The following is a 279,850-nucleotide window of genomic DNA, read 5'->3' as shown; positions in this document are numbered from 1 at the left end:
TTGCTTCTCCCGTCCAGAGCGAATGGGAGTGTGTGGTTGAGGCACCCCTGAAAATGTGCACGTGTGGGGGGAGGGGGAGAGCCTGTGAGCCTGTCTCTTCTCTCAGAGCCATTTCCTGTTGAAAAAAAAAGAAACATCTCCAAGAGAGCGAAAAAAACCACCCCTCTGTTTTTTATCCACTGTGTGAAAAAAAAGAAGGAAGATTACCTAGCAGCTTAAGACAGGTTAGAGATTTACTGTAGGTTTACTATGAGGCTTACAACGTAACTTGCACAGGTTTATATTTTTGGGTTGGTTTCTCACTTGAAAGCTGAACCTTATGTGCCAGGCAGGCTGACTTTGTAACAAAGCGATCTTTACATTAACCATGCCATCTTTGGGGAAACCAGCCTCAAATAAACCTACTGTTTATCTTTTTTTACCTCTGAGTATACTATAGGTTCATTACAGGTTTCTTTAAAGGACACCATTTCATATACATTTTGGGTATTGTACTTTGGTGCCATGTTTAAAATCTAGACCTCATACATAAATCTATTGCAAACAATGCCTACAAATGTGTTTACAATAGATTTACAAAAGAGTTGCGGCAAACTCTGTTCTCTGATAATATTAACTTTTGGACACTCCATTATAATACTGATTTAGGAAGCTAGATCTTAGGTGAAAACACTGGAAATCTTTTAAAACATAGTTTGAAAATGCAACTTGACCGTGGCTCTACAAGATGCTTAAAATAGCTTTCCATTTCTGGCTACTGTGTTATGAAATATTTCAAATTTGGTCCTCCTTTGCAGTTGAAACTGCCTCAAACAGCTAATCGGGATAAGGTTGCAAATATGCTATGTGTGGGCTTCATGTATAAAACATATTGTAGTATATCCTAATTATTTTATTACAAAATGTTCACATACTTATCTGACATATAAAAATTAGCTGTCATTGGAGAACTACTGTGGATGTGTTTACTAGCATATATTTACTATAGGGTGTCCCCTTCCCAAATTACAACAGTTTTATGGATGTTGATGTTAACAGAGATTTAAGCATCAGCCAACGTATTAAGCTGTTCATATATAGCTTATTCTACTTTATATTGACTTAATTTGGAGTTTTATAACAGTTTTGACAGAACCATGTATCTGTTTTACAGCACATGCTTTACAACTTATTTATGAAATGTTTGATATGAGTATCAAACAAGAGAAAATTTGCTATAGGCTTTATGTAGACTTAAAGCAGATTAACTACAGATTTACTAGTGATTTACTAACCAACTTAAAATAATTTTGCTATGTTACAACATGTTTACATTTTTGCTACAAGCTTAAGACTGGTTTATTATAAAACTGCAACGGGTTTACTGTTTGTTAGCAACCAGTTTGATGCATTTTATAAATGAGAAAAAAAGCATTTATCTATAGGATTTACAGCTGGTTTACAGTGGTTTCCCATGGATCGAAACATGTTTACAACACCTTTGCTGTGACAATGATACAAAATCAATTGGTTTTATAGCAAATATTCTGTAATTCTACAAACTATTGTTTAAAACCTAATCATATGCTGGGTAACTGTTTAGCAGGTACATTAATAGCTGGATTTTTACTTTTATTTTAAAAATGGGATTGCCAGCAAGCCAATGGCTTGAAATTCTGAATTGAAATACTTTTGTCCAAATCTGAAATCTGAATTCTGGGCATGACTCTGTGCTTTGGTCTTCTTTTTAATGCTTTCATGTTGCATGGAGCCAGAATAGGAAGGGAAGGCAATACTGAAATACTTAGGCCAAAACATCTGTCAAAGGCCAAGTAAGTCCACAATAAAAAAGAAAGAAGCCTAAGAATTAAAAAAGAAAGAAGGAAAAACATCCAACTAGAACTTTTGATCTTGATATTTGGACGCTCTATTTCCCTCGCACCCCACCCCAAATATTTGACAAAGTATCATTTCTGGTCTCAGTTACAATCCTTTTACCAAAGGTTTTGTGCCTACAAGTAAACATCAGTGTTGAACTGCCCACTGAACTCACAAGCAAATGAGCTTAGATAGCAAAAAGAGTTCTAAATCTGTTTCCAATGACAATTTGTAGATGAGGTCCAGTTTTCAAAGGAACACATTTTTAGGCTAAGTTACCAAGCATTTTATTCGACTCATCTATAAGCATACTTTTGCTGATGATGTCAGCAGAAAGACAAAGGCTGTAGCATTCTTGATTTCTCAGCACATTTGTCTGACTATATACTATAAAACTATAGAATTAGAGTTCTGTAGTTCCTCTATGCTTTTAAAAAATATATAATTGAGGCAAAATGGCTGACTTTAACTTCTTGATCTTGGCAACAGAAGAACTAACTCTAATTAGTCAAAGTAAATGTACCTCAAATGGGGAAGCAAATCAGTATTATGTTTCTGAACTCTCTGCTTTAAAATAAGAGCAACCAGGAGAAAGGGAAATGGGAGGGGAAAGGATTTTAGTCACTTATTTCTTGTTTGGGGAAGAGATGTTCTGAAAGATCTCTGAGGTAGAGAGATATCCTGCTGGTGTTGTCCTCACATCTTGGCTGTGAAGGTCCAATTAATATAGGAACTGCTTTATGCCAAGTCAGATCATTCATTGGACCATCTAGTTCAGTATTGTCTACATCAGAGCTAACCAATGTGGTGCCTTCCAGGTGTTTTGGACTACAACTCCCATCAGCCCCAGCCAGCATGGCAATGGTCAGGCATGTTGAGGGTTGTAGTGCACAAAATCTAGAGGGCTACCACGTTGGTGACCTCCGATCTACACTGATTGACAGTGGCTCTCTGGGATTCCAGACCACGGTCTCTTCCAGATCTATGTGGAGATGCCAGGAACTGTACCTGGGATCTTCTGCATACAAGCTGATGCCTCACCAAAGACCTAAGGCCCTTCCCCAGTCATCCACCGTTGTCTCCCTTCTATTGTAGATTGGTACAAATTTCATGTTCAGTCAGGGGGAGGAAGAAGAGCATCATCATCTATACTGTAACAATACTGGGCCACCTTAGAAAGCCATTGTCCTGTTGAGCAGTGACAAACGTCTACAGGCCATAGTCCACAAAATTACTTATTTCCTGAGTAACAGGGTATTCTAGAGAAGCATACAAGCCATTTGGACCTTTGCCAGAGTGACTCAAAAAGGGCACAGGAGGCCAGCTTACTAACTCTTTGCCCGCTATCTAAAAAATGTCCACACAATTCTTTGGGAATTTAGGAGCTCCCCAGTTACTTTCTCTTTGTAACTCTCCAAGCCACTGTTCACATTACTTTTCATCTGATTGTACAACATCGGGAGTTGTGCATCTGCACTCCAAAAGAAACAAACTTGATTAGCTCTACTGTTAATGCAAATCATGTAGGGCTCACCACCACCCAGAGCTGCGTGTGAAATTTGAATGTGACTTCCCTCTAAGATTAGAGAAAATATTCCAGACAGTTCCAGACTGTCACCGTTTTGGGGTAGAATTTGGTCACATGCTGGTAAATTCAGGTTTCACAATTATAGTTGATTGGGATGTCTTGTGCAACAAAACTGATTCCCCAAACGATTGGATTTATTGCAGTAAGGAAAGTGACATGAAAATGCACTGCGAACTATAGGACAACACTTGATGCAACATTGTCTAACCCCTTCGCAAACAATCAGAATGAATGTTTATTAAATCTCCCTGCAAACAGATCAAGATGAATATATTGAAAAGTCGGCCAGAAGCACCCTTTTACAACCAAATACAGTGGTACCTCTAGTTACAAATCTAATTCATTCCGGAGGTCCGTTCTTAACTAGAGGTGTGCTTTAGCTAATGGGGCCTCTTGCTGCCGCTGTGCCGCCAGCACACAATTTCCGTTCTCATGCTGGGGCAAGGCTCTCAACTCGAGGTACCGGTAACTCTTCCAGGTTACCGGAGTTTGTAACCTGAAGCGTTTGTAACCTGAGGCATTTGTAACTCAAGCAAAGCTCTCAACTCAAGGTAACTCTTCCAGGTTACCAGAGTTTGTAACCTGAAGCGTTTGTAACCTGAGGCATTTGTAACTCAAAGTACCACTGTACATTGAAGTCTTTAAAAAGAAGGCTCTTGTAAAGTATTAGCACTTCAGGCCCTGCTTTTAAACGCATCACATTCATTTCATCCAAGACAGGAAATACCTATTAACACTTATTTGTGCAACCCAGGGTAATCTCAGAACTGCTGCTCCAGTGCCAGATTTGTAAGCAGTGAGATTTTATTTTTCTTTAACTAGTACCTTCCTGCAGACATGCAAAAACCAATCTCCTTCCATGCTTTGGAGAGAGAGTTAAAACATGAAACCAAAAAAAGAAAGAAAAGAAAAGAAAGAAAACCAACCAACCAACCAATAAAAAGACTAGGCCAAGGTCAGTTGCCCAGCCAAGGGGCATGGTGGCCATTTTGTTGTGTAGCTAATGTGTTTTTGTAGTTGCAGTGTTCATGGAATTGCACCGCCATCTCCATCCCACTTGGGTTTAGAATATTTACTGCTCTGTTGATCTCCTCAGGTTCACCTTAATTTCAACCCTGCTCCTACATCTCTTTTATTTTCAGTTGTTCGTCAACAACAAGAGATGGCAGTTGCAGAGCCAAGGGGATATATACTGTTTAATATGTCATGCTAGAAGGTGTTCATTTCAGGCTGCTGAACTACCATCTCATTTTCCATTATTTTCCTCATGGTCCATGATAACTGATGAGTGGACAAAGCAATGGCCTTTTAGGAAGGCCAGTGTCGATCTGTTAGTGAGTTCTGTGCTGTGTGTGTCTCACCCACTGTATTCCACTAACAACATAACCTTTTCCTAAGTCCCTGCTAACATCCATCTTCAACAATCTGGCATCAGCGAGCATGTCTGTGCCCAGGTCAACATGCCCATCTATGAAAACAGGCCACCTCCAAGTTTTGAGGGGTTGTGTAATTTGTAACGATTGAAGGGATTGTGTAAAGTGCAGAAGGCTTTGTAACTTTGGTGTGTGTTGTTTCTAATATCCCCTTCAGTCCTCCAAACCACCCATTTAAGTGGTGCCGTCCTCTGAAAGTCACCTCCACTCCCCCTTTTGAAGCCTGTTTTAATATTGATGTATTTGACCAAACAGTACTCTTTGTCTGTTAATAAAGAAGAGATCTCTATATTTCAAATGTGTTGCTTCTCATTGTCTTTGCTTTGGGCTGCAGTGAGGTAGGGGTGCTCGACTGAGAAACATACAAAAAATCCCGCTGTGTAATGATTTGTGAAGAATTGCTTCTGGTTGGCACCAGCACCCTTACTGCCGGCGTTCTCAAGGCTGTATAAGAGGCCATTTAATTCCATTAAAGCCAAGAGGTCATTATTATTCCTTATTAAACTCAGGTGAGAGTCATAGACTGGTAGTTGAGGGGAAAGTGGCCACTTCTCATTTCAATTTGATCTACTGAAATTTATGCGTGCTTTAGGTGGTTCTTTGCCTGAACGACTAAACGCACAGGTAAATAAGTGAATTAAAAACTATCAAAGAAGCCCGGGCCACCTCCAGCTTTTGAGACCCTTAGCTGTAACACAAATTGAAATGACATCACCCAAAAATAAAATAAGACACCCAAAATAGAGCGAGTCACATGCAAGCACAGACATGCACACACACACACAAATACTTTTCTAGCTGAGGGTGTGTGTCACATTTTGGTCTGATGTGCATAAAAACAAGTTGTGAAACTTATCCAATGCCAGAAAATGCACAAGTGTCTAGTCCCTTTTGAGCCTGAGACCCTAGGCTTAATGGTCCAGCAGACCACCACCACTCCTGGCTGGCTCCTGATGTAGGTTAGAAGAGGAATAGCCAGTGCTTTTTTTCTTTTCTAAAAAATTTTTAGGGGTACTCTCATTTTCCTACTCATATTGAAATACTACCCCTCAATGAGGCCAAACTTAGATTCACAAAATGTTTAGGGGTATGTGTACCCCTGTGCCCCCCCCGAAAAAAAGCATTGGGAATAGTTCATTCAGACCCTCCAAGTGTCCTTATTTTCCATGGACAGTCCCGGATTTACAGAAGCTTTCTGATTTGATCCTGGAATGTTGCGCTTTTTCTTAGGACATCCTTATTTTCATCAGAGAAATGTTGGAGGGTATGCTAATTTCATTGGTTTTATTAGTTATTCCTGTGTTGCACTGGACTAAATGCATCCCTGCTTTTTGCTGGCCTGAGACTTGGATCTTTTGCCAGAAGGAACACAGCAACAACAGACTTTGTTTCCAAAGTGGCTGCAAGAACATTTAATCTGTCAAGTTATTTATTGTGCACAGAGACTTCCCAATTTAACAGTAATCCCAGCCTGAGGTAAAAGTACATGCAAAGCAAGTTAGAGCCACCTGCCAGAACAGCCTGCGTAAGAACCCAAGGGACAGACCTGCCGACCCCGTACCGCCCAGGCTGCTGCATTAAATATCTTTTGGCCTCAGCAAATCCCTCCCAATCCCAGAGTAAAAAAGGGGCTTTATGATACAAGGATAAAAAAGCTCTTTCATTCCTGGAGATTTAATTTGTTTGAGACAATTAGAGGGAGGAACAAAACAGAATTGGAAAGGAGGGGAAATGGGATGCATGAGGATCAAATGATGGGCAACTGATGGGAGAGTGGGGGCAGATGGATAAAATGGGTAAAATGCCAAATGTACAAAGATAACGTTTAGACCAACCCATTGCTGTGGAGTGGCTCTCTCTGGATACTGTTGGACTCCCACCAACCCTTTTTGGGGGGGGAGGGGGGGCAAAGTTGTTGAGATTTTTGGTCAGAATTGTTTTTGAGCTATTTTTTTGGAGAAACGGCAAAAACAACATGGGCTGCCATACGTCAGGATTTTCCTGGACATTTGCTCAATTCCTGCCCGGATGCTTCCAACAAGTGAAGCTCTTCCTAGCTTGAAGATACTGTGATGAAAGAAGCTCCAACTTCTGGATATTTGCCAGTCCTGGATATGTTACCCAATAAATGTTTATGAGGCTTCTAGTGGAATGTGATAATAGACAATAGTGGACAAAATGGAGAACAGCCACTGGTGCCGGCAATGGCAGTGGAAGACAAAGAGCTGGAGAATAGGGATTGGGAGGTTCATGGAGAAAGGCAGTGGCTTGCTGTACTTCTGAGGCTTATAAAATTTGGAAAAAGTATTTATTGCCACTAATACAGATTGTCGCCATCAGGACAGTGAAATAGTTTAATTATCAGCAATGGTTCAATATCCATATACAGTATTGTTGTTTATATCCTACATATGTTCCATTTCAGGATTGATGTGTGCTGTATTTGTTTCCAACGGCATTGTTACGGCATAGCGTCTTCTAAAATAAATATTTTAAACCTCTGTTTTGGCACTGAGGGTCGCTTTTGCAGCCTAGCACGCTCCTGTGCCAATGTGCCATCAGCAGCTTGATTTGCAAGACATTTGCTTTTGCTATATGCAACCCACTCCCGGGAGTTTTATACTTAAGACTTAAGCCAGGAACCATAATGACTCAGGAACTTCAAGTGGGTAATAACGTTAAAGCCGCAGAGGCAGACCAGGGCAGGTTTTTCCACTTAAACCCAGGAAAATGCAGGCCTGGCATTTTGCCCGCGTCGCTGCAGGCCCCGTTGCCACGGAGACAGCGTCTCCGGCCGCCCCGGGGTCTCCTCCGCCACCTCCCTTCCCTCGCGCACTCATTGGCTGCCAGCCGGGGCACAGCACGACCGATTGAACGGGGGCCTTGTCCGTCACGGCAACACGAGGAGGAGTGGGGGCGGGACCTCTCGAGGGCAGGTAAAGCGGGGTAGTTTTCCCGGGGCTGCGAAGGAAAGAGGGAGGCATTTCTAGAGCGGGGTGGCTGGGACCAAGCGGGGCGGCGGCGACGACGACTCCGTTTTTGGGAAGGGAAGTTTAAAAATGTACGGGAAGAGGGTTGAATTCAACCTTATGGAACCGAAGGGAATCGGGCTACCCTGGGTGTGTTTGTGTTGCGTTTGCGGGAAGTGAGGTTGCGAGGGCCGAGCGAGGTTTAGCTACAAGCCCAGCGGTGGCGGAGGAGGATTTGCGTGTGAAGTAAGTTGGAGATTGGCAGCAATAGTCATCGCGAGCTTAAAGAGTTACTGGATGCATCCCTATACGAAAAAGGAGAAGGGAAAACCAGTGCGCCCCCAAATAAAAATGTTGCTGGACTCCCATCGCCTCTGACCTTTGGTCTCGCTGGCCGAGGCTGATGGGAGTTGGGGGTCCAACAAAACAGCAGGAGAGCTGCAGGTGTCTGTCTAGTCTTCATGATTTGCAACTGGATTTCAGGGTTTTAGGCAGAAGTTTCCCCCAGCTCGTGGCGCTGTGGGTTAAACCACAGAGCCTAGGACTTGCCGATCAGAAGGTCGGCGGTTCGAATCCCCGCCACGGGGTGAGCCCCCGTTGCTCGGGCCCTGCTCCTGCCAACCTAGCAGCTTGAAAGCACACAGTGCAAGTAGATAAATAGGTACTGCTCTGGTGGGGAGGTGAACAGCGTTTCCGTGCGCTGCTCTGGTTCGCCAGAAGCGGCTTAGTCATGCTGGCCACATGACCTGGAAGCTGTACGCCGGCTCCATCAGCCAATAAAGCGAGATGAGCGCCGCAACCCCGGAGTCGGTCACAACTGGACCTAATGGTCAGGGGTCCCTTTACCTTACCTTTTCCCCCAGCTCTACTTAGAAATCTTGGGGATTGAACCTGGGACCTTTTGCATGCAAAGCTCAGAACATACCACTGAGCTATGGTTCCCCACCTAGTCTCACATGGGTACTGAATACCTTTTTAGTAACAGCAGTAGAGAAGAGACGAATGTAGGCAGGGATTTGTCTCTTATTCTTATACTCTGGAGAAATATCTATCAATCCATTTATGTGTGGTTTTTTAATTGCAATAGCGCATTCCCTGTGGGTTTTTTTTTAAAAAATTACATATTCCAAATAAAGATTCTGCCAAGAGAGAGCTGAATTCTGTAAGATCGTCTTGAACAGGTTAAACCATGCAAAAGTTATTCAGCTGAATAAATAATTTAGCTGTGTTTATTAGGTTGTTATAGGCAAACCTTGTTTGCACCCAATAAAGCCAACAGCAGGCTGGCTTATTTGAGCTGTTGACATTCATGCTGAGTTAAGTGAACTTGCTTCAAGTCCAAATTAGTGCAGTCATATAGTGGGAGCAGGAATGGGGCTTGTGGAATATATGCATGATCACTCAGTAGGAGCTTTGCAAATGAGGGTTGACCTATGAATATGCCCCTTCATTGGCCATTTGGGGCCTTTCAGGACTTTTTAAAGGCAGTACAGCACAATCGTGTGTGCCCAGTGGGCTTCTTCTCCACATCCATCTTTGAACAGTTATGGCCTCACTGCCATAGTACCTGCTTCTTAGTTTGTGATGCAGAACAGTTGTGGTGTTTAAATAAAAATTAAGAGTCTTACCAGACATGTGCAGTTCTGTGATCCTTGGCAATTGTAATCCATCCTTGCCTTAGCTTAGCCCTTGAAGCTTGCATTATTTGATCGATTTGTTTTTTGTTTAACTTTTATTTATACATAAATTTCTGAAGTACTAAATCAAGAAAAATCTTCTCAACTTGTTCTACATAAAATCAAAGATTAAAACACAAAAAGGCAGAGATCAGAAGGACATAAAACGTACCAGATGCCATGCTGGAAGCCAGAGTTCAGTTTGGATCATGATTGTGCCTATTCAGTTAGCTAAGCCCCTTCCTTATTTGCTGGATTGAACCAAATAAAGAGTTTGTTAGAAAGTGAAAGGATAATCCCTTCTTTACCAGAAGTCATGATGGGGATTGGACCTGGCATCTGGAGTTTGATACCTTCTTCCAGATCATGGAGTATCCTGAGCCCTACTTGAGTGGCATAATGCTCCGCAGCATCACAGGCCGGTCCCTCCTGCTAATCTTGATGCTTCTTGGCGCAGTTCCTTCTCCATTTGATGCAGATTCCTTCCTACCTTTTCCCTGCTCCTCACCAAGTAGCCTTAAGGGACGGGTCTGTACCCCCTGCTCTTGTATGTCTTGTTGTGCCAGTAATGCATCATCTGGAGTGAATTGCTTAGATTTGGGAGCACATGGCTCAATCCTGTGAAATATAGGGAGGGCAAGCAGGTGAGGAATAGAGGGGAGCCTTTTGAAAGTAGGCTTAACGCTCATTTTGGAACATTTGTCATGGCCCCAAGGTGTTAAGAGACAGAAATAAAATTCCAAAGGTCATCCTTTGAGCAGGTCAGGCTATTTTGCAGGGGCAGAAGAATGTATGAGATATCTATTTTAATGTTTGATGACATTAGTATTTTGCCCTGTAAGGCAGCCTAGGTAACAATATAGTGCTTTGATTGTTCAAAGTGCTGCACATACTTGTAATCCATAACGTAATCTTAAGGTAGGCCAGTATTATTAATGGAGGGGTTGGGGCTGGCCTAAAGCCATTTTGTTGATGCCGTGGCAAAGGCAAGATTTGATCCAAGGGACTTCCTGGTCCATTAGCCTCTTAGCCTGCCACACTTTGGCATCTTTATCACTCGAAATTAAACTGCAGCAGTGATATGTGAAGAGAAGGGGTATGGAGGACAAAGTATGTATGAGGATTTGAGAAAGAAAGTGAGCAGCAGAGAGAGTAAGCAAGGCCTGGTGGGATCCCCCTGAATCCTGATGGTCTCAAATAGTGTGTGTATGTGTGTCTTACTATGTCTTCCTTGTGCTCTCTATGCAGCCATGACAGCAGCAGGAAGCGGCAATGGCTTTGGCACCACAGCTTGGTGGGGCTTTTCTCCAGCACTTGACCTACAGGCCACATGTAGGTATCACTTCTTCCACACATATAACCCCTGCAACTTTGCTTGCCTGCTTTTTTGTTTTTTAAGCAACATCATTATTTTTATTTTTAGTTTGCCTGCTTTATTGTGAAATAGGATCTTCTCGTTCCACAGGTTGCTTGAGGAGTTTGAAACTTCTTCAGCTGATCAAATGCACCCTGTTTTGTTGTAGGCTCAATATTGAGACACAGGTGCCTTCTGAGAGTAGAAGCATCTCTCAATCCAGTGACACCTTCCCGGCTGCTTGCGGGCTTTCAACAGCACTTCTGTGCAGCTACCCAAAAGGCGTATTATTTCCCTGCTGGGGAGATTTGGTTTGAACAGAAAACTTTCAGCCGGTGCTGAAATATATCCAAGGTGTTCCTTCTGTGATTCTGTTGTAATTTGGTGCGGAATCTGAGCTCCTGAGAATGGTAGCTTCTATCTGAACGTTTTAAAAAGCTGAGTTTCTCTATTTCTGGATGTAAAGTTACATTTGAAAATGTTCAGGCGGACAAAAATACTCTAGCTGGACTTTCTGTGACTTTTCTAGGGTCTCTCCTCATAGCTTGCAGCTTTGTTCTTCTGCTTCGGGTGCCTTCAGACATGCATAATTCTAGTGATGAGCCTGCTCTGAGAAGTGCAATTGCCACATTTCAGACACACGTATCAAGTTCAGGGAAGAGCCATTTTTCTTTTTTGCAGCTGAAGCTGAGTTTGCACAGCTCTGGTTAGTTGGCCCTTGCACCAGTCATGAACCCATGGAGCTTTGTTTCTTATCAGCAGAGGTTTAGTGTAGGAAGTCCTTTAAAAATGGAAAAACAAACAGCGTCCCTGAACCATTCAGAACCATGTCACTTATCAAAGGGGCAATGAAGGCTGGGGGGGGGGGGGGGAGCAGAGCTTGCCTAACAACCAAAAAGCCCATCGTTATCTTCATACCCTGATTTCCCGACAGGTTTGGTTCCCACAGTCATTTTCAATTAAACTTTGTGCATATGAACAATATACTAGGATAGGTCCAACATCTGAAAGCCCTTCATAGAATTGGGTAGAAATAAATGTATATATAAATGGACCCTGCATTGGCTGATTGTAAAGATGTCAACCCACAGAAATAGCTCTCCTATTGAACTGCAGAGCTTTCTAGCTGTTTTCCTTCCCATCAGCCATGTCCATGTTCCTTGCGGCAAATTCCAAAATTCAGTGCCGGGTTCTAGTGAACACTAATAAATTCTGTACGTTTATTTTGCACTTTTTAAACAAAATATTTCTAGTAGGAAAGTAGGATTTACCATGGCTGTGCAACATGTAGACCCATTTCACTTTCCCAACAGGTCTGGAGGCCTCTATGGAACATCTGCAGCTGTCCCAGGATGGTATTCCTGAACTGAACATCCTGCTAGTGGGATCAGTAGACGGCCGTCATATCCTCAAGACAATGAGTCAGGCGCACCGGTGGCCACGGCGGAAAATCAATGTGTGTAACTTGCCTCCTGCCACAGATTTCCACGTTGTCTTGAGCTGCTGTTAACTGGACAGCCCTTCCCTATGCCTAGCCAAGCTTTGCATGCCTCTTGCCTAGATAGATCTTACTTGCCTAGATAGATCTTACTTAAAACCTTAAAATTAAATTCTCATTATCTATGCTTGTTTCATACCAGGACAGCAGAATGGGGCAGATTCCAAGGGCTATGAGTCGGGTGGCTTGTCTGCATTTCCTGCTTGAGCAGCATGACTGCAAATGCAGAATCCGATGTCTGTATCTATTTGCTACAATTATATACCACCTATCTGCCAAATTTCTCAAGGTGTTTTAGATTTTTATAATAATAGAACTTCCAAACTAAGAGATGCAATACAAAAGGATACAGTAGCAACCTTGCTGAAGCTATGCAGGCCTAAGTTCTAGTTAGTGTCTGTGCAGGGAGACTAACAGGGAAGCCTGTGCGTATTGTGCCTTGGTTTCTGTGATGGAGGAAAGGCAACTTATCAAGGGTAATAAATAAATGTAGCTTTTTTTGGGGGGGGGGTAAAATGCATTTCAAAACTGGCAGGACCACCAGGGTTGGATTCAGCTTGGGGGAGGGGGCACCTCTCATCCATTGCTGCTGGCTCCGCCCACAGAATATTACACTGCCAAACAGAGTGGTTCTTGGCTGAGTGCTGAGACACTGAGGTCCAGCTCTGAGGGCCTTCTGGCTCTTCCCTCCCTGTGAGAAGTGAGATTACAGGGAACCAGGCAGAGGGCCTTCTCGGTAGTGGCGCCCACCCTGTGGAATGCCCTCCCATCAGATGTCAAGGAAATAAACAGCTATCTGACTTCTAGAAGGCATCTGAAGGCAGCCCTGTTTGATGTTTTCTTGTGCTTTTAATATTCTGTTGGGAGCCGCCCAGAGTGGGCGGGCTATTTGTTGTTGTTGTTGTTGTTACATGCTTGATGTTGACCCTGGAAGGGCAGAGTCATCTCTGTTGGGAAGGACCTTGTCTCTCTTCCTGGGAAGAAGTTCCCATCCTTTTTGCTTTCTTCGCTTTGCGGAAGGAGAGGTTTCTCTGTTGAGCAGGGTCGGAGGAGCTGGCACTCTTGGGTTCCCTTTCCAACGGTGACTCAGGCTGCCCATGTGATGAAGTGATGCTGGCGCTCTGCCCCCTTTCCCAGAAACGTGTGGCGACATTAATTCATTCCTGTCAGTGTGAGGAGCCTGGCAGGGACGCGTTGGCAGCTGCCCATCAACGAGAGCCCCTCAGCTCAGCATGGTCAGCTCAGATGTCCCATGAAGGCCATGGACTGACACGTGTGAGGGAGGTGTGAAGTTCAGGAAGAGCGTGGAGGTGGGGGGGGGGGAGATGACAATTCACAGAAGCAGCATCAATTCAGCCCCTTCCCCTGTAGCAACTCCTACCAGACAACATTCACCAGCACGTTCCCCTTGTGACCTTCCTTCATCACGAGGAGATGAATCAGCGGCAATGTGTCTCACAGCCAGCATTTTGGAGTGTCACTTCATAACAAGAGGACTTTTTTGTCATCAAGGAGAGAGGAAGGAATGGGAGTAGGGCTGGGAAAGAAAGTGGAGGGGGGAATCAAATTTTCAGTTTGGGGCTCAGAATTTCTAGGAGCTTTTCTGGCACTCTTGCGTTCCTTGGGATAGCCAGGAGGTGCAGGCTAGGGAGATGGAAGAACTCCTAGAATCTTTGCAAGGTGAGCCAATTCATTTCAAGCTAGGATGTGGGAAATTCAGGAAGTTGAGCCTGCTGGGATAGAGAAGATCTACTGAGAGAATAATGTACTATACAGTGGTACCTCGGGTTACATACACTTCAGGTTACATACGCTTCAGGTTACAGACTCCACTAACCCAGAAATAGTACCTCGGGTTAAGAACTTCGCTTCAGGATGAGAACAGAAATTGTGCTCCAGTGGCGAGACGGCAGCAGGAGGCCCCATTAGGTAAAGTGGTGCTTCAGGTTAAGAACAGTTTCAGGTTAAGAACGGACCTCCGGAACGAATTAAGTACTTAACCCGAGGTACCACTGTACCTAGCTCCATCCTTAGTTCAGACATTGTGATATATCAGTATATTGTGATGTTTAGCTGGTGGTACATCAAGAAGTTGAAAACCAGATATCACCCAGCCCTACCTAAGTCCCATTTACCACAGGTACTGTGATCCTTTGGGGGCAGAGCCCTGCCTCAGTGGTAGAGCATCTGCCTGGCATACAGAAGTTCTCGGGTTCAGCCCCCTGCATCTCCACATAGGGCTGGGAGAGGCTCCCTCCCTGAAATCCTGGAGAGCTGCTGCCAGTCCGAGTTGACAGTACTGAGCTGGGTGGATCAATAGCCTGACTCCATAGAAGACACCTTCCTGTGTAGCTGTAATGGCGGGATGCTTGGAGGGTGTTAGTTTGGGAGCACAGAAGACGCAAGACGAATGCCTCGCAAGACGGAAAACCCGCTAGACGAAAGGGTTTTCCGTTTTTGAGCTGCTTCGCAAGACGATTCCCTATGGGCTTGCTTTGCAAGATGAAAACGTCTTGCAAGTGTTCCAATTTTTTTCCGCTTTCCTCCCCCTTTTTCTAAGCCGCTAATAGCCTTTTAGCTGCTAATCCGCTAATCCTTTAATAGCCGCTAAAAACCGCTTATAGCGCTAATCCGCTAAGCCGCTAATAGGGTTGCTTCGCAAGACGAAAAAACCGCTAGACGAAGAGACTCGCGGAACGGATTAATTTCGTCTTGCGAGGCACCACTGTAATACCTTTGAGTAATTTCCTTTATTTACAAATATGTGGGTCAGTGACCTGCAGAGGAGCAGATCTGCTTCCCTGCATCACATCCCCTAAGAATGAAGTTGCACTCCCAAGTTTCTTCAGTCAGCTCCCAGCTATCTCTTGCTGTTCTGTTTGCTGCCATTTTCTATCTCTCACACATACCTGCCCTTACCCTCCAACCCTGATAGGTATCTCATGACAAGTCACAAAGAGATTCCCCACCTATCAAGAGGCCACCTTCTGGTTGTTGGCCCCCATTGATTTAAATCTTAACCAGCCATTCTGGACTGTAATCAACAATCTGCCAAACAGAAGACTGGAGGACTGGCAGGAGTAACATTACATGTATACTGTATATACACTAATGCCTAGGAAGGACAGGACAATAAACTTCTTGTTTCTTGAGGGTGTTTTGGTTAGCTAGCCAGACAGAGAGTTATTTTGAACTTGAAAGCGCCCTCATTTTCATTGTGACATTTTGGGCGGCTCTAGTTGGCTCCAATAAATTGCCCTGCTGTTACTGTTGGATAGGCTTTCCTGACTCAGTAAGTTTTCACTCACATTTGGAATATTAGACAAAGCCTTAAGGGTTGAAAGAAAATGGAGGAAACGGTAGAACTTGAATGATGAAAAGCATATTCAAGACACGGCACCTCCTTGTCTTCTGTGCAGCTCTGATAGTTAGGATTTCTTGCAGGAAGTGTCCTCGCCTGTCCTACCCCTGCCAAAATCAGGTAGCAGGGCACACGCATTGCAGGCAGAAGGTGGCAGGGACAGAAAAGATGGAGTTTGACTTGAGACTCTGGAGATTGGCTGCTAGTCAGAGAATACTAGGCTAGATGGTCCAATAGTCCGACTCATAATTTATGACAGCATCTTAAGATTCATTTTCACAGGACACCTATGGAACTTCAGATTGTTAAGGGTGCCGGGAATTGTAGCTCCATGAGGGGCCAACTACAGTTCCCAGGATTCTTTGGGGGGACGTTATGTGTTTTAGATGTCTAGTATGGCTGTGATCTTGAGGAGAGCTGTTTAAAGCTTGCCCTCCTAATTGTTTGTCTCCTTTGCTCAGTTCTACGTGCTGGAGAACAATCTGGAAGCCCTGGGTCGGCAGCTGCTGTTTCTGAGTCTGGCTGTGGAGCCTCTAGAGAAGATGGGGCTGCAAGGTGAAGGCAGATGAAATGCTCCCTCGCCATCTCCATTCCTTCCCTGGGTTCCCAGGGCTTCTGGCCCCTTGTTTACTGGGGTCTCCGGGAGGCTGAAGCCTTCTGAATGGTAACAAGCCCTGTCTCTTTTTCCCTACCACCAACCAAGAGAAAAGTGAGACATTCTTGGAGCTGATGGGGAACACACTGCTCCGAGGCCAAACAGCTGCTTATCTGCAGGAGAAGGCAAACCTCTTCATCCGCTATGTCACAGACCCCGATTTCCAGCAAGCTCATCTGCCCCTCGTTGACTTGTCTGCCCTCAAGGTAAAATGCAAGTTAATTCAGCAGGAGCGATGGAGCCATGATTGATGTGCTGTCATTGCCATGATGGGCTCAGCAGGACTCCAGTTATTGTTAGCTGCTATTCCAGAGGATCCTGGAATTACAGCTCCGGTTATTCACTCGCTTTTCCTCTTTGCTGGACAGTTCAAGGAGAGGGACCAGCTGGAGGCCATATTCAAGTTCTGGCGGAATCCTGACCCGCAGACTTTCCAGATCAAGCAGCTCTGGGATCTGCGACTCCGGCAGTACCTGGGGGCCCGCTATGACTCTCGCCGTGGGGTGTGCGACTGGGACCTTAATATGAAGCTGCATGAACATGGGGTGCGTAACTGAAAAGAAGGCAGTCGTGCTGGGCATACAAACCCATCTGACTCAGCTTGGGGCTGCTGGGTCACAGAGATGGGCTCTGGGGAGTTACCGCCTTTCTACAGTCGTGGCATTTCTTTCCCCTCCTAGGCCAAGGTGATAAACTTCCGTGAGTTTTACCGGTGGCGGGACACAGGCATGGCCTTTGAAATGCGGGAAGCCCCCTACGACATCCCCAACAAGACCTTGGCATCTGGCCGCCTCCTCAGACATGTGAGCCACCTCACTTTCTTGAGACTGGTTGTGCTAGGCCAGGAACTTGGAGGACCTGTCTAAATTTAGTCAGGATCCCTGACTAAATTAGCTGAAGCTTATGCGAGTTAAGAGTCCAGCACACTGGCTACACTTGGGCCTATTTTTGTGGGGTGGCGGGAGAATATAAGCCTATGCTTAGACAGGGTTATCACCCCTTCTGTGCCCCCTTTTATTACCATTTTTAATAATTCCCCTCTTCTTTAAGGAGCTCTAGTTGGTACAGGATAATTCCCCTTTCCCCTTTATTTTCACAGCAACCCTGTGAGATAGGGTTGAATGTCTATCTCAGAATCGCAAAGCAAGTTTGATGGCTAGGCAGTGATTTGAACCCAAGTATACCCCGTCCAACGCTCTAACCACTGCACAGCACTGCCTCCTGTTACCTCAGCAGCATGGGGGAGCCACACTGTAGCTTCTGTCATCCTTTTGCGATAGCATGGGAAGCAGAGAGGTGTGTGTCCCATCTGCAGCTACCCATTCAGGATTTCTTGAAATGATTTGGTTATTTTAATCTGCTGTTGCAGGTAAGTCTTGGGATGCAGGTTCTAGTTGCAGCAGGTGCAGTCCTACTAAGGGAGTAGGTCAGTTTTTAGTCTGCTCTTTCCTTCTAGGACTACCACAAAATACATGTTTTTAGTCCTCCTGGATTCTGTGTCCTTTTTCCTCTCCCATCCAGTTTGTGAGCACTGTCATGCAGGATGAAAATCCACCCATAATTCTGTCAGTCTACAGCCATCCTCTGATGAAGTCTTGATTCTTGGGATCCCAATCACAGTTTCCACCTCTTGTCTGCAGTTGTCTCACGCTGCTGAGAACAGAACTTCATCTTATGAGCGAAACACCAGTTCCATGTTTGGGAAAGCTAACCAAGGGAGAATTAGTGGATAGGCAAAGAGGGGCTAGCCCTTCTACCTGCCAATTCTTCCCTTTAAATCCTGCCCCCCTTTCCTGGAAATCTTTGTAATTGCTTTTCCCCAGCAGGACTCTTAAATTGGTGGGCTACCAGCTGTGGGCAAAAATGACGTATATACTGATCCGGACTTCTTGCCTCTCAGAAAGGGGAACGAATACCAGCACGGGGATATTGGGGAGACATAGCCACAGGCCCCTACATCATTTTTGGGATTGAGGCAGAAGATCCCAGCCTGCTGAAAACGACCAATGGCATCCCCAGTAAGGTGAGTGTGGCTGCCTTTGTGCCGGGCATCAGAAAAGCAACTGTGGTTTTGTAAGGAGAAGAGGGTTGATAAACAAGAAGACAATAGCTTTCTGAAAGCTGGAGTGAAAATGGATTTCTCTGCTGCCTCCTTCAGCCTTCGCTCCTCGTTGGATACCTTTGCAGCCTTCCGATTGAGCACTGCCCTTTTTGCCTCTTCCTCATGCCTTAAGAGGGACGGCGTTTCCGTGCGCTGCTCTGGTTTGCCAGAAGCGACTTAGTCATGCTGGCCACATGACCCGGAAGCTGTATGCCGGCTCCCTCGGCCAATAAAGCGAGATGAGCGCCGCAACCCCAGAGTCGGCCACGACTGGACCTAATGGTCAGGGGTCCCTTTACCCTTTACATCCACCCCTTTCTCGTATACAGACACTGTATATGTATATGTATATGTTGATCTGCTTAGATGTTTGTTTAGTGCGCTGTTTAACCTGGATTTTCCCCTTCTGCGAAAAATCCAGCAAGTTGATAAGCTTTGAAAACTGTTCCAAGAAAGTGGGGGAAGTAGCTTTGTCACTGACAGAAATGCTGGCCAATCGGCACTGCACAAAGCATGTTTCTCCGGAACTTGCTCATGGAGGGGAGGTTGTTAGTCTATCCCTGGGGTAATCAACCTTTTTATACCTACTGCCCACTAATGCATCTTTCTTGATGGTAAAATTTCCTTACCGCCCACCAGTGCTTGATGGATGGAGGATTCAGCTTGTGCCGTAGAACCCCCACCACCCACCTAGAATCCTGAAACGCCCACTAGTGGGCAGTAGGGACCAGGTTGACAACCCCATGTCTATCCCAAAAAAATGCAGAGCATGTATGCCATAAGGAGGATGTAGAGAAGCTAAAAATAAAATGTGGTTCAAGGGACTTGAATTCAAAGACGGGAAAAGAGGGACTCAAATAAAAGCAGATTCTGGTCTTCTTCTTTCTCTCTACAGAGTGCCCAGGAAATTTCCTTGCACAATGTCATTGCCCTGTTGTATGAACTCAGCTATAACACCCGCTATGACCCATCATCATCCTCTGAGGAGGAGGGAATTAGTGGCAACTTGCAGGGGTCTGGTGACCATTCCAAGCTGGGTGTTAACGGTGGTGAGTAGTCAGCAGGTTGATTGCCCATCATGATTGCCCAGAACCTTGGTCGAGTCAGGCGTGCATCAACAGGAAAGGGCCACAGACTTGCACAGATAGTTTGGAGCAGACATTTAGAAAGCTTTCCCCCCCCCCCCCCGAATCCTGGCTTGTTATGTTGTCTGGAGCAAGAATCATGGCTTCTTAGGCTGGCTTATTAAACCAGAGTTATAAATCACAACCCCTCGCCTGGGTGCCTTGGCCAGCTGAGTTCTGGGGAAAGTGAAACTTTAAAAACTGCTGAAGTAGAAGGGGGGAGGGGGCATGTGAGCCTGAGGCTTGTGGTGGTTTGTTCCTGCCCTGTGCATGTCTCTCCAAAACATGGTTTCATCTGACATACAAACTGGCCCAGGCAGTGCTCTCGGTTTAAGGGACTTTGAAGGGTCTTTTCCATTACTCTCTTGGGCCAGAGGGTTCCTCAATACGCCAGTGAGTGATGGCTTGTTGGCTTGACTCGATTTTGATCTTCCCTCCTTCCCAAGAGTTCAGGGCTAGTTACAAAATGTTTATACGATTCACTGACCCTTAAAAGCCTCACAGTCTTGCAGCATCAGATTAATAGGCCCAGGGGAGAAGAGCGGGTGAGCAAACAGATTAATACAGCATAACGTGTTGAGGGAGATCCTTTCCAGATGTTCCAGCCTCATCTACGCCAGTTCTTTGGAGCAAGAGCAGTTTGAGCGGCCACTTGGGAGTAAGAGGGTCAACATCAGTGGGATTAGAACTTTCCCCTTCCAATTCCTCATGGAGCACTTTAAACCATAGACTTACAGTATGCAGTTTCACAACCCTTCTTGTTTTCTGAGGAGGCGGCCAAATGTATGTTTTGCATATAGAAACTCCCAGATTCAGTCCCGGCCATCTGCGGTGGAAAGGCTATCAGATAGCTGAGCTAAGAAGACTTATCTGAGTCTTTGGAGAGCCACTGCCCATCAGAATAGGCAGTGCTGAGTTAGATGGACCAGTGGCCTGACTGTATAAAGCAAGTTCATATGTGCTTGTGCCTACATATCTCTAAATCACTGATTTTTTTAAAATGGAAGATTGTGTGTGTGTGTGTGTGTGTGTGTGTGTGTGTGTGTGTGTAGATATTCTAGATAGATCAAAATAACAAATGCATTTTGAGACTATTACCCTCCAATATCTTGGACCGCTTGTCTCTATTTCTATACTCTCTGCTGAGTTGCAGAAAAAAATTCTCTGTTTCTAGCCACATTCCCTGTCCGCAAAATATATATCTGCTCCTTTCCCTGCCTTCTGCTGCGTTGGCCCTGTTGTTTCTCAGCCTGGCTTTTTCTCTCTTCCCCGTTTCCTATGCCGCAGGCCCTCCTTCCGTAGAAGATGCCAGAGTCTGCTTCTTGCCTCTCAACTGCCTGCCTGAGCTCCACCACAAAGGCAAATACCAACAGCTCTTCAATCTCATATTCGTCTCTTGCAGGTAGGAATGGGCTGAGGGCACGGGACTGCTGGGTTGGAGGCACAGGGAAGAGAATATTGCAGGAGTCTGGACTCTTGGGTTCCCTGCCAAGAAGTAGGAAGCAGCTAATTGGGTTGGGAGGCAGGACATGGTTTATCTAGTTGCAAGGAGGTTGGCCTATCTAGACTGGTGACATCATCAAAGCTTATAATTCCCTTACTTTGAATACAAGCCTGTCCAGCTCATAGGGTTGTAGCCAACCCATTGAAATGAATGGACCTCAGCTAGTCGTGACCATTAATTTCAGTGGAGGTACGTTGAGCAGAACTAGCATTGGATGCAGTCTAATATAGTGCTTGGCTGTTGTGTAGCAAATGGAGTGCCATTTCCCCCAAAGCTACTTCCCAGTTTAGAACACAAAACAAGATTTTTGCGAGGGTCTGTGCATCCCGGGTCAGCATTTAGCAGGCCAGCCACCTATGGCCCGCACCCTTTGTTGGTTCACACACAAAAGGTATCTAATATTAGCCCTTTACCATTGATGGGACTCGCTCATTTCTGTGAGTTAGTGACCAGGCCACACAACCAGGTTTGGGGAGTTTCTTCTGCATTGAGGCCAGCTCTCTTAGGGCGCTACCAATTGACCTCTTCTTTATGAAGCCTTCATGCTGATTTGCTTGTGGCGAGGTTAGGTGACGTTGCATCAAAGCAAGTGTTATCCCACACTGAGAGCCAGTGTGGTGTAGTGCTTAAGAGCGGTGGACTCATAATCTGGTGACCCGGGTTCGTGTCCCTGCTCCTCCACATGCAGCTGCTGGGTGACCTTGGGCTACTCACACTTCTCTGAAGTTTCTCAGCCTCACTCACCTCACAGAGTGTTTGTTATGGGGGAGGAAGGGAAAGGAAAGGAGATTGTTAGCCGCTTTGAGACTTCTTAGGGTAGTGATAAAGCAGGATATCAAATCCGAACTCCTCCCCTTCTGTCACTTTCTTTATTGCATTTTTTTTTTTTTTTGTCTTTTGGGGAAATGGGCTTCTTCCTCAAGAGCTCCCAATCAGTTATAATTGCGCCACCTGAATTTGCCACCTGAAAATAGCAGCCGTCTGGAAGTCTCTGTGGGCTGTCTCCAGTCTGTCAGTGCTTTGCAGAAGGGATCAAGCACACATTGGCACTTGAGGTTAGCGCCTTTAAGGTGGATCAGAGGGCTCTGTTGCCCTAGCACTGCAAGTTCACTTTTTATTTTTAAAAATGAACTTCTTGCAGTCTGGAAAGTGACAAGGAAATGCACTGGAAAACGTGGGATGGACAAATGATTCATGCAAAGACATAGAAACACCCCACAAACAAATGAAGATGAATGCTCATTGTAATATGATCACCCTGCAAATAAATCAGAATGATGGCTAAGCAAAAAGACTGGGTATAAGCTAATTGCCTACATTTTGTTGAATGAAGTACATGCCGTTAAAACTCACCATTACTTAGTTAATTCCAAATTGTGTAGAGGGCATTTTGCCATCACTAGACTGGACAGCAAAGTTGGTGGGTCCTCAGTCTCTTATCTCTACGGTCACCACTTCCTCCTTGCTTGTCTTTTGTAGCATGGTGCATGTCCTAAAACCAAATGTCAACCTGATTGCAGCCCCAAAAGCCACCCTTATTGTTGAGCTGACAAAGTGAGTATTATTTTCTGCATCCTCTCTTGGGAAGCTGGCCCACTATGGATGTGTGCACATTTGTTCATTAGAGCACATTGGAAATCACAGTTTTTCCTGGTACTATATCTTCCTCTAGCTGTTCACATCAGCACAGCTTCAATAGTGTCAGATTCATTTCAGTTTGTGTGCACATCAGGGGGTGTTAATAGGGGTTGCTAGCCAATTGGGAGATTTGGGAGTACTAAAATAAACTACCGAGAGTGATCCAGTGGGGTGAATTGGTTCCTTCTGAATGGAGCAGGCTGGGTACAGACAAGGGCCAGAACCACCTTGGGAGGGGTGTGGGGCCTAATTAAACAGAGCAGCTCATTATCCAGGGTGTTTAATGGGATCCAGGACCCCTGGGTTCCCCACACCCCTTACTCATCTGTCCACTTGTTCTTTTTGCAGCTTCCTGCCTGACCTCCACAAAGAGCAGGTCTCTGTGTTCTCCTCTCGAGTAGCCAAACAAGTGGCCGAGGCAGGATTTGTTCCAGTCGAAGCAGCAGACAAGAGACCCTTCTCCTTCTTCCAGCTTGGGCATCAGGAGGCTGGAGAGATCTGTAATGAGTTCCCTGCACTCGGTCCCTGAGGTTCCCCCTCTGTATCCTGGTTTCCTTTATAACCATTATTTTTAAAAGAAAAATATTGTTTCAGATGGGAGTTTCTTGTGGAATTGGTACAGCTCAGTCACGCAAGCTTTTCTTTTCTTTTTTACATTTAACCTTGCTGTGGAAAATCCAAGAAGTAAAAACGATGCATTATGCATGCACAGTCACTGCTGATATAGAAGCTCATCAGTGTTTGGGGGTTTTTTTGTGGGCCAGTTGTCATGTGTGTAGTGGCATTTCAGCGGTTGCTTTCGGGGATGCCTGCTTTCGTTTGCTCCTTAGCTGAGCTGTTTTGTTTCCAGCGACTCCCCAATATCAGAAAAGTTCATTTCTGCCCATTGCTGTGTCCTGGTGGGACTTTTGATATATAAAAAAAATAAAAAATATTTTAAAGGGTTGTCTTGCACAAGTCCTCTTTTTCAGAATTTCGATGCTGCTGAGGTGTGTGAGGCTGGGGGGAGGCGTTTAAAGATGAAACGTCAGAAAATAACAGTCCTAGCCTGTGAAACTTTCCTTGGCTGAGGGGAACAGCTATCTCAGTTTTTGTTTGTTTCTTTGGTCCCCTGGCACCTTATTTTTTTTACCGTTGCTGGCTTAGTTGTGGAGTCAAGTGGGGAACTGAAGATGCTTGATTGTGCTACCTTTATTTGTCCTAAAGGGATCACCCTACTTCCATATATCGAAAATCCTGTAATAGGGACCAGTCCAAGGTGCCAGAGATCCCCTGGAGGGAGGGGCAAACTCTGTCCTCCCCCATTCAGTTACTCACAAACAAGGCAACAAAATATCCTTAAAGTAGTGACTGGTGGTGGGCAGGTGGGACATAGGGGACAGAGCTGGTGTTTCTTTGCAAACAAGAAAGGAGCCAGGGCAAAAAAGAACAAATGCAACTTTGTAATCTGACATTCAGGGTTTGTAGGCAAATCTTAGGTAGGCATGATCTCGGTGGAGGACCATGCTCGAAAGGAAGTGCATGGAGAATTCTAGGTGTGTTTACTCAGAGTAAGTCCCACTGAGTTCATTGACACTTAACGGTAAAGGTAAAGGGACCCCTGACCATTAGGTCCAGTCGTGGCCGACTCTGGGGTTGCAGCGCTCATCTCGCTTTATTGGCCGAGGGAGCCGGCGTACAGCTTCCGGGTCGTGTGGCCAGCATGACTAAGCTGCTTGTGGCGAACCAGAGCAGCACACAGAAACGCTGTTTACCTTCCCGTCGGAGCACTACCTATTTATCTACTTGCACTTTGATGTGCTTTCGAACTGCTAGGTGGGCAGGAGCAGGGACCGAGCAACGGGAGCTCACCCCGTCATAGGGATTTGAACCACCGACCTTCTGATCGGCAAGTCCTAGGGTCTGTGGTTTAACCCACAGTGCCACCCGTGTCCCTTATTGACACTTAGACCCATGTTAATCTGTGTAGGATCGCAGGTGTAGATTGTGACTTGCTGTGTGACTTGGCTGTGGAATTAACTCCGCCCTTCCCAGCCAATCAGACAGTGAAGGATGGAGGGCAGCAGACAAAGTTGTACTTTGGGGACTTATTTTTTTATTCATCGGAGGCAGAATTTATATGTGCATGCTTTAGCTTATGCATAGGCATAGAGAGTGTTGTAACCAAGAGAGAGAGATAGCGTTCTCTCAATCTTGGTCTCATCAACACCCAGAAGAGAGCAGCGCTGTGCCTCTGGTTCCTCTTTCCATCTACACTTCGTACTAGGTGGGAACCTGCGGTCCTCTGACTGTTGTTCAACTCCCATCAACCCCACCCAGTATGGTAAATGGTGATGGGTTTTGAAGCTGGAAGCTTCTTAAGGGTTCCTCAGTGAGAAGACGACGTTTCCATGCGCTCTGGCTTCCGTCACAGTGTCCCATTGCGCCAGAAGCTGTTTAGTGTTGCTGGCCACATGACCCGGAAAACCGGTCTGTAGACAAACGCTGGCTTCCTCAGCCTGGAAGCAGAGATGAGTGTCGCACCCCATAGTTTAATTTGACTAGACTTAACCATCCAGGAGTCCTTTACCTTTACCTTTTACCCAGTGAGAAGACCTGCTCTGGTGGATAATGGATGAGCTTTGCAGGAAGACAAGTCGCCCACCACCACTTACAATCTTCGCCTACAATGCACAGCCACATAGCAGTGCTGTGTGTTTTCTATAGAGTGCATTCTTATTTCCCATGGAGTGACAGTGAAGTTTCATCAGATCTGGACAGGGTGATGTGTAAGCAGCTAAGTTACATAACCTTTATAAATACTCCCTAGAATCCCTGCTTATGTTTTGGTAAATGGTTTTGTATTGATCAAAAGGGTTCATTTAATTTTAATGGTTAAAAGCAACAACTACTTCACAGAATCCTTTGCAACATGTCAGAGTTCTGAGGCAGGTAAATCTTTTTTTTTTTTAATAATTTTTATTAACAGGCCAATCGCATCACATTATCACATTGATTCCAAATTATACAGCCAAATTTTAAATTTTGTTGAGGGTACCCATACATCAAGCTCAGCTCAATTCCAAAACAGCATCACTTATCTTACTGCATTAATTAGACAGTTCTCTCCAGTTTGATCCGGAAAGTCCTTTGTTACTTCTTTTCTCTTCTTGTTGTTATCATAAATTCCTTTCTTTGCAATCTCTGATGATTTTCACAAGCAGGGTAACAGCTGGCATTCTATGTGGATTTTGTACTTTTCCAAAAATCATATCGATCCGGGACAGCCTCTGTACAACGCTTCCATAAACAAAGTTAATCTCCGATCTGTCCTTTATTTTTCTCAGGCTTACCAAATAACAAATGAGTCTGGGGGTTCTGTCAGGTCAAACTTACATTCCAACATTCCTTCTCTTTCAAACAATCCTGATTCTCCTCCCCCAGTCCTTCTTCCTCGGTAAACCTGTCATGGCGAGATGCCATTTTTTAACTGCGTCATAAAAATTTCTTCCTTTCTCACCGTTCTGCAGTCGTCTTTCCTTATACTCCGTCCCACATAGTTCTTAAAATCCTGCCTATGATTCATAGAAACGCGACGATCTTGTTTATATCTGGGGTGAAGGGTTATTAATATCACATCATGCAAAGAAAAAAAGAGTTTTTTCCTCCACCCCCCCTTCATTCCAAACATACAGTCTCCTTATGGTGACTCATCAGAAGATTTGCTTATCCATCCGTCACTCCTGGTCGCAGAGATCCATTAATCAGCAATCTTATCTTCGAGCTTTACTAATTGGAATCGGCGTCAGGAAGGTCTGACTTCACCGAGGGCCTTTTGCCAAGTGTTCAGCACCCCCATCACTCGTTTCAGGGGGTGCATTGTGAACACCGCTGGCAGGGCAGTTCTCCTCCACATCCTGGAGGAGTTCAGGAAGGCTACATACTTCCCATAGTAGCCCCTTAGTACCTTGTATGGGTCAGAGAGATGTTATTGTCAGCCATCTTCCAACGCGCCACCTGGTGGCCCCCGAGGCAGGTAAATCAATATTAGAAAGGTTCTCTGGATGCAGAAAGTTTTGTGAAAACACTGCTGTAAGTGGCATGCTAGCATTCTGTTCATTAAATAAATAGTGAAAGGTGTGTCTCCAGCCCATGCATTAAGATCTTCAACTGAGGCCCTTCTCCAAATGCCAGTGCTTGTTAAAGTGCATTACACTTGGAGAGAGAGAGCCTTTCAGTGGATGGGCTCCTGACTTTGGAACACCCTAAAGATGTTCAACTAGCATTAACATTATAGCCTTTTTGGCACTGAGCCAAGACTTCCTTGCTTGCCCAGGTATTTTTAAAAGTTACAAGTGTCTGTGGTTTGCTTTATAGTTTTAGCTCTGTGTGTTTTTGTTTCTTTTGTCTTTGGACTTATTATGTTTTGCTTTTATTGTATTTTATTGCTGCTATTGTATGTTGCCTTAGGAACCGACTGGATGGACAATTCAATTCAGAATTATTATTTTTTTAAAACAACATCTTTAGCCTTCCTGGTCCAAAATTCTCAGGCTGGGTTGCAATCTTACTAACTCAGTATAAATCTTAAGGTCCTGGTTTAAACAAAAAGTAACAAAACTATAACAGAGGAGCCCACTCTAAATGAGTCATGATGGACAGACTTTTTTGAGATATCTTTATCCTGCACCTTTCTCCAAGAAGCTCAGGGCTGTATGTGTTGCCCTCACCATTTATACTTGCCATAATTCTGTGTGGTAGATTAGGCTAAAAGAGGGGTCACTGGACCATTTTATCATGCCAGCTGTAAGGAACCAAGTGCCGGCTTTTGCAATCTTTCAAAATGGTACAACTTCATACGCAGAAGAACTCTTGGTGATCTCTTCCTACATGCTGCCCTGAGCTTTTTGGATAAAGGTGCAAGATTCCAGACTGTTTGCAGTGTTAAGATGCTGCACAACAGCTATTAACAAAACATGTATCATTTCTGCTCAACCTTTAACTCCAGAATTGTCTCATGCTCTTTTTAGCAGACTTCTTCACGGAGAGTTCAGGCTTGGCACAAGGAGTCATTCACACTCCTAGATAAATGCTCACAGTCAACCTGTTCCCAAACACAGCTCTCTTTGTGATGTTCATCTCTAACGCTTGGATTGCATTCTCTCTCTTACACACACACACACACACACACACACACACACACAAATGATTGTAAGTGTACAGCAGGGGTGGGGAACCTTTTTCACCCTGAGGGCCACATTTTGTTCTGGGCAATGTTCTAAGGGCCACGTAGCAGTGAATGGTCGTGCAAGGTACTTTGCAAGTCCTATGTTCAGACGTTCCCAAGCCAAGGTTTATAGGTTGGAGGAAGGATTGAATCTGAGGCAGCCCTTTCCTTGGGGGCTCAGTCTGCCAAAGACGACGACATCCCTTTCCCTGCCCCTTCTCCTGTGAGTGTCTGGTGCCACTTCTTATCAGAGGAATGCATTCCGTTCCCCTTCTTCCCTAAAAGGCTTCCCTGATGCTGAGCTGTCTACTTTATAAAAGGCCACCAGCCATTTTGGTGACTGCACAGTAACTCAAAACCTGTTTCCCCGCCATCTGTGCATCGTCCGGTTCCCAGAGACATCAGGTAAAGGGGGGCAGTTCTGTTTGGGAGGTGGGGAGGAATTAAAAACATGCTTGCCTGTGTGTGTATGCGGGGCGGAGGGAGGGTGGTATCATTCTGCGTAAACTGAAAGAGATATTCCTTTCCTCCGTGAAGATAAAAGGAATCGTCCTGAATATTTTCTGAGAAAACGTTTCCCCCCTTTATAGGGCAATGGGAAGGTCAGTGCAGCTGTCATAAGGTACAATAACGCTGCAATCCTATTCTCACTTATTTAATGCATTATTAAAAGATTTCTGTACTGCTTTTCATTTACAAAAAGCAATACCAAAGCAGTTTCTGAAAATAAAATGCCAAATCCATTAAAAAGAGGAACAAAATCGGGAAGAACAAAAAATCACAGTAGGCAGTAACAAGTAACACCCCACAGCCATGGTGCTTGCCTGATCTCAGTGCAGAGACAAGTCCACATGGTAGACACTGTCACAAAGAAGACTTGAATTGCATTTATATCCTCCAAGGAGCTCAGTGTGGTGTACAACAACCCGGTGAAGTAGGCGAGACAGAGTGAGTGACTTGTGCAAGGTCACCCAGAGATCTTTCATGAGTGAGTGGGGATGTGAACCCATAGCCATGGGATTGTCGCAGTCGTAGAATTTGTGCAGGCTTATTAGGCACAACAGGCTTTATTTTCTTTACAGGGTCACTTTTCAAGACCAGCAGAAACTACAAGTTGAGTAGGTATTCCCAGGACACAGAAGCAAGAACACAGGTAGAATTCATTTCATCTATTTGGCCCCATCCCATCCCAAAGGACCAAGCTCGGGTGGCACAGAGAGCCCCCAAAAATTCTAAAACCTTTCTTCGAAAAACATCCACTGTTCTAAAGCAGACCCTTTTTTAAAATCAGAACATATTCACATGAACAGTTACTTCAGTTTAGAACTCGCTCTGCAAGTTATTTCGTTCCATTTCCCTGCCTGTGGAGGCTGCTCCATTAGGATGAATGGGGGCGCTGCTGCCTCCCCAACCTCAAAATACTCTTCAGCTGCTTTGTGGGTTTTTCTTTTTCTTTGTGTGCAGTACTAATATCATTTTAGAGCATGGGCTTAATGGCCTCACAGGAGAAGAGCCTCTTTAGAAGGTAACATGTATTGCTTTACTACTTTCAAATGATATTATGAAAACTCTTTAATGCAGGTGAGTCCATTAGGGTGAATGGAGCCCTGGCCCAACAACCTCACTCTCTCAGCCCCCAACTGCATGCTTTCTAATTAAAAAGCATCCCATGGCATGGCACTGCCTGTCAGCTTCCTCCATCTTAGTCACAGTTTTGCCCCTTATAGAACTCGGCAGTCAGGAGGAAGATAGGGGCAAAACTAGGAGTAGTTGGTCCTGTCTTTCGTCGCCTCAGGCTCCATCCCCAGTTGGAATCCCTGCTTTCCACCCCCAGTGAGCACCAGCCACCATTGCTGCCTTCATGGGGAACTCTCCAAGCGGCTGACAACTGAAAACGGAAGACCATAAAATGGGTTCTTAATAGGTGTAAACAGTTGAAGGCACCTAACCCTGGTTCTTAATTGCCCTGAACTTCCTATCGTCGTTTCTAAAGTTTCTCTTCTAATTGCTGATGTGCCACTGTTCTTGCTGTGTCTTAAATTGATTTGACTATTGTATTGTTTTAACTTACTAGTAACCTACCCAGCCCTGTAGCTGAAGAAACATATAATTGCCTAAATTATATGCATTCTTCTTTAAAAACAAGAACAACCAAGCTACCAATTTATCTGCGGGAGCTATTCTCTTATGAGGAGGAAATGATGCTCCCTCTTAAAGAGGGTGTAGATGAGGCAATCCTTCCTGACCTAGGATACTGGGTGGCAGATCCCGTGTCAGTATGTTGCAAGGGCCGGCCCGACCATTAGGTAGAATAAGACAGCCTCCTCAGGTAAGAGGGCAAGGGGGTAGCAGTAACAAGGTGTTACAGGGCAGAGCTGTGTATGAGGGCCCCCTTTCCACCCTCTAATAAGAATTAACTACCATTCTAGTCATCTTCAGCATATGGCATGGGGGTCACCATCTTGTCCTTGGCCTCAGGTGGCAAAATTACTTGCGCTTGCCCTGGGCAGCTGCCAAGAACTTGGCGCCCCTCCACAGCCCACCATTGACCCCTTCCTGAGCCACTGCTTTTCACTGCTGTCAGGTAAAGCTGCTCATGCATAAGGCCCCCTCAAATTTGAGCTGAACCTGTTGGGTTGACTTAAAGTCAACCTAGGTCAGTCTTAAAGAGTTGTTGGCAGTGCATTTCTCTTTGTATGAGGGAGAAGAAGACAGACAGAGAAGAGATCTCTTTGAAGAAAAGAGGGAGAAGGCCTGGCAGGCCCCTCCTGCTGCATTTCTGGCTGTTGCTGGCAGCAGATGTCTGTAGAAAGGGTGCTGAATGGTTGGTTTCACACCTCGCGCTAAGAATAAAGGCGTCCCTTTCCAGCTCTGGGGGTGTGGGGGGGGCAGAGAGATGGCTGCCTCTGTGTTTTTTGCTTCAAGGCTGTGAGATTTCCCCCATCCCATTTCTGAGCCTGAGGGAAATAATTTATTTTAAGGCAGGCTGGCACAAATATTAGCTCTTCTGCAAGTGTGGGGAATTAATCCCCAATCCATCCCTTTCTAAGAAACGTTGCACTTTCTGCACTGGCTGAGGGGATCGCTTTTGAAAATAAAACCTATACCATCTCTGCCACACACAAAATGAAGGGGGGCAGGGATGTGTCTGAACTGACCCCCTCCCATCTAGCTCTGGTTTTGTGGTTCTCTCTCTCTCTGCCTCAGCTTTTTTCTCATTGCCTCCCTGTGGAATGGCCTGGCCCCATTTTAGAAGTGATAAGACAGCACAAATTTAGCTGCTCTGAAGAGCTCCAGTGATAACAGTGTATCTCGTACATGGTTCAGAGAAATATGCGCATATATATATAAATATAGGCCAAAGCAGGGTTTGTAGTGGGCAGGAACAAGAACAAGTTCTAGCACATTCTGAGCTCCCCAATGAAGGCCTGTTGACACGCCATGCTTTGGAGAAAGATGATCATCACCATATAAACCTCACATTTCCTCCCACCCACCCCCCTTCAGCATTTTTGCACATTTTAGCACATGGTAATTCAGTCCCCTGGACAGCTCCAGGTCATTTCATACAGGATTAAAAGGCAAATTCAGGTTTGAAAGGTGTGAGATGACAGAGCTGCAGACGATACACATTTTTTTTCTGCCTTCACACATTTTTAGGTGTGTGCTTAAGATGTTTTAAGTGTACATTTAGAGTTCCTTTGATTGTAGACAAACCCCTTTTTTCTGTGTGTGGAGCTGTTTATGTACCAGATGGTTCTGACAAGGGGAGGGCAGATTCTGGGCTTGTGAAATCTACTTCTTTTTTAAAACTGAGTCCCGAGATCCACCAACCACAGCCAGGTACAAAAAGACATACCTCCAGAGCAGGGCAAGGGCCCCACCAAGCAAGGAGCTGTTTTTAAAGAGATAAATATTTTGAATGCCAGGAATACATGAAGTAGTAGCGGAGAGTCTCTGAACATGTGAAAAGTACCTTCCCCTCACCACTGCATTGCCATTTTGTAGCTACAGATCTGAGAGCAGGGATTATGAACCTAATAACCTGGGACTGAGTCAAAAGACATGACGTTGAGGCAGTCTTAAACCCTAGTACCTTGGGGTTAAAAATCTAATCCTTTTCTCCCTTGCACCCCCTTGTGGAAGCATTAGAAATAAGCTTGCGCCTCACAGATTAATAGTAAAGAAGGTACACATGTGTATAAAGGAAATAGTAATATATTTGTTTTGATTTTCCCCAGAATACTTGAAGTCTGATTTCTCACCATGGCAGAAGAGTGAGTCATTTTTGTTTATTAACTGGAGGGGTGGTGGTGTGTGCGTTTTGGGTGTTGATGAAAATTGGTGGGCTGCAGGGACAAGTGCACTTTAAAAAGCACTCTTAAGACCTGCCAGGGGTAAAGGCAGGATATATGAATCAGAGGCTCATATTCAGTCTGACTCACCTGTGCCTTTCTGTCTTTCACAGGGAAGAGATCACAGTAAGTACTAGCAAAGGAACATTCTCAAACCTGATGAAAAATAAACACTGATCTTTATTTTCGGTTATGATATTTTTGTGCTTTCTTGAAAATCCTTTATTAATGCATAAAGGAAACTTTAAAAAATGAAATATTATGCAGTTTGCAAAGTCTTTGCCTTTAAAATATTTAGTACAGTGGTACCTCAGGTTAAGTACTTAATTCGTTCCGGAGGTCCATTCTTAACCTGAAACTGTTCTTAACCTGAAGCACCACTTTAGCTAATGGGGCCTCCCGCTGCTGCCGCGCCGCCGGAGCCCGATTTCTGTTCTTATCCTGAAGCAATGTTCTTAACCTGAACCACTATTTCTGGGTTAGCGGAGTCTGTAACCAGAAGTGTGTGTAACCTGAAGTGTATGTAACCTGAGGTACCACTGTAATGTGTTACACCAGTACTTAATTTCTGAAAAGAGATTTTCAGGGGTCCCGGCATTCCTGGGAAGTCACCTGCGCTGCCCTGAAAACTTCCCTCCTTAATTGCTAATGTGTGTAAGCATGTTGTGGTCACATTACACTGGAGAATATGCACTCTGCACGTGTTCAGTGGTGCTCTTCTTAATCATGATTCCATATGTTCCAGGAATGAATCCAGGAATGAATCCTGATGCTAAAAGCAGGGCTGAGTGTGTGCCTTGGCAGAAAGGCAGTATATAAATGGAAAAATTAAATCTCGAATCTGAAGAATGTGAATGAATGGTGGCAGAGTTACGCCACCTCCCTCCGCACCCCCCAACCCCACAATAAACCCTCTCTAAAACTCCGACACCTCTTAAGTACCACTCCTCCCCCAACCCTCTTCTGTGTGCTCCCTATAGAATTTGTTGAAGGCAGTATGCTGATGAACATAATGAAAGTAATGGTTTCTTTATTCTTGCAGTATGAGGAAGAGGAGGAGGAAGAATACGCGGAGGAGGAAACACAAGAAACAATAGTGGAGACCAAAAAGGAGCCACAGCCACCCAAGCCGGCCCACCCACCTCCCCCGCCTGCCGCTGTTCCTCCTCTCCGAAGAAAATCTTCCGCCAACTATCGAGCCTATGCGATTGAGCCGCATGACAAAGTGAGTTCCTGTGTCCTTTAAAGGCATATCCTTCAGGCATGGCCAAACTTGGCCCTCCAGATGTTTTGGGACTACAACTCCCATCATCCCTGACCACTGGTCCTGGTAGCCAGGGATGATGGGAGTTGTAGTCCCAAAACATCTGGAGGGCCAAGTTTGGCCATGCCTGCTTTAAAGCAAAGCAGGAGGGTAGAACTTAGGGACGCCGAAGGGATCCGATTAGGTTCCCATTTAAAGGCGAATCTGTCCAGTTCACACTTTCTTGAAACAATACACAAACCGAAACACAGCTGTCTTCTGAAATTCACATCCGTCTGAATTTTGCAGTCCAGTTCTCCAAACAGGCATTGATTACAAGACTGCATATATTAGGGGAAAGTGTACACAAAAATGAATACATCAATGAAAATAACATATGAAAGTGAATTATACTAGGGGAGGTTGCCTGCAAAAAAATGTATGTTAGTCAAAACCACATGCAAAATGTGTTTATTAGGAGAAATTTGTTGTACAAGTTGGTTGATAGGCATCTGTCTGTCTCGGGAGACAATGGAGGAGTGCAGCTTTGGGAGTGAAATCTAACCACTGCAAGGTTGTGGCTGTAGAGACCGATACAGGAGAGACATGTTTTGTTGCAGCTGGGGCAGATGAAGGCATCCGGTTGTGCTGCTGCAGACACACCATGGCATTTCTTCTCTCTCTGCTCCTCCACTGTACTGAAATGCTGCTGAATTTTCATGAGGGATTATTATTATTATTAAGGGGGAAAATCACAAATTGCTGCAGAAATGTGGAGAACTGAATTTAAGTTTGGACAAATGAGAAACTCAGAGAACCAAAATTGACACACCCTTCCATCCCCAGTAAAACAGCATGTGGGGCTGGATTTATGGGCCTAAAAGCAAGCGTTAATCCCATACTTGCCGTTACATTTTCTGGTCCCTCTCCTTATAGCAGTAACTAAGCCTGATATTTTTGGGAAGTGGATTTCTTGTGCAAGACTTTCCAGGTCACCTGTGATTGGGCAAACCTGAATTTGCTGGTATGTGTGAATGAATCCCGCACAAAAATAGCATTAGTCCAGAAGTCTGTATCTAATCCATTATAAGCAAACAAACAAGCCGCCACCAGCCAGAGTAGTTAGCATTTATTTATTTAGTATCAAACCGTTCCTCCGAATTGCACAGAGTTCTCACTTTGGGATTTGGATCTCTCAATTCTGAGGCATATATAAACCAGGCCTAAGGCGGAGCAGTTGGTGCTGTGCAAGTTCCTGCTTCCTTCCTTCCCTATTGAACTGTCTGCCTTGACAGTGAGAGTGAACTTCATCTGCCATATCTTCTGTATTTTGTTTTATTTGTGAGAACAGTTATTCTTGTAATTTTAAGAAGCTCGCTTCTCTCACACACATCTTTTCCTCACACAAGACATCTTTTCCTTTTGTTCCCCCACAGAGAAAATCCAAGATAACTGCTTCTCGGAAATTACAACTCAAGGTAATGTTGGAAAATAATAATAATAATAATAATAATAATAATAATAATAATAATAATAATAATAATAATTTATTATTTTTACCCCGCCCATCTGGCTGGGCCTCCCCAGCCACTCTGGGCGGCTTCCATAAAAACCAAAAATACAATAAAATATCACACGTTAAAAACTTCCCTGAACAGGGCTGCCTTAAGATGTCTTCTGAATGTCAGGTAGTTGTTTATCGCTTTGACATCTGCTGGAAGGGCGTTCCACAGGGCGGGCGCCACTACCGAAAAGGCCCTCTGCCTGGTTCCCTGTAGCTTTGCTTCTCGCAATGAGGGAACCGCCAGAAGGCCCAGAAAGGCCAGAAAACTTTCTGTGCAGAGATTTGAATGGCCAAGGGAGTACACACTCGATCGAGTGTGCTTCCAGCCTCTACTAGTATCTAAGTGGACAAGATTTCAGGAGACTGGAAGAGGCAAGGAGGCACAGTGGACACACAAAGATGGATTGGGCCAGGGCAGGTTTGTGGCATTGGAGAAAAAGCATGAGACTAGAGATACTCAGTCAGGCAATGTGTCCTTCCTTTGTCTCAGGCATTGATGCTCCAGGTGGCAAAGCAGGAAATGGAAAAGGAGGAAGAAGCGTGTGCCCAGGAGAAAGAGCGGTACCTTTCTGACCACTGCACCCCTTTAGAACTAGCAGGTCTCGGCCTCACAGAACTGCAGGTAACCCGGGAGGGAGGGAGGGAGGGAGGATGGGGCTGGGGGAAGGATGAAGTCCAGTCAATGCTAACAGGTGGATATACATATGATAAGAAAAGAGAACTCAGGACACATTCCCCATTGTGGAGTGAACCAAGCTTCCTTCTGGTTCAGCAACTGAAAGGACAGGTGTAAAGGTAAAGGGACCCCTGACCATTAGGTCCAGTCGTAGCCGACTCTGGGGTTGCGGTGCTCATCTCGCTTTATTGGCCGAGGGAGCCGGCGTACAGCTTCCAGGTCATGTGGCCAGCATGACTAAGCTGCTTCTGGAGAACCAGAGCAGCGCACGGAAACGCCGTTTACCTTCCCGCTGGAGCGGTACCTCTTTATCTACTTGCACTTTGATGTGCTTTTGAACTGCTAGGATGGCAGGAGCAGGGACTGAGGAACGGGAGCTCACCCCGTCGCGGGGATTCGAACCGCCGACCTTCTGATCGGCAAGTCCTAGGCTCTGTGGTTTAACCCACAGCGCCACCCGCGTCCCTCCGAAAGGACAGGCATAGGCGCCAGCAAATCAAATGCCAGCTCAACTGTCAGCCTAATAGCCTTTCCCCTCCCACCCCATATTTGGGGGGGTATTAAAGCGCAATATTAATGTGCTTGCCCATTCATCTGTCTCCTGATTGGCTTTTTTAAAAAAGTAAAAAATTCTTGGTGACTGAGATTTCTTTTTCTTGTTCTGAGATTTCCACATGTTCAGTGAACACTCTTCTCTGTTGCGTCTGAGCCTCCTTTCGTGCCCGAACCCTGGCTCAGCCTAACCCTGACCTGGTCGCCGTGGGTGCTCTCCATTTGTTTTTGGATTTCAGTTTGCTGGCTGGGGCTGGTGGAATTTGTAGTCTAACAGCATCTGGAGGGGCTCAAGTTGGCTTAGGCCTCGTTTGACGTAGTCACACCCTCTTCTTGCTAACTCACAGGAGATGTGCCGGCAGCTCCATGAGAAGATCGGCAAGGTTGATGAGGAGCGCTATGACATGGAGGCCCGAGTCAACAAGAGCATCAATGAGGTGGGTTCAAGGCTGCAGAGAGTGGAAATCCCCAGAGCTCCCTGGGGATCATAGAATTGTAGAGACCTGGAGGGTCATCTAGTCCAGCCCCCTGCAATGGAGGAATCCTGCTCATGGCCGTTCCTGGGTGGTCTTGACCCACCAACCTTCTGGTTAATATCCAGGCGCACTGACCCACTGCACCAACTCATTGCTTTAACAATCTGGGCATTGTAGCTCTGCGAGGATAATAGGGGTCTCCTAACAACTCTCAGCACTTTTAACCCACAACAGTTCCTAGGCTTCTTTGCCATGACTGTTTAAAGTGCTAAAACACTGCTTTAAATGTGCGTTGATGCTGATTTAAATGTATTGTGTAGTAGACGTCACCTCAAAACAAGGCAGGTTTCAATGTAGTGGGGGGAAATGAAGTACTGATGGTAGCCACTAGGTGTCAGTGCTGGTCCAGTTTTTATATTCGCATGATAAGTAAGGGCTGAGTTTGGGTCACCCCCACCACAACTGACCTCCCCTCGGTCCATTGCTGTAGCCATTTCCCTCCCTTTCAGCTCATTTCAATTTTCCAAGCAGTAATGCAGACTTTTATCAGAGGACTGAACAAATTTGTGGCAGGAAAGTCTTAACTGTGTTTATTAGCTACCGGTTGCATACACCCCCCCCCCCGTAATCCCAGCCGCACTGTAACCACCTGAGGCAGCCTTTTATAGTTGCAGATTCTCATGTATATTCTTTGCTGGGGAAATTGGTGATAGAATCTGAGGAAACTCTGGAACACAGGAATTTTTAGCACACACCCCCCCCAGCTCCTTGCTGGAGCACACGCCGGCAGCACAGCAGCGACTCTTCCCTAGTTTTCAAATGTTGACACTCTTTTGGTCCCTGCTTTCCAGATCCAGGATTTGAACCAGAAGATTTTTGACCTGCGAGGCAAGTTTAAGCGCCCGGCTCTCCGCCGCGTCCGTCTCTCTGCTGACGCCATGATGCAGGCCCTTCTAGGCTCGAAGCACAAGGTCTCTATGGATCTCCGCGCCAATCTCAAGCAGGTCAAAAAAGACGACACCGAGAAGGTGAGGAGGCCGGTGGGATTGGGGGACATAGAGGAGGGGAAAGTGCAGGAGATGGAAGAGTGGTTGAGGGGTCTTTAAAAACCCCATGTTCTCTAGGGTTACATAATGTAGGGAAATTGATCCTCTCCCACTGCTCTTCCGGGTAGTTTGGACGACGGGGAAACATGCAACTTTAATGGCAAGAAACCTGAAGCTTCAGTAGGTGCTTGAATCCGTCCTGCAAAAAAAACTGATGGCCTGGAAGTGCCCAGACCCCAGAAACTCTCCCACTCCCTGGGGATGTAGGCTTGCCATCTCTCTTCCCAGCCTCGGCCTCTCTGCTTTGAAACGCAACAACTCAATGGTGGAGCCTGTGCGTTGTAGGCAGACGTTCCCAGGATCACCCTCTAGGCAGGGCCTGCCTGAAACCCCTGGAGAGCCGGTGCCAGTCTGATGCCCAGGAAGCAGCTTCCTTTGATCCTATGAACAGCAACCAGGGGTGGACTTGGGTACTATGGCACCCTGTGCAAAGCCCAAATTGGGTGCCCCCTCTCCCTCCCATTGCTCGGTCCCTGCTCCTGCCAACCTAGCAGTTTGAAAGCACATCAAGTGCAAGTAGATAAATAGGTACCACTCCGGCGGGAAGGTAAATGGCGTTTCCATGCGCTGCTCTGGTTCACCAAAAGCAGCTTAGTCATGCTGGCCACATGACCCGGAAAAACTGCGGGTCCCTCTGGCTCCCTCTGTCTATAGAGCGAGATGGGCGCTGCAACCCCAGAGTCGTCCGCGACTGGACCTAATGGTCAGGGGTACCTTTACCTTTACCTATATATATGTAAATAAGGATTTCATAACGTTTCATAATGATGCTCAAGGTGGTATCCTTGGAGGTCTCACGTGGTCACTATACTGTACCTTTAAAGCACATTCAGGACAAAATTTCTCCCCGCAAAAAAAATCTGAGCACTGTCATTTACCCCTCACAGCATTAAAATTCCCAGCAACCCCTTAACAAGCTATAGTGCCCAGAACTCTTTGAGGGTGGAAGTGTGCTTTGAATGTATTTTAAAGGTATAGCACACACACTCAGCAAGACCCACGTGACTGTATCATGTGCTTTCAGGCCACGCTGCTGGGACTACCAGCTAAGTACCAGGGATAGTTACAGCAGTCGGCATGGATGGACATAAATTTTCACAAACCTGCATTGTCTGCCAACAGTTCATCTCTAATTATTCTCGCCCCCTTGCCAGATTCCTCCTCCTCCTCCTCTGCATTTTTCTTTCCTTCCGTTCCTGTCACTGTAGCACAGAGAATATTCCATGCACGCAGTGGTGCGCTTTGATAATTTTAGATTATGGTGTTACAGGAGGAGGTCCTGGAAGCGAAGGCACACCACTTTGCTTCCTTCAAATAGCGTTATGGGAGCATCTTCTAGCCCACTGCCCCACCAACCTCCGTTCTGCCTTGGCCCGTCCCCACCTGTCCTGCCTTCTTACTTGAAATGAACCCAGAGGGTGGCTCTGTTTGCCAGCTTCCTCCTGCTGCTCATTCTCAGTGCCGCCCTTGTAGAACTCAGCAGGGAGAAGGAGGAGGGACTAGACGTATTTGGCTCCGCCTGCCATTGGCTTTGGCTCCGCCTATTACACATTGGCCCACCTATTGGAGGAGGATTGGCTCTCTCAATCGACCTCGTTTGTCCTCCTGCAGGAGAATCGGGAGGTTGGGGACTGGCGGAAGAACATTGACGCTTTGAGTGGCATGGAAGGGCGCAAGAAGAAATTTGAGACCACCGCAGGACAAGCTTGAGCAGTGTGTGAGGTAAGGGAGATGGTATGGGATACTCAAATACAAGTGCTATGCACTGGGCTACAATCACAAGGGACAGCGTTGCAGTGGAGGGCTGCAGCCAGAGGAGGGGATATTCTGTGGGGCTTCCTCAAAGTCCAGCTTTCATTTACAAAAAAAAAGTTTGGTCTCTAGCGCATCCGGCTTGGGAAGAAGAAAGCATGCAGGCACTATTTCAATGGTTCACTACGAACTATAATACCATTAAGGCTGCAGTCCTGGGAGTAAGCCTCATTGAACCTCACTGAAGGATATTGACAAGCTGGAACGTGTGCAGAGGCAGGCAGCCAAGATGACAAAAGGGTCTGGAAACCAAGCCTTATGAAGAATGGTTGAGGGAGCTGGGGATGTTTAGCCTGGGAAAGAGGAGACTGAGAGGCGATATGATAGCCACCTTCAATTATATGTAGGGCTGCCACATGGAATAAGCTTGTTTTCTCCTGCTCCAGAGGCAAGGACACAAACCAATGGATTCAAGTTCCGACTAAACACCAGGACGAATTTCCTGACAGTAAGAGCTGTTCAGCAGTGGAGCAGACTCCTTTCCATAGAGGTTTTTTTAAGCTGAGGTCGAGTGGCCATCTGTCATGGATGCTTTAGTTGAGATCCCTGCATTGCAGGGGGTTGGACTAGATGACCCCCGGGGTAACCTTCCAGCTGAGTCTGAGACCCCAGTGAGTCTTACTAATGAGTAAATCTGAATAGGCACATTTATTTAATTATTTAAAGGGTTTATGTGCTGCCCTTTTCAGGCATAGCCTTTGTAAGGTGGTGTACAGAAATGAGAGAAGATCCAGGCCATTTGCATTTGAGCAATGACCCCGTGACTAAATAACAGGAAACCCAGAGACTCAGGAATCAAGTAGCATAAACACTTTGGGGATAAATGAGCCTTTAAGGCTTGCACGGAAGCAACCATGCGTAGTTCCACAAGACGGGAATTTCACAAGTGATGAATAGCTTTAAACATACGGGGCTGCCTCCATTTAGACTCTGGCTGTTCTGCAATGGTTTCCAGCTCCTTTAGGTTCTCTTGCCACAAAATGTTGGTGTGTGTTCCACACCTACAGCAAATGGGTTCTGTCTGTAGGGGAAAAGCATGATATGCAAAAATAAAAATAAAAAAATGGTTCATTGTAACCATTGTTAATCCACACTGTTCATTCAAGCTCAAAAAACAGTCTTTCTCGCATATTCTTCTCTAATTCCAACTTCTGAAACTTGCATTTTGTACTTGTCAGCCAGTAGGTAGCTATCTTCAAAGCATGGTTACAATAGGCAAGGCCAAAAAGCAGAGGAGCCAAGGAATCATGAGCAATCCCTCCAAGAAAGGGAGTCAGTGCTTCTAGCTGATCTGTTTATTCAGCAGTCAGTCTCATAACTTTGCAGGGAAATCAGATGATGCATTTAATGAACATTCATTCGGATTTGTTTGCTGGTAGGTTACATGATATTGCATCAACGCAAGAGCTACCTCGTAGTTTCCTGTACATTTTCATGGCACTTGCCTCATCTTGGGGGTGGTGTGTGTGTGGGGGAGTTGGTTTTGTTCCACAAGAGCTCCCACTCAACTATGATTGTGCTGGTTCAAGGAAAAATGAGAACTCCTGGATGTCAAGATCCAAGGTTGTGGCAAGTACCGGTACTCTGGTGAGAGAACCCCAGCTGTGCTTTAAAATATGCAGCAAAGTGTGGAAATATAGGCTGTTAGGCCTTTAAAATATTCCCTTTCAAGTGAGTTTAAAAATGTCCCCTTAAAAAGGTTCTTTCCAAAGCTTCCCTCTTTCCCCAGCATAGGAAAAGGCCACATGTTTCGTAAGTTTGCAGACTTAACATATAGAATAAGAGAACAAGAAGGACAGTTTAGAGAAGATTGGAAAACATTTATTGAACTTGAAAACGCTGGCAGCGTTAAGATAAATTCAACAGTGTAAATAAGTTTTGATGGATGCAATAATGGAATACTGAATGGTTTAGTTTTTGTAAAATATGCAGGGATTTACGATATGCAAAATGAACCATGGAAAGAGAAGAAGGGAAGTCATTGATATTTTAAGGATGTTTAAATGAGTATTCTAAATGAGTTTAAATGAGTATTCTAAATTGTAAAAAAGAAAATTTAATTAAAAAATTATACATAGATAAACATGTTTTGTAAGTGAAATATACATACATACAAATTTTTATTTGTATGCCACCTTTCCATAGTTAAAACCATGCTCAAGTCAGCTTACAACATGAAAAAAATTACATAATTACAAGTAGCAGAAGTAGTCATAAACAATAAATAAAGCATCAAAAAGTGCAAATGAAACAATTTCCACATAAATCATAATAAGATCTAAAATAAAGATACGAAAAAATGAATAATCAAAAAATGAATATCGGAAATGATAACAACCGCCCTGCCCAACGAAACCGCAATACCCCAACTTAAGAGTCTATTCAGTAGCCAGTCAGGACCCAGCCCTCCCAGGCCTGGTGGGGAAAGGCCTAGAGCAAGTCTTCCAGAACTCACAGCCAAGGTACGATAATTAACATTTGCATGGCACTATCAGGTGTTCAGAACATTTCACATCAATTATTATCTAGTCATAATCCTTACAACACCCCTCTAATGTAGGTCAGTATTGTTACACACACACACACACACACACACACACACACACACACACACACACATTATGGCTGGTAAAAGGGACTGAGGCTGAGAGATTGTGCTTGCTGAGTTCATGGGAGTGGTGAGATTCGAACCAGGGCCTTCTTGATTTGTGGATCAGTCTCTTCGCCTCCACACCACATTAGCTCATAAGGTGCAGCCAGACATTGCTTTTGGCATAGTCCTCTGAATTTTCTCTCTCTTCTTTTTCAGATGGGTGCCGTGTGTTTCCCCCGATCTTTAGATGTTGTTGATGCCTACGGTCTTGCATCTCCGCAAGAAGACTCACATTCCCGACTGCATGAATGTTCCCTGTGGTGTGAATTTCTGTAACAAAAAGTAGAAAAATGCACTGTAGAGGCTTGTTCTCCAGCTTGCTTCATTATATATATATTATAAAATGTACTTTTGGGAGAATCAGGACTCTAACATCCACCATAAAAATGATCCCTTTTAAACTGTCTGTGCACATACACCCAAACTGATAGTAGGGAACAGATGGGAGGCAAGGAAATAGCTGATTTTGTGCATGTAATGGTGCGTGCATTGTTGGTGCTAGTGTGCACGTGTTTTCCCGTAATTTAAAAGCCGTGTTCATCAGAGACTGAAGGAAGACCCCACAGCCTCCAGCAAGCTCAGGGGTCTCCTCCTGACATCTTCTCCACCAAGGATGAGTGATCACGCGAATGGCAGAAGTGTGTTTCTCTTTTGCTGGCCTAGTTAGCATTTGCAGTTGCTTTGAGAAAGGCCGTGTCTCACCTGAGGCCATTTGAAATAAATGGGTTTCACGTCTGTGTTGAATTCTGGCCAGCGACTGTCTTGCAAGTGAACCAAAAGAGGTAGCAAAGAGAGCCTTATTGGCCCTGCCAGTCCGACATTAACTTATTTTTTGCAGCAACTCTGAATGCAAAGAAGGGAGAGTTTTCACCATAGAGTAGGACAAACTCCACCTGCTAGAACTCCCTCTTCTACACAGCTGTAAAGGGTCCCTATCCCAGAGATGGCAAGGACTAGAGCAGGGCTGGAGAAACTCAGAGCTGGGAGCCAATGGAGACACTCCAGGCCTCTGTCGCCGGATTTTGGTTCTCTTCGCAGGCTATACAACCTTCCCAGCCACACTGTCCGCCAGTCCTGCTTCTCACCCTCCTTGAGTGCTGGAATGTGCCTTTGAACTTTGGCCCTGCCCACCTCTGTGGCCTGTGGCCCCCAGAAGGTTGCCTATAAGGTCATGTGGCCCTTGGGATGAAATGGGTTCCCCCACCCTAAAGGAACAATGCCACTCCTCCCATTCAGAATCAGTGGCTGATGGCAGCTCTCAATGCTTACTGGAAGCTCAGGCTGGTATTCTAGCCTTATAACTCTCTGCCTTACTTCTTCATGGGCCACAGAGACTTATTCTTGCTCCACTGAGCTGTCTCTCCATTTACTTCTCATTCCAAAGCACGCTAAACAGTCTGGGCCTGGTTAGTAATTTACCTGCTCCCACCATACCCTCCATGGAGGAGACTCTTAAGAGTCCCATGGACTGCAAGAAGATCAAACCTCTCCATTCTTAAGGAAATCAGCCCTGAGTGCTCACTGGAAGGACAGATCGTGAAGCTGAGGTTCCAATACTTTGGCCACCTCATGAGAAGAGAAGACTCTCTGTAAAAGACCCTGATGCTGGGAAAGATGGAGGGCACAAGGAGAAGGGGACGACAGAGGACGAGATGGTTGGACAGTGTTCTCGAAGCTACCAGCATGAGTTTGACGAAACTGCGGGAGGCAGTGGAAGACAGGAGTGCCTGGCGTGCTCTGGTCCAGGGGGTCACGAAGAGTCAGACACGACTAAACGACTAAACAACAACAACACCATACCCTCCAACATTTCTCCGGTGAAAACAGCGATGTCCTATTCAATATTATATTTATTTTATTATTATGTATGCCCTCCCCATCTGACTGAGTTGCCCCAGCCACTCTGGGCAGCTTCCAACATATGTAAAAAACATATTAAAACAATTAAACATTTAAAAAAACCTTCCCTATACAGGGCTGCCTTTGGATAACTTCTAAAGGTTGTACAGTGGTACCTCGGGTTACATATGCTTCAGGTTACAGATGCTTCAGGTTACAGACTCCATTAACCCAGAAATAGTGCTTCACGTTAAGAACTTTGCTTCAGGATGAGAACAGAAATCGTGCTCCGGCGGTGCAGCAGCAGCGGGAGGCCCCATTAGCTAAAGTGGTACCTCAGGTTTAGAACAGTTTCAGGTTAAGAACGGACCTCCGGAACGAATTAAGTATTTAACCTGAGGTACTACTGTATAGTTATACTTGGCTTGGGGGGGGGGCAGGTCACATAACTCCATACCCGCCAACATTTCTCTGATGAAAATAGGGACGTCCTAAGGAAAAGCATGGCATTCTGGGATCAAACCGGGAACAGGGATGACTTCTGTAAATCTGGGGCTGCCAGATTCTTTGGAGAGTCTGGCTACATGCACTTCCCTCTTCTTTTAAGATCAGATATTGGGGCTCTGCTCTGGGGTTCGCCTGCTGCTGAATGAGGATTCATGAGTGTTTTCTGGCACGGCTTGCTTTGTGGTGGCACCACAGCTATGGAATAGCCTCCCCCCAAGAAGCCCACCAGGTGCCGGCCCTGCCTAGTTTTTAATGGCATTTCTTAGTCGGTTTGAGATCGTATATATTTACCACCAAATACTCTTTTTTTATTTATTTTTTTAAAAATGGAATGCTTTATTCGTTCATAGCTCATCACACTTTGGTCACTGTTACATTTTGACACAGTTCAGTATCAGGATGCAGGGAAACGGGTAACAAGGGAAGAAAATATCTCAAACCATTGACCATAATCAACGTCCCTTCGCAGTGCTGCAAAGGGCACGGGCGCATTCTGCCGTGAAGCATTCTTGTTGGAAAAGTACAGTGAAGTGTCAACATTTCAAATGCAAATCGCGGTTAGAAAAGTTTGTTTAAATAAATAAATAAATAAATAATAGCCGGTGTGACCTGATCCTTTACCTAAACCCACCCTACATTGAAATAAGCCTGTTTGGTGGTTCTGGCAAGAGGAAGGAACTGCCATGCCTGTAAAGGAACATGAATGAGGAAGCCACTCTAAAACCATCTCTTTAATATCTGGCCAAGCTACTAGTAGCTTCTTACATTTCTGCTGGGGGAAACAGCCACACACTGCAGGGATATTTGCACAGGAACCAGCAGCTCCAGAGAGAATGCAAGATAATGCTCAGAATCGAATGATTAGCTGCTGTGCCCTGTCCTGATCTACAGAGCTCCTGGTGGGCATTGACCTCATTTCTCCTCTGCTCTGCTCCTTTGTGGGCGTTCCTTAAAAAGGAAGCGGAGGAACGGAGTAAGCAGCAAAGAGCTATAAGGCACAAGATTGTCCTGGGCATGTCTACGCTACCGCCTTAAAAGCTAACAGTCATTCCTCCTCCAGAAAGCGAAAATAAATATGCAAATAAGAATATATATATTTCTAAATAAATAACAATATATAAGTTACTTGCCAGCTGTCTCATTATGCCACTCTTCTCTGTTTCCCAACCTCCTCCAATAAATTAAGCTGACATCAAATAAATAAGTTACTTAAATAGATAATAAAAATAGAAATAACCCACCCCCAAAAGCTGGCAAGAATAACAACAGGTTGAAAATGCAAGCAATCTTAGTCTGACGAAACAAGGATTTCGCCTCTGTTGTTGCTGGGTTCTCCTTATGTGCCTGCAGCGCATCATTTGCGCATGAGCGGGATGCAACTTTGGGTTGCGGGAGTCCACAGTGTACTGCAAGGTCACTCATTAGAGTCTGGGTGCCAAGCGCCATCTGCTAAGCTTTCCTTCTGCTCCGTTTCTCCCAAACGTCGAATTGTTCCATCGTTGTAATTACACGGCAAGAGACCCCACTTGTCCAAGAAAGTGTCCAAGGAACCGGATGTCCCGGGTTATTTGAAGACGTAACTCGGGCTGATGATGCCAGGGTTGTGGCCCATCATGCTGAGGGGATCGGACGACTCAACGTTCAGTTCCTGTTCGTAGAAGTCGTAGTCCACGAACACGGGTTCGAGGGGGATCTTGTTGACTAAGGGCAAGAACTGGGAGAAGGGAGGCAGCTGGTGACTCCGAGGCAGGTTCCCCATCGAGCTGAGGCTGATGGGGATATTGTAGCTTTCAGAGTAGTAGAGGTTGTAGCCGTCGCGCAGAACCTTCTCATGGAAGTTGCAGGCCTCCTCAGAATACGATAACTATTGGGGGTGGGAAAGACATGAGGTTTTATGCAGTCGTATAATTGTGCAAAATCTAACATCTACCAGATCAGGGGTGGAGAAAACTTTGGCCATCCAGATGTTGCTGAACTACAATTCCCATCATCCCTAGCTATGGATCAAGCTAGCTGGAGCTGATGGGAGTTGTTGTTCAGCCACAGTTTTCACCACCCAATCACTATGGAGGCAACTGAAGTATTCTAGAAGAGGACAATCCAGACTTTACTTAAATGCCTGCAGTGAAGTATAGCATGCAACTTTCTCTGGAGGCAGACTGTTCCCCTGGTTAACAGGTTTTACAGTGGTACCTCGGGTTAAGAACTTAATTCGTTCTGGAGGTCCGTTCTTAACCTGAGGTACTACTTCAGCTAATGGGGCCTCCCACTGCCACCGTGCGATTTCTGTTCTCATCCTGAAGCAAAGTTCTTAACCCGAGGTACTGTTTTTGAATTAGTGGAGTCTGTAACCTGAAGCGTCTGTAACCTGAGGTACCACTGTACTGTTTAGGGAATTTAGGGATGGGGAATTATTGCACCACAGAAATCAGATAAGTGTGAATTTCAAAGGGTAGCTCTGTTTTTCAGTTTTCATATTGTTCTAAAAAGTCTGAATTTGATAGATTTACCTTTAAAACGTGAACTGAATCAAATTTCTATCCCCTTTCCTAATTGTTTACGAATGATGGAAGTTGCCTCATCCAGTTTCTGCCCACTGGATTTTTTCCAGACACCCAGAAAATCAATTGTGAGGTCCCTGGTTATTTGCAGATGGAGAGATCAAGAGAGTTCATTCTTCCCTAGATGCATTGCAGCACACAAGATAGCCACGCAATCTGCACCCAGCAGCCACAGGTTGATTCTACAGTGGCTGCATCCCAGCCCCAAACTGAACTGATCATATGCCTTGCAGACCAGCCCTAGTCACTATGTTAGGATCTGCATGCGATCAAGAACAGGTGGGAAGCAGGGCAGGAATGGAATGGAATTCCACTACAACATCTTGACCTTCCAGCCAAAGGTTTTAGTTCCCTCCCCTTGCCAAAGGGTCTCTTTTAATTGGCCACACTGCATAGAATCCTAGAACGGCAGAGTTGGAAGGGACCACGAGACTCATCTAGTCTAACCCCCTGGCAATGTGGGAATCTTTTGCCCAACGTGGGGCTCAACCCACGACCCTAAGTTTAAGAGTCTCATGCTCTACTGCCTGAGCATAATCTCAGAATTTGGTTCAAGAATTTAATATATTTTATCCTTTGTTTATTGACTTCAATCGTTTAGATCCTGGTCATACGGGAAAACATTTTGTGAACAAGTCTAGAGCAGGATTGTCCCACACGCAACCTCCTCTGAACTTATACTCTGAACTGCCTCTTCCCCAAACACATGCAGGCATCTTAACTTACCGAGCCATAGAGGCGTCCATTTGGCTTCATACAGAGAAATCTTGAGGTCTTCATGGCCTGCATGCGAATGATTCCTGGCTTGACTGCTTTGATCTCCATCAAACCTGGGGGGGGGGGACCCAGCAGAGAACAGGTGGTGAAGGATGAGAACCCAGGAGTCCTGGACCTTTAATTCTGCCCATTCAGCCTATTCCAATCCACCAGTAACCCTGGCCTGCAATGTCTGTATGGGGACCAGATTCAAAGTCAAAGAACATTCATATAATTTTTTAAATCTCTGATCCACTCTTTCCCCTATTCTTTCCCCTCTCAAATATTCATTGAGCCCACATACAAAGGATAAGAAGAAGCCCCTCCAAGTATGACCTGTTTATTGAGCATTTGTCCTGATTTATTTGCACAAAATATAGTGTTAGATTCCATCTGGCCTTTATTGATTATAATTTTACAACAATGAGCATTCATCCTGATTCACTTTATGGGGTGTTCACATGTCTTCCCATTAATCATTTGTTCATCCCGTGCTTTTCAGTCCGTTCCCCCATCACTTTCCTAACTGCAAAAAGCCTGATCCTTCTTTTCAAGTGGATTTGTTGTGCCAGAACGAGAGAGCACTTTAACTGTGCGAACCTAAAATGCCAATATGGGCTTGAGTCCTTCCCACAAAACAGTGACAGTCTGGAGGCATCTAAAGTCTTTGTAGTATTCATTTGTTGTACAGAAGAGGGAAATTTCAGAAGGTGCTGCTCATCTCAGAAGAGTGCCAAATTCTGCACCTGCTGAACTACCCTCTTCCATAAAATTATTTTGGCCTCTTGCACCCCATTCCATCCCCAGAACATGAGGAGTCCTGCCCAGCCAGCCCCTTATAGACCTCCAACTACATTAACTGGAGTGAGAGATGCTATCTATCTCTCTATATCTATCTCTCTGGATCACCTGTCTGTCTGTCTAATGCCTTTCTCAACCTGTGGGTCCCCAGATGTTGTGGAACTACAATTCCCATCACCCCTAGCTAGCAAGGCCAGAGCTCAGGGATGATGGGAGTTGCAGTCCAACAGCATCTGGGGACCCACAGGTTGAGAACCGCTGGATCATCTATCTGCCTCATGCTACTTGAAAGAACGTGAAGGATTTCCCCAAATACTTACTGTATATGTTCTGGTATCTGGAGCCGCGCACTGCGCCATCTGGCATGATCTCCAGGTGGAGTTGCGTCTGGTCGTCTGCTGTGTACAGGTGGCGAAGCCGCACCTGCCCATCAAACTGTAAGAGGGGGCTGGAATTTGGTAGGGGGAAAGCAGGAGCCATGGGGAGCAGCAAGGCAGCCCAGAAAATCAGGCAGACGAGGAGACGGTGGAGGGCTGCAGAAATGGCCAGCATGGCTGAAGAAGGCCCAGCCCAAGACAAGAGAATCAGGGTGCCAAAGACAGGGGCAGAAAGAAACTGAGAGCAAGATTCTAGTCCTCAGCCTTTAGTGGTTGCCCTAATTCTTTCTTGAAAGACCCTGAGAGTCCTGGCTTCAACTTACTAGGACTCGCAACTCGGTCTCACCCGGGAAATGGTGTTGAGCCCAGGTGGTCCTGAGTCCAAAAGGGAATGCAGTCCTCTGGAAAGTGTTCAATGGTTGCTGGGGTTAGCTTATTTTAGAAAGGAAGGAAGAAAAACCCAAACCACCTCGAAATAAGGGAAAGAGGCGAATAACTCTCTCTTTTCTTGCTTCAGCTGTCTCACTCCAGGTTTGCTCCTGTCCAGCAGGAACAGAGGTGTATATATAGCCCAGCAGAGGTAGATGCCCTTCCCTTTGGCATTCACTCTGCCCACATCCTCCTCCCTCCCCAATCCTGCCTGCTCCTGCTTCCCCACACTCTCTAGGTCTGCGTATGAGTCATGGGATGCCTATCACCACTGCCCCTAACGTGGGGTCACGAGGATGCCAAAGTCTAAATATTATCATTCCGCAGCTGCTTTCATGCCGCCGACAGGAAAGAGTGATGTAACTTTGGGGAATACAGGAGTTAGAGAAAGGCACGTTGTGTGGTGGGAAGGGGGAAAGCGATGGAAACGAGTGCGAAAGCCTCGACAACCTGACAACCGTCCAGCAACGCACCAGAGTTGGTCTGGCTGCGCATCTATTTGTCATTCTGAACACCCACACCTGAGCCCACGACGTTCCCCACACACTGAGCTCCTGCACAAACCTGATGTGATTGTTCGGTGTTAATTCTATTAATCATAGAAATCAAAGAATGGTAGAGTTGGAAGTGACCCTGAGGATCATCTAGTCTAACCCCCTGCAATGCCAGAATATGCAGCTGTCCCATCCGGGAATCGAACCTGCAACCTTGGTGTTATCAGCGCCACGCTCTAACCAGCTGAGCTATCCCTCTATTGTTAAAGTCAACTAGCCAGGAGTGGGAAGGTACTGCTTGGGGATCAGGCAGAGGAAAGGAGAAGCGTGGCATGCGAGAGAGAAGGAAAAAGTGCATTGCAGGCCCACCCATTGCACATACCCCTTCTTGCCCCACCTTCAATCCAAGCCTGCACCTAGTTTCAGAAGGTGGGAATTATATCTGTGGGTTAAACCACAGAGCCTGGGACTTGCCGATCAGAAGGTCGGTGGTTCAAATCCCCGTGACGGGGTGAGCTCCCATTGTTCGGTCCCAGCTCCTGCCAACCTAGCAGTTCGAAAGCACATCAAAGTGCCAAGTAGATAAATAGGTACCGCTCCGGCGGGAAGGTAAACAGCGTTTCCGTGCGCTGCTCTGGCTTGCCAGCAGCGGCTTAGTCATGCTGGCCACATGACCCGGAAGCTGTACGCCGGCTCCCTCAGCCAATAAAGCGAGATGAGCGCCACAACCCCAGAGTCTGTCACGACTGGACCTAATGGTCAGGGGTCCCTTTACCTTTAACTTTATGGACATTGCCACATGCCACCAAAATCAACAAAATCTAGCCTCGTTCAGCATCAGGTTTTGTTGTTTAGTCGTTTAGTCATGTCCGACTCTTCATGACCCCCTGGACCAGAGCATGCCAGGCACTTCTGTCTTCCACTGCCTCCCGCAGTTTGGTCAAACTCATGCTGGTAGCTTCGAGAACACCATCCAACCATCTCGTCCTCTGTCGTCCCCTTCTCCTTGTGCCCTCCATCTTTCCCAACATCAGGGTCTTTTACAGAGAGTCTTCTCTTCTCATGAGGTGGCCAAAGTATTGGAACCTCAGCTTCACGATCTGTCCTTCCAGTGAGCACTCAGGGCTGATTTCCTTAAGAATGGAGAGGTTTGATCTTCTTGCAGTCCATGGGACTCTCAAGAATCTCCTCCAGCACCATAATTCAAAAGAATCAATTCTTTGGCGATCAGACTTCTTTATGGTCCAGCTCTCACTTCCATACATCACTACTGGGAAAACCATAGATTATACTATGCTATACTATACTATACTATACTATACTATACTATACTATACTATACTATACTATACTATACTATAATCAGATAGGTCCCATCTTGAAGAGGCTTCAGAGGCATACCTAGGCTCATTTGCACCCGTGGCAAGGAGTTGTATCAGTGCCCCGAGTCCGCTGGCTGCCCAAAACAGTAGAGGAGGAGCCCGGGGGTGCGCAGATGGCAGGGTGGGCTCCTAGCCACTCCGAGCCAGAGTGAAGAGGCACAATTTTGCACACCCACACCCTGGGCCTGGGCCCTTGGCGGAGGCCAGCTCAGCCAACCCCTGGGTACGTCCTTGAGAGGCTTTTCCTCTCGTGGGAGAGTGCCTCTTTGCAGACAGTGCCTTCCGTTTGCCATTTATACAAATGCCAAAAATAAATCTTTAAACTTAAATAAATCATTAACTTGAATCAGTTTTTACAACCCTCCCATTAAGTTGCCGCTATTCATGTCCTGTTGACTTTAGAACATCCATAAATACTGTATATATCTGCATGTAACATTTCCTTGTATTCAAATCGCAGATTCACAAATGTCATCTCGCCTTTACATTAACGCTGTCATGTGTTATTGGCCTAGAGCTGGGATCAAGGCCATATCCTGCACACCAAGATTTCTTTATTGGAAAGGGATGTCTGAAGGACTGTGGTATAAATGTTAGCAGTAATATAACTGTATTTGATGTTACCCACCCTGGGATCTTATGGGGAAAGGTAGATGAGATATCTTATATACGTACGCTCCCATATACGTTTCCGAGCACAATTCAAAGTGTTGGTGCTGACCTTTAAAGCCCTAAACGGCCTCGGTCCAGTATACCTGAAGGAGCGTCTCCACCCCCATCATTCTGCCCGGACGCTGAGGTCCAGCGCCGAGGGCCTTCTGGCGGTTCCCTCATTGCGAGAAGCAAAGCTACAGGGAACCAGGCAGAGGGCCTTCTCGGTAGTGGCGCCCGCCCTGTGGAACGCCCTTCCAGCAGATGTCAAAGCGATAAACAACTACCTGACATTCAGGAGACATCTTAAGGCAGCCCTGTTCAGGGAAGTTTTTAACGTGTGATATTTTATTGTATTTTTGGTTTTTATGGAAGCCGCCCAGAGTGGCTGGGGAGGCCCAGCCAGATGGGCGGGGTATAAATAATAAATTATTATTATTATTATTATTATTATTATTATTATTATGAGCAACACAAAGATTTTGGGAACGGCGATTTCTTTCACAAGCAGCACTGCTTCCGTTCCGCTACAGTTTGGCTTCTGCTGAAACCTATGTAACTCATCTCACTATCCGAAATTAATGCAATAACATTAAAAAAGTAATGTGATGGTTTATGAAACACTGAAGACCAAAAAATAATAATGGTGAGTACTGCTCATCTTTGCTTGCATGGCTTCCGTTCCTGACCTCAAACACACAGGCGAATTGTGGCAATTTCTGTTCCGGTTTCTGACAGAATTCTCTGACATGTCCATAGTTGTCAGGCCTGCCCTACTGTTAGGTACAGCGAATCAGCTGCCTTAAGCGGCAGAAGCTGTGGCTGTGTTTGGGGCAGTCTGCCTGGTTGTTGCTGCTCAATTCCCTACCCCAGTCCTGTTGGAAGACACAGTTCTGTGTGCCATCACCGGTGCTGAAGCCAGTAAGATTCACCTGCCAGCCTGGATAACGTCTGTAGAGGAAATGGGAGCAGAGCTATCATGCCCTTTGCTTCAGGCTTGGGCTGGTCCTGGAAAGGTCCCTTCCTTTCTATCACCCGTTCATGATGATTCGCGCTCATGATGCTACCAGGGCAGTCACATGCGATTCTGCTTTTAATACTGTTTGTGCCTGCAAACATCTTGGGTTGGCCACGCTGCTTCGTTCCCAGTCACTGCGAGTCCTGTAACTTCCCGTTGAGACCTGACATCTCTTCATAGCGTAAGTGGTTTGTTTTTGCCCTGGTTTTGTTGGGCTATAGCTCCTCCGGACAGCAACAATGTGTCAGCGTTCGGGAAGCATTGCAGAACAAACGGAAGATCAGATTCACCACCAAGGCACTATTATTGCATCATGGATACGTTGAAGGAATGCAGCTGCAATAAAACGCCGGTCTGGAGTGTGCTGTTGATTTCCCCTGCTAAGAAAGAAAAAAAAGCAAAGGAAGCTGGACTTTGGAGGAAGCTGGCCACCTGTGAAATTGTACCTAAGCGCTGAGATCAGGAGGAGGGACGTGCTATTTCCATGATGCTCTGGTGAGCTTTCATAAAGCAGCCCCCGCACACCCGGATGAGGTTCACCTGCTACTTCTGACTATGACACACACACACTTTCCCTGTTTGGGAAATTACAAAATATCCTGTTGTAATTTGGGAATTTCTTTTTGGAGGAAGAGGAGGTTGGGTTGGGGTTGAAGGTTGACCTACTTAGCCACTTCCGCAGCTCACAGACATTTCTCAGCTGAAGGCCATAAAATATTTGCGTTTCGGGCAAAGATGATGGGAGTTAGGACTCCTGTATGGAAACCTGATGGCTCTTTTCCTCCCTTGACTTGTTTCATTCAAATTTTCCCACCTACCCTCCTGCATTTCCAAAGTAGTGGGGATTTGTGGGTTAGGCAATGTTGCATAGTGGTTAGAGTGCTGGACTAGGACCAGTGCTTTTTTAATGCGGGGATGCAGGGGTAAGCATACCCCTAAACATTTTGTGAATCTAAGTTTGGTCTCATTGAGGGCCAAAACGCAGGTGGCACTGTGGATTAAACCACAGAGCCTAGGGATTGCTGATCGGAAGGTTGGCGGTTCGAATCCCCACGGCAGGGTGAGCTCCCGTTGCTCGGTCCCTGCTCCTGCCAACCTAGCAGTTCAAAAGCAGGTCAAAGGGCAAGTAGATAAATAGGTACCACTCCAGCGGGAAGGTAAAAGGTGTTTCCATGCGCTGCTCTGGTTCACCAGAAGCGGCTTAGTCATGCTGGCCACATGACCCAGAAGCTGTACGCCGGCTCCCTCGGCCAATAAAGGGAGATGAGCCCCGCAACCCCAGAGTCAGCCAAGACTGGACCGAATGGTCAGGTGTCCCTTTTACCTATTTCAATATGAATACAAAAATGAGAGTACCCCTAAGCATTTTTTTAGGAAAAAAGCACTGACTAGGACTCAGGTGATTCGGGTTCAAATCTCTACTCAGCTATGAAGGATGTGCTCTCTGTCTAACCCAGTGTTTCCCAACCTTTTTTGGGCAAAGGCACACTTGTTTGATGAAAAAAATCTCGAGGCACACCACCATTACAGCCCCGTGACGTCAGCGCGCAGCGTCACGCCGGGAGGGACGCATGAAAGTGTAAGTTTCAATTTTTTTCCCTCCCCCTTGCCGGGGAACCTCCAAGCTTTGGGGGTGGGGGGGAGGAGGCAGCAAAGCGAGGCAGGAAGGAGAGCGCGGCTTGGCTGGGTGAGCTTTGGCAGGGGCAGGGAATGAGAGCCGCGAGGCGGGCGCTGCGGACGGAGGCGCTGCCCGCCGAGCTCGCAGGCAGCCAGGCAGGCAGACGGCGAGAGCCCCACGCTGGGCGGCCTCTCCTCGCCGCCGCCGCCGCCCCGCCTCTCGCCGCCTAACTCGCCCGCCTCCCTCCAGGCAACATCTCGCGGCACACCAGGCAACATCTCGCGGCACACTAGTGTGCCGCGGAACAGTGGTTGGGAAACACTGGTCTAACCTTCCCTGCAGGTTTGTTGTGATGAATCATAGAATTGTAGAGGTGGAAAGGAACATGGGGATCATGTAGTCTAAGCTCCTACAACACTGGATTTTTTTGCCTAATGTGGGTCTCAAACCCAGGACTCTGAGGCCAAGACTCTCATGCTCTACTGACTGAGCTAACCCTCAGGTCATAAGAAAAGCCTGCTGGATATCAGTACAGTGGTACCTCAGGTTACAGACGCTTCAGGTTACAGACTCCGCTAACCCAGAAATAGTACCTCGGGTTAAGAACTTTGCTTCAGGAGGAGAACAGAAATCACGCAGCGGCAGTGGGAGGCCCCATTAGCTAAAGTGGTGCTTCAGGTTAAGAACAGTTTCAGGTTAAGAACGGACCTCCAGAACAAATTAAGTTCTTAACCCGAGGTACCACTGTATATTAGGAGAAATCAGCACTAAAAAGTCTCTAAAAACAAGTTGCAAACCTGTGTGGAGATGTGGAGAACCAGACTTAAGACTGGGAAAAATTAGAAACTGAATTGACAGATTCACCCATCTCCCTACCCCATTCTGAGTAAACACACGCAAGAGTCTGCTGTGTCATGGAATTCAGGGCTAGGCCTTGGCCAGCTCAGAAGCGAAGACTCAGTTCCCAGCTGTAAAATGGGAACAACTTTAACCACATGTAAAAGCCAGAACACCTGTTCTCCATGAGGAACAGAAGCCTACACGAGCCTTCTCCAGCCTGCTGCCTCCTCCCAAATGTTTTGGACTACAACACCCATCATCTATGGCCATGGATGAGCTGTGGCTCATGGGAGTTGTAGTCCAACATGTCTGGAGGGCCTATTGTGGGGAATGCTGACCTATAGGATAAAGAAGTTCAGAACAAGAGTCACAGACAGCCTCCCCCACGTTCAGGGGCTGCGCCACGTTTCCAAAAATCCCAGGTGTGGGTCCTCAGAGATGCTTAATGGAAAATCAACTATTTATTCTCTGCACAACAAACATAAATATCTGTCTAACCGAGTCTGTGCCTATTTTTAGTGTCTTTTAATCACGAGCATCGGAAATGTACAGTACATGCCAAATAAAGAAAGAATATTTTTAGTTCAGATGTATTGCTCTACTTACAGCGAGCACCTTCCAAAAATATAGAAATTCCTTGGGTTGGGAGAGATTTCCTGGTGAATTCATCTGAGTTATATGAAGGCCAAATGTAATGGAAACTATATTACAAGTGCCAGGACTGAATTTATAAGCATATTTCACATTTCCCAGGAATTAACTATGTTTAAGAGTAAACGATGAAGAAGAGTTGCCCAAAGGTGTGAAATGAAAAGGGCAGTCTGTGTTGGAGAACAGGCGAAGTCCCGACAGACTGGAGGAGGGCAAATGTTGTCCCTATTTTCAAAAGGGGGGAAAGAGAGGACCCAAATAATTACCGCCCAGTCAGTCTGACATCAATACCAGGGAAGATTCTGGAGCAGATCATTAAGCAAACAGTCTGTGAGCACCTAGAAAGGAATGCTATGATCACCAATAGTCAGCATGGATTTCTGAAAAATAAGTCATGTCAGACTAACCTGATCTCGTTTTTTGACAGAATTACAAGCCTGGTAGATGAAGGGAACGCAGTGGATGTAGCCTACCTTGATTTCAGCAAGGCATTTGACAAGGTGCCCCATGATATTCTTGTAAAGAAGCTGGTAAAATGCGGTCTTGACTATGCTACCACTCAGTGGATTTGTAACTGGCTGACTGACCGAACCCAAAGGGTACTCATCAATGGTTCCTCTTCAGCCTGGAGAAGAGTGACTAGTGGGGTGCCACAGGGTTCTGTCTTGGGCCCGGTCTTATTCAACATCTTTATCAACGACTTGGATGATGGACTCAAGGGCATCCTGATCAAATTTGCAGATGACACCAAACTGGGAGGGGTGGCTAACACCCCAAAGGACAGGATCACACTTCAAAACGGCCTTGACAGATTAGAGAACTGGGCCAAAACAAACAAGATGAATTTTAACAGGGAGAAATGTAAAGTATTGCACTTGGGCAAAAAAAAATGAGAGGCACAAATACAAGATGGGTGACACCTGGCTTGAGAGCAGTACATGTGAAAAGGATCTAGGAGTCTTGGTTGACCACAAACTTGACATGCAATTCTGGGCTGCATCAATAGGAGTATAGCATCTAGATCAAGGGAAGTAATAGTGCCACTGTATTCTGCTCTGGTCAGACCTCACCTGGAGTACTGTGTTCAGTTCTGGGCACCACAATTCAAGAAGGACACTGACAAACTGGAACGTGTCCAGAGGAGGGCAACCAAAATGGTCAAAGGCCTGGAAACGATGCCTTATGAGGAACGGCTAAGGGAGCTGGGCATGTTTAGCCTGGAGAAGAGGAGGTTAAGGGGTGATATGATAGCCATGTTCAAATATATAAAAGGATGTCACATAGAGGAGGGAGAAAGGTTGTTTTCTGCTGCTCCAGAGAAGCGGACACGGAACAATGGATCCAAACTACAAGAAAGAAGATTCCACCTAAACATTAGGAAGAACTTCCTGACAGTAAGAGCTGTTTGACAGTGGAATTTGCTGCCAAGGAGTGTGGTGGAGTCTCCTATTTTGGAGGTCTTTAAGCAGAGGCTTGACAACCATATGTCAGGAGTGCTCTGATTGTGTTTCCTGCTTGGCAGGGGGTTGGACTCGATGACCCTTGTGGTCTCTTCCAACTCTATGATTCTATGATTCTATGATTCTATGGATGCAGGACGTGGGGGGAAATTATCTATGGGGCATAAGAAGAGCTCTGCTGGATCAGGCCCGTGGCCCAACTAGTCCACCATCCTGTTCTCTCATGGGACAGCCAGGTGCCTAATTCCTCAATTTTAATTCTTCATTGCACATCATTAGCATACCAAAAACAGCAACACACAAATCCAAGAGTCAAGTAAGAGGCACAGTTCCACTGAATGCCCTTTTTGGAGATTTCGGGAACAGTCCTATGCGCAAGAAGCTGGCATAAAGCAAGCTGAAATAAAGGAAGCTGGAATAAAGTCACACCAGATCCAAATCCTGTCTAAACCTGGCAGAGTGAACACAACCCTTTAAAGCATACTCCTCAACTGTCCTGTTTTAAGTGGGAGATCCCAGAATTACAGAAGCCTTCCCACCTTCTGATTGGATCCCAGAACATCCTGTTTTGGGGTCCAGTACTCTGGCATGGTGGGACGCGGGTGGCGCTGTGGGTTAAACCACAGAGCCTAGGGCTTGCCGATCAGAAGTTCGGCGGTTCGAATCCCCGCGACGGGGTGAGCTCCCGTTGCTCGGTCCCTGCTCCTGCCAACCTAGCAGTTCGAAAGCACATCAAAGTGCAAGTAGATAAAGAGGTACCACTCCAGTGGGAAAGTAAACGGCGTTTCTGTGCGCTGCTCTGGTTTGCCAGAAGCAGCTTAGTCATGCTGGCCACATGACCCAGAAGCCGTACGCCGGCTCCCTCGGCCAATAAAGCCAGATGAGCGCCGCAACCCCAGAGTCAGCCACGACTGGACCTAATGGTCAGGGGTCCCTTTACCTTTACCTTTATTACTCTGGCATGAGTCAGCTGGTTCCTGTAAAATCTTAGGCTGAGCATCCCAATTTTGGACGCAGGGTATTTGGGGGTATGTTAAAATAATGCTGTATTTCTGTTTTTCCCAAGTCATGTGACCATGCTGAACAGAACAGGCCAATCAGAATTGCAGCTCTGTTCAGGTGAATAGGTTCTCCTAACACCAAACGACAGTTCCCAGGATTCTTTGCGGTGAAGCCATGACTGTTGAAGTGGCACGATGCCCACCACACTGGGCCCGCCCTTACCCAATGAAAAAGTCAACTCGGAACTTTGAAACCACAAGAATTCTCAAGAAATTCTGAAGTCCCCTGAGAATGAGTTGGGCAAATGGAAGCCTCTTTTGCAAAGGAAGGAAACTTGGGGAAGCAGAATGGAGGACAGATTTCTGCTCATCTCTAATCTCACACAATACAGTCCTCTATTATTTATTAATGTCCATTCCCATGGGCAAGATTCTTCTACAGCGCTTACTCAGAAGTAGGTGCCATACAGACGAAGTCCCCTACAACCTTTAATTAACTTTCCTAAATTCCATTATCAAGGTTTAAATTTAATTATATCACCCTCCAGCTTCTGCCTTTAATTGCTCCCTATTCAGTGCAGTTGGGGAATTACTGATACATTTCCCTTTAATTAGACGGTTCTTCTTTCCCATGTGGGAATGCATGTGCGTTAATTACTATTTCAGTCTCATTCTTTTTTCTTCTTTCTTTCTTTAAAAACCCCCCTGCTATTTTGGAAAGGAAAGGAGAAATTAACACAAACATAAATTACCGCACAATCCTAACTCTGACTACTTGCAATGTGGCTGCTTACTCCGAGGAAAACGGGGGTAAGATTGCAGCCTTAATAACAGGAAAGCTGTAGCCAGTGGCACTTCTCAAATGACCTGTTGATTATTTCTGATTGATTTGTAGGGAGGGTTAGATGGCGTTATGTCAAACCGGTGCATTTTCCAGTCACTTTCCTTATTGCAAAATGTCAGTCTGATCTTTGGGGGAAAGTGAGTTCATTGCACAACCACTCCAAATCAAATATAATTGTGGAACCTGAATTTGCGGGTCTGTGATGGAACCCTGCCCCAAAATAGGAGCAGCCTGGAAGCGCCCCAGGAGGACAATGCAGAAAACACTGGTGTACAATAAGATAAGATAGCAACAATGTTGTTGAGGGTCCTGCAGTAATGTACTGAGCTGAAACCTAGAACAATAGGATCCTGAATGCAGCAGTCTGATTGGTCCGCAGGAGCCACCCAATCCAGCTCCAGGTGGAAGTGAATCAGCGACCTGATTGGCCTGCAGGAGCAGCCAATCAGGCTCCTGGATGAAGTGAATCAGCAACGTGATTGGCCTACAGGAGCAGCCCAGAATTAGCCAATCACACGGGGCCCATTGTGTAAATAATGTATTTATAGCTAGACGTTTTGGGGGGAAATTCATTCATTGCTACCATGAGCTGAATAAAGAGCATGAAATTCACACTCAAGTATATTTCAGATGCTAATCATGCCAGTAGTTGAACCTCATGTTTCAAACAATCTCTAGCTTCCCCTCTACGTCCTCAATTCCTGCCTACAAAGAAGAAATAAGGAATGTATCCTGGTTCCAACTTTTGCTTCCATCATCCTAGAAGTTGCCTTATGCTCTAGCTCAGCATTGTCTGCACTGATTGGCAGTGATGCTCCAAGTTTTCCAGCTGGGCTCTCTCCCAGTCCTACCTGCAGATGCCTGGGATTGAACCAAGGACAGATGCTCTACCACTTTGACCTGGTTTGTTAAAAAGCACCGGTGGCCATGTCCTTTGGTGTTGAATGTGCCGCAATCCAAGTGTCCCCTATCACTTGCTCACGGTGTTCTCCCCCTAGAGAAGGCCAAGAACCCTCTCTCACTGCTTCCCCTGAGGGTATGGGGTCAAACTCCCCACTCCCCACTTTAAATCAATGCGCAGAATTCCTAATTCCACCTGAAAGTATGGGAATTGCCTTCCTCTTCCTGAAAGCCATGAGAAGCTCATGCCACTTAGCATATGCAAGTCAGGAACGCCTGAGAGATTTTGGCCTAAGCCAGATGTGCAGCTCATGGGGCTTCCCTTCCTCATCCCCCATCTCTAAATGGGGACCTTTGCAAGGGGGGCTACAGCTGGGGAGGGGAACTGTGATCCTCTCCTGAAAACTGGTGTGAGTGAAAGTCATTTTCCAAGCCTGGTTGCTGGGATGTGCAGAATGAAAGCCTCTTTGTGTGCATATATGTGTAATTAGCTGTGTCAGGGGTACAGGGACGGAGGCACAGGGAAGGCAGGAAATGGAGAGCGATGGAGAGGAATCCCAGGACAGCGAGGAAGAGGATGACAATGACGCAGGGGATTCTATGAGTCTCTCCAGCGAATCAGAGGATTCCCAGAAGGGGGCGCCCGTGGTCAGAGCAAGGGGAGCCCCAGGGGGAGAGTGTCAGGAGTGGGGGGCCAGCAGGGGACCCCAAAGCGGCAGCTGGGAATCAGGGCCAGTTTCCCCACCAGAGCGCAGCGAAGGGGGGGGGAGTTTCCAGTGTGCCAGGGGAAGCAGCTCCGGCAGCAGAGAAAGAGGAGGGGTCAGAGCAAGTCATCATCCCGGAAGGGGAGGAGGGCAGTGAAGGGAGTAGTATAACTGTCAAAAGGAAAGTTAGAGGTTGGGCGCGCGCGCCAAGTTCAAATGTGGAGGCGCGCGGAAGTACAGGGAGCCCGGAGGAGGAGCCAGGTCCCAAAGCCCGCAGGAGGGGGGAAGAGCAGTCTGGGGATTCAGCGTCAGGGGAATCCAGGAGGAGCGGAACCCCAGCGGGCAGAAAGACCCTGCGGAAAAGGAAGGAGAGAAAGAGGTGGGGCAGCGTAAGCCTCTTAAACTGGTGCAGGGGAGGGACTGATTCAGAGGGGACTTCAACGGTCTAAGGCTAACAGACGTGGGGGGCTGCACGCCTCGGTGTTGGAACCAACTATGAACTGCAATAAACATCCTTGTATATAAGAAGAACTTGGTGTTGGTCTTTTGTGAGCTGAGACCTGAGGCAGCCCTGACAAGCTGTATAGCACAGTCTCTAGAAAGTTAAATATCAGCTAGCATCTTCACCGATAACTGTTTCCTGTTCAGCATAGCTGTGGAATTACTTATACATTTCCACTACTTAGTCAGTTCCTTTTCCCCACTTTGGGGGGTTTGAATTACTGTTTCCCTTGCATTCTTTATTGTGAAATGGTGCTATTTCAGAATGAATTAAGGCGAGGAAACCAATAAAAAAGAGGGCAGTACAGAAAAACGTCAGAGAGCAATGAGCTGAAAATGATGTCACCGTCTCCTTATAAGGTAAATGGTTGCTGGAAAGTCATTTTCAGGCTACGGTGGGAGCAGCCTCAGTAGAACATGGTGCAATCCTGTACCCTCTTACCTGGGAGTAAACCCCATTGATTAAGTGGGACTTAGCTCAGGTTCTTCTTAACCGCCAGACCATAGGTCTTCAACCAATGGGTTGGGACCCACAGGCCAAGCTGTTGCCACCATGTTGTTCCTCAGCTAGGGCTCAGCAGTCTGGGCCAGGACACACATACCCTCCGACATTTCTCCCATGAAAATAGGGACGTTCCATTCCATAATGATAATTTTACTATTTATACCCTACACATCTTACTGGGTTGCCCCAGCCACTCTGGGCAGCTTCCAACATACAGTATATAAAAACATAATAAAACATTAAACATTTAAAAAAAAACCTTCCCTATACAGGATTGCCTTCGGGTGGCTTGGGAGTCCATACCCTCCAACATTTCTCCAATGAAAATAGGGACATCCTAAGGAAAAGCGGGACATTCTGGGATCAAATCAGAAACCGGGACGGCTTCTCTAAATCAGGGATGTCCCTGGAAAATCGGGACACTTGGAGGGTCTGAGAAACGTTCTTCTGATGAGAGGCTCGTTTTCTCAATTCCCATGTGTGGCACAAGGTTACAGGAGAAAGGTATGAGCCTTTCCCCATAAGAGATGTATTTCTGACCATTCATATGCCTCGCTTTCCTATAGGTCCAAGGGGTGATGCTGTTCATTTTCCAGTCTGCTCCTTTTCCAGTTTGCTGGGGACTTGCATGCAGAAACGTCAGCTGTGGTGGGGCAGCTTGGTTGCCATCATGGATGCCCAGGAAGTTAGGCAGGAGTCCGATGGCTGCAGGAGGTGAGGGTGCTTGGAGGGAGCAGGGGTCCCACACCACCCTCATCCCTCTCCCTGCAACTTGAAGCAGGGTTGGGTTTGGCAGGGAATTCCTTGATGGGCAGAGAGGGGAATCTGTGTTGTCATTTGGGAGTCCAAGGTGGGTCTTGGTCCTGAATCTGCTGAAGATCACTGCATTAGATCACACCTTTGGCTCACAAGGTGTTTCTGTTTTATTCACTGACGGTAGAGAAATGGGTTGATCTCGTCTTCATGGCATCCTGATGACTTCAGCTGGTTGGGGGGCTCACGTCAAAGACTGTGGTATGTTTCCACTCAGGACAGTATCCAAACACTGCACTGACATTTAACCATCTATCCGAATTATAAACTTACCAGCCAGGCCAGGAAGACTGGCATTCTTGTGACATAGTCTGCGTTGCCATAATACTTAAACTACGTGAATATGCCACCTCTTTTAGGAATGTCTGGTCCGATTTGGAAAATTTATGGCTCAGGAGAACATCGAGGAATGGTGTCTGGGAGCATTCCTTCCTCTCTGATTTGAGACAGGAGCTGTCTGGATCTCAGAATACTAGGTAGGGTGTCCTCCTTTTTTAAAAATGCAGGGAGCATTCTAGGTAGTCTATCCCACTTGCAATATGATCAAGACTAATCTTGTAGGACTGTTGCATCAGCTGCTGTCAAAACACACGTCCACACACCCCATACATAACAACAGTGCCAGGAGGGCAGGTGGGAGTGGCGGCAGAGAGGTTTGTGGATGGCACCAAACTGGGAGGGATAGCTAATGCTGTAGAAGGCAGATAGGAGAACTGGACCCAAACTAACCAAGTGAATTTCAAAAGGGACAAATGTCAGGTTCTACACTCCTGTATCAGCCTCAGACTTTAACCCCAAAGGCGCACTCCCCCATTGTCTCCCGAGACAGATGGATGCCAACAACGACATTTAGCCAGGAACAACCAGCTGCACAAATATAAGCTGGGAGACACCTGGCTTGCCTGCAGTAGATGTCTTAGTAGACCACAAGCTGAACATGAGTCAACAGTGTGATGCAGCAGCAGAAAAAAGCTAATGCTCTTCTAGGCTGCAACAACAGAAGTCTAGTGTCCAGATCAAGGGAAGTAATAGTATCACTCTAATCTGCCTTGATCAGACCACAACTGGAATACTGTATCCAGTTCTGGGAGCCACAATTTAAGAAGGATATTGACAAGTTGGAACATGTGCAGAGGAGGTGTTATGTACTGAGTTGAATAGGATCCAAACTGCAGCAGTCTGATTGGTCCTAGAACAATAGAATTCAGAATGCAGCAGTCTGATTGGTCCAAGAACAATGCAGCAGTATGATTGGTTGGCAGGAACCACCCAATCATGCTCCAGATATAAGTGAATCCACAACCTGATTGGCTTACAGTAGAATTCCAGAATTAACCCAGTGGCGTAGCGTGGGGGGTGCCAGGGGGGCAGGCCGCACCGGGCGCAACATCTGGGGGGCGCGCTCGCTGCCTCCGGAGTCGCCGAAGAGCCTCGGGCGCAGGCTGTAGCAGAGCCGCATGTCTCGCGGAACCGACGAGCTGTGTGCGCGCCCGGGCTGAAGGCGTCCGGCAGGCAGCGGCTCTCAGCGCTCGTCCGGTCCCGCCAGGCAGCCCCTCCTCACAGCCCCGCCTCCGCCGCTGCTGCTGCAGCTGCTGGGCCGTTGCATTTTCCTCGCCTCTCTGCCCCCCTCCTCCTCCGGGCAAGCGGCGTCGTTTGGGCGGCAGCGCCAGCGGCAACTCGCAGGTTAGGGGTTAGGGGGGCGCAAATTACGTGCCTTGCCCCGGGTTAGGGGGCGCAAATTACTTGCGTTGCCCCGGGTGCTGACAACTCACGCTACGCCGCTGAATTAACCAATCATGTGCAGACCATTGTGTAAATAATGTATATAAAGCTTTGAGGGGACCTTCATTCATTCCTCCTCACCACTATGAGCTGAATAAAGAGCATGAAATCACTTTGCGACTCTGAGTATATTTCAGGAGGGCTACCAAGATGGTCAAGGGTCTGGAAACCAAGTCCTCTCTAGGAACAGTTGAGGGAGCAGTGTATGTTTATACTGGGAAAGAGGAGACTGAGAGGAGATATGACAGCCATCTTCAAATATCTCAAGGGCTCTCACATGGAAGAGGGAACAAACTTGTTTTTTCCTGCTCCAGAGTGTAGGACCCAGACCAATGGATTCAAGTTACAATAAAGGCAATTACAGATACACATCAGGAAGAACTTTCTGGTGGTAAGAGCTGTTGGACAGTGGAATGGTCTCCCTAGGGAGGAGGTGGCAGCTATAATGGTCCCCAGTTCTGCAATTTATTCCACAATAAGCCTCTTAGTCTTTTAGGGTTCATCCAGACTTGTGCCTGTTCCCATGCCTAGAAAGCCCAGGTCCAAATGGGGGTTTTTGCCTTTGACCAGCCACTTTCCCTTAGAAAGCCTGCTCTTTAGAGATAAATAGGAACAAACATCAATCCAGAGAAAACCTGACTGACGTTTGTTCCGATTCAGCAGTAAAGTTTGCATTTCCCAGCAGTGGGGCAAGGGCAAGTCTGGATGGACAGACAGACACATGGCTCCATTTAATTTCACTTAAGTAATGTCAGGCATGGCAAAGGAGGGGGGGGGCTATTAGGTTTGGGGAGAGGAGCACTAAGCCTGGATTCCTGGGTTCATCTTTCCCCATTCTCGTCCATTGGCTGCACACAATGGATTTAAAGCACATGGTTTCCCCCAAAGAATCCTGGGAAATGTGTTTTGCCCCTAACAGAGCTGCAATTCCAAGCGCCCTCAACAAACTACAGTTTCCTGTCCACGGACAGGAATAAATACCACAGGCAGAATAATTGCCACACACAGGAAGAACAAGGATATAGTTTGAGTTCCTCACTTGTACTTTTATAAATCATTTAATGTGTCAACATGAACAGAAGTTATTAATATTGCTGTTGTTGTATAAGGGATTATTATTATGACTGGGATGTAATGGGAATTAATAAGATTTTGGAATGCAGAAATAAAGCAAATAATCAAGCCATCAATTCTATCATGGGGGGGGCACCATATCTAAATTATATAATTCAGTATTTGAACTATTGGTATTAAGAATTGTATTATAAATTGATATTGTTAGAATGAGGCTATTATTGGGTTGTAATTGAAAACTAATAAAAATTATTATAAAACAAAAAACTATAGTTTCCAAGATTCTGTCACGTGCTTGAAATGTGCGGTATGTACACAGTCCTCTTTCCTAAGTGACAAGGTGCATCTTTCCACCATAATCCCTACTCTGCCTCTTTACTAATTCCTTCCTTTCCCATGGAATAATCTCCTTCTGTTGCTTCAGCCTCTAGGCCCGGTGTTAACTTGAGGGAGGAAACGCCATCCCTGTCCAACAGCATCACACCCACCCACCCACCCAGCTGCTAAATATTTATGCCTAGAAGCCTGTGAGGGGTGAGACATCCACGCTGCGTTGCTGCACACAAAACACGTCCCAAAGCACTTCTGGTAAACGAATGCTGAAACCCTCAGGCCTCCTGACGCAGGGACTTCCGGGGAACACTTTCTCCAAACAGAAGTCATGTGTGAACCAGAGACATAAACAGAACCAGATGGCATTGGACAGGAAAGGAACATTCGCTGTCGTTGGAAGTTAAAAGGGAAATCTGTCAATTTCAGATTCTCATTTTTCCCACTCTTTTACATTAGTTCCATTTTCCCCATTTTCACAAAAGTTTGCGCCTTATTTTGAGGCTAGTCCTCATGAAAATCCAGCACTGGTTTGGTGTGAATTTATCCTAATAAACTTTGTACGCACTTTCCCCAAATACACACATTTTGCAAGGCAATTGCCCCTAAGATAACACATCTGTGTATTGTATTTTAACTCATGTATGCCTCTTGATATACACTTTACCCTGTGATATGCATTCTTGCATACATTGCTTGAGATCAGGGTGAGAAGGTGAGGCCTTAAGGCAACAGTTGCAAACCATTGACTCTCCAGATGTTGCTCAGCTGTATCTCCCATCAACAGGTAGCAAGTATCAGGCCCTCAGGGTATTAAGAATAATGAACAGAGTGCTTCTGAGCATGTGCTAAGCGGCCCTTCCATAAATGTAATCACACTTATTTCTATTTGGAATTAAGATGTGTGTGCATAGCTTCCAAAAGAGACTATCTCTCCCTTGTACTTTTCTCTCTGAGTATACGTCATTCTTAGTTTGTCTATCATTTTTGGCTTCAGTGCCTTTCAGACACCCATTTCCCCTCACTGTAAAAGTGTGGCCATCGTGATACAGCAAATTCTTTGCCGGTGAGATCGTTGGGAGTGGGGGGGGGGTTAGAAAGAGAATGTGTGTCAGAGGTCCTGGAGGCAGGATTGAACCCTCCAGGAAATGCCAGCGAGGTGTACTGTAAGCCAAAGAGCGATTGCATCAGGAATCCAAATTAAATACAAAGCAAAGATGCCCCCTTGGCAATGATATTTGCTTTGGCCTCGTGCCTCTGTCTAACAAACAAAGTCCCTGTGAATCTTCAAGCTGAGGACCATTTCCAGCTTGGACCAGTTTGGCAATGGTGAGCTCATGATAGGAACTCAGGGCAGAGTAACCAGCCAGTTTCTCACATTGCCCAACCAAACAGAGAAGTCTCCAGGCCCACGGATCCCAGAACAGAGGCTAGGTTTTCACAGCAATGACCTCCCTTGCTCAGCTCTCAGCCAACTAGGATGCTGTGGGACAACATGGCCAAGGCAAATATTTGCCTAGCTAGGATGCTTGGTTTGACAGAACTTTGGAGTTTTGTACAGCAAAAACTAGGGAGAGAAACATTAATCAGCGATAGTGAGCGATGGGGACCATGTAGGGGCCAGAAAAATGGGATCCCCCTCTCCCCACAGTGTCCTCCTAGGGAGCCAGGAGTCAAGCCCCCACTACAGCAAGCCACACAGGCCCTGCCATGGATGTCTGACGCAGCACAGCACCCATTCTGCTGGCAAATGTTCCCACGAGGCAGCTGGGATTCTGGGAGCCGCCATTTTTATTTCCCAGCATGCCCCACAAGTAGTATTGCTCTGGAACACTGACAGCTTTCCCAATGGCCTGTTTTATGAAGCCGTTGTCCAAGTCTGTTTGCAGAGGGATTTGATTTGCTCGGCTTTTCACTCTGCTTTGTTTTCACGGAGGTGTTAGGTGACGTTGTGTCAGAGGAGTTCCCTTATCGCGAAAGGCCAATGTTGGCAAAGACAAACTATAACGGTGCAACCTCCATTTGCTGGTGTGTGATTGAATCCAAAATAGTGACAGTCTGGAAGCAACCCAGAAGGAAGATGCAGGAAAAACTGGAGTGCCGTAAGATGGCAATGATGTTTGACAAGGACCCCATCTGCACTCTGCCTTTAAAACAGTAACATACCATTTTAAACAGTCATGGCTCCCCACCCCCAAGGAATTCTGGGTACTGTAGTTTGAGAGTTGTTCGGAGACCCTTATTCCCTTCACAGATCTACAAATCTCAGAGTGGTTTAACAGTCAAATCCTCTTTCCAGGAAACTCTGAAAAATAAATGGAAGTCTGGAAATGCCTGCCATGTAAAATTAAGATAGCAACACAGAGTGGGTGTGGGTGGGTGTCTGAGAATCATAGAATCATAGAATCATAGAATCATAGAATCATAGAGTTGGAAGAGACCACAAGGGCCATCGAGTCCAACCCCCTGCCAAGCAGGAAACACCATCAGAGCACTCCTGACATATGGTTGTCAAGCCTCTGCTTAAAGACCTCCAAAGTAGGAGACTCCACCACACTCCTTGGCAGCAAATTCCACTGTCGAACAGCTCTTACTGTCAGGAAGTTCTTCCTAATGTTTAGGTGGAATCTTCTTTCTTGTAGTTTGGATCCATTGCTCCGTGTCCGCTTCTCTGGAGCAGCAGAAAACAACCTTTCTCCCTCCTCTATGTGACATCCTTTTATATATTTGAACATGGCTATCATATCACCCCTTAACCTTCTCTTCTCCAGGCTAAACATGCCCAGCTCCCTTAGCCGTTCCTCATAAGGCATCGTTTCCAGGCCTTTGACCATTTTGGTTGCCCTCCTCTGGACACGTTCCAGTTTGTCAGTGTCCTTCTTGAATTGTGGTGCCCAGAACTGGACACAGTACTCCAGGTGTGGTCTGACCAGAGCAGAATACAGTGGCACTATTACTTCCCTTGATCTAGATGCTATACTCCTATTGATGCAGCCCAGAATTGCATTGGCTTTTTTAGCTGCCGCGTCACACTGTTGGCTCATGTCAAGTTTGTGGTCAACCAAGACTCCTAGATCCTTTTCACATGTACTGCTCTCAAGCCAGGTGTCACCCATCTTGTATTTGTGCCTCTCATTTTTTTTGCCCAAGTGCAATACTTTACATTTCTCCCTGTTAAAATTCATTTTGTTTGTTTTTGCCCAGTTCTCTAATCTGTCAAGGTCGTTTTGAAGTGTGATCCTGTCCTCTGGGGTGTTAGCCACCCCTCCCAGTTTGGTGTCATCTGCAAATTTGATCAGGATGCCCTTGAGTCCATCATCCAAGTCGTTGATAAAGATGTTAAATAAGACCGGGCCCAAGACAGAACCCTGTGGCACCCCACTAGTCACTCTTCTCCAGGATGAAGAGGAACCATTGATGAGCACCCTTTGGGTTCGGTCAGTCAGCCAGTTACAAATCCACTGAGTGGTAGCAGAGTCAAGACCGCATTTTACCAGCTTCTTTACAAGAATATCATGGGGCACCTTGTCAAATGCCTTACTGAAATCAAGGTAGGCTATATCCACTGAGTTCCCTTCATCTACCAGGCTTGTAATTCTGTCAAAAAATGAGATCAGGTTAGTCTGACATGACTTATTTTTCAGAAATCCATGCTGACTATTGGTGATCACAGCATTCCTTTCTAGGTGCTCACAGACTGTTTGCTTAATGATCTGCTCCAGAATCTTCCCTGCTATTGATGTCAGACTGACTGGGCGGTAATTATTTGGGTCCTCTCTTTTCCCCTTTTTGAAAATAGGGACAACATTTGCCCTCCTCCAGTCTGCCGGGACTTCGCCTGTTCTCCAGGATTTCTCGAAGATGACTGCCAGTGGTTCTGAGATCACATCTGCCAGTTCTTTTAATACTCTTGGATGCAGTTCATCTGGCCCTGGAGACTTGAATACATCTAAACTAGCCAAATATTCTTGTACTGTCTCCTTAGTTATTCTGGGCTGTGTTTCCTTTGCTGAATCATTTGCTCCAAATTCTTCAGGTCGGGCATTGTTTTCTTTATCGGAGAAGACTGAGGCAAAGAAGGCATTGAGGAGTTCAGCCCTTTCTGTGTCCCCTGTTTGCATTTCACCATCTTCTCCTCTGAGTGACCCCACTGTTTCTTTGTTCTTCCTTTTGTTACGAACATACCCATAAAAGCCTTTTTTGTTGCTTTTAACCTCTCTAGCAAGCCTGAGTTCATTCTGAGCTTTAGCTTTTCTGACTTTGTGTCTACACGTGCTGGCTATTTGTTTGAATTCCTCTTTGGTGGTTTCCCCCCTTTTCCATTTTTTGTACACATCCTTTTTTAATCTTAATTCAGTTAAAAGTTCTTTAGATAGCCACCCTGGCTTCTTTAGGCACCTTCCATGTTTCCGTCTCATTGGTATTGCCTGACGTTGTGCTTTTACTATCTCCCTCTTAACAAACTCCCAGCCATCATGAACTCCCTTTCCTTTTAGTATTGCTGTCCATGGGATCTCACCCAGCACTTCCCTAAGTTTTATGAAGTCGGCTTTCTTAAAGTCAAGAAATTGAGTCCTAGTATGCTTGGCTGCTCCTTTCCGCTGTATAGTAAACTTCAGAAGAGCATGATCACTCGCGCCTAATGATCCTTCCACTTCTACCCCACTAACCAGGTCATCAACATTGGTTAGGACCAGATCTAATACCCCTGAACTAATGTTGCTCAAAGTATTAACCACCAGCTCAGAGTCCAAAATCGTGCTAGTCTTCATAGAGGCAAGGATGATGTACATGTTTAGATCAGGGAAAGCTTCAGGAATAAGGATCTGTCACACACACATAAACCTTACGAGGCAGTGCTTCCTGGACTGGTCCTGCACAGGCTATGGCCTTACAGCCTAAATTATCTTTGTCAGGTCAGCTGAGAGAGAAGGTCTGTGAAATGTCTTAACAGGAAATTCCTCAGGCGTCTCTGTGTTGTGAAGGTTCAGGAACAGGCGTGCAATGATGTGTTCCAATGAGGATGCCAGTGTTTATGAATTCATGGGTACTTGTTGTTTAGTCATTTAGTCGTGTCCGACTCTTTGTGACCCAATGGACCAGAACACCACTAAAACACAGGGGTCAGTAGGTAGAATTTAATTAAGGTTAGGGGTGCTGAAGATGGGTGACAATCCCAGGTGTATTAAGATGTGTGTTAGACACTTTTAATCCCATGGAATCAACATGTGTTAAAAGCTAATTAAGTCAGGCTTCGTTGTGAAAGGGCCATTAAGATTACACAGGATCAAAGGACTAAGTTTGAGAAGGCAAATGGATGGGGCCCTCCCTCTCTCCCTCAGCAGATAAAGCTTAGGTTATAGAGGCTAGAGAGCAAGGCAAGCCAATGCTGACTGCTATGGCTATGGAAGAAGCAAGACTCTTTTGGGTTATAATGCTGTGAACCCTTTCATCATAGGCTCAGGTTGTATATATGTAATAAACAAACCATATATCATAAAGACACCACAGTCTGTGCCTCGTCTTCCCCAAAAGGAAACACAAACGCTGGGAACCCCTGGAATCTCACACTGCACAGAGATTGGGGTGGCGTGTGACACAGTTATTTCCAATTCCTGCTTGTGAATTGCAAACCCTACCCCACCCCCAGCCTGGCCATATATGAGCTGAACTAAGGGTAGAAGATCTTTTTAGATATGATTGGGCCCCATCCTCTTTTCCCCTTAAGGTGGCATAAATGCCCCCTGTTATGTATTAAGATTAGTGGCAGTTCTCACTCAGGGTCACCAGTATGTAAATGAAGGATTGAAAACTGTCGCTCCTGATTGGTTAGCTAGTTGTGAGTTGTTACTGTTTCAAGTTATTTAGTATTACAGTGGTACCTCGGTGAAATATACTCAGAGTCGCAAAGTGATTTCATGCTCTTTATTCAGCTCATAGTGGTGAGGAGGAATGAATGAATCTCCCCTCAAAGTATCTGCTTTATATACATTATTTACACAATGGGCTGCACATGATTGGTTAATTCTGGAATTCTACTGTAAGCCAATCAGGTTGTGGATTCACTTATATCTGGAGCATGATTGGGTGGTTCCTGCCAACCAATCATACTGCTGCATTGTTCTTGGACCACTCAGACTGCTGCATTCTGAATCCTATTGTTCTAGGACCAACCAGACTGCTGCAATTTGGATCCTATTGTTCTAGGACCAATCAGACTGCTGCAGTTTGGATCCTATTCAACTCAGTACATAACACCCCTCCCCTCTAAGTTCCAGTCCTGCCCGGGAGGTCGCATTCATAGTCCTCGAGGTACGCCGGCGGCCTACGTGTGCGTTGCGGCCTGTGGTGTTCCCTGGTCCGGGGTTCAGGTTCTGGCTCGTGTTCCAAGGATGCTGGCTGTGATGGGCCTGTTTGGTCTGGCGCAACCGGCTCGCTCAGTCGTGGTTCTGGTTCCGGTGTCCTTTCGGCCTCACGGGTCCTCTCTGTATTTACTGATTCTGCCTCTCCTGCTGGCCCCTCCTGATCTATGGGCCTCACTGCCCCTCTGTTCCCTTGGGACTCCTGTGACCTTTCCTCCTCCTGGTTTTCTCCTGGGAATCGTCGCCGTATCTGGTCGCAGTGGCGGCGCCAGCATTGCCCCCCATCCGTTAGCACCTCGTACGACACGGGGCCAGTGACCCTGGTGACTGTGGCGGGTACCCATGCCGGGCCTGCCCCAAAATTCTTTGCGTACACTGGGTCCTGGGCCTCGAAGGTCCGGGGGTTCCTGCCTTCCCCCACCACTACCTCATCCTGAGCTCTATCGGGGTGAAGGTGGTCCAGTCTGATTGCAAGGCGCCGACCCATTAGTAGTTCAGCGGGGCTCCGGCCAGTCGTTGAGCTGGGGGTGCTGTGCTGTGCTAGGAGGAATGTGGCAAGGCGGTACTCCCAATCCCCTTGCGTCATGCGGCGAAGGGTGTCCTTGGTGGTCCGCACCATGCGTTCTGCTTGGCCATTGGTGGCAGGGTGGAATGGCGCTGAACGGATGTGGCGGATGGCGTTCTGCGCTGTGAAGGTTTGGAATTCTCCTGACGTAAATGCAGTCCCGTTGTCTGAGACGAGAGTGTCAGGGAGCCCGTGGGTTGCAAACAACCTGCGTAGTACCCGGATGGCTGCGGACGTGGAAGTGGACGGTACCAGTGCGACTTCCAGCCATTTGGTGTAGGAGTCCACCACTATGAAGAATGTTTTCCCCTGAAAGGGGCCAGCGAAGTCCACATGCAGGCGTGACCATGGTGCTCGGGCGGACTCCCAGGACTGGACTGGGGCCCTTGGGGGATCTGGGCGGGATTCTTGGCAGGCCTGGCAGTGTTTGACCCAGGCCTCTATCTCTCCGTCGATCCCTGGCCACCACACATAACTCCTGGCAAGGGCCTTCATTCTTACTACCCCTTGGTGTGTCTCGTGTAGGGCTGTGAGGACCCTTTTGCGGAGGGGCTGGGGAACAACGACCCTGCTTCCCCATAACAGGCACCCCTTGTGGGCCGACAGTTCATGTTTGCGGGTTGTGTAGCCAGCGAATTCTGGCCCAGGGCTGCTGCTGGGCCATCCCCTCCACACCCAGTCCAAGACCCGGGAGATGACCCTATCTTTCTTGGAATGGTGTGCAACTTCTTGTGCCTGAATGGGGCGGTCGGGAAGCAGCTCCAGGCTCATAACCTCTTGTGCAGGTGCTGGGTCGGGGCCTGTTTCCGGTAGTGGTAGCCTGCTGAGGGCGTCCGCATGGCCCATCGCCTTCCCTGGGCGGTGAATCAGTGCATACTGGTAGCTGGCAAGGAAAATTGACCACCTGAGGACGCGAGGAGACAGCACTTGGGGGGTCTGCTTTTCAGGGGCAAACAAGCCAAGCAACGGCTTGTGGTCAGTCACCACGGTGAAGGGCCGCCCGTACAAGAAATCATGGAATTTTTTTACTCCCTTCACGATTGCCAGACCCTCCTTGTCGATTTGCGAGTAGTTCCGCTCGGTTGTGTTGAGTGTCTGGGAAAAGTATGCCACTGGTACCTCTCTTCCATCCGGGAGTTGGTGTCCCAGGACAGCGCCAATGCCATAGGGCGAGGCGTCACATGCTAGCACCACCGGCAGCCTCTCGTCGAAGTGTGCCAAGACCGAGTTTGAGACAAGCAAGTCCTTGACTGCCTGGAATGCAGCCCCCCACACCCAAGGGGCCCGCTTGTCCAGGAGTCTGTGTAGGGGCTCTGCTACCGCCGCCTTGTGGGGAAGGAAGGAATGGTAAAAGTTCAATAGTCCCAAGAAGGCCTGAAGTTCAGTCTTGCTCTTGGGCGCTGGGGCATCACAGATGGCCCGTACCTTGTCCCCCGAAGGGGTCCCCACCCCCATTGTGGGGACCTTACGTTTCTGGAAGTCCTGGAGGGTGAATGGGGCCGGCCTGAGTTTGGGACCCCCAGTAGGACACAGTTTCCTTAAGGTCCTTGCCGAGATTATGGATAGAGTTGAACCCGTGTCAAGCTCCATGCGGCATGGGGCCCCCTCTATCTGTACCTCTACATAAATTTTCTCTACGTTGGGGAGGGGCAACTGGTATACCTGGAAGTCCGTGAGCTCCGTAGAGTTGCCTTGGTGCGTTGGGCCCCGGGACCTGGGGCTCTTGGATTGGTCATCTGATGCCTGGCGTCGGGTGGGCCGAGCTCGACACACCCGGGCGATATGTCCCAATTTTCTGCACTGCCTGCACTCTGCGTTGCGGAAACGGCAGGTCCTCCTCTCGTGACTTTCCCCGCAGCTTGCGCAGTTTCCTCCTTCTCGTCGAGGCAGCTGTGGTATGTGGGCTGCTTGAGTGCGCTGCTGTACTCGGTGCACCTCCTCCCTGTCAGATCCTGAGTCGTCGGTGAGGTCTTCATGGTGGACCCTCGGTTGGGGTGGCAGGCTCGGCCGTGCCTCTTGCGTCGACCTCTCGGCAGCTTCCGTTGCGAGGGCCTCCTCCAGAGCGACCTGGAACGTTAGGTCCTTCTTGGTGTAGAGGCGTCGTTGCAGCTTCTCATCCTTCAGGCCACCGACGAGGCGGTCACGAAGCATGTTCTCCAGCTCTGAGAAGTTGCAGAACCGGGCAGCTTGGCGGAGAGAGGTCACAAATCCAGTTATGGTTTCCCCAGGGGCTTGCCGCTTTGCGTAGAAGGCATTTCGACGAGCCACCACTGTGGGCTGTGGCGAAAAGTGCCCCTTCAGCTGTTCCATTATTGTTTTGTATGGAACAGTAGCGACGTCTTCAGGTGCAAGGAGAGCCCGGGCGATTTCAAATGTCTCCTCTCCGCAGATGCTGAAGAATATTGCCCTCTTCTTGGCGTCTTCTTCATCGGTGACCCCTTTGGCTTCTAGGAGGAAGGTGAAATGGGAGGCGTACGCTTCCCAGTCTCCAGATGCTGGGTTGAACGGCGAGAAGCTGCTGTCGGTTGCCATTCTGAGTTCCTTGTGTCCCGGAGCTGAAGCCTGGATACACGGTGCGAGGCAGCGGTGCGGCAGGTGGCGGTGCTGCGGTGCTGTGTGTGTGGCAGTCAGCTCAGCGGGATCCCATCCTCGTCGCCAGTGAAATATACTCAGAGTCGCAAAGTGATTTCATGCTCTTTATTCAGCTCATAGTGGTGAGGAGGAATGAATGAATCTCCCCTCAAAGTATCTGCTTTATATACATTATTTACACAATGGGCTGCACATGATTGGTTAATTCTGGAATTCTACTGTAAGCCAATCAGGTTGTGGATTCACTTATATCTGGAGCATGATTGGGTGGTTCCTGCCAACCAATCATACTGCTGCATTGTTCTAGGACCAATCAGACTGCTGCATTCTGAATCCTATTGTTCTAGGACCAACCAGACTGCTGCAATTTGGATCCTATTGTTCTAGGACCAATCAGACTGCTGCAGTTTGGATCCTATTCAACTCAGTACATAACACCCGGGTTAAGTACTTAATTCGTTCCAGAGGTCCATTCTTAACCTGAAACTGTTCTTAACCTGAAGCACCACTTTAGCTAATGGGCCTCCTGCTGCCGCTGCACCACCGGAGCACAATTTCTGTTCTCATCCTGAAGCAAAGTTCTTAACCCGAGGTAATATTTCTGGGTTAGCGGAGTCTGTAACCTGAAGCGTACGTAACCTGAGGTACCACTGTATATAAAGCAGCCAGCTAGGTTGCAGTCAGTCTGATTCCAGGAGCAGTTCTAACTGCTGCGATAAAGAGCCGTGAATCCAACAGAGCTGTGTCCTTTGTCCATCTTTTCCACTGTAAAGTAGGTTACATTGTCCTGTGCTCCACTCCCATCCTTCTGGAGACTCCAGAGTTCCATGCTTTTCCTTTGCCAGCTGGGTTATTTGCTCCCTAAAATATTCCAAAGCCTGTGTTGCCTTCAGAAACATCAGTATTTTGTAGGAGGGAGGGATTCAACCATATACCAAAAATGTAGGTTTGTGCAGTTGAAGTGGTCTGGCATAACAAATCCAGTTTGTTTGCTTGCTTTTAATGAAAAAGAGCACCTTTGGCCATTAGGAAAGTGATGGGGGCTGATGATGATTACCCTGTACATTGTCCATATGACTAGGTTGCCCCAGCCACATACTCCATATATTTTAAGCATGCAGCTTTCCTCAAATAATCCTGGGAACTGTAGTTTGCTAAGGGTACTGGGAATTATGGCTCTTTGAAGAGTAAACTACAGTTCCCAGGATTCGGGGGGTGGGTATTCCTTAAGTACAGTGGTACCTCGGGTTAAGTATTCAATTCGTTCTGGAGGTCTGTTCTTAACCTGAAACTGTTCTTAACCTGAAGCACCACTTTAGCTAATGGGGCCTCTTGCTGCTGCCGCGCTGCCGAAGCCCGATTTCTGTTCTTATCCTGAAGCAAAGTTCTTAACCCGAGGTACTATTTCTGGGTTAGTGGAGTGTGTAACCTGAAGCGTCTGTAACCCCAGGTACCACTGTATATAGTGTGTACACAGATATGCACTAGAAAGGATGGGATAAAGGGCTGGCGAAGGGGAAGATGCATAATAGCTGCTTAATACGGATTAAATCAGGATGAGAATGCTAATTGTTGGATAATCTCCCCCAAAACAAATCGGAATGGATGCTTATTGCCTAATCTCCATGTAAGCTTCGGGCAAGCTAATCAAGATGAATGTCCGACTAAGTGGATTCTCAGGAAAGACTCCGGGGCCATCCTGGGATGGGGCCCAGTCCCAACCTCCTTTCAGCTCACCAACCCCTCCTGCAAAGCACCTGGTCGCTCCATTTCTTCCACCCCCTGAAATCTCACTCATAAAAAAACAAACAAACCGAAGCCAGAGCCGAAGCGTTTATTTGGCCAATATGCATCTGCTTCCTTCCTCCTGGCAAACAGTTTCATAATCCAACCCTCGACCTTATGCAAACAGGAAGAGGGGGGCTTGCCCGGACAAGTTCTAGTGTGAATTAGAGGATGTAATAATGGATCAAAAGACAGCAGGTGTGGTTCATCTGGTTGTTGTTTTTTACTGCGCTCATAACAAATAAAGGTGTGGGTGGTGTACATTTGAGTGGGTCGGAAAATCCTCAGCACCAGCCCTTAGCCTGTGTTTGCAGAGTAAAGGTAAAGGTAAAGGGACCCCTGACCATTAGGTCCAGTCGTGGCCGATTCTGGGGTTGCGGCGCTCTTGCTTTATTGGCCGAGGGAGCCAGCGTACAGCTTCCAGGTCATGTGGCCAGCATGACCAAGCTGCTTCTGGCGAACCAGAGCAGTGCACGGAAACGCCGTTTACCTTCCCGCCAGAGTGGTACCTATTTATCTACTTGAACTTTGACGTGCTTTCAGACTGCTAGGTGGGCAGGAGCTGAAACCGAACAACAGGAGATCACCCCATCGTGGGGATTCGAACTGCCAACCTTCTGATTGGCAAGTCCTAGGCTCTGTGGTTTAACCCACAGCGCCACCCACGTCCCTGCAGCCCTTTCTGAGAGGCTAGCTTTTATGAGCTGTGTTTGCAGAGTACGGCTCATTAAAGCTAGCCTCTCTCAGAAAGGGATGGAGAAACCTGTGGTCCTCTTGATGTCGTCGTTCCGCAATGCCCATCAATCTGACCACGCCGGGGTGGGGGGTTGATGGGAGACAATTGCCTGCTTTTCCACTCTTCCCACATTCTGCTGCCTGAGGCAGGGGCCCTCCTTCCCCTTTGCCCAACGGTAGGGCCAAGGGCTGTGATCCAGTTTGTTGTTTAACCACTTTGGTTAATTTTAAAGATGCCAATTCCCTCACCTCTGGCCTTGTGGCCTGTTGCCCATGTCAGAAGATCCCGGTGGCCGTCCTTAAATGAGGTCATGAGAAACTTGCTTGCATTGGAATGATGTGCACAAACCTGAAAACAAAATAGAATCCTGGGGACTTGTTAATCAATGGATAGCCTGCAGGCCATTTTAACTGGCTCAAAGGCTAATTTCTCCCTCTTGCCTCATTGTTTTGCCACCTTGGGCAGATGGGCAAAGTGCTGTGGCGGCCATGCCCAGTTTGCATGCTTCCCATGGGGATCTAGTTGGCCACTGTGAGAGCAGGATGCTGGACTCAGACAGTGGGCCATTGGCCGGATCCAGCAGCTGCTTGTTTTGTTCTTCCTTTGCCACTCATGGTGGCTGCTGGCACCTCACTCCCACTCTGTGCACCGTTTTGGAGGAAGGATATAAATTTATCAAATAAAACAAATCAATGTGTCTCTTACATTCTCCCACCCTTGGACCACAAGAGCATTACTGAGCGTCTGGGTGGACCACTTTTCCTGCCCATGGTATCAATGGTAAAACACTGTGCTGGATGCGTGCATTGCATTTTATTATCTCACAATCTGAATTCTATGGAATACGTGGATGGAATTCTACGAGATGAATGAATGGAGGCAGGAATGAGTTGAAGAAAGCAAGGAATATCTTTATTTTCTGCAGCAACAGAGTCCCCCGCCCCTCGCCGCCCTCGCAAGGAGGTGAGAGGACCCACAACAACTTTTAAAGACTTTAGAAATTGCCCAACCCCTTAGCCAAAGACCACCCCAAATTACCATACAAATGTCACAGAAAGAGGTGGTCCACAACAGAAATGTGAGAGTATGACTTGGTGCCTGTCAGTCAAGACACCTAACAATGCTTGCTGGTTGCCTTTTCCCGGTGAGTTTGGGCCGTTCTTTTGAAATGGTGAATATCTTGACTCCAGAATACATTGTCACAGGCCTGTTTCATTCATTGACAAGTCAGCTTGGATAGCCTACCAATACAGTGGTACCTCCGGATACGAACAGGATCCGTTCCAGAGCCCCGTTCGCATCCAGAAGCAAACGTAACTAGCGACAGCACGTCTGCGCATGTCGCTTTTCACCGCTTCTGCGCATGCGCGTGATGTCATTTTGAGCGCCTGCGCGAGCAGCAAAACCCGGAAGTAACGTGCTCCATTACTTCCGGGTTGCCACGGAGCGTAACTCGAACACGCTCCACATGAAGCATATTCAACCAGAGGTATGACTGTACTTGTTAAATCAGCTTCACAGAGGGGAGACTAGGAAGAATTTCCTGCTCTGTAACCAGAGGAGTCTTGAGGCTGACTAGGAGGCCAGGCATGACTGCTGTATTGCTCTCTCTGAATTATTCCAGCTCAGATTTTATCAGTAAATGCGACATTTCATCAAGAAACTGGTGGATTCGTGGATAAAACAGGGCAAAGTGCAAGCATCTGCTGTCAATAGGCGCATCTGGATCCCTTGTTCCCATTTAAGTGACTTATGTCACAAAGGCCATTTGCAGAAGACCTCCTCTTGCATTTCCTGGAGTCCCACGAAGGGGGTTGGGTGTTTTGTGGGCAATCTTTGTGCAGATGCACTTATCCCCATGCAACTGTAACGACATGTCATTAATTTTTCCATAACATACAGAATTATATTTAATGCATGGATAGGCCACCTCTTCTGTTCCATCGCAAATCCAGACACACACCACGGACCACCTGGATGATGCTTGCGGACCACTGGTGGTCTGCAGACCAGAGTTTGGGGTCCCCTGAAATAAATGCATTTTAACCAGGCTCCGCACCAACACCTGAATCCCAGGGCAGATGCCACAAGGCCTGCAAGTAAAAAAAGGTAAAGGTAAAGGAACCCTGGACGGTTAAGTCCAGCCAAAGGCAACTATGGGATTGTGGCGCTCACTTCGCTTTCAAGCAGAGGGAGCTGGCGTTTGTTCACATACAGTTTTCTGGGTCATGTGGCCAGCATGACTAAACCACTTCTGGTGCAATGGGACACCGTGACGGAAACCAGAGCGCACAAACACCCTTTATCTTCCTGCTGCATTGGTACCTATTTATCTACTTGCACTGGCATGCTTTAGAACTGCTAGGTTGGCAGGAGCTGGGACAGAGCAACGGGAGCTCAGCCCATCGTCACAGGGATTCGAACCACCAACCTTCTGATCAGCAAGCCCAAGAGGCTTGTTGGTTTAGACCACAGTGCCACCTGCAAGTACTGAGGCCTGCCATAGCCACATTCCACGCTCTACCCTGCTGCTGGCCACAGGCTGGCTTCCAGTCTGATTTCCCATATTGCTCTGGAGCAGAGGGAGGGGACTGGATATGGTCACTGAATGGATCATTCCTTCCCCTCACCCTGCTGGCCAACTCTGAGGTCAAGTGACAACCTGAAAAGGGCTCACCTCATCAGTTTGCAAGCAGTTTCAATAGACTTCAAAGGCCGATTAACCGATGGGTGCAGAGCAGCTTCAGTCTGAAGTCCGTTTACAAGCAGTTTGTCAGGAAACCTCTTGTGAACAGACTTCAAAGGCTGTGTCTGGAGAGACACTAAGCTGAGCACTCAGAACTATGTGAAATTAAAAGGGGTCTCCTAGCTGGCAGAGTGTTGCTGCTGTTGCTTTTGAAATTGTGGTCCAGTAAGCTGGAAAAGCCTGAAAAAACTCCAGAGGGGTTTTTCCCCCTGGGCTTCCATCAAACCCAGAGGCATCCTTGGGCCTTATGACCACCACTTCTGCACAAGGTACTCAGGATGTTGGAGAATTCCATCGGAAACAGAAACAGGAATGGAAATTGCCACAAGTTGCTCATTCACCCAGTTAGGAACAGAAATCACACAAGCAAATATGAACAGCATTCATTGGTGCCTTGTGAAAACCAATCATTGGTGCCTTGTGTAAGTCGGAGTGGGGAACCTTTTTCGAGTCTGAGGGCAACTACCGCTTCTGAGCAAGCTTTCAGGGTCCACATGCCAGTGGTGGGCGGGGCCAGAGGCAAAAGTGGGCGGAGCAACGACCATCAATGTTACCTTCATACAGCAGTGAAGATAGTTTCTTCACGCACCTCGCTCTCTCTTTCACCCAGGCAAAAATGCAACCTTGAGAGATGAAGAACACTTTCAAGCTGGGTAACAGGCTTGGCACATCGCCTCCCCCCCCCAAGCTGGACATCCCTTCACCCCTGCGTCTGGTATTCTTTATGATGGAATATGTGACCCACAACTACGGTGTTAATCTAGCTTTATTCTTCTTGGCACAACACAGCACCCTTCAGATCAAGGGTGGGGGACTTGTGGCCCTCCAGATGCCGTTGGACTACAACTCCCATCATCCCTTTCACTGACTATGCCGGCTGGGGCTCATGGGAGCTGAGTCCATCAAGGCCCAAGCAGGGCCACAGCTTCCCCCCTCCTGTGGTAAACCGTTCTCCTCAGAACTCTTTCCAGAACAAGTTGCTGCTTAAAAGAAGTGGACTGTCGTTCCATGTGTGGAAATCAGAAACAGGTGCTCAGAAGCTTCTCCAGGAGATGGTTTTTAATTTTAAATAGCGTTTTTTGAATGTAAAAAAAACCTGCCTCCCGTTCCCAATACGTTTTGGCATTCAAAGCTAGTTTGCAACCCCTAAATGCAGATGGATTCTCTTAACTCTAAGCCAAGACAGATTTGGAATATTAAAAAAGAGGCGGCAAGAATGTTCAAGCGGTAAATTTGAAACGTCTGGAGAACTGCAGATCAGGAAGCAAAAGTTAAGCTTTTTTTAGCACCGGTGACTAGTGTACGAAAGCTAACTTTTGCCAGAGCAAAAAGTTTAGACTTGAGACTTCTGTGCTTCTGCGTGAATCCAAGAACATACTTTAAAAAAAATTAAAAACAGTCTCTTCCGGACAGATCCTGGATGTGTAACTACTTTTTAAAAAACAAACAAAACAAACAAACACAAAACATGTGTGAGTTTCTGTGTGGATTTAAACAGTTTTGAAGACACATCAGTTTCTCCCTCTCTCTCAATATTGCACTTTAAAAGCAGAAAGCGGTTGAATTTTGGAGCAGAGAGAGCAGCGGAGGCGGCGATTTCAGTCCAAAGATTCCTTCCCGTTGCACAGAAGATGCGAGCAGGAGCTCTTCTAAGCTCTGGGCACATCCCAGAGTGGAGTGTTTTGCTGCCACAAAGCGGCCTGCAGTCGTAACAGGCAGAAGAAGGCCACCTTTATCCGAGAGCATAACCGGTCCAGTCCAAACTCTGACAGAGAAAAAGGCAGGACTGTCAAAGCTATAGAACCAAGTCATAAATACAGCATTGGTAAGATGAGAGAGAAAAACGGAGAGGCTGTAGCAGGAGGAGGAGGAGGAAGACGAAGAGGCGGCTCCGGTGGGGTGTTGCTCAGCCTACGTCAGACTGGGTAGACCCAGTCACTGGTGACACGTCCATACTGCAGGGAGAGAGAGAGAGAGAAATAAATAAATGAATAAGGGAAGGTGGGAAGATACACCGTATTTTTCCGTGTATAAGTATATTTTTTCCCAAATTTTTTATGTTTAAATAAGGTGTCGCCTTATAATAATAATAATAATTTATTATTTATACTCCACCCATCTGGCTGAGTTTCCCCAGCCACTCTGGGTGGCTCCCAATCAAGTGTTAAAAACAATACAGCATTGAATATTAAAAACTTCCCTAAACAGGGCTGCCTTCAGATGTCTTTTGAAGATAAGATAGCTGCTTATTTCCATCACATCTGAAGGGAGGGCGTTCCACAGGGCGGGCGCTACTACCGAGAAAGCCCTCTGTCTGGTTCCCTGTAACCTCACTTCTCATAATGAGGGAACCGCCAGAAGGCCCTCGGCGCTGGATCTCAGTGTCCGGGCTGAACGGTGGGGGTGGAGATATATAGGACCGAGGCCGTTATACGCGGATAGTGCATAGTGCATTTTCTTGATTTTGAGTCCCCCTAACCCCTTACCCCCCCTAACCCAGTCTTATACACGGGGGGGTGTTATACATGGAAAAATACGGTAGTCAGTTAGCATGGCTGGAAATGCCACCTGGCCGCAAATTCACAGACAATGATATGCCCAGTAATGTCAACCCTGACTGGCAGCAGCTCCCCGGGAGTCTTTTCCTGGAGATGCTGCTGGGGGTTGAGTCTGGGGCCTATCCCTGAGCTGCGGCCACTTCCCTGCTTAGCTCTAGGCTTTGCAGCTGCCTGACACTGGGATAATGACGGGAGAGGCAGAAATGGGCCCAACCCCACAATGCAGTAAGGGAGCAAAAGAAAGTCTATTTTCCCACCTCCCCTTAAATTTATGAGGTGGGGTGTGTGTTTGGGGGTGGAAACAAACCACTCCCCCCGCCCAACACACAGCTTCAAAAATTCTGGGAAGGTTTTACATCCCTACAAAAAGAAAATTGCTGTGTGTGTCCACACACCTGCAGCTGAAAGTCATCAAGAGATTATCAAACATGTGGGGTGAACTGGTGGAAAAGCAGGGAAGTGGCTTCCCCTAGCGATGGAAAGGGCATATTGTTCCAGATCAGAACGGGTGGAATCTGCTGCCAGCCCCCACTGTTCCTGGAGTGTGTGGAGTTGTGCACAATTATCCCTTTACACTTCATTCTTCCAGGTTAAATCAACCTACACTGGTACCTCGGGTTACATATGCTTCAGGTTACAGACTCCGCTAACCCAGAAATATTACCTCGGGTTAAGAACTTTGCTTCAGGATGAGAACAAAAATCGTGCTCCGGCAGCGCGGCAGCAGCAGGAGGCCCCATTAGCTAAAGTGGTGCTTCAGGTTAAGAACAGTTTCAGGTTAAGAACGGACCTCCGGAATGAATTAAGTACTTAACCTGAGGTACCACTGTATTAAATTCCTCTTGCATAGTGGGTACCAAAGGAAGGTTACTCCACAAGGTCGCTGCGCCCACTGGTGGCCAAACAGGGAACCACAGGCAGGATAAGCACCCAGGACTCTGCCCTTTGCCTACATACTGTTTTCTTAAAATGAAAAACAACTTGTCCGTCCCCCCCACCCCGCCGCCCCACTTTGCTAAGCTATACCTGAATATCTGTCAGCTCCTTCAGAAACCGTTTTGCAATCTCAGGTCCGTTTTCCATGGTGGGGATATGGTAATTCTGACATGAGAGAGGAGGAGAGATTTGTCACGAAACATGAATCACAATTCGGATGGTTCAGAAAAGGCCAGTGTTGGGCCCATGTCCTAACTCTCACCTTGCCCTGGTAGAAGATTTTATTCACGGGACAAACGACACAGGCCGTCCCCGCACCAAACATTTCCTTGACTCTGTTTTCTTCCAGGCCTTGGATCAGCTCAGCCATTGTGATAACCTTTTCAGAAACTTTGAATTCCCCCTGGGTGGAAAGAGATTCAGGATTGAAAACAAGAAACAAACAAACCCATTGCCAGCTATTTTAAAAGCAGCAACATTAAACCTCTCAAGTTCAGTATGGAAGGAGTAGCAACGCAACTATAATTGAGGAAAGAGGCTATAGCTCAGTGGGCAGGACATCTGCCTGGCATGCAGAAGTTTCCAGGTTCAATCCCTGGCCTCTCCAGGAAGGGCCGGGAGCCGTGTTCAAAACTGCCATTGTTCTGGACGCATTTTGGGAACAGGAATTTCAAGCAGTTTCTGAGCTCTGGGTGCAGTACTGTGCCTTAATTTCAGATTAAAACTGCAGAGCGGAAGGAAAGGAGGACTCCTCACTTCCAGCTACTCTCTGAAGACTGGAGAATAGACCCACTTTAGAATATTATGGGGGTGGGCAGGGGAAGGACTAGAGTACGTGAAAAATGAACTTAATATTTTAGCTGCAGTTCATTCATTTTCAGCTTATGTACTGTATTTTTCGCTCTATAGGACGCACCCGACCATAGGGCGCACCTAGTTTTTAGAGGAGGAAAACAAGAAAAAAAAATATTCTGAATCGAATGTCGTATAAACTACTGTATTTAATAAACAACCGGTATATCAGAATCATATTACAGCCATGTAAAGTGAACAGCAGTCAACAGTGGAATTAAGAACCATCATCACTGTCATTAAGAAATGAAGAGAGACTTTAAGGTTTGAGTACTCTTCTAGTCTTCTGTGAACGCCAAGAACTCATCACTGCTAGAATCAGAATTTATGAAACTCAGTTGCTCACAATCACTGACATCACTTTCTTCGCTATCTTCATGTAAAATACCACCTTCGTTTCCATCCAAAGCATTGCTAATGCCACATTTTTTCCTCTTAGTCCTCTTCCTCCCCTCTCTCAGCGAACAGCCTGCCCGCTGCTCCAAACCTTGAGGGGAAAGGGCAGGCTGCTGCAGAACAGACCTCTCACCCCCATTCAGCAGCCCAGGAGCGTGGGGCAGGCTGCCCGCTGCTCCAAACCTTGAGGGGAAAGGGCAGGCTGCTGCAGAACAGACCTCTCACCCCCATTCAGCAGCCCAGGAGCGTGGGGCAGGCTGCCCGCTGCTCCAAACCTTGAGGAGAAAGGGCAGGCTGCTGCAGAACAGCACCCCCGCCCCCATTCAGCAGCCCAGGAGCGTGGGGCAGGCTGCCCGCTGCTCCAAACCTTGAGGGGAAAGGGCAGGCTGCTGCAGAACAGACCTCTCACCCCCATTCAGCAGCCCAGGAGCGTGGGGCAGGCTGCCCGCTGCTCCAAACCTTGAGGAGAAAGGGCAGGCTGCTGCAGAACAGCACCCCCACCCCCATTCAGCAGCCCAGGAGCGTGGGGCATGGGTGCATAGCCCTCCCGCTGCTCCAAAGCTTCCCAGGGCTGCAGGGGGAAGCCGAGGCTGCCGGCAGAGGAGCGTGGACCCACCACCACCAAAGAGCAGCCCACTCTGGCAATTTGGCTCCAGGGACCACACATTCGCTCCATAAGACACACAGACATTTGCCCTTACTTTTTAAGAGTAAAAAGTGTGTCTTATGGAGCAAAAAATACGGTATATATATAAAAAAGCACACCTAGACATTCCAGTGTTGCGCCCACAACCTAGGTTTAATGTGCCATTTAGCTCCTAGCTTTCATATCTCAGTTCCTAACATGGGCTGGGAGAGTGCCCTACTTTGAAACCCTGCTGCCAGTCAGTGTAGGCAATCTTAAGCTAGGTGGGACAGCGGCCTGACTCCATACAAGGCAGTTTCATATGCTTCTCTAACTTAGCTCATTCAACAAAATGCATTGTTTTCCCCTCCTTTCTAAAGGCCTTGTGGGTGTGTTGAAAGATCATCTGGAGAAAGCAAAAAAAGATTTTTGCTGCAAAATTCCAGCTTGCAAATCCGCCACCCACCCTCAGGTTCATTCCAGCACTATCAAAAGTCTCCTGTTTTCTCCAAACTCACCCATTCGCGTGCCAGATCTAGAAGGCTTTGCCGTATCACACCGGGCAGGATGATTCCATTCAGAGGAGGGGTGACCAGCTCCAGATCTGGAAGGGGAGGACGCAGTGACAGACATGCAGAAAACATATAAACACAGAGCTCAACTCCCTTCAATTTTGCTTTTTGCTTTTTTTTTTGTTAAGATCCAATTTTCTCATCCTCATAACTTCAAAGATAACATACTTTAAACTGCGTGGGCAACTCATGTTGAATTGTCAGAAGCCGAAGAGGTGGATGAATCCAAAAAGCCATAGAAGGTAATGGTTTTTCAATAACAATGTAGAGAAGATTGTGTGTCTTTTGCTTTTAAATGGTGCAGGTTCAACACATACCAGGCTGCCAGGAATGTGAGCCAACACATCTAGACACTTCATAAACCACAAACAAGATCAAAAGGGGAACAAAATCTGAGGGGGACGGGGCGGAATTATCTACCCGGATTGCACTTAGTAAGGAAAAAGTTAAGAAAAAAGAATCCTGCATACATTTATTTTCTCCATAAATAAGATGAGGTAATAGCTAACGCAAATTGTTTTACCTCTACATATGCTTTTAATTTTTTTCCAACGTGTTGTAATGCAACGACAGCATTAACAGTGGACTCGTCTTTTTTTTGGGGGGGTGTTTTATGTCAGTTTGCAAAATTTTAAAATAAAACTCCAAATTCTTTCTTTTTAAAAAAAGGAAAGAAAAGCTAGAGCTGCCACCCGATTAAAGAAACCCTGCTTGACTGAACATATGAGTTTTAGCTGATTAATCAGATTTCATCGGCATAAATTTGCATTTGAAAAATACAAAAAAAAAAAATACATCTAAAGGGAAAAGAAATATACTTTGCTTCTGAATGAAGCATTCATATGTCCCCAGAAACACCTGATTTAGGAGAGGCATTCCCTTTTCCTTCACATACAGGGCGTCATTCAAATATTTTTTATTAAGTGGTGGTTGGTGCTCATGGGAAGTCATACAGCTGAAGGTAAGGAGACTAAGAGGAGGTGGAGCCAAAGGCGATGAGAGGCGTAGCCAGAGACAGTGAGGGGCAGGGCCAAGTAAGGCTAGTTCTGTTCCCACCTCCTTCCTCCCTGCTGAGTTCTACAAGGACAAGGCTGATGCAAAGAGCAGGAAGCTGGCACACCCTGCCACCCCCTGGACTGCCGATGGAGGCCGATGCAGCAGTGTCCCACGTGCCCTAACAGACCAGCCAATGCGGCATTTATTTTATTTTATTTCATTTCATTTCATTTCATTCAAGTTACTTGCCTCCACTCTCAGAGGCAGTGAGTCTCAGTACCCCCATTGCTGAGAATTGCAGCTCCCGACAGCTCAGGGACCCAGTTCCTCACCTCCCTGCTGGTCTTTCCAAAGCACAAAGATGTTCATAGTCCCGACTTCTGTGATCTGGTGGTCGTCCCCGTAGAGCCAGAGAACCTGCTGGCAACCCTCTTTGGCGGCCTCCATCTGCACGTAAATGGTGGGGCCGTAGTTGCTAAGGGAGACACAAGAGCAAGGCAGGATTTCACCGTCAGGTTTTTTTTTAAAGGCATCTGCAGGCAGCAGAGAGTGCCGAGTCGACCCTCTCTTTGAAGATGTGGGGAAGGCAGGCCACAACTCTCAGAGATAACCCCATTACACTTATTTATGTGAGTAATTTTATACTGCCGTTCAGGGCATAGTACCCGCCAAGGGCAGTTCACAAAGCCATGAAAGATAAAAATGCACATCACAACAACATGCAAAAATAATTTCGCTCAGTGACAGCGATAAAAAGAGCCTCAGCTGTTCAAATGTCAGCTTAAGAGAGTGGGGACCAGCCTTCCCCAATCCAGCGATGGAGGAGGCTCAAACAGGTGCAGGTAAGACAGTCCTAGGTGAAGTCTAGATAGAGCTGGGCGATATCAGCTTTTCAACATTGCAGTGTAAGACCTACATTGGCTCCCAGTACATTTCCGAGCACAATTCAAAGTGTTGGTGCTGACCTTTAAAGCCCTAAATATACTTGAGCCCAGTATACCTGAAGGAGCGTCTCCACCCCCATTGTTCTGCCCAGACACTGAGGTCCAGCGCTGAGGGCCTTCTGGCAGTTCCCTCACTGTGAGAAGTGAAGCTACAGGGAACCAGGCAGAGGGCCTTCTCGGTAGTGGCACCCGCCCTGTGGAACACCCTCCCACCAGATGTCAAAGAGAACAACAACTACCAGACTTTTAGAAGACATCTGAAGGCAGCCCTGTTTAGGGAAGCTTTTAATGTTTGATGTATTACAGTATTTTAATATTTTGTTGGAAGCCGCCCAGAGTGGCTGGGGAAGCCCAGCCAGATGGGCAGGGTATAAATAATAAATTATTATTATTATTATTATTATTATTATTATTATTATTATTATTATTATTATTATTAAGCTTGTTTCTCCCTCTGCATCGTATGAGGGCAGAGTGCAAGGGCGGTTTCACTCAGCGATGTATCATTGGTGAAACTGCTGCCCCTCCTGATTCCCTCTGCTAGCAGCACCCACTGGAGGAAGGAACTCTTGACTCCCTCCAGAGGACGCTTCTAGCAGAGGAACTCAGGAGCGGTGGCGGTTTCACCAGCGATATATCTCTGCTCCTCATACCAGTCCTGGGCGATATATCACCCAGGCCTAGTGAAGTCCTTGGCATTTCCAGTTAAATTATTTCAAAACACCTGGGAAATGTGCTCCCTTTTCTCTCTCTTCCTGAGATCTTGGATATCCACTGCCAGTCGGGCTAGACAGGAGTAGCCAATGCAGATGTTACTGGAATACAACTCCCATCTCTCCCAACTATTAGCCATGCTATCTGGGGCTGATGGGAGTTGCAGTCCATCAAGACCCGGAGGCCACCACGTGGGTTGCCCCTGGATTCGGCAGCGTTGGGCTGGAGACCATCCTGCTGCCATACCTGTTGAAACAGACGCCGTACTCACCCGCCCACCTTGCAGTCCCCCACGCCGCCCATCCAGGCACGGACAAAGCGAGGGTCGGCCAATAAGGAAACGGGGCTGAAGGTGCCGGTAGCGAAATATGCTCCCACGGGGCCCAGGATCACATAGAGCAAGGCGTGCCTGGACTTGGCGACCCCCAAGGAGGGCTGTGGAGAGGGAGAAAGAGAGAGCAAGGTGTTGGCACAGGCGTTGGCTGGCGGCCATTGGAATGGGCAGAGTGGGAAGAAGGGCAGCCCAGCAGGGGACGGAGTCAGAGTCAACGAGAGCCAATGGCAGGGGCAGCCAGCTCATTCTGTTTCTGTCCCCATCCTCTTCCCGCTGCTCCTCCCTCAAGGGTGACCCTGAGAAGGAAGACGCCAAGAGGCTGGGCTGCTTGTAAGATGGCGGACTGAGGATGGTGCGCCCCCAATAGACCAAGCTCCCCTAATTGGCAGTCGAGCAATACCCTCCATTGGCTCTGCTGCGACAGGCCAGCTCCATCAAGCCTCCCTCCTGTTCCCTCAACAGTCACCATTCCATCAGGCTGCCTCCGTGGGAGAAACAGGAATCAGGGCACATTCCATCAGGTTTGATGGCCTTGCTCCATCAGGCACCTCCTGCCCCAAACTACACTACCTGGCCAATCTAGGAACTACTGTTTAGAAACTGGGGGTGCCTGAGTTTTGATTTTCCCCTCCCCCTTTTCCCTGGGGTGCTGTGGCCTTTGGGGGGGGCTGTGGGTAGAGACTGCCTTGTTTTGACTGCGTGTAAGCCGCTGAGGGAGCCTTTCTAGCAGAAGAAATACAGTCATACCTTGGAAGTCGAACAGCCCTACTTCTTGAATGTTTTGGCTCCTGAACGATCAAACCCCGGAAGTGAGTGTTCCAGTTTTCGAACGTTCTTTTGGAAGCCGCATGCACGACGGGGCTTCCGTGTGGGATATAAAGCTGTCAGTCAAGTCCAACATTCTGAGAGGACTAACTGCCTCTATGGGGCAGGCAGTTTTTTCAGTTGGTCAGTTGGTTGGTTGCTGCAAGGAGTGTTAACTGGTAACTGCTTGGATGCAGTCTTCTCATGACTAACTGCTATCTAGTATATAGTTTATCTGTTATGTAACCTAAGCCTGCCTTCAGGAACAACTCTGTAAACCTGAATGAATCTCATAGTAAAGTAGCTTATGTTAATATGATTCAGATTCATGTGTGTTTTCTTTAAGAGGGACAGAAAGGGATTATCAACCAGGAAGGTATAATTATTGATAGGACTCAAACGAGTTAGCAACCCGCTTATTGCTGCATAAACTCAAACAGGAGATCGTTTAAACTCTGCTAAATTATATAAACGTCCCCACATTCCGCGGCTTCCGATTGGCTGCAAGAGCTTCCTGCAGCCAATCAGAAGCCGCACTTTGGTTTCCAAACGTTTTAGAAGTCGAACAGACTTCTGGAACGGATTCCGTTTGACTTCCAAGGTATACTTTAAAGAGGAGAGCGGAGAGGTGGGCCCGGGAAACACACCTCGGTGCCGATGAAGGTGGGGCGGATGTAGAGGCTGGTGGCTTCGGCGTGGGGGACCCAGTCTTGGTCCAGGTGGATCAGCCGCCGGATGCATTCGAGAAGCTCAGACTTGTCGAAGGGCTGTTGTGCAGAAGGGAGGGGTGGGGAAAGAGCAAGGAAGACCGGTGAGGCTGTTTCCCCTTCTTCTTTCTGGACCCCAAGAGCCTCAAGGTGAGCCTCTTTCCCCACTCCCACAGAAAGATGCTTTAGGGCTGCAGCCCAACGGCAGAGCATCTTGCCCTGCATGCAGAAGGTCCCGAGTTCGAGTCCCGGACTCCGTAGTTAAAAACTCTAGAGGGCCACTTCTTTGAACACGCTCGCACCCTGTGCGGCGAAAGGGACTGCATCGCCGTTTGTGCCGAGGAGAGAAAAGAGAAAGGGCGAGCCGAATGCAAGAAGTTCAGGCTTTGCCCTGGGACGGTTGGGTCAATGTAGATGCCAGGCTCAGAGATCTGTGCATCCCTTTGAGAAGGTAGCAAGGCAGCCCTGCTGTGTTCAGGGACCCTCCTGCCTGACCCGAGGATGAGCGGAGGGGAGGGCCTGGGTCTCAGCCCCCAAACCTTGCAGCACCACTTGTGGGGGGGTGGGGCATATCCGAAGACGGTTTAAGATTCAGCAACCCACGGTTCCTGCAGGAGAGGGAGGCAAGGGGCCGCCTCACCAGAAGTACCCACCGGCAGGGAAGCACGTAGCGCGGAACGTAACATGCGGTTCATGTTCATCATGGGACGGAAAAGTTGGATGCGCTTGTCTGGGCCCCGGAAAGCCTTCATCCCCTCAAAGAGCTAGATGGGAGAGAGAGAGGAGAGTCGTATGGAAGAAACGAGCTATTTAGAGACTCTACCTAGTGAAACTGACAGCGGAGACTCTTTTTATATAGGAAGCAGTTACCTCCACTGAGTAGTGCAGGGCAGAAGAGGCTGGATGCAGCGAGAGATTCTGGAAAGGTTTGATGTGTGGCTTCCCCCAGCCTTTCTCCTGGCTCCATTCTATCATGAGCATGTGGTCTGTGAAATACTTGCCAAAGACCAGGTCCTTGGGGTCTGGTTTGGACTTTGGGTGCTTGTTCAATTCAATCTGGAGGTCCGAGGCCTGGTTTTGAAACAAAACAAGAAACAGGGACCGTTCATCAGTCAGGCCTCCATGAGGACTAGGAATTTGCTTTTTCAATATCAAACTAAAAGGTGGGATCTCCCTCTGCGAGGGTTCGGATCCAACCCGCATCTTCCTAGCTCAGATTCCCCCCAGATTAGGAGTTCTTGAGCCCACAAGTTTCCTCACCTTGAACGTGGTGCTTAAAAATCTCTGGGGACCGAGAAGAGAAATTAGCGCATCGCTGGTCCTCCCTCTCAAAACCTAGAAGGCAAGATGCAAATGGGCGAAGAACTGGTATTAAATCCTGTCCCTATTATTTAACACAAAGAAAACACATATAATTTTCTAAGCGCTGTGCATATATTAAAAGAGGAGACAGCCCCTGCTTGCAGATTCCACTGACCTGTAGTAACAGACAATGATACAAAAGGAAAAGGGAATGAGGAGGGAAGAGGAAATCAATCCCCTGGGGGCAGCTGGTCCTTCTCTGGCTAATGGATGGGGCCAAGATAGTCACCTAGGTGGCAGTGGGTGAAGCTCCCCAGTGGCCAGCAGTGCCCTGGCTGGTGGCGGAGTACGCCTTCCTTTGGTTCTGCAGCCCTAGATCATGGTTATAGAGCCTGCTACTAAAAAAAACCCACAGTCAAGTCTGGTATCAGGAAGAGAATTAACACAGGGCCTCTGCAATGCCAGGACGATCCAGGTTGCATTTCCTGTCCTCCTCCTTGGTCTTCAGCCTCTGCCTAGTAGGCCAAAGCTCCCAGCACTGTTCTCTGAGGCAAGAGAGAAGGACCGAGCTACTGGGTCTCACACATCCCATTCTGGAGGACAAGTCTGCTCTGGACCCATTCCAGTCCGGCTTCCGCGCTGGTCATGGGACCGAGACGGCTCTGGTCGCCCTAACAGATGATCTCCGCAGGCAGCTGGATCGAGGCGGGTCAGGGCTGCTGATTCTTCTAGATCTGTCAGCAGCCTTTGACATGGTCGATCACGAACTCCTGGACCACCGCCTTGCCGACGTGGGGATCCAGGGCACAGTCCTTCAATGGCTGCGCTCGTTTCTCTCTGGTCGGGGACAGAGGGTGGCGCTTGGGGGGGAATTGTCATCACGCCACTCCTTGGTGTGTGGAGTGCCTCAGGGTGCAATTCTCTCCCCGATGCTTTTTAACATCTTTATGCGCCCCCTCGCCCAGCTTGTCCGGAGTTTTGGGCTGGGTTGCCATCAGTATGCTGATGACACCCAACTCTATCTGTTGATGGATGGCCATCCTGACTCGGCCCCAGACACACTGACCAGATGTCTGGAAGCTGTGGCTGGATGGTTACGTGGGAGCCGGTTGAAGTTAAATCCTTCGAAGACAGAGGTCCTCTGGCTGGGGCGGGACGATATGGGATCGAGGGGGCAACTCCCATCTCTTGCGGGGGTGCAATTAGTGCCAGCACCGGTCGTTAAGAGTTTGGGTGTAATCTTCGATACCTCCCTCTCTATGGAGTCGCAGATTACAGCTATAACAAAGGCGGCATTTTTTCATCTCCGCCAAGCTAAGCAGTTGGCCCCTTATCTCTCTCGTCCTGACCTAGCCACTGTGATCCATGCGACGGTCACCTCCAGACTGGATTATTGTAACTCGCTCTACGTGGGGCTGCCCTTGAGACTGACCCAGAAACTCCAGCGGGTGCAGAATGCCGCGGCGAGACTCCTTATGGGGTCTTCGCTGCGAGAGCACATTCATCCGGTATTATACCAGCTGCACTGGCTCCCGGTGGAGTACAGGATCAGGTTTAAGGTGCTGGTTTTAACCTTTAAAGCCCTATACGGCCTAGGACCCTCGTACCTACGGGACCGCCTCTCCTGGTATGCCCCACAGAGAAACCTACGGTCTGCAAATAATAACATCCTCAAGGTCCCAGGCCTCAGAGAGGTTAGGCTGGCCTCAACTAGAGCCAGGGCCTTCTCGGCTGCAGCTCCAAACTGGTGGAATGCTCTGTCAAAAGAGACTAGGGCCCTGCGGGACCTGACATCTTTCCGCAGGGCCTGCAAGACAGAGTTGTTCCGCCAGGCCTTTGGTCAGGGCGCAGCCTGACTCCCTCCTCTGGCAACCTGCACATAATTCTGCTTAATTGGTTGCCATCAATTTGATTTAATTAATTTTTATAATGAAATATTTTTAGATTGTGTGATTATTTGACTGATTATTTGATTGTTGTTAGCCGCCCTGAGCCCGGCTTTGGCTGGGGAGGGCGGGATATAAATAAAATTTATTATTATTATTATTAAGTCTTCGCTCTGCCCTAACTCTTACCCTGCCCCTAGCTCAGCAGCTGCAGGAGCACGCCTAGTGAATGTTAATCCAGAGGTATTCATTCCTGAGAAAACACAGTGTCCATCGCCCATACTGGCTGGGACTGATAGGAGTTGGAGTCTGACAACATCCAGGGGGACTTATGGGTTTCCACCCCACCCTGGCTCCAAACCCTAACCAAAAAGACAATCAGAAAGAAGGCTGAGAAAAGCCTCTATTGCAGGGGTTGGCAAGGTTTACCTCGCCTGGGCCGGTTCACTCCAGCTGAGATCCCTCCGTGGGCCGGATTGCACGCGCGTGCCTGCGTCTACACAAACACAATTTCCGGCGTCTGCACAGACGCAATTCCTGGCGCCGCAGAAGCGAGTCCTTGCGCCACACTGGTTTAGCACGGCATGCGGGGACTCGTCAAATGGGCAGCTCAGTTCAGGGGTGGCTTGTGGGCCGGCTAAACGACCCCCGTGCGTCACTTGTAGTTGCTGACCCTTGCTCTATTGGGATCTTCAGAGAGCTGCTGCCAATCAAAGTCCTATAGCTAGGGCGGACCCATGATCAGGCTCCAGGAAACCCTTATGCTCTCATAGGAGTGTGTGTGTTAGGAAGAGGAAAGCCCAGAGCAGGGACTCATCCAGAGACACCACAAGCACCCTCCTGGAGGGTGGATCATGCTGCTGGGTCTTCTGCCTCAGGATTAAAAAGAACAAACAAGCCAGGCAGCCTCAGTCCAGGACTTGCTGCTAACCCAACTTCTCTAATCACTCATTCCCCATGAACAAACAGATTCAGTTAATGTGTAATCTGCAAACACCAGGGGCCTTCAGGGAGCTAAGCGGCTGACATCCCTGGGTGGGTGTGGGTGTGTGAGAGAAATCTTGCCTGCTCTACGCCTGCTTTCTGCTGCTGCTGCTGCTACATTGGCAACCAGCGCCACGGCTTTCAAAAGTGCTGCCTTCATTGCCAGGCTCAGCAAAGGGAGCACAAAAGGCTGGTGATCTGAGCGTGGGAACACGGCAATTTCCATTTGTGAGGCAGCCATTCCCCAATCAGAGGCGGGAACAAGTCTCCAACTCCTTCCCCTCCTTTCTATCTTCTTTTTTTTTTGGGGGGGGGGAGGAATTCCCAGAGTTGAACTTCAGCCCCTGTTGCATCACAGCAGCCCAGGGTGGAAAGCAGCAGGAACAAAGAGCGGCGGAGATCACTGCTACGGCGAGATTCTTTTAAAATACTATTTTCTTTCAAAGCACGGAGACAGCACAGCTCTTCTTGGTGAAGAAAAGGGGGAAGATTTTAAAAGGTAAGCTTGCATGAATATGGGTGCTAAGGTGGTTTGGATCCTCTCCTCCTGTCCTCTACCCTTAACTGGGAATCATGCAATTCACTGGGAAGTGAGGAACAGGGAGATAGTGGATCCCATGGGCTGGAAAGGGGAGCAGGGAAACCCTTTCCTAGTGAGCCAGCTTCTGTAAGAGTATGCAAGGTTTGAAGCCACACAGAGTTCTTGATCAGGCCTGAAGGTGTGAGCTGCTTGCAATGAGTTATGATGATTTATGAAGTGACAGCTTTCAGAAGGATGGCAGGAGACTCTGCTTGCATCCCCAACTCAGGGAAAGGAAAGGAAAGACACCACGCTTAAAAGCGATGTGAGCTTCTGGGAGGAAAGTACAGCGGTACCTCGAGTTAAGAACTTAATTCGTTCTGGAGGTCCGTTCCTAACCTGAAACCATTATTAACCTGAAGCACCACTTTAGCTAATGGGGCCTCCTGCTGCCGCCGTGCAATTTCTGTTCTCATTCTGAAGCAAAGTTCTTAACCCAAGGTACTATTTCTGGGTTAGCAGAGTCTGTAACCTGAAGCGTCTGTAACCTGAGGTACAGTGGTACCTCGGGTTACATACACTTCAGGTTACAGACGCTTCAGGTTACAGACTCCGCTAACCCAGAAGTAGTGCTTCAGGTTAAGTACTTTGCTTCAGGATGAGAACAGAAATCGTGCAGCCGCAGCGCAGCGGCAGCAGGAGGCCCCATTAGCTAAAGTGGTGCTTCAGGTTAAGAACAGTTTCAGGTTAAGAACGGACCTCCAGAATGAATTAAGTTCTTAACCCGAGGTACCACTGGATGAATATTAAATGCATTTGTATCTTGGCCTTCCATTAGCTTAGTATGGCAGATGTGGAGTAGGTTATGGCCCCCACCCCATAAGCCACATGAAGCTAGGGAGGGGGAGGGGGAGGGGGAGAGAGAGAGAGAGAGAACAGCTGGTCAAAGGTTACTTAACAAGCTTCATGGCCGAGGGGGAATCTGAACTCTGGACCTCCCTGGCCAAAGTCTTACACTCTAACTCTTACACGGTTCTGGCTCCAGCTGGATAGAAATTTCACATGCAAGCACTGCCAGCAAGAGAGCCTATGCGTTGACAAACCCTAGAGATCACAGCATTAAAAGCTGGGGTAGATTTTAGAACCTGGCATCAAGGAGAACGGCTTCGTTTTGGGGACAGGGAGGCCGAGGCAACCAGGCCAGTGAGCAGGAGACTTCAGGCTTGTGAACAAGCTTGCTTCTGTTCTCTCTGCTGGGATATACAGTTTCGCCAACCAGAGCCAGGCAACATAATGGCAGCTCAGGGGTCAGGCCAAATGCAAAATAATAGGGCAGAGCCTATTACTTGTGAGCCAGCCTTGGTGTAAGCTGCCTCCATCAATATGTTTTGGACCACAACTCCCATCATCCCTGGGCAGCATGATTGGAGTTACAGTCCAAAACATCTTGAGGGGGCAGGAGGGACCACGGGTGCCATAGAGTGGTTCTAAAGAAGGGTTCTTGGATCAAGGTGTGAAATTGGTCAGATTCTTTCTCCATCCACTCCAGCGCTGCGTAGTCCTACTGGTGGTGGCTCCCTGGGGTGTCAGACACAGAGGTCTTTCCCCCTGCCTTCTCCTCACCCCCATGGTGCCCAGTTGAATTGGCAATGCCAGGAACTGAACCCGGGCCCTTTCACAATGTGCTCTACCACTGAGCAATTCATTAGTTCTCCAACTCATTTCCCCAGGGGCCCAAAGATGGGGTTGGGGTTTAAAACCAGTGACTGCAGAACAGCCTGGAAGCTAGTGGAAGAAGAATGGGTTTTAAGTAGACCTGGGCTCTAGGATTTCATACTTAGGATAGGCAAGGACTCCACATAGGATGGGAGGAGGCTCAACGTAATACAAACTATTTCTTTCTGGTTTTCCTTCTGTTGGGAAGACATTTCACTGTTATGGGTGATGAGAGGGAGTCTTGTGGACTGAATATCTGCCTCCCACTCCCCATGACAGAACTGCTGTACATTTTTCACTTGTGTGCCTGGCAGAAATTCAACAGATCTTCAGGCACAAAAATGCAATGCTGTGAGGGAAATGTCTACTGAATTTCTGCCTGCAAGATACTTATTTTAAAGGTGCACAGACTCAGAAAAAGAAAAGGCAGTGACTGTGAGTGCAGGGTGCTCTGGGTGTTCAGCATCAACAGGCTTCCAGACAATGTGTAGTTAAGCAGATTTTGCAATCTGGGAAAAGATTGTTTAAATGGCTGCAGAAAACAATTCCAACAGCAGGGGGCAGCAAGAGGCAAAGAACCTTGGAAAATCTTTACAGCACATATATACCATTTACATTGATGACCTGAAATGACCAGCTCTCTGTTTACAGACACTTCCCTTGTCTGGAAGGGAGTCCAGTTCACTGGTGATCAGGTAAATGGCTATTTAGAATGGTCCATAAAGTGTTTCAGCCTTTAGCCGGTATACTTCGTGGGCTGTGTGTACACTATCCCAAAAGTATTCAAATTTTGCACATCCAAAAATCAGTAATTAGCCTCATTTATGCAAATGAAATATATCTGCATGCATCTCCTTACTTTGCCTACATCATTCTGTTTTCCCAAGACCAGTTTTTAAATTTTGAAATCCTGAGATTGGGCTAAGTTGTTTTGTTTTGTTTTGCTTTGCTTTTTCATAAGGGCAAATACGTAGAGCTAAGGAAAATGCATTTTTCTCCAAAACCACAAGGACTAGAAAGTTGTGCAAATTTGAATGGAAGACAGAATTCTTAAGCCCTCGCATTCCAACCCAGATAAGAGCCCACCCTCGAGCAAGAAACCTGCTAAGGCTGGAATACATATAATAACCCTGGGGGTGACTGAACCAGTTTCTTTCTTCTAAGTGGGCACCTGGGATCAAAGCCAATGAAGGCCCAGAGAATTCCCCTTTCCTTGGAGGAACAATAGGACAAGACTGAGCGTGAAAGATTCCAACCTTATCACTCTAAGAAATGGGGGCTGAGCCAACAGAATAGCAGCATGTAAAGGGGGCAGTGAGAGGTGGCAGGTGGTGACATATAGTTCCATAAGAGGAGTCCTCCTGGATCAGGCCAGTGGCCCATCCAGGATCCTGTTCCCACAGTGCCTCTGGGAAGCCTGCAAGCAGGACCTGAGGGCAGCAGCACATGCTCTCCACTTGCGACTCCCAGCATCCGGCATTCAGAACATATCCATCCTGGCTAGTGGCCATTGCTGGCCTTAGGTGTTGTTGCTGGCATCTGTCTGTCTCAAGAGACAGTCCAAAGGGAAGCAGAGCAATACATTTGGTACCAGCTTGGCTGCAGGAGTTGCCAGAAGGAGGCCTACAAGGTGCTGTCCAACCGTCTTAAGGACTCCAGTCTGGTTTGTGTAGGGTTTCCTCCTTAGCCTTTTCTTCTCCCACAGATATCCCCACAAGGCAGCAGAGGTTTAGGATGAGAGCTTTCCTTCTCCTAGATGGGCTACCTTCCCAGGTTGGCAAGCCCTCACTTCCCTCTACAGCACATGCAGAAACCGCCTTCTTGGCCGCTGGACTCACTATTGGTCTTGTTGAACCTGCCTAATGCTCTTTTTAAGCCATCCAAGTGGGCGGCCATTGCTACCTCTCATGGAAGCACATTCCATTGTTTAACTATGCCCTGTGTGAAGGACTTCTTTCCTTTGTGTGCCCCAATTCTTCCAGCATTCAACTTCCACAAGCATTACAATCCTGAGTGGGTAGCTTGTGGGCCTGGGAAACTTGAGCTGAAACTCTGCCTCAGTCACAGAGACACATCACTAGCTCTTGGCCTCAGTTTGCCATCTGTAAAATGGCCTCCCAGCCTGTTTATAATGCTCTGCACCAGTTCCCTTAACTGCTTTGCCTTCAGCTTCCGGCCTCCTTAACACCCCTTCCCTTGCTTCGCTTCGCTTTATGTGACAGAGGAGGCAGGCCCTGAACAAATTAAGGCAAAACAGGGGATTCAGTTGATATGCCAGCTAAATGTACAAAATCAGCTGAGGGGAAAGAGAAGGGCCGCTGGGAGAAATCGGATACCCCAGGACGCACTGCTGAAGGCCTCAAGAGCCACGTGGCAGAGAGCAAACTAGCTTGACAGCAGACATGAAATTCTAGCCTCCAAGCATTAAGTCAACCTCTAATTAAGGGGATTAGGAGGCAAATGAGGGATTGTGAGAGATTAATAACAACCACAAGAGGGAGCGTTTTAATGCTCTCCTGTGAAACAGAGAAGCCAGCATTGGTTTGCAGAAGCAATAGCCACAAAACTGAATAAGAAGGGCAGGTTGCTCAAAGCCATCGCAGTACAGTGGTACCTCTGGTTGCAGACGCTTCAGGTTACAGACTCCACTAACCCAGAAATAGTACCTTGGGTTAAGAACTTTGCTTCAGGATGAGAACAGAAATCGTGCGGCAGCAGCGGGAGGCCCCATTAGCTAAAGTGGTACCTCAGGTTAAGAACAGTTTCAGGTTAAGAACAGACCTCCAGAACTAATTAAGTACTTAACCCAAGGTACCACTGTATTTCAAGCGGAGGCTCTTTCTGTGGTGGGTCTCTGCTCTGCCAGCCCCGATTCCCCAGACCACTTGGCCCTCAGTGGCACGAGTTATTCCAGAGGAGAAAGGGAGACAATGCTCCAGGGGCAGCGAGTGGGGTGGTGCCCTCCAGCTGCTGCTGGACTCCAACTCCCATAAACTCTGTGGGCAATACCACTTGGGAATTAGGGGAATTGTAGTGCAACATCTGGAGGGAACCACATTGGCTATCTCAACACTACACCAACGTCCCTGAGCCAGCATGGTTGTCTCAGACCTTCCCTGCCCCACTGACATTGGACAGATGCCCTCACTACATTGTTGGATACGCGTGCTGAAAAGCAAGCCTACCCAGACATATAACTTGGTTACTTGTATTTGTTTTTAAAGTTTTGTCTTTGTTTTATAATTATGATATATTTGGGTTGGAGGTTTTTTAATGGTGAATTGTGATTTAGGTTTTATCTACTATTTATCTGTATGGTGCTTGGAGACTTTTGATCAAGTGGATTATGATTTTTCGAAATGCAAAAAATAACTTTTTGGTGCAGTGCCAGGTGGTTTTTTCTGCAGGCCCTGTCACAAATCAGTGGATAATCTAATTTAAAAACAGCCACCTTAAACACACACAAGGCAGCAGCAGGTGGTAATCTGATACTACCTCTTCCAAGCTTTTCCATCAAGGAGATTCACATCAGATGTGGATATGAGATATTATGAGAATCATCAGCGCAGTGTAGGGATTAGAGTGTTGGACAAAGACTGGGGAGGCCTGTTTTCAAACCCCCAATTTGGCCATGGAAGTCATTAGGTAGCTTTGGACTAGTGATTGTATCTCATCCTAATCTAAAACCTCACTGGGCTGTTGTAAGAATAAAGTGGGGAGAACCTTAAACAGACAGTGACTGGACCTGTGGAAATAGAAATATCACATGCACTTAAGAAAAACCCTGCTATGAAAGGCCCATCTGCACCAACATCTTGTTCTCAAAGTGGCCAGCTAGATGCCCATGGGAAGCCCACAAGCAAGACCTGAGAGCAAGAGCACTCCGTGCCCACTTGTGATTCTCAGCAGCTAGTATTCAGAGGCAGTAGAAGCAGAACATAGGCATGATGGCTAGTAGCTATGATAGCCTTATTCCCCATTGTAGTCAACCTCCCACCGAATCACAGCCACTTTACCTTCTTGTAGCCAGGACACATCTAAGCGGGAATGTTTTCTCACCAACTAATAATTCCCCACTCATTCCTAACTAAACGTTCTACAGAACTCAGCTACTGGGATCGGAATAAAGAATATCAATGAAGCAAACGTATGGAACTGAGGATATATAAACTAAATAAGATGTGATTTAATGTGCAGTTGCTTCCTTTAATCCAGGGCAATATGGGACCTGTTTTTGTTTTATAAATTATATATATATCATATATGTTTGCACACCTTTGTCTCTCTCTATAATTATCCTTAAGGCTTCTCTCATCTCTCCTCTTTTTCTTCTTCTCTTAGGGAAGAATAAACAAAACAAAAGAAGAAAACTGTGGCAGTGGTTGCCCACCCATCAGGCCTATGATCTACAGCAGGTATGGGCAGACATCAGGCTGACGCAATCTACTTTGCTGTTGTTTTTACTTGAACCCTGAGGTGCACCAACCAAGTGCAAAATGGTGGCTGAGGGAGGCGAAACCACCTACCTCCTGCAATCCATGAGCCATACATTGGGATTATCTACATAGACAAGTACAAATCTCAGTTATTACAGATCAGAGGTTCTAAAGCTCCAGTTTAAAGGAGGAAAGCCTTGTTGCTCTTACTCTACAGCTGGAAGTTAGGAGCCCTTGCTGATCTACTGCAATCAGCCAATGGTACTACTACAACATCCAGGTATTCAAAGCTAGCATTAGCACCTGGCAGAGCCGTGTTTACCCAGGGGTGCGGGGCACCCGGGCACCGAATTCGGGGGGGGGGGCGCCAGGCGCTCAGGCTGCCTAAGCTCTTAACTATCTACCTGTTATGAAATAAAAATTTTGATCAAGCTAGAAAAACAAAATACATGCCCGTATTTTTCCGTGTCTAAGACATCCCCATGTATAAGACATTTTGGGGAACTCGATTTTAAGAAAATGGGGGGAGGTGGCTCCATGTATAAGACGACTCACACTTTTTAGCATAATTTTTAAAGAGAAAAACCTAGCCTTACACATGGAAAAGTACGGTATGTACCTGGGTATTACCGAAATGTATACCTACTGTTTCACTAACAGACTTTTGACTTTGTGTGCTCATTTACCAAAGACATGCTGTGCAAGCGGCGGCACTTGTCAGTCACAACGGAGGCGCTTGTCAGACTTGGGGGCGCTGGCTGGATCTTTGCACCCCGGCGGCAAAGATTCCCCTTGCACCTGACATCCATGGGCAGTTGCTAGAACCCTAGTGCCCTGGCAGGGCCCACTGCTGATGCCTGCCCAATCCCCACTCCTATATATGAATGACTCACCACTTTCGACTGTGACAGGCAGCTGTATCTAACCACCCTTTACATTCCCCACAGTACCCCTGAATTAGCATCATTCATAAAGGAGAGGATAGATACATCCACTCATCTCTGCTCGGAGAAGGGTCATGAAAGCCAAGAAGCCCCCCTCACAGGAGGAGGGTCTCAGCAGGGAACATCTTGTCCAGGGCTGCTGCAACCTGCAGCCAGCAATGCCAATCTCCTGGGTTTCCTTTGAATTGAATTTAGTTTTCCTGGGTGCAGAATACACACACCTCTGTTAATGAGTGAGAAGCAACTGAGTTGGATCTCAAAATAACCAGAAAGGCACTTCCTTGCTCTTGGCATGACAGCAGGGGACTGAACAGAGAAACTCAGCAGTAGTGGCAACCATAATTCTTGGCCTTTGCAGAATTTTCAGTGCCTTGGCAACTGTTCCTCTTTTCATTGCCGACAAGCAATATAACACTTTGAAATTGCTCTCTCTCTCCTCCAGTAGAAACCCAATCCAGACCTCTGAACACAATCAGCTCTATTTATCAGGAAGTTGCAGCTCTCTCGCAAGATGCATGTCAGAAAGTCAGGGGTGGAGCGGTAGAAAAAAGAAGCGGAAGAGAGAACACAGTGTTCCAGGTAGGTGAGAATATCATGCCAACTTAAATAAAGAAAGCAGGAGGTATGCTGCCCTGGGACTGTGGCTGCAAAGGGAGGGGCAGCCCCTAGATTTGTATAACAGGTCAGGACAAGAATAATGACCAAATGGGGTTGCTCCAGGTGTTGATATTTCCAGGCAGAGTTTACAAGGATCGGATAGAGAATCCACAATTTCCTCCTAACCAACATGAACTTTCATAACCCCACTGCCAAACCCACGTGTTTTAGTGTCTATTAAGCTAGAATCAGAAACACATTCACATCAGAAATGCATAAACTGAATGTTAGCAGTTGTTTTTAAAGTTCACAGGGTTTTATCTGTGTAGTGAACACTTAAATTGCTCCTTATTCCATTTAAGCATATTGCCATTCTTAAAAATCACAGGGAAGTTACAGCTGCTGAGGAACATACACACCAATCACTGAAGCAGGATAAAGTTGTTCTTGGGGAAAAATCTACCCTAAGCCTGGAGGAATTTTGAGTGGGATAAGCTGCATGGGTCAAATCGATGCCATTTCAAGCAAGACCAGGTGGGGGGGGGAGGGAGGCAGCCATCACCATAGACTTAAAAATCAGAATTCTTCCTATTGTGCAAAGCATCCCTTGTGTCAAAAATTGTAAAAAAAAGAAAGAGTATGAGAACAGTACCTTAGGTGTGGAAAAGTATACTGCTCTGGGTGCCCTAAGGAATTTCTCGTGAGGAATTAAAGGAAATATAGCAGAGGAGAGTGTTATTTTTAGGAGAAAAAGATTTAGCCATCTTTTTAGGACTAAAAGATCTCAAGAGGCGAGGAGAAGTGTGTTTTGTAACAACTTGGCAGTGATGTGCCTTTGGGAAATATCAAATTGGGAATTTATTTGAAGGAGGAAGCCAGCTGGAATGGGGCTATCCTGTTCAGTAAATTTCCTCTGTTGGAGAAGAGATATGGGGCTTGAGGGAGGGGGAAATAGGTAACGTGTTACTACTGATCCCAATCTTTTCCAGGCTGAAAAACAGTTATTAGAAGAGCCAGGTGGTGAGTGTCCAGGCGAATATTGGGGTTTGGGGGGGATTGCGCCTTGGAAAGAAGGACTGGGGAAGAAGCAAGCTAATACCCATCTGGAAGGAAATGGGTAATAAGTGAGTATCTGTTTAGGAACTGGGCAAGGAATTTAGAGAAGAGGTTGGCTAAAAGCAGACGAGGGTGTTTTTTGGTTGTTTTTAACGTGGTTGCTACGTTCCCGCCCGGAGTTATTTAAGGACAGGACTGAGCCCACCACCGTGACCCCCTTACCGGAAGTGCAGCCCCCTTCCCTTTTATTTGGGGATGGGCTGCGGGGAAAGGCCGCCGGGTCTCCTTCCCTCTTGGCCCCCCTCCCCTTTCCCAACTTACCCGCCCCAAAGAGCGCGGGAGTCCCGCCGTCGCTGCCATGCTGTTGGTGGTGCTTCTGTCTAATGAGGCCGGGCGGGGCCTGCTGGAGCCGGGGCAGAAAGGTTCCGCCCCTCGCCCGCCTCCAGCTCCACCTCTATTTGCCTACTTTCCATGCGGCTCTCCGTGACAAAAAGGCTCGAGCTGAAAAGAGGGCGCAGTTCAGGACGCCTTTGTTTTCAATGTCAAATTTTGAAGGATGAGTGCGCCGCTAAGTATGTACAAAGGGCTTTGCTTCCCTTCCCCCGGTCGACTTCATTTAAACGGCGAGTTAAAATGCGAAGGCTCTACAACCCTAATAAGGAATTATATCGAGATTATATTCAGTACTGCGACGTATTCAGCACATTCTTCCCTATGTATGAGTAATAAAAAAAAAACAAGCAAGTTGAGCAAAACAGAAACATTTACAGAAGCAGCTACATTTAGGGTAGCTGATAAAGGCAAGATCAGAAGCACTGATGATGCAAGAAGAATGAAGGGTGTCTGTTAGGAAAGGATTTGTGGAAATGTGTACATGTATTTTAGACACACAAACACATCTTCGTTTTTCTTGGCACAAGTACCCTCTACAAAGTAGGGGGGGATGTTGCAGCCAATCACACTCGCTTTCCCTACACACGCCCACTCACCCATCCAATGGCAAAGCTGGCAGTTTCACATACACCCTTCAAGGAGCACATGTGTCAGCTTTGCATCTGACTATGCACAGAGCAAGCAAACAGCAGCACAGGGGCCTGGCCAACAGCTGGGAGGGATTCAAGAATGTGCACAAACACCCACGTCATCTGGCTTGGGTGTTATTTATTTTAAACGTTATAGCCCTCCAGTAAGTGGGAGGGCATAACACATCAAGTGTTCAGTTAAAAATCGGTTTAGACTGGAAAGCCACAACACAAGGAAACTGAAAAGCGTGACTTCTTACTGGACTAACCACAGCTGTGGAAAGGCACCTCCAGTAAAAATATGTCTAGGTATCCAAGAGTTGCAATGCACAAGGCAGCACAGGAGCCACTGTGTGAATCAGTGTCTAAAGCGTTAATCCGGGTCCAGAGTTGTGGTTGTTAAAATCATGAGCTAAGAGATGGAAAGCCCCTGTTTTTGTCTTCACAGCACAGCTGTGAACTGGCCATTGGCAAGGCACTATTGAGCTTCAGTCTCTCCTCTCACCCATTTTGTAAGAAAAAGGGGGCGAAATAATTATAATCCTACCCTACCATAAACACTGGCTATACTTACAAAGATCACTAGGATCATGTATGGAAAGGTTTTAGGCACTTACAAAAACTCATTTAAATCCTAAATTTTATTGATGTTCTCCCTGTTTAGCCATGTCCTTGAGAAAAATGACAGCAAGATCTCCCATCCTTACTGGTTAAAATAGTAAAAATTAACTACCTCACTAGGGCTCTTAGGAGGATGAAGAAGAGGAGGTCTTAAGCACTTTGAAGACAATGAATTTTTTCCAAGTGATAATCATGTATTTTATTTTAGTTCATTTTTTGTAAAAATGGGAGGGGAGACAATAAACACATTTTTTTAAAAAAAAATCTGAATGGTGTAGAAAGTTTTTATGTGCTTGCCTAAAGTGGAAAGAACGCATCCTGGACTCACGAGTTTTGGAAACGAAACGGGGTAATCACCCAGATGAGAAAACCTAGAACAAAACCATTCACTTACCCACCAACTCTTCAACTTCTGTATTGGCATTCTGCCAGCTTTTGAAGATGCACTTTTTTACATAAAAAATTCTTCGATTGCTTGACCTGAGTCTCCTGTATTGTTTAGCTGTTTTAATTTCACATTTTAATCATGGAGGTTTATATTTTAATAGGGTTGTTTTATGGTCTCTTTTTAATTATACTGTATTTTAAGGCCCCATCTGCACTGCACATTTAAAGCAATATCATACCATTTTAAACAGTCATAGCTTTCCCCCAAATAATTTTGGGGGCTGAAGTTTGTTGTTTGGTGCTAGGAGTTGTTAAGAGCCCCCTCTTCCTCTCGCAGAGCTACCATTCTCAGTTCCACGGAACGAGGGGTGACTTTAAAGCACTCTGGGAATATGTGTTCTGGAAGGGGAATTGGGGTGTCCTAACAACCTTCAGCTCCCTTAACAAACTACTCTTCCCAGGATTCTTTGGGGGATGCCATGACTGTTTGAAGTGATATGATACTGCTTTAAATGCAGACGTTATAGAATTAGTTTTAAATATTTTGGTTTAGAAGCCATGTAAGCATTAAGCAGTAGAAAATATATAAATTTGACACACACATATAACGACGACAACAACGACATTGTCAGAGGGAGTGACCACAACCCACCCACCCATAGTTTGACAGGAGACAGAGGGACTGAGGTTTTATGAAGAGGGTTGCTATATTTTCAGGGCAGTATTGTTGTACATGTTGGCAGCCAGAAACTCAACATGTGAAGTTGCCTTCTCCATCTGCACTTCTGATGCAGCAGTGGCTGTTCTTGGGGGCATGGAGGGGCATGGAGTGGCAACCAGAAATTCTAGCATGTACCTAGTCAATGAGGAGCTAATGCTCTGTTTCTCCAGGACATTAGTTAATTGGCTTGAAAGAAGTAATTAAGGGAGCGCTGGAGTAATTGATTTTGCTGCATGGACTGCTCATTACCACAGAAGATGCTGGCTGTTCAACGCAGCTATCCCCCCCCCCCCAACAGAGCAGAGACACAGCTGCCTCTGGGGTGGGAACAGCTGTTAAAACAGGAACTGTGCCTTGGTCTCCTTGTGCACTCTTTATTCTGTTTATGCAGACATCCTTTTCCACAGCAGCATTCACGGTCAGCCTCAGTTGGAGCAAAGATATGCCAAAGATCCTTTTCAAAGGGTTAAACACAACCACAAAATAGCCCTATTTAGATAGTATATATACTGCCCATCATGGAGATCTGGCTGTGTGTGTGTGTTTTAAAAAGGAGGGTACTCCTACAATTAATAGGCAGGGTTTTTTATCTCATGGCCATGAGCACATTCAGTGGCTGATTTCTGCAAATCAAGCTATTCCTAAAGGAACAGGTGCAAGTCAGGGCATTCCACCCCCAGCCCACCTCACCCCTGATCAGATGGTCATGCTGGAAGTTCTCTTTGCAAACAGATACAATCAATCTACCCACATGCCATTTGAACAGAGTTAGAGGAACAGAACAGAAACCTGGGTAAGGTGCAGTGGCGTAGCGTGGGTTGTCAGCACCCGGGGCAAGGCAAGTAATTTGCGCCCCCTAACCCGTGGATTTGTGCCCCCTAACCCCCAGATGTTGCGCCCAGTGTGGCCGCCCCCCCTGCACCCCCCACGCTACGCCACTGGAAAGGTGCAAAAGTGGGAACGAGGCTGCAGAATCTAGTCTCTGACCAGGAGGCCCAACTCCTTTGGGTGGGTTCTCCGACTCGAATCATTTTAAAGCACTGTGGACACAAGGACTGGCTGATTTCACAGGATGGTTGTGAGGATAAAAGCTGCAGGGGACAAGCCCCATAAGCTCGTCAATTTATTGGAGAAATCAGGTGGGGTAGTGCTTTTTTTTAGATGATAATCTTCGTCGGCCAACAGCATTAAAGCCCAATGAGGCATCACATTTTTAAGGCAGTCTTTTCTGACGTATTTATTTAACAAACAGATTCAGGATAAGAATTTCCATGGTCACTGATCAAAAGGCACATGTTAAATATAACAAAATCTTCACCGCCACATGTTCAGCTTCAAGGTCCAGCTGACCTTGAGCATATTTGCATGACAAACAGGCCTATGGTGTTATCTAGGAACTCCTTGGGGCTAAGCTGTAGAACCTGTTTTCAGTATTAAGGCCTAGAACATGTAAAGCAATATTAAGGACTGGGTTGCCACCGTTCTTCTGACTATGCTCCTATGCCTTTAGCTCCATGGCAAACAGGGTTATTCACTGGTCCAGTGGGCCAGATCCTTTTCTCCCCTAGTCTTCAAAGGACCAAATTTGATAGGCAGGTGGGTGCACTACCCACCTGTCAAATGCCTGATGTCACAATTACATCACGGGGCTTCAAAGCACTGCTTATCTTCAGGCTCAAGATGGGCAGCGACTTCAAACTTGCTTTCTACAAGGACTGGCTGTGTGAATCTGGATCTCACAGCCGATCCAGCGATGCCTCTGCCTGCCCCACAATTGACATCACAAATGGGGTCAGGTTTGGGACAGGTGGGTTTAGTTTGGGGAAAACAGCCTTGCAGGCCATAATTGAGTTGTGGGCCAGAGGTCCCCTTCCTCCTGTCCTACGTGGGAACATAAAAGTACAGTGGTACCTCGGGTTAAGTACTTAATTCGTTCTGGAGGTCCGTTCTTAACCTGAAACTGTTCTTAACCTGTGGTACCACTTTAGCTAATGGGGCCTCCTGCTGCCGCCGCACCGCCGGAGCATGATTTCTGTTCTCATCCTGAGGTAAAGTTCTTAACCCGAGGTACTATTTCTGGGTTAGCGGAGTCTGTAACCTGAAGCGTATGCAACCTGAAGCATATGTAACCCGAGGTACCACTGTACTGGAAAAGCTTCAGCTGTTGCCTTTCTGCTTGCTAAACAATTGTCAGAGACTAGTGTGCTGTGTGTGTGTGTGTGTGTGTGTGTGTGTGTGTGTGTGTGTGTGGAGAAGAATCCCCTTCATCCCTGGGGCATATCTAGATTTGCTAAGTCTTTAAATGTGCCACAGGGCTCTTACTGTTTTGGTTAAGACAGATAAAAACATAGTCGCTATCCTGCGGACGTTCTGTCTTTTTGAAAGGATGGCTTGAGTAAAATCAACACTGGAGCTGCAGCTGTTCTTATCAGCCCACCTTATCAACTACCGGGTAACCACTGAAGTCATTTGTGCTTTTCTTGCTGACTCCAACTAGTCTTCCAAGCTGGGATTCAGCTCTCTGTGGCTCTTCTGTGTGTATCCAAGTTCAGCTCCACCACTAAGCACCAGGTTGATGCCAGTGCAGAAGGTGGCCTCCGAAGCGAGGTACAGAGCAGCTGCAGCACATTCTGCTGGGGTCCCCATTCTTCCCAAAAGCTGCAAATACAGTTGAGAGGGAAATCAGTATTTTGCACCTTATATTATGAGTGTGCACAGCCCATTCCTCCTACCTGGTGCTTTTACTTCATACTCTTAGCGTTCAGTTTAAAGAAGACACAAGTTTCTAGCCCCTGAGACTCAGTTAAAAAAAACACCAAAACAAGTTTCTAGTCCATAAATCTATGAGATCTCAAAAGTTAAGAGGTCAGGCTAAGAAGCTGATTAGTGAGACGTCCAATGCTTTGCATGACACTTTGGCTTTTCCCATAACCAAACAGAAAAATTGGCAGCCACGCCAGGGGTGGGTGGTCTTCGGCCTGCCGCATGTTGCTGAACTACAACTCCCATCAGGCCCAGCAAGCATGGCCAATGGCTAGGGGTGATGGGAGTGGTAGTTTAGCTACACCTGGAGTGCCACAGGTTCCTGACACCGGATCTATGCAGAAGTAGCTCATATATACAAATGTCATTAATTTGCACACTTTCGGGAGGTTGCAGGATCAGGGCTTCCTTGGTGCAGAGGTCTGGCCATATTCCCCCCCCCCCCAGTGTTGGCTATGTGATAGGAATTTTGAGGTCTTAGATATATGTTAAATGTTCGTAAGGTTTGTACCAACCAAGCACATACATAGATCAGCACAGGAAGACCGACCTGGAACCATTTTGATTCCCTAACTGTCCCAAACTGACCAAATGTTTTCTCTGCAAGGTCAAAGGAAAATGGAAAAGCCTCCCCGTTGTCTTTTCCTTCACAAATCCTGTCTTAAGGGTATGTCTGTGTTTTAATAGGGTGTGAGCCTGTAACACGGCCCAGGAACTAAGTATTTATCATTACGAAAGACTGGCCAGGCTACCCCAGCAATCCAATCAAATAACCTGCGAGACAGGAGATAAACAACGACAGGAGAAAAACAACATTCAAATTTCTGTTTAGACCGCCTTTTCTGTGATGCAGGTGTAATGTATCTGAGGGGTGGTCTTAGGTTACACCCCTTCTGTGATGTATGTATGATGTTTCTGGGGGTGGTCTTCATCTACAGGGTGGCAATTTCAAAAGTCTTTATAAGGCCTTGCACGCCAATTTTCTGGGTTCCTCTTCCTCTCCTGCGGGTGAGGGGAGCACCCTGTTGCAACAGATCAATAAAGATCAAGCTTACTAGTTGCTTTGCTTCTCAATATTCTCTGGTTGGCCTCTGTTATTCTCTCCTACCAATAGGGAACCTATGTAAGGACTCTATATGGGCTCTGGGATACCCCATAAGGGAAAAGGGCAATTTTTGTTTACAACAGCTACACAGCCCCCCCCCCCTTTGTAGGATGGAACCTTTTCCCTTTAGCTACACCAGGCCTGTTTCCTCACAATGCACTTGCCTGAGCATCTATGCCTTCCTGGATCGTTGCTTCTGGGTCAGCTGTCTGGCTTGCAAGCTTCTCCCACATAGGAGTCCAGATATTGCCAGGTGAGATGCTGGAATTCAAATAGTTGGGGGTTTCTTTTTTTAAAAAAAGAGGGGGGTGGAGGGGTAGAAAGCAAGGAAAATAGAGCAGATCCATTTCAAAATTAGTGAGGAAAGATATCCCCTCTTTGTTATTTCCAGAAGTAGAAACTCCCATATCGACTTTAAATTTGATTCACAGAGAGCCAGTGGTTAGATTAGGACCTGGAAGACCAGGGTTCAAATCCCCACGCAGCCATGAAGCTCGCTGGGTGACCTTGGGCCAGTCGCCAGTTCTCAACCTAACCTTCCTCACAGGGTTGTTGTGAGAATAAAATGGGGAGGGGGGGAGACCACGTACACTACCATGAGCTCCTTGGAAGACAAAGGTGGTATATAAAGTAATTTATAATTATAATTCACAGTGAGATCTTATGCTTGGTTGCTAATGTCCTGCCAATAAATAAGTTGTGCTCCAGCTACATCCATTCCTGGAGACTGCAGATATGGCCAGGGTAACACCTGCCTTTGTTAAATCATGTCTAGATTTCAATCGTTCTAGCATCCCTGTACACACTGGGTTGACATCCTCACTGAGGCATCCACCATTATCCACTATTTCCTGGTCAAGCCACCTGCCAGTTCAGATGTGAAGTTAGGATACAGTGGTGCCTCGCAAGACAAAAAGAATCCGTTCTGTGATTCTCTTTGTCTAGCGGTTTTTTCGTCTTGCGAAGCAAGCCCATTGAAGGATTAGCGGATTAGCGCTATTAGCGGCTTTTAGCGGCTTATCTGCTGATCGGATCAGCTGATAAGCGGATTAGCGGCTTAGAAAAAGGGGGGGGGAGGAAAAAAAAACCAGCAGGAACTCGCAAGACATTGTTGTCTTGCGAAGCAAGCCCATAGGAAATTCTTTTTGCGAAGCACCTCCAAAACGGAAAACTCTTTCGTCTAGCGAGTTTTTCGTCTTGCGAGGCATTCATCTTGCGGGGCACCACTGTATATTTTGCCCCAATGTGTGCATCACATCACACTTGCTAACACTGAACCACATTTGCCATTTGCCCATTCACCAAGTCCGGAGGGATCCTTTTAGAACTTTGTGTGCAAAATCCTTTTGGAGCTCCTCTACACTTCCCATACTTTTGTTTGAAAAGGTGTCCAAAACAAACACCCTGCACACATGGAAGCAGGAAAGCTGATCGCCCTGGAAGGCCTCGTGCACAACAGAGCTTCACTGCCAGCTGCCACTACAGTACCTGTTGACTCGGACACCATGTTTGCTCTCGTCGATGGCCATAGCTTTTGTCATCGCAGTAACAGCACCCTGCAAAGTCAGAGGCATTAATAGGGAGGGTTACCAACGGACCAGAGGGGAGGAGGAAATGGCACAGCCTCTGACAGCATCTTGCTGTACAGAAAACAATCTGAAGCTTTTCTTGGCATGTAAATTGACAATGTCCCTTGCGTTCCTCTGGCAAATGGCACGAAAGGAGGAGTCGACAATTAAAAGTTGGCAACCCAAATAACAGGCCAATGATTTCTTACTGCTTTGCTCCCATCTTGGGTGACTTTTTTATTTTAATGATGTTGCAAATAAGTAATCCCACTGAATTACAACAACCACAAGAGGCTAATCCAAAACTGAATAGGTTGAAAGACAGAAGAGCCCTTAGTTAAATTATGGAATTCTGTTTTTTAAAAAAACGAAAAAACTGCACTGGTCATTTGTGTTCCAGGGAGGTTTAAGCCTGGTGTAATAAAGCTAGTCAATTTGTTTTGGACATGGTAAGCAAATACACACACACACACACACACACACACACACACACACAGGTTTAGACAGAATTGCCAACTGACCAGGGTGGGGAAAGCTGACTTGCTCCTGTGTCGTTAAACAGCAGCTGGATATGTGGAAATCAGAAAGTGGATTTTCAATGGCACAAAGGCAGGCACTATCATTTGGGATTATCCCTTGTGATTAAGAGCACAGAAGCAGATGCTTGTAAACAAAAGTTGGTGGCCCAATCTTTACAACCAGAAGGGGAGGGTGGGAAGGATGGGCACCTGAATCCAAGTTCTAGGTGTTGCTCTGGATTACCTTGGTTGCAACATATGGCACCGCATACTTCTGTCCAATGAGCCCAACAAGGCTGGCGATGTTGATGATGTTCCCTTTCGTTTTGCGGAGGTGAGGCAAGGCGGCCTGCTCGCAAGAGGAAAGATCCCAACAGATGAAGCTGCCTTGAATGGAGCCAGACCATTGATCTATCTAGCACAGTATAGTCTACTCCAGAAGTTGCTCAGCTGGGACCCACCCTTAACCCAAACATGCATTTAGGAACCCACTTCCGAACTGTTCTCATTATGTGTTTGTTTGCTGGTAAGTGCTGCTGTTGCAACCCACTTTAGATCATCTTAGATCCCCACATTGTAGAGTCCATGACCCACCAGCTTAAGATTAATGGTCTTGACTCCAGGAGTAAACAATGTCACCTCCAGATTTTGTGGACTCAACCCCAGCAAGCAACAGGCACAGATGATGGGAGTTGTAGTCCATCGACATCTGGAGGACACGCTTGGTCTCCTATGACTGAAGGACTTTCCCAGGAGGCCTACCCAATATTACCAGGCAGAGGGCCTTCTCGGTAGTGGCACCCGCCCTGTGGAACGCTCTCCCATCAGATGTCAAGGAAATAAAAAACTACCTTACTTTTAGAAGACATATGAAGGCAGTCCTGCTTAGGGAAGTTTTTAATGTTTGAAGTTTTATTCTGTTTTTAGTCCTCTGTTGGGAGCCACTCAGAGTGGCTGGGGAAACCCAGCCAGATGGGCAGGGTATAAATAATAAATTATTATTATATTATAATTATTACTTCAACAGGAGAGGCCAGGGATTAAAGCTGGTTTCTTTGAGAGTGGTTTAACAATCAAGCCCTCTTTCCAGGGAGCGCTGGGAACTGTAGGAGGGGAAGATGAGTCTCCTAACGACTCTCAGCACCTGTAACAACTTGCAGTTCCCATGATTCTTTGGGGGAAGCCATGACTGTCTAAAGTGGCATCACAGGGCTTTAAATGTATGGTGGAGAAGTGCCCATGTGTCCCTGCCTTCTACCCCTACCAGTCCTAAGGAGTATAGCCACCGCTAGAGAAACAGTGATATAAAAAGACAAGATTTCATGCAAGGTGGAAAGAGACCCCCCCCCCCAAAAAAAAATATCTCTGCAATTTCAGAACATTCAGTACAGATAATTCTCAGCCAGATGGACCAGTGGCCTGGCTTGGTATAAAGGCAGTATCCCAAGTACAAAACTGGAATCGCTCACCTTGGTGGCTAAGAAGCAGCTCACCACATTGAGGTCCATGAGGCTGCGGAACTCCTGTGCAGACACGTCATCTATGGTTTGGTCAGGAGGATCTGTTTGCAAGAAGACTCAACATTCATTGTCGTTCCTAAACCATCTTAGAGGGGATGTAAATATTACAGATCCAATATCAGATATGAAAATGAGAGTTGTGTGTCCCTCCCCCCAATGAAAAGTATCCTAATTCGTTTTGCTTCCTTTCCAATAAGGGCTTAGGTTTTGCTCCTTGACATAAAAGGTACAACACCTGCAAGGATATTCATGGGTCAGAGCTTAATCCCAGAAACGAAAGGCAGTTTGTGGAACAGAGCAGCTAGGAGACAAAAAGTTCCCATAGGCTGAACCCTCCTCACTCCTTTCCAAGAGCAGCCTTAAGCAAGCAACTCCCTCCCTCCCTCAACCTCAGTCCTCCATCTGCAAAATGGGGATAATAGTAAGCCTTGGAGCTGATGGAATAACTCATATGAAGTGCTTAGAATGCCCTACACCAGGGAAGGGCATGCATTCACTCAGTGGTAATCTGTTGGAGGCCAGAGTTGGTGAAAAGCTGGGCCACCACTCCCTTTTCCCCTGTAACTCCTCTACGCTCTCTTTCTGCTATCCTGTTGCCAGGGGTCTGAATGCAGTTTGCAGAGGGCTTTGCCCCCCCCTTCCCATGTCTCCCTGCCCCCTCCATCTCAATAGGCTTCCACCAACTTTCAAGAAAACAGCCCATAAGTTCTCCTCCCCAGTCCTAAACTGTCAAAGAAACACAGACATTCACTGTGATTGGTTTTAATAAATAATAATAATAATAATTTTTTATTTATATCCCGCCCTCCCCAGTCGAAGCCGAGCTCAGGGTGGCTAACAACAATAAAATAATACAACATTCTAAAACCATTTCATTATAAAATTAATTCAAATCAAATTGATGGCAACTATTGGGCTAGAGTTCTGTGAAGATTGCCAAAGGAAGGAGCCAGGCTGTGTCCTGGCCAAAGGCCTGGTGGAACAGCTCTGTCTTGCAGGCCCTGCAGAAAGATGTCAAGTCCCGCAGGGCCCTAGTCTCTTGTGACAGAGCGTTCCACCAGATTGGAGCCACAGCCGAAAAAGCCCTGGTTCTGGTTGAGGCCAGCCTAACCTCTCTGTGGCCTGGGACCAGTAGCGTAGCGTGGGGGGTGCAGGGGGGGCCGGCCGCACCGGCCGCAACATCTGGGGGTTAGGGTTAGGGGGTGCAAATCCACAGGTTAGGGGGCGCAAATTACTTGCCTTGCCCCGGGTGCTGACAACCCACGCTACGCCACTGCCTGGGACCTCCAAGATGTTTTTGTTTGAAGACCGTAAGTTCCTCCGTGGGACATACCAGGAGAGGCGGTCCTGTAGGTACGAGGGTCCTAGGCCGTATAGGGCTTTAAAGGTTAAAACCAGCACCTTAAACCTGATCCTGTACTCCACCGGGAGCCAGTGCAGCTGGTATAGCACCGGGTGAATGTGATCTCGCAGTGAGGACCCCGTAAGGAGTCTTGCTGCGGCATTCTGCACCCGCTGGAGTTTCTGGGTCAGTCTCAAGGGCAGCCCCACGTAGAGCGAGTTACAATAATCCAATAATTCTCTTTGGCTTTGTAAAAAGACAACCACAAAGCTGTCTTTCCTCCGAGGTTCCCAGTCCTCGTGGCCATATTGTCATCGTTGATTAATCAAAGAAGGCCCCACCTCCCAGGAGACAACCATCCCGATTCTTCCCACGCCCCCCAAAATTTTGGAAACAACTCACGGCCTCCAGCATTGTTCACCAGGCAGTCAAGCTGTCCGTAAAGTTCTACGGTCACAGAAACCAAAGTCTGCAAGGAGGGGCATGAATATAATTGCCGCGGGAAAAAGAACAAAAAAAAACTTTACAATTTTAGAACATTCAGCTACTTGAACGAGAGTGAGGAGCTATGCCGCTATAGCCATAAATCTCATAACTGTGTAGAGTAATATTTATAGCTAATGAAAACACATAGATGTTTAAAATCAGAGATCATCAACTAATGGTTATGGAAAGATGTGTTCTTAGTTGCCTGCATAAGCCTGGTGGAATAGACCAGTTTTCAGCAGGTATTTAAAGGCTGAAACAGAAGGTGCTTTATATTAAATTACTTTATTTGGCAATTGCTTCTCTAACTATTGGAAATGTGTTTGCTCTATTCAGCAGTCACATTCGGGTGACTTCTGCCTTTCATTTTTATCACATTTGTTACTATAAGGGTAAGCTTTTAAACACAGTGTAGCATGCATTAGTGCAGTATTTATTTAAGACATGTATCAACATTGGCTTTAATGTTACAGCGCTTTGGGTCACTTTGGTGAGGAAAGCACTTAGCAAATAACAGGGAAATTATTCTGGATCTGTGGGAAAAGGTCAGACACAGACAGCAAGAGGAATGTCCCTAAAGGCAGAAAATTTAAATAACAGAGAGCTGGAATTTGGGGGAGGGCTTTCGCAACCTGTTCAGCAAAGGAAAAGCTGGTCTTGGAGGTGCCTGAGAAACTTCCCCAATTTAATACTCTTCTTCCTCCACAGTTTCAGCTTACCTTAATGTCTGTTTCACGAAGGACATCGCAGACCTCAAAGTGACCTTCCCCAGGCCCTGCAGAATCATTCAGCTCCTTTTCAATAACTTTTCCCCTTTCCCCTGCAGGAAAATATAAAAGCTCAGTCACAACTTAGCAGAGTTACTGTGGAGCAGAAGAGAAAGGAAGGACACACAGAGAACAAAGTTCTCCCCAGCCAGTGGACCCACAAAGTCCTATGAAGCCACTTCAAACTGCCACAGCTTCTCCCAAAGCACCCTGAGAAACATTATTTGTTATGGGTGCCAAGAATTGTTAGGAGGTGCCCCCCCCCATTCCCCTCCCAGAGCTACAATTCCCAGAGCTCCCTGAGAAGAGGGACTGACTGTCAAACCACTATGGAAACTGTAACTCTGTGATGGGACTGGGGGTCTCCCAGCAACTCTGAGTGGCTGGTGTTGCAACTGGCCCAGACTGTAACAAGAGCGAAGAAAGGCTGCCCTAGTGGCATGACCCAGGTTTTAAATCCTCGCACAAAAAGGCCACCGCACAAGTTGCTAGTTTTCAGGACCAAACACACACCTTTTTCCTAAATGAAGAAAATCTCCAGGAGGAAAGAAAGAGAGCAGGGCTGTATATTGTCGCTTGGAGTGCAGTGTGTATGTTTGCTTTTGCAGCAAGTATGCAGGCAAAATTAGGTTCCCCCCTTTTCCTGGCAGGGCTCTTTATACAATTTGACACCTACTTGACAGACAGAAATTCAAAGGTGCAGCTTCATCACTGCATCTTTTGTAAGACTGCACCTGCAGAATATCTACCTCTGCCACAAAACGGGACTGTTTTTTCCAGCCATGCTTTTCTTTCTCAACTTTCTTGGGACATTTTGCTGCCCTCTGCTGTCTTAACCTTGCATATCTCCTTTGCATTAGCCAAACCGATTTGGATACATGTACAGTATTGGGAGTGAGAGACCGAGGGGGCCCTTTAACAATGAGTGGGGGTAATGAAAGATTTCCAAGCCTCACCTTCAGATCCTGGGGCACAGAAGACTACTTTGGCTCCATGGCGAACTGGGAAGGAAAGTTAGGGGAAGAAATGAATGCAGGGTAAAATATCCCAGAGGTCCAATTCTGAGACATGCACGCAACTCACTTGCTCAGGAGCATAGAAATCATCCCAGAGTCAGACCCTTGGGTCCATTGTTTATAGCAGAGGTTCTCAAACTTTTTTTCTCTGGGCCAGACTTACAGAATAAAAATTTGTTCACGCCACATCAATTTTTTAATTTACAAGAAATACATTGGGGGGAAAAAGAAACAACTCCTAGCAGTGCATAATTTATAACATAGAATAAAATACTTTAGGACATGGGGCATCTAGAAAGTATAAATTCAGCTGCAAAAAAAATATGACTCATCCCCAAAATATAATTATAAACAAGCCTCTTTGATATGTACCTTAAGTATGTATAATACAAGCCTAATGAGAGGAGTGAGCTTGCTTTTGCCAGGTAATCTTCTCATTTATATCAGGTCTAATTTGAGACAAATAAACTATCATCTCCTCATCAACACAAATAAATCTTTCTCTTTTCTGATCTTTCAAATTTGTCAGAGTTGAAAATCCCTGTCACAACAATATGTTGCGGAGAACTGTAGAAGTGTAACCAATGCTCTTGAAAAGACACTATTTCTGGTTGTGTACCCCAAAAATAATATTTTGATACTATACTATGCTATACTATGCAGTTGTACCTTGGTTTTCGAACAGCTTAGTTCACAAACAACTTGGAATTCGAACGCCACAAACCCGGAAGTAGGTGTTCAAATTTGCTAACTTTTCCTCGGAAGCCAAACGTCCAGTGCGGCTTCCACAGCTTACGATTGGCTGCAGGATGCTCCTGCAGCCAATCGGAAGCTGCGCTTTAGTTTCCAAACATTTCTGAAGTCGAACTGACTTCTGGAATGCATTCTGTTCGAAAGCCAAGATACGACTGTATTACACTATACTGAAATGCTTCAACGTTTCTTTGTCCTTGCATCTTCCTGTCACACTTGTCATTCTCCCCGCCACACCCTTTGAGAACCACTGACCTACACCAGCTGACAGACAGGGGTCTTTCCAAGCCTGAACTGGGAAGACAGAAACTGGACCTTCCGCATGCATCACAAACGCCTTCAAGTACTGCACTACTGATGACTGGCCACGAAATATATGAACCTATTTGGAACTCAGATTCCTGTCTTTCTGCATCCTGCCAGAGACTCCCTGCCTTTAGTGACAAGCAGATATTCAACATATGCCTATCCCCAAAAAGGGGATGCGAAAGAAGGTCAGTTGCATGCCTACCTGTCACAAACTCTTAATTTAATCACTCCTTTTGTTCCCTGTTTGCATTCCACACTTACTTCCCCTCCAGCAAAAAGCCTACCAACCTTTAGAGAAGCTGCAAGTGAATATTAATACTAAAGCTGTTAGGGCACATATGTACAGAAATCCTGCCAGAAAAAGATGTCCACCTTGTTCTTTGAAATATGCGTATTTTGTCAGCCCAACATGTGAGAGGGCAAAATTAGGAGGAAGATTCTCTACCTAAAGCCACAAAGGCAGAACTTTGTGCCTTTAACACAGGGGTGGAGAGGCCCCCACCAGTAATGACCAGGGATAATGGAAAATGTAGTTCTGTGACATCTGGAGGGGCTACAGATTCCTCTTTTCCACTTTAAGAGCTTCACGGCAAAGTCAGCATGCCCTGCATTTCCTGGTAGGGAGACTGAAATTGCTTCAATAACACGTTCCCCTTTCCCCCACCTCCCCATTTCTGAAAAAGAAGAGCTCATGTCCGGGCACCAGTTCCTGTTTTCAGTTCAAGGGCTCAACACTGACCCATGCAGTAAAAAAACAACAACATTACAGAGAAGGGTAATGTTCTTTGCCCTGCCTCAACTATGTTGTTCTTTGCCCTGCCTCAACTATGTCCCAAAAGTTTCGGTTTTGCAATAACGTCAGCATCGCCTCTGAACTCGTGCAGAGAACATTCCTATCAGAAGCAACTTCATCCAGTCCCTCTCCGATCTCAACACATACAGATTGGGGAACAAGGTTTCCAGGCCAGCCTTCCTGGCATATTTGAGCCCCGGCACTTATTTGTAGAAACTCCTTTGCCCCAAACCCCAACCGCCCCCCGGTTCCCTCCACCCTCACCAAATTCTCTCACGATGCCTTCGCCAATACCCCGCGTGCCCCCCGTTACTATGACGACCTTGCCCGGGTACCGCAGCCCAGTTGCCATTCCAGATGTTGCCGCGGCTCCTCCAAATCACGAACATCCAGCTGAACTTTGGACGCGGACGCTGCAACATGTGTTTTCGCCCATTGCGCATGCTCTGTGTCTCCGGGCATGCTGGGAAATGCAGTCCTTGCCCCTGCGTTTCGTTTTCGTGTTCGGTGCAGCGCGATCCTGCGCAAGCTTACTCAAACTCCTAAATAAGCGTTCATTTCCTATGTTTGTGTGTGGGGGGGGTGTGCGTTTAAGGTTGCAATCCTATGTACATAGTTACGAGAGCTAGGACTGCAATGTACCAGGGTCTACACAAAAGTAAGCTTAATTGAATTCAGTAGGGCTTACTCCCAGGTAAGTGCAATCAGGGTTGCAAGTGCAATTGACTTCACTTTGGAGCAAGCAGGCGTAAAATCCAGGTTCACTGTCCACGGTTGTGATTCTAAACAACACTTTTTACTTCCAAGCAGTGCCGGATTTACTTATAACCTAACAATAATAAATCCCCGTATAGCATATATTCAACACAAAAAACAGCGACAATTTGTTGTTTACAAAGGACAGCTGGACATATAAAGTGCCCCATTACCTTCAGTAGCTTAGAGCTTCATCAAACCTAAATCTGGCCCTGCTTCCAAGTAAACGTGAACAGGGTCAGGCAGCATCTTGTTTGGTAGAATATACAATAATGTATCTTTTTTTTGCAGGTGTATTATTATGGATGTACAGGGCGTTAGTGGATCCATACTGGACCACCCATATATCAATCCATTTTTCTGTTTTTTACCTTTTCTCCTATTCTATTCTTTTTTAAATTATGGGACGCTTCACGGATTTGTGTGACATCCTTGCGCAGGGGCTAGGCTAATCTAGTAAGCATCTGTTTTCTTTTCCTCACCTTTTCTCCAAGGTGGTTTCCTGCTTGCCTATTTTATCCTCACAACAACCTTGTGAGGTGGGCTGGGCTATGAGGCAGGAACTGGCCCAAGGTCACCTGGTGAGTTTCATGGCTGAAGCGGGAGGGGCACTCTTCTGCTATAGTACAGCAGAAGCAAGACCAAAAAAGATGACAAAAAGCAGGAGGCTTGCAGTATGGAAAATTACAGGATATCAGCAGGATATGAACTGGTTACGTTTCGCAGGCGCAAATGGCCACTGAAAGAACAGTCATGCCTAACTGCCCCATTACATCCCGAATGCAGATCACAATTGTTTTGTGGTTGAAACGCACCCTCTAATGGCCTGCACCCTCTAATGGCCTGCTTCCTTCGCCCCTCTGACGCACCAAATGGCTGACCAGAACACTGCCTGGTATGCCAGGTTAAAGAGGTGCTTAGCTCTGTTGCTTGTTTTCAGTCACAGGCCCAGGATTTTCAATGGAAAAGGAACACCCACAAGTTCCCTGCAGGACCCCCTCCTGCCCCTTAACAGATCAGTGTTGCAGGGGTGTGCCCATTGGCTGTGCTGGCTGGTGCTGATGGGGAGTTGTAGCTCTACTACACCTGGAGGGCTGGCAGTTTCAATAATCCATAAAAACTAAGCCCAGGGATGCTGGGAGTTGTAGTCCATCTGGCCACAGGTTCCCTGTCCCTGCTCTGCATCCGTCACTCCTCTGTATTTACATTATTGCTCAAAGTGAATTTCAGCATGGTAGCCTTGGAATAAATATGTCAGGCAGACTCCGGGATGTATATCGTGTTAATCTTTTATTGAGTATACGAACTGGAATCTTTCACACATGGGGAGCAGGCAGCTGCTAGTGTTAAAATGCAAAGGGAGGTGGAAGCTGCCTCCTTTGGGGGAGAAGCAAGTCTTCATAGAGGGAATCCTCTCCCCCCCCCCCCAAGCGCTGAGATGTTGCCTTGGCAGACGTGCAGGCGTGTGTTACCCCAGGGATCCCTCGTTCAAGCTGCATCGTTCCGGCGTCCCTTGAGCTCCCCGGGGCAGGCCCAGGGTTGTGGTGTTTTGCTTTCGCAGTCCTGATTTTGGGTTTCCGCTTGTTAATTCGCCATGCCAAAGTCTCCATCCAGGAACGTTACGGATTGCATTTCTTGGTGGGGCTACAAGCCTGGCAACAGAGCTGGTGTTGGGGCCAGGGCACCTTGGCAGAGCAATGGACCTGTGCACTAGGGCTACAATTCACCAGTTAACCCGTTCTGCATTGGCAGGGCACCTTATCTGGGCACCTCAGCAACTGAAATCCCCTGCCCCCCTTCCAAATTCTGCAGCAGCCAGCGTCCCTCTCCCCACTGTTTCTCCTCTGATACAACCCCTCTTCTTCCCTTGCAGTTTCCCCTTCCCCCATCACCTCGCCCAATCAACTCTCCCTTTCCCTCTGAGCTGCATCTCTCTCTCTCTCTCTCTGCCTATCCAGCAAGCAATTTTGTTCCAGGATGTGCCCTTGCCTAGCTTTGTGCAGCCCACACTGCCACACTTACCTAACCCTTGCCAAATCCTGGCTGCCCTGGCATAAAAGTGAGGGCCTCGTTTTAAGGGGGCATTTTTCAACCTTCATACGCCACCCCCTGTGTTGGCTTGGATAGGCATTCCACGGTGCCTCTCACATCACTGCCTTCGGCCAACCGCTCCCCTTCCACAAATACATGAGAAGAGCCCGGCTGGATCAGGCCAGTGTCCCAGCCAGTTCAGCATCCTGTTCTCACAGTGGCCAACCAGAAGCCTGTGAGAGACACAGCGCTCTCCCCCCCTTTCCAGCCATTGGCATTCAGAAGTATCACTGTCTTTGACTGTGGAGGCAAAGCTTAGATGTCATGGCTAGTAGCCATAAGAAAGCTGTCTCCTCTATGAATCTGTCTGATCCTCTTTTAAAGCTATTCATGTTCTGTTTTCCCTTCTTTTCCCCTAATGTACACATTCCAACAACAGACACCTTCATTTCTCCCCACCCAACATTGTACAATTCTAGGAACTTGAATCACCCAGAGGCAGAGGATGCATTCACTATTTGCGGGGGGGGGGGAGATTGCTGGCATGTGCTTTTTCTTAAAAAACAAACTCTGGCCTAATATACAACCTAAGGGCTTGGGAGCATTAAAAAAGCCTCTTACAGACAACATGGGCAGAGGAAACCCTGAACACCTGCCTTTAAGGAGGGCCTGTGCAAATGTAGCCTAATAAATGCTGGAAAACCCGATTTCCCTAGAGTAGACCCATGAACCGGCTGTGTTTCCTACTCGCCTTCAGGGGGAGCTGCTCTGCCTGCCTAGATGTTCACCTTGTCCTCTAAATTCACTGGCCTTGCAAAAGGCAAAAGCACTGCACAGGCTTTTACAGGTCCCCTTCTCTGATCGCCTGTGGCGATTACTAAAAACCTCCAGGCAACTAGGAAAGGTAAACTGGAAGAAAAGAGTTGGTTGTCTTTCTTTCAAGATGACAATCAGTCTGCACTGATGAGGACCACAGGCGTTTGTGAGCAAGAACCCTAAAGCATCTTTGTAGGCCAGTAACTTCTGAAGAGCTGAATTTGCATGGAGCAAGGCACTCTAGCCGTATTGGGTGCCTCAGGAAATGGGCTTGGGTGGATGTGAATCTGTGGGAGCCATAGGAGCCCACTCCTAGGAGCTGTGGGGGCTTCAGACCCCATGATAAAATATTTGAGGGGGCCAGGCCCCCACAAAGTTAATTGGCAATTCCCATTCAAATGGTGTGAGCATTGCATCATTTGACCGATTATGTGGGGCAGGGCTTACCTGGGCCCCCACAATATTTTATTCAAGTTGGCTCCCCTGATGGGAGCAAACAGGGTGTCAAGATGGGCATGAATGGATATGGGTGCCTGAGTATGTGTTTCCTATCATAAACTAGCAGTTATGCATCTGTAAGCGCAGATGCTTCATTTCTTTAGGAAAAATCCCACCCCACCCCCGGCCTTCTCCCTGGGAAGAGCTAAATAAATATCTGCACCCGCCACGTCCCAGAGCAGCATTCTCCAACCTGATGCCCTCCAGCTGTTTTGGACTACAATTCCCATCTACCCCAGCCAGAAACATGCTGCTGGGGTGGATGGGAGCTGTAGTCCAGAACAGCATTAAGGGAAGCATCTCTGCCACCAACTCATTGTAGAGACCGGGTGAGCAGTTTGACCTCAGGCATGGTTTCCGGAGGCAAACTAGGAACAACTGAGAACTCTGCCACTCTACCTCAGGGATTTGAATTTGGGACCCCCATATCCCGGCTGTGCTTCCACAGTCATGCCATTGTATTAGTCCCGCACCACCCTCATCCTGCAAAGGTTGTTGGAAGAGACGAGAGCAATGAACCCTGTCAAAGATACTCTCCTAAACTTGTGTGTGCAAGTCAGTGTGATAGCGATGGAATAGTGCATCTTGCCAGACTCGTGCCCTTGTGCACAAAGACATGTGTAACATGTTCATATATGTGTGAGTGCATGCGCTTTCAGCAGGGGGAGCCGGTGTTGCGGTTCTGATCCCTGGGATTTATAACAAAAAATTTTTTTTATGATGCTATCTAGGGTTGGAGAGTTACAAAAAAAGGAGTGGAAGACTTGCAAGGGCCGTAGCTAAGTGGTATAGCATCTGCTTTCTATGCAGAAGTTTCCAGGTTCAATCCTCGTCATTTCCAGATAGGGCGGGCAAAGACTCTCTGCCTGAAATGCAGGAGAGCCGATGCCAAACAGTGTAGACAGTACTGAGCTAGATGGACCAATGGCATGACTTGTTATAAGGCAGCTTCTCATGTTCCTATGGAAACGGTTGCTCTGAGCCTGCCAACTCTATGGGACTGAACTTATTCTTCTGACCTGTCCTTGTTAGAGAAAGATGGAGCCAGGCAGCAGGGCTTCCTCACCCCACCCCCTCAATCCTGGTCCTCCACCCTCTGGAGCTAAAAGCTGGATTTTACCAGGGTGACCCTGACAGGCTGCGCCGTCTCGCCAAGGCAGGCCACCACATGGCGGGACTGGCTCTCGCCTCTCCACTTAAGGCACCTACCATTGGCTGCACCCTGCCCGCCCATGAGGCTTTGCTCAGATGCCCAATTGGCTGTTCTAGAGATAGACAGGTGCTGGCTGGTTGGCTGAGGCAAAGGCGCCGCCCAGGGAGGATCACTGACCAGGGGCAGCTCTTCATTGGCTGGTTCCAGCAGGTGCGACTCCAACTGCAGAGTCTTGGGCTTTAAATGGCCCGCCTCCTTGGGAAGAGGAGGTGGCGGCCAATCGGATGCTTCTGAAGCACCCGGCACTCGATTGGTTGCGTGGAGTGGCCCCTGATTCGCCGTTCTGGAGTTATCATGGCAGCTTGAGTTCCGAGCAGCTGTTTGGTCATGCTCAGATAGCAGAGGTCCACGGAGCTCTGGCTCTTTGAAGGGGCTGTCACCGGGGAGGCCGTGATGGTTCTGGCTTTCATGGGACACAGGGATATCGTCTAGGGAGGAGTGAGAGCTGGTCCTTCCTGGGGAGAAAGACGACATTAAGAATTCCCATCAACCACATGGACACGTGAATTCTGTGCACAGCAAACAGGAGATATTGGCATATATATTATAGAGTGGGCTGCTTAGCACTTGCTGCTGTTGTTGCGTTCCAGTAGAAGGGAGGGACACCATCAGGCCCAGCAGCAGCTGGAAGATGGGGGTTTTTTGTGGGGGGGGGGAGGGAGGTTGAGAATTGAGAAAGAAAGAATAGAAATGTTTCCGACAAATAGATTTGAGTCCCACCCCCTGACTACCTGACCCTCCCGTCCCACAGACCCCGGAAAGCCACCACTGCCTCTCCTAGTACCTGCGATGCGCTTCCCCCGCTGCTGCGAAGCCTCTGTCGCCAGGGCGTAGGAGAGCTGGATTACTCGCTGTCGCTCCCACTCAGGGGTCGGGGGGCACCGAGGAGGCTTGAGTCCCCCAGTTTGCACGCCCTCCTTGGGTGATGGCTCAGGGGGGGTATTGGGGAGGGGCTGAAGGAGAGATTAAATCACGGGGAAGGGGAACGGGGCATGAACAAGGCTGTTCTGTCCCCACTGGCCCCCTTAGGTCAGAGCACGTCCCCTCATTCACCAACCCAAATTGGAACTTAAGCACACCACGAAAATAATAGCCTTCCCTGTGGTTTTAATTAAAGATGTGGATGACTCTTCTAAAACACATACACACACAATCCCATTTTGCTGCATAAAAGGGCAGGAGTCCCTGATTTCAGCCTTTCTTCAGCCAAAGTCATGGCATCTCACACCATTGCCGGAGGAGCTCCAGCCCTTCCAAGCCCCCCCCCCCGAACCCAGGAGTCCTGGCTTTCCTATTCCACGCTCCAGCTGCAATGAGATTTCCCTCTCCCTCTTACAGAACTCAAAGGTATACAGTGGTACCTTAGGTTACAGATGCTTCAGGTTACATATGCTTCAGGTTGCAGACTCCGCTAACCTAGAAATAGTGCTTCAGGTTAAGAACTTTGCTTCAGGATGAGAACAGAAATTGTGCGGCCGCAGTGCGGCGGCAGTGGGAGGCCCCATTAGCTAAAGTGGTGCTTCAGGTTAAGAACAGTTTCAGGTTAAGAACGGACCTCCAGAATAAATTAAGTACGTAACCAGAGGTACCACTGTATCTGTTTCCCAGCTACATTACCCACCTGTTCCTGGGCAGGAAAAATGAGGAACCCAGCCCCTCAAGCACTTCCCACTGGATGCACCTCCCCTCCTCCCCCCCCCAGACACCCATCCTTCTGACCATACCCCCACCCCTTGTCCCGAGACATCCAGGGTCAAGGACGTGGGGCCTCCCTGTAGGAGATGGCTGAGACCTCGCCCTTGCCTCTTGGCCCCTCCCCACTGAGCGCAGGGTGCCCCCCTCCGAAAGGCTTCTCACCCACCCGGCTGGACCCGCGCTTGAGAGAGTCTCGCCAGTGGCCCAGAGCGTTGGGCTGGGCGGCCTCCGATTTCCTTTTGGCCTCCTGGTTCCGCTGCATCCGGTCCAGCTGCTCCTGGGCACTCATGCGAGGCCGGCGAGAGGCGACCGCTTCTGTGGGGACGACCTAGACGTGACGCAAGATCAGGGGTTAGGAGATGCTGCCGACCAGTGGCCCTCGTTCATGATACCTGACCTCATTCACGACCCTGAGATTCATGACCCCTGAATCTAGCAGTGATCCGGAGTCGGAGGCAGCAGGGGCACCGGGAGGGAGCTGAGTCAGGATCAGGCCCCTGAGCAGACTGCTGGACTCACAAGGCCTCAGCCTGCTCCCAACCTTTGTCGGAGCAAGCTGCTCACTGGGAGCTATCTGTGGTCTGGCAGCCTTGCTGCTTTCTGAGTGGGATCCAGCGTCAGACCAGAACACAACGCCGGTCTCCGGGTCCCTCCCTTTGCCACAAATGGGATTTTGCTCTCAACAACTGCCAATAATAATAATAATAATAATAATAATAATAATAATAATAATAATAATAATAATTTATTATTTATACCCTGCCCATCTGGCTGAGTTTCCCCATCCACTCTGGGTGGCTCCCAATCAAGTGTTAAAAACAATACAGCATTAAATATTAAAAACTTCCCTATATGCTACTGCCAGTGTCCAGCCACGCTGGCATCCTGCCATCCTGGTCAGGCTCTGAAGTGTACGTGGTACACCCCAAGAGTCCTCGAGGCTTCCTTTCTTATCCATTCTCAGGAGCGAGCTGGCGGTATATCACACCGTTGAAGTTGGAATTAACTATTTATTAGGAAGAACACGAGTCTTGCCTGAGTCTCAGGCCTAATGATCACAGCAGCTTCTCCCCTGTTGGTCAGTTGCCGAGAGTGAAAGTCCCCACCTCATCCAGCCATTAGTTCCTTCCTCTCCAGGGCTTTCCCCAAGCAATCAGAGACAGCGCCTGCATGAAGCCAACCTCTCTTCTTCCTTCTTAATGCCTCTCCTGGTTCTGGGAGACCAGGGAGGAGGGAAGTTTTTTTGCAGCAGGAGGAAGAGACACCCTGGCTTCTACAACAGCAGGACTCCTCTCCCGCTTCAGCATCTGATTCTGAATTTCTCTCCGCCTCTTCTTCCTAGGCTTCTCCCTCTGCCCACTCATCATCACCACCCCACTGCTAATCCCCTGGCTCTGAGCCTTCTCCCCTGGTGGTTCCTGCCTGCTGAAATAGGTAAGAGTCAGGCCTGGGGTATTGCTTGGGGGCCTGGATCAGACCCACCCACCTGCAAGATGTCGATTAGCCGCTCCAGTTTCAACAGGAGCCACGAAGCTTAAATTGTATTTTTTTTGCAATGCAAACCACTGCAAACCTTTTAGGGAAAGCAGAGCATAAACATATTAATAAGTAATATAACAAATCCTTCCTTTCCCCTGTTGTGCACTAGAACAGGGATAGCCAACACAGTGCCCTCCAGAAGTGCTTGGACTCCAACTTCCATCAACTCCAGACAGCCTAGCCCAGCCAATGAACAGGGATGATGGGAGTTGTAGTCCAACAAGATCTGGAGGGGCACGACACCCCTGCAATGCATAGATTTTCTGCTGCCATGATTCTGAGTGTCCTCTGCGTACCTTGATTATGCTGTGCTCAGTGTCTTCACAGAGTTTGCTGATGTGACTCCCGTGATCTGCAAAGGAGGAGGGAGACAGAGCATTCATTCGGAGGATGCAGAACCAAGTTTTCTGCTTCTCTCTCCTAGTTCCCACCTCTGTCCTGGCAGGGATAGGCCCTCAACGCAACTCGAAAGGCTGCTCTTATGCATCACACTCTCTGGCAAGATCAGGGCAGGTTAAGCCACCAATGGCAAGCACCAATGGCGGAATCCTTGCTTGACCAATGGGAAAGCAGCACTCTGAAAGTGGGTGGGGAAAGGGAAGGGTGGGTAATTCAAAAGGGAAGTAAGAGTTCATAGAATTATAGAATCGGGAGATTTGGAAGGGACACAGAGGGTCATCTAGTCCAATCTCAACTAAAGCATCCAAAGTTTCACAACTAAAGCTGTGAAAAGAATGAAGGGATCCGCCTTTCTTGCTAACCAGAAGTGCCCAAAACACACCCTGGGTTAAGAAGCAAATGTCAACTACCCAAGTCAACCCACACTGAAACTTGAGACCCGAGAAGGCACTTTGTATGTGTGCAGGGCCAGATTTAGGTTTGGTGAGGCTACTGAAGGTAATGGGGCCCTTTATATGTCCAGCTGTCCTTTGTAAACAACAAATTGTTGCTGTTTTTTGTGTTGAATATATGCTATGTGGTAATTTATGGACCTAATAGGTATCTAAAGCCTGTTGCCATGCAACCAGTCCATGCAGAATGTAGGCACCCTATTTTTAGACATCAGCAAACCAGTGATATTTTAGGGAGCAGGCTAGCAGGCGGGGCCCATTACTTACATCATAGGAGCCTAAACAACACAAAACACTGTTGCTGTATGTAGGTTTTATTTTATTTGTTTGTTTATCTTATATTTTGGAAATGTACATCCATTTTTTTTCTTTAAATTTTTTGAGGCCCCCAAGAGAGTGGGGCCCTAAGCTATAGCTTGTTTAGCTTATACGTAAATCCATGTTCCTCCCGCATCTCACTCACCTGGACCAACCACATCCTTTGCCCTCACTTTCTCGGACTCTGTGGGCTCGCCGGAGGAATTGTATCGAGGCCGCCTGGTGGCATCTGACTGCCGTGATGACCCCTGTTGCCCTCTGCAGGAAGCAGGTGGACTCTGCCGGCAAAGAACACAACGTCAGTGAACCTCAGTCGCTGCCAAGAGAAAGTGGGCATGGCTGCAAGGAGGGAACTGAGGATGCTGTTGGGGCAGAAACTTACAGGCGGATTCGCTGCCCGAGGGCTGTCCAGCTGGCCCACTGTGGCTGGCAAGTGGCTGGTGGTGGATTCGTGGAAGGACAGGGTGGATTTGGGAGGAGGAGACGATTCAAACTCCTTCGGGCGCCCATAGAAAAAGAGTGAACATTATTAGTGATGCATCCTGAGTCTGCCTGTGTGCGTGTGTGTTATAGATAGACAGCTATCAGGCGGGTACTTTCACTATTCTCTTTTCAGCACCTGCTAAAAACAATCTTGTTTAGACAAGCCTACCCAGATTGCTGATGCAAGTTTAAGTCCGTTTTTAGTCTACGGCTATTTTAACTTATGAAAGTTTTAAATTGTTGTTGTCAGTTGCTTTTCCTATTTTTGTAAACTGCTTTGAGCTTGTCTTTACAATGAAGCTGTGTACATGAAATAAATATTACAGTGGTACCTCTGGTTGTGAACGGGATTCGTTCCGGAGGCCCATTCACAACCTGAAAAGAACGCAACTCGCATCTGTGCGTCTGCAATTCGCCACTTCTGCACATGTGCGTTACATCACTTTGCGTGTCTGCGCATGCGCGAGCGGCGAAACCTGGAAGTAACCCTTTCCAGTACTTCTGGGTCACCGCGGGACGCAACCTGAAAACGCTCAACCTGAAGCAAACGTAACATGAGGTATGACTGTATTTATCTAGCCATAGAGTAAGTACATAAACACCCACCCACCCACCCACCCACCCACACACACAGAGAGATTAATGCCCAAATAGGCTTCTAAGTAGCTTACCAAAAGCAGGGGCACCAATATTGAAATACAAAAACACCCACAATTAAAACACAGAACCCCTAACTTCAAAGTGCTTTAAGCCCAAGGTCTCGATGGTGAAGCCACTGTGCCATTTGAACTCAGAGACCAACCCCATACCTCCATTCCTGCACAAAGCTGCTGGGGTGTGTGGTTTGGACCCAGATGAGAATCCAGGGTTGGGGTGGTAGCTGGAGACACACCTGCAATGGAGAGGTTCAGATGTTACAAACGAGGACTCATAAGGGGCAACACCTGCTAAATATCCCCCCTCCCTCCCTCCTCCTCCTCCTGGGCTTCCGGCTCCCAGCTCCCAGGACAGTATTGTGTTCAGCACCTGATCTTCTGCTTTCTAGGGCGTGGTGGTTGGCTGGGCTGGATCTCAGTCCTGCCAGGATGTCGTGGATCCTCCACAAATCTTGCTGGGCAGCTACTTGGTCCTAAGGAGGAAAGGATCAGACAGGTGGAGGCAACAGGAATTAGTGCGGAAAGATAGGAAGCTGCCTTGCACCAAGCCATCCACCTGCATAGCTCAGGATTGTTGACACCAGGGCAGGGGATGGGGGGGTGGGGGAGGACTTTTCCATTCCCAGCTCAGCAACGCAGGTCTGGTAAGGGGTGTGGCCTGGGGAGAGGAGGCGTGGCCTGGGGAAGAGTCATAGATAGAGAGGTTTGGCTTGAAGCTCCCTATCTCTCCTTTACTTCAAGGGTTCAGGTGGGGGTTTTTCTTAGTCCTACCTGGAGATGCCAAGGGCAGAACCTGGGTCTTTGTGCATGCAAAACAGATGCTCTGAGCTGTGGGCCTGGGCTAACATGTTTCCACTCACCCCCCCCCAACCCACACTATCTCCAGATCAGAGCCATGAGCTCAATCTAGCAGTGATTCCACAATCTCAACCTTGCCATTTATTTCTGAGGAAGACCATTTTGGGGTTGGATTATTTCACCAACTACTGAGCAGGTTGCACTTACGAAGCACGGAATCAATGCCTTTTATTATTATTTTTTAAAAAATTGAATAAGTTTTTAGCCTGTGTGGCAGCGGCAGACATAGACATGAATCCCAGAAAATACAGGGCCGGGATGAAGACTGAGGTGGATTTCCACAGGTCAGAAGAGGAGGACTTTAATATTTGGTGGACAGCTCATCTTCCTACCCACCCAGCAGAAAAAAAGAAATACCGTATTTTTTGCTCTATAAGACTCACTTTTCCCCTCCTAAAAAGTAAGGGGAAATGTGTGTGCGTCTTATGGAGCGAATGCAGGCTGTGCAGCTATCCCAGAAGCCAGAACAGCAAGAGGGATTGCTGCTTTATATGTATGCACGGTGACAAAATTATATTTATTTGCACAAAGTCCTCAGATTACAAAACCTGACTTCTCAGAGTACAGAATTTGGAGTTATGTCACTTTTTTGCAGCAACTATGCACAGCCCGAATGCTTGCAAAGTACCACAAAAAAGTGGTAGGGAGAGGTTTGGAAACGGGGAGCACATACCTGGGGGTGCCCCACAGTCCGGATATGCTCCAAGGAGCCCTTCACTATCTGCAGGTCATTTTCCAAGGCGGCGTAATCCTCCCACGCTCGTTCACTGTCCTGAGTAGGGGAAGAACAAAACAGCGGCTTATCCAGATCCCTTATGAAGAGCCGATTCACTGCAGATAAGGCCTGGTAAACCCCTGCTGCAGAATGAGGTCGTAGAATCCTGGGTGGGCTATACCACTTCAGGTGAAAGATGCTATTTTTAATGCCTCCTGCCTAATATTTTATGAAAACACACACACACACACACACACACACACACACACGATCTGCAACAAAATGTTGCAGTATGGAGTGCTCCCATCCATTCCCACCCACCGTTCTGTGTGCAACTGCCCCCTTACAACAACAATAGTCACTCAGCAGTCAGTGACCACTGGGCATTCTCAGTCCTTGTTGGGTTATCTTGAGGGTGCCCCCAATATGCATTTATGTTTCCCCCCTCCCAAAGTTTTTTTGTACTTCTGTAAACTTGGGGGGTTTCTGTAAGCCTGCTGCTACTTGTGCACAGAGGTTCTGGCCCTCTAAGTACCAGGCCTGCGCCTTTGAACATTGGTCGAATAGAAAGCAACAAAATGTTGCTGTGTATCCCCAGTGGGAGGGTGTTGCCTGAGCATTGTGGCTGAGGGGCTTGAAAGAAAAAAGTTAGTGTCAAAGGCAGGAGTCCCTGCTCTACGCTGGGTCAACTTCATGTGCGGAAAAAAGTTTTAAAAGTCCAATCAGTCTGTAAGCAAGGCAATTGGGGTATGAGACTTCCTCATGCGACCAGATTCTCGATTTGGCTTCGAAGGAGGTAAGAGGCGGAAATTTAAGTAGATTGAGCTTTGCTGCAACTTGGAGGAATTTTGATGGGGAACCGAAAGGAGCCTCTGCTTCATCTCTGATCCGTAGTATTAACCGAGAACTAACTGAGAACTGGGACGCGGGTGGCATTGTGGGTTAAACCACAGGGCCTAGGACTTGCTGATCAGAAGGTTGGCGGTTTGAATCCCCGCAATGGGGTGAGCTCCTGTTGCTCGGTCCCTGCTCCTGCCAACCTAGCAGTTCAAAAGCACGTCAAAGTGCAAATAGATAAATAGGTACCGCTCCGGCGGGAAGGTAAACGGCGTTTCTGTGTGCTGCTCTGGTTCGCCAGAAGCGGCTTAGTCATGCTGGCCACATGACCTGGAAGCTGTACGCCGGCTCCCTCAGCCAATAAAGCGAGATGAGTGCTGCAACCCCAGAGTCGGTCATGACTGGACCTAATGGTCAGGTGTCACTTTACCTTTTTAACCGAGAACTAGTCACTGCACAGCTACTGTGAGCATCCCATCGCTCTCTCAGCACAGCCCTTCACCCTAAACTTCAGGGGTTATGGCTACAGTCAGCGGCAGAGCAAGCCGATTGAGCGCCTGGGGCGGCGTGTGTGCCCAGGGGTGGGGCCAGCTGGGGCAGGGCACTCCGTGGGGCCTCCGAGGAGTCTGTCTGCCTCCTCCACTCAGCCGCCCTACAGCTGAGGGGGGAGGCGGTGGGCAGACCGTTTGGGCAGCGTGGAGCCTAAGCCACTGTGTCTCTCCCAGGACAGATGTGTGGCTCGGGCGCGCTGCAGACCCCGTGGTGCCGCCTGGCATTTTGTCATCCCCCCTCAGTGGTGACACCCGGGGCAGTCCACCCCCACCGCACCCCCCTTCCTTTGCCCCTAGCTACAGTGGTACCTTGGGTTACATACGCTTCAGGTTACAGACTCCGCTAACCCAGAAATAGTACCTCAGGTTAAGAACTTTGCTTCAGGATGAGAACAGAAATTGTGCTCCGGCGGCGCAGCAACCGCAGGAGGCCCCATTAGCTAAAGTGGTGCTTCAGGTTAAGAGCAGTTTCAGGTTAAGAACAGACCTCCAGAATGAATTAAGTTCTTAACCTGAGGTACCACTGTACAGTGTTTTCTCAGCTCAGCCTCCCGCATGGGAATAAAAGCAGCTCACCAGCGCTAGATCGCAGAGGCGAGCTCGGGTTTGCACCAGTTCGTCTTGCAGCTGCCTCTGCTGGTAGCAGATTTTCTCCATCGTGGCGTCTTGGCCTTTAAACTCCTCCAGCCTCAGGCGTGTCACCTCCAAGGCTTTCTCAATCCGCTCCTGTTAAAAAAAAAAAAGAGGCCAACCATTTCAACTTAAGCCGAAATAAATCAGATGGCCGGTTCAATAGCAGGAGTATGGGAAAGAGGAAATGAGGGTAAAGTAAGACATACCTTTTCAGCCCGGAGCTGTGCAGTGTCCTCTTCAAGACCACGAAGCACCTTGTCCTGGCCACAAAGTTTTGTCAAGAGAGCCTAGAAAGAGAGAGGGGGTGGAATTCTAAGAGAAGCCACCAGAAGCTGCTGTGGCACATACAACCATGGCTTTATAAAAGCAGGCAAACCCACTTGTGAGAGAGCCAGGCTCTCAGGGGCGCCAGGCCAAGAGTCCGGGGCCCGAGAGTTGAGTCCGAGGAAGAGCCCGCCCGTCAGTCAGAGTGCTGCAGCAGGCTCTTGTGCTGTGGGCAGCTCTGCGCCGCGAGTTCGGGGGTGACCAAGCCAGCGAGACGCTGAGGCGGCCGGCCAGCTCTGCCTTCCTGCACGCCTGGGACTGGGCAACCTGGAAGGGGGGGGGGGTCCCCAGCCGGGCAGATCTTTGCACCCCAGCACAGCATATGCTTAAGACAGCCCTGGCAAAATTCTTTTCCCCCCGAGAGCTTCCAAATCAGAGATGGGTTATGCTATTAACAATGTAGCATTCCAAAGGCCAGTCACTTAATCGTTTAAATTAATAAACTCAAATTCTTAATGGACTAAAAATGAGATCCAAATTAATTCAGGCAGATTTAAAAACAACAGCAACAACAAAAACCATAAGGAGCGCTGGATGAGGCCATATAAAACCCACAAGCAGGACATGAGCACAACTGCACTCTGCCCATGGGATAGTAGCTCTTGATAGCTTTGCCCTCCATGAATGTATCTAATCCTCTTTTAAAAACATCCCAGCTTGGTGGCCTTCGCTGCCTCTTGTGGGAGTGATTTCCACAGTCTAACGGTGCGCTGTGTGAAAAAGCACTTTATTTTTTGACTCTCCTGACCTCACCCAAGACAACAAAACATTGGGCACATCCAGTTTTACAGGGTGATTTCCCACCCTGTAAAACCCCAGGCGACTTCTAATGCTGTTAGAAAACTGACGTGCTGCAGCATGAAACCGATGTACACAGTTTTATTGGGGGGAATTATTCCACCTTCAGCCAATTTCAGTGTGTAGTAAAATGTCTCAAACAAAGCCTTGTGTGTTGTGTGTCAGAAGAGAGGCACTTCTCCGAGTTGGTTTTTGCTTGAAAATGTAAACAGAAAGTGGCAAAAATCTGGGGATGTTCCTGACAGCTGTGCAGGTGACAATAAAACAAGCTGTAGGACTAACTCTCTGTAAATTCAGCATTGAGCAGTGACCCTACAGTGGATTCCAACCCAGTTTAATGTTAATTATTTTGCAGTGACCCCCACAGTGGATCCCAACCCTGTTTTCTTGGAAGTAATTACCGTATTTTTCGCTCTATAACACGCACCCGACCATAACACGCACGTAGTTTTTAGGGGAGGAAAATCCGTAGGCATGCCACCCGTAGGCATTGCCTCCATAACACGCACAGACATTTCCCCTTACTTTTTAGGAGGAAAAAAGTGAGTGTTATGGTGCAAAAAATACGGTACTTATTTTGCAAGAGATTTCAAAAATGAGCTTTCAAACACTGTGTTATAAATGAGGCATTCCTTCTTCCCTCACCCATAGATGAAAGAATGTCTCCATCTACTCGTAAGTCAAGGATGCAGGGACCTGTGACCCTCCTGATATTGTTAAACTACCAAGAGCCTAGGGCTTGCCGATCAGAAGGTCGGCGGTTCGAATCCCCGCGACGAGGTGAGCTCCCGTTGCTCGGTCCCTGCTCCTGCCAACCTAGCAGTTCGAAAGCACACCAAAGTGCAAGTAGATAAATAGGTACCGCTCTGGCGGGAAGGTAAACGGCGTTTCCGTGCGCTGCTCTGGTTCGCCAGAAGCGGCTTAGTCATGCTGGCCACATGACCCAGAAGCTGTACGCCGGCTCCCTCGGCCAATAAAGCGAGATGAGCGCCGCAACCCCAGAGTCGGTCACGACTGGACCTAATGGTCAGGGGTCCCTTTATCTTTTTTGCCATCATCCCTGATGGGAGTTGGAGTCCAGCAAATACCTGGAGGACCACAGGTTCCCCTGCCCCTGCTCAAAGTGATGTTTATGCTCTAGGCTTCCTAAGCTGGATGCAAATAATTTTAAAAGTTTTTTTAAAAAACAACAACAACACACAAATGAACCCTTGATATGAGAAGAAGCAGAAGTGCGTACATCAGTGTCGCTTTCAAACCGCTGCCCCCCGGCAGCATGGATGCTCCTCTCTCGCACCAGAGTCCGGCACTGGAAAGACAGAGAAATGGTTGGTGTGAACAACATGCAAAGGCACGTCTGGATAAGCCCCCGAACTTCCCACATGGTTTCCTAGGAGAAACGCCAGCTTGTTGCACCACGAAAGTTAAATATGCCCATAAAAGACTGTTTATGTATGCAACAGCAGCAGCAAGAATTCTTTGAGCCCCAAAATGGAAACAACAAGAAGTGCCAACGAAAGAAGAGTGGCAGGTGAAAAGGATGGACTTTGCGGAACTGGCGAAGCTGAAGGGAAGAATCCGAAAGCAGCAGTCAAGTATTTCAAAAGGACTGGAGTAAATTTACACGATATTTGAAAGATCATTGTAAGCAATTGAAATCACTAGCAGGGTTGTCTGAAGACTTGTAATGAGAAATTTTCTTCCTTTTTATATTTACTTAAATTTTGAGGTATTTTGTAATGAGTGTAATTAGAATTGGAAAATGCATAAAGGGCTATGATATAAAGGTTATATCATGAGGCGGGAGGGAAGGAAGTTGATAGGCTAGAAAGAGCTAGAGCGGCAAAGTGGATAATAATGATGTGATTATATATTGTTAAATGGAAAAATAATAAAAACTATATTTTTTAAAAAAGAAAATTAAATATGCCCAAGACATTTATGTGTTCAGCATTAAGAGGGTGTATTTATCAGGATAAGTTGCCCATGGCTTCAAAGACCAACTACTTCAAGGGCTGTTCAATCCAATGTTAAGCTAACGGGGGGCAAATGGTGGAGCCCAGTGTTAACCATTACAGACGGGAGGACAATTTGGTATTAAAACAGAACTCAGAGAATGTGCTGCTGTCCTTTCCTGGCCAGCCTATTCTTTTTGCTAAGCCAGCGTTTGATAAGTCCTAGACTCAAGGGAGGATCAAGCACGAAATCACATACCGTGGTTCCCAAAGACGTCCTTTTCCCAGGGGTGGGCCGGTTAGGCAGGGGGGGCAGGGGTGGTAGGTGGAGGTAGCTGGAGGAGGCAGAGTGGGGGGTGATCTGTAGGGAAAGGGAAGGCAAGTGTTAGGGAGAGTAGCCAGGGAAGCTCATGAGCAGGACTGTGTGGTATACAGTGGAACCTTGGCTTGCGGACGTAATCCGTGACAGAGGCACATCCACAACTCACAGCATTCGCATCCTGAAGTGCTGTGTCTGCGCAGGCATGATTTGGCGCTTCTGTGCATGCGTGAAGTGGCGAAACCCGGAAGTCACCAGTTCCGGTACTTCCGGGTTTCCAGCGGACCGCAATCCGAAAACACGTAACCTGAAGCAGCCGTAACATGAGGTATGACTGTAATAATAATAGTAATAGTAATAATAATAATAATAATAATAATAATAATAATAATAATAATAATAATAATATGTATGTATTTATATATTTACATATATATATATATACTTACATACATACATACATACATACATACATACATACTCCGCCCATCTGGCTGGTTTCCCCAGCCACTCTGGGTGGCTCCCAACTGAGTATTAAAAACACAATAAAACATCAAATATTAAAAACTTCCCTAAACAGGGTATGCCACAAATTGCACAGAAAGACTGCGCAATATAATATTGGCCGCACAATGCAGCTTTCTAGAAAAAAAAGGAAAGAAAAAAATCTTTTTATTTTTTAAAGGGAGCAAGTTTGTAGCTCAACATTTGCATGATTTACGCAAGTTGCGGAATTTTTCCTGCTGCAGAACTGAGAATCCTTTGGCTCAGGATTTCAGAAACGTTAAGTACAGGGTACACACAGCCCAGGTCATGAGCAGGGAAAGAGACATTCAAGCCAACAGACTCGTTTGTTTCCGTGTCACAGGGAGAGGAAGGCCAGGGAGAGGAGGACCATGGTGAACGGGAAAGATGGAGAACGCAGCCCCCGGTACTCACCAGTCGCCCATGTAGCCGAGACATGACCAGAGCACGGGACGTCCCAGCTGGCGGAGAGAGATAACCTCGGTCTGCAAACTGTCAGGAAAGGAAAGGTTAGCGCTAGGGTGGATCAAAGCCAAGATAAGCCCCAAACCCAGAGCCGCCATGCCCACTGCTGCCGCAGCCTCTACTTACTCTGCTGGGTGGCAGCTGCCTCGCCAATGAGGGCGCCAGGCCTTCCTCGCCCACGGGCCGGGCCCTGCTGTGGTGAGGGCTCCGGGCGAAACGCCTGCCATAGGGGTCTTCGGAGGAGGGGAACACGTCATACCGGTCAGCAGGCGTCAGGGTGCGCCCCCTGGTGGTGGGTGACAGCGTGGCGTAGGGGTTGTTGGGAGGGCCCTCGCCGGGGGCAATGTCCACGCGCCCCATGGGGGTGTTGGGGCGCCCGAGGCCCCTTGGGGAGGCCGCGGACAGGTCCTCGCAGGAGATGGCCTGTGCGGTGGCGGCAGCAGCTCTCGGGGGCTTCCTGCGGGCGCGAGGGGGTGACTGGCGGGCGTCAGGTATCTGAGGCGATTCGGCAGGGGTCAGGGGGAGGGAGTAGGAACGAGAGGAGCGAATGGAAAGCAGAGGGGAAGGCTGAGGGGTCCGGGATGGGGAGGAAGGCGTGGGGCTCTCGGATGGTGACCGCGGCCGGGAGGAGAGCTTGGGGTGGATGACGGGCGAGGGGCTTCCGTGAGTCTGGGAAGACAGGGAGCTGCCAATGGAAACAGAGGGAAGAAAATAGGAAGGCACAGAATCAAACAACAAACATGACAATCCAAGTCCCGCCGCAACAGCACCTGTGGGAGCCAATCATCATTAGCTCCCCACGGCACCCCCTGGTAGAAAACTGGTTCTTCCCTCCCTCCCTCCCTCTCCACCCACTGACTTACCTTAAATCTGGTTGCTCTTTCCTTATGTGGCTGTATCCACCATTGAGCGAGCTGCACAACGACGTCCTCCCGAGCCGCGGAGTCCCCTGCTGACTGTCCTGCACGTGGAGGCTGTCGGACGACGAGGCCTCCTCATCGTGTGCCTCCGAGAGACGGGCGATCTCCAGGGATTCTGCGCTTTTGGCGTAGTCGTTTGGGGTGAGTGTGACGTCCTCAAAGCTGGTGCATGTGGACGGGGACTGGCTTTGAAGACCCCTCCGGTTGCTGAGGGACAGAAGGGAAGATTTTTTTAGACTGTATCAAAGCCCAGGTGGCTGGTTCCCCTGTGATGACCTTCCCCTTTGCCCGCAGAGAGTTTGAAATCAAGATTCCTCCCCCTCCAACCCCACCCAGCGTCCAACCTCACAGTGGCGGCTGTTGAGACTGGTAGGGCGGAATGCAGGGAGCCCAACAGTAGGTGGCGCCAGAGAGTCAATGACAGGAAGGAAGGAAGGAAGGAAGGAAGGAAGGAAGGAAGGAAGGAAGATGTGGAGCGGCTGAGGGCAGGCTGAGATAGGTGGGGCCATGCCTTGCTTCGCCCTAATGCACCAGCCTGCGCCGCAACCTAGCTGACTCCTTCAAAGCTCACAGCTTAACCTCCCCATTTCGCCCACGTTGCTTCTGGGTAACCCATGAATCCAGACACCCCGTGTTCCTAAAATAAGGGTGTCCACGGGCTAATTTCAAAACTAATCTCAAAGTGACGAGTCTGGGTGTCTGGCATCAGCAACTTGTCCCTCTCTGGGCAGCCTGCTGGGTGGGGAGGCAGAGGGTGATGGTGGGGGGTGGCAGAAGGAGAGAGAGAAGGTGATGGTTGAAAGGAAGAAAGGCGAGCGGCACTGCCTATTTTTGGCTTTGCCCTCCTCCCCACAGTGGGCATCTGTCTCAGCCGCTGGATGTGGTCCTTGATAGGTGACGCCCCCTCCCCAAGGGACCATCACAGGAAGAAGAGTCTCCCATCCTAAGCAAACCAAATCTCTCTCCTAGAGAACTTTAAAAACATCTGCACCTTTAATCTCTCCATGATCCTGACCATAATGGAACTTGCTTCCCTTTCAAAAGTTCCTATTTCTCAGTCCCTCTTTTGATGGGTTCATGTCCCATCCCCAAACCAGAGAACCCCAGAGGCAAGGTTACAGCCAGCCAGCGCAGGGCTGTGCGTAGAATACACCCGTCCCCAGCCCTTACTAGCTTCCATAGTCGCACTCGGCGGCGGCCGACTGGTTCATGGCGCGGATCCAGCTATTCATGTCCAGCTGGGTGTCTGCGCTGAAATAATAGGTTCTCATGCCAGGATGTTCGGCCTGGAAGGTAAAAGAAGAAAAAGAAGGGTCATTGCAGTGGCCCAACGCATCCTCAAGGGGGCAGCAGGCATACAGAAATTCTGGTGGACAACAGCTGGAGAGCGGAGGAGAGGGTGGGCTTGAGGGCTTCTGGTGGGCTTTCTGCATGGCTGGCTAATGGAGGAGAGAATCTGTTGGCTTTGGTTCTCTCCATTTCTCATTTTGCCTGTCATTTTTCCACATTTCCACATCAGTTTGCGATTTATTAGCTTTCTTTTTTTTAAAAAAAAAAGGCTTCATGAAAATTCTTCGGCAATTTTCTCCTAATACAGTGGTACCTCTGGTTACGTACTTAATTCGTTCCGGAGGTCTGTTCTTAACCTAAAGCGCCACTTTAGCTAATGGGGCCTCCCCCTGCTGCTGCCGCGCCACCACCGCGCGATTTCTGTTCTCATCCTGAAGCAAAGTTCTTAACCCTAGGTACTATTTCTGGGTTAGTGGAGTCTATAACCTGAAGCGAATGTAACCTGAAGCATATGTAACCCGAGGTACCACTGCACTGCAAGAAATGGGAAGCGTGCCAGCCAGTACGTGTATATATGTACCGTATTTTTCGCCCCATAAGACGCACCGACCCATAAGACGCACCTAGTTTTTTTGGGGGGGAATAAAGGAAAAAAATTTTATTTCCCCCCAGGTGCGCTGCGCTAATCCCGAAGCTTGGGGCGTGCGGAGCTCAGCGCGCCCCAAGCTTCTGGGTGCCGGCAAGCAGTCCGCTAGCCCTGGGAGAGCCGCCCGGCTCTCCCAGGGCTAGCGGATCGCTGCGCTACACCAGAAGCTTGGGGCATGCCGAGCTCAGCGCGCCCCAAGCTTCTGGGTGCGCGCAAGCAGTCCGCTAGCCCAGGGAGAGCTGCGCAGCTCTCCCAGGGCTAGCGGAGCACTGCGCTAATCCCGAAGCTTGGGGCGTGCGGAGCTCAGTGCGCCCCAAGCTTCTGGGTGCAGGCAAGCTCTCCGCTAGCCCTGTGAGAGCTGGGTCTCCCACAGCTAGCGGATAGCTTCCTGAAGCCTGGAGAGCGAGAGGGGTCAGTGCGTACCGATCCCCCTCGCTCTCCAGGCTTCAGCGAAAGCCTGCATTCGCCCCATAAGACGCACACACATTTCCCCTTCATTTTTGGAGGGGAAAAAGTGCGTCTTATAGGGCGAAAAATACGGTATATATGTTCGTGTGCAATTTTGCCTCATGTACACATTTTTTGCAAAGCAATTCCCCCTAATATAATGCCTTTTTGTATGCTGTTTTCATTTACGTGCACAGTTTCCCCTAGTATATGCACACACTGTGTGCATTGCAAAATATGCAGAAATGCGGATTCCGAAGGGCGACTCTGTTCGGGTTCTCCTATTGCTTTGCACAGTGGGACTTAAGTTCACCTTCAAATGCAAACTAAGTTGAATCTCTCACCCATCACTCATGGTTGTCAACAGACCTTGGGTGACAGCAAAATATCAGACTTGAAAGAAAACAAGCATCTCACTCTGGGTGGACTGACCTTGAATATGAAGCGCCGGTTCTTCTTCTCCTTGGAGAACGCTGTCCGGATCTCATAGCTGGGGAGGAGGATGCTGCCCAAAACTTTCTCTTCGCGGCTGTCTGGAAAACAAACACACACACATTTCCAACCCTGCCAAAGGAAAGAAAAAAGTCACAGGAGAGACCTACATTGCGGGGGGGGGGGGCGGTTTGGACTAGAGGACCCTTGAGATCTATGATTCTAAGAAGTCGCTTCAATGCACTTTTCCCTAAAGCCCAGATGGAAAGAACCCTGTGTGGCCCTTGAGATGTTGTTGGGACTCCAATTCCCATCAGCTCCAGCCCACCTGCCCAAGGGTCAGGGCTGATGGGAGTTGGATCCTTATAACGTCTAAAGAGCCACAGGTTCTCCCCTCCAGCCCTGTGGGGCCCTCAAGATCTCTGGGGCCTGAACTAGCGATTCCAATCCGTCAAACCTGGCTAGCAGTCCACTCCACTGCCTAAGGTCCGGCTGGTAGGGAGAAGAGTCAAGGCCTTCTCTCTCAACCGTAGGGCTTAAGTTGAGGGACAAAAGGGCTTGTCCACATCTGAGCACTATTTAGTTGTTTATACACACACACACACAATTTGAATTACACTGGAGTAGTCCACACCCACACATATTTTAATTTCCGTATGAGAAACAATTTCGGTCTTTCCTATTCATACCAGCAGGTGTTATCTTTTGTGTTTCCCCCTGCTTTCTAGTTTGTGGATTCTATCACCCCAGTTAAGTGCCAATAGGGCATGACCACAGATAGCTGTGTCCTCATCTTGTTTTTGTTTTAATATCCCCCACCCAAGAAGTACACAAAAGCACAGAGCCAGGCAACTGTATAGCTGCTTGTGCAGTTTTCTGGCTTTGGGCAAATCTGATGAACCAAAAGAACACAACATCCGGTTTTGTGCAAATCTGAGGAATCAGAAGAAAAAGGATATATATAAGGCTAAACTCCTCCACCAGAAAGAGTCAGGAGCAGAGTCGAAAATGAAATGAAAGCAACCAAATTCTCAGCACACCCTTTTTAGATTTGGATACAGAACATATGGGCTTTTAGAATACATATAGAAATTCTTGTTGTAAACCACTTTGATGTATTTTTTTGCTGCAGCAGTATAAAAATATGCTTATAAGTAAGTAAAAGGAATAAACAGCTGGAGGCCCATGAGCTTTCCACCCCAACCTACAGCATATTTTCCCAGCTATGCTCTCAGACAGACCATAAGGAATGTTATAGGCTGAGAAAGCAACAGGAGGAAGAAGGAGGCACACCCTCCAATGCCTGACCAGCCTACCTTGCCTGAGACTTGAAAAAAGCCCTCCCTCCAAAAGCACAATGACATCACTTCCGCCCACCTCTGGCAGAACCATGGGGAAATCCCAATTACCTCGGTAGTAGAAGAGGCAGTAATTAGAAAGGACGAACCAACGTCGTTTCCAGAGTTTAAGACCAGAGCTGTCCTGGAGGAGGAAAGGAAAGGAAAAGGGAGATCAAAGGTGGCCAGGGCATCAACTCCCAGGAGAACCCATGATCATTCTGCTTGGTTACGTCAAACATATTGTTTTATCAGTGGGTACAGGATTGGTAGTAAAGCTGCTAAGAGTCACACATGTGGCTTTCTGCCATAAATGGAGGAGAAACATTCTGTCCCTGGCTAGAGGACATGGGCTACTTCCAGAAGACCTCTCTATCAAAGATTTGTCCTGATTTCCTTGCAGGGAGATGACACGACATTGGCTATTTATTGAGCTGCTCGTTAAGTGGCACCACCATCAACATTGATTTGGGGCAAGATCATGACAACTCTGGGCGAGATCTCAAAATCTCTGCAAGATCTTGATCTATTGTGGTATTGGCAATGCTGACAGTGGTGGTGGGGAGCATGTTCTCATCTGTGGTGGCCCCTGCGACACTGGAGCTCTAACAGCTGCTCGAGAATGACAGATGCTGAGCATGTGATGCCACCAGCAGCCTCTGGCTTCCTTTGCTCTATTTGGGTCCACCCATGTCAGCATTCAGCCACTCATCCTTCAGGCTAATGCACAGCCAACGTGACAACACCCATATTATGTGAGTAACAACTCCCCTCATTCCTGACCAATGGCCACACTGGCTGGGGCAGATGGGAGGAGATGTGGCTGAAAACACCTGGAGGGAACCACGTTGGCTGCTTCTGAGCTGAGGAACCCCCTTCGTTTCTCACGCTCCTTTTACCTGTTTATAAAGCCACCCCCGCATGATGACAGGCGAGTTGGGGTCTCTCTTGATGGAGTTTGCCCTCTTCCCAAAAGCATGGACCTTCCGGACAGGCCGGGCTGAGCGTGGCTGCAGAAGACAAAATGGTGAAATGCAATACTGGGTTGTTAATAGCACGCCATCAGTGTTGGCATCGGTCTGTCTCAAGACAATGGAGTGCGCCTCTGTGGGGTGATGCCAAACCGTGGCCTCACCTTGCCTAACGGGGCACAAGCCTGGGCAGCATGCATGGAGGTCCTGGGCTGCCCAGACAACAAGACCTCCCCCCTCTCCATCTCATTGATGTGGTCCAAAGGAAAGCAGAGCAATATGTTTGGTCCCAGCTTGGTTGCAGGAGTTGCTGGGAGGAGGCGCACAAGGCGCCACCCAACCGTCTTAGGGACTCCAGATTTGTGTAGGCTTAATCCTTAGCCTTCTCTTCTCCTAAAGATATCTCACAAGGCAGTGGAGTTTTAGGACCAGAGTTTTCCTTCTCCTAGATGGGCTACCTTCCCAAGCTGACCAGTCTCATCTGCCCCTCACTTCCCTCTGCAGCACGGGGAGAAACCATCTTCTTGACTGTTGGACCTGCTATCGGTCTCGTCCACTCAATCAGCTGGAGCCTGTCTTTGTATGCAGGAGAAGTCCCCAACTCATCTAGGATTTGAGACCCATTGGCTACCCTTACCTGGTTTAGCCGGCCAATCAAAGCCCTTCACAATGTGTGGCTGCTGTCACATGCTGACAACTTCTAGAAGCCACAGGTAAGAGCTGAATGCAAGCTGGGAAGCAAGGTGGACAAACTACCCTACAAACTGCAATCCCTTACCTAGGCAGTATATGCATGGTCCCTGCTCCGAAGGAGCTTACAATCCAAAATTGGCAGTGGTCAAACAGCAGGGGGAGGAGGTAAGGAAAGAAATGGAAGAATGTGGGCTAATGCCATTTACAAGCCTGGTGATAATCACTTCCCTGTATCACAAATGTGGGGAACCTTCAGCCTGCCAGATGTTTTAAGACTACAACTCCCATAATCCCTGGTGACTGGCCACACTCTCTGGACTTGAAGTCTGGCAACATCTGGGAGGCCAAAGGTCCTCCAGACCTGCTTTATCATCAATGGCCCAATTTTAGGAACAAGTGGATATTGTTGCTCAAAAGCTCCAAATCAACTTCAGCTGCACAAATTGAATTTGCCAGTATTTGATTAAATCCCACCTGAAAAAAGCAACAGGTTTCCTATCAAATTTCTGTAAATAGGGTTATTGGGCAGGTTTCCCTGAGGCAATACCTGAAGCTGACAAAAGAGTGGTCAATAGCCCTGAGGTATGTTGTAATAGGGAACTAAATACTTAGCCCCTTGTCTACTGTTGCAGGAATGTTGTGGGAATGTAGATAGAAAGAAGCATCGGAGGCAGACCACTCCCCCCACCCCCACCCCATGGCCACCCATTGACTAAGGATGATGTAATCCAGGTGTTTATGTGAAGAGAAGACAGCAGTTTCAGCTTGACTGGGAAGGCCACAAAAAGCTGAGTTTGGAGCTCTAAAAGGTGATCTCTGGTTGCTGGCTGCCTCCCTAGAGATCTGATGTAATGTTGCCTATCAGTTCAAGTGTTTTAAGCTGTGCCTGCCTCCACCTATGTAAATCAGTTCAAATGCAAATATTACACAATGCCAATAGGCCTCCCGTGACCTCCTTCCAAGGGAAACCAAACCTGAGTAAGCGCTGCAGCCCTAAAACTTTTTACCCCAGGAAAGTGATAAGTGAAAGGATGATAAGCCAAAGGAACTGGCACTCTTTATGAGTGTGGCTTAGAAACTGGCAATTTCTGGGAGGGATGCTGCTATTTGTCTACTACAGCCTTGCAGCACCATCAGTCTTTCCCTCAAATAATTCTGGGCACTGTCGCTTGTTAAGGTAACTGTAGCTCTGTGAAGGGTAAACTTGCAGTGTCCAGAATTCTTTGAGGGAAAGAGTATATTTCAAAAGTGCTTTAAAGGTACAGTGCTTTCAACACTGCTGGACTAGAGCAGGCATAGGCAAACTCGGCCCTCCAGATGTTTTGGGACTACCTATGCCTGGACTAGAGCCTATTTCAGGATGAATGTTGGATGTGCTGTCTCTCCTTTCTTCTCTCTTATATTCCTTAAGACAGCTTCAAACATAGTTACACTGCAAAATCTATGCAGCAGGCACTTGTAAACATCCATTTGCCTCATTGCCAGTGGTGAGTATCCCAAATGAATGTATGTTACATAAAATAGGTAAAGGTAAAGGACCCAACAGTTACTGGCTGAGGGAGCCGACGTTTATCTGCAGACAGTTTTTCTGGGTCATGTGGCTAGCGTGACTAAGCCGCTTCTGGCGAAACCAGAGCAGCGCATGGAAATGCCATTTACCTTCCCGCCGGAGCGGTACCTTTTATCCACTTGCACTTTGGCAGGAGCTGGGACAGAGCAACGGGAGCTCACCCCATCGTGGGGAATCGAACCGCCGACCTCCCAATCAGCAAGCCCTAGGCTCAGTGGTTTAGACCACAGCGCCCCCCCCCCCGTGTCCCTGTTACATAAAATATTTTACACATAAACAGACCAAGAGAATATTCCCAATACATCGCTAGAGTGCATATGGCCTCAGACAATCTCAAGATCTATTGTTTACAAGCAAGGTAAACATTGCCTCTTTCTACATATGCTTATGTCACATGCCAGTAGCCAATTGGCTACCAAACTAGATTCAAGTATTTGAATCTGGTATTTAGAAGCCTCATATGATTCTGGATCGGGGCATCTGAGAAGCTCTCTCTCTCTCCACACACACATCCTATTCCAATCACTTAGATCTGCTGCTGATGCCCAACACCCCTGTGGCAAGGCGTGCTGAGACTTGAGCCTGCGCTTTCAACACTGTGGCACCAGACTTCAGGAATTCGCTTCCCCTTGGGAGTGAAGCAAGCTCCAACATTGTTTTTGACCTTTGTTGAAAACTTTTCTTGTCTTCCAAGCCTTCCAAGATTGGTCTGCCTTATTCCTGCAGTTTTTAATCCTTGTTGGGTTTTTTGTTTTTTTTACAGTTCTGGGATCTGTATTGTTCTATAATTCTCTCTCTGTACAGCATTTGGGGATTCTTTGAATGTACAGTGGCTTCTGATATAATTAAGTTACGGTAAATAAAAATGCCTCATGTTCCTCAAATACTCAGGTGCAATACGTTATCACTGTAATAATGGAAATCCCTATGAAACCATTCTGATGTTGGTGAAATGAGCTGCTTCCCATGGTATAAGCATTGGACATCTGAGCTGCTGTTCACAACTCATTCAAATTAATTTAATTACCATCTCCCAAGCAAGTCTTTTCAACCCAAACCATATATTTATTTATGGTTTTAGTAAAGTTCATGGGTTGCTCCATCACCCTCAGAAGCTGGGGGAAATAGCCCAGGAGAGGGGATTCTCTATGGCAACCCCTAAATTGTGGAACTTCTGCCCCACAGTGTGTCTGGCATCAGGGCCGAATTTAGGTGTGATGAAGCTGCTGAAGGTAATGGGGCCCTTTGTATGTCCAGCTGTCCTTTGTCAACAACAAACTGCCGCTGTTTTTTGTGTTGAATATATGCTATATGGTAATTTATGGACCTAATAGGTATCTAAAGCCATCTGCACATAACAAAATATGTATTTTATCAAAGTAACTGTTGAACTGAAATACAGTTAAGAAGAAGTAAATTTTTGGGGGGGCAAGAGAGTGTAGCCCTAAGCTATAGCTTGTTTAGCTTATACGTAAATCCGGCACTGTCTGGCATCTTCACCGTACAAAGGTTTGTACCTCTTTACCCTGGCGTTTGACATCGGGGATTTTTAGGACTCGCCTTATTTCTGCGATAGTAAGTTGTTTTAAACATTATGTTTTAATTGTTGTAACCTGTCCTGGGACCTTAGGGTGATGGCAGAGCAAAGAAAGAAAGAAAGAAGGCCTTTGTAAACCGAGAGAAAAAATGATTATCCCCTCCTCCCTTCCTTTCAGGTCACAAATGTGCCACAAATGACTGAGGGCTCATCCACACTTGTCCCAGACTGCCCCCTTTGCTCTGATTGGGCACTAAAGAGCAGTTTTCCCTGGGAGAAAGCAGTGGGAAATATGGATAAGCCCTCACATAGGTATGCAGGGATACATCTGCCAGTGTGAATGTTTTGAGGCCTCATAAATGTTGTGGACTTGTTCGCATGGTTATTGTAGAATTCTCCTTTTCCCGAAAAAGAGTTTTGGTTATTTGTTTATTTTAAAGCACAAGCTGCCAACTCCTGAGGTAAACACTATTCAGGTGTTCCTTGCAAATGAAGCTGCAAAGCCCATTAGCTCAGGAAGACAAGGCGAGCAGGATCTCTGGAAGCCTATCTATCGACCCAGCAGCACCTGTCCAGAGGGCACGGACCACTTCCAATTCCTCACCTTCGTTCCCATGGAGACGGAAGAGATGGTGACTGTGCTGCTGGCTTGGCTCAGGCCACTTGTAGGCCGGTCCCCTTCCGACATGGTCCTCAGCTGACCCAGTGCTGATCTGGAAAAGAAAAGAGAATGCTGGCTTGTTGCAAGAACGCTTCATGTGATGTTCACAGTACCAGAATCCCACAGCTTGGGGCCAGCACTTTGGGGGAATGTAAGGCACCAGGTCTTTAACATTCTCCGGGGACCCCGGGCTTAACCCCTCAGCCTCATGGAACCCACTTTTGACAACCTCGACCAAACCATCCTTCATGGCATCCTTTCTTTCCCCACCTCTTTTTCCTCCCACAGAAAGATGGTCACTGTACTGTCTGTGTGATGCAACTTGGGCGAGATCCTGACACAATTGTGGGTCACATCCCACCAGCTTAGGAACACAGGGAACTGGGTTCTGCTGAGTCAGAACATTGATATATCCAGCACAGTAGGTCCTGCATGGAGGTTGATCCAGAAAGCTCATATTATGTTTTTAAATGATCTCCCTCTTGAGACTATATTTCCACCCCCCAACAAAGTGTTTCCTGACAAGATATGCAAAATCCATTCTTTCTTTCATTATTTGTTCCCATCTGATAAACATGGTTTCAAATCCCTTTCTTTCTCTCCATTCTCTCTCCCACCTCCATCCCTTTCATGCCCTCCCATTCCAGATTTGGCAACAACAAAAACCCAAAATACATTTATAAATTATAGAATAAAGCAGCATTGTGAAAAATAAGTGTAGTAACATATGTTTTTTTGCTTCACCTAACTTAAGTTGCTGAGCTTAGAATTTTAGTTTCCTAGGCACAGAACTGAATTTTCTTAGAAGCAGCAGGAGACACCAATCAGCCCCTGTTAAAATCTTTCCATTTATTCCAGTATATGTAACACACACACAGTGTTAATTTTGCAGGCTTCATTGATTCTTTTTCATCGTTTCTTTTTTTTGAACTGAAAGTCAGAATAGAGTGTTGAAACCATTAAACCTGCTCCCCAGTTCAACCCCTGCCAGCAAATTCCCTCTAGTTATTTTTGGATCAAGCCCACCTGCTTGTGTCTGGCAAAAGCATCTCATTCGAGAGAGTGTCAACTCGGTGAGATGGGAAATTCCACCCCTTCTCTTGGCAGCAGAATTCTACAGTTAAATCACCCCTTTGTTGTTAAACACTCAGGCCTGCATTTCTTAATAACGGAGGCTTTTAACCCCTGGAAGCAATTTCTGAGTCCCTCTTCAGTAGACATTTAGAACTTCATGGTCTTTCTAGGCATCTGGTTTGCTGAGCATTCATCCCGACTTGTTAGCAGGGAGATTAGACGATGCTGACTATCCAGTGGGCATTCACTTGTTTGCAAGGAGGTTAAGATGACCGTTGCATCAAAGCAAGTGTTCCCCCACACTTTTCACGGCCTTTTCCTATCACTTTCCTTGTCATTAAAAAGCAAGGTTTTTCAGGGAGGTGAATCTGTTGCATAAGGCCTCCCGATCAACTTTAACTGTGCAACCTAAATTGGGCGGTATGTGACTGAATCCCACCCAGAAACAGTGACTGTCGGAAAACACCCTTTTGGCACTCCTGTCCACTGGCGTTACTGATTCCATTATTTATTTCTATTATTATTTATTACATTTTTATATAGCACCTTTATCTTCCAAAGAACTCAAGCTGGTTCTCCTCCTCCCCATTTCATCCTCAAAACAACCCTGTAAAATAAGGTTAGGCTGAGAGTGAGTGACTGGTCCAAGGTCACCCAGTGAGCTTCATGGCTGAGTGTGGATTCGAATCCTGGTCTCCCAGGTCACAGCCCAACACTCTAACCATGCTGGGGGTATATATCTAGTGCTATAGGTAAGTGGGATTTCAGCCAGCCATCTATGCCCCCCCCTACAACTATGGATTTAAGTCAACTAAGTAATCCAGAGTACACCCATTGCAATTCATGGGCTTGTCATGTCCATTAATTTCAATGGGTCTGCTCTGAGACTAAAGCTATGCACATGTTAGCAGCTGAAAACACAGCGAGGTCGTTCTTCCCTCCCTGTTGCATTTCAAGTCACATTTTTCAGTTGCTGTGCATACCATTACCAAAACATTCAGAGATGCTTTTAAGTGGAGATGGCTGGGATTGAACCATACAGAACGCATCATGGTCCCTTCCACTGCTATGTGGCTCCTCCTGACTAATGTCTGTAGCCAAAGCTAATACTCCTAGCAGAAAGATATAGCAGGAAGCCTAGCATACCCCACTTTGGTGAATTCAAAAGAATAGATGGCTGCCTATAATTAGATTTCTCCAGGGCAGGGATAGGCAGGATCTTACTGGTTCTCAGCTTACAGAAAGGAAGAGGTTCAGAGAACCGCTGCAACAATGGAAAGCACGTTAGCCTCTAGGCTGCAAATTCCCTGGGCTTGAAAAAGCAAATCCACATTCTTTGCCAGGGGAAGCTCAGTTCCCTGTGCTGGGTGTCTCTCGCACAAAATAAGCAGATGTGCCTCGTTATATTGCTTCTGGCAAATCTTTCCCCAGGGGGTCAAGAAGAGTTCCTGGGCCTACGAACCAAACCAATCCTAGACAACTAGACGTGCGCCTCTCTCAGCAATGCACATTCACACCCCGGCCAACTTCTGCCAACTGCAGCAGGCATGACTTTCAAGCCTAATTTGCAGCAGCCATAAGTACAGACACAACTCAGATACCTTCCAGATGGGATAGCTGTGTTAGGGCTCATCCAGATTTCCTTTCGCACAGTGTGTCTAGGAACAGGTCCGTTCTTAAAAGGTCTGTGCTCAAGCACTTACTGTTGTTGTTGTTTTGCCACAGCGCTTTCCCTGCAAAAACCACCACGGTCTGACTCTGCCTAACAATAGGGCTGGCCCTTGAGAGCCAGATGCACTACCCTGAACTCCTTAGAGGAAAGGCAAGGGGGGGGGAGAGAGAGAAGAATCTGTCTAGCATCCTGAAATCCAAAACTATCTTTCCTGCTTGCCAAAGCTCAACTGCTGTTCTCCACACCCTTAGCTTGACCCGACCAGTTTTTCACTTCCTTCTCCTCCTCCTACCTGGCAGGTGGATGCAACTTAAGATGCATTTCAGGAAGCTCTGGGTATCCACACAGGCTATGATGCTGTGCTCCAATGATGGGTCATCAGTCAAGTGTCCACAGACACCCTCCCTGCAACCAACGACCACTGGAAGAAGCACCAGCGTAACGCCACAACCAGCGGCAGGGGGTTGTGGCAGTATATTCCGGATATAATCCATACAAAGTTGCCTATTGATGCAAAAAACCTCCCTTCCCATATGCTACTGGCTGGGAATACAATTGCGCCTCGTGATCCGAAGGGGCACCTCTTGTATTCCCTGGCACACTTTGGCCCTCGCATTCCATTCCTCCCACCTCTCACCCTTGCAGTGACGCCAGACGAATGAATAGGGCATTGATGCTGCCAGGACCCCCCTTCCTGACCCTTAGCAGTGGGGTGGGGGAGACATTGTGCCAGCTGTTTGCGATGGTCCCTTTCCTCCCTGCCCCCCCAACCTCCCACACTGGGTTCAAGGATCCTCACGTCACTGGCTTTGCCTGGAGCGATCCGGAAAGATGGAAAAATCAGCAAAAAGATGGGGAGGCGAGGGGCTAGAGAAGGAAGCCGTTTTGGGTGGGGTGGGAGGAATCGGTCTTGTAAAAAATGATCCGCTTCATTCTATACGCTGGCGCTTCGCCCTTCAACCAAAACAGTTCTCACAACAAAATACGAACATCACTTTAATGCAAAAAATGAGCGTGCAATCTGAAAACAAATGCAATAAAACCAGAACAAAGGGTGGGGAAGCAATCCTATTAGAAAAAGAAATAGTCATTACAAGCAGCACTTAAAACTAGGTAGCCTTTTGCGGATGAAGGAGGGAGGTTTTGGCATTCACGGTTGAATATGTCATTACGCCCCCGACTTTGGCACAGAGAACTTCCCCATAGCACTGCCTTTCCTTAGTTAGGGATGCTAACTCAAGTTTCACTCACACACAGGGAGAGAGAGAGAGAGAGCAGGGCCCCAGCAGAAACTCTTGAAATGCCCTCACATCAGTGGTACTTCACAGTTTGGCCAAAGGTCAGGGTGAAATGAAGTATTTGCATGGCTGACTGAGTTTTCGCAGCTGTCTGGTAGGTTTAACTCTTCCCCATCTGCTTCTGGAGAGTAGAGTGCACAGTTCCGAGAGGAGCAGGATGAAAAGGACACCACAGAGGTAGTTTGCAAGGGGACACATTATCATCAGCCATCATCTCTTCCCCCAACGCCACCCTGCCACCACAACATATAAACTGACAGACCTGGAAACGCCTAATACTGAGACACAGCCTTATCAGTGATGGCCCCTCACTGCTGGAATTTTCTCCACCAGGGGCACTCCTTTTTTTTTTTATTTATGATTTTCTATTTATACATTTCAATAATTTTATAATCATTTTAACACTTCAAAACTTGACTTCCTCCCTCCTCTTTCTGCAGTTCCTTAAATTTATTTTTAAATATTTTCTGCATATCCAATTGAACTTAATTTACTCATTCATCTACTTTAAATATATACTCTTATGAAACTGCAGGTTATAATCCTACCAATGTTCTTACCTGTTTACAATTTCTTTGTAAATATTCAATTAACAATTTTCATTATTTTATAAAAGTTTGTTATCTTGATTTCTTATTTTTTTTGCCATTTCTGCATATTCCATAAGTTTTTGTATCCATTCTTTTTTTGCTGGGACTTCTTCTTCTTTCCATTTTTGGGCAGGTAACATTCTTGCCGCTGTAGTCACATACATGAATAAATTTCTGTAGAGTTTGGGTAGTCCTGTCCCTATAATTCCCAAAAGGAAAGCTTTCCTTTTCACCAGGGGCGGGGGGCACTCCTGCAGCCCACCTACTTTGGGCACCAAAGAAGAATTTTCCAAAATAAATTTTCCTGGGCTTTTTAAACTTTCCATTTTATGGAACCCTTTACGCAGCTTTCTTCTCCATCTTGTTTCAAGTCTCCTGTTTCTCAGCCTCCCCTACCTCACAGGATTGTTGTGAGGATAAAACGGGGCGGGGCAGGGAGAACCATGTTTTGAGCTCTTTGGAGGAAAGGCACAAAACAATAAATAGTAGTGGTAGGGGGTTGCTTTAGATTTTAGTACATCACCTGGATAGCTCAGTTGGTTAGAGCGTGGTGCTGATCATGCCAAGGTTGCAGGTTCGATCCCTGTATGGGACAGCTGCGTATTCCTGCACCGCAGGGGGTTGGACTAGATGATGCTTAGGGTCCCTTCCAACTACAGTAGTACCTTGGGTTACAGACGCTTCAGGTTACAGACTCCGCTAACCCAGAAATAGTACCTCAGGTTAAGAACTTTGCTTCAGGATGAGAACAGAAATCACGCAGCGGCAGCGGGAGGCCCCATTAGTTAAAGTGGTGCTTCAGGTTAAGAACAGTTTCAGGTTAAGAACAGACCTCCAGAACGAATAAAGTACTTAACCTGAGGTACCACTGTACATCACTTGTCAACTACCCTGGAAATATTTAAAACAAACATTTCTCAGACTGTAGTAAGAGCTAGGGTCAGCCAGCTGTCACTGAACTCTAAACCTCAGGTGTATCGATACGCCAACAAAGTACAACTGCAGTAACTTTTGGCATCTAACTATGGTCCTCCCTCTCCCTGGTCCACAGCCCTCCTGCCCTTATTAGATAGTCCAAAAGTTAAGTCCCTCTGCTGATTTAGTTTTCCATCCTCCATTCTTTTTTTCCTTTCTTTTTTATTAACATATAAAACACATACATTTGCATTTACACAATACACATACACAACACACTACCTTATTTTCATAACATAAAGCATACCTACATTACTCTGTATAATACCAACCTATACTATACATATCAACATACCTACACACCTACCCCACACGGACAACCACCAAGTGACTTGACTTCCAGCCGTTCTTGTTACGCTACTTTATTTTTCCAACTAGCTTAAACACATTTCATTATTTATTTAATCTCTTCTTCTATCTTGACTTTACTCTCCTTTCATTCTAATCATTTTCTTGATTCACTCAATATTCCTTCCTCCATTCTTAATTATCACCTTGATTATCTAACACCGATTCCTTGTTTCGATTGCACTAGCCACCTCGTACTAGGCGTTTCTCAGGAATTCTAAGAAACTCCCAAATTAGTGCAGTTTTGAAATCAGTGGTCACAATCAGAGCAATTCTGAAGGGTTCCATCCACCATCACGATGCAAAATGGCACCCAACTGTATCCAAACACAGAAGAAAACCTGCTTTTTTGATCTCAGGAGCCATTGGGCAGAATTTGATTATGAGATATCTCAAGAGGGGTGTGAATACGTAGCAAGCAAGCAAGCAAACTGTTCAAGGTAGATTCCTAAAGATACATAAAGAGCAAAAATATTCAATGTATTTTCTATTGCCATATTTCAAAGCCACAAAGTTGGACTGAAATTCTTTCAAGATTCTTTCACCACCAGCCTGCTCTGGTTCTATAGGCTGTTTCCCATTACCGGATCTCAACATGGAAGTAACTTCTGTTTTAGTAACATGATTCCCATATGTTGGTTGAAACATGAGATTGTACTGCAGGCATGTAAACTGCTGCATATACAAGTGCCAAGAAAGTGTGACTGACTCTTTGTACATGGAATTACTTAAGATCTTATTCCCAAGTTACCTAGGAGCAAGCCCCATTCATCTCAATGGAACTTAGTTCTAAGTCAACACATATAGGATTGCACTGTTTGACTGAAATTCTAGGCACTCTTTATCCTCCCGGGAATAAGTCCAACTCAACTAAGAGGTAAGCCTCTCTGAGCAGGATTGGGCAGTTGATTAACCTACAAAGGAGTTGAACTTTGGCAAGAAGCTTTGATCCTGCAACTCCTCTCTTGCAAAGCTTATCTTTTTTATCTGGTTGGTAAAATACTCAAGAAATCACAGCAAATAAAACTACCAATTAGGTGTTGTTGTTTTTAAGGTTATGCCTTCCATAGTGGGAGTGGGAGTGCTTTGATGCCTAAAGCCACATGGAAAATATTATATCAGAAGAGGTCATTCATTTGAATTTTCCTGCTGGCTCCGACTCATTACTCAAGAACCCACAAGAATGATCAGTTCTATAATGTTTTCCACATGGATTCCTCTGCAGGAACCTTTCCAAAAACACTCCCAAGAAGGCAAATTGAAGACGACCATATGTTGATCAGGAATGGCCAAGGCAATCAGGATTTATTAATACAACGAGTTATGCAGACTTATTATTCAGTGAATGACTTAAGTGTATGTTCATGTACAGTATGACTGCAACTTACGCGCATTTAACTTGTGCACATTCAGCTTTACACGCTTGTAGAAAAAAATAAGTTAAAATTTATAAAAGTGGGGAGGAAAGGGAGCAGGAATCTGGGAATAAAGACTTTGGCAATCCCACACACCATTGAAGCCAACGTGTTTTCACTATATATGATTCTGGCGATCCCCGGAATGTAACCCTTGTGTAAGTTGCAGGCTCACTGTATTGCAAAACCCACAATGAAGACGGCACCTTCTCTAAAGTAGGGATTCCCCAACTGTGCTCCATTGGCCATTAGTGGTCTGTGAGCTTCATTCAGCTACTCCACAAGGCAGTCAAATCCTCTGCCAATACCTTCAGCAATTTTCAGGTGGTCTGTAGGGATGGGGAGTTTAGGAACTAAAGTATCGTTATGGGTAATAAGCTCATTTAACATTCGCATAGCACTGTTCAGAGTTCAATGCACATGGAGTATCCAGTTGCAATCTTTACAACAACCCTGTAAAGTAGGTCTGTGTTATGACCCCCCCCCCAATACTGCAGAAGGGAAGAACTGAGGCCGATGGAGAGGATTTTGCCTCAGGCCATCAAGTGAGCTTGAGGCAGATTCAAACCGGGCGCCCTTCCTGATTTGTAGCCCAACCTTTTAGCCACTATGCTGCACCAGCTCTTCCTACTGTTATTATTTCTATCGCCCTGCAGCTGTGTCTGACGCCATATAAACACAGGATTTAAGACAGGCTCCTGCCATCTATGGTAGGTAAATGTGAAATTACATACAGTTGCAGCTGTACAGTGGTACCTCGGGTTACATACGCTTCAGGTTACATATGCTTCAGGTTACAGACTCCGCTAACCCAGAAATAGTACCTCAGGTTAAGAACTTTGCTTCAGGATGAGAACAGAAATCGTGCAGCAGCAGCGGGAAGCCCCATTAGCTAAAGTGGTACCTCAAGTTAAGAACAGTTTCAGGTTAAGAACGGACCTCCGGAACGAATTAAGTACTTAACCTGAGGTACCACTGTATTTTGTTTGTGCACCAGAATAATTGGGGAAAGATTCTTCATCAAAACTGGAGCGTTGAAGGTCAGGTTATCCCAAAACGTTCTAGTGCCCAAGAAAGGACATCCAGGCGATGTGTCTCCTTCATAATGTGTTATGCCAACTTATGGCATTTATACAGTGCATACAACCATAGGAAGGTACCCTATATTGACTCAGGCCATTTGTCCAAGTACCTCAGAATTGTCTACACTGAGTGACTCTCCAGGTTTTCAGGCAGCGCTATACTTGGAGGTGCTGGGGACTGAACCTGGTTCAGATCATATCTGTGGCCTGCACAGAGCCAGCCCTTTCCGAGTCTTTTTAAGTGCTAGCAGCCTCACCGATGAATCAGGGATCTAACCATCAGTCTGCCAGTTGCCAGTGGTTAATTGGCCAAAGCTTGCAGCGCGACTTTAGCAGTGCAGCTGACGGAAACGCAAAGCCCCTGGATGAGCTGGCAGACGAGACCCTGGGAGTGACAAGAGGCTGGGCCAGCCAACAGCGAGTTCAATCCGCCTGTTGATATGCCCAGGAGCCACACACACACCCCGACCCAAGGCATGGTCTCATCTTCGTTGGGCAGCCCGCAGTGCGAGGGATATAGGTCCCTGACCACGGCTAAAAGTGGGCCTATCTTCTCTGAGGGCTGGGTAGGGCAGGGGGGGGCAGAGAGAGGGCTGTGGGGTGGAAATAGCTGGCGGGCTGCCGTTAGCTCTTGTTATTTATTCATCCACTGGCATTTGGACGCAGCAGCTGAGACAAAAGGCGCTGGGGCAGCTGGTGGCGGGGGCGAGGAAACATATTTTGCATCAGTCACAGGGGTCCGTGCATAACCCCGACACACCCAGCAGTCAGAAAGAGCTTGTGCTAAAAGGCGTTTTAACCCGTTCAGGGCCAGTGGTAAAGAGGAGGCGCTGTGGTGAGGAAGCACGGCAGACCTGGCTAAGTTGCCTTGCTCCTCTGCTATTGAAACAGCAGCCAAACATAGCAAAAGAAGAAGAAGCTTTCTCCATTATTCCATGACTGCGGGTGGGGAAGGAATCCACCTGCTTCCATTCTGCACAGCACAGGAAGAAGTCCAGTTTAAAACACACACAGAGAGACATTGGCAATCCTAGATCCAGAGAAGCATTGCCTAGGGAAAGCCGCAGGGTCCAAGATGCCTAGCGTGGGACCACTGATGTAGAGAGGCAGCGGAAACATTGCTATGCCTCAGGAGCATCCTCCGAGGACACTGTGGTGTCCAGAGATTCTGCATCTAGCCCTACAGAACCTGTTCCTACACTGGCCAACCAGAAGCCCCAGTAGGAAGCCCCCCAAGGCCCAGCAACTCTCCCCGCTTGGCATTCAGAGGCACAACAGTGGAGGGAGAGCATTCCCATCAAGGCTAGCATCCCTTGATAGCCTTATCCTTCAGGAATCTTGGGTCCTGGGCCCACAGAGGCAGGAGACTGATCTGAAGACAGGGACTGTCCTCTAATAAGATGCTCTTCTTCTCAAACAAGGCAGGAAGGAGGCACAACTAGAAGTTAACTGCTTGCCCACAAAATCTGCCCCTTCCTTTAGGGAAGCTTTTAACATTTAATATGTTGTTGTGTTTTAGTGTTCTGTTGGAAGCCGCCCAGAGTGGCTGGCGAAACCCAGCCAGATGGGCAGGGTATAAATAATAAAGTATTATTATTATTATTCCTTGGTTCCCTCCCACCCATGTTCAAAAGGCAGAGGGGGTAGGGAATCCAGAGGAACAGATTTCTGAGGACAAGCCTCCCCCATCTCCCTAAGGCCATCAGGCACAGAAGCAACAATGTCATGGCGCCATGGTCTTACCTGGTTACTGGTGTTGGCCAGAGGTATCTCCTACGGGTTAAGCAGATTCAGGAGGAGGAAGAGGAGGAGGAGGAGGGCAGCCCCTTATCGGCTCATTGGCGGCAGGAAACTTTATAGTCTTTCTTGGGTTCATGCCCTACAGAATCAGATCTCTGGTGCTCAGCATAACTTGGGATCAAAGCCCTGCATGCCCGGCTTTGCTCTCCTCTTCATTCGAACACATTCACCTCTATTTTTCTGCCTCCAGTATGACCCACCCCCTTCCTTATCTCTCCCCCCCCCCACTATACCCTCCACTCCTCTTATCTCTCTTTCTATCTCTCTGCTCCTTCCACCAGCCCAATTTCTTGCTCTTTCATCAATACAGCAACCTAAGTCGGTTTTCCGCCGTCCTCCTTTCGCAGCCCTTCCTTATCGACCTTCCCAATCGCGGTTTTCTCTCCCTCTCCTTTCCCTTTCCCTGGCAGCTCTGGGGGGAAGAGAGAGGAGGAATAAAAGCAGAGCGATTGAATTTCAATCCTGGGACCCACCACTCCACCTTCCTGGGGGCTTGGCTTGAGAAGGAGGGGAGGGTATGCAGAGAGAGAAAGAGAGAGGGGGGCGAGGAGAGTAATGAGAGGGGGAGACAGGAGTCCGAATTCCTGACCTTAACTTTAGAGAGAGGAGTGGCCACAAAAGCTTTAGAAAAACAGGGATTTGGGAAGTTGTCAAAGAAGAAAGACATTCTTTGACTGGTGTGTGATATGGATGTCTCCTTGTGTAGGAGAAGGTGCATCCTCTGGCGCCGCCTGCTGGTGGGATTCTCCCCCCAAAAGAGGACGTTGTTCCAGCAGAGAATCTGCTTCCTATCCTGATTTGAAAAAATAATATAAATGCAACCATGTGTCTGGCAGGGATACCATGCTATATTTTAATCAAATGGGGTGTGTTTGTGAAAACAGACTGTGGGGCTTGATTCCCAGTCCTACACAACACCCATAATTTCTCTACTTATTCTTATTATTTCCACGCACCTCTTTGCCTGGCAGAGAACCCAGGTGTCCTGCTCACAGGCTTGAAATATGACCAGGATGTAACAGAACTTCCAAGCTTAAAAAAACAAAACAAAAAAAGGGGGGAAACCCTCTTGGCCAGCTGCCAGAATTTTGTATGTAAAGGCCAGAACTACAAACCAGTTTCCATAATTAGCTGGAAAAAAATCTTCTTTTTTTGCATGCTTGAATGGCGCATCTCACAGATGTGCGTTAACCTCACTGAGCTCAGCAGCAACACACCATTTCACCAGCAGCAGAACAGAAGCACTTTGTGCAGTGCGTAATGAGACTATGGAACTCACTCCCACAAGAGGCAGTGATAGCCAGCGACTTGGATAGCTTAGAAGAGGATTAGACAAATTGGAGCCTGGATAGCTCAGTTGGTTAGAGCGTGGTGCTGATAACACCAAGGTTCCAGGTTCGATCCCTGTATGGGACAGCTGCATATTCCTGCATTCCAGGGGGTTGGACTAGATGATCCTCAGGGTCCCTTCCAACTCTACAATTCTATGAAATTCACGGAGGACAAGGCTATCAATGGCTACCAACCACAGAGGCTACATTCTACCTCCACTGTCAGAGGTGCTATACCTCTAAGCACCACTTCCTGGGAATCACAGGTGGGGAGAATTGCTGCTGCTGCTCACGTCCAGTTTGCAAGCTTCCCACATGCATATGTTTGACAGCTATGAGGGCAGACAGGATACTGGGTGAGATGGGGCATTGGCCTGATCCAGCAGGCCCATTCTTCTCTTCCTATGTTAAGAGGCTTCAAGGCACATGTGCGTGTTGCACAGCCTTCCCTCTCAGGTTTCATTGAGCCAGGAGGGTTTGTGTGTTGTCCTCCTCCTACTGCATTTTTCAGCAACTGCAGTGCTTTATGGCAGAACGATTCATGCCAGCACTACAGAGCTCGACCCGTTTAAAAGCAGTTTTGCAGTGCTTTGATTCCCTGATTTATAACGTTGCTTTCAAGCAGTTGTTAATCGGTACATTAAATGCTCATGTAGCTATCAGGCCTCCTTTTTTAGCCATCCTTATCCGCAGCAGCCTCTGTAATTTAAATCCTACTAAGTTCCTGGAGATGGTACAGGTGTGTCTAGGGGGCGGAAGCTGTAGGTACGAAACAGACTTGCTTCTACATCAACACTGCTTGCTAGAAAGCTGCTTGGAGTTTTGAGAAACTCCAGAATAAGGCAGGCTTATTGCAGCCTTATTGCACGAGTCCCATCAAGTTTCACCTCTGACCTGCTAGCTCTTAGTCATAGATTTATAGAATTGTAGAGCCTGATGTTTAGTCAGAATCTCCTTTTTTCTAAACTGAAGCCATTGTTTCGGGCCCTGCCCTCTGAAGCAAGAGAAAACAAGGTTGCTCCACTCTCTATGTAGCGGCCCTTTAGAAAAATGAAAATGGCTATTGCATCTCCTCTGTCTCCTCTTTACGAAGCTAAACATACCCAACTCCCTCAGCCAATCCACCCGTTTTAAACTCCTAGAATAGCCTAGGGCTGTATACACACCATACTTTTAAAAGTGCATGCCCCCCTTCCCAAAAAACACACAAAAGAATGCCGGGAACTGTAGTTTGTTAAGGATGCCAGGAATTGTAGCTCTGTGGAGGATAAACTACAATTCCCAGGATTCTTTGGGGGAGGTCACCTATGGCATGTATGCAGCCTAGGAGTTTTGGATTCCAGTAGATGGGAGTAGTAATCCAAATCATCTGGCGGACACCAAGAACATTTCCAATCTTATCCAGGATGAGGCACAGCATTCCTAGGTACAGTACTTAAAAGGGCACAAGCCCATAATACAAATTCGTATATGCTGATTTACATGTATATAGACCTCTGGACAAATTACAATGGTAGGTTGCTGGGATGTTACTCACACTGTGCTTAGCAGTACGTTTTACACACACACACACACACACACACACACACACACGAGAGAGAGAGAGAGAGAGAGAGAGAGAGAGAGAGAGAGAGAGAGAGATATCTAGGACCTGACAGAAAAGACCTGGGGCTCGAGCTACCCTGTAACTACACTCTTCCTGTAATCTTACACAACCCACTCAGATTCTTAGCCTATAAACCTCCTCCCTTTCCAAGAATCTAGTGGTTCTGGTTACCTCTTCATCTTGCATACGGCATACCCCAGAAATATCTTGTCCACAAATGAAAACAAGTGGGGAAAACGGAAAGAGAAACCAAAACAGGACAGGGAATATCGAACTACAACAGATCATAATCAGGTGCAAATCCCCACCCCACCCCTCACAATTGGGTTCTTACATTGCTGCCAGGTGATAGCAATACCACTGGGTTGAAAGTGACCCAGATGTTATTAGGTGCTGTAATTCTCATCCGCCTGACTGGTTGACACCTGGATTTGTTGCAAGGTCTGATCCCTCTGTTTCTATCTTAGGCTGTTTCAGTTATTGTTCAGATTTGGTCCTAAATGCCAGGGGGCTGTGAGAAAGAAAGCACAGGCCTTCCAGCTAATACTGTTGTCCAAAATGGGCTGTGGATCATTGATAATATATTGAGCAGGGCTTTTCTTTTCCAGCTGGAACTCAGTTCTGCCCCCTCTCAGGTGGGCACCATATCCATAATAAGAGAACAAGAGAGGTATTCATGGCAAGTCCCTGCACCTCTTTTTCTAGAAAAATTAGCACTGCTCTTAGGGAAGTAAAAAACAAAAGAGCTGTGGGTAACAAGTGACGTTTCTGTCCTTTTATTTGTAAAACTGTTGATATGCTGTCTTCTCCAAAATATCAGAGCTGTGTACAACAATATGTATGCAATAGCAAGTATACATATTGGGCTGTGTGTCCTGTAGTAGATTATTCCTGTTACAGTGGTACCTCGGGTTAAGAACTTAATTCATTCTGGAGGTTCGTTCTTAACCTGAAACCGTTCTTAACCTGAGGTACCACTTTAGCTAACGGGGCCTCTCGCTGCCGCCACTTGATTTCTGTTCTCATCCTGAAGCAAAATTCTTAACCCAAGGTACTATTTATGGGTTAGCGGAGTCTAACCTGAAGCGTCTGTAACCCGAGGTACCACTATACTGGTCTGGCCTTGTCAATTTATTTTTTCAACTTCATTGGGTGGGTATCTGATGTGCATTTACCTGATGTAAATCCTTTGCGTTCGTTTTTGTGCAACAAGCTAGAATAAATGTGGTTGCATCGTGGGGCAAGGCTATGGATCTTGTGGTGTGGAACACAGGAAAACTGCCTTATGCTGAGCCCATCTAGTTCAATGTTGTCTCTGCACCGAACTAGCAGTGGCTCTTCAGGGTTTTGGACAGGTAATATTCTCCATTCTACCTGGAGATTACAAGGATTGTAGCTGGAACCATCTGCATGAAAAGTAGAAGCAAAAAACATGTAAATGTGTACTGGCGATGGTCACTGGTTTCAGGTAAAAATAGAAAAAGTGGTAATTTGTAATCCTTCTTATTGCATAGAAAGTGACTAATACTTGATAATGAGTAACTATTTTCTCAAATTATTATGGACTGGAGCCAAGACTCCACCTTTTAGCTTGTCCTTGTGGTGACTTTCATCTTGCTGCTGTTATTGTTGTTGTTAGCCTGTTCCCTGATAAAAAGCCTCTTGTTCTGTGCCTACAAAGTGAGCAACTTTGCTTTATATTGAATAAGGAAGAACCTAACTTTCTCTCGGCCTAACCTGCCTGTTGGGGAAGATAAAACAGGGGGTGTAAAAGGGACTTTGCAAGTCACCCAGAGCTGCTTGGAGGAAGGGCGGAATTAAAAAGGAGTCGTAGACAGTTACTTGCCAGCTGAGAATAAATGGCCAGGTAGCTGTGATGAAACAAAGGTTACGCTACAATAAACCTTGCAAATGGCTGCCCTAGGCAGGAAAAAAGAAAAGTTAATTTCTGTATTGATCATGGTAAATCCCACCAGTTTTAAAAAATGAAAATGGAAAGTACGAGGAGCGTTTTCTGAACGAAGCCTCTCTTCTACTAGGAGAGTCAACGACGGGGGCAAGTACTTTCGTTTCACGTTTTGTTTCCCAACCCACCCGTCCATACTCTACTCCTCGCCCCTCCCTCTCCCCAGAACCCTCCTTCGGTCACGTCTCTCCCCCTGGCCCCGCCCCGTTCCACAACGTCACAATGTGGTGACGTAATCTCTCCCAGAACGAGTGTTTATATAGACTCGGCGTCAACAACGACGCATCCAAACATTCTATTCCTATTCACAGAAGAAAAACAGCTGCCGCCGCCGATTGAGAGACATGGGTTCTGCCGCGACCGACCGCTCTTCTGCCAAGCCCGCCGCTCGATCGCCCGATCACCGCGCCAACCCCGCAGCTGCTTGCTGGAGCGAGTTTGTTACTGGCTAATTCGATTCGAGAGGTAAGGAGGCAAAAGTCCACCATTGGGTCCTTTCTCTCCCCTTTCCTTGGAACCTAGGAGTCCTGGACCCCCGCAGGTACTGTGAACGGCTAGACCTCGCTCCGCTCCCACGCCAGACCAGGGAATTTCGCAGACCACTTGTTAACCGCTTGATCTTCCCATCCCTTCCTAGAAAACCCAGGAATCCCGGCCGGCTTCTCGCCTTCTCCCCGCCCACATCACCCGGGATCCCTCCTTCGCTTTGTACTTGGGAGTTAGACCGCCCACCACGCCTCTTTCTACACCACCCAGGTGCCTCGGCTCCTCAGCCCTAGGACCCAGGTCTTCTGCCTGCGGAGGACCCAGGAGTCCTGCCTACCACCCCGCCTCTCCAGATTCCTTCCCGCTGGTGGTGCGTGCACTGTGCCGGCCCCCACCCCCGTATATCTCTTCCGCAGGTATCCACCCAAGTCCTACACCCTTCTTAATTGCTACGTCCTCGTCCTTGCTTAATGCAAGCAAGTTCTCGAGCTTGTTTGGAGGTTCTGGCAGGGGAGCGCAGCTATCGTACACCCTTGACCCAAGAACGGTACACTCCTTTTATCTGGGATGGTCGTCCTCTTCCACTGAGGATGCACATGGAGCGGCCTAGCCAGCCAAATCAGCCAAATCAACCCTGGCGATCAATGGGGTGACAGATGTCGAAGATCGACCTCACATCCCGCTTAATGCGGGTCCATAGCTGTCAACGTTTTCCTTTTTTAAAGGGAACTTCCCTTATTCCGAATAGGATTCCTCGCAAGAAAAGGGAAAAGTTGACAGCTATGTGCGGGGCTCAGAATGGTGTCTTCGTGCCCTGCCCCAAATCTATACCCCAGTATTATCCATGTGGGGGAGATCTCCAGATACCCCATTCCAGTAGTTTCCTCAAGATTCAGTAGCAAATATTCTATATTTTTGCTGTTCTTTTTTTTTTTTAAGTATCCTTATTTTATGTTGAACCCCTTCCCCAAATTGTGGCACTGCTAGTCCTAAAACAATAGCCTTCCGTATCTTATCTATGCCTCTATGTCCTCTTTTGCATTTCGGGGAGTCATTCCCCCCATTAACCTGCACCCCAGACCTCCCCTCCCCTTTGTAAAAATGCATTAGTTATATCCACTCCTCCTTTTGAGCTCTTCCAAGATTTCGTTTTCTGTTCCTCTGCCCTCATACTGCCCCAATTTTCCACTCCCCCCAATACTGAATTCCTAGGGAAGACCAGAAAGCAGAAACTGATCTTCACCCTCATTTGGTTTCTACCTTCCCTAGCACACCTAGTTAAGAAACTGCACCATTTCCTTTTCGCTCCACATTTTCAAAAATATCCCATCCTACCTACCGGACGAGGATGAATGACAATGAGGTTGTTACTGCCACTGTTTCGGCACCCCTACCCCAAACTTAATATTTACAGTACTTCACATTAGGAATATCCTCAGCTATAACCCTGGAGGGTGTGACAGTTGTCCTGTACAGCAGGGAGGGGGTCTATTTCTGAATGGGCCCCCTTCCTGTTTTAGAGGAGGGCTTTGATCGTTAAGATTGCTGTCAAAAGCGGGGTGCTCTCCATCTGCTGTCCCACAATCCTGGGAATCCATGCATCTTTTTGCTTTGAGGGCGTTTGGAAATCTTCAGATGAACATTCCCCTCCCCTCCTTTCCTCTCCCCCTACCCACCATTTCCCGTTCTAACCTGTTGTGGGTCAGAAGGTTTGCTGTTCTTCCTCTCTCCCCGACAGCTGCACACCCGGAATCCAGTCTGTGTGTGTGTGTGTTGTGTTATTTCCCCCCCTTTCTGCTTCCGGACTGGGGTGTTGCCAGCGTTCCAGGGGCACTTGCTTGAGCTTGTTTGGGGCGCGCCCTGGATTAAATCAACCTACACATCCAAGCCAGGAAAACAACCCATAGGAAAAAGAGAGAGAGATAAACTGAGGCACACATAGGGGGCGGAAGTAATCTTGCTGGAATGTGGGGATAAGGGCCTAGAAGTGCAGGATTCCTGCCCCATGCCTTAACTTCCTACCTCCTATTTTACTCCAGAGTCTTATTCTTAGTTGGGCCTTTCCTAATCCACTTCATGAGTGCGTACACACCATACATTTAAAGCACATCTCAGAATCCTGGGAACTGTAGCTTGCTAATGGTGCTGGGAATTGTAAGTTCTATGACTGGTAACAATTCCCAGGATTCTTTTTTTGGTGGGGGGTGCTTTAAATGTGTGTTGCGTACAAAGTTAAGGTGTGTATTAAAGTTTCCTCTTCTTTTTAACTTTTTTTTTTAAAAAATACTTTGTTACAAAAGAAAACACTCACCAAAGCATTTCTTGTTAAGAACAGTTAAACAAACATTAAACCATTCATATTCCGCCCTCAAACAACCTCCAAAAAAAAACAGCAGCCTGCCATTGCACATATCATTATATTGCTTGGAACAAATAATACATACACTCTGAGCTCCCCAAAATGCAATATCAATCGGGGAAGGGTGCTACTTGCTACTGATACCATAACCCATTCTCCTTCAGGGCATTTCTTGCCTAAGGCCTCCATTCCAGAATCTGTTGTTGGTGCCAAGTCTCTGTCCATACTGGGCTTAGTCATAGCAGCCCTGGTTACACACAGAAGGCCTTTACTCACAGCTTAGAAATTAAGCAGCATATAAAATACCATATAAATAAGTAATAAATACTTCACAGCTTGAGTATACACAACCTGTTCTTCCACACTCTGGATTAAGGGAACAGGCCTTTCAGGTGGATTCCTGAGAGGTTTCAGGTTTTGTATCTCCTCTGTGTGTGTGTTTTAAATGTCTTGCTTACAGGAGAGACTACAGCTTAGTGGTAAATGAAATGCTTTGCAGGCAGAACTTCCTAGATTCAATCCTTGGCATCTCCAGGAAAAAAGGAAAATGTGGGCGGTGAGGGAAGGCCCAGGTAGTGGAGATGAAACCCTGGCAAACTATTGCCAGTTGAAAGAAGGCAAAGCTGAACTAGAGGCACAAATAGCTCCCATATGCCCTATACAGTGGTACCTCAGGTTACAGATGCTTCAGGTTACAGACTCCGCTAACCCAGAAATAGTATTTCGGGTTAAGAACTTTGCTTCAGGATGAGAACAGAAATCACGCAGAGGCAGCGGGAGGCCCCATTAGCTAAAGTGGTGCTTCAAGTTAAGAACAGTTTCAGGTTAAGAACGGACCTCCAGAACGAATTAAGTAACCAGATGTACCACTGTATATTAAAGCAGTATCATAGCGCTTTAAATAGTCATGGCTTCCCCCAAAGAATTCTGGGAAGTGTAGTTTAAGGGGGCTGAGGTTTGTTAGGAGACAGACAGACACACACACACACACACACAAAATATTCCCCTCACAGAACTGCAATTCCCTGAGTGCCCTGGCAAGAGGGATTGACTGTGAAACCACTCTGGGAATCTGTACCTCTGTGAGATGGCTTGGTGTTCTCCTAACAATTCTCAGCACCCTCAACAAATGACAGTTCCCAGGATTCTCTGGGGGGAGCCATGGCTGTTTGAAAGCAGTATCCTATTACTTTAATGTATAGTGCAGATGGGGCCTAAGTCTGACCCCTTCCTATAATGCAGCAAAACAAAGCATATTAGAATCTGACTCTCTGGGCTTTCCCAGCACCATTATCAGATTTTTAATAGCTGGTGGCTTATTTTCATTTTGCTTCTTTTCAGGTCTAAGATGCCCCCTCACATCACATCCAGCCAACTGACATCACCCCCCTCAGACACAGAGAGGTTGCTGGTTTGCTGTGACCCCTTCAGGCTCAGAATGGCTAAAATCCTCCCTGCCGAATCGAGCCGGTCCAGCCCTGCTGGCAAATTCAACATGGCGGCCATGATTCTTGGACGTATGGCCCAGATTGCTCTGGACTGGGTGAGGAGGTGGTTGCACCTCTGGCAGCATAGCCCTGCCACCCTGGTGAGGGCTGTGTTGATGGGCATTGCCAAGGGGGCAATGCCCATCTTAGGGAAGACGAAGCAACTCTTAAGAGGAACTTGGGAGGAACTTGGAAGAGAAGAAAGCAAAGTGGAGGGGCGAAACTTGAAAGCTGCCCATCTAGGGTACTTTCCCCTGGACACTCACAAGTGTTACCCTCAAAGGGATACGGAAAGCTTGGCTGAAGGCGGACATTTTGAAGAGGACCTGGCACTGCTTCTGCCTCCTTCTAATGGTCCATCCAAAATGGATAGCATGCGTTTGGAAGAGGATGGCATTTCTGAACCGTACTTGATCAGCACTTCCATTGCCTACGACCTTGGAAATGACTGGGACATTTCTTCAGAAGAAGACATGGCACTGGAAGGCAGAGAGAACCCTGGGAGTTCCCCCCAGAAATGGCTGGAATATTGTTGCCATCCACAAGCATTGGTGAAAGGATTGAATATTGGCGGATACTGTAGGGAGAATGTGGAAGGTTCCTGTAGCCACCGTGGAGAGTTAAAGGATTTTGGAGGGGGCTTTTGTTTGGAAAGTACCTCCGCTTCCCAGGGAAACAAGGAGGGCCTGGGATCTCGTGGGGATTTGGTGATGCGTGATGGGCAAAGTCCATCTGATTCCCCAAAGGATGGGGAAGAGATAGGAGAATACAAGAAAGGTGGAGATAAGGGTGTGTTCAATTCAGTCCCCTGTGTTTCCAAAAGCCCCCTTGTCCTATCCTTGTTCTACAGTCCATCAGAGGAAGAGGAGGATGGCAGTGACGATTCAGAGGACTGGTGGAGTGAAGACGAGATGGAAGAGAGCATTCAGTCTGGAGGGCACTCGGGGAATGGGGAGAACTATCTGGAAGCGGAAGCAGACTCTCTGCATCAGGATGTATTGGAGAGCCTCTGCGAATCTTTTTTTGCAAGGAACGACCCTTTCCACCCACTCTGCTTTTCCAAGCCCATTCAAGCCCCCACATCTGCCCCTCAGCCTGAGGCCGAGAACCACAAGGAAATCACGGTCACCTTTTATCAGACAAGGCTGGATTCTAAGCCTGAGGAGCTGTGTAATCCACCAACGCGACCACGTTCCAAGTGGAATCCAAGAGTTTCCTCCAGGCATCCAGCTCAGAAATGTTGCCAGCCAGACTCTGAGGAAAACTCTGATCCTGTGACCACAGAAGTGTCATCCGTTTCCCAGGAGGCAAACCAGGTGATTAAGAAGGTGAGTTGCTTTAAATACTTTGTGTGTGGACTAACCAGAACCCCTAGGTTCTCCAGAGGATGAGTCTTGAGGGAGACAGTTCAGAAACGTGTGTGTGTGTGTGTGTGTGTGTGTGTGAGAGAGAGAGAGAGAGAGAGAGAGAGAGACATTCCATAATTAGGAATTGCTAACGCCCTTGGTTCTGCCCCTCACAAATTACTAGCCTGGATTAGAGTTGCCCATTTCATTCACAAATGTTTCAGGAAGTCTTCCTAATTTTATCACTTAACTGCTGTGTATAACTACTATGTTTACACAACAGTGGTTATGAGTAGAAAATTGGGTGTTACAGAAGCTATTCCCCACCCCACCCTGTGCCCTTTTTGACAGCTGAAGTTAAGGCAGAAATTAAACAGGTATAGCTTTTGTTTACATAAATTAATCAAAATAACACTCTTCCTGCTTTTCAAGTTTTTTTAAACAATTGAAGGCATCTCAGACAGGCTTTTACAATGATAAACAATTCTTTCTGTCAGCCTCAGTAGATCAGAGCGGTTTGAAATCTTAGCTGATGAACTGAAAAGCTATTTTAAAAAAACCCTGAAAGCGGGCATCTCACAGGGTAAAGGATGCCTAGCTTAGGGTACTCTGGTGGTCTTGATGGGCACAGTATGGTCATAGCAAGGAACAAAGTGTTTCTGGTGATACTGTAGCTCTAAACCATTTTAAAGAATCGGCCTGAGTTGGAGCGATGGGGAAAGCTCCATCTGTTGAAATTATGTATTCACAGGGATTTTCTTCCTCGAAGAAAAGTGAGCATGCTGTGTGTGTCTTGGGGTGAGAACTGAACAGTAATACCTCTGGTTACAAACTGTCCTCCTTGCGAACGCTTTGGGTTACGAGCTCCGCTAACCTGGAAGTAGGTCTCCTGGTTGCGAACTTTGCCCCTGGATGCGAGCAGAAATCACGCGCCAGAGGCTCCATTAGCGAAAGCGCGCCTCAGGTTAAGAACGGTTTCAAGTTGAGAATGGACCTCCAGAACAAATTAAGTTCGTCATCGGAGGTACCACTGTATGGCTGTTGCGCAGGGAGAAAGGGGTTGCTAATAATAATAATAATAACAATAACAATAACAATAACAATAATAATATATTATTTGTACCCATCTGGGCGGCTTCCAACAAAGATTAAAATCAAGGAAATCAATAATGTTGGATTCTGCTCCCCCAACATAAAGCCTGCCCCCCTTACATAAATCCTAGCTACCCCCATTCTCCTTTTCTAAGCTGCCTTCTCTCCCATTCTAAAGATACCTTACTCAGCCCTCAGTTTTTACTTTCTGCACCCCACCTTGTTCCCTGTTAACACCACCCTAGAATCTCCTTAACGCTCCTTGGCCTCCCCCGTCCTGCTGTTGGTTTCGCCCATCCTGAAATATCGTGTAACATCCCTTTCATGCAACATGACCAACCAGGAAGTGGATGATGTAAGGCTGGGTCATTTCCCAGCAGACAGGACTCCCCTGCCTTACTCTCACTGTTCCCCCTCCCTCCTTTTGTCCACAGAGTGTCGGTAGATCTATTGGAAGCTGAGCTTAGTAGTTTGCTTAGTCACCTTCCACAAATGCCCCAAATATAAGAAGAACAGCAGCACACAAAATAACAAGATCAATTTAAGAACAATGCAAAGTGGACACCCACAACAGAAACCTACTAGTCCTACTCAGAGTAGACTCATTGAAGTTAATTAACATGACCAACTTGGGTTCATTTTAGTGGGTCTACTCTGAGTAGGACTCAGTTGTATACAGCCTCTCTTCCTCCAGCTAGGAAATGCAACTGTGTGCAGTGCCCACAGTTGTGTGAAACCCAAAGCGATGCTCAAGACGCAGCTAGAGATTAGCAATGGAACTCAAGGAGTCATGGAAAAGTGTTCCTCTGAGCATGGGTAGTGAGTGCCTTTGCCTTACTCTTGAGCAGCCACAGCCAGGCTCCACACACCTATCACTTGAGATGGTAAATCAAAATAATAGATAATATATTGTTAGTGTTTATATCCCGCTTTGTTTTCTCCAAGAAGCTCAAGATGGTGTACATGGTTTCGCCCCTTCTCATTTAATCCGCATAACAACCCTGTGAGGTAGTTTAGTCTGAGCAGCAGACTGGTCCAAGGTGAAAGTCATGGCTTGGTAGGGGATTTGAACCCTGGGCTCCCAGGTCCTACTCCAACACTTCTGACACTGTAAGAGCTGTTCAACAGAGAAACGGTCTCCCTTGGGAGATTGTGAACTCTCCTTCCTGGGAGGTTTTTAAGGAGTGGTTGGATGGCCATCTGTTCCGGATGCTTTTGAGATTCCTGCATTGCAGGGGGTTGGACTAGATAACACTTGGGGTCCCATCTAACTCTACAGTTTCATTATTCTATCACACTGGCTTTCATGTATGGTGTCTAAATAGGAGTAAGAGGTGGTTTGCATCATCTCTCTTGCCTAGGGCAAGTTTAAATTAAGGTCCTGATTCAGTACCCACAGAAAAGGAAGTGGACTAAAACTAGGGACAACACAAGGCTGTTCTTCCCTGTCCTTGGCTGGAATGGTTACAGCCAGGATGATAACCTGTTGCACATCCTGAAACATCTGGAGAGAAGCAGCTTCCCAACCCCTGGAGCACAGTGGTGGCCTTAAAACATGATATTTGGCTTGTTTAGCTGAGAAAAGACAGTAGGATTCAGCAGGGCCATTACAGGACGAAAAAAACCAACCTGTTAACTGTATGAGGTCTAGCCAATTATTTAGTTTAGTAGCATTGGCATAAATTTGCTTAAGAGCAAGAAGATACCTGTCCCACTATCCTCATAGCCTCTCAATTTCCTCAGGTCCGATTCTCTCCGGTGGTGACCGTTCACCCGCTGGTGGCCTGGAGCTACGCATCTCGGGCTGCCCGCCGTGGCCCCTGGGAAGAAATGGCCCGTGACCGATGCCGCTTCCGCCGGAGGATTGCTGAAGTGGGAGCCATCTTGGAGCCTTGCCTGAGGGCGGAACACCGGGCCAAAGCTTGGAGGGAGATCTATGGGGTTCAGGAAGAAGAAGGCAACGACAGCTCCCCTCTCCTTTCTGGTTCTGCTGAGGCAGATTAAGCTGTGCCTCCAGATTAAGTCAGGAATGAAATGGCTCTTCAAGATATGGCAGCCATGAAGTAAACCGTCCATTAGAGATACATATAAAGGGTTCTGAGGTTTTGAGAGCCAAATTGAATCCTTTTTTTAAAACACTGGAGATCGTAAGGGGAGGCTCATGGGTCTGAAAGGAGGGCCGTGTGTGTGTTGATGTAGCAAGATTTAATTCTGGGCCTGAAATCCACATTCTCTCAGGGTGAAGTGGGGCCCTGAGGTTGCTGCGAGGAGCAAGAGCTTCTGTGCTCTGATATTTCTGAATAAATGCACTGATGTAAAGCTGCTACTACCTCAGTTGATTTGAAGGATGTGGCTGCCAGGCCCTTAGTCTACAATATGTGTAGCATAACACAAGGAATTGGTGGCCCTGGTGGACACTCCAGTGTGTTATGTGCATGCTCTAGTTTACACATGATGTTAAGTGGACAGAATTTCCTAATGTATTTCTATTTTACATGCTAGTTATCTTTCAAAGCAAGCCTTTGAGATTTCTTTAATATTTCCCCCCTTAATTTCAAAATATGTATTAAATTATTAGTAATGGTGATGTGAACTCCCAGGATGGAGCAGAGACTTGATGTCTGTATGTATAATTTATCTGTCCACAAATTATTACTTTTTAAAATAATAAAAAAATTACAGCTATGACTGTGTATTCCCTCATCATCTTCTTGGTTATTGAAAATGTAATATTGAAGGCTGATTTTAGAAGTCTCCCCACAACACGTGTTTACCCCTTATTTGTGACTAGAAGCCCCCACTAGAGTTTATTCTCCAGGGGGATAGGGGTGTCTTGAGCAACAAACATGCCTCAAAAGCTGTATCTCAAAATCAGACTTTATGTGATAAAGTGATGGCAGGGTGGAAATCACAGGAAAGTGTAGGGTGGCAATCCCCCACTCCCACTTAATTTTTTGGTATTTCTGCAAAGCCTGGGATTTCCCCCAAGCCTGCTGCTACTTTCCCTCTGAAGCCCCATCGACATTCTTAAGTGAAGCAGCATCATTAAACAGTCATGGCTTCCCCCAAAGTATCCTGAGAACTGTAGGTTACAGGTGCCAAGTGTTGTTAGGAGACATTTATTACCCTCAGAGCTCTACACTTCTCAATGGATCCCTGGGGAAAGGGATTGACCCTCTCAAGAATTGTAGCTGTGGGACGGGGAATAGGGGTGTCAGGCCCTGGGCCCTTAATTTGGCTCTCCTAGCCTCTCTAAATTTGTTCCTCAGCCTAATTTTGCCCTTACCTACCACAGAAATGTGGCCCATGGAAAGTTGCCCAGTGGTGAATGTGGCCCTTAGTTTGAATTGTTCCTCACCCCTGATGCTATTTAGGATAGTGGCAACAGACAGAGTAAAATAATGGATGAAAGCCAAGCAATCTCTCCCATTTGGGTCCCTTGCTCTTCTCCCTCCCCGGATTTCCTGGAACTGTCAAATCAGAACCTAGTTTTAAGCCTGTCAAGTAGGCAGAACTTCCAAGTTTACACAAAAGAGGAAGGAAAAAGCCACTGGAGTAAGAAAACAGCCAGAACAGTATCAGCTCTTCGCAAACAACCTAATGATGGATGACGTTTCTGTTCTCTCATGGCTTAGGAATGCAGTCTTGCATACCAAAGGGCACTGACGCATAAGGCCTTAAAAATAAATGACTGGCAAACTGAAGCCAGCACCTACTAGAAATAACTTGAGCTTCTGTCCTGTTAACTCGAGTTGAGGGTGGTGGATGGGTTTTGTGAGGTAAATAGTTAAGCAAGATGGCAGCCTGTTGGTACCACACTGTTCGGCCTAGTGCGAGAGGACAAGAAAGAAAAAGAAAGATCTGGTTCTATGAAACGGAAAACTCCTGTCAGCCTTGCAAGCACGGTCAGTGGCCATGAATTGGGGGGGGGGGTTAGTTCAGCAACATCTGGGTAAAGGTTCTTCACTCCTGCTGTAGCTTCCTGGACTCCCAACTCCCATCATCCCGGCCACTGGACATGTTGCCTGGATCTGATGGAAGCAGGAGCCGGACACCCAAAGAGGGAACAGTCAACCCCTCTTCCCAGGGAACTGTCGCTCTGTGAGGGGAATGGGGGTCTCAACAACCCTCAGCAGCATCCTTAACCAACCAACCTTCGCAAGATGCTTTGGGGGTCATTGAAAGTGGTGCAATGCTGCTTTACATGTAGAGTGGAGGTGGGGCCCGGCCCTATGGTGCATTTCTAAATGGGGAGGGAAGGAAGGAAGGTAACACATCGAAAGCAGATGCATGAAACCACAGGGCACATGAAACGCACGTGGGTGGAGCTCAAGAGCAGACTGCACAACTCAGGGAAGGAACAGGTTGCTCTCTGTCACACCCACAGTATTTTCCATCCAAGGGAGAGACTGCCTATGAAATGAGATAGTGGGTTAAGGCTACTCACCTGGGCATGTGATGGCAGCTAGCACAGGCCTGCGCTTTGGCCCATTTAAACAGGCCACATACAACATGGTAGACAGCTCATGTAAGGATTTGTATAACTTTACAATATGCAGAGAATAATATAGGCTGAGAAATCAGAGGAGCTGAGAGAAGTCTCTGGGGGAGTGGAGGGAGGGTTTGGGGGAAAAAATAATATGATAGGTTTTGGTATGTTGAAATTGCTAATAAAAACTTTTTTTAAAAAAACAGGCCACGTACAAGCCTTCCCTCTGCCCAAATTGCATGCAGGTTGTTGTTGTTTAGTCGTGTCCAACTCTTCGTGACCCCATGGACCAGAGCACGCCAGGCACTCCTGTCTTCCACTGCCTCCCGCAGTTTGGTCAGACTCATGTTTGTAGCTTCGAGAACAGTGTCCAACCATCTCGTCCTCTGTCGTCCCCTTCTCCTTGTGCCCTCCATCTTTCCCAACATCAGGGTCTTTTCCAGGGAGTCTTCTCTTCTCATGAGGTGGCCAAAGTATTGGAGCCTCAGCTTCACGATCTGTCCTTCCAGTGAGCACTCAGGGCTGATGCATGCAGGGGACATGCCAAAGAGTTTCAACCCCTGACATTCTGCAACCCTTTCCAAAGTCTTGCTGCATTGGACCCCAGTTCCTGCCTTCATTTCTGCCTCCTCCATGGTGCTGCTGCTGCAGGAAGCAGTTGCGCACACAGGAGGCCTCTTAAGAAGTGACTGCGGATAAATGCTCTGCCCGCACATGACCACTCAGAAACGACGGGGGCCCAGCTGCAGCTCAATGGTTACAGCATCCGCTTTGCACGCACGAGGTCTTGGGTTCAATCCCTGTCATCTCCAGGTAGGGCTGGGAGAGACCCCCCTGCCTGGAATGCTGCTGCCTGTCTGTGCAGACAGTGCTGAGCTAGATGAGCCAATGGTCTGACTCAGTACAAGGCAACTTTCTAGATTCCATGTGGAGGTCAGGATGCAACCACTGGCATGGAGGGTGTGTATGGCCAGGGTGGATATACACACATCTACACAGTTTATTTATTGTAAAGTAAGAATGGCTCAACCTCAGCCTGGGGCCCCCGACTGATACCGACACTGAGACTCGGAGCAATTTTTGCTGTTCTTTCCCTTAAGACCCCACCGGACACAGTGGGACTTTCTCAGAAGTATGTCCATTGAGATAAGCTCCTACAGAAGGAAGCAAGAGAAGTCACTGGAAATCAGAGGTGTTTTGAGAGCTTTATTTAAATACAAGGGCCCAAATAATTAAAAATAAAAAAAGGTCAACACTGCAATCCCATTATAAAGGAATCAACTTTTGAAAAGGAGGAAGGTAGTGGCCCGAGTCTACAATACTGACATCAGCAAGAGAGACATCATGTCCCCCAACCCTGTTGATTTCCCCCCGGTGCATCCAGGAACATAGTAGAAAGTGACCAGGGCAGGTGTGGTGCTGGTCTCTCGCTCAGTTTCTTCTCCCTCCCTCTGCTCATCTTCCATGGCAAACGCTCCTCCACCTCCCTCATTAGAGCCCTGCTAAGGGCTCCCTCAGAGGCTCATTGTGGCTAAAGAGAAGCAGAGGGCCCCGATCAGTTAAATTTTAAAAAGGGGAGGATTTATGTGTGTGCGTTGTTGTTTTTTAACAGCTCCCATACCTATTTTCTCTTGTGTGCGACCAGAAGAGGAGTGGGCAGAGACTGGTTAAGGGGCAGGGCTTCCATTAAAGACTCTTCCCACAGTTTTCTGCGATAGGAGAAATCTCTTGCCTATTCCCTTTGCCCATTGTACCGGGGAAAGTTTGGATTTGGGAGCTCCAGGTGCAAAGGGGATGGGGAAAGAAGAGGAAAAGGCACCCCTAACTCCCCACAACCACACCCATCAGTGTTCCACAGGGTTCGCGTGATGCTGTTGGTTCTGGAGAGGTTCCACCTGGTTCTGCAGGGCAGGAGCATCCGGCAACGCAGGGCCTCCAGCATGGGACTCGGGTGGAGGAGGAGGTGTTTGGTCTGGGGGGAAAGGAGAAGACAAGAGCGTGGAGCTGCTGTCATCAACAGGACTTCACTTGCCTCTGCAAGAGCCTGGGAATCCTGTTCCTCCCTTTCACTTGCCCTCCTGGCGCAGGTGCCCACAACACAGGTTTAGACGGTTCCACCTGCCATGCCTGGTTGGTGCCACCCTCTGGAGAGGGTGCAGAAGTGACCAGCCCTCCTCGCAAATTTGAAGCTGCAGGCAGAGATCATCCTGGCAGCTACATGGGGACATCCCTCCCTCCTTCCCCAGCATCAGAATTGGGGAGGTGGCTGGTGGAGACTGCAAAGAATCCAGAGCGCCATGGCCAGGCAAGCCTCCCCACCCCCCTGCTATGGGGAAAGGCCGTAGCTCAGTGGTAGAGCAACTGCTTTGAATGCAGAAGGTCCCAGGTTCACTCCCCAACTTTTCCATACAGTGGTACCTCAGGTTACATACCCTTCAGGTTACAGACTCCGCTAACCCAGAAACAGTACCTCGGGTTAAGAACTTTGCTTCAGGATGAGAACAGAAATTGTGCTCCGGCGGCGCGGCGGCAGCGGGAAGCGCCATTAGCTAAAGTGGTGCTTCAAGTTAAGAACAGTTTCAGGTTAAGAACGGACCTCCGGAACGAATTAAGTATTTAACCCGAGGTACCACTGTATTGGACTGGGAATGTTCCCTCTCTGGAACCCAGGAGAACTACTGCCAGACATTATAAACAGTTCTGAAGCCATAAATTACTTGTGATTTAATTTAACCCCCCCCCCCCGTTTATAGCCCACCTCTCCTCCAAGGGGCTCCAGGTGGCCTACATGATTCTCCCCCTCCCCATTTCATTGTCCACCACCCCCTCCATGAGATGGGTTAGGCTCAGAGACAGGGACTAGCCCAAAGTCACCCAGCGAGTCCCATGGCTGAGTGGGGATTTGAAACCTGGTCTCCCCGGTCCTGGACCAACACTCTGGTCACTTTGCCACACAGCTTCTGGCGTTTGGGAGCATATTTCGAAGTACTTTTTAAAGAGGTGGCTGAACTGCGCTGCATACAGGCCCAGATCCTCGTCCCTTTCAAGAAAGCTCAGAGACCCCACCTGCCAACCACTTTTCCTCTCTCAATGGACCAGACTCCCTTATTTTCCAAGAGAACCCAGGGGATACAGCTCCTCCTACCTGCTGGGGCTGCGTGCGGCGGCTGGGCTTGGAACTTCAGTTCTCCGTCAGGTCCAGCGTGGGGTGCCTGCTCAGGCTGCTTTTGGGCTTTCCTCTGTTCCATCTGGAGCACAACCTGTACGGAACGGGAAGCTGAGTGAGCTCACACACAAACCCTCAAAGTGCAATTGCATCCTGAAAACGGCATGCATGCAATTACAAAATGCTGGGACCTTTTTTGTTTTTGTTTTTTGCACGTTCCCCCCCATGCTTTGATCTTCTTGCAGAAGAAAGGACTGCAACTGCACACTTCTCGCCACACCAAAGCCCTTTCCCCTCTCGGTTAACCTGTCTCCCAATCCGACTTCTCTCACCCAACAGCTATGCCACCCAACCAAATGTCTGCCGCTCCCCCAACCTCGTGCTTCCCACCTGCTGAAATTCCTTCTTCTGGGCATCAAGCTCCACCTGCCGCTGCTGGAGTTCCTGGTGCTGCTGGCGAAGCTGCTCCGCTTGCCGGCCTAACTCTGCCTGCTGGGCTGCCAGCTCTGCCTCAAAGCGCTGAAGCTCGGCTTCCGAGTACACTTGGGTCTCTTCCACAGTCTGGATGGGGGAAGAAGTGAGAAACAGAGCGGCTGGCTTAACTGACGAGAGAGATAGTTGAATCTGGGAGCTCTTTTAGGTAACGTGACATGGGCTTGGTCCAACACACAAACATTTCAAAGGGTGATGGTGGTGGTGATTGTATATGTAGGCAACTCCCCATTGATGCAGGGGTTACATTCCGAGGCAGCGCATGTTTAAGTGAAATTGTGTCTATTGCAAAAATCATTGAATGAGCCTGCCTGCAAACACCCTCTAAACCAGGCTTCCTCAAACTCAGCCCTCGAGAGGTTTTTTGAGACTACAATTCCCATTATCCCTGACCACTGGTCCTGCTAGCTAGGGATTATGGGAGTTGTAGGCCAAAAAACATCTGGAGGGCCGAGTTTGAGGAAGCCTGCAAGCCTCTGGAAACTCTTGAAAAAACCCCAAAATACACCAAACTCTCCACCGCAATTGCTCCCTGAAAACCTCCTTTCTCAAACTCCAACTCTCCGCAGGCCTCAAAGGTTGGTGCAAAGGCTTCTGGGATTGCTAAATGTGGTTTCTGTGCCGTTTTGTTCCACTTCTGGGGTGTGCAAGTCGCCCATGCCTCGAATGTGCCTAAGTGGGGAGTTCCCTGTAATATGGATCAAAGTACCTCTGTTGCAGATTTCACAAATACCAAGGCTTAAGCAGAGGAGGCTGGCCCATTAGGGCAAACGGGGCACTGCCCCACCAACCTCGCTCTGTCCAGGGGGAGGCGCTGCCTGGCAGCTTCCTCTCCCTCCTCAGCTTCAGGGTTGCTTTGATAGAACTCAACAGGGAAGATGAGGATAGGAACAAACCGAATACAAACTCCACTAGCCTCTGGCTCTTGGGCTCACTGTCTTCCACCCCACCAGCCCCAATGGGCACCGGCAGCTACTGGGCTTATGTTCCCATGGCTGGAACAAGTACCCACTGAAAAATACAGTTATAGCTCCTAAAAGGCTGCTGCTGCAAAAATGAAAGGTTCTGAGCATTTTTGCTCTCCTCAACAAATAAAAATGTAATCGAGCTGAAGGGTGAGAATCAGAAATGGCCACACAAGGTTGCTGGCTTCGTAGTTATGCTGCATATTAAAACGGCTTTATTAGATCTGACAGTTGTTTTTGCAATCAGTTGTTTTTTTTTAATGCTGCAAGCAACTTTGAGCAATTTATAGAAAACTCTCTTAACATACACAGGGCAGGAAAAACCAGTCACCTTCATTTATCATTTAAAAACATCTTCTGGCCCAATCTTTTTTTTTTTTTTAATTGCATGGCTTAAAATCATTTGACACATTTTTTATTAAAAAAACTTGAAACAACCTTTACCTTTAAAAACACCAGAACCTTGAGGCTTAGGGCCAACAAAGACAGCCAAGGAAAAGTCATCACGTTTTGACTGTAATCAGATGAAACTGAAATGCTGTTTTCTTGACTCTGAAGTCTCTCACAAAATCAATTTTCAAAAACTCCCACGCTATAGCGAAGGAATTGGATCAGGGACAGTAGGCCCTCTTGATACACAGCCCCAAACAATTTAAGACAAGTCTCATTCCATGCCAAGGGAACTAGCTTGCCTCAAGCAAAGACAGATGATTTGCTTTTTAGCAACTTCACATGCATGCAGCAAGATTAACCTAGTTTCAGAGAGTGTGTTAGATTTGTCTGCTCCTGGCCTCGGGATGGGCAGACCTTATTTAACCAGAGGGGCTCACTCTTTCAAGAGCCACCTTGCATCATGCCAGTAGTGGGTGTGGCCAGAGGCAAAATGGGTGTGGCTAATGATCTGACTCTTTACCTCTGTACAGTAGGCTACATTCCAGGCCTGCCAAACCCAGGCTTCTCCAAGCACCCACCCACCTAAATCTATCCTTACATATCCAAGGCATAATCACAGTTCAATGGCAGGTTTCAGCCAGGGAAAAGCACTTGGAACAAGGCTAGAACAAATGTTTGGCCCATGGAGAGTCCCAGGGCTTGAGAGAGACAGAGAAGGATGGAGGTACTTTCTGGCCCCTGCAACTGAGATGCCCCACACCCCTGAACCTGCAATCTGCTACTAGTGACCTGCTTCTTTGATCCTTGTTAGAAGACATTCAGAATATTGTTTCGCACAGCAGCCTCCCCTCCACAAACCTCCCATCCGTCGGCTTCGTTGAATTCCTTCTTCTGAGTGGACTTGAGGAACTCTTCCAGGGTCACCAGGCGGTCTTTGTTAAGGTCCACCTGCAAGAAGATAAGTTGTGTACTGACCACAGAAATCTGCCTGGGCCTTCAATCCCTCTATTAGGCCTCAATCGCCATTTTCAGCCCCTCCCTGCTTTTCTGACATTTTCCCCTCCAAGCCTGTTGGCGCCTCAGAAATCTGCAGCGTATGAGTTATGGGTCCTCCACCCTTCTCTCTTGACTCTGGGTCACTCCATACTTATACTGGCTACAGAACAACACGTCTTAAAGTTTTCACTTCTTAAAGAAAATAATGAGCAAGTTTCCAGCCTCATTTGCTGGAACATGGAAGTAAATTTTGTATATCTATATGCTGCATTTCTGCACCCACAGAAAAAACCAAAAAAACCCACCTTAATGTTACAACAGGCCCCAATTTAAATCAACAGAATTATAAATAAACAAAACCAATCACTATAAACCTGACAATAAAACTTACAAAAACAGCGAGTAGATGACAATAAGCAGGAGCAGGACAGGACAAACAACTGCTTTCGCCACAAAGGCTTTTCTAGAAAGGAAAGCCTTGACTTGCCCTTAGGATGGGGAGAACCCCCTCAAACCTCCCTGTGGAGGGAATTCCATAGGCTGGGTGCCACTACCAAAAAGGCCCCGTCTTCATTTCAGCCTTAGCAAATCTGGAAGTCATCAGGTTGGCTAACTTCCCATCACCGCCAACCCGGAGGGCACCAGGTTGGCAAAAGCTGCTCTCGTTAACAATCCTCCTCACTTCAAAAAGGTGGGGAAAGCAGAAACAGAGCCTGAGTGATGAGTCAAGCTGGTAAATGTTCAGAACAGAACAGCCTTCCCCTAGTCTTGGGTCCTCAGGTGGGAGGGCGGCATCAGGTTGGGGGAAGTTCCAGTCATCTATTCTAGATACTTGGAAAAATACCGAGGTGTAGATGACACCAGCTGATGTGAAGAATACGCAGAAAGATCTCAGAAGCCAAATGTGTGGGAGAGAAAAGGGGAAAGCCAAGTTTCCCAGTACACACACACACACACACACACACACACACACACACACAGACAAACAAACAGGCTCTGCCACCCACATATTTCCTGAAGTCAGTCTCTTTCTCCACAACCTCTCAGGGGAAAGGAAACGTGTGGTCTGGCCCTTTCAACCTCTCTGGTAGTGAAAGGATGTTAACTGGAGGGAAGCAGTTCAGTCCTCCTCCGCTCCAGTTGCAAGCTGCTTCCGTCACTATAGACGGCCAATGTTTTCTGTGCTTGCTGCACATTAGCAGAGATTCAATGACCTCGCTTGCTGCCTCCGTTCCATTTCCAGCAACTCCCATCAGCCCCAGGGCTGCATGGCCAATGATCAGGATGGCGAACAGTTCAAACAAAGATCTGGAGGCAGGCAATGGGTTCTGCCACCCCTGTTGTGGTCTCTTTTAGTGTTCACCCTCACCCACAAATTCTAGGGTTTGGGTATTTTTTTATTTTTGGGAAAGCGTTCTACTAAGACGAGTCTTCAAGACATCCCACATTAGGACTGTGAACGAGCAGAGGGAACACCACAGAGCATAAACTGTGGAACTCGCTCCCGCAGGACATTGAGCATGAGAACCCTATGAGGCAGGGCCATGCTGTGGGCAATAGGCTGGGCTGAGAGACATTAAGCCGGACTGCAACTCCCACCATCCCCCAACCATAAACCGTGACTGCTGGGGCTGAGGGTCATTGGGGGAGTCCAAAAATCAGGAGGGCGGTAAGTTGGAGGAAAGGTACATTAAGTCCTCCCACCAACAACAGGGGGAACTTGACATCTCACTCTCAGCTGATACGCTAGCACTGCGGATCGCTTTACCACCAGCAGCCTTCAAAAAACAAGCCAAAGAGACAGCGTGGTGCAGTGGTTAGCATTGGGACAAGGACCTGGGAGAGCAGGGTTCAAGTCCCCACTCGGCCATGAAGCTTGCCAGGGCTAACCCGCCTCGCAGGGATAAAACAGAAAGGGGAAGAAGCAAGTGTTTCACACAGAGAAAAGCTGGGGTGTCATAATAAGCATGTCTCGCAGTTGGAACCCCTTTGTCTTCTCTGATCGCAGGGAGCAATGGCGCTATATCGTCCTCTCCATCCGGCCCAGATGCTTACATTGTGCATGACATGCTCCCGCATGCGCAGCCGTTCCTCCTCCATTTCTAACATGTCATCCTCTTCATTCCGGGGGTCATAGACCTTCTCCAGCTGCAAAGTGGGGAACAAGGGCAAGGTGAGAGGCTAAGAAGCCCTGTTGTGCCCATCTCCCTTCTCTAACCCCCAGGAACCTCTTCCCCACAAAAAGAAAAAGGTCCAAAGGTCCTGAATCTCGGGCGCATAGGAAGCTGCCTCCTACTCCATCAGACCAGTTGGGTCTATTTAGCTTTGTCTACACTGGACTGCCGGGATGCAGGTGGCGCTGTGGGTTAAACCACAGAGCCTAGGACTTGCCGATCAGAAGGTCAGCGGTTCGAATCCCTGCGGCGGGGTGAGCTCCCGTTGCTCAGTCCCTGCTCCTGCCCACCTAGCAGTTCGAAAGCACGTCAAAGTGCAAATAAATAGATACCGCTCCGGCGGGAAGGTAAACAGCGTTTCCGTGCGCTGCTCTGGTTCGCCAGAAGTGACTTAGTCATGCTGGCCACATGACCCGAAAGCTGTACGCTGGCTCCCTCTGCCAATAAAGCGAGATGAGCGCCGCAACCCCCGAGTCGGCCACGATTGGACCTAATGGTCAGGGGTCCCTTTACCTTTACACTGGACTGCCAGTGTCTTTCTGGCTCTTCAAGCTGAGGAATCCCCCAGCCCTGCCTCGAGATGCCAGGGATCAAATCTAGGACCTCTGGCATGCACAACATGCATGCTGTATGCCTGAGCTCATGTCGTTCCCCAGAAGGGAAACCTGCCTCTCGAGACTGCTCACAACCCACACCTATCAGCCCTCTTATAAGATCATCCCTTGACAACTGGGCTGTAGCTCAGTTAGGAGAGTGCTTGCCCTGCACGCAGAATTTCCCAGGTTCAATCCCCAGCCCCTCCACTTTGGGCTGGTAAAGGGACCCCTGCCAGATAAAACTGCTAACTATATGCAGGCAAGAGGACTTATGAGGACCTGTTTCAAGGTTGCACCACAGCAGACTGCAAGGGGAGGCTCAAATGCTTGAATGCATCCCTTTCTGCCCCCAAATACAAGAAAAACTTCTTTGTATACAGAAAACAAAGTGTCAGAGAGAAGCTTTCCTCCCATGTGCTAGTTTTCTACATGCAGAGGGGCTTGCGGGCTTGCTTTTGTATGGAAGAGCATTGAAACATGCATGCCCCTTCCAGCTGCAGTCTGCTGTGGTACAGCCTAGGCACAGGCTTATTACTAAGAACCACGCAGAGAACTTACCTCCTTAGTGAAGAGAGCCTCCAGTTCCTGCTCATCTAGAACTCCATCACTATTTGTGTCTGAGGGGGGAATGTAAGGGAGATAGAGTTAGACCTAGGCAAGCCTCTCTCTCTCTCTCTCTCTCTCTCTCTCTCTCTCTCTCTGTCTGTCTGTCTGTCTCTCTGTCCCCAATGAGTAATTATGGGAGAGCCAGTGGCCTGGTTTTGTACATCACAATATGCCAGAGTTTTATGCCCACCCCAACCCCACACAAATTACGGCCTGTCATGTTACCTAAAGCCTAGGCTGTGCCTTGTTGCCTTCAAACAACATGGTGAGCTACCAATTAATCCAAGAACAAACCTTGGGTTTTTTGCACGTGGCGGGTTTGAAAAAAACCTTGCTCTGGGTTTGAACAACATTACAGCCAAAAGAATGTGGCTTTGTCCATTGTTTGAATTAATTTCAAGATTGTGTTTCTACATTACCCTGGGGCCTTGCAGTGAAGGGAGAGTAATAAATCAGATCTAGAAAATAATGTGACTTGTTTGGGGCACATGTGGAGGTGAGGGAGGAGAGAGAAGCTGTGCAGGGACAGGGTGAGGCACGTTCGGAAATAAACCATGTTTTCAATACAAACTGGCCTAAATGGCCTCTGTCCTGTATACTTGAAGGAACGTCTCCACCCCCATCGTTCAGCCAACACATTGAGGTCCAACTCCGAGGGCCTTCTGGCAGTTTCTTCACTGCGAGAAGTGAAGTTACAGGCAACCAGGCAGAGGGCCTTTTCATCAGGTGGAAGAGGGCCTTCCCATCAGATGTCAAGGAGATAAAAAACTATACAACTTTTAGAAGATACCCAAAGGCAGCCCTGTATTGGGAGATTTTTAATGTTTGATGTTTTACTGTGTTTTTATGTGTTGGAAGCCATCCAGAGCGGCTTCCAACTATTAAAAAATGTCACTAATCTACTGATCATCAGCTAAACCTGTCAGCCCTCCACTGCTATAAACCAGAGCTCCCTTCAGGGAAGCAATGAAAGACAGAAATAGAGGAACACCTTTCCTCCCCCTCCTCACCGTGTAATTTGAAGAAAGTCTTGGGATTGAACTCATTGGGGTCCAAGCCGTCAGTCTCCTGCCAGACCTCCTTGAGCTGATCGCGGCTCCCCTGCATTGGGATTACAGATGAGGCAATCAAGGCCAGTCAGAAGAAGTAATATCTCCCATCTTTGCCTCCCACAGGGTCACCTGCATGCACTCCCCCCCCCCCAAAAAAAACCCCTAGAAGTGGTTCCCTTACCGGGACGTTGACCTTGGGATGCTCCTTGTGCTTCTTCTTGAGCGCCTCAAAATGCGCCTCCTCCTCCCGGCGCTTCTCCTCATCCAGAGATTTCAAGTACTCCCGGCGCTCGTGCTCCTTCATCATCTCATAACGCTTGAACTCTTCATGGTGAGCAGCATCATAGTTCTCCAGGTCCTTAGTAGCCTGTGGGGCGAAGAGGCAAGACAGATAGTGCCAACAGTGACAAAGTGGGGTGGGAGAGCTGGGACAAAAGCATTTCCCCCTACTCTAACCCAGGATGCTCGAAGAGGGATGATTGAAGTCCCTGCAAAGCTCAAAGTAAACACAAGAATGTAAGGCGAGCTTGCTGGATCAGGCCAATGATCCATCTAGTGCAGCATATGCATACATATTTTTTGCTTTTACAATTTTTTTCACATTTGCATTCACAAAAAATAAACATTCATCATTGACTTCCCTCCTTTCCATGGTTCATTCTAATTATCTTCTGCTGCTGCATATTCTAATTAACTCCATATTAATTCTTTCTCATCTTCTCTCAGCTTAATTTATACTGCTGAATTTACTCTAATCCTGCCGACGTTTTAATTTGTTTGCAATAACTCTTCAAATATTCTACAAACGTTTTCCAATCTCCCTTAAACACTCTTTCCTCCTGATCTCTTATTCTGCTGGTTAAACTTGCCATTTCTGCATATTCCACCAGCTTTGTCTGTCATTCTTCCTTCGTTGGTACTGTTCCCTCCCTCCCATTTCTGAGCCTATACGATCCCGGCTGGCGTGGTTGCATATAGAAACAGATTCTTTAAAGACCTCTGACTCAGTTATTCGGAACAGGAGACTCCTAACTCCTCTCTCAGCTCTCTCAATAAACCACTGTAAGAACTGCAGCTCTATGAGGGGAATAAGGGACTCCTAACAACTTAATAAACTACAGTCACTCCCGGGATTCTTTGGGGAAAGCCACAAGTGGTTAAAGCGGTATAATACTGCTTTAAATGTATAGTGCAGACAGGGCCACCATCTTACTGAGCTAGGCAGAGCTCAGAATTGCACTAGGACTGCAAACTCAAAGGCTATTCCAGATTTGGGTCTTGCAACCCCACTTGATCTCAGACCTGCCATCCACCAACCATCCCTTGGGACCAAAACTAGAATAGATTGGATACACATTAAAAATCTGGATGTGCTGTGATTACTAAACGTACATGCATGAAACAAAAACACAGTATCTCCCATCCTGATCAGCCTGCCTTTCTTCAAAAGGGGATGAGCCAATAAAGAAAACATTCAGTTTACAGAAAAGCAGGGGAGCATTGTGGGGGTGGGAAGAGATTATCTTACTTCCTCGAACAAACTGTGCACGAGAATTATTGTCTTAGGAGGCTGCTCCTTCCGGAGGAATTGAATCCTCAACACAGGCAATTACCTCCAGTTTAATTCCCAAAGAATTGCTCTTTTTGTGGCTGTTTTCCTCCAGAGCATAAGGAAAGGAAAAAAACTTCACTCCCTTAAACAATATGGGGGAGGAGAAAACGACACATACGGCTGATCCCACACTGAACCACATGGCGCGTTAGGCAAAAGGCCTTGCTTTTAAACCAGTCACCCATACTTATAGATATTAATTAGCAAGTGGAGCTTCTTCCACCATGGAGCAAAGTGCGATCACCTGTTAATTGCCATGGATCACACAGCTGTCAAAAAGCGCAGCAGCAGCAGCAGCAACAGAGAATGGTTGATAAACAGGCAATAAGACCCACTGCTGCCAACAAGGATATCTTCTTGCACAGCACTTGAATCAGGCAGTTGTGTTGCATTGCACAAGTACGGACCAGGGTGAGGTGAGCAAACACCAGGGCACCAGCACACCAGAGGCTGACAAGACAGCCACATCGATTTTGGTAAGAAATAAGGAAGGAAGTTCAGACATACGGCTTGAATGAGCAACTCCAGATCCCGGGCTTCAAACGTGTGCTGGTTTTGAGGGTCCAGATGTTCGAACTGCTTCAGCAAAGAGAGGTGATCGACCTGTACATCTGGAGGGGGAGAGGAGTTTGCAGGGGAGAGGTTAAGGATGCTGGTTCACATCTGAAGCTCCAACAGGTCACAGAGAATGGGGATGAGGAGGAGCCTGCAGCCCTCCACAGGTTGTCGGACTACAAATCCCATCAACTCCAACCAGCCTGGCCAAGGACAGCACACAGAAGACAGCAGATCCCCCACCTTCCGTTTAAGCCAATGGCTATTGGTCAGAACAACTGAAAATGGAACTTCCAGACTGTATCAGTTCCTGGTGACAACAGGGGATGGGGCTCACTCTATGAAGCCTGACTCACGAGTCTCCTGAAAAGTAAGTGTGAGGGTGGGGAGACCAGGCTGGCTGCTGATGGACCAATCTAACAAGACCATTTTTATGGCTACATCTGAGGAAGCCCAGGCTGAAAATGCAACTAATAAGTAAGTAGGCTATCAGGAACAATTAGTCCCTGATCAGGAGGGATAAGTGTCCAAAGACCACTCAATGTACACATACAAATTAACTCTGCAGTGGCCCTGAACTTCTCATGCTGGAACCCAGATCTAACACTATCCAAAACTATCCAAAATGCCACAGTCCCAACCACAAAACCAGGACCCCTGACTCCCAGCACCCCCATTTCTATTCCCCAAATCCCTCCAGAAGCCCCACTCGCGCAACCCTCTTCTGTCCCAGCTCACCTTGTTCCATGGTTGCATCCATCTTGGCCTTCAGAAGCATCCGAAGCCGGGAGACCTCTTGGCGCTTCAATTCATCAAGTTTGGTGCGGACATGGTGGCTGACAAAGTCCAGCTCTTTGCTGAGCTTTCCGCTCTGAAAGAAGCCACAGATGGCAGGTTTTATTTACTATCAGCCATGCTAATTCCACCCTTCCTCCAAAGAAACCAATGCAGAACATGCATCTCGTCCCATCTTCACAACAACCTTATGAGATAGGATAGGCTGAGTGACAGAGATTGGACTAAAGTCACCTAAGTGAGCTTCGGGATTTAAAGCAGGGGTGGGGAGCCTCCAGCCCAGGGGGCAGCCTTAGCCCACTGGGTGTCCAATTTGGCCCACCAGGCCATTTGGAAAATCCATGCAAGGGATTTTGAGAGGTGGCCAAGGCTGTCATATTTGGTTTGATAAGTGTCTTGTCTATGGAGTCAAAAAAGTTCCCCACCCTGATTTAAGGACAGGTTTTCTCAGTCCAAGTTCAGGAAGTGAAGAGTTACCACACTGCAGGGAGATATGCATCCATCACTACCACAAAAATCAAAGTTCGGCTCCCAGGGAAGCCATATTTCACTATCCACCAAACCAAAACCTCAGAATGCTGGCTAACGAAGAAAACTATCTTGCTAGCACACATGACCACACAACATAGTCCAGATCACCTTGATGTCATCGGCATTGGCTGCTTGGAGCTTTTCCCGGAAGTGCCCATCTGTTTCCAACACATTGATCACTTCTTGGAGGTAGCGGTGATAATAGAGGCCTGTGTCCTGTGCAAAAGCGAGAGCAATGGGTCAGGGCAACGATCGGGGGAAGGGCTGTTGGCCAGGGGTAGAGTGTTTGCTGTGCACACGTAAGGTTCTCCAATTTAGTCCCTGGGATCTCCAGAGAAGGGGACCTGAGAGAGATGCTTGGTTAGAGAAAATACAGACCTGGGCTTAATGGATTCAGAGGTCCAATGCAACATAAGCAAACTCCATGTGCTAACCGTCATCGTCATCGTCATCATCATCATCATCATCAATAACAAACAAGTGGAGAGCTATAACAAAATTCTGCAGTGTGACATGCTCTTGCACCCCAAGATCCTTCAACTTCCTTATCACAATCAGTTCATAAATACTGTTGAGACCAACAGAAATTTTTGATGCCATCTGGTCTCTGGCTGAGACAGAGGCTGTAATTCCCCTCCCTTTCACAACCTAAACTGCTCAAAGTAGAGGCTTCGTCCTTGAAAGATGGAAAAGATATAGTTTAAGAGACAAAGACAATTAGTGACATATATATGGTGTGCGCTTCATCAAACTTTTGGGACAAAAAATCAGGCCACCCAGTCCTCTCTCTCTCTCTGAAACAAGAGGTTATTCACTTCCACTAAAGTATGAAGTTCTCAATTTCCACAGCAAAACTGTGTAAGGGCAAATCCAGCAACAAGATGGGACAAAAAACAACAAGTCCAGAGAGATGTTCTGCATGTTAAACACCTGAGATTTCATCTCATTCATTTCATTACGCAGTGATTTAAAAGTTATCTGCTTTGTCTCATGACTAACCAGAACATTTTAAGAGCTAAACCTCTATCCTTGAATTTATTTTATATCTACATAGTCACCAGATAACATGGGAAAACATCAATGACCTTAAATCTCTACTTCATGTTTTATAATCCCTCTTTACTCCATTTCCTAAGATTTATTATATTTGTAGTTTCTTTTTTTAAGAAACCACTGCATTCCAGTTTGTTCAAGCAAAAATGAAGTATTCCCATTTCAGAGTTACAACTAAAAAAATACCAACTGATAAATGGAATGATTTCTGGTACTGGCTTGCAAAGAATAACATAAGCATTTCCTGGACTGAAATCAGAAATAAAAATATATATTCTAAAGTAGTAGGAGACTGGCTCCTGACTCAAAGTTCTGCTAACCAGGAGATAGGATAATGATGATAATATCACCAACCACCATTATACATTAGGGCACTGTTCAAGAATACAGAGATGTTTAGGATTAGGATCCCTTACTGGCGCCTCAGGGGGAGTCTCCTCTTCTTGCTTCTCCTTGGGCCGTTCAATAGGCACACAGGTTGCCAACCCTAAAAGGGCAGCACTCAGGAGCCACGTCAGGTGCATTGCCTTGCGTTCCTGTCGCCCCGATCCTATGGAAACCGGGAAACACTACATTAGGAATACAGAAATGGAATTCCCAAGGCCACAAAAGGAAAGAAATGGCAAGAGCAATTGTTTCTCCACACCTCCCCCCACCCCCAGGGCCGGAAGGTACTGAAGGTAACTTGAGACCTGAGAAGGCACCCTGTGTGTGTGCAGGGCCAGATTTAGGTTTGATGAGGCTACTGAAGGTAATGGGGCCCTTTATATGTCCAGCTGTCCTTTGTCAACAACAAATTGCCGTTTTTGTCTGTTAAATATATGCTACAGTATATGGTAATTTATGGACCTAATAGGTATCTATAGCCATTTGCACATAACAAAATATGTATTTTATCAGAGTAATTGTTGAGCTTATCTTATACAGTATTTTGGAAATGTAAATCCAGTTTTCTCCTCTTTAAATTTTTTTGGGGCCCCCAAGAGAGTGGAGCCCTAAGCTATAGCTTGTTTAGCTTATACGTAAATCCGGCACTGCCCACCCCAAAGGAAAGTCGAACATAAAAGTCCAGGAACGGGCAAGTTTGCCCCACGTGGCAAATGCAAATCTGAAGTCCACAGACTATGGCTGACCAGTGTAACTTGTTGCCAATGCCAAAGTTCAGTACAGCACTTGAGAATACAGTAGTAATAATAACAATAACAACAATAAAAGCAAGGTGCCCTGGAGCAAGTGCAGAGCAGCTCCTCATTTGCTATGCCCCCTCAACATATCTTGGATCAGGGGGCAGGGCTTGCAAGTCACAGAGCAAAGCAGTAATCCCCGACATTTCACAAGCCTCAAAACACATCCCCATCAGTACCCGGAACCTAAAAGCGGAGTGGGGAGAGCTGGAGCGGTGAGCTGCCTCCTTTGACCTGGAAACCCCAATCCCTCCTGCCGGAGAGGCGGGCGGTGGTTTGGCGGCCAGCGAAATGCACTCTGGACATGCTCAAGAGGGCCGCTTTGCCCTCCTTTGTGATACTGTTCTGAACGTCGTAGGGCTAGGAGCCCCCGGCGTTGGCGAGCTATTCCGGGGCTTGGCCCTTGCGCCTGAAGCAAAGGTCCCGGGGCTGACCCTTCCCGTGACTCACCTGAGTCCAAAGGTGCCTGCGACCGAACGTTCGGCCGCCTTCTCCAGTCCGCTTCCTCTTTCCCAAGCAGGCCCCGCCCCCTATATCTGCATGCCTAGCCCCGCCCCCTCTCTAGTCCGGGCCTCGCCGGCTACGCCACCTTCGCTCTGTCACGTCCGGCGCTCTATTTGCGTCATGCCCCCTCCCTTCCAATCTCTTTTGCATAGAGGGCCACGCCCCCGTCCTCCTCCTTCCCAAATAGCTGCATCCCCCCTTTTCCTCCCTTTATCCGTGTTTTCTGGTAAACGGACGCTAGAGGGCGCAGAGAGGAAGGCGGTAGAAGTTAATTTAAGGGGCAATTAGAGCCCGGATTTATTTTGAGAGCGAGAATTTAGCAGCGGCCGCGTGTGATCTGCTAACTGGCGAATGTTTTTTTCTGAGCATGGGCAGAGTGCATTGGAAATCACAAGCTAGAGGTATAAGGCGCTTCGCGAGCCCTGATCCGGGAAAGCTTCTGCTACAGTAAAATGTATTCCTTAATATGCTGGTTACCACTCTGAAATTTGCATCGTAAGGCTGCCTGCTTTTAAAAATCTGCTGACGGAGGCACTAGGCTTTGCTGCTTCCAGTGTCAGGCAGAAATTCAACAGGGGCAGATGCCTCAGCATGGAGGCACAATAAACAGGAGGAGATCTTTACTGAGCAAAACAAAGATTGTGGGGTGGTTAATTAACTGAGGTAACTCAGTCTTATTCATTTCAGTGGGTCTACAGTATTCTGAGTAAAACATGCCTGAATGCCACCCAGTGATAACAGTGAGTAGAAGTCATTCCAGTAAATAATAATTTTAAAATAACTCTGTTGGTAGTATTTCCAGAAGGCTAATTATGTTTGTCTCTTGCAGCAAAACGAAAGAAGTCTTGTTTATAGTTCACAAGCAGCCTCATACCCAGCATTGTTTGGGAATTCAAAGAAACCAGAAAATCAGAGCCATTTCGAAATTGATTCAAATGGTGTCCAGTGGAGTCCGAACAAAGATCTCAGGAACCGTCATGCAAAATTACAGGATATTAAGAGGTGTGCAAATGCATATCAAACAGTCAACTTTCCGAAATGCATAGGCGATAGAAATGTCAGAAATGTGTTGTACAAAAATGATAGTTTTATCTGCATGGTAAGTACGCATTTCTCAATTACAGTGGTACATCTGGTTACGTACTTAATTTGTTCTGGAGGTCCGTACTTAACCTGAAACTGTTCTTAACCTGAAGCACCACTTTAGCTAATGGGGCCTCCCGCTCCTGCGCCACTGCCGCGCGATTTCTGTTCTCATCCTGAAGCAAAGTTCTTAACCCGAGGTACTATTTCTTGGTTAGCAGAGTCTGTAACCTGAAGCGTATGTCACCTGAAGCGTATGTAACCTGAGGTACCACTGCAGTGCAAGAAATGGGAAGCGTGCCAGCCAGTACGTGTATATATGAAATGTAAGTTGCATCTGTAGCCATGGGTGGAGCAAATAAGCCTTTACTGTTGGGCAACGAGTGCAAAATGCAGTGGCTCTACCATTCACTGGAGCAGGATATTGCCGCCATTTTACGACGCATACCGCCAAAAGAATTGCACAGGCTGCCAATGAGCCACCTGGATAAATTCAACCTGCTACAAAGATATATGTAGTTTGGGACCAGGATGCCTGAGCGTTTGTCTTTCCCCTTATATACGCAATCAATCACTTCTCTGCAGGTGAAGGTCTGCAGCAGATAGTCCATTCTGCACAATATAGAAACCGGGCCTTTCATGTGGTGGCACCTTCTCTTTGGAATTCCCTTGTTAAATATAAGACAGGTGCTGCCTCAGTTGTCTTCGCAGTGCCCACTGAAGACTTTCTTCTCCCAACAAGCCAACAACTTGGCTTCCAACGATAATGTAGCTCTTTCTCAGTATGTATCTGCATTGGAATTCTTTTTTAGATGTTTAAATTGTTTTATTTTGCATGTGTTTGCTGCTCTGGGCTCCTTTTGGAGGAAAGTTAGGGCACGGATAAGACTGGAATCCACTCCCCTCTGCCCATGTGAAAAGCCCCGTTGGCATAGCTACTAAGCCCATCTGGAATGAGCCAAGTCATGTCTATGTTGGCATCCAGTAGAATGGTGAGTGCCTCTGTCTCTACATTCTGGAATTCTTTATTCCAGAATGGAACATCTTTTTAATCCTTTGTGGCATCGCCAAGATTACCCATTGTCCAATCAGCCAACAGTAGCTTGTATGGTGACCTTGAGCACTGAAGGAACTAGTGTGTAAAGCAGCTGCTGAGAGCTGGAGGACGGGGGGGAAATATATTAAGCGCAAGTTCTAAGTTTTTCAACTCTGGTTGATCTATTGACCTCAGTTCCTGAACTGGAATTTGTTCTTTCCCAGCTGTAATGCTGCCTTAGAACTTGTGGTGTCTTTGCAAAGCCTGAAAGGGCTCCTTTATGCGAAGCGGACTCAAAACATACAAGCCGTAGGTTTCGTGGATTTCCTGGAAGGATATAAAGGAGGCTGGAGCCATGCTCAATTGGAACAATGATATCAACATGTCACTAAGACTGATCTCGCCCGAGGAGGTAAGCTAAGAAAGAGGAGGAAGGTGAAGCTAACGGGAGATTTTTTAATTCAGTTCAGTTTGGAGAACAGTTGGTGTCTGCAGCTTCAGGCTGTCGGACAAGATGCCCAGTGGACCCCCTTGCTGAGTGGTGGGTCCACCACCTCCTCCTCACTTCTGCCCTGCTGCCCATCTGCTTGCCCCCTACCTCTGGGCTCAGTCTCTACAACCACCGGAGGGAGAGTCAGTTGTGACTGCGCTCTTTCGACAAGGAGGGTGGAATGCAAGGAGGTCAACAGTAGGTGGCGCTAGAGCCAGTGGCAAGCAGGGGAACCGACCAATTCTAGTCTTGCCCCCATCTTCCTGCTCCCTGCCAAATTGTACAAGGGGCAACATTGAGAGCAAGGAAGAGGAAGTAGAGAGGCAGTACCACGTCCCTGGATTGGTTGTCGGTAAGAAAGTCAGCAGAGGTGAGCTGGCTCAGGGCAGACTGAGGCCGGTGGGGCAGTGCCAACATTTGCCCTAATGCATCAACCTCTGCTAGGGAGAGCACGAGGCAACAGCACAAGGTTGGTGCTGTTTCTCCTTGCTCTGGCCAGCAAGGAGAGGAGCAACGGAGCCAGGAGGAATTCTGGGGAATTCAAATTGTAGTACAGTCATACCTCGGGTTACAGCCGCTTCAGGTTGCGTTTTTTCGGGTTCGCACCCGCCAAAACCTGGAAGTAGCAGAATGGGTTACTTCTGGGTTTCGGCAGTCACACATGTGCAGAAGCGCTAAATCACGCTTTGCATATGCACAGAAGCGCCGAATCCCAATCCGCGTGTGCGAGACACACTGCTGTGGGTTGTGAACTCTGCGGGTTGCGAACGTGCATCCCGCACGGATCACGCTCACAACCCGAGCGTCCACTGTACAATAAAGTGCAATCGATAGGAAATAAAAGCAGCAATTAAAAGCACCATTAAAAATCATGCAGCATCTACCACTAGGCTTGCCAGTCTAAATCTCCAGGTGGGAGAGAGTGCCTTTACTGTTCATGCATCTTGCAAGCTTCAGCTTAGCAGGAGCTGGGTGCAAATTGCAGCATAAACACTCTGGGGGGGGGGTTCCACCCTCCTCGGCTACTGCCTCCCAATTAACCTCCATCTCCAGGGCCTGCCCTGTGGTATCACTGGGGGGCCCCCACCATAACATCACCAGGGGCTGCCCCCGGGTCTCAGGTTTGGACCATGAGATGTCAGGGTCTGAAATGCTCCTGGCTTAGCAACCCTGCCTACCACAGCGCATTACAGTTGCTACAACTGGCAGAAAAACTATGAAGTGGTCTGCCAAGACCCACAGCAGCTTTCAAGTGGGCAGGGAGAGGGGAGACGATTGGGAACCACTGCCCTATTCATATATGTGTGCATGGATGTAGCCATAGTTCTGCAGCTGCTCACTCAAATGCAAGCTTTTCCTCTTGCTCGCTCTCGACTGACACACACTGTGCAGGAAAGACTTGTTCAGGGTTTAGCAGCCCAGCGACTGGCTGCTCGCACACCTGACTCCCAAGGCCACTGGGCAGAAGGCACCTTTCGAGGCAGCCACAGGTCCTGCAGACTTAAGGCAGACAAAGTCACAAAGCTGATTAGGAGAATCTGATGCTGGTTTGGCGGGGGAAGAGGAGCTGCTCCACTGCGTGCTCCCCCCGCCCTTCCGCACCTACCTTCGCCAGCTGCAGTCCGAAGACCAGAGCTAGGAGGGAGAAGACAGGATCCGACCTCAGCCTTGCCGCTTGGGGATTTGAGCAGTTGGGGGCTTTCCCTGGGTGAAAGTGGTGAGTTAAGAAGGGAGTTTGGGCTTGTTCTTGAGCAGGATTCCGGGTGCAGGGTGTCATTTGATTGCACTGGTCAAATCGCGGCAAACTGTCGTTCTCTACCGAAAGATAAATATCTGGCACCGTTTTTTTAAGGGAGTGTTGGAAGGTGCCAGGAGTCACGCCTGGGAACTCTGGATCGAGGAGCAAAAACTAGTGATTTGTGACACTAGCAAAGAGAAGCCAAGATTGGCAGTGAAATGAGAGTCCAAAAGGCTCAGGGCAAAGATGGCTGTGTCGTAGGTGACAGCAGGGGGGGAATTAATTTTAAAAATCAAAAGTAATATTGTGCCTCTCTGTCAATCATCTGGTTTTTTCTGCTTGGCAGATGCAGTCTGATCCTGCTGTGGTCCAACCATCTCCAGCAAGGCATAAAATGTAAGCGAACGGGGCTCTTCTGGGTGGGTGGGTGGGTGTGTACTGTTGGCTGTTATTCTTGCTAATCCCTCCTGAGGCTAATTCTATCCCGTCCACCTTAGAAAGAGAACAGATGCCTTGCATGGATAGCCTCGCCCATTCGCCTTCACGCTTTTAATCCATGCTCTTAGCCTCCGGAGGTCATTTTCGTTTAAGAACCCACTTGTGAGGCTGCTGTCAGAAGAGATGTCTGTGCCACAGACTTAATCAATTCTATATGTCAGTTTAGCTGCTCTGGCTCACCGCCCCTCACTCCCCCAAAAATGTTCCCTAGGAATACATTTCAGGGCAGGCAGTTGTGTTTGTCTGTTGCACAAAGCAACCAAGAGCCTTGTGGCACCTAAAAGATTTGTTTGTGAAGGTGCAGGACTTTGTATTATAGCTTAGCAACATCTGGAGGGCCACAGGTTTCCCACTTTTGCACTGAAGCTTAAATGTATGTAAAAGAAATGGAATAATAATAATAATAATAATAATAATAATAATAATAATAATATATTTATACCTCGCCCATCTGGCTGGGTTTCCCCAGCCACTCTGGGCGGCTCCCAACAGAATATTAAAAACACAATAAAATGTCAAACATTAAAAAACTTCCCTAAACAGGGCTGCCTTCAGATGTCTTCTAAAAGTCAGATAGTTGTTTATTTCCTTGACATCTGGTGGGAGGGTGTTCTGCAGGGTGGGGGCCACCACCGAGAAGGCCCTCTGCCTGGTTCCCTGTAGCTTCACTTCTCACAGTGAGGGAACTGCCAGGAGGTGCTTGGAGCTGGACCTCAGTGTCCAGGCTGGACAATGGGGGTGGAGACGCTCCTTCAGGTATACTGGGCCGAGGAACCAGTCTAGCTGCCACATTCTGGATTAGTTGTAGTTTCTGGGTCACCTTCAAAGGTAGCCCCATGTAGAGCTGCAGTGATGCTCCTACAGCCTACCTCAACCTGATGTCCTTCAGATATTGTTGACTCTTAACTCCCATCAGCCCCAGGCAGCATGGACAATGGCCAGGGATGATGGGAGTTTGAGCCGGGTCCCTCTGGTCCTTTCAGACTGGCTCTTCAAGGCTTCCAGTAGCTGCAGTTTGGTGGCAGGGCATATGCTTGGGCTGGAGAAGGTCCCTGGTTCAGTCCCTGGCCTCTCCATATAAAACGTGATGAATATACCACTTCCGGGATGCTCTCTCCCAGAGACACTTGCTTGAGGCTGCCAATGCTGTAGTCCTTTGGGTGCTAAGTGAAAACCATCCTGCTTCCTTCTGCCGTTATGCGTCCCAAGACATAGCTCCACCCCCATCATTCTGCCCGGACACTGAGGTCCAGTGCCGAGGGCCTTCTGGCGGTTCCCTCACTGCGAGAAGCCAAGTTACATAGAACCAGGCAGAGGGCCTTCTCGGTAGTGGCGCCCTCCCTGTGGAACGCCCTCCCACCAGATGTCAAAGAGAACAACAACTACCAGACTTTTAGAAAACATCTGAAGGCAGCCCTGTTTAGGGAAGCTTTTAATGTTTGATGTATTACAGTATTTTAATATTTTTTTTGGAAGCTGCCCAGAGTGGCTGGGGAGGCCCAGCCAGATGGGCGGGGTATAAATAATAAATTATTATTATTATTATTATTATTATTATTATTATTATTATTATTGTTATTGCAAACAAAACAACTTTTCAAAATATATAGTAGATGCAAACAGCCCAGAGAGCTTGGCAGGAGGTGCAGTATGTAAGCGTAATTAAATAGAGGTGTTGTGCAACTGTCTTGGCAATCCCTTACCTGTGCTGCACTATTCTTGCAGATTGCGCTAATCTCCCAGCCTGCCATTGGGACTGGCGCTGTCCCTGTGTGGTTTGCCTGTAGGTGCACTGGACCTCTTGCAGCAAAGACAACTTTTCTGCTTGCTTAGTGTCAGCACATATTTAGGGCCCAAGCATTCAGAAAGCATTTTTCTTTTCGGTGGTCTGACCCACCTGCACCGTTTTCTTGCAGCCTCACGGAATCCACAAGTAAAAATGCTTCACCCACCCCTGGGAGGTAAGGAAGGGGAAGAAGGGAATTTAGTAAGAACTGGTGCTTCTTAGTCTGCCTAGCTAGCTAGCTGCTTAGCTGAGTATTGCAACTGAGATAACAGCATAGTGGTTAAGAGGCAGAGGCTGGTTGTACGTGGAAGCATTTGCAGCTGTATCAATGGGAAGGTGCAGCACCTGTTTTCCATGCAGAAAGTTAGGACTGGGAGAGACCCAGGTCTGAAACCCTGGAGAGCCACAGCCAGTGTGGACAATGTGGAGCCAGATGGACCAGCAGTTGGACAGCTTTGTATGTTCCCTAGCTATGCACTTATTGACAAAATCGCCCATTTCAAAATGGTATAAGGCAGAGCTAAATGAACATCAGGGCTGCAACCATTCATTGGTTGGATTGATATATTAAGGCCCTTTTTGACCGAAATGACACCGATTAATCGGGCAACTCATTTCGGCGAACGTTCACTATTTTTAAATAAAAGCACTTACAAAAACTTCAGCTGAAAAAAAGTCATTCCCCTTTAATTGTAACACAGAAGGGATGCCTCTTGGCCCCAGTGCCATCATATATATACATATAAAGAAAAACCCAGCATATTTTCTCCTTTCAAAACTATTGGTTTAGTCATAGGAAAATCTGTGCAGGTCTCATCAGTGAACGAATCCATTATTTATTCAGGCAGCACCTCTAAATAATACCAGCCTGCCGTACAGTTGTGCGTGTAAAGTGCCTTGAATGTTTCAAAGCACTTTGGAAATCCTAATCATCTTTATTAAGCATTATTTTGATTAGAACTCAGCTCCGTTCAGTCCTAGATGCTGTTAGCCTTCTGAATGGGGCTGATGGGAGGTGGAATCTGACAACGTCTGGAGGGCCACAGAATCCCCATCCCTACTTTAAGGAATGGGCCTAGTTTAAAAATAGTGGAGCCCATCTTGTTTCTTCCTCACTTGTAACTCCTCTTTCTGTCAGTGTGAACAATACGGAAGGTATCCATGTTATTCTGCTACACCAAAAATTACAGAGTGTCTTTGAGCCACCTGAAGTTGAACATATTTATTATGGCACCTAAGCCAGATGTGGCCAGATGTTGTGGATTGCAGATTCCATCATCCCCATCAGTTCGCTCTGCTGGCTGTGGCTGATGGGAGTTGTGCAATCCACAGCATCTGAGCAGCACCTCAGAATTAGCGGACTCCATCTGCTGAAATAAAACCGTAGTCCACGATAGCTTATATGCCATGGCAATTGCGGCAGGTCACATCATCCACACCGTACATTCAAAGAGTGTAGCTTCCCCCAAAGAATCATGGGAACCGTACCTTTGCTAAGGATGCTGGGAATTGTAGCTGTCTCTGAGGAGTAAGCAGCAATTTCCAGGATCCTCTGGAGGAAGCCGTGTGCTTTCAATGTGCCGTGTGAATGTGACCGTAGTTTTTAAGGTGCCACAACACTGCCATTTATTTGTGAGTGATGCAGGAGTTAGAGAGCACTGAGGGCTTTATAACTTATAAGTTACAATGAGCATGTGGACATGGCCTTGTCCACTTTTCCGCCTCCACCGTGGCTGGGCCTTTGAGGCTTTTGTGAGGTCACAAAATCCTTTCAGCGCCATGGCACTCAGAACCCCCAGGGAGCAGCAATCCTGGGGACTGACCCCTCTAGCAGGTGGGGCTGCCCCGGAGCTGGCAGAGTGATGCCACATCTCAGAATGTACCGGAATTTGTACCGCCGCCTCCACTCCCTCTCCAATTCACCTCCTGATGCTGGTACCCCTTTCTCTTCTAGCAATGGCAACGACGAAGCAGCGTTCATCCGGAAGCAGAAACTGGAGATCCAGGTACTTTGCTGTAGGAGAGGGCCAAACTCTTGGGAGTGGGGAGGAGCGGGAACATTGCTGGGGACCTTCTCGGTGGGGTGGGGTAAACAGCTCTCGAGCTGCAGGGATGCAGTTGCTTGGCATGTGTTATCTGTAAGTGGCAATGCTTGTTTAAAAGGTTCTTAAGTATGGCAAGGGCAACACACCCCATAATTCAGCTGCTGCAGTGTATTCCAACACAAGGGTTTAGATCTGGGTTTTTGGCAGAACTCATCTGTGGGATCTCTTAATGGGGGAGGCAAATAGAGGGGAATCATTGCAATTGACGTGAGTCTTAGAATCACAGAACTGTAGAGTTGGAAGGGACACAAAAGGTTATCTAATCCCCAATCCAGTGCTTTTTAGGGTAAAAAAAAATGGGCCGTCAGTATTCATCTATTGATAAAAGTGCTGTGGGTGTTGGCATAAAATGGCAAAGAAAGAGGTGACTGTACTGCAAACCACAGCCACCAAAAAAGCGTTGAATGTACACAGCACCCTCCTCTACACCAGTGTGGTGCAGTGGTTAAGAGCAGTGGATTCGTAATCTGGTGAACTGGGTTCGCGTCTCCGCTTCTCCACAGGCAGCTGCTGGGTGACCTTGGGCCAGTCACACTTCCCTGAAGTCTCTCAGCCCCACTCACCTCACAGAGGGTTTGTTGTGGGGGAGGAAGGGAAAGGAGAATATTAGCCTCTTTGAGACTCCTTCGGGTAGTGATAAAGCAGGATATCAAATCCAAACTCCTCTTCTTCTTCTTCTTCTTCTTCTGTTTAACCCTGCTTCCATTTCTGACCATCTCTCTGTACACCCTTCCAGCGCCGTATCATCGAAAAGAAGCAACGGCGCAAGCGCCAGGAGCCGCTCATGGTCCAGGCCAATACGGAGGCCAAGGTGAAGGGGCGCCGTGGGAGGCGCAAGCCGGAGGAACGCATCCCGCTCATGGAGTCTTGCAGTGAGCATAGCCTGTGCAATAGTGAGTCTCAGCAGTGTCCAGCCTGCTCTCCACATTTAAATCCTTTTGTTGGGTGGGGCTTCGGGAACGTTGACATATCCCATGGCATAGGAGGAAATTCCAATCTACGAGGAGGCTTTTTTAATTGTAATATTTTTTTTTAAATAAACAGAGCTGCAAAGTGATTAGTAACTTCAAATGTGCACATATTTAAACTGCGTGCATTTAAATTCGCACTTTTGAAGGCTACAGAAGGGGGCAATATGCAGGGGGAATTTTAATTATATTAATTAATTTAATTTAAATTATATTAAAAGCACCCCCTTTGCTCCAAGGAGCTCGAGGGGGTGCAAATGGTTCTCCCGCCCTCCTGGTATATCATCACAACCACCTTGTGAGGTAGCTTATGCTGAGAGACTGTGACTAGACCAAGATCACCCAGCGGGTCTGTGGGCGGATTCGAACTCGGATCCTTGAGGTCCACAACCAACCCACTTTGGTACTGGACCAAAATTTGCCCTTCTCAGCTAAATGGTAGATAAAATGGATGGTGTGGAGATTTCGGAGCATTTATCGGATGAGATTTGATGCCCGCTGAACGATAATCCACCTGTCTTTCCAAAGGTACAAGCAACCCTTTCCTCGTGGAATCGGTCCCAGAGGCCCACCTTGGCGCTCATATGTGGGGTAGCTCTGTGCAGATGAACCGGACGCACAACGGCCAAGGGGAATGCCAGGAACCCTTGCCAGGTAACAAAAGAACATAAGGTAATATAAGAGCTCTACTGGATCAGGCCAGTGGCCCAACAAGACGAGCATCCTGTTCTCTCAGTAGCCAGTCAGATGCCCTTGGAAAGCCCACAATCAGGGCAATGGGCACAACAGCCGCCTCTCCCCTTGAGACTTCCTCATAACCCTTCCCAGGCCACACTTCCTCTCCCCAGGCCACACTCCTCAGTAGCCTGGTTTCAGTGTTTTTGCATGGCTAATAATGACTCTTGCTTGTCTGGATGAAGGATAGAGGCAAGGGTGGGTGGGGACTAGCCTACCGTGCAATGGTAAAATTTACCTTTATTGCTCCTCCCCCTTTTGCCCTCAGAGTAATTGCCCAGAAGGCAATGTGGCCCTTGGGAAGAAAAAAGTTCCCCACCCCATAGGCTCTGAAATCTTGCACTTCTCTTTCCAGGAATAACTGGTGATTATCCCTGTTATAAGAAAATATCTCTGTTTTCCTTATGGGGAGCCCTTAAGAGTCCCTCGGGAAATCTCTTATTGGTCAGAGGGAAGCAGAGGCCAACCAGAGTATATTGAAAGCAAAGCGGCTAATAAGCCTGATCTTTATTAAAGGAAATCAACTATTGCAACAGGGTCCCCACTCACCACACGCAGGAGGGAGGAGAACCTTGAACAATGGTGCGCAAGCTCCTATAAAGACTTTTGAAATTGCCCACCCTGTAACCCAAGACCACCCCCCAAAACATCATACATACATCACAGAAAGAGGTGGTCCCCAGCAGAAATGTGAGAGCGCTGCTTCTCTCCTGTCTGCCAGGATACCTGATAATGCCTTACTTGATAGCATTTTCTGGGTAGCCTGGCCATCACTTTGAGATGGTAAATACTTTAGTTCCCTAATCTCTTAGGCATATTGATAGACTATTTACAGGGAGGTGTAAGCCCCTACAGTCCAGAGTCAATTGGAAAGCTTTTCCCATTTCCTTCCTCCTTGCAGAGAAATATTTGAGGTCAATTTGGGAGAGTCAAAATGGCTTCCTGTACTATTTCAGACATGCAGTTTATATTCTTATGTATTCATTTGCCTTGTACATTTATGAACATTTATTCTATATTTGAGACCTTAGAATTATTATAATCCCCACCACCTGTTTCCTCTCTTCCCTGAGGTCTTCAGCACCCTTTCACCTTTAATTATTTTTATTTTATTCAACAAAATTTACACAGCGCTTGATTGAACGGCCTCTATGTGGTCTTTGTTGCCCTTCCCTCTCCACAGATTTCTTTGATGAGGAGGAGCTGGAAGTGGCCATTTTGGAAGAAACCCAGCCTATCAACAGGAACGAATCAGCTCCCAAGAACGGCTGGCAGGCCAAACAAAGAGAAGGTGAGGGGGCGGGGCGGGGAGAAGAACCAGGTTACTGAACATTCACCACTGTGATACTGTTAGCGGTTGCTAAGCAACTGCCTCTGATGCTCGGTTGCCAGGCAACAGAGATGAGTCAACAAGACTCATACTGCTTTGCACATGTCCAAGGACAAAGTTTCCCTATGCAGAGAGGGGTTCCTGAAAGGCAGAGGCAGTCTGCAGGGCGCACAGGTACCCCAATGTGGGAAATACCTCTGCTGATGTTCCTAGTTGATTTGAGGGGATTCCCGCTACTAGTCGCTTCCCCAGTGCAGGGAGAGAAGGTCTCAAAGCTAAATTTATGAGGAGGAGATAGCTGGTGGTGTGGTTTCTACAAGGAGTTGCTGTGGGAATAAGGAGTAGCAAAGTTTTTATCCCTGTTCATTCCAGATATACAGCATTTAGTGAATTTTAGGGGGCTTTATAATGGATAATAATGTTGTTGCTACTCACCAGATTGTTGCGTTCCAGTATTGTCTGCCTGTGTTTTGCCCCAGACTTGATCTGTGGGAAAAAGAAAAAAAATTATAGGGCTTAGCTGCCCAGTGTAGGTAGGCAAAATTCAACCGAGGCTTCAGAACTAATGTGCTTTTAGTTAAAAACTTCTCCCTTCAAGCTTCTGCCCATTTTATTTCTTCCTGTTCAACAGAGCTTGTGATGAATTGCTGCTTAATTAGTCACTCTGGTAAGGAGGTTTGGAGAAGGCTTTCATTGTCAGTTTGTTGCCGTCTTTTATTTTCTATTGTAGCAAAATCAATAAAAGGGATTTAACCCTTTCCCCTGTGCCATCTTCTGAAACAGTCGCCACCAAAGTTGCTTTTATCCATGAACGGGGGTTGGGGAAGACGGGTATAATATGAGAAATGGCAGCTTCAAGAGAAGTGGCAAATTAAATCGATGAAGTGGTTCTACAAAAAGGGTTGTGTTGTGAACTGTCCTGAGATCTACGGGTGAAGAGTAGCATGCAACATTAATAAATAATAAAGGAATAATTAAATTACCTATCCCCACTCCCCTAGGAACAGGGCCTGTTCGAAGGTCTTCCTGCAACAGGTTTTACAAAAAGAAATCGGGAGATCCAATCAATAATCTCACACTTTGGGCCCCATTTTAAAATGGCAAGTTTCTAATTCTGATGCAGATAAAAGCTGAAAAAGTGAGAGCACAATCTGGTGAAATCACAAGAACCAGAGAGAGAGAGACTGAGCCAGACTTCCACTGATCAAATTCCAGTGGGAATTCAGGGCTTCCTATACTGCATTTCCTTCTCCCTTCCCATGGTTGGACACTAACAGCATAAATAATTCCATTTTTCTTATTTACATCCCCCTGCCCCAAGTTACAAGGATGCGGGTGGTGCTGTGGGTTAAACCACAGAGCCTAGGACTTGCTGATCAGAAGGTCGGCGGTTTGAATTCCCACGACGGGGTGAGCTCCCGTTGCTCGGTCCCTGCTCCTGCCAACCTAGCAGTTCGAAAGCACGTCAAAGTGCAAGTAGATAAATAGGTACCACTCTGGCAGGAAGGTAAACGGCATTTCCGTGCGCTGCTCTGGTTGGCCAGAAGCAGCTTAGTCATGCTGGCCACATGACCCAGAAGCTGTACGCCGGCTCCCTCGGCCAATAAAGCGAGATGAGCGCTGCAACCCCAGAGTCGGCCACAACTGGACCTAATGGTCAGGGGTCCCTTTACCTTTACCTTTACCCCAAGTTACAGATCTGGCCTTTAACTGGCTTGCTATTTAAGGCACATTTCATGCATAACCCCTGAGGTCATTGTCCTCTCTTTCTTGCCACCTGCAGGGCGCCCCAATGCCCAGCGACATAGCCAGGCTTCCAGGTCAAAGAAGGAAGTCTTATCACTCAGAGAGGCTGTTCCGTCTAACATTGTGGACATGGAAGGTGAGGCTCCTGGCTGCGAGTTCCAGGCACCCTTGTTGGAAAAGGAAGCCTCATCCCCAATACAGAAAGCTCCATCCATCATCATGGATATGGAAGGTGAGACTCCAGAATTTTGCATAAGAGTACAAGGAGGCATGGAAAGAAGAAAAGCCCACTCTTGAGGCAAGGGAGTATGAACTTGTGCTTTGAACATGTGCCCGGTTTCTAAATAACTGTGCCAGGGAAGCATGAATACTCTGAACAGGGCAGGAAAATTTGCATTTAAAGCTGTGCATATGCGAGTAGTAAGATAACATGCCACTGCTGCAACGCTTTCCGTATAAAAGCTGCTTCAAAAAAGGCAGCTCAGAAACTTCCTTTTTAAATGCAGCTGCCAAGCGGTGGGCCGCACCAATTTTTTATCTACTTCATTGGTTCCTAAACAGTTTCCAGGCTCAAGCTTAGAAGCCACCTTGACAATTATGTAGTATACAAATGACCATGTTAGTTAATAAATTACATTTCCCCCACCTTTCATACAAGGGCCTCAGGTGACATACACAGTTCTCGCCTGAAGTTTAGGTGGCAAGACACAGCGATAACAGCAAGGACCTTTATTGAACTACATGACTGGGAAACGGGGGCAAAGCAACTGCTTATATACATCCCCGAAAGCCTGGGCCACTCCCAACGTGATTGGCTGTCTAAACTTCCAAGCTGCGAATCACGACTCAAGAGTTCAAGGGCCAATGGCAGAAGCCCAAATCTTGAAATGTTCTGTGATTGGACATCATGTATCGAATCAGAACACAGGAGCTCAGAATCCTTAGTCCAGACTCAAGCTCAGGCAGACACAGACCACTGAGTACATGACATCTCCCTTCCTCATTTAATCCCCAACAACAACCCTTTGGGTAGGTTAGGCTGAGAGGCAGTGGCTGTCCCAAGGTACCCAGTGAGCTTCATGGCTGAGTAGGGATTCAAACTTCGATCTCCAGGTCCTAGTCCAGCGCTGGTCGCCCTCTGCTTTAGCAAAAGATCAGGAATGGAATGAGCGAGCAAGTATGGGGGATGCACAGTGGATCTGTGTTTAATAAGACAGAGTGCAAAGAGTGTGCAAATGGGTTCATGGAGGGAGGGGGCAAGCAAGGAAGAAGTAGAAAGACAGCAAGGCCCATCTTCGTACATTATTCCCCATGTCAAATATGAGCCTTTGTTCCTAAACTGCATGCAGACAGGAATATAGACTGGTGTGTGTGTTCCCTGGGTGCAGAAATTACATCTGATGTTCAAACAATATATGCTGAAGTGAACATACAGACACACAAAGCTATCCTATATGAGCCAAGCCAATGGACCATGGCGCCCAGTATTGTCTATTCTGACTTGCAGGCAGTTAAGGGTCTCAGGAACAGTCTTTCCCATCATCTGTTACCTGACATCAATCCTTGCTAGGCTGTTGCTCACTTGTTTTTTTTCTGGAAGCGCTGTGGAGTATACAGGGACACCTTGGTGAATGACATAGTTTGTGTGTTATGTACTTCTGGTCTCTAAAATATAAAGCAAGTGTGGGGAACTTTTGGCCTTCCGGCTGTTGTTGAACTACAACTCCCATCAGCCCCGGCAAATGGGGCCAATGGGTAGGAACAACAGGAGCTGTAGTTCAGCCACATCTAGAGGGCCTGAGACTCCCCACATGCCTGATACAAGGTCTGAAGCAGCCCTGGGACAGGAGGTAGAAGGTGGCGTGGAGACGAGAACAAGCCAGAAGAGGGCAGTAACAGAATTGATTTCACATCTTAGACCATTTCGAGAATGAACCGCAGAGAGAAGACATGGACCTAGAATCTACAGGGTCCAAGGATACCACTGGCGAAGCCTGCCATGTCGACACACTGCTCAGCAATTCTGACAGTGAGGGGGAGTCATCCCAGGAGTTGACAGTCCCACCCTCACCCATGAAAAAGCCCCAGGACAGGATGCTTGCACACAGAGGTGAGTGGCTGGAAGGGGATCATCTGCCAAACTGCTCTTTCGCTGATCTTGGCAAAGAGTTCTGAGATATAGCCAAGATATAGCCAAGAGTTGTGTGTGTTTCTGCAACTCTCTGCAAACATCCAGTGATGTTTAGCACAGAATTAAGTGTCATGAGGACCTTAGGTAGCTAGTTTTTTAAAACAACAAAAACTTTCTAGCATTAATGGCTGTTAAAATAGGCATGCAATGTATAGGCTATGCCCCTGATCTAAAGAGGTAGAAGAGAGAGACAGAGAGAGATTAGTGACTGGATTCCACCCCATCCTTCACAATCCTCCTTGCTCTTCTCAGGGTCTCTCACCAATGGAAGGAGAAGCCAGAGTGAGGAAGACGAAGATGACGAAGACGAAGAGAAGGATGACGAAGATGAAGGCTTCAAGGACAAGGATCAAGACATCCTTATGTACTTCCGTGAGGAAATTGACTCAGCCACCGTAAGAGCCTACGACTGAAATTGAGCATCCCCTTTTCAAGCATCTGAATGATCACTCAGGATATATGTGGCTGGGCGCATACCATATATTTAAAGTGCATGGCTTCCCCCCAAAATCATTGGAAGTGTAGTTTACACATACTCACATACTTACAATCCCCAGCACCCTTATCAAACTACAGTTCCCATGATTCTTTAGGGAAAACGTCACATGCTTTAAATGTATGGTGTGTACAGGATGCAGTTGTGCTAATGTGAGAGAAGGGCCCCCCCCCCATCCTAGCTGTTGCCCCCCCCCCCGATGTCCTGCAACTCTACTCGGGTGCTTTTCCATAGGTACACCTTCACCTCACCCCAGCGCCATTTTGTTCATTGTCCCGCTGCCCTGGTCTCCACAGAAACGGACAAGGTTGGGGGAAATTATTGTCAGTTTCGACAGACAAATTTTGGGGGTGGAAATAACCAGTGCATTTGTGGAAATGGACAATGCTGTCTCTCTCTCCCCTTTATCCATGGCTAGAGAACAGTAATGGAAACTGGCCACAGTGAAATGGACACGCTTTCCCCCCTCAACATACTTTTATATAGGGAGAAGTCTAAAGGTGAAAAAAGGCACTCCCAAATATGTGGAAAGAATGGTGGGTGAAGGACTTAAAAAATGAGTTCAGATGAAACACATCTGTTGCTGTGCTGCTCCCTTGAAGGGCGGTGCCACAAACTGAAAACAGGGTCTACAAATGGTTCAACTGTCATAGTTTAAGAGCATAAGACATGCTTGCTGGATCAGGCCAGTGGCCCATTTAGTCCAGCATCCTGTTCTCAAAGTGGCAGACCAGAGGCCTTCTGGGAAGTCTGCAAACTGGACATGAGCAGAAGAGCCCTCTGTTTCTGCTGAGGTAACTTGGAAACTGGTTCTTTTTGTGGGTTTGCTGAGAATTCTCTCTTGCAGGTTCTTTAGGCCAGGAGGAGATGGGCTGGGCACAGGCCTACATAACAAGTGCCTGGTTTTCTTCTCCAGCTTTACACACAGACCCTAAACACATTTCCCTTTAAAAACCAGGGACTCAAAATTTGCTATTTTAAGATTTATGTTTTAGCACAGAGCAGGGCCAGCCCAAGATATTTTGGCACCTGAGGCAAAATGGTGCCCCCCTCCCCGCCAGGGAAGAAGGGGTGAGTGAATATCTACATCAGGAACAAGGAGGAGAATAAAGATCTACACTGGGATCTGCTGCTCCTGTGGATCCAGAAGCCTGAGGCGGTCACCTCACATTGCCTCATGGGCAAGACGGCAGTGGAACAGAGTATTCCTTTTACAAGGTCATAAACCATACAGGAACGAAGAGTCTATTCTCTGCGATAATTGTGTGTTTAATTAGGCTTGGGAAATCCCAATACTCATGTTGATCTGACATTAGCTTTGAGGGAATTAATAATCACATGGCCTGAGGTGTTCGATAAAATTTGTCAGCTTTTGGCTCTCCAAAAGTTGTTGGACTCCAACTCCCAATTGCCCCACCGAGTATTGCCAATGGCCAGGGAAGCTGGGAGTTGTAGTTCAATAACATATTGAGTACCACAGGTCCCCATCCCTGCTTTAGCCTCTCACAGAACTATAATCCACAGGATTCCATGTGTTTGAAGCACTTGTAGTCCACATATAAGAGCAAGGAGCCAAGCAAGCAGTTAAAGGAGAGAACAGTTGCCTTTGACTGAGCTTCCCTACCTCATTCCTTCCAAAACACCTCCCATCTGAGGACAATGTTGCCTTGGGACGGAAAGAGAGAAGACTGAACTATCTGAAAAGCTGCCATCTAATTCCCAGTATTCCACCTGAGGGCATTTCCCTCCTTCAGATGGGCTACTTAAGGACCATCTTGCCCCAAAGGGAGGAGAGGTCGAGTTATCCAAAAGGATTTGTTCCCCCTTGTCACTTGTCTTGGTGGTTTTAATGTTGTTTCAGTTGATGCTTATTGTTTTCCTATTTCTATGTTAACTGCTTTGTGAGGTTTTCCCCAAAAGCAATCTCTTAACTAGCCTTAAGAAGCAGCCTATCCTTATTTTTTCCCCTTTCAGTCTCCCAGTGAAGAATGTAGCACCCCTTTGTCCCTCAATCTGGATGACCTAGAAGAATTTGTACTGAAACCCGCTCCTCAAGGCAGTACCATCCAGTGTCGCATTACACGGGACCGGAAGGGGATGGACAAGGGCATTTTCCCCTTCTACTACCTGCATCTGGAGATGGAAAATGGAAAGAAGGTATCTGCAAGCGAGAAAGAATTCTGTGCCTTTAGAAACAACAACAATAACCCTGCTTTCAGGGGTCAGCAAACGTTTTCCGCAGGGGGCCAGTCCACTGTCCCTCAGACCTTGTGGGGGGGCCAGACTATATTTGGGGGGATCCTCCCCACGACTCTCCCCTCCCTTCTCCACAGCACCAGACGAGCCCCGGTGGATGCTTACCTGTGCCTTGCAAGCAGCAGGGGCTGGCAGAGGTGGAGGGATGATGAGTGGCGCAAAAGGGCTGGTTCCGTAGAGGGGCTGCTTAAAATGGTGCTCAGCCAACCGCGGCTCAACAAAGCCCAGCCCCCTTCTTCCTCTAGGCAGGGCGGGGAGAAGCTAGGAGGCAGCGGCGCAGGGTGGGGTGGGGTGGGGTGGAATGGCGCAGCCCGAACAATCAGAATCCCCACAGCAATCCACACGGCGATTCCCAGACCTCCCACCAGCCGGATCCAGAAGGCAATTGGGCCGGGTCCAGCCTCCGGGCCTTAGTTTGCCGACCCATGGACTAGAGTCCATCAGATGAATGAAGTTTTAGCCCAGGGGCAGCAAACCTTTTCAGCAGGGGGCCGGTCCACTGTCCCTCAGACCTTGTGGGGGGGTCAGACTACGGTATACTTTGGGGGGGGGGAATGAACAAATTCCTATGCCCCACAAATAAACCCAGAGATGCATTTTAAATAAAAGGACACATTCTACTCCTGTAAAAATACGCTGATTCCCAGACCATCTGCACTCCAAATTTAGAAGGTGATTGGGCCAGATCCAGCCCCCGGGCCTTAGTTTGCCTACCCATGTTTTAGCCTTACTTGGTGGGGATATATAGGGAGAAAGAAAAGGTCAGAAATGGTGAACAGGGGGGTCTAATAGGAATGAAAAGTCTGGCAATTCAGTTAAGGCGGCAATCCTGGGAGCTCATCTCTCTCTCAATGGATGGCTTCCAGCCTCACGAGGGCCTTCCCCACTTCCATGGCTACCACTGTGGCCCTGGCCTTACCAACCTCTCAGCGATGTCGTTAGAGGCAAAAAGGCAAGTGCCTCACATATGCCAGCCCTCGCACTGGTGTATGTATTCTCTCTCACCTTTGAAAGATGTTCCATGGAGGAGGTCCCAGGTACAATCTCTAGGCATGGCCAGGAGAGTCTCCTGCCCAAATTCTGGAAAACTACTGTCAGATAGTGTAGTAGACAGTAATGAAAGGCTAGACGGATCCATGTTCTTAGTAGGCTGCAACAAACTTCAGAGGAGGAAGCTGCCAATGGGGATATCCAGACTAGTAATCTTATCAATAATATTGTACAAGAACCTATAGGTAATTACTCTAGAAGGCGGTGCAATTTGTACCGCTTCCTGTGATTTGACACCGTTCAGCAATTATATCCCAGGGTTGTTTTCCAATACATTTGGAACTTCACTGGAGATGTTAAAAGTAGGTCATGAGGGACCCATGGGCCTCCAGATCTGGCCAAAGTACAGCTCCCACGGCCATGCTTGCTGGGAGTTGTAGTCCCACAACATTGTGGGGTGCACAAGTCCCCCACACCTGCAATAAAGTCTCTGCAATTATTCTGAATGGAAGTGGCTTAGAACTGGGACGGAGAGCCTTGGGCCTGTAGATATCGTTGGATTCCATCTCGCATCGATCCCAGTCAGTGCAGCCGGCGGTCAGGGAGTTGTAGTCCAACAACATCCAGAGAAAGGGAAATGTAAAGATACCTGTGTGGATCAGAAAGGGGATGCTGGCCATTGCGGGAGGGAGGCTTGCCAGGGACCCGTCTCACTGACCGTTGCTGTGTATTCTCCCTCAGCGATTCATTATGTCTGGTCGGAAGAGGAAGAAAAGCAAGACTTCCAACTACCTCATTTCACTGGACCCCATTGATCTGTCAAGGGATGGAGATAACTACATTGGGAAAGTCAGGTGTGTCTGTTTCAACCCCATCTTGCATTGGCAGGGCTGTGGCACAGTTGGGAGGGTGCCTGGTTTGCGTGCAGGTGGCCCCAGGTTCAATCCCTGCCATCTCAGGAAGCTCAGGTGATGTGAAAGATCGAGACCCTGGAGCGCTAGGGCCTGTCAATGTTACACTGCTGTGGTCACGTCACCCCAAACATCCAGCGCTGCAGCACCTTAGTAGGTAAGGTAAAGGGACCCCTGACCATTAGGTCCAGTTGTGACCGACTCTGGGGTTGCAGCGCTCATCTCGCTTTACTGGCTGAGGGAGCCGGCGTACAGCTTCCAGGTCATGTGGCCAGCATGACTAAGCCGCTTCTGGCAAACCAGAGCAGCGCACGGAAATGCCGTTTACCTTCCCACTGGAGCGGTACCTATTTATCTGCTTGCACTTTGACGTGCTTTCGAACTGCTAGGTTGGCAGGAGCAGGGACCGAGCAACAGGAGCTCACCCCGTTGCGGGGATTTGAACCACCGACCTTCTGATCGGCAAGTCGTAGGCCCTCTGGTTTAACCCACAGCGCCACCCGCATCCCTAGCACCTTAGTAACCTACCCATTTATTGGGCTGAGAGCATTCATAGGCAAGGACCTACAACGCCTCCTCTAAGTTATCACCAAAGAAAACCACAGAGCAAGCGAGGCAGCCTCTTTTCTTGGAGCAATTTAAAGTTCAAAGCGATGATAGTGATCTTTTGAGCTGCCCAGTTTTTCTGGAGGAGGTGTTCAAAAACAATTCCCATAAGGAGCAGGAAATGGCTATTAAGCCATTGTCCTTTCAGGCATCTTGTTATTGAGAATTTGTCCTCATTTTTTTAATGTATGCACGAATGATCCTTAGCTGGGAGACACAAACACTTACGTTTCATTCTTGGCTGCTGCCTTTTATTTTTAGCAGTGCTCTTGTTCTTCATTTGTATTTTCTTTTGATATTGGGTTTTGGATTGTTATTTATTAATTGGGAAGTGGGGGAGTTGAGGATAAGGTATAACATTTCTAAAATAAGTCTTTCTCCCCGCCCCCCCTGCTTCTAGGTCCAACGTACTAGGAACCAAATTTACCGTGTTTGACAATGGGATGAACCCAGATAAGAAACCTTTTGTTCCAGAAACAGCCCAGCTGCGGCAAGAGCTGGTTGCCATTTGCTACGTAAGCTTGAATGGAGAGTGGGCCCTGTTGGAATGAGGGGAGGAGCCTGGGCAGTAGGAAAGACCCAAGACCTCAAAGAGCCACCAGCTGCCAAAATAGGCAACACTGAGCTAGATGGAGGAATGGCCTGTATAAGCAGAAACCTCTGTTGCTATGGTGCTGCCTTTACTACAGAGATGAGATGAGCCTGTAGTCCTCCAAAGATGTTGGGCTACAACTCCCATCGATCCCTGGCAATTAGTCTGAGGCTAACGGGAGTTTGGGTCCAACAGCATCCGGAGGCCCAGAGCTCCTCCATCCCTGCTTTATTTATCACCTTCTGGCCACTTGTGGTGTTTTCCTCCGGTATGAAGCAGATTTTTCTCCCAGTGGGACAATGATGGTTGAGTCCTCAGCCCAGTATACCTGAAGGAGCGTCTCCACCCCCGTTGTTCTGCCTGGACACTGAGGACCTTCTGGCAGTTCCCTCACTGTGAGAAGTGAGGTTACAGGGAACCAGGCAGAGGGCCTTTTCGGTAGTGGTGCCTGCCCTGCGGAACACCCTCCCATCAGATGTCAGGGAAATAAACAACTACAGTGGTACCTCAGGTTAAGAACTTAATTCGTTCCGGAGGTCCGTTCTTAACCTGAAGCACCACTTTAGCTAATGGGGCCTCCCGCTGCGCCGCTGCTGCACAATTTCTGTTCTCATCCTGAAGCAAAGTTCTTAACCCGAGGTACTATTTCTGGGTTAGCGGAGTCTGTAACCCGAAGCGTATGTAACCTGAAGCGTATGTAACCCAAGGTACCACTGTGCCTGACTTTTTGAAGATATCTGTAGGCAGCCCTGTTTAGGGAAGTTTTAAATGTCTGAAGTTTTATTGTGCTTTTAATTCTGTTGGGAGCCACCCAGAGTGGCTGGGGAAACCCAGCCAGATGGGCAGGGTATAGGTAATAAATATTATTATTACTACTACTACAAAATGAGAAAGTTGGCTTCTGTTTCAGGTGAAAGGTTTAGAATCTATCCAGTGCCTTGCACACAGATAGGAGAAGAGTTGTTTCTGGGTGCTGGGACAGCTGGTTTGCATGTAGAAGGCCCCAGGTTCAATCCCTAGCACCCACCCTCAAGTAGGCCTGGGAGAGACCCCTGCCTGAAACCCTGGAGGGTTGCTGCCAGTCAGTGTAAACAATACTGAGTGGATAGATCAGTGGTCTGACTCGTTACGAGGTGGCTTCTTAGGTATGCATTTGCAGAATTCACAATATGCTACATAAATGAATAATAAAGTGACAGTAACAACCCGATGGCAGAGTGAATAGAATCATATAATTGGAAGGGACCCCGTAGGGTCATTTAGTCCAACCCCCTGAAATGCAGAAATCTTTTGTCCAGTGTGGGGCAATAGTTTATGTTGCTTTTTGCTCCTTTCCTCTCCTCCTTTATAGGAAACCAATGTGTTGGGATTCAGAGGCCCACGAAAAATGACAGTGATAATCCCTGGTGTGGACGCAGACAACGAAAGGATCTGCATCCGGCCTAAGAATGTGAGTGGTTCACTGCGACATGGAGGCTGCCAGGCAGCCTCGCTTCTTCTAGTGCCCTTCTAGGGCTTGAAACCGGCAGCATAAAACATCCCCGCATGTCTGTGTTGTCGGTAGGAACATGAGACCCTCCTGACTCGGTACCAGAACCGGAACATGCAGAACCTGATCAAACTCCAGAACAAGATGCCGGCTTGGAACGAGGAGACCCAGTCCTACGTGCTCAACTTCCGAGGGCGCGTCACACAGGCCTCCGTCAAGAACTTCCAGATCATCTCAGAAGATGACCGTGAGTAGAGGGCGGAGTTGAGGCGAGGCGACTCGAGGCAAAAGTGCTGCATCCCAGTAACTTAAGCCACAGCCGCTCATAAGCGAGGCCAATTCACTGGGACTTCCTTCCAATCAAACAGGCTTAGAAGGACCACTTCCTTCGTGGGCAAGGGATTCTCCGGTATGGCCTCCCCAACCTGGTGCCCTCCGGATGTTGTTGGACGAACCACTCGCATCAGCCCCAAGCAGTGGAGCCAATGGTCAGGGATGATGGAAGTTGTAGTCCAGAACAAACAGAGGGCGCCAAATTAAGGGAGACCGCTCTGGCCTAACAGTCCCAGCCCGGATATTGCTGCATCTCGGCAATGCACAAGAAGCCTTCGGACATAAAGGTCGCAGCAGACCTGCGTGCACAAATTACATATTTACGGGAGTAGGTTGTACAAACATTGGCTGGTGCAGGCATGGTACACGAGGATCTCTGTGTAACCAAGTTGCCTCTATTCACCAAGCTCCATAGGTGTAAGAAAGCTATTCGCACCACCCAGCAGCCTTCTTTCAAAAGAACAGGACCTCTCAAAGATACCGTATTTTTCGCACTATAGGACGCACTTTTTCCCCTCCAAAAATGAAGGGGATATGTGTGTGCGTCCTATGGTGCGAATGCAGGCTTTTGCTGAAGCCTGGAGAGCGAGAGGGGTCCGTGCGCACCGACCCCTCTCGCTCTCCAGGCTTCAGGAAGCTATCCCAAGTCTTGCAAGCCCGGCGGGATGTCCCGCGGGCTCGCAAGGCTTGCGGGCAGCAGCCTGCACCCAAAAGCTGGGGACAGCGGGGAGGTGCAGAGCCGCCACCCCGCTATTCCCCGACCTGATCTGGAGGCTGGCGGGGGGAGAAGCAAGCCTGCTTCTCCCCCCCCAGCCCCACAAGCTCGGGGGATAGGGGGATGGCGAAGCGCCGCCATCCCGCTATTCCCCGACCTGATCTGGAGGCTGGGGGTGGGAGAAGCAAGCCCCCCCCACACCATCCCCACAACCTCCAGATCAGGTCGGGGAATAGCGGGATGGCAGCGCTCCGCCATCCCGCTATTCCACGACCTGATCTGGAGGCTGGGGGTGGGAGAAGCAAGCCTGCTTCTCCCCCCTACCATCCCCACAACCTCCAGATCAGGTCGGGGAATCGCGGGATGGCAGCGCTCCGCCATCCCGCTATTCCACGACCTGATCTGGAGGCTGGGGGTGGGAGAAGCAAGCCTGCTTCTCCCCCCCACCATACCCACAACCTCCAGATCAGGTCGGGGAATCGCGGGATGGCAGCGCTCCGCCATCCCGCTATTCCACGACCTGATCTGGAGGCTGGGGGTGGGAGAAGCAAGCCTGCTTCTCCCCCCCACCATCCCCACAACCTCCAGATCAGGTCGGGGAATCGCGGGATGGCAGCGCTCCGCCATCCCGCTATTCCACGACCTGATCTGGAGGCTGGGGGTGGGAGAAGCAAGCCTGCTTCTCCCCCCCACCATCCCCACAACCTCCAGATCAGGTCGGGGAATCGCGGGATGGCAGCGCTCCGCCATCCCGCTATTCCACGACCTGATCTGGAGGCTGGGGGTGGGAGAAGCAAGCCTGCTTCTCCCCCCCACCATACCCACAACCTCCAGATCAGGTCGGGGAATCGCGGGATGGCAGCGCTCCGCCATCCCGCTATTCCACGACCTGATCTGGAGGCTGGGGGTGGGAGAAGCAAGCCTGCTTCTCCCCCCCACCATCCCCACAACCTCCAGATCAGGTCGGGGAATCGCGGGATGGCAGCGCTCTGCCATCCCGCTATTCCCCGACCTGATCTGGAGGCTGGGGGTGGGAGAAGCAAGCCTGCTTCTCCCCGCCACCATCCCCACAACCTCCAGATCAGGTCGGGGAATCGCGGGATGGCAGCGCTCCGCCATCCCGCTATTCCGCGACCTGATCTGGAGGCTGGGGGTGGGAGAAGCAAGCCTGCTTCTCCCCCCCCCACCAGCCCCACAACCTCCAGGCTTCAGGAGAGCCCCACCGCCAGCCCCACAAGCTCGGGGGACAGCGGGAGAGGCGCAGCGCGCCCTTCCCGCTGTCCCCCAACTTGGTTAGAAGGCTGGCGGGGGGAGAAGCCTGCTCCTCCCCGTCGCCAGCCCTGCAAACTCGGGGGATAGCGGGAGAGGCGCAGCGCGCCATTCCCGCTGTCCCCCGACTTGGTTTGGAGGCTGGCGGAAGGCTTCCTCCTCCCCCAGCCCCGCAAGCTCCCAGAGCCATGCCAAAGCTGCGCGCAGCTTCGGCATGGCTCTGGGTCCCGTTCTGGGGGAGGGGGAAGCTCGGGCTTCCCCGCCCCAGCCCCGCGCCTGGCGGGGGGGGGGGATAAATTTCCCCCCCCTTTATTCCCCCCCCCCAAATCTAGGTGCGTCCTATGGACCGGTGCGTCCAATAGTCCGAAAAATACGGTACACACCCCTCCCTGTGTTTATCACAGGCTGAAGGAAAGTTTGAGCAGAGGTTTGGCTGTATGTAGAAAACGGAGGTGGTGGTGGGGTATGTATCTTTGGAAGAGAGGTCCCTGAGCATGTTGTTTTGAAGAATGGGGAGATGGGTAGTGAAATATACTCGGGAGTTGAGAGTGGATTTCATGCTCTTTATTCAGCTCATAGTGGTGAGGAGGAATGGAAGTTCCCTCAGAATGTCTGCTTTATATACATTATTTACACAATGGGCCCCACGTGATTGGCTAATTCTGGGATTCTCCTGTAAGCCAATCAGGTTGCGGATTCACTTCCACCTGGAGCTGGATTGGGTGGCTCCTGTGGACCAACCAGACTGCTGCATTCTGGGTCCTATTGTTCTAATACCAATCATCAGTACATAACAGGTGGGCAGGCCGGCGAGTTGGTGGACCAGGATAGATGTCTTCAAAGGCGTTTTGTCTGCATGTTTAGCAGCAGAGATTACGTACAGAGTTTCCTGTCTCATTGGTACTCTTTTCCCATCCCTGCCATCCAGCTAACTACATTATGCTGCAGTTTGGTCGTGTGGCGCCCGATGTGTTCACCATGGATTACCGGTTCCCTCTTTGTGCCGTTCAGGCCTTTGCCATCTGCCTGTCCAGCTTCGACGGGAAAATTGCTTGCGAGTAGAGAGCCATCCCGCCGACTTCTCTGACATCCAACCTCTGTGGCTTTTGCCCTGGATTGCTTCCTGCTGCCTCGTAAAACTGGACACAAACTGTTTTGCTTTCAGTATTGCCCACCTTCTACCTCCGACCTTCCCGTCTTTTGTCAGGCTGGACCTCCACATGACCTGTTGCCGTCAAGCTGGCATGTGATTTCCCCTTTTGCTGCTCCCCATTTGAATCCCGACAAGCCATTTCCTGCCAAAGTATCTTCACCATTCCCTGTAGCCCCCAAAGCTTCGACTTCATCTCCATCTTCCTTGTTTTGATTCTGATTTTTTATTCGCTTTGAAACTCCCCCTGCCCAAACTGATTTCTGACCTGTGTCACTTAACCTTTGAACCTTGCTACTTTGGTTAAGGCTTGTTATGTCCTAACTCCCCCCCCCCAGCCTCCCCCCCTTCAAAGTAACTAATTAATATCCATCTATGCAAGAAACATACCATCTCACCAGATGTGGACCAAAGCTCCGTTATTGAAGAAACAACAAAGCACTTGAAGAAACAGCAACTTCTGCCAGCTTCATGAATTCAGAACAAGGGAAGGGGCAGCCATTTTGAAACTATGGGCTGAAGCTGCAACCCCACCTATTTTCCCTTCTCTATCAAATTGGGTAATAGATTGGAAATAAAGCTTACCCAGAGATCAGTCCAGCCGCCTGACTTATTCTTGGGAGAAGATGGGGCTCTTTCCAGGACAACCTGCTTCTAGAGGGGTTTGACTACATCAGTTGGGGATTCCAAACTACCCTTCGTCACATCTCTGTTTTCAACCTCATCACAACCAGAGACACTGGTTTATATTGTATTTTAGGGCTCATTCAGACTACTTCTTGTTGCTTGCCTAGAAAACACAAACAGTTTTGTGCTTGTCCCATGCTTTTTCGGCACAGGCATGAGTGGATTTGCCTTTCCCCCAGAAAACCCAATCAGAACAAACGTCAATAAAACCCAGTTTATGTTTATTCAGATCCAGCAGTAGGCAGCAGGTTTTCCTGGGGGGAAGGGGGGGCAAGAGGAAGCATGGATGAGATTATACAACATATAATCATATATTACTAATAGCCTGTACCAGGCACCGTTTGGGAATTCTGAAACCCAAAAATGGGTGCAGTTTTGAAAAGTTCAGCCCACCATCTTGATTCAAAATGGCACCCAATCATATACAAACATCGACGAAAACCTGCTCCCTGATCTCAGGAACAGTCATACCAAATTTGGTTCCATTATCTTAAAAGGTGCCCAAATGTATAGTGAACAAACAAACAGCTTTCCAAAATATGGAGAATATCTGTTTATTTTATCAGGAGGTATTAAGGGCTTTATAAAATGCAGCCCCTGGGTTGTAGGTTGCTCCCCTCTGTGGTTTATAACATCAAAGTTATGAAGTGTAGATTGCAAAGTAGTATGAACTGCATCCACTAGGTTCACTCTGTGTGTGTGTGTGTGTGTGTGTGTGTGTGTGTGTGTGTGTTTATAGCAAATCTTTAACTTCCACGATGGCAGTTTGGTTTAATAAGCTGAAAAATATCCAATACAGCCTCCAAGATTAGGCCCCAATTAAAATTAGCCATGACAAGCAATTTCCATTGAAAGCAATGGGGCAGAGGTTGTTGTTTTTTGTCGTGACTTTAACTTGCTCCATTGTTTTCAATGGGACAGGCAGCTCAGTGTGCTCTCTTAAGTTTACACAGAAGCAAGTCCCCCTTACCCAGTAAGTGTGCACAGGGATCACCATCTCACTCACAAGTAACTTCAGCTGGATCGAGAGCCTAGAAAAGTACTCTGCGAATTTCACATCCCTTTGGTTTGATGGTACAGAGATTGATGGAAAAGGGGGGGCATAGGATTTGGGGGAAGGCCTGTGTCTCGGGGGTAGAACATCTGCTCTGCACGCAAAAATAAATCCCAAATTCATTCCTCAGCATCTCCAGGTAGGACAGGGAGAGGACCCCCACACTGAAACCCTGGAAAGTAAACACTACTGAGCTAGACGGACCAATAGGCTGACTCAGTATGATTATTAATGTCAATACCAGCTTACTTCAGCACTTAGGCAGGTCACCCTTTGAAAAGCATTTATGTAACAGCACACAAAATGGAGGAGGAAGAGTTTGGATTTGATATCCCGCTTTATCACTCCCCTAAGGAGTCTCAAAGCGGCTAACATTCTCCTTTCCCTTCCTCCCCCACAACAAACACTCTGTGAGGTGAGTGGGGCTGAGAGACTTCAGAGAAGTGTGACTGGCCCAAGGTCGCCCAGCAGCTGCATGTGGAGGAGCGGGGAAGCGAACCCAGTTCACCAGGTTACGAGTGTACCGCTCTTAACCACTACACCACAAGAGGTGCCGGACAGAGCTGTTCTCAGTGCTTTTCCCTGGGCTGCAGGTGCAACAACTATGTCAGTCGTTCAGCATCTTTATGGAACGGTGTGAGCCAGGCTACACCATCTGAGCCTGTAAGATTTCATCCCAGCCAACCAATTCGGATTCTGGCAAGAATTTAAGAAGATTAAAGAAAGGAGCTATTGTAAGATTAGGAAGAAAGTTGCCTGGGGATCTTCATGCAAAATGTTTGAGATGAGAAAGGTGGTGGCAATCAAAAAACGCTCCAATGTATTCAACGGGACTTGAATAGGATTGTGCTGTGAAAATTTAAAATTTCAATAGAATAACATGGGAAAACACCTAGAATAATGGATTAGATTTGGGCTATTGGGACATAATGGGCTCTATTAGCCCAGGTGTCACAGTCACTTTGCAAGATTGCTGAAGGCAACAAGCTTTGGCTGTCTAGTGTCATCAGAGAAGAAACAGTCACACTACAGATCAAAAAGGCTTGGCTTTTATTTGAGCTTGTGTAGGCGTGTGGGGGGAAAACAAGGTTAAGGGAAGTAGAAATAAATAGGTATTGGTTCTAGAGCAGCCTTTGCCATCCTGGTGCCCCCCCCCACCCCGATGCTTTAGACCAGTGTTCCCCAACCTTGGGCCTCCAGCTGTTTTTGGACTACAACTCCCATCATCCCTCACTAGCAAGACCAGTGGTCAAGGATGATGGGAATTGTAGTCCAAAAACAGCTGGAGGCCCAAGGTTGGGGAACACTGCTTTAGACTACAGAGCCCAGCAGCCCCAATTACAGCTCTCAAGGTGTTTGGGAATTGTAGTCCAAAAGATCTTGAGAGCTCTAGTCAGCAAGGATATGTTTCTAATAGAACCTCTCAGTCCACACCTACAGAAGTACAGTGGTGCCTCAGGTTAAGAACTTAATTCGTTCTGGAGGTCCGTTCTTAACCTGAAACTGTTCTTAACCTGAGGTACCACTTTAGCTAATGGGGCCTCCTGCTGCCGCTGCCGTGCAATTTCTGTTCTTATCCTGAAGCAAAGTTCTTAACCCGAGGTACTATTTCTGGGTTAGCAGAGTCTGTAACCTGAAGCGTCTGTAACCTGAGGTACCACTGTACTGCAGTCAGCATGAGCAGAAAACACCGAAAACTTTTGAATGCTACAAAGCTGGAAGGGGATACCACAAACCATGGCTGCCACACCCACAAGGCGCTCTGTATTCTCAAGACACCAACAATTTCAAGTTTTGTTGGGGAGGAAATAATGAGTGTTTAGACTGTTCCTAATGATCCGTCCTAGGATGCAGATCTCATTGAACTCAATGGAGATTGCATCTGGATAGCAGAGCAGTTTTAATCAAGCCAGTTTAAAGGCAAAGCTTGACACAGGCTTTACACCCTGGGTGTTGCAAAATGCACCGCTGCTGCCAGGAAAAGAGATGGCACCTGAAATTAAAATTAGCACCCCATTTTTCCAGGGAGAAGGTTTACAAAACAACAAGGGAGGGATTAAGAGATAAAATCTTGCAACCACCCAGCTTAAGAGAGCGGGTGTGGAGGAACAAGGAAACAGAAGACACAAATTGCTGGCGGCCCAGTAAGTTACAGTGGTACCTCTGGTTAAGAACGTAATTCGATCTGGAGGTCCGTTCTTAACCTGAAGGTGCCACTTTAGCTAATGGGGTCTTCCCCTGCTGCCACCGGGCGATTTATGTTCTCATCCTGAAGCAAAGTTCTTAACCTGAGGTACTATCTCTGGGTTAGCGGAGTCTGTAACCTGAAGCGCCTGTAACCTGAGGTACCACTGTACTGCAGTCAGCTCAGTGTTGTTGGGCTCCACTCACTACTATGAATTTCAGGAGAATTTCAAAATATGCATTGACATTATTATCCTAATTGCTGGAAACTTTGGGAGTTGGGTCCTGTTTCTGGGCTTCCCATGGACATCTGACTGGCCAAAGTGAAAATAGGATGCTGGACTAGATGGGACATTGGCCTGATCCAGCACGCTCTTCTTATGTTCTGACTAAGGGGTGCACCTCTGCTCACATTGCTTGCCAACCCCACCTACCCCTCTTGCAGAAAAAACAGCTTTATCCAAAGCTTTGCAGTTGTTCCAAACTACCATTTTGAAATCAACAGTAGCTGTGTGACGACAGCGTTACATTTTTATGTATATAGGAAGGTTAGACCAACCAAGTTGTTAGGAAATAGTATGCAGAAGCTTCAGAACTCTTCATCAAGCTAGTCACAAAAATGACCAAATGAGAGACATAAAAGACAACCCTTCTAGGAAACAACCATCACTTTTTACCTAGAAACCCTATCACAGCTTCCTCAGATCTGGGGGTGATGAGAATAATGGCATCAATGGTGCAGGAACAGCAACGCACTTCACACATGCCTAGAGGCAAGTTCCACATAATGACTCACTATATTCCAAAGCTAATTCCTCTAATTAAAAACAGGTTCTAGGATGCCTGGGTTTCATGGGGGAAAGGGAGTGTGCAATGCAGAGGCGGAGCTAGTTGCTCTGGCACATGCTGTGCACCCGGGCGTGAGACAAGCCGTCTGCAGGGGCGGGGCGGCAATGTCACCCCCCTTCAGGGATGACACCCAGGGCAGCCCGCACCCCCTTTTTCCGCCAGTGGTGCAATGAGCAGGTTGAAGAGGTGCATCAAGCATCTTCATTGCACCTCCTCCCTCATATGCTGAAAGCACACCTCTTTATTGTGGCCTTTCACTGTTAAGATATTTTTGTGGTACCCACTTCTCCTCTCTGGAGGTGTTTCCCTCGCTTTTATAATTGTATATAAACTCGTACGTTTGTTTTCTGTTGTATGATTATGTTGCTGCAACCAGCCCTGGGATATTGCAGGGAAGGACAGGGAAAGAAAGAAAGAAAGAAAGAAAGAAAGAAAGAAAGAAAGAAAGAAAGAAAGAAAGAAAGAAAGAAAGAAAGAAAGCTAACTGAGTGATTGATTGATTTAAATTATCTCCTCTTCCTTTCTAAAGTGCAGAGCAGTGTACAATTAAACCCAATACAGTGGTACCTTGGATTACATACGCTTCAGGTTACAGACGCTTCAGGTTAGACTCCGCTAACCCAGAAATAGTGCTTCAGGTTAAGAACTTTGCTTCAGGATGAGAACAGAAATCGTGCTCTGGCGGTGCGGCAGCAGCAGGAGGCCCCATTAGCTAAAGTGGTGCTTTAGGTTAAGAACAGTTTCAGGTTAAGAACGGACCTCCGTTACGAATTAAGTACTTAACTAGAGGTACCACTGTAAAATATATTATTATTATTATTATTATTATTATTATTATTATTATTATTATTATTATATTTTCACTTATTCACAAGTTCCCACCAAAAAGTCTCAAAGTGACATACAGATCCATGAAATGCACACAAAGCTTAAGAACAGTTAAAAACAAGCACAGCGATAAAAGAGAACTACAATAAAAGAGAAATATTATCCAAATAGCTCTCATTCAGTAATACTGTAAGAACAGAGAAAGATGAGAGAAAGATGAGACAATGAAACCCACCTGTGCAAATAACTAGGAGGGCACAAGAGCCCAGTGGCATAGCGTGGGTTGTCAGCACCCGGGGCAAGGCAAGTAATTTGCGCCCCCTAACCCGTGGATTTGCGCCCCCTAACCCTAACCCCCAGATGTTGCGCCCAGTGCGCCCGGCCCCCCCTGCACCCCCCACGCTACGCCTGATTAAATCGCAAAGTTTTCACTACCCTCTGAAATGCAAGCAGTCAAGGAGCTGTGAGAGTGAGGAAGATTCACAGGGTGAAGACTGCTGCCTGTAACAGACACAGACACTAAGTAGCAGGAAACAAGCTTTCGCCAGCATCACTGAGAAAAAGCTTTGTCAGGTGATTTCTACCTGTTATGCAGCTCTGTGCTGCCTGCTGAACTTAGCCGCTGCCCAGTTTTGTGCCTGCTGGTGGGGGCCAGTAATGGACAGCTTGGTGGGGGCGGAGATGCTTGAACTGTGCAAAACGTCCACTGATCCTCAGGAATCGAGGGAAAGGGGCTGCAGCTTCATGACGGAGCACTGAGAGAGATGGTCCATGTTTCAGTTTCTTACATCTCCGTTTACAGTGGTACCTCAGGTTACATACGCTTCAGGTTACAAACTCCGCTAACCCCGAAATAGTGCTTCAGGTTAAGAACTTTGCTTCAGAATGAGAACAGAAATCTTGCTCTGGAGGTGCAGCAGCAGCAGGAGGCCCCATTGGGTAAAGTGGTGCTTCAGCTTAAGAACAATTTCAGGTTAAGAATGGACCTCCGGAACGAATTAAGTACTTAACCTGAGGTACCACTGTACAAGAATCTCAAGCGCCAAGGCTGGGGGAAGGGCCCAATCCCACCCTCTCTGAATTCTTAAACAGCAATCAGGTTTAGAATTGGGGGTGGGGGAAACTGTCACGTTTGGGTTCCCTCAATTTCTCACACACACACCCCCAAATCCTCCAATCTCCACATCAGGTTTTTGGGTTTGTTTGTTTTTTAAGTCCGCATGAAAATTCACCAGCATTTTCTTAAGAATTTCTCCCAATATATATATACATGGTTGTATGCAACGTTGCCTAATATACAGACATTTGCAGAACAATTTCCGCTGATGTGATGCAATTTTTGAACGTTATTTTAATGAATTCTTGCAGTTCTTATGGACCTTTGAAAACACTTTTGCATACTTTACTTGGCATGGCAGAATTCAGAGAATTTCAAAGGATGGCTTTGTTGTCTCGGAAAGTTAAGATTACACAGATTTACCTTAAAATGCAAAATGAGTCTTCTTCCCCACCCTCTGGCCCATACTCAAAATAGACCCTACCAGGCTAGATGGATCAGCGGCCTGACTCAGTATAAGGTAGCGTTGGTCATGTGTTCAGCCCACGCGCTGAAAAGCCAGGATTCCTCCTCCCTGTCCCGTGCATCGCTGCCTCATTCCTCTTCTCACCTGCGCGAACACTTCTGGAAGTAGGCAAGCAGGCCTCTACCTGCCCTTGGGCTCCCCAGCCTGCCTCTTTACGCTAAGCCTCAGCCCTCTGTGTGGGCAGCTGAGTGACAAACTGCTGCACCCTCCTGAAGAAAACAGGCAGGAGGAACAACACCTCTCCGCCGCATCGCTTCAGGAATTCAAAATGGCTCTCCGTTGGGGGATCTGCTCCGCTGGGAAGATCAGCCACGATTTCATCGTGGCCTTGAAGACTTTGCCGGCAGTGGATCACAAGGTTGGATAACAGGCCTGGAACAAACGGTGTGGGTGGGTGGCATGGGGGCACAGGGCAGCCAAGACCATATTCTTTCACACTTTGATAATAGAATTGCCAGCTTTCTTCTGGGAGAGCTTCTGTGCCGTTAAGAGCTCCCTGTCACTAGAAACATAGCTGGCAAAGATTTCCCTCCCCATGCTAGAAAAGTGAGGAGCTTTGCGGTGGAGCACGTGGTTTTTGCAGGCAGAAGTTCTATCTCTGCTATTGCCAGTTATTTTTTTTTTAAAAATAGATTCTCATGTAGTGATTCTGGAGAAAGAATTACTTTCTGGAGAAAGACCTGGAAGAACAGCTGCCAGTCAGAGTAGGGAACAGTGGGGTAGAGGGACAAATTGCCCCATTTTCTATGAGGGGAAGCTTGGTTATAAGCTCAGCTGTGGGGCTCATTCTTTGCATACAGAAGTTCCCAAGCTCCATCCCTGGTGTATCTGGCTAGGGCTGGAATAGGCTCCCTGCCTGGAACCCTGGAAAGCTGAAGACAGTCAGTGCTGGCAATAATGAACAAGTGACGTGGACTGGCAGTTTAACATGGTGTAAGGTGGTTACTCGTGCCTCAAAAGCCCTTGTCTTCTCTGTTTCTGCTTCACAGGCGGATGTTAAAAGACACAGGTGTCCTGCCAGAAATTAAGTGTTGACAATGAGAGTGAACATGGCATAGTGGCTACAACAGTGTTTCCCAGACTTGGGTTTCCCGCTGCTGTTGGACTACAACTCCCACCCTCCCTGACTACTGGCCCTGCCAGCTAGGGATAATGGGAGTTGTAGTCCAACAGCAGCTGAGGACCCAAGTTCGAGAAAAAACTGGGGTTAGAGTGTTGAATGGCTCAGCCATAAAGCTCACTGGGTGTCCTTGGGCCATTCACGGTCTCTCAGACTAATCTCTACCTCGCAGGGTTGCTGTGAGGATAAAATGGGGAGGGGATTGCCATGCATGTCGTCTTGAGCTCCTTGGAGGAAAGTTGGGATCTAGATGTAATTTAAAAAGAAGAAGTGTCAGGGTGGAACCCCCAACAGCAATTGTATTCCATTACATGATGGGCTGCTGTTCTCCTGATCTGCCATTCCAGGAACCATCACTTTCTTTGACTGCTGGTGCTCCAGTCTCAGCCACTTTGCTGCCATACAACACTTTCTATGTGAACCTGTATGCATGGTCTGTGTGATCTATCAGGGAGCTGCCTTATACCAAGTCAAACCACTTGGTCCATCTAGCTTAGGCTTGTCAGGACGGACATGGTTTGGTCTACCAACCTGGTGCCCTCCAAAACATCTGGGAGGGCAGCAGGCTGGCAAAGGTTGGGCTAGCCTGTCTCCACTGCCTAGAAGCAGCTCTCCAGAGTAGAAAAGGTTACAAGGGAAAGAGTCGCAACATTTTGCTGCAGTTCTGGGTAGCAGTAGTCTTTTCTTTTAACCAACTGACAAAAACAACAACAAGAAGCAGAGCATGATGGCCACTCCTTCAAGAGAAAATATGTCTTCATGAGAAAAGTGCATTTTGGGCATCCACCCAAGGCTACACCCCCTGTTTCGGCTAACATCAGCTAAAATCTCCCAACTCTCTGTCTCTTGCCTTTGAAAAACTGCCAGCTGTTATTTCTGCTACCTCTCTTCTTCCTTCTCTCAGCTCAAGGGTGTCATCTTCTTCAAGCTGTGATGGGTATCTCATTCAAACAGACAAAACAAAACACAGAAAGATTCCAGATGATCTCCTCCGGATGATCTGATTACTAAGCATCCATCCTACCGTAATTTGCTTGCACAAAGCTTCCACATAAGTTAGATGGTGCCAGTTTCTTATTAAGCATTCGTTCTTATTTGTTTGTGGTGTTGTTATGTGATAATGAGCATTCATCCTGATCTGATTGTGCAGCATTTATACATCTCATTGTTAAACATTTGTGCACGCCACACTTCTCACTTGCTGACAAAGCCCATCCGCCTGCCCCTGATCCTGGCATTTCCCTGAAGCTTAGAGACACAAGTTTTAGTTTTGCAAAGCTGCTCCCTCTCTTCATCACCCACCTGGGTTCCTGGGTTTGATATGTGCAGCCTTATACAGATCCCACTTCACCTCAGGTAAGCATGAAATCCCTTCTAGGAGCCACACCTCGAGATTCAGGATTTGTCAGAACTTGATGCGCATTACAGCCAAATGCTGCAAAAAGATTTAACTCAGAAGAGTCGCTGTTCCCTGCTTCTGTGCGCATAATCACCAAAGGGCACTATCATCACTCACATGGGTTGAGGGTGAAAGGCACCATTCTTTATATTGACTTTTGAAAGGGGCCATAGCTCAGGAGGCAGAGCACCTGCTTTGCATGCAGAAGGTCCCAAGTTCAATTCCAGACATCTCCAAGTAGGGATGGGGGAAGAGGTCCCTGACTCGGTGGCGAAGGAAGGCTCTTCGGCACCCGGTGCAGGGTGTCAAGGGGCAGGGCAAATAACCCAGTGGTGCATGCGCACTGCTGATACGGACGACACTCAAGTGGCGCCCATATGGATGGCGCTCGAGCAGTGCCCATAACAACAGCGCACGCGCACCCTCGGCCACCCTACTGTGAGTGTAGCCCTTGGCTAGCTGCCATTTTGACACCCCCCTCCTCAGGGTGACACCCGGGGCAGACTCCCCGCCCCCTCCTTCCTACGCCCCTGCCCTGACTGAAACCCTGGAGCCGCTGCCTGTCAGTGCAGACGATATATATATATATATTTCAAATAAATTTTTATTGTTTTCTTCATATGATCCTTTTCCCAACAATTCTTATTATCACAATATAAACCCTTTGACTCTGCCGAGTCTTGACTTCCCACCCTCCCAGCTGCTGGTATATACATCACATACTTATTGCGTATATTATTATCATAACTCTACTAATTTACATTGAAGGTATTATTCCAGTCCTGCTAGTGTCTTTAAACTTTTATTGTTCTCCTTTATATATTCAATGAATTTATTCCAGTTGTTGTCAGTGCAGACGATATTAAAGCTAAATGGACCAATGCTCCAACTCACTATATATATATATATATTATAATATTTTATTAGGTTTTAACAACAGAAAAGTTTAGAAAAATACAAAAACGAAAAAGATACAAAATTACAAAATACAAAAATACAGACATTAAACACAAAAAGAAAAAAGAAAAAACACATATAAAAGAAAACAAAAATTCCCTCTTTCTTAATTTCTCATCTTTAGTTAACTTATTTTCCTGACTTCCTCACGTCTCCCATTTTTGTATCCCTTTTAGAAATTGGTTCAGCAAATTCATGTCCTATTAGTTTGTCTATTATTAATCCAATCTTACATTTTACCTTGTTGCTGGAACCCCTGCAATTCATTTCAATGTCATCAACATTCAAAAATTTTACAATATTTCTGCAAATAAGTTTTAAATTTCCTCCAATCTTCTTCCACCAACTCTTCTCCCTGGTCTCGGATTCTGCCAGTCATTTCCGCCATCTCCATATAGTCTATTAGTTGCATCTGCCATTCTTCCAAGGTGGGTAGGCCTTGTGTCTCAATGCTCCGACTCACTATAAAGCAGACTCCTATCATTCTTGTGATGGTACAAAAAGTGATCAGCTTGTAACTTACTTTGGCATTCGGTTACAAACTAGGGTGACGTGAGGCTCTGTCGCTCACGACCTCTTCTCTCATAGGCTGGCTCTTCTCTCCCCAGGTAGCTGCCATTGCTTCTCGAGACCTCAAGCGCTCTGAGGAATATGCCAAGCAGCATAATATTCCTAAGGCCTATGGATCGTACGAGAAATTGGCGGAGGACCCTGACATAGGTGAGGCGGGTGGAGCTTGGAAAATCAGCCCAAGTGGGGAAAGGGGAACGAGGTGTGATCTTCTAAGGCAGCCTTCCCCAGCTCGGTGCCCTCCGGGTGTTCTGGATTATGCCTCCCATCAGGCCCAACCAGCACCCAGGCCCAGAGTCAGGGATGATGGGAGTTGTACCCATCTTGAGGGTACCAAGTTAGGGAAGGCTGTTCTAATGGAATCTGGATATCAAACTGGAAACAGCTTTCAGACAGGAAGGCATCAGACGCCACCCTCTCTCTGTCCCTTGTACACATCTCTCAATGGCCCTGCAAAAGAACAATAGGAAGCTGTCTCATAGCAGGTCAGACTGCTGAGCTTGCTTAACAACGGCATTATGTGTGTCTTATGTGTATTTAAATGCACTGAATAGAGTGAAAGATTATGAGGCATAGGGGAGTGGAGAGCGTGTGTGTGAACTTAACAGCACTTAGCTTATATTTTTTAGTTGCTATTTGTTGGAATTGTTAATATTGTTTTATAGATTATAAACATCAATTTGTTAATCACATAATATTACTTTTGCTATAATTGTGATATTTTGCTTTATTATGTCATTGTTATTTATTGTTTGTAAGCCGCTTTGAGATTCATTTGAATGAAAAGCAGCATAGAAATACAATAGCTCGGCTCAGCTCAAATATCCCCTCAACCCACAGCTCTATGAGGAGATGGTAGAATTTCTAGACAGAGCTGTGTGAGAAACAGGAGTTTCATCTTCACAGTTCAGCACAGAAGTCAGAGGAAAATAGATGTCTCTCTTTCTCCATGAAGAAGCTGCATGGAAGGACTGTGCTATGAGGAAAGACAGTCTTTTTCATGCAGAGCAGAAGCTAAATGATCTGCACATGGAGAAAGGGAAGGCCGTTCCGCCTCCCCATGGACAGATTGCTAAGAGGCTGAGAAGACAGTGAGATGCTGGTGGCTCAGTTGGGAAGGCTGTGTGGGCTGGATCAGGCCAGGCCCATAGGCTGCTATATTAAACAGACCCCTGTATTAAACATACTCCAGGCTTCTCAGGATCTGGAACCCAGCCAGAATAAGGAGCAAAACTCAGATTCTTGGTTTCCCTCCAGTGGTTTCATAGTGGTGGGGTTCAAGTTACCATGGAAAGTCCCACCTTCTAACATAGAAGCTTTGCCCACTAATCCCGGATCTTTGAGAGGTTGGCTGTGATAGTGGTGAGGGAATGTTCTCTACATTTGCTCAGAAACATATTTATCATTTCACTAGTTTCAGGCCACAGAAAACAGACTGAGGTTGAGCCTACAGGTTTTGTGGCTAAAATTTTGCTTTGCTCCCCATTTTCTGCTCCCCATCTGCCGGGATCTCTCTTTCAGACGTGGTCTATGTGGGGTCGGTCCATACTCAGCATCATGCACTCGTCCTCCTCTTCCTCCGTGCGAAGAAGAACGTCCTGTGTGAAAAACCCATGGGCATGAATGCAGCAGAAGTCTGGGACATGGTACAAGTGGCTAAAGAGAACAATGTGTTCCTCATGGAGGTAGGAAATATTGGGGCAATGTGGGAAGCAGTCAGTGTGATACAGCAGAAAAAGAGTGAAGACTGTCTGCAAGATATGGGTTCAAGTCCTATTTCTGCCTGTTTATTGAGCATTCATGCTGATTTGCTTGCACAAAGCTTACACAGAGGTTAGGCTACGTCTGGTCTTCATTGAACATTCATTTTGATTTGTTTGCACTGAGGCAATGAGAACTCATCTGATTTGTTTGCACAGTAGTTCTACATCTTTCTGTTAATCAGTTGTTTATCCCACAGTTTTTAGTACATTTCTGCATCACTTTCCTAACTGCAAGAAGTCATTTTTTAAAAAATTAAAAAGTGGATTTGTTGTACAAGAGCAACATAATATTTTAATCCACTTCCATTGTGCAAAACCTAAATTTCTGGTAAACAGTTGAATCCATCCAGCAAATTACTGACAGTCTAGAGGTGGCCTTTTAGCTAATTATGGTTTACTGTGAATGAGCACTATGCTATCGCACATTCCTCCCCTGTTGCAACCGGGAAGCCTTAGTTTCCTGTTACATCTCAACCAGGGATCATGGTTTGTTTGATGATTGCTAGCCAATCTTAAAGCTGTGGTTTGTTGCTTGCATTTGCCGATACTGGCTTATTAGAAAGCAACAAACCACAATCTCTGGTAATGGGAAGCCTGATAAATTGGTAACAAGTTCAAGGGTCTTGTGTTAATTCACATGGCCCTACACAACATGGGCCCAAATTAGCTTACAAACAGAGACAGCTTCTGGCTGACATATAATGGGAGGGATTTCTAAAGGGTAGGTGTCACTATGCTAAAGGTTCGATTCTTGCATTGTACAGAATGGACCTTCCAATTAGATGCTATTTACAGAAGGCCCTCTCCTGCAGAGCATGGTGATCAGCTGGTTATATAAGGGATGAGATTCTCTTTTAGATATCTGGCTACCAAAGGAATTGCGGTTAACTGCTAGCAAGAGAACACAATTAAGCTGCTCTGAACAATGCAGGAAGCAGAGTTGTCCCCACTGATCATCTTCTGGCAACACTCCCATAGAGATACTGTGCAACAGGTAGAAATTCAGCAGGTGCAGCTCTCCCTTATGATTGCAGACATAGTGAGGAGGAATGTTTTGTCTGCTGAATGTCAGCATTGTGCAGCTGTGACAGGGAAACTGGCAATCTAATAAATGTGGCAAGCTTAAAGTTTTGCAAGGCGCGAGCTGACATTGCAACCTTTACCATGTGAACTCTGGGGCCCTGGCAAGGTCCTGGCAAGACTGTTAGCAGTCTGGGCTGTCACTGATTTCCAGTCACATGCTGCTAATCCTGCACATTTGCTTTTGTAGATCCTGACTCCAATAAACCCGCATATATTACTGCGCTCCCTCCTCATTCTCTCCCCTGCCTCCTGCACTCCCTCCTTCCTTGTTCTTCCAGTTCATCTCCCGCCTTAGGCAAAGAGGTGAGCGAGTGTAGCGGAATTCCAGATTTTTGTTTCAATTTATAACACACCCTGAAGTTTCTAGCCCTTATGATTGCCAGGATAGAATTGAAATCTGTATGAGGATTCTCCAACTTGGATAAATAATGAAAAGTTGCCTGATTTGCACATTCTACATTGGAAGCTAAGGACGCGGGTTGCGCTATGGCTTAAACCACAGGGCCTAGGACTTACCGATCAGAAGGTTGGCGGTTCGAATCCCAGCGACTGGGTGAGCTCCCATTGCTCGGTCCCTGCTCCTGCCAACCTAGCAGTTCAAAAGCATGTCAAAGTGCAAGTAGATAAATAGGTACCACTCCAGCGGGAAGGAAACGGCGTTTCCGTGCGCTGCTCTGGTTGGCCAGAAGCAGCTTAGTCATGCTGGCCACCGGCTCCCTCGGCCAATAAAGCAAGATGAGCGCCGCAACCCCAGAGTCGGTCACGACTGGACCTAATGGTCAGGGGTCCCTTTACCTTTTACATTGGAAGCTGCCTTATACCAAATCAGGCCAACGGTCCATCTAGCTCAGTATTGTCTGCACTGACTGTCAGTAGCTGTCCAGGGTTTCAAAGTTCTCCCCCAGCCCTACCTGGAGCTGCCAAGGATTGAATCTGCGACCTTCTGCACTCAAGGCAGATACTCTGCCACTGAGCAATGGCTCTTTCCCAAATTCTGTTCTTTAGTACATTCACATGTTTGAATCACTCTTTCTTTTCCATACATCCCACTTATTTTTTCAGTTTTATCTCCTGCCACTCACTACACTATACTGGCTCTCCCTAGCCAGTCTAGTGCTTTATTTGCTGGATTTATAAGCCAATGGGCTCGTTTGTTTTTTTCTTACCTAAAATTGCAGTGCACCTAACATATTAAACCATGGGTAGGCAAACTAAGGCCCGGGGGCCGGATCTGGCCCAATCACCTTCTTTCATTTATTTGTTTTTTTTTCCAAAATATAGTCCGGCCCCCACAAGGTCTTCAGGACAGTGAACCGGCCCCCTGCTGAAAAAGTTTGCTGACCCTTGCATTAAACACTAGTCACTGTGGAGGGGCAAAAAAAAAAATAAAAAATAAAAATTCAGAAGATTCACCCGCTTCTCAGCCTTCTCTTAGTTTTACAGTTTGCACCAGGCATTGCCCACACACTTTTAAATATCCTAAGGACTAGAAACTTGGTTTGCTGAGACACTTGTTAGTATGACACACAGGCTGAAGTTCCTGAGCTTCTGAAACTCTGCGTCAAATGCCAAATTGTTCTTCATACCCACTCCCACTTTCTTTTTTCGAATGGAAATGCAGGGTGTAAATTAGCCTCCATCTCTTCCAGGGCTTCTGGACAAGATTCTTCCCTGTATCCGAGCAGATCCGCACTCTGCTAAGTAAGAAGGATCTTGGGGACTTGAGGGTGCTTCGAGCTCAACTAGGCTTTCGGATGGATGACATCCCAAGGCTGGTGGATAAGAAACTGGGTGGAGGCGTCATTCTGGACTTGGGCTGCTACCTCATTCAGTTTGCTTCGATGATTTTTGGGCCTGAGAAGCCACAAAGCATTACAGCCTCAGGGTTCCTACTTGAGTCAGGTGAGGCTGCTACAGTGGGGTGAAGAGAGTGGAGTTTGTGGGAGCCCTAGGGCTATAATTAATGTTTGGGAGATATGGATTAGTGATGCATCACATCCTTTTCTGTGCTTCCCAGGAGCGGATGAAACCGTTGGCATCGTCCTCAACTACTCAGGGAACCGGCAGGCTGTGCTTAATTGCACCATGATGATCGATCTACCAGGAGAGGCATTAATTGGAGGAACTGATGGGATCATCAAGGTACTTGGCTAAGTGGTGTGGGCAGATGCCTGACTTGTGAGGTGGGCTTTGTTTACTTAACCAGAAGCACAAGGTCCACTGACAGGTACAAAATGGAGGCTTGGGTGTACAAAATGGTGGCTCAGCGAGACGGAGCCAGTGGCCTCCTATACTCTGTGATCCATACCCTGGGATAGATATGCTATAAAATCTGCACCTGAGTTTCGAGATGAAGAATTTTAAATACCAAACTTCAGGGAGAACAGGATGGACACAATTTTTGTTGTTACTATAGATAAGCTAGTAGAAGTCGGAAATCCATGTGAATTTACTGCAAATCATATAGTATTATGTCATCTCCATTCTGCCCATCCGTAGCATGGAATATTGTGGATTCATAAATGGTGATTGTATTATACATGATGGAGATGAGGAAGATGCACACTTACTTTTAAAAATTAGGATTACTTACTTCTGTATCAAATTTTCCCCCCAAGACATCCAAGGCGGCATATATAGGTCTGCCCCTCACTACTTTTAAAGTCACAACAACCCTGTGAAGTAGAACGATGACACCCAAAGTCATTCAGTGATTTTTGTGGCTCAATAGAGATCTACACCCCACTGGTTATGTTGGAGGGAAATGAAGTCCAAATGGCAAGGACAATGAAGCAGAGAGAGATTTTAGGCTTGGGTAGTGAGAGTTGCTGTAGAATTCAAGCTGCCACCCAAATGGTTCTCTGATTCATAAGTTGCCTTTGCATGTCATGAACTCCCTAGGTGACCTTAGCAAGTTGCTAGTCCTCAGTGTGAGCCGCCTCACCTGACTACATGTATAAGTGAGAACTCCTCAAGCAGCTGCAACACCCCACAGACGAGGGCAGGCCCCTAGCAACCAAAGGGCAGCAATACCAATGGTGTTTCTGGCAATTCTGCCTCCGAGCAGCAGCGGCTTCTCTTCCCCATTCACCTCACAGAACGGCAATGAACCCTGATTTCTGACCCACACACATGGAACGAAAAAGCCAACAGGGGCAACTTCCACTCCTTTCTCCATTTCTGTTGGAATTCTCTGACACCCTTAGCTAAGACTGATCAGGGAGATGGGAATCTAGCAGTCACCAGCACAGTCTGGATAATAGAACATCACCGCTTTGATTCTCCGAGTAGACAAATCCCAGAGTTTCTCTGCTTCCCATCAGAAAATGCATGTTTCTTCTCTTTCTCTAGATCCCCAACCACATGAACAGCCCCACAGTCATGTTTCTCAAAGGAAAGCGCTGGGAATGGCCCCTGCCAACTTCTCCTGAACCGCTGTTCTTCGAGCACGACATTGGGCTACGATACGAAGCTGAACATGTCCGGCTGTGCCTACTGAAGGGTAAGGCTCCTGTGGAGGTGACGTTTTTGAGGAACGTGAATAGCTCAACCAGCGAGGGCAACCACATGTCTCGAGGAGGGCTGGCCCTACCATTAGGTCAGGTGTGGGGAACCTTTGGCCCTCCAGAATGTGTCTGAACTACACCTTCCATCTTCCCAGACCATTGGGCTCTGCTTGCTGGGGCTGATGGGAGTTGAAGTTCAGCAAAATCTGGATGGCAAGATTCCCCCTAGCAACATTAGATGTAAAGCGAGCCTTCAAAATTTTAAATTACATGAAAGGACAGCAAGTCATTAGTTATTTAATGTTTTATTGCTGTTGGAAATTTATTGTAATACCAGGGAGGGGAGAGGCAACTGCAGGACAAATTATATATTTTTGCCTCAGGTGCCAAAGTAACAACCTTGGACACTATATGCCCCTGCCCTGCACTTTATGGAGTGTGATTGGCTGAGGCAGCATTTCCTGCTTGGCTCAAAGAAAATCTATTGGGCCGCCTCCACTTCCAAGCATCTCACAAGCAGCACATGAAAGGAAAGACCTCTCCCCTACTATATTACGCACCAGCAACTGTTACCCAGAGGCATACTGGCCTTGAATCTGGAGGCTTCATATAGACATCACAGCAAACCCCCCTTCTGTCCACTAACACTGCTCTCCTAAAAACTCTGCCATAAATGTGATCTTGTATAACTTGAGAGTAGTTTAGATGTGTGCTAAAACAGGGATATCTATTAGCTTAGATAAATGAATGTCCCATTTCCTACATCGTTATTACAGGCCCAGGAAAATATGCATACGATTGCAGTCTAGAACTACTTTGAAACTCAGACCTTAGAACTGTACCTATTAATCCAGGTTCTATTAACTTGTCTTTTGTGCAGGTTTGAAGGAAAGTCCTGTCATGCCTTTACACGAGAGTGAAATCATAGCAACCATCTCTGATGAAGCACGAAGGCAAGTGGGTGTGATCTACGAACAAGATCGGGTCCAATGTATCAACCAATCTGAGAGCAGAAAATAAACTTTGCACTTTTTTTGTTGGAAAACATTCTATTACCTGAAGAGTGGCTGCATTTATGAATGCTGTTGAGTACTGTCTGGGTGAGGGCATGGAAACTCGTCTACCTGGAAAACAAATTATCTGAAAATGTGGGCAGGATATATTCTCCCTGCATCTACTGTTGTTTCAAAACACCTAGTCCTTAAGAGTTTATGCATGCCTGTTAATTCCTCAAAGGGATGGCATGGAACTCAGGGGAGAAATGGCCACCCCTTTCTTATCTAGTTACTCCCATTGGTTGGATGTATTCTACAAGGCCATAATTAGCATTTTGACCTGAGAGGATGGGGTAAGAAGTCATTTTTTTGATTTAAAATATTTATCTCCCGCTCCTTATTGCCAATACTCACAACCCTAGTGGTATTCTCTCTAATGGTACCTAAACAGAACATTTATAGAAGGGGGGGGGGGGGTGAGATCTTTGGTGCAGGCCTAAAATGAGCATGCCGGCAGAATCAAAGGTGATGCTAGCAAATTTGGTTATTGGAGGGCCAGCAATTGAGAGAGATGCAAGTAGGCCAGGCATGGCCAAACTTGGCTCTCCAGATGTTTTTGGACTACAACTCCAATCATCTCTAGCTAACAGAACCAGTGGTCAGGGATGATGGGAGTTGCTAGTCCCAAAATATCTGGAGGGCCAAGTTTGGCCATGCCTGAAGTAGGCCAAACCTGTTAAGTGTGACCTAAGTAAAACAGTTCATGGCTTGGAGCTGAAGTCTTTAAGACTATTCTCATACTTAAGACGGGTTCAGCAGTTGGCAATCCTACTGTCAAAGCATAAAGAGGTTTGTGTACGGCACAAGGTCAAAAGACGGAGGGGCTTACAGGACTGAGCACCAGATGAGAAATAAAGTGTCAGTCAAGCAATTTTTTTAAAGTGACTAAGACCAATACCCCTTCCATTGTTTACCTCTTATAAAGCAATCCAACCCATTCATAGAACTATGATCTCCCAAGTGCAGCAGTTCCTCTGCCAGAGAATCAAGAACCATTTACTCACACCAACGCCTCTTTTCCCTTCAACTCCAGTCCACTGCAGAAGAGAATTTGGCTGTAGCATTTATTGATCGGCTAACTTAAAAGTGATTTTAAAGCACAGATACAAAACCAAGAACCTGTAAACTATATCATTTATTGTGAATAGTTTTATTTAAACCAGAATGCCGTAATGTTTCAAGATGTCTGTATATTTTGCAATCTTGCCCTCCACATTTTTCTCTGCCTGCTTTTGGAGTTTCTACAAGAAAAGAAAAAAAAAAAGTAAATTCATAGGTAGGCTTTGTAAGAGTAGAAGAGGTCTGATGTTAAGAGAGCACAACACGTACACACAACTTTACATACAGATGGAAGACAGACAGTTGGGGGGAATTAACCAAAGTTCAGCTTAGGTATCTTCAACGATCTGAAGCCTATTCACCTGCTGGAGTGGCATAAATACACTCTCTTGCCTGTAATAATAATAATCTAAAGGTTCTGGTTCCCCCTCCATTTTTAAATTAAAAGGGGGAAGGGAGGGAGAGGGGTTCCTTTCTCCACTAAACCCAGAACACTCCCCACAATAATTATGAATTCAGGCTAACTCACCTTCAGTTGCTTCTTCTTTGTGTAATGAATCTTGGCCTTTGCCTTGCGCTTCTCCTCCAGGGTAGCTGTGATGGCTTGGTACTTCCACCCAACCTCATGGGCAAGGCGACCCAAATAGGCAAACTGTGGTTGGGAAAGACACGTATTAACTTACAAGCCTCCAGCACTGCAGGGTGCTGTTCCAGTGCACAAGATGTCGCTGCCCACACACAAAGTTGGGAGCTACCTCCTCGCTTACCCCTTCTTGCCTCTATTCACTGAATCCCACACAGCAACTGCATGAAGGCCTTTTTCCCAACCCACATGCTATTGCCCACAGAATTCCGCTTTCAATAATATTCCTAGGGAGACTATTGGCTCCGTTCCTAGCACTTTCACCACCAGGCAAACCCTCAATGCAGCACACGTTATAAACAGGGATGTGGAGCCTGTTGCCCTCTGGTAGTTGTTGCTCCAACTCCCATCAGCCCCAACTAGAGCGACCAGGAATGATGGGAGTTGGAACGCAACAAAATCTGAACGACCCCACAGGTGACTCCTTAAGAGCCCAAATTCCTGCTGCACACGAACTGCTCTAATTTATATATGCCTTGCTGCTTACCCAAAGGGCTGTTTTGCCCCCACTCAAAGCACAAAGCTCCAACTATGAGGGGCTAGTCTCAGATGGTAGTGCATGAAGAGTTGTGGTCTCATGGTCTTGAGACTCGAACTAATGGTGGAGTGTCATCATCACTGACCAGCCAATAGCAGAACTTGCTGAGCGCAGTAGCTAAGGCCATCTTGCCAGGAACAGTCTATTAAGGCTGCTTCTGATAGGCTGAAGCAAGCACCAAAAGAAACCAGTTGCATAGGGGACAAGGCAGGCTTGACCATGACATGAGGTTTCAAGATGATCACATGGAGAAAGAAAGCTGCCATGGGTCCCATTAATAGACTAAGGATGCTCCCAAATTCAGAATTTTGTTCTTAAATACTATTTGTGGGGGCTTCCAGAAGTAACATATAAAGCTTATTGTGAGTCAGTCCATTTGCTCCAGTATTGCTGCTCTCCAAGGCCTCAGGCTACCTCTCTACAAAACTACACAAGATTTTCAACTGGAGATGCCGGAGGGCGAACCTGAGGCTTTACTGCTCCAGGTCTAACTTGGGGCCAGGGGCGTTATAGGCCCTCCCCCAGTTAGTGCTTTATGGCACTGGAGTGCAGAAATGTTGGCAAACCACCCTGTGTGCCCCTCATTGGAGCTGTAAGAAGTCTACTAAAACATAATGGTAAAAGATACCTTGCGTGTGGGCTTGAGGCGGACCACTTTCAGAGCGGCAGGGACCACCATCCTCTTGCGCTGTAAGAGAAGACATGTCCCATTAAGCAATATATGCAAGACAAAGGCAACTGTGAGCACTCCCAGAGGCGCAAAATCTGCCTCAGCGTTTGGAATTGTCTTCTCACTCTTCAAGTCAAACAATGTAGGTATAAGAGAAACATCACTGACAGAACAGGATCAGGACTAATGATGGCAAAGCACCAAAGACAGAAGGAAAGTTACCTTATCGTAAGGAGGAGGGATGCCATCAAAGACCTTCAGCCTCTCCAAGGCAGCCTGACCCCGTTTGGTCTTGTGTGGGAGCATTCCTGCAAAGGGAGAGGAGAGGTGAAGAGGCTGGAGGAGAAGCAGAACTCCCAGGATAGGATAAAGAGCAGTATGTGCCCTCTAAAAGAAGCGTGAAATTTAGAATAAAAATTTGAGGGCGGGTTATAGGAAATAAAGTCAAAAATTTGAGGGTGGGTCAAGGAAATAAAGAACTGCATAACTTTTAGAAGGCAGTCATGGATTGGGACTTTTTAATGTTTGATGTTATTCTGTTTTATTTATGCTGTAAGCTGCCCAGAGTGGGCGGGTTATAAATAATAAATGTATTATTATTATTAACAACAACTTGCCTCTTTAGGGCACATTCTGGAAATGAACACCCACTGGGATGTATATACTGACCACCCAGTATTAGGGCAGCTTTTAAGAAACTGATCTTTGCTAATTGCAATATAAACACATGAGCGGGCATTGGAACATAGCTACCCACTGGATTTCATACTTCTCTGAATACTGTGATATAGTTTTTAGGTCAGAACACATCAAAATGCACAGAACTGTGTATTTTGAGAAAACACACATTAAATATGTACAGGCAGTGAGTGACCAGTTTAGGTGTGTCTGATATGTGCATGACCATGTACGCCGAACCTGGAAGTGACCCCAAAGCATCATAAAAGGGGGTGTTTGCAGGCTTTTTCAATGGTGTTTCAAATATACTCATTCATTTCAACGCGTGGTGCCTTGGAAAATAACCCCCCATGTAAACTGGGGCTTGCTTGTATCTAACTGCATGTGTAAAAGACAGATAAAAATTCACGCATTCAACACAGAAATGGAACCAAAGAGACCCATGAGTGAATATGTGAAAAAGACACAGACCAGAAATGGTTTCATGTTAAAGTCTTAACATGTTTTAGTAAAAGTGGTAAAACACAAATTAGTAGAACTGTTGATTCCCACTGAATACTGATTTGTGAATATACCATGTGATGTGCCCCAACACATCAATTTATCTTCTTGGTTAGATAAAAGTTGTTGAGAATACACCTACCTCGCACTGTCCTCCAGAAGATCCGGCTAGGGGCACGGAAGTGGTAAGGACCACGGGACGGGTTGGTGTTCATACGCTTACGCAGGAAAGCAAGGTACTTCACTGGGAGAATGGGAAGAGAGAATGGCACGGTTAGAACAGGCTGGCAAGAAAGTTACCATGAGCACGAGGCTAGCAGATATGCAGTTATATATATACTACTTACCTAAGCGTGATGGTTTTCAAGCCAGTTTGCAGACTTTTCAAGACCCACCTACTCATTTCTTATTGTCTAGAACAGTGTTTCCCAACCGGTGTTCCGCGGCACACTAGTGTGCCGTGAGACATCGGCTGGTGTGCCGTGGGAGGAAGGCGGGCGAGTCGGGCGGCGGCGAGGATCCGCGTCGAGCCGGGGGCGGCTCCGCGGTGGTGGTGCCGAGCGGCGGGGCAGCGCGCGCAAAAGGGAGGATCGCGAGACAGCGGAGGAGGAGGAGGCCGGCATGTCCGGGCAGCAGCAGCAGCAACAGCAGCAGCAACTCCCGCCGCCGCCCCCTCCTCCGCCCGCTATCGCCGCCACCACCACAACAGCCGCCGCCGCCTCAGCTGCCCTCGCTCTGCTGCCTCCTCCCACCCCGGCAAGGGGGAGGGAAAAAACTTTCGCTTTTGTGCGTCCCTCCCGGCGTGACGCTGCGCGCTGACGTCACGGGGCGGGGCTTTAATGGTGGTGTGCCGCGATATTTTTTTCCGGCTCACAGGTGTGCCGTTGCCCAAAAACGTTTGGGAAACACTGGTCTAGAAACTATGTTTACACTGCCTCAGGTTAATAACCACAGCAGTCAGAACAGGCCCCGCAGAGCATAAAAGCCTTCAGGTCTTCATGCAGACCACAGGTCTTACAGACTCTGATTTGTACAAGAACAAGGCATACTGACGAGGAAATATTCTATATCAAATAGAGGCAGAACTTGCCATGAGAGGCGAGTGGTGGTCTCAGATGGTAGTGCATGTAAAGTTATCTCATGGCCATGACACTCGAACTAATGGTGGAAAGGCATCATCACTGACCACCATCGCACCCATCTTGTTCCTCAAGCCAATGCCATTGCACACCAATGAGCAACAGTGGCAGTTACGACTGGCTAGCTAGTCCACGACACAATATCATAAACGTGCCAACAGAAGCTGGCCAGAATGACAATAGAACAATTAAAAATGTTTTTAGATGTTCTCAATATCTGCAGAAGGTTTTAAATTGTTCGTAAATGTTTGAAATATGCTCTTAAATGTTAATAATAATTAATATGCCACCCACCCGACCGGGTTCCTCCAGCCACTGCTGGCAACTTCTAACAAATTATAACACAATACGAGACCAAAACCCTGGTATCTTTGGGAAATAGGGTGGGATATTATTATTATTATTAAAGTTATAAGCTCAATGCTATGTCTTTTGGGCAAGAAGAAAAGCCAGAATCTGAATTTATGCAAAAATGACACTTGCAGAGATGGGTCAGTTGGCACAATGCTATCTCCTTCCTCTAGACCTGGCACGGGTCTGAGCACTCCACCGTTAACTGGCTCTTTGTCCTCTGGAATTCTCTTTATGGAGTCCTTACCAGTTGCATCCACATTTGACCCAAACCACCTCTGCAGCTATAATGGCTAGAGAATTACTCCATTTAAAAGGATCAACGAAAAGACCTATTTGAAACACCGAAGAGCTGCCACAGACAATATGGAATTAGATGAAACAATGGTCTGGAGCCTGCTGTAAGGCAGCTTCCCAGGTTTCTCTCTGATCCCTAGTTATCACTTGCAAGAAAAAAGGTCTTCAGCTACATTTCATATAAATGCTGTTGCTCTCTAGTGCGTCTTCTTGAAGACTCAAGGATCACTGCCAATCCTCCCATTTGAGGAAGCATACACATTCCCCAGTAAACAAAAAAAACCACTGGGCCTCAAAGTATATAATGCCTATGCTTCAAACCTGTGAAGTCAGTACTACTTGGTCTCTGTAATAATGCCACCTTTATTCTACTCCTGGGGAGGTTAACTTGCAACGTTCAAGATACTGCTGGACTTGAACTCCCATCAGCTCCAGCCTACATGGCCAATGGTTAGAGATTATGAGAACTGGAGTCCAACAACATCTAAAGAACCACATGTTTCCCAGCCTTGTAGGGGATAAGATTGTTCAGCCTCAAAGACTGAAGGATTGGCTGTGCTTGTCACAGATGGAGACATTGCTTTATTATAGGCATGGAGAAACATTCTGTCCACAACATAATGCAAGTACTTTGAGAGACAACAGTAGAACAAGAACCCTAGCCAGACATTTAGACAGATTTTAAAATCTGCTATGGTACTCACGTTTGTTACGGTAGAAGTTGCCGGATATGTTGATCCCTTCACATCGCACGACTACCACTTTGCGCCCTGGGAAGGGGAGGGGGAAGAGTGCAAATTGAGACTGTGTCCTCACCACAGAGCACAGGCTGGACACTAAAGTTCAGAAGAGGAACTCAATACTTTACCTGCCTGCTACAGACAAGGTAATCTCATATTTCCCAGCCCCTAGCATGAGACTTGAAAACTGCAAGCTGAGCCCATTATTCTAGTACACAACAGACATCCCACTCCTTCTCAGCTGTGTGCTCCAAAGTTGGCCAAGCTCAGAAATCACATGGATCTTCCCTCACAAATCAATGTAACAGCACATGTGTCTCAAGTATAAGAACCTAGGTTGAGCCCCTACCCCAGGCTTTGGCAACTTTGTGCCCGCCAGCACAGCCACAGTTCAGAACATACCATACCATACCATATAACAAGGTTAATAGCATTCGGGGAGTAGCAGATCCTGGTTCCTTTTCATTTGTTTCTCCTACTTGGCATGCACCCCCCAGTAAATACCCCTGAGGGAATGTAACCCTCAAGAGAGAAAAAAGGTTTATCATCCTCTACACTAGAAACTATGCCTCTTAATTTGAAAATAAAAAAATTCCTTCCAGTAGCACCTTAAAGACCAACTAAGTTAGTTCTTGGTATGAGCTTTCTTAATTTGAAAGGCCACATTCACTTTGCAATCCTTTGAGAAATCTAAGTTTGAAGCACTCCCAGAGCAAAATAATTTGCTATCACAGTTGCAAGACTCAAAAAACAAACATCCTCACAATCTACCCAAAGTATATCAGAAGGAACTGAATTGTTAGCACAGAAAACTGTGTACCCTCTGCCTGCCAGTAATACTCAGTAGGTTGAGCCTCTTCCCTGGAACTGAATCTTACCCAGCAAGACTTGCTTAGCCACAATGGCAGCCAGACGACCCAGCAGGTGGCCACGTCCATCAATCACCAATACCTGGAGAAAGAAATGAGTTTTAGTTGGGGGGCATGTAAGCTGATAAAGTCCAAGTAAATGTTAATGCTACGGCAATAATAAAGGTCTCTTGAGTGAAGCCATGGGGTTTCCCCAACCCTTCCAAATCAGCAGATGAAGTTTCAGGGTTTATGCTTGGCTTACTTCAATCCATGATGTAACAAAGTCCTATCACACTGCATAGTAGTCTGGTTCATATTTCCCAACCAAGTACCTCTGCATCCTTATATGCCAGTTCTCTCCTGCATAGCCAAACTTACTGTGAAAGCTGCTATTCTTGCAATATTGCGCCTGCTGCTGCACTAGGATTTTACCTTATTGGCTCTTCCTTTTTACCCATACCAGCTTCTTATATAGTTGTACAGTTAGCCCCACTTTGTGTAACAAGCTATAACTCTCTATATTCAGGTAGGTAGCCATGTTGGTCAGATGCAGTCAAAATAAATAAATAAAAATGTTCAGTAGCACCTTATAAGTGTGCATGCACCCAAAAGCTTATACCCAGAACAAACTTAGTTGGTCTCTAAGGTGCTACTGGTTAATTTTTTAATTTATTATAACCATCTATAATGGCAAACTGGTGGAAAGGAGCAACAGAAATGGTGGCAAAATGAGAACTGAGCTGGAAATATTGGCTTGCTCAGAGGCACTACACCATTTCAGATGCGCAAAGGCTTCAGTATGGGAAGAGTGGGGCCAGAAGAGAGAGAGAACAGAGAGGAAAAATGCAACACGGTATCCCGAAAAAGAGTACAGGTTCCTGACTGGGATCCTGCACAGAAGCACTCCTTCTGGAAAAAGATGTGCTGCCACATTTAAAATAGAGAAAGAGACTGTGATGGTGCAGAGAGCAGTTGCTTGTAGGAGCCCCTCTCCTTTCATTCCAGATGAGCCAGACTGGCCTGTACCTGGTCATTTTTTCTTTCTTTTTCATACCTAGCCCACCGATTTACATTTAAGTATTAAAAAATAACCTTAAATGATTTTATATATTGCCGTTGAACACCCCCGATTCTTCCTTCCATTCAACATAAACCTGAAAATGTCAAGTCCTCCGTAGATGTTGCTTCCGATTAAATGAGGAAAACAGCAACGTGGTGATGGGGGGACGAGGCCCGCTCGCAGGAACCACGCGGTCCATATGTATCCCCATCCAAGCGGCTAGTCCGCGCTGACGGGGAGCCACTCCACACGGGCGCATCCTCAGCATGATTAACCCCGTCCGAGGCCCCGGCCCCGCACGCAAAGGCGGCAGCCTCGCCTCGCCCGCCAGGCCGCGCTTCCCTCCACGCCAGGGCCCCCCCGGCCCTCATCCCCACCAGCCGACGGAAGGGAAGGAGGAGGCAGGATGCGGCCCAGCACGAGGCCCGCCGCCCTCCCTCCCAGCGGCCTCCCTGCCCATTAGCCTCCGAGAAAAGCAACCGAAAAGCCCCCCGAATCAGCCGCACCTTTGGCTCCGCCATGGCTGCTCCTCGGCGGCCGAACGAAAAAGAGGCTCCGCCCAGCGCACGCCGCGGGGTTACCCTTTCCGGCTGCTACCGAAAAAGGTCGAAAAGCGCAGGGGCGGAAATGACGTCGACGGACAAGGCCGCGCGGCGAAGCCGACAGTGTGAGCGCCGCCTTCGTCGGCCGGGCTTGATGACGTCGAACGCAGCCTCGCCTCTCTACGCCTTTTGCGTATCTATGTATTGGAGCAACCTCCAACGTTAGACCGGGAGCGAGGCGACTTTTGCCTGGGCCTCATTTCCCCCACCCCACCCTCAGCTTGTTGTAACGCATTAGAGCTGTCACGCTTATTAATTAGTCTTTTATTTCCTTTTAAAAAAATCTTTATTATATTGCAAAGTACAGTGGTACCTCGGGTTACAGACGCTTCAGGTTACAGACTCTGCTAACCCAGAAATAGTACTTCGGGTTAAGAACTTTGCTTCAAGATGAGAACAGAAATCGTGCTCCGGCGGTGCGGCAGCAGCAGGAGGCCCCATTAGCTAAAGTGATGCTTCAGGTTAAGAACAGTTTCAGGTTAAGAACGGACCTCCGGAACGAATTAAGTACTTAACCCAGTTGTTCTTGCCTTATGGCGTTTACTGATCCCCTCCGTGTCACTTGCTATCCCACCTAGTGTGTCTGCAGAATTCCCAAGGTGGCTTCAATGTGGATCAGTGGTAAAGAAGCTGCTTTGTATGCAACATGTTCCAGATTCAATCTGCATGATCTCCAGGTAAAATTGTTCCCTCTGCCCTGTTGGCAGCCGCTCTGGATTGCTGCTGACCATCAGACAAGGTCAGGTGCAGTAGATCTTTAACCCACCCAACCTGTGGCCAAGTTTGATAGAAACTTTTTGATCAAACAGTGGTACCTTGGGTTACAGATGCTTCAGGTTACATACGCTTCAGGTTACAGACTCCGCTAACCCAGAAATAGTACCTCAGGTTAAGAACTTTACTTCAGGATGAGAACAGAAATTGTGCGCCAGTGGCACGGCGGCAGCGGGAGGCCCCATTAGCTAAAGTAGTACCTCAGGTTAAGAACAGTTTCAGGTTAAGAATTGACCTCCAGAACGAATTAAGTTCTTAACCCGAGGTACCACTGAACAATAAAAAACTAATCTAAATAAAAACAAAGAGAGAGAAATAAAAGAAAAAAGGCGAGGCCTCTCTCAAAGGTAGCTCTTGTCTCACACAGAAAGTGGTGGACCCTCCCAGCTCTCACCTGGGAGCTTTCCTTCTCCCAGTCTCGCACCTCAGGAGGTCTTCCCTTCCCTACCTCTCACTCAGAGTCCTTCCACCAACCACCCATTTTTGGACCCCAAAAATGGCCCAGAGCAGAAAACACCAAAGGGGGGGGGGATTCAATTTTCTGCCTGTGCATTACATAAAAGAAATTATTCAAAGCATTCACTCTAGAATGATATCCTGCTGAGAGGACAGGAAAGGGGAGTTTTCAAGCAAGGGGTTTCTGGGAGAGAGAAGGAGGAAGAAAGGCTGAGATCCATCTTGGAAAGGGAGACAAAAGGTTCCTTCACTGCTGTGGGCCATGTTAAGATCTGGACTCCCTCCATGCAGATTGAAGGTGTAAATAGGTGAATAAACCATCTTCTGCCGTGTCTTCTATTCTCCAAAGGGACACAGATCCTGTGTGTGTGCCTGGGGCTCCATGGGCTTTTGCCACCGCTTGGCAGAGAGAGGGGCAGACACACAGCTTTTTCAACATTATTAATTCATGTCAGCAATGGTTAAACTCTAACCAAGCATATCAGCTTTGTCCTCATACTGGCGCAATCCATGCGGACAAAGGCACAGCCTGCTAAATGCTGACAGTCATGGTCAGCGCTTCCAGATCACTATGCAGAGGACCTGGCAAGCCCCATGCTTAGCACTCGGCATGTACAATCTGCTGATCCTCGGGTCGTGTGAGGCTCCATGCTTTACAAGACCTGATGATCAGTTGGTTGGGGTTTGCGAAGCCCAGGTCTTTACCGGCACTACTGGTCAGCTGATTGATGGTACCTGCAACTCCTGCTTGGGTTGAGTCAGATCTTTAACCTGCTCCAGCTCCAAACCTTAAGTTTAAAATGCCAAATTTGGAGAGAAAAAATTGAGAGGCTACAAAACTCAGAAAAAGGCAAAACACAACAAATCATAGGCTTCTATTTACAGAACGTTAAATAAATCGACATCTCATGGCGGGTGTGGTTCACATAATAAGCAGGCGTCCCCTTCGCATCTAACTGCATTTTATTCTAAAGCTTACAATCAACATTTGTTGCAAATCCACCCACCAGACTGAAGTTTCTAATAGTAAAATCTGGTCTAGCTGCCGCCTCGCATGTATGAGCGAGGCCATTGAAATCAAGCCTGAAATGGGTCATGCGTGGTCCTGAGGATAGGACACCCCAAGCTGCCTACGGATTTCATCCAGGATAGAGTGGAGAAGCTCGCTGTCTCCATGAGACATGATGGGGCTCTCCTTCAGGCCTGAGGGAGAGGAAAGAGAAAGGAGAATAAGTCAAGATGCTCTGCTGCTGCGCACAGTCTGCCCAGGAGTGCCCAAGACTTTTACCTTGAAGGAGACATTGCCTGACGTGTTCTGCTTCATAGCACAGGCCAGTGGAGTTGACGAAGTACAGTTTTTGGGAAGGATGAGGAAGAGGAAACTCTTCCTTCTGTCCATTGACAACCAACTCTTCTGGGCACCAGAAGGGACCGGGAATCTGCCGAACACAGAGGAAGCATATACCAAAACAGGCCCTAGAGCTCTCCGAAAGGGGTTATTTTGGGCAATTCATTTGTAAAGATATAGTTATGGGGCTCAAACTTTCCCAGGAGGGAAGCTCCAGGCTGTGCTTATGCTGACATTTATGTTTTCCACAACATTTTGCACATAGGTCAAAAACTGATTCTTCCATTCAGTGCAAAATTTGCAAATTACATAAATTTCTACCCAGTGGTTGTTGTTGTTTTAACTCCACGGTCTCCAGATACACATATGTGTGTGTGTATGTGTGCTTTTCTCTGTCCTACCCTCACCCACCCAAACTGTCCTTCCTTACCCTCTTGGCCAGGAAGGGATGAGGTTAGGTCCCTAGAAGAGCCTACGGAATCCTGGATTGTGATCCTCCTGAACCTTCCTTTTGTTTCCAGGAAGATGCAAAGTGTATCCCCTTCTCCATGTGGTCCAGGACTTACCTCGATTATCCCCTTGGTGCCAGTGATGCTGGCTTTGTTGGGCATCCAGGTCATCATGGTATAAGTGAGGACAGCTTGGCGTTGGCCAGAGTAGTTCAGGATGATTGAAGCTGTTTTATCTACGTCTTGGGGGAAACAAGCAACAGTGGACATGCCAGTTAGGCTGTGTTAGGCACATCATATTCTGCATCCACTGCACACTGAGATCTTGTTTTTCCTACCTAGTCTGGACCTATTTGCACGTTTTATACCCCTGAAGGCAATTTTTCACCAACTGGGCTGTGTACACACACCATACATGCACAATGCAGCCTTTCTACTAAGTACTGCATTGGCCCAAATATAATCCGCACTCACCCCCCCCCCAAATTTGGGTCATGAAAAGTGTGACTTATATTCGTAACCTTACCACAGTGGTACCTTGGTTCTCAAATGCATTTGTACTCAAACAACTTGGAACCCAAACACTGCAAACCCGGAAGTAAGTGTTCTGGTTTGCAAACTTTTTTCGGCACCCGAACGTGCTCCGTTTTGAGTGTTACGCTTCCGCTTTGAGTGTTACACTGAGGTCTGTCTGTTTTTGCTATTTATTTTGCGTTTTTGTTTTTGCGGCTTTTTTGCTTTGTTTTTGTGACTGTGTGGAACCCAGTCCAGCTACTGACTGATTGATTGTGTGACTGCAGTACGTTGTTTATTGCTTTCATTTTATGAATCACTGGTCTCGTTAGATAGTAAAATTCATGTTAAATTGCTGTTTTAGGGGTTGTTTTTAAAAGTCTGGAACGGATCAATCCATTTTACATTACTTTCTATGGGAAAGTGCCCCTTGGTTATGGAATGCTTTGGTTTTGGAACAGACTTCCAGAATGGATTGTGTGAGAACCAAGGTACCACTGTATCTGGTATACTCTTGAATCCCTGGTGCAAAATACTGACCTCTAGAGGCGACCAGGACCAACCCAATACTAACCTGTTTCATGCAGGAACCCCGAAGCCACAACGGACTCTGGCTTCTCCCCATCAAAAACCATGCAGGCCAGCTGAACACAGTAGATACCAATATCCAGTAAGGCGCCTCCACCAAGATCTTTCTTCACAACCCTGGGGACAGTTAGGAGAGGGACACCAAACTCGGCTTGAACAACCAACACATCCCCCACAGTCCTTTGATGGAGCAGAGAGCGGATCTTCTCCAAAGCAGGGAAGAAGCGGGTCCAGCAAGCCTGAGGACAAATCAGAACATTCACCTGCTGCTGCCCCACACCAGGGGCTCGTGCTCCCTTTGCAGGGGTTGGAGATGCCAGGCCAAAGCCCATCAGTTCCATATGGTACCCCTTTGGCCATCAGGGAGTGCTTCTGCCTCTTACCTCCATGAGGAAGACCTCCTTTTCCCGAGCTGCCTGCACCATCTTCTTGACCTCTGCAGCGTTCATGCCCAGGGGCTTCTCACAGAGCACATTCTTCCCAGCCTGGATGAAGAGGAGGGTGGCTGGCAGGTGGTGGGGATGCACCACTCCCACATACACCACATCTGCAAAAAGAAAGGGAAGTCCGGAGGAAAGCTTCGCTCCTGAGCTCAGCCACAGCCAACATTTATCTTGAGAAAGAGGCTGAGCCATACATTTACAGTGGTACCTCGGGTTACAGACGCTTCAGGTTACAGACTCCACTAACCCAGAAATAGTACCTCGGGTTAAGAACTTTGCTTCAGGATGAGAAGAGAAATCGTGCAGCGGCAGCGCAACGGCAGCAGGAGGCCCCATTAGCTAAAGCGGTGCTTCAGGTTAAGAACAGTTTCAGGTTAAGAACAGACCTCCAGAACGAATTAAGTTCTTAACCCGAGGTACCACTGTATACCACATCTCCCTTAGCAAGCTACAGTTCCCAGGATTCTTGTGCTTTAAATGTGCTTCCAATGTATGCAGCTAGAGTCTGAATGGTTGGGGAGACTCTCCAGGCCTGCCCATCTCCCCTCCCCTTTTGCTCTTGGTACTTTTCCTCCCTGCGCCCCCTTGCCTCAAGCCCCACTCCTCAATGACCTTGCTTCTCACCCTCCTTCAATGTTTTGCTTGGCTGGAATATGCCCTTGAACTCCAACAATGCCTCTTGCTTGTTTGGAAAGAGAACAGAAAGGGGTGAGAGAGTTTATGTAGAAACTGTGGTGCTTGCAGCCAAAATCACAAATGCATGTTTTCTATTTCTCCTACGCACGTGGGATAGGAGGTTTTAAATCTAGACCTACAGAGTTAAATCCATTCCCAACAGAAAATGCTCTACTGTACAAATGTAAACATGCATATCGGTTGCTCCGCCCACTTTTGCCTCTGGCTTCTCCCACCAGGGGTATGTGGCCCTTGGAAAGTTTCCCAGAAGGGAATGTGGCCCCCAGGTTGGAAAAGCTTCTCCACCTCTGTTGGATGATATTCCCATTCCAAAACCCAGTTTACATTGTATGGTAGAGGAGGATTTCCCCTCTCCCTTGGGGGACAGATGTGGCACATCTGCTGCACATGCAGAAGATCCAAAGATTTGCAATAAAAATGTAATGCTGATTGATCAGGAGAATAACTAGGTTAAGTTATCCCTCCTGCGTCAATCTTCATAAGGGGGGAGGAATGTGGCATTTGCCTCCTAGGATGGGTCATAAGGAAAGGGTTAAAATAGGTGTGATGTGATTGGCCAGTGAGAATGCAAGAGGGGAATAAAAGTTAGAGTGGGAGGTTTTGAAATTGAGTTGAGTTGAGTTGGTTGAGGTTTGGGAGGTGAAGAAGGAAGAGGGAGGATTAGGTGTGGGTTGGTCAAGTTGTATTGTGAGAGAGTGAGAGGAATTGTTAGGTTGAGTCAGATAGATAGTTGGAATAATCAGTTTGGAGTTGTTAGGAACTAAGATTAAGAAACTGACAAGAGAAAAATTAACTGAATAAGCTTGTTCCTGCATTTAAAAATAAACTTGATTATTTGTTTATGTTGTTTATGTTGACAACTGACTGGACTCCGTGTCCCCCTGTGAGATACAGGGTGGTGGCAGCAGAAAAAGCAATCGCAGTGGCGGCACAGGGTCAATAGACCGTCAATCCTCCAGCATTTCCAGGTGGGGCAAAAAAGTGTAGACCATACTGAGCTGTATGGACCCCATGGTCTGACTTGGAACAAGGCAGTTTCCTCCCTCCCGATGTCCCCAGGGTTTCGAGGAAGCTTTCTCACCAACATCCGGATCCTGAGCCAGTTCTGCATAAGAGCCATAGGCCTTGGGGATGCTGTGGTTCTTGGCGTATTCCTGTGCCCGGCTCAGCTCACGAGAAGCAATGGCCACCACCTGGGAGGTGGATGGGGCGAGAGACAGAGGAACAGAGTATGACCCTAAAACAGCACAGGACTGGAGCACAAGAAAGACCACCTTCTGCTGGAAGGGCTTGGCCAGATTGAGCAGCTATTATTTTCAAGGGGCCTTTTGCTTGTCCGTCCTCCATCTGAAGACAGGAACATAACCTGGCCTGCTGGATCAAGCCAAAAGCCTATCTGCTTTTCCTGGTGCTGTCGACTGGATTAGACATTGTATAGAGACTTGTGACTGCATACCTCCAACATTTCTCTGATGAAAATAGGGACGTCCCATCCCATAATAACAGTTTTACTATTTATACCCTGCACACATCTTACTGGGTTGTCCCAGCACTCTGGGCAGCTTCCAACATATAGAAAAACATAATAAAACATTAAGAAACCCTTCCCTATACAGGATGGCCTTCAGACGGTTCAGGGGTCAGTTAACTCCACAATTCTGTATACCTGAAGGAGCGTCTCCACCCCCACCGTTCATCCCGGACACTGAGATCCAGCGCCGAGGGCCTTCTGGCGGTTCCCTCATTCCGAGAAGTGAGGTTACAGGGAACCAGACAGAGGGCCTTCTTGGTAGTGGCACCCACCCTGTGGAACACCCTCCCTTCAGATGTGAAGGAAATAAGCAGCTTTCCTATCTTTAAAAGACATCTGAAGGCAGCCCTGTTCAGGGACGTTTTTAATATTTAACGCTGTGCTGTTTTTAACACTTGATTGGGAGCCGCCCAGAGTGGCTGGGGAGACTCAGCCAGATGGGCAGGGTATAAATAATAAATTATTATTATTATTATTATTATTATTATTATTATTATTATTATTATTATTATTATCCAATGAAAATAGGGACATCCTAAGGAAAAGTGGGACATTCCGGGATCAAACAGAAATTGGGATGGCTTCTCTAGATCAGGGACGTCCCTGAAAATAGGGGCGTTTGGAGGGTCTGTGACTGCTTGTCCCACTGCCAGATGAATCCCAGGGGAGGCTGCCAGCTAAGTTAGGGGCCGCAGTAATCCAGCTGCATTGTTTTATACTTTTTGAATGTCCCACAATCTTATCATGAAGCAGCTGTGTTCTTATAAATCAAGCACGGCTTGTTGTTTCTTTTTGTATTCCAACATATTCCTTATCATTAAAAAATCTGGTGTGGCACGAGAAAGGGTGGCCCAGAGAAAAAAGTTTGAGAACCACCGGGCTAGTGCAACCATGGATGGGAGCTCCACTGCCCAGATCAGACAGAACCTGCCAGCTATTGGTGAATAGTAGCTACACAAGTAAATCAGGATGAATGCTCAACAAATAGGTCATCTGGAGGAGCGTCTAGTTAGTAGGCCAGGGAGAGCCTCTAGGTTTACAAATTCTTAAATAAAGGAATCCAAATTCCCCCTTTCCTTAAAGCCAGCCCCGCTGCCTTCTTCCAAATCGCAAGTTGCCTGAAGTCGTATTTTTTCTGCATCTATAATGGAAACCACAGAACCACCTGCCTTCTCCAGTGATCTGGCACAGGGATGGGAACTGTTGGCCTTCCTGATGTTGTGGGTCTCCAAATCCCATCACTCCCAGCCAGCACAGCCAATGGTCAGGGATGATGGGATTTGTAGTCCAACATCATCAGGTGACAGATTCTCCACCCCTGATCTTGGCTTTCAGAGACCCCAGTCTCTTTATTTCTAGTTCTCCCTTCTTTCCCGAGGACCTGGGAATCCTAGGTGCCCTAGGACCACTGTATTTTAATAGACCACTGTATTTTAATACTTTGTTGGAAGCCGCCCAGAGTGGCTGGGGAAACCAAGCCAGATGGGTGGGGTATAAATAATAAATTCTATTCTATTCTATTCTATTCTATTCTATTCTATTCTATTCTATTCTATTCTATTCTATTCTTCCCAGTTTGAGCTTCCCATTCAGTTCCATAGGTGGGAATAGCCCCCCTCCATCCATCTTCAGTCTGTGCTCCACTTATTACCTTGTGGTCCTCTGGCGGCAGAGTCTTCAGAGCCACCAGGAAATCGTGGCTAATCTTGCCAGCAGAGCAGATCCCCCAGCGGGTGGCTGTCATGGTAGCAGAGAGGAAGAGAGAGAGAGGCGTCGTGTGTGGACGGAGAAAGGCAAGCAGCGCTTGGTGTGGCCTCTAGCGCAGGGAAAGGACCGCTGCCCCTCAGTCAACGTGGGTGAAGCTTGGACTCTGGACTTGGGCACTTGGCCAGCTGTGGCGCGAGAGAACCAGCAGGGGGCAGCAAATCCCTCGAAATGAGAAGGGACAGCACAGGTATGTATGTGGGGGTTATTCCAGGAGCCAGGTATCTTAAGAGGGCTTCAATTTTGGGGGTGGGAAGTGGTTGGACAAGGAGTTATCCACATTTACTTTTGGCCCTGCTCTTTCCAGGCACAGGCTCCTGCTTTAAATATCTGTGTCTGGGTGCTCTGAAAACCAGCAGGGATAATAGGGGCATTCTGGGATTAAATCAGAATCGGGGGGTGGGGTGGGGTGCCCTTCGTAATACCGGGACTGTCCCTGGAAAATCTTGGGACACTTGGGGGGGATGTAGGGAGCTGCCTCGTTTACACTGACTTGTCAGCTGCTCCTGAGGGTTTTAGACAGGAGTTTTCTCCACACATAGCTGGAGACTGGGCCATCCCAGGATGTTTTGCCACTGTGGGCCGCCACAATGCAGCAGCAGTGGCGAGGACGAAGTGGTCAGGACGACGGTGCTGTGGCAGTGGGGAGGGCAAAGCCTGGGCAGGCTGGCAGCGTGGAGTCAGGGGTCAGATCTGCCACCTGAGGCAAGTGGTTTCACCTTGCCTCATGGATGGGCCACCCCTGCCTGGAGAGGCCGAAGATTGAATCTGGGGACTTCTGCATGCAAAGCAGATGTTCCACCGCTGAGCTATGGCCCCTCTGCAAAAGGAGCCTTGCTGGATTCAGGCCAAATGGTGTTCATGTGGCACTGAGTTCCACAGTTTAACTGGGCACCTTGTGAAGGAGTGCTTCAGGGCTTCATTGGCAAACAGGTCATTGAGACAAACAGGTCATTGGCCACAGGGTGTGGTTTGTTCCTTTGTTCTAGTTTCTCAGATTTTTTTTTCTAGAAAGGGTATATCTGAATTAAACTGGAGGGTGGTGGGAGATATGGACTGGCATTGTTATGCACACTACGGCAACTAAACAGCAGAGGGGAGGCTTGAATCCAATAATTGAGCCCATGGAGCAACGTCTGCTTGTGCAACGCCCCCCCTTCTGCTGCCCCCGCCAGCCCCTTCCGCTCTCTCAGGGCAGATTTGGTGAGCACCCAGTGAGAGGAGAGGAAGCTCTGCTGTGTGAGAGGAAGTCACAATGACTTAATTGGACACAATCCAATGCATTTAATGTGGAATGATCATGCCTCATTCGAGAACATTTTACACGTGTATGTGTGTGTGTTTCCACATGACACAGTTGTCCTTTTGTCATCTGCCCATGTTCAGTTTCGGTTTCAGTTCTGTTAAGTGGTTCTCGTGGGAAACTTGCAGATTCTAGCTTCACCAATTAACTCCAGCTGGTGTCAATTTACTCTTGGCAGAAAGCCCAGGTCTGCTTGACCTAGAAACTACTCGCTCTGATTGGTTAACGAGCAGCACTCAACTCTGTTATCTAGGGATTGCTAGCACAGTTTGATGTGAGGTGTGTTAGGAGTTAGAAGTGCTGTGTATGGTTATGAGAGAGAGAGAGAAAGAAAGAAAGAGGATTTATTTTGCTTTTATTTGTATGCAGAAACTCTGCTGGTTTTATTTTTCTTTTTAATAAATCCTGTAAATAGTTATTCTGAGTCTAGCTGACTAGTCATTACTGCCGCAACTAGCTTCTTCGCTGTGCAGGAAAACTCTGCTACGTTTGGGCTAAAGCCAGTAGGGCTATGCCTGACACTCCAAAGTTCCATGAGGTTATGGGCATTGTGCTGCCAGCCTGAGTTGCGGTGGTGTCAGCATCAACGGCGTTGGTTCCAGTAGTTCCAGAGGTTGTTGTTTCTGGCTGGTTCCTGACCGTGGTGAGCTGGTGACGCAGCGGACACAAGGACAACAGCTGCAGCGTGTGAGTGCTGGGTGCTGTGGTTCCTGTTTTCTCTCTCGGTGGTCGTGAGTAGCTGGTTCCGGGTTCCAGGGACATCGCTCTCAAGATGGCCTCACAACCAGTTCAGATGGCTTTTGAGCGTCTGAATGACTCCAATTACTTGCTGTGGTCGGAACGCATGCAGGCAGTGCTGCAGAGGGATCGTCTCTGGCAAGTGGTGAGTAAGTTTCCTGCGAAGCCTGATGATGAAGACCTCGATAAAGACCAAAGAGCAAGGGCCACAATTGTCTTGGGGCTGGAAGATTCCCAGTTGCTGTATGTGAGGGGAATCAAGACAGCTAGAGGTGTGTGGCAAGCACTTAAAGAACTCCATGTGCGTGAGACAGCGGTTTCCAAGCTGTTCATTCGCAAGGCATTGTACAAGGCAATGTTACAGCCTGGGGTTACAATGCAGGAACACCTACACAGTTTACAGTTAAAGTTTTCTGCGCTACAGGAAAGAGACTGTGCGTTAGACCAGCAGGAGAAGGTGGCTATTATTTTGAGTTCTCTCCCGGAAAGCTGGGATAATTTAGTTTTGTCTCTAGAAGGCATACAGGAGCATGATTTATCAGTCAGTTACGTTACTGGGCGTTTGATTGAAGAATGGCAGAAGAGGGAAGAAAGGTCGGTGGCTGCAGAGGCTTCTACAGGTGGACGGTTTGGAAGGAGTTCTCATGCCGTGCCAGAGGTGAAGCAAGAGCAGCGTACCGGTGAGGAGTCAGCGTTTGCTGTTAGGCGTTGTTTCCGATGTGGGTCTTCAGCGCATCTAAAACGACAATGTCCGGAGTTGGTCAAGTCTCAGTTGCCGGTGCAGGAGCAGAGACGAGATCAGCAGCAGCAGCAGCGTAAAAAGAAATTCTTCAAACGAAAACAGTCGGCTCAGCTGGTGACCGGCGAGGTCAAGATTGCTGATGAGAAACAAACGGTCTGGGTGGTCGATTCGGGAGCGTCTCGCCACATCGTGAATTCAGATGAATTGTTTGTTTCCAAGAACTCAGCACAGCGCAGCCAGGTGGCTCTAGCAGACGGAAGTACTTCCGAAGTGATTTCGGGGGGTGCAGTTTTTGTTCCTTGTCTGCGTGAATGCCTGCAAAATGTACTTTGTGTGCCGTCATTAAGGAGCAATCTGATGTCTGTAGATTGTTTGCTAAAAGCTGGGTTTAAAGTGTATTTTGAAGGAGACAGTTGCATTATTAAGAAGGCTGGTGAGATTTTAGGCACTGCTAAGTCAGAGGGAGGCTTGTTTTGGCTTAAAGCAGGATCTCAAGTTGCAGCAGTAGTCAGTAAATCTCAGCCTGCAGTGAGTAACAAAGCTATACATGACAACTGTGTGCACTTATTGCATAGGAAAATGGGGCATGCTTGCTGGAAAAGTGTACTAAAAATGTCTGAATTGGCTGATGGGGGTAATTTAAAGAGTTGTAACAAGTACCTTGATTGTAATGTTTGTAAAAAGGTTAAAACCCACAGAGTCTCTTACCCCAGAAGTGACAGAGTTAGTGAGTCACCGCTACAGCTGGTTCACATGGACGTAATTGGTCCATTTGCTGTAAGCAGGGGTGGATCGCGCTTTTCACTAACAATTGTGGATGACGCCACGCGTTACTCCTGGGTTTTTCCCATGAAGAATAAGGGTGACGTGTTCACTAAGTTTAAAGGCTGGGTGGCATCTGTGGAAAGATTTCTGTCCATTAAACTCAAAAGGATTCAGACGGACAGAGGTGGCGAATTTATGTCAAATGCCTTTAGAGATTGGTTACAAAAGCGTGGCATTGGGCATAGAAAAACGAACGTTTTTTCCCCAGAGGAGAATGGCGTTGCAGAGCGAAAAAACAGATCTTTACAAGATATGATGTTTGCCATGCTTGATGATGCTGATTTGCCCATGTCTTATTGGGGGGAGAGCATGCTCACCGCGTGTTATCTCCAAAATAGGCTCTTTCATCAAACAATAGGTACAACCCCGTACTTTAAATTGTTTCAGAAAAAACCCAAAATTGACCATTTGCATGTGTTTGGATCAAAAGCCTGGGTATTAATTCCGAAACAAATGAGAAAAAAGGGAGATCCTAAGACCAAACAGCTAGTGTTTGTGGGTTACCAGGAGCTGGGAAAAGGTTTCCGCTTTGCTGAAGGGACAAATGGCATTGTGATCTCCAGGAATGCCAGTTTTTGTGAACATAGTGGCTGGGAGAGACTACATGCCAATACTGAGGTTTGGTTTGAACCTTCCCAGGAGCTTCATGACTCTGAAGGTAGACACAGAGAATCAGAGTCTGAGGGGGAGGAAAGTTCAGACAAGAGCTCTCAAGAAAGTGAGAGACCAGTTGCTAAGCAACAAAAGAGAGGTCGTAGTTCTGAGGAGGAAAGTGGGTCAGAAGAAAAATTTTCTCCCAGAAGATCTAAAAGACAAAACAAAGGAGTGCCTCCAGTGCGGTTTTCTCCTGATACTGCAAATGTGTTTAGTGTAAGTGCAGAGCCCAAGAGTTTTCAGGAGGTGTTAAAGTTACCAAAAGAGGAGGCAGAGCTCTGGAAACAGGCAATGGAGGAAGAGATGTCCTCTCTGAATGAGCACAAGGTTTTTACACCAGTAGCAGCGCCTGAGGGGGCAAAGATTGTAGGCTGCAGGTGGGTGTACAAACTTAAACCTCTGGTGACAGGAGAGTACAAATACAAAGCTCGTTTAGTTGCTCAAGGATACTCTCAGAGGCCTGGAAAAGATTATGACGAGACTTTTTCCCCTACTGCTAAGGGGGACAGTGTAAGACTGATTCTAACGCTTGGAGCAAAGAGAAAACTCCTGTTAAACCATTTTGATATCCAGACTGCATATTTACATGCACCAATATCAGAAGACCTGTATCTAGCCGAACCGCCTGGTTATGAGACAGGTTCCAATAGAGTGTTAAAATTAAACAAAGCTCTATACGGTCTCAAACAGGCTGCAAGATCTTGGAACAGATGTTTCCATGAGGCCTTAGTGTCATTTGGTTTCAAGCAGAGTACAGCTGACAATTGTGTTTATGTACGTGGTACAGGCAGTGATCAAGAGTTTTGTCTGATTTATGTAGATGATGTATTGTATGCCTGTAAAACAGATAAACAAACTAAAAGGTTTGCCAAGCAATTGTCCAGTAAGTTCAAAGTGAAGGACTTAGGCCCGGTTAGGACATATCTAGGATTGGAAGTGTGCTGGGCCCAAGATGGCAGCTGCCTAATTAGTCAGCAGAACAAAGTTAAACAACTACTGACTACATACAGGATGCAGGATTGCAAAGGGGCAGCGGTGCCTATGGATCCAGGTTTCATAAAAACACTTCATATAGATGAGAGTCCTGAATTTGAACATCCTGATGTATATCACTCTGTAATTGGAAGTTTATTGTATATAGCACAGTGGTCCAGACCTGATATTAGCTACGCAGTAGGCATATTAAGTAGATTGGTCTCAAAACCCACACTAAATGCCTGGAAAGGGGTAAAACAAGTTCTGAGGTATCTCAAACAGACAATTGGCTATATGTTACAATTAAATTCTTCAGAGGATGAAATGTTGAGTTGCTACTGTGATAGTGACTGGGGAAATTTGCCAGATAGAAAATCTGTCACAGGACTAGTCATAATGGTCGGTGGAGCTTTAATCAGCTGGCGGTCACGCAAGCAAGACATTGTAAGTGTGTCATCAACGGAATCAGAGTACGCCGCATTGAGTGAATTGTGCAACGAGGTGATTTATTTCAAGCATTTGTTAGCAGATTTAAATGTAAATTGTGGAGAACCAGTACAAGTTTACATTGATAATCAAGCTTGTATAACATTAAGTAAAACAGAGGGTTTCAAATCGCGTTCCAAACATATCTCTGTAAAATACCAAAATGTACGTTGCTGTGTACAAGACAATGTAATCACCTGTACTTATGTGTCAAGTGAAGAAAATGTAGCAGATGTATTAACTAAACCATTGGCAAAGATAAAGAACAAGCGAATGTGCAAGGGTTTAGGTTTGCTGGAAAAATGATCTCCTACATAGGTGTATTTGGTGTTAATTGTTCAGCAGAATCTGTGAGGGGGTGTTCAGTTTCGGTTTCAGTTCTGTTAAGTGGTTCTCGTGGGAAACTTGCAGATTCTAGCTTCACCAATTAACTCCAGCTGGTGTCAATTTACTCTTGGCAGAAAGCCCAGGTCTGCTTGACCTAGAAACTACTCGCTCTGATTGGTTAACGAGCAGCACTCAACTCTGTTATCTAGGGATTGCTAGCACAGTTTGATGTGAGGTGTGTTAGGAGTTAGAAGTGCTGTGTATGGTTATGAGAGAGAGAGAGAAAGAAAGAAAGAGGATTTATTTTGCTTTTATTTGTATGCAGAAACTCTGCTGGTTTTATTTTTCTTTTTAATAAATCCTGTAAATAGTTATTCTGAGTCTAGCTGACTAGTCATTACTGCCGCAACTAGCTTCTTCGCTGTGCAGGAAAACTCTGCTACGTTTGGGCTAAAGCCAGTAGGGCTATGCCTGACACTCCAAAGTTCCATGATTCCCGTCAGTTGTTCTGTGTTGTCCCCACACTGGAAGGAACCTTTTTTTTCTAAAGGAAAAGAATGGAATAGCGCAAACTCCACAGGTGTGGAAGTTATTGCTTATTCTCCACATGGTATGGAATTTATGTAGTGGTGTTTGGAGCGGTTGAGGCTCTTGCAGCCTGACACATTTCCACCCCGTGCCTTCTCAGCTGCCTTTCTGGTGACCAACAGATGGGCTTCAGAATTATTCAGCTTTCCTCTTGATTTCGTTTTCTCAAAAAATAATAATTGTGCAGTGGTTATAAGACAGCTCCATCTAGCGGTTGTTATCCTGTACATTTCTCTATCACTTGCTGCAAAAAGTTTGATTGTGGAAAGGTGATGTAAAGTCACGCTATCTAGCAACCACTAGATAGTTATATAACGTTATTATATGTTGTATAACTTCGTAAAAATATTGAATGTGCTAATTCAGATGAATGCAGAATGGAACAAGTGAGGTGACACAAGTGATGTATAACCTCTGTGCCAACAAATCAGGATTTATGCCCAATGAACAGACATCTGGAAACAGCCCAGTCCATTGTGGACCATTTAGCCTTAATTTTGATTTAATTTCCCTAACAAAAATGTGTGTGGCCTGCTGCGAGACACTAAAAAAAAAAAAAAAAGCTCACTCTTTCTGGCTCTTTTAACTCTCTCCTGCTCTCAGTCTTAAAACAGTGGAATGAAATGAACCTTTAAAAAAGAAAAAGGAAAAAGAATTCTGGCTAAATGCAAATTCAGGAATCCCACTCTGCTTAAACCAAAGTATTACAGTGGTACCTCGGGTTACAGACGCTTCAGGTTACAGACTCCGCTAACCCAGAAATAGTACCTCGGGTTAAGAACTTTGCTTCAGGATGACAACAGAAATTGTGCTCCTGCGGCACGGCGGCAGCGGGAGGCCCCATTAGCTAAAGTGGTGCTTCAGGCTAAGAACAGTTTCAGGTTAAGAACGGACCTCCGGAATGAATTAAGTACTTAACCCGAGGTACCACTGTACTTAAATGTAAAAGAAGGACCCAGCAGAAGGACAACTTGAGCACTGCTGGTTTCTTAGGACAGTTTTATCCTGTGTTTCTGCCTCCCTTCTTAAGCTGGGGAATACCTGGCCTGTTGTTTAACCCCTCCGCTCCCCATGTCCCACAGCCCTTATTCCCAGCCCTGTTGTTCCAAATTTCTCCCCTTGCCCATGCTCCCAGTCCCTTCTCCCACTCCCTGTCCAGGCCTCCTTGGAAGACACAATAACTCCCCGTCCAAAATTGGCAAGAGCTGCTTTATTGGCCATACATGTCTGTACCATAGCCCAAGTCCATCTGTGTGCAATTTTATTTTTGAAACTGAATATGGGGTTTTGCAGGAGGGCGGGTAATGGAGTGTGTGTCACACTTTGTCCTGAGGGTAAAACACACCCACTTGTCGGCGAGCTTCCTCCAGGATGGAATTGACCAGTTCGCTGTCCGCATGTGTCAGGATGGGACTTTCTTTCAAACCTAGAAGATGTGGGAAGGGAGGAGAGAAGGCTAAAAAAACACAACAGGTTTCCAAATTCCTACTTGGCCAGGAAGCTCACTGGGGGACCTGCACCAGTGGATGTAGTCCCAAAGGCTGGTTTTGAAGCAAACTTTCCCCCTTCTCTCACTCTACCCCTTGCTTTTTAAAAACGTGGCTTATTGAATTTCGGTCCAGGCAATCTAATAAAAGCGAGTCTGCGGTTTTTCGAACTGTTACCTTTGAGGAGACACTGCCGGACATGCTCCGCTTCGTAGCGCAGGCCGGTGCTGTTCTGGAAGTGCATTTTCTGGGACGGGGGAGGCAGGGGAAACTCTTCTCTCTCCCCGTTGACCACCAACTCGGTTGGGCACCAGAAGTGAGATGGAATCTGGCAGGAAGCAAGGGAACTGAGAGAAAACTGGGGAGGGTGTGTGCTCCTGCCTATGCCACAAAACTGGCTTCACACAGCCACCTTCGAAGGAAACGGACAACACCACCCTGTATTATTCTAGCTCCTGTTTCCTTCTCCTCATCTGCCTAGAATGCCCTTCTTTACATACAAGGTGTTTCTGTTGCAACATTTGGGCCATATTCACACACCCTACATGTAAGGAAGCTTTAAACGCTCATGGCTTTCCTCCAAACGATTCCGGGAGCTAAGGATGCTGAGAACTGTCAGGAGACCCCATATTCCCCTCCCAGAGCTACATTTCCCATTGCTCCCTTGGAAGAGGGATAGATGGTTAAACCACTATAGAAATTCTAGCCCTGAGAGTTGCCTATCAACACCTTTAACAAACTACAGTTCCCATAATTCTTTGCAGGAAGCCACAGCTGTTTAAAGTGGTATCATAGTGCCTTAAATATGGGAGTAAATGTGGCATTGCTTTCCAGCTAAGGACTCCATTTCGGATTACAACACAGGGCTGCCTCCATTCCTAGGCTCCAGTTCTTTGACCCCGGGTCCCCTAATGTTATTGGACTACAAATCCCATCGTCTCTAGCCTGTTTGGCCAATGCATAGTGACGAAGAGAGTTGTAGTCCAACAATATTGGGGGAGGGGGGGTCAGGGTTGAAAAAATACATTTCTAACCATGTTATGTACTGAAGTTCTCACCCTGGGCCAGCAGGGGGATACTGTACATAGTTTTCACTCAGGTCCACATATGAAAATAAGGGGTTGAAAGTGACATTCAGTGATTGGATAGTTACAGAAAGTAGTTACTGTTGCGTTGTAGTGGATCTCTATATACGCAGGCAGGGTGAACTCTCCAGTTCAGTTCTGTTCTGGCTTGTGAATAAACAAGAGCTGTTTGAAGAATTGCTGTGTCGTCTGATATGTTCACCCACAACTTAACAAACCAGGTACAATTTCCCCCCTCAGACTGCTTTAGGCCCTGGATCGGAAACTAGGAGTTACCTCGATCATGCCCTTGGTGCCGTTAATGCTGGCTCGATTTGGCATCCTGGCTGTCATGGTGCAGGTGAGGACAGCCTGGCGATTTCCCGAGTAGTTCAGGATGACTGACACGGTTTTGTCCACACCTGGGGAAACCGAAACACAAGCCTGTCACTGGGGGGGGGGACCTCTCCTGCCCTCAGTCTTCTTTGGCACCCACTCACAGATACACCTCAGCAGTTTTTATTTCTTCTTTTAAATGTTACCATCGCAGCACAAACCCGCCACCCTGTCCCCCCTCAGGCTGAAAAGCAGAGGCAGGGATTATAAATGCTCACACCAGAGTGGAGAAAAACCAAACTAAAGTTTGACAAAGCAAAAAGAAGTTTCTATAGCGTGTCAAAATAACAACAACAATCATCATCCTTTGTATTACTTGCCCTTCACTAGCAAGTCCTAGGCAGGTGACAACAATTGAAAATTGAAAACATTTTACAGTATAGTCTCAGATTATAGTCACAGGAATTTGATGGACTCTGAAGGTGTCAAAGAGGTGCATCTTCTGGATTTCCACATCTTCATCGTTAGTGTAGCTCCTCAGTTCTTCTCATCTGTTTGTGGGAATTAAGGTATCCCAACCTCCACATCCGTACTGCTCCCCTTCCTTCCCCAGTAAGAAGGGCCAGCTCTACCATTGGGCAAAATGAAGTGAGAAACTTCAGGCAGCAGAATGAGACACCATTTTTTTAAAAGGCAGCAAATGATTCAGTAAAATGTAATTACAGCTCCTGGCTGCCCTTTCCTTTGTTTTTCCTTCCCTTTCTGGATTGTTGGCTCAGATTCCAGGGTCATCTTGTTTTGTCAGCTAATGCTTGGGAGATGGTCTCTTAAAATCTGAGGCACTCTGTGTGCTTGTGAATGAGATCCCTGGGAGAGTTTGGAGAAGACGTTCTTCCAGCTGAACAGTCAGAGACAGGAAGTAGCAAAGGGAAGTTTGAAAGAAAGAGGCACAGAGACAGGGAGATGGCAGAAAGCATGTGGCCTCTGTGGGGAACAGATGTGACATAGTGGATCTATAGTCCTGCAGTTTGTCCCCACTTGTCTTCTGCTTGTCAATTTGTAATTGGCAATAAATATTAAAAGAATCCCATAAGCAAGCAATGTTCTGTCACCCACAGCAAAATCAAACCTGCTAGCACTACCCTGAGACAGCAGAGAGTGCATAGGGATGGAAGGATCTGTCAGTTGTAAAATCTGGAAAAGTGAGAGTTTAGAAACATGACTGTGCTTTAGCTCTTATATTATATGGATTTGATAGATTTGACTTTAATTGTGAATTGTACTGAATTTCTCCCCATATGTAAGAGCGCATTCTGAAAAAATTTACACATCACTTGCGAAGACAGGCAAACTAATACCAGTGTACTGGAAGAAGCAAAGATCACCGGTGTTGAAGCAATGATTCTTCAATGCCAACTTTGTTGGATTCGTAATGTTGTGCGGATGCCTGATTATGGTCTTCCAAAGCAACTACTCTATTCTGAACTTAAAAATGGAAAGCGTAATGCTGGTGGTCAACGAAAGAGGTTTAAAGACTCTCTCAAGGCAAATCTTTAAAAATGTAGTGTAAGCACTGACAATTGGGAAACACTGGCCTGTGAGTGCTCCAACTGGAGAACAGCCATTACCAAAGGTGTCATGGGTTTTGAAGACGCTCGAACTCAGGACGAAAGGGAGAAGCATGCTAAGAGGAAGGAACGTTTGACAAACCCTCACCATGATCAACTCCCACCTGGAAACCTATGTCCCCACTGTGGAAGGACATGTGGATCCAGAATTGGCCTCCACAGTCATTTACAGACTCATTATTAAAACCGTGTTCATGGAAGATAATCATACTTGGCTATGAGTGATCACTGAAGAAGAAGAAGAAGAAGAAGAAGAAGAAGAAGAAGAAGAAGAAGAAGAAGAAGAAGAAGAAAAAGAAGAAGAAAAAGAAGAAGAAAAAGAAGAAGAAAAAGAAGATATTTATTTAAGGAGGGCACCTTAAATACTGTAGGAACTTTCTGTCTCATGACTTGGGCCAGCCCTTTTTTTCATTTGGTTTCCTTGATGGACAGTTTCTGAAACTCCTTACTTCTTCCCCTGACAAGGAAAGTGACCAGCCAAGTACTCACCTGTATCGTGCAGGAATCCAGAGGCCAGAATGGACTCCGGCTTCTCTCCATTGAAGACCATGCAGGCAAACTGGATGCAATAGCAGCCAATATCCAGAAGGCCACCTCCCCCCAGCTCTTTCTCCACACATCTGGGGATGGAGAGTTGCGGGCTCCCAAATTCAGCATGTAACACCATCACATCCCCGATAGAACCCTGGCTGAGCAAGGAACGGATCTTCTCTGAAGCAGGGAAAAAACGTGTCCACAGACCCTGGCGTACAAAAATTGCAGGTAGCCATGTTGGCACATTGTGTTTGTGGGGGGTATCCAGAACTGGTCCTTTATTATGACAAGCTACGTAAAACCCCATAAAAAAGTGAGCAAGGTAAAAAAATATTCCTCAAGCTGTGTATACAGTGATAAAACCCTCAGTTTGCATTTTTGATAGTCTTAAGAACAGGGGTCGGCAACCTTTTTCAGCAGGGGGCCGGTCCACTGTCCCTCAGACTTTGTGGGGGGCCGGACTATATTTTTTGGGGGGAAATGAATGAATTCCTATGCCCCACAAATAACCCAGAGATGCATTTTAAATAAAAGGACACATTCTACTCATGTAAAAACACGCTGATTCCTGGACCGTCCATGGGCAAGATTGAGAAGGTGATTGGGCCACATCTGGCCCCCAGGCCTTAGGTTGCCTACCCCTGCTTAAGAACATGGGGGGTTTGATGCCAAGAATGGCTGAACCTTCAGATGTTGCTGGATTGCAACTCCCATCACCCTGACCATTGGCCAACCTGATGGGAGTTGTAGTCTAAAACATCTGGAAGGCACCCAGCTAGGGAAGGCTGTGTTAGGGCAGCAGGTAGAAGGGTTGGTTCGAATACTGGCAACCGGCTGCCAGCCTTTTTGGACTTCTAGTGTTGGGCCAGAAGAAACAGCATTTCCACAAGCAATGCCAAAACATTGGGGGGTCTAGTTTCCAGCAGGGTCCCCCCCCCTCCAGGGTGGCCAGATTTGCTTCCCATTTGAATTCCCCACAGTTTAGTGTTTATATTTGAACCCTAAACCATAGCTAAGTTTAACTATGGCTTGTTTAAACAAGTCAGTTTCGTAACCTATGGTTTGGAGCGAGCTTGCTTCAAACAAACCATAAGTGCAGATGATGCAATGAGCGGCAATTAATCAAAAACAGGAGTCAAATGTTCAAGGGGGAAAGATGTCTAAGCCTGGTGGGTGGGGAGGCTAGGCTGGTTCACACCACAACAAACCATGGTTTGTAATCACGTCCAAACATAGCCAGTGACTTGGTTTGAACATAATGCTAAACTAAACCATGGTTTAGTGCAAAGAAGCAAACATACAGGACTCCACAGTAAAGACTGCAGCAGCTATGTTCCTCCCCTGGTCTTGCTGCTGCTGCTGCTGTGTTACATGGGGCTAATCCATGGTTTGATTTAGCATTATGTCCAAACCCAGGCTCACAGTTTGCTCCAGACAAAGCATGAGCTGCAACGCTTACTCTTTGTTTACCACTCCTCCAGACAAACCACAACCCTGGATTTGATTCTAATGCTCAGGCAAATTGTAGCTTAGCTCATAGCAATGTGGCAGCAGAAGGACCTAGGCAAGAGTGGGATCTCCGCTCTAGGAAGTTGCACCTTTGCTAGTTGGCACTAAGGGCTTATCCTTACTTAACTTCTGCCCTGCTCTTTCCAGGCAGAGGTCCACACTTTAAAGTTCCATGTCCAAGGGACCTTTTTTTTTTTTCCCTGGAGCTTTCCCTGAGAAAAACACGCTCTTTAGTGCTCATTTGGAGCAAATGACAATTTGAGTCTTTCATGGGTTGCCGTTCGCTCTGATTCAGCTTTAAAGAGAGGGTTTTGTGGGGGAAGCCAAAAAAACGGATGCTTGGACGTGGAACTTTAAAGTGCAGGCCATGCTTGGAAAGAGCAGAGGAAAAGTAAGCATGGATAATCCCTAAGCCATGGTTTGGTGAAACTCCAGTGGGTGCAGAATGCTGCGGCGAGACTCCTTACGGGATCCTCGCTGCCAGATCACATTCACCCAGTGCTATACCAGCTGCACTGGCTCCCGGTGGAGTACAGGATCAGGTTTAAGGTGCTGGTTTTAACCTTCAAAGCCCTATACGGCCTAGGACCCTCGTACCTACGGGACCGCCTCTCCTGGTATGTCCCACAGAGGAACTTACAGTCTTCAAACAAAAACATCTTGAAGGTCCCAGGCCACAGAGAGGTTAGGCTAGCCTCAACCAGAGCCAGGGCTTTTTTGGCTGTAGCTCCGATCTGGTGGAACGCTCTGTCACAAGAGACTAGGGCCCTGCAGGACCTGACATCTTTCCGCAGGGCCTGCAAGACAGAGCTGTTCCACTAGTCCTTTGGCCAGGGCAGGGCCTGACTCCCTCCTTTGGCAATCCTCACAGAACTTCTAGCCCAATGGTTGCCATTAATTTGATTGGAATTAATTTTATAATGAAATGATTTTAGAATGTTTTATCATTTTACTGTTGTTAGCTGCTCTGAGCCCAGCTTTCGCTGGGGAGGGCAGGATATAAATAAAATTTATTTTTATTATTATTATATGTGAACCAACAGGCTGTGGTGGACATTGGGTTTTGAAATTCCAGCGGCGCTGAATGCCGCTGTGCGATGCCAACACTCGCCCCCCCTCCGCCTCTTGCTTGCCGTTGTTCATCGTTGTTGCAATGCCCTCTAGGCTTGGCGCCCAGTGTGGACGGGCCGGTTGTGATCCCCTAAGTCTGCCTCTGCTTCAGGGGGACTGCCTTTGCCTTGTACCTCCATGAAGAAGACGTTCTTTTGCCGAGCTGCCTGCACCAGGGCCTTCACTTCTGCGGTGTTCATGCCCAGCGGTTTCTCACACAGCACGTTCTTCCCAGCCTGGATGAAGAGGAGGCTGGTAGGGAGATGGTATGGATTCACCACCCCGATGTGGACCACATCTGTAACAGAGATTTGAGAGAGTGAATACATAGCTAAGACCAGCAGGAAATGGGGGGTGGGCGAGAGACAGTGGGAAAGACCCTGATTCTACCCGCCTACTTAGTTCTGTGCAGTTCAGATAATCTTTTTTTATGCCCCACGAGTATTGAGTGTTTGTTGCCAATGTCAAGAGGCAGCAGCGATTTCCACGATTTGGGCAGTCCTTGCAGGGAAGTCTTTTGTTAGCAGACTACCTGACAGTACTAAAGTGTGCTAAAGTGAATCAGACTCACAGTCCACCTAATGGCTACGGGAAAGAACTGGGTAACAAAAAACAAACTTTGCAGGGTGCATAGGGTAATCTGAAATGTTGTTCTCAAGCTAACAATAGAGGTATTGCTTGAAAGGACTGGCTATCGTAAAATATCTTGTCTCCATGCTTCTTTTGATTTGCTTTTCGTGACCCAGTCTCAGTTCTACTTGGAAGGTCAATGCATGTTGGAAATAAATAAATAAATAAATAAATAAATAAATAATAGCAACAACAACAACAACAATAATAATTGTACCTTGCCCATCTGACTGAGTTACGCCAGCTACTCTGGGTGGCTTCCAACAAAATACAAAAACACAATAAAACATCAAAAATTAAAAACTTCCTGAAACAGGGCTGCTCTCAGATGTCTTCTAAAAGTCATATAGTTGTTTATCTGTTTGACATCTGATGGGAGGGCATTCTACAGGGAGGGTGCCACTGCCAAGAAGGCCCTCTGCCTCGTTCCCTGTAACCTCACTTCTCACAATGAGAGAAACACCAGAAGGCCCTCAGAGCTGGACCCCAGCATCCGGGCTGAACGATGGGGGTGGAGACCCTCCTTCAGGTATACAGAGCCAAGTCTGCTTTAGTTTTGCACACTGTATTATTGTCAAGCAGTCTGCTAACAAAAGAACCCCTGGCACAGACAAGTGCCAGCCCCTCATACAACAGGGAATCAAATCAAGCGTTACGCATTGTGCATATGGTAACCAATTAAATACCCCACATCTCAAGCTCCTGCTGGCTCCCAACATAACCTTGGATAACCTCGGCAGAAAGAAGGGAGGGAATCAGATGAGCCTGATATGTCCATGTTTGCTGAGTCAGCTGCTCACCAGCACAGAAGCTTTTTCTTAGATGTAGCAAAAAGTGGTGAGGCACATAGATAACAGATTATTTCTTTCTGAGGAGAGAGTTTAGAAAGGCCACAAATTATATTTCCAAGAAGTGGGTCGCTACAACAGCTCAATAGATCCTTTGTTCCTAAAAATAATAATTAAAAAGCTTCAGAAACTTGCAAGCAAAGGATACAAAGGGCATCAGTGTTCCTCAGGGGACAGATCCTATTTTATCATCCTGTAGTAGCCATGTGGCATTGTCTGTAAGAGAGCTGGCAGGCACAAGCTCTAAGGCAGTGGTTCTCAACCTGTGGGTCCCCAGATGTTGTTGGACCACAACTCCCATCATCCCTGAGCTCTGGCCTTGCTAGCAAGGGGTGATGGGAGTTGTAGTCCAACAACATCTGGGGACCCACAGGTTGAGAAAGGCTGCAGACACTTCGCATCAGGCATCAGACTTGGACAGACAGTGAGGTCACAGCACCTGGAAAGACCCCAGCGCTGCCTCGAAGGAAAGGCCATAGTAGCTCATTGGCAGAAGGACCCGAGTTCAATTCCTGACATCTCCAGAAAGAGCTGGGATTGTCCTGCTTGAATCCCTGGAAGCCCACCCAGGTCTCCCCAGCAGCCCTTGGAAGAAGGCTGGGAAGCAAGTTTTATACTCACAGAAGTGGGAACTCAGTTTTGGGGGCAAGGATGGGCCTGCCGGATGTCACTGGACTCCTGTTCCCATGAGTCCCGGCCGGCAGTGCCAAGGATGGTCAAGGACGATGGGAGTTGCCCTCTCTCTAGCCACAAGTCCCCCAGCCCTGTTTTAGGAGGGAGGGCAGCTCACCAACATCAGCATCCTCAGCCAGTTCTGTGTACGAGCCGTAGGCCTTGGGGATGCCGTGGATCTTGGCATATTGCTGAGCCCGGCTGAGGTCACGAGAAGCAATGGCCACTACCTGGAGGAGAAGAAAGAGTTAACGGGCAGGAACTCATCCTTCCCCCCCCCCCGCAACTTTCTTATAGTGCCTGCATTATGTCTTAGGTATCAAAATGCCAACCCATTCCACCCCCTTATTGAGGGGGCAATCCTATGGCTAGGATCCACCAGGATGAGCATTTTAGGATCCAGTGGATCTTTGTCTCCACAGCTTGATTTGTGGCTCAGCTGCCCTTAAGTCCCTTGACCTTGGCTCAGCTGAACTTACGAAGCCATATACCTTCCGATGCTTTCAGACACCTGCCTTCAGATGTCTTTTAAAGGTTGTATAGTTACTTATCTCCTTGGCTCAGGGGTTCCATTACTCCATACCCTCCAACATTTATCCAGTGAAAATAGGGACGTCCTAAGGAAAAGTGGGACATTCCAAGGTCAAATCAGAAACCGGGGCGGCTTCTGTAAATCCGGGACTGTCCTGGAAAATAGGGACACTTGGAGGGTATGCAATACAGTGGTACCTCAGGTGAAGTACTTAATTCATTCCGGAGGTCTGTTCTTAACCTGAAACTGTTCTTAACCTGAAGCACCACTTTAGCTAATGGGGCCTCCTGCTGCCGCTGCGCCGCTGGAACACGATTTCTGTTCTCATCCTGAAACAAAGTTCTTAACCCGAGGTACTATTTCTGGGTTAGCGGAGTCTGTAACCTGAAGCGTATGTAACCTGAAGCGTATGTAACCCGAGGTACCACTGTACGGGCGAGCTTTAGGCCAGCTTCTTGTGAACAGGATTGTCTTCCCTTTCCAGAGAAAACCTGAAGAGTTGTTTTTGTTTTAAATATGTGGGCAACAACCCATTTGTGATATTTGCCAGGCTGCTTACAAAGTCAAGTGCCTGTGTAGAAGGATCCTTGACACCAAAGGAGTGAGAAGGGTTACTACGTTCCAGCGCAAGCCGTTTCCTAGAGAGGCCAGAAAGGGAGCAGCAATCCAGGAAGGGCGTCTTCTCGAAGCTGAGAGGAAGTTTCTGCTGCCAATTGAGGTCACAAGCTCTGGGCTTCAGTCCCACAGCTGCCTCCCTCTCTCTTTCTAGGACAAACACCGACGCACAAGGCACAGCGAAGCACTTTGCAAACAGAGTCAACCAAACACTCTCCAGCGCAGGCAACCAATAATGAAAAAGAGAAGTCGTTTGCAAACATCCAGATCCAGCACCTGCGCCATAGGTGGGGCTCACAGGTTAAACACTTGGGCTGTGGAGAGCTGGAATTAAAATTCTTTCTAAAATGGTACAGAACTCCAGCCCAGCTAGCTAATATGGTAGCAGGATTGAATTCTAACTGTTGGCACTGTAAACTAGCCAAGGGATGGGATGGGAATGCCCAGAAGTAAAGGAATTCTGGAATAAAATCCTAAAGGTTATTAATGAAATTTTTAAAGTGAAGCTTTCAACAGACTTTGATTTCATGACAATGGGTATACCTGGAAACACGGCTATGGAGAAAGGTGACCAGCTTACCTTCAAAGCTATGATTTTAGCGGGAAAGGCAACAATAGCTTTAGGTTGGAAAGAGAGAGAAAAATGGACAGTAGAGGCATGGAATAGTTATTTGTTTGAATTTATTCAGTTGGACATTGTGGCAGTCATGTCACAGGAAACATGGAAGGTCAAGTCTACCACGATAAGGAACAGATGGAACCCCTATCTTCAATGGATAGAAACTACTGGAACAAAAGACATTTGGTGGAAACTAAAGATGCTATGCCCGTGGCTGAGGATAATTGTTTGAACCCTTCCAATGGAGATGGGTGGGTGGGAAGGGAGGGAAAGAAAAAATTGTACAGGAAATTTAAAAATTGGAAGGAGATAATATAATGTATGTAAGAATCCCGAACTAAACAAAAATAAAAAATAAAAAATACTTGGGCTGTGAACACACCCAAAATGTATAGCGCACCCCCCAATAATCCCAGGAACTGTAGTCTGTTAAGGGTGCTAGGAACTGTAGGTCAGGGGGTTAACTACAGTTCTCAGGATTCATGGGTGGGTGTGCCTTAAAGGGATGGTGTGTAAGCAGCCTCTGAGGCCCCAAACTCCCCCTTCAGATCTCTGGGACAGAAAGCTGCTGAAAGTGTTCACAGAGCCTAACCCCATCCCACTCATTTTCTGTCTTCCACGCTGGTCACTTCCGGGTAGGGATGCAAGAGAAATGTGATTGGGTTCACATTTAAAGCCAGATATATCAAATTTGCAGTTTCCAAAACAGCGTGAGAATGGAAACTTAGGACTCGGCTATACAGCTGCAAATAAAACGTTGTGAATGTGTTGTAAAGTGCAATATACAACTGTGGCACTAGGTGGCGGTGGTGAGCTATAGCAAATTCAATGCATTTTTCAAAACGATTTTTTTAAAAAAGCATTTTCACAACGTTTTTAGCACATGGTGTGTAGATTCCACCTCAGCCATCTTTCAAAAGTTGCACATATCTGAATTTTGCGATGCAAGTTCTCCAACAGAACAATGCTTACAACAATGCACATATCAGGGGAAACACTTCCTGAAAATGAATATACCAGTGAAATTTTTTTATATATATGAACGCATTATATCAGGAGAAGTTGCTTGCAAAAATGTGCACATCAGTCAAAGCAGCATACAAAAATGTGTTTCTCAGAAGAAAATGACGACAGTCTAGTTTCTGTGACTGCATAGGCACCATACATTTAAAGCACATTTCCTCCCCAGAAAAGAATCCTGGGAACCTTAGTTTGCTAAGAGTGCTGCAATTGTAATTCTGTCTTGGGTAAACTTCAGTTCCCATGATTCTTTTCAGTGTGGGGTGGCGGAAACTGCTTTAAATGTGTGGTGTGTACACAGACTTAGTCTCACACTCAGAGTTTCATTTCTCTTTGCATGAAGCCACCTAAATCTCATCATTTCCTAGCTGGGATGGTGGGTTGGGGTCAGCTATTGAGAGCCCTCTCCAGCACTACCTCTCCTGGTTCTGTGCATCTGTCCAGCCCCCGGTCCTCCGACACAAGTCACCTTTCTGCTGTATGCGGTACCTTTTATTATCAAATTAGCTTTTATTAAAAAATTTGTTGTGAAAACAAACAAATAAACAAGGAAAAGTACAAATAGCATCTCCACTTTCAGTTCATAAGAGTCTTTGGAATGAGACACCATCAGGGCTTTCTTTCAGCTACAACTTGCCAGAACTCAGTTCTATCATCTCTCATGTGGGTGTTGTTGCCATTATAAGAGAACAAGAGAGGTGCTCATGGTGAGTTCTGGCTCTTCTTTTTCTAGAAAAATAGCACTGTATGTGGTATTTAACAACCTAAGCAAGAGACAGCTGTTGCCCCAAGGAGATGAAAGTCTTAGCAGAAGGTTCATGGAACAGGAAACTGTGAGTACATATGAGTCTGGATCAACCCGTCATTTAAGAACATCAGATCAAGCCAGAAGCCCATCTATTCCAGCATTCTCTTTTATTTTTAAATAATTACAGTGGTACCTCGGGTTACAGATGCTTCAGGTTACAGACTCCGCTAAGCCAGAAATAGTGCTTCAGGTTAAGAACTTTGCTTCAGGATGAGAACAGAAATCGTGCAGCGGCAGCACGGCAGCAGCGGGAGGCACCATTAGCTAAAGTGGTGCTTCAGGTTAAGAACAGTTTCAGAATGAATTAAGTTCTCAACCCGAGGCACCACTGTATTGTGGACTGACTAGCTGCTTCAAAGAGAACAGCCGTTCTCCCAACCATGGAAGAGGGACTGGATCTTGTTTCTTATGAGAAATGGTGGCAAAACCCCAAGAGCATGGGTGTCACCTCCTCCGACAGGAAGCTGTGATAGAAAATGGGCTTCTGCTGCCCAAGTGCTTTCCCTCTCAAAAACCACCCCTGCTACCTTGTGATCCTCGGGTGGCAAAGTCTTCAGGGCGACCAGGAAGTCGTGGGCGATCTTCCCTGCAGAGCAGATCCCCCAGCGTGTGACCACCATGGCAGAAGAGGGCGAGAGGCAGCAGATCTAGGAAGCATCAGCACACGGCTAATGGCAGAGCGGCGAGCTGCTCCGAGGAGGGAAACTTTCGTAACAGTTTAAGAGTTTGCTGCTTTTAAAAGCTCTCGGGAGTGGCGAGGAGCCAGCAGGGGGCAGCAGAAGCTCATGATAGGGATGGGAATGGCAGGGGTTGAATCCGGGAAAGGGAACCTCACTGCCTCAAAGTCCTGGGTTCTTTTAAGTCAAGGTTGGGGGACCAGTGGCCCTCCTGGACTACAACTCCATCATGCCTCACAATTAGCCCCACTGATTTGAGTTGATAGGAACTGGAGGGCAGCAATATTGGGAGGGCAGCAGGTTCCCCACCCTGTGCCCTAGGGAAAGAACAATTCCCACTGCCCCACAACAGTGGCAACAGGGCTCTACGCCTTTCAGAGCTTCACGGGCTGCCATGTTAGGAAGAACTTCCCTATGGCATGCAGTGAGCAAACAGTCTTACATGGAGGGACGCGGGTGGCGCTGTGGTCTAAACCACAGAGCCTAGGAGTTGCCGATCGGAAGGTTGGTGGTTCGAATCCCCGCAACGGAGTGAGCTCCCGTTGCTCTGTCCCAGCTCCTGCCCACCTAGCAGTTTGAAAGCACGCCAGTGCAAGTAGATAAATAGGTACCACTGCGGCGGGAAGGTAAATGGCGTTTCCATGCGCTCTGGTTTCCGTCACGGTGTCCTGTTGCACCAGAAGCTGTTTAGTCATGCTGGCCACATGACCCGGAAAGCTGTCTGTGGACAAACACCGGCTTCCTTGGCCTGAAAGGAGATGAGCGCCACAACCCCATAGTTGCCTTTGACTGGACTTAAACGTCCAGGGGTCCTTTACCTTTTTACCTTTTCACATGGAGATAAAGGCTCTCAGTGGCTACTAGCAGCCATAGCTATGCTCTGCCTTTGCAGATGGTGGTAATAATGCTTCTGAATACCAGCTGCTGGAAATCTCAGGAGGGGAAAGCGCTCTGGCGTTTGGGTCCTGCTTGTGGTCTTCCCAAAGGGGCATCTGCTTGGCCGCTGCAAGAGCAGAACGCTGAACTAGATGGACCATGGGCAGTGGCGGACTTGGAGCTTTCAAATTTCAGCAGCGTGTTGTGCAGTGCCAAAATCCCCCCTTCACCTCTCATCTTCTGTTCATTGTTGGCGCCCCATGCAGGCAAACCGGTCTTGCTCCCCTAAATCCGCCTTTGCAGTGGGCCTGATTCAGCAGGGCTCTCCTTGCACGTTTAGCTGTTTGGCAGTGGAACACAGGCTGCCTCAGAAGGCGGCAGTAGGGATGATGAGGAAGGACACACAAATCTGCTTTCTGCTTACACAGGTGGTGTACAGCTCTGATGTATCGCTCGTTCATCAGTTATTGTGTATAACAAGGGTAAGGGTAAAGGGACCCCTGACCGTTAGGTCCAGTCGCGGACGACTCTGGGGTTGCGGCGCTCATCTCGCTTTCAGGCTGGGGGAGCTGGCGTTTGTCCAAAGACAGCTTTCCAGGTCATGTGGCCAGCATGACTAAACAGCTTCTGGTGCAACGGAACACCGTGACGGAAACCGGAGCGCATGGAAATGCCGTTTACCTTCCTGCCGGAGCGGTACCTATTTATCTACTTGCACTGTGTGTTTTTGAAATGCTAGGTTGGTAGGAGCAGGGACCGAGCAATGGGAGCTCACACCGTCATGGGGATTCAAACCACAGACTTTCTGATCGGCAAGTCCTAGGCTCTGTGGTTTAATCCACAGCACCACCCACATCCCTATAACAAGGATAGGTAACCCTTTTTTGGCCCAAGATCTACATTCCATTCTGGCCTACCTTTGGAGGGTCACATGGTGGTGGTGGGCGGGGCCAGAGGTGAAAGTGGGTGGAGCAATGAATGTCAACGTTATCTCTGGACAGGAGGCAAATGTCTGCACCAACATTCTTTCCTCCGTCCAGGCAATCAGGAAACGTCATCAGAGTTCAAGGTCACCTCCTAGCCAGCCGAAAACACTCAGGATCTGAAGCTGGACCGGTGAGGAGGTGTGGCCTGGAGATAGGTGGCGTGGCCTGAGAAGACTTCCAAAAGCCAAAACAGACTTTCTGATGCTCCTTACCTCAGGATTATACAGTGGAAATGATGGCAAAGTATTTTTACGTTGCTTTATGGCTGTGCTATGTTCACCGCCTAGCAACTCTTTAAGTGTGCGACATATAGTCTATAAATAAAATATATGTCACCTTGAGCACCTTAGCAGAAAGTTTAGCTAGAAATCAATAAAATAATCAATAGTGAGTAGAGCAGGGTAGAAGCTGGTGCTCCTGGGTTCTCTGTTGAGAGGCATGTGGCATAGACCTAAGGAGGCAGGAGAGGTGGGTTCTGGTGTGGGTGGGTGGGTGGGTGTTGTAGGGGAGAAGTCGGCCTGTTTCTTTTTAGGCATGAGAACAAGTGAAATTCAAGCTGGGGTCACCTTGTCCCCTCCCTGTCTGCACCAAAGACTGATCTAAGGCGATGGAGAGCTGCACTGCTGAGCCAGGGGAAATTGGAGCCGAGTGCATTGGGATCCAGCTGCGACCAAAAAGGCAGGAGATGCAACCTGTGCCAGGCTTCTCAAAAAAATAAAATAAACTAGCCTGCAGTCTGAAGCCCATGTGCACGACACAGGTGCAATTTAAGGCACCCATGATTTGCTTTACCAATGATATTAATAATAGGGGCTGGGGCTGGGTCATTCACTGGGTTCTATGGAAGGAAGTGCTGGAAGCCACCTGCCAACCCGAAACTGGTCTCCTTGCAAGGTTCTGTGGCCACAGTCCTTTGCCTCTAAGGCTAAAGTCACACCATCAATTTAAAGCAACATGACACCACTTTAAGCAGGCATGGCTTCCTCCAAAGAATTCTGGGAGCTGTAGCTTGTTAAGGGTGCTGGGGGGGTGTTAGGAGGCCCCCTGTCCCCTACAATTATTTGATTGTTAAACTACAATGTGAGTTGTAGCTCTGGGAGGGGAATTGGGGCCTCCCATCAGCTCCCAGCACTGTAGAAGTGCCTGATGAATGAACAATAAAAAGGGGGTCTGGAGGCGCCCTTTATTGAGCATTGATTTTGATTGGTTTGGCCAAGTTCCAGACATACAGAAGTCATGGGTTTCTAAATTCACACACACTTCTGTCCTCTGTCCAGGCAAGAAAGAGGCAGAGTCTGAAGGGGGGTGGGGGAAGGGGGGCTATAGGGTTGCTTTTGGCCTTTAGGGAGCTGTAAAGATTCCAGCCAAGGTGGCCAGCCTCAAGTACTTAAGTA

The 279,850-nt window shown here is 47.3% G+C and overlaps 14 protein-coding genes and 3 long non-coding RNA genes across 41 annotated transcripts in view; 9 read left to right on the top strand and 8 right to left on the bottom strand.

Annotated features, from left to right (window-relative positions):
• The window catches only part of SYT5 (synaptotagmin 5), a 9,825-nt gene extending 7,957 nt beyond the window's left edge, over window positions 1–1,868 (top strand). The window contains exon 8 of the mRNA XM_081168352.1: window positions 1–1,868. This exon is cut by the window's left edge and continues 246 nt beyond it. The gene's annotated coding sequence lies outside the window, so the exon portion shown is untranslated.
• A 4,748-nt stretch (window positions 1,869–6,616) lies between these two features.
• On the top strand, window positions 6,617–23,699 carry DNAAF3 (dynein axonemal assembly factor 3). Of its 10 annotated transcripts, none has more exons than XM_081168318.1 (12): window positions 6,617–6,636; window positions 10,772–10,855; window positions 12,191–12,333; window positions 16,198–16,291; window positions 16,440–16,597; window positions 16,760–16,936; window positions 17,072–17,194; window positions 18,292–18,414; window positions 19,388–19,541; window positions 20,904–21,018; window positions 22,600–22,674; window positions 23,107–23,699. In XM_081168318.1, the coding sequence occupies exons 1-12, from the start codon at window positions 6,630–6,632 to the stop codon at window positions 23,285–23,287; spliced, it is 1,434 nt and encodes a 477-aa protein (XP_081024444.1). In that variant the 5' UTR covers window positions 6,617–6,629; the 3' UTR covers window positions 23,288–23,699. The 10 variants fall into 10 exon arrangements, with proteins under 10 accessions (XP_081024444.1, XP_081024443.1, XP_081024441.1 ...); XM_081168315.1 differs by lacking the exon at window positions 6,617–6,636 and adding an exon at window positions 7,511–7,814; XM_081168324.1 differs by lacking the exon at window positions 6,617–6,636 and adding an exon at window positions 7,678–7,814 and having other exon boundaries at window positions 12,169–12,333.
• Window positions 23,700–28,272: 4,573 nt separating this feature from the next.
• On the top strand, window positions 28,273–43,145 carry TNNI3 (troponin I3, cardiac type). Of its 2 annotated transcripts, none has more exons than XM_081168350.1 (9): window positions 28,273–28,369; window positions 32,206–32,254; window positions 33,362–33,544; window positions 34,999–35,040; window positions 35,617–35,748; window positions 36,702–36,791; window positions 37,682–37,858; window positions 39,548–39,658; window positions 42,558–43,145. In XM_081168350.1, the coding sequence occupies exons 5-8, from the start codon at window positions 35,623–35,625 to the stop codon at window positions 39,644–39,646; spliced, it is 492 nt and encodes a 163-aa protein (XP_081024476.1). In that variant the 5' UTR covers window positions 28,273–28,369; window positions 32,206–32,254; window positions 33,362–33,544; window positions 34,999–35,040; window positions 35,617–35,622; the 3' UTR covers window positions 39,647–39,658; window positions 42,558–43,145. The 2 variants fall into 2 exon arrangements, with proteins under 2 accessions (XP_081024476.1, XP_081024477.1); XM_081168351.1 differs by lacking the exon at window positions 28,273–28,369 and adding an exon at window positions 29,047–29,117.
• Window positions 43,146–44,826: 1,681 nt separating this feature from the next.
• On the bottom strand, window positions 44,827–49,841 carry FGF21 (fibroblast growth factor 21). Its single transcript, XM_081168349.1, has 3 exons — window positions 49,186–49,841; window positions 48,035–48,138; window positions 44,827–46,611 (listed from the first exon to the last, which is right to left on the bottom strand). The coding sequence occupies exons 1-3, from the start codon at window positions 49,415–49,417 to the stop codon at window positions 46,312–46,314; spliced, it is 636 nt and encodes a 211-aa protein (XP_081024475.1). The 5' UTR covers window positions 49,418–49,841; the 3' UTR covers window positions 44,827–46,311.
• Window positions 49,842–82,469: 32,628 nt separating this feature from the next.
• On the bottom strand, window positions 82,470–106,086 carry LOC308572358 (branched-chain-amino-acid aminotransferase, cytosolic-like). 2 transcript variants are annotated; one of them, XM_081168326.1, is made up of 11 exons: window positions 105,226–106,086; window positions 92,724–92,798; window positions 92,334–92,534; window positions 92,117–92,227; window positions 91,404–91,523; window positions 89,890–90,053; window positions 88,293–88,435; window positions 86,911–86,996; window positions 84,782–84,922; window positions 84,610–84,684; window positions 82,470–82,980 (listed from the first exon to the last, which is right to left on the bottom strand). In XM_081168326.1, the coding sequence occupies exons 1-11, from the start codon at window positions 105,262–105,264 to the stop codon at window positions 82,942–82,944; spliced, it is 1,194 nt and encodes a 397-aa protein (XP_081024452.1). In that variant the 5' UTR covers window positions 105,265–106,086; the 3' UTR covers window positions 82,470–82,941. The 2 variants fall into 2 exon arrangements, with proteins under 2 accessions (XP_081024452.1, XP_081024453.1); XM_081168327.1 differs by lacking the exon at window positions 105,226–106,086 and adding an exon at window positions 102,147–102,185.
• LOC308572371 lies at window positions 95,722–105,219 on the top strand. 3 transcript variants are annotated; one of them, XR_014001744.1, is made up of 4 exons: window positions 95,722–96,134; window positions 102,213–102,286; window positions 103,694–103,830; window positions 104,838–105,219. It is a non-coding gene; the product is annotated as an uncharacterized lncRNA (long non-coding RNA). The 3 variants fall into 3 exon arrangements; XR_014001745.1 differs by having other exon boundaries at window positions 104,237–105,219; XR_014001746.1 differs by having other exon boundaries at window positions 103,694–105,219.
• A 2,779-nt stretch (window positions 106,087–108,865) lies between the features above and the next one.
• Window positions 108,866–121,072, bottom strand: HSD17B14 (hydroxysteroid 17-beta dehydrogenase 14). Of its 5 annotated transcripts, none has more exons than XM_081168336.1 (9): window positions 120,931–121,072; window positions 118,681–118,725; window positions 117,677–117,777; window positions 116,874–116,940; window positions 115,079–115,170; window positions 113,854–113,958; window positions 113,012–113,079; window positions 111,688–111,784; window positions 108,866–110,313 (listed from the first exon to the last, which is right to left on the bottom strand). In XM_081168336.1, exons 1-9 carry the CDS (start codon window positions 121,055–121,057, stop codon window positions 110,149–110,151), a joined length of 867 nt encoding a protein of 288 aa, XP_081024462.1. In that variant the 5' UTR covers window positions 121,058–121,072; the 3' UTR covers window positions 108,866–110,148. The 5 variants fall into 5 exon arrangements, with proteins under 5 accessions (XP_081024462.1, XP_081024463.1, XP_081024464.1 ...); XM_081168337.1 differs by having other exon boundaries at window positions 120,918–121,053; XM_081168338.1 differs by having other exon boundaries at window positions 120,860–121,029.
• Window positions 121,073–122,624: 1,552 nt separating this feature from the next.
• PLEKHA4 (pleckstrin homology domain containing A4) lies at window positions 122,625–167,401 on the bottom strand. 4 transcript variants are annotated; one of them, XM_081168296.1, is made up of 22 exons: window positions 167,271–167,401; window positions 149,879–149,987; window positions 145,403–145,513; window positions 144,576–144,648; window positions 143,167–143,267; window positions 141,522–141,637; window positions 140,295–140,558; window positions 139,558–140,116; window positions 139,381–139,458; window positions 138,382–138,483; window positions 137,408–137,476; window positions 135,252–135,332; window positions 134,989–135,138; window positions 132,983–133,081; window positions 131,822–131,924; window positions 131,605–131,687; window positions 130,695–130,808; window positions 130,458–130,590; window positions 129,440–129,495; window positions 127,771–127,932; window positions 126,694–126,862; window positions 122,625–126,364 (listed from the first exon to the last, which is right to left on the bottom strand). In XM_081168296.1, exons 2-22 carry the CDS (start codon window positions 149,960–149,962, stop codon window positions 125,799–125,801), a joined length of 3,273 nt encoding a protein of 1,090 aa, XP_081024422.1. In that variant the 5' UTR covers window positions 149,963–149,987; window positions 167,271–167,401; the 3' UTR covers window positions 122,625–125,798. The 4 variants fall into 4 exon arrangements, with proteins under 4 accessions (XP_081024422.1, XP_081024423.1, XP_081024421.1 ...); XM_081168297.1 differs by lacking the exon at window positions 167,271–167,401 and adding an exon at window positions 160,133–160,395; XM_081168295.1 differs by lacking the exon at window positions 167,271–167,401 and adding an exon at window positions 152,974–153,143.
• Window positions 165,274–174,547, top strand: PPP1R15A (protein phosphatase 1 regulatory subunit 15A). Its single transcript, XM_081168314.1, has 3 exons — window positions 165,274–165,557; window positions 169,279–170,752; window positions 173,606–174,547. Exons 2-3 carry the CDS (start codon window positions 169,286–169,288, stop codon window positions 173,864–173,866), a joined length of 1,728 nt encoding a protein of 575 aa, XP_081024440.1. The 5' UTR covers window positions 165,274–165,557; window positions 169,279–169,285; the 3' UTR covers window positions 173,867–174,547.
• A 2,997-nt stretch (window positions 174,548–177,544) lies between these two features.
• On the bottom strand, window positions 177,545–193,080 carry NUCB1 (nucleobindin 1). The gene is made up of 13 exons (XM_081168325.1): window positions 192,972–193,080; window positions 191,754–191,887; window positions 190,393–190,500; window positions 189,697–189,829; window positions 188,911–189,014; window positions 186,973–187,158; window positions 186,750–186,840; window positions 185,692–185,750; window positions 184,419–184,511; window positions 182,226–182,315; window positions 179,908–180,078; window positions 179,497–179,611; window positions 177,545–178,323 (listed from the first exon to the last, which is right to left on the bottom strand). Exons 2-13 carry the CDS (start codon window positions 191,859–191,861, stop codon window positions 178,196–178,198), a joined length of 1,386 nt encoding a protein of 461 aa, XP_081024451.1. The 5' UTR covers window positions 191,862–191,887; window positions 192,972–193,080; the 3' UTR covers window positions 177,545–178,195.
• LOC308572373 lies at window positions 182,322–183,317 on the top strand. The gene is made up of 2 exons (XR_014001748.1): window positions 182,322–182,967; window positions 183,009–183,317. It is a non-coding gene; the product is annotated as an uncharacterized lncRNA (long non-coding RNA).
• Window positions 193,081–194,004: 924 nt separating the features above from the next.
• On the top strand, window positions 194,005–220,133 carry TULP2 (TUB like protein 2). 5 transcript variants are annotated; one of them, XM_081168305.1, is made up of 16 exons: window positions 195,059–195,100; window positions 197,719–197,768; window positions 199,787–199,831; window positions 201,611–201,662; window positions 202,498–202,654; window positions 203,258–203,383; window positions 204,648–204,755; window positions 206,578–206,772; window positions 208,459–208,650; window positions 208,984–209,126; window positions 211,202–211,384; window positions 213,215–213,327; window positions 214,391–214,505; window positions 215,934–216,032; window positions 216,147–216,318; window positions 219,317–220,133. In XM_081168305.1, the coding sequence occupies exons 1-16, from the start codon at window positions 195,062–195,064 to the stop codon at window positions 219,448–219,450; spliced, it is 1,923 nt and encodes a 640-aa protein (XP_081024431.1). In that variant the 5' UTR covers window positions 195,059–195,061; the 3' UTR covers window positions 219,451–220,133. The 5 variants fall into 5 exon arrangements, with proteins under 5 accessions (XP_081024434.1, XP_081024433.1, XP_081024431.1 ...); XM_081168304.1 differs by lacking the exon at window positions 195,059–195,100 and adding an exon at window positions 195,211–195,556; XM_081168308.1 differs by lacking the exons at window positions 195,059–195,100; window positions 199,787–199,831 and adding an exon at window positions 194,005–194,027.
• Window positions 220,134–226,784: 6,651 nt separating this feature from the next.
• Window positions 226,785–238,166, top strand: LOC308572365 (trans-1,2-dihydrobenzene-1,2-diol dehydrogenase-like). Its single transcript, XM_081168342.1, has 7 exons — window positions 226,785–227,081; window positions 230,808–230,919; window positions 232,291–232,454; window positions 235,265–235,517; window positions 235,633–235,757; window positions 236,967–237,117; window positions 238,002–238,166. The coding sequence occupies exons 1-7, from the start codon at window positions 226,992–226,994 to the stop codon at window positions 238,139–238,141; spliced, it is 1,035 nt and encodes a 344-aa protein (XP_081024468.1). The 5' UTR covers window positions 226,785–226,991; the 3' UTR covers window positions 238,142–238,166.
• A 1,126-nt stretch (window positions 238,167–239,292) lies between these two features.
• On the bottom strand, window positions 239,293–247,321 carry RPL13A (ribosomal protein L13a). The gene is made up of 8 exons (XM_081165740.1): window positions 247,210–247,321; window positions 245,671–245,743; window positions 244,757–244,822; window positions 242,408–242,509; window positions 241,309–241,394; window positions 241,045–241,104; window positions 239,765–239,887; window positions 239,293–239,417 (listed from the first exon to the last, which is right to left on the bottom strand). The coding sequence occupies exons 1-8, from the start codon at window positions 247,222–247,224 to the stop codon at window positions 239,331–239,333; spliced, it is 612 nt and encodes a 203-aa protein (XP_081021866.1). The 5' UTR covers window positions 247,225–247,321; the 3' UTR covers window positions 239,293–239,330.
• LOC308570810 lies at window positions 239,344–239,763 on the top strand. The gene is made up of 2 exons (XR_014001214.1): window positions 239,344–239,440; window positions 239,472–239,763. It is a non-coding gene; the product is annotated as an uncharacterized lncRNA (long non-coding RNA).
• Window positions 247,322–249,480: 2,159 nt separating the features above from the next.
• LOC308572360 (trans-1,2-dihydrobenzene-1,2-diol dehydrogenase-like) lies at window positions 249,481–256,055 on the bottom strand. Its single transcript, XM_081168329.1, has 7 exons — window positions 255,755–256,055; window positions 253,654–253,765; window positions 251,817–251,980; window positions 251,420–251,672; window positions 250,450–250,574; window positions 249,824–249,974; window positions 249,481–249,738 (listed from the first exon to the last, which is right to left on the bottom strand). The coding sequence occupies exons 1-7, from the start codon at window positions 255,845–255,847 to the stop codon at window positions 249,629–249,631; spliced, it is 1,008 nt and encodes a 335-aa protein (XP_081024455.1). The 5' UTR covers window positions 255,848–256,055; the 3' UTR covers window positions 249,481–249,628.
• Window positions 256,056–263,698: 7,643 nt separating this feature from the next.
• On the bottom strand, window positions 263,699–276,628 carry LOC308571965 (trans-1,2-dihydrobenzene-1,2-diol dehydrogenase-like). The gene is made up of 7 exons (XM_081167619.1): window positions 276,445–276,628; window positions 272,442–272,553; window positions 270,308–270,471; window positions 267,510–267,762; window positions 265,354–265,478; window positions 264,170–264,320; window positions 263,699–263,931 (listed from the first exon to the last, which is right to left on the bottom strand). Exons 1-7 carry the CDS (start codon window positions 276,535–276,537, stop codon window positions 263,822–263,824), a joined length of 1,008 nt encoding a protein of 335 aa, XP_081023745.1. The 5' UTR covers window positions 276,538–276,628; the 3' UTR covers window positions 263,699–263,821.
• Between the last annotated feature and the right edge of the window lie 3,222 nt (window positions 276,629–279,850).

This window comes from Podarcis bocagei (assembly GCF_964188305.1).
Source record: "Podarcis bocagei genome assembly, chromosome: 13".
Lineage (NCBI taxonomy): Eukaryota > Metazoa > Chordata > Lepidosauria > Squamata > Lacertidae > Podarcis > Podarcis bocagei.
This window is presented reverse-complemented; position numbering and strand designations above follow the sequence as displayed.

Excerpts from the sequence above, each read along its gene's own strand:
- LOC308572360 (XM_081168329.1), bottom strand. The coding sequence starts at position 255,847 with ATGACAGCCACCCGCTGGGGGATCTGCTCTGCTGGCAAGATTAGCCAC. Across the intron at positions 253,766-255,754 it reads TGCCGCCAGAGGACCACAAG|GTGGTGGCCATTGCTTCTCG; the intron begins GTAATAAGTGGA and ends TCCACCTCCCAG. Across the intron at positions 250,575-251,419 it reads GGGGTTCCTGCATGAAACAG|ACGTAGATAAAACAGCTTCA; the intron begins GTTAGTATTGGG and ends GTTTCCCCCAAG.
- LOC308571965 (XM_081167619.1), bottom strand. The coding sequence starts at position 276,537 with ATGGTGGTCACACGCTGGGGGATCTGCTCTGCAGGGAAGATCGCCCAC. Across the intron at positions 270,472-272,441 it reads GGCTGAGGATGCTGATGTTG|ATGTGGTCCACATCGGGGTG; the intron begins GTGAGCTGCCCT and ends TCTCTGTTACAG. Across the intron at positions 264,321-265,353 it reads GCACCAAGGGCATGATCGAG|ATTCCATCTCACTTCTGGTG; the intron begins GTAACTCCTAGT and ends GCTTCCTGCCAG.
- TNNI3 (XM_081168350.1), top strand. The coding sequence starts at position 35,623 with ATGCTCCAGGTGGCAAAGCAGGAAATGGAAAAGGAGGAAGAAGCGTGT. Across the intron at positions 35,749-36,701 it reads TCGGCCTCACAGAACTGCAG|GAGATGTGCCGGCAGCTCCA; the intron begins GTAACCCGGGAG and ends GCTAACTCACAG. Across the intron at positions 37,859-39,547 it reads AAAAAGACGACACCGAGAAG|GAGAATCGGGAGGTTGGGGA; the intron begins GTGAGGAGGCCG and ends GTCCTCCTGCAG.
- LOC308572365 (XM_081168342.1), top strand. The coding sequence starts at position 226,992 with ATGGCTCTCCGTTGGGGGATCTGCTCCGCTGGGAAGATCAGCCACGAT. Across the intron at positions 227,082-230,807 it reads TGCCGGCAGTGGATCACAAG|GTAGCTGCCATTGCTTCTCG; the intron begins GTTGGATAACAG and ends TTCTCTCCCCAG. Across the intron at positions 235,758-236,966 it reads GAACTGATGGGATCATCAAG|ATCCCCAACCACATGAACAG; the intron begins GTACTTGGCTAA and ends CTCTTTCTCTAG.
- PLEKHA4 (XM_081168295.1), bottom strand. The coding sequence starts at position 153,002 with ATGCATCTTAAGTTGCATCCACCTGCCAG. Across the intron at positions 149,988-152,973 it reads AAGTTGCATCCACCTGCCAG|ATCAGCACTGGGTCAGCTGA; the intron begins GTAGGAGGAGGA and ends TTTCTTTTCCAG. Across the intron at positions 129,496-130,457 it reads AAAGGATGTGGTTGGTCCAG|ATCACGGGAGTCACATCAGC; the intron begins GTGAGTGAGATG and ends CCTCCTTTGCAG.
- DNAAF3 (XM_081168315.1), top strand. The coding sequence starts at position 7,526 with ATGACTCAGGAACTTCAAGTGGGTAATAACGTTAAAGCCGCAGAGGCA. Across the intron at positions 7,815-10,771 it reads GCGGGACCTCTCGAGGGCAG|CCATGACAGCAGCAGGAAGC; the intron begins GTAAAGCGGGGT and ends CTCTCTATGCAG. Across the intron at positions 16,292-16,439 it reads AGAGAAGATGGGGCTGCAAG|AGAAAAGTGAGACATTCTTG; the intron begins GTGAAGGCAGAT and ends CCACCAACCAAG.
- LOC308572358 (XM_081168326.1), bottom strand. The coding sequence starts at position 105,264 with ATGGCAGCGACGGCGGGACTCCCGCGCTCTTTGGGGCGG. Across the intron at positions 92,799-105,225 it reads TCCCGCGCTCTTTGGGGCGG|GTTTTGAGAGGGAGGACCAG; the intron begins GTAAGTTGGGAA and ends CTTGCCTTCTAG. Across the intron at positions 92,228-92,333 it reads CCCTGCACTACTCAGTGGAG|CTCTTTGAGGGGATGAAGGC; the intron begins GTAACTGCTTCC and ends TCTCCCATCTAG.
- TULP2 (XM_081168304.1), top strand. The coding sequence starts at position 195,500 with ATGCTCAATTGGAACAATGATATCAACATGTCACTAAGACTGATCTCG. Across the intron at positions 211,385-213,214 it reads AGATGGAAAATGGAAAGAAG|CGATTCATTATGTCTGGTCG; the intron begins GTATCTGCAAGC and ends ATTCTCCCTCAG. Across the intron at positions 216,319-219,316 it reads GATCATCTCAGAAGATGACC|CTAACTACATTATGCTGCAG; the intron begins GTGAGTAGAGGG and ends CCTGCCATCCAG.
- HSD17B14 (XM_081168336.1), bottom strand. The coding sequence starts at position 121,057 with ATGCCCGGAGACACAGAGCATGCGCAATGGGCGAAAACACATGTTGCA. Across the intron at positions 113,959-115,078 it reads GCTGCTTCTTAGCCACCAAG|GCCGCCTTGCCTCACCTCCG; the intron begins GTGAGCGATTCC and ends TCTTGCGAGCAG. Across the intron at positions 113,080-113,853 it reads TGCCATATGTTGCAACCAAG|GGTGCTGTTACTGCGATGAC; the intron begins GTAATCCAGAGC and ends CTGACTTTGCAG.
- NUCB1 (XM_081168325.1), bottom strand. The coding sequence starts at position 191,861 with ATGCACCTGACGTGGCTCCTGAGTGCTGCCCTTTTAGGGTTGGCAACC. Across the intron at positions 189,015-189,696 it reads GGATGCAACCATGGAACAAG|ATGTACAGGTCGATCACCTC; the intron begins GTGAGCTGGGAC and ends CTCCCCCTCCAG. Across the intron at positions 184,512-185,691 it reads AGGCTCTCTTCACTAAGGAG|CTGGAGAAGGTCTATGACCC; the intron begins GTAAGTTCTCTG and ends CCCACTTTGCAG.
- FGF21 (XM_081168349.1), bottom strand. The coding sequence starts at position 49,417 with ATGCTGGCCATTTCTGCAGCCCTCCACCGTCTCCTCGTCTGCCTGATT. Across the intron at positions 48,139-49,185 it reads CAGATACCAGAACATATACA|GTTTGATGGAGATCAAAGCA; the intron begins GTAAGTATTTGG and ends CCCCCCCCCCAG. Across the intron at positions 46,612-48,034 it reads ATGGACGCCTCTATGGCTCG|TTATCGTATTCTGAGGAGGC; the intron begins GTAAGTTAAGAT and ends CACCCCCAATAG.
- RPL13A (XM_081165740.1), bottom strand. Across the intron at positions 242,510-244,756 it reads CAACTTCTACCGTAACAAAC|TGAAGTACCTTGCTTTCCTG; the intron begins GTGAGTACCATA and ends CCATTCTCCCAG. Across the intron at positions 241,395-242,407 it reads CTTCTGGAGGACAGTGCGAG|GAATGCTCCCACACAAGACC; the intron begins GTAGGTGTATTC and ends CTCCCTTTGCAG.
- PPP1R15A (XM_081168314.1), top strand. The coding sequence starts at position 169,286 with ATGCCCCCTCACATCACATCCAGCCAACTGACATCACCCCCCTCAGAC. Across the intron at positions 170,753-173,605 it reads CAAACCAGGTGATTAAGAAG|GTCCGATTCTCTCCGGTGGT; the intron begins GTGAGTTGCTTT and ends CAATTTCCTCAG.